We start from the raw sequence: 288,358 nt of genomic DNA on the forward strand, positions 1-288,358 counted from the left end.
CACCTACTGGCGTAACAATGTAACCTGCAGAAAGAGTATGTGGAAAAATCCCCACCACTAATGCAAAGACTACTAGATGGTCTGTCTGCAACGCAAGCACAAACAGTGAAAAGTCCCACTGCTGATAAAACTCATATCAGCTTGGCCAATCAAATTTGAGGACTGGAACTAATAATGGTCATCTAATATATATATATATATATATATATATATATATATGGCTTTTTTAAATTTTAACTTTAAGCAGAAGACCTGTGCTGCATTTAAATCTTTAAATTTGTGCTTTGTTTTAATGGTACTAGAGGAATATTTTATTTAAATATATTGCTGTTTTTTAAGTTTTGAACATGTTTTAAAATTACATGTTTTTAAAATTATTACAAATTTCATTTGTCTAATGAGGAGGGAATCCCATTTCAACAAGTGTGAAGGTTTATGAACTTTTAAATTAAAGTAGTGATTTATCATGCAATTGAAATGCAATTTGCATTTAAGGGCTAGTTTATGGCCACCGAGGCCCCGTCAAGGCCATTAAATCTTGATAATGAGATTTGCATTATAAAATGAGGAGGATCGAATTCATGATGGCTGTTATAGGGAGAGATGTGAAATAAAGACCTTCACTCCCCTCTATCATTCGTAATCACATATTCAAGTTATTACAGGACCATTTCCAAAGTCAAAACTGTACAGAGTTAAGATTAAGGAGCCATTACACCAACAGCTACTCTGAATATCTGCATTTGGAATTACAAAGATAAAAACATGATTTGTCTTGCTCAGCCATGTTTTTTTTTGTCTCCTGCTGGCACTCTGTTTTAATTCCCTTCTATTCCGCTGTCCATTTTGGTCTCCTTTATATAATTTCTGCTTCTGCTTTATGAGAATACTGGATGACAGGCTCATGTTCATGACCTGAACCCTGCCATTTCTGGCCAGAGTGATCAGTGTTCTTTCATTAATGTAATTTCGGTAATGAATTCTGGGGGTGATCTCACAGTCAGAGCCAATCTAACGCAGATGGTTTTCATGTTCTTTCTCCTCCCTAGCTTTTTAAATCAATATTAGGCCTTAATTCCCCATGTCTCATACTTTTTCCCTCATTAATGGAATCCCATAGCGTGGATAGAATGAAATGGCCAATGCAAATGTCTCCTCTGATGAATAATGTTCAGCATTTAAATATGAGAAACGTTCGACCGAATGCAAAATCAATTTATGCCATTGTTATTTCTGATGAATGTGTTGAATAAGTACGAAATGACATATCTGTATAATAGAGAGCATAATTAATGCTATTGCTTAGGGTTGTAGATTTGAAGAAACCCTGAACTCTAAAGGTTTAGATGTGCTGTGGGTCAATGACATATAAAAGTGTCCATGATAGGAAAAAAGTACTAAGTATTTAAGAAATACCTATAAAAGATTATGCCCCATTGACCACCTAGCATTTGCTATTAAATAAATGTATTAAATAAATAAAACAGTTTTTGTTTTTACTTACATATTTAAGGTAATTTACATAAACTAATATATCATCAACTCCTTCCTCTGTAGCCATAATGTCAGTGTTGTATCTCTATTTTTTGTCCTGTAAATGAGCTGCTGACTATTACTCTAATGGTCCTAAACAGAGGAAGCCCAGAACCCTGCGGAGGAAAGGACAAGCTAACTACTAATTTATAGAGGGGATTGCTTGTGTCCTAGATAATTATTTTTAATGTCACTCATTACAGCGTCGCTGCGGGGGGAGAGCGATATCAACATTCTTGTTGCTTTGCTTGGACACAATACCATTACAACAATGTCTTTCAATTAACCTTTCCTCTGTTCTATAATCAGCTCTTTCTGCTGGCCAGGCAAGTGCTGGATTAGAGGAGAGTGACTCGGCATTAATGGACTATGACATGGAGACAGAAAGATGGTGAGACAGAAGCTGAGATGGAGAGACAACATTTGCAGGCTGAGAGGGCAAGATTCTCTTGTTTCAGGCTTGGCGCCGTCTAAAAACCTTATCCTCTACATCAACCAATTACAGATATCTTGTAGAATCCTTTTAAAGAGGGCATAGGAACCTTAAAATTACATTGGGTACAGACACACCAATGATGCCAATACATCTAACATTTTCAATTTCTGATATGAAAAGCCTATTAGAATATGATAATTCCCCCTGTGCAAAGAGCAATTGCTTACTTCCTCAGAAAATAGTGGTTTGGCACAAGCAATTCCATTTCATTTCAAATCATTTTGTGATAAAATTCAAAAGTGTCCTTGGAGGGATATGAAATGAAAAGCATGTGAGTCAACGTTCTCCCAAATCAGACTAGTGCTGTATCTGCTAAACCTGGCAATGGGTATTATTCATGTGATGGTTATGAGAATCAAGGCTAGCACTGATGCAGTGAATGTCAGAATCATTGTTTCAAAGTATGTCTCAGTATTGTTTCCCAGGAATCCTGCATTACAAACAATCATAGTGAACAGATGTCCAAAATGTGTCCACAAACAGTGGCACTGAATCTTAACTCATGTTCTCTGGCAAACCTACGGATGTGCATGTGCATTTTCAATACTACTCTTTATAAACGTGCCTTCGAGAAACATTACTGGTGTGCATCTTGAGACAAAACAATGGCAGTGACATATTTTAAGATAAGTCAGCGCAAGTTGCTTTCAGTTAAAACAGCTCAAACATGCATTTTAGTCTGGGACTATAGGCTTAACGGTAAAGGAAAAAACAGAGGGTGGTCGCTAAACTGACTGTAGCAAACCAGGCTCATTGGAAATACGTGACTCTGTCTACATTTCTGCAAAATCTGAAATGTGTTGCTCTGGGTACAATTCGCTGCACTTTTCAGGTGAAATGGCCACAAGAGGCGCTAAGCAATATAATTTTTTCCCCCTCCATTGTTGATGTGGGTTTATTTAACAGCTTAGTGTCATAAAAAAAAAAACATGTCTGTGAGTATGTTTTTGCTAAATGATATTGCGCTGCTTGTATCACATCACAGCATTTTAAAAGTGAAATGCTAAAAGGTTAATACAATAGTGCGCGCAAAAATCTAACGTGAGACAAAAAAATCAACTAAGCTATTTTAGCTTGCTTTTACGAATCTTTGAGCTCTTTTATTTTTGTGACTTGTTTCACAAGACTCCTACCTGAGCGCTCTGAATACAAGCTGTGCCAGATGAGCGTAAGAAAAGCCACATATATGGAGCAGACTATGTGTTGGTGCGTTGCTATTTTGAGGCAACTGAAATAGACTTGCGCCATTGACCAACAAAAACCTGGTCTAACCTGGTGTGCGAGGTTAAAGCCGTTTCCTCGCTAGAGAAGCGTTCAGTTTTTTTCCGCTTGCAAATTCCGCCATGTAAATAGCGAATCGACATGCCACAAAGCGCAGCTGGCTTTTAAATGGGAGATGAGACTCTGATTGGTTTATTGCACGTTATGCCTAAAACACACCCATTACTCATTAAGAGACTACGGACAACCCTTTTAGACCATGTGCCGGGCGCGCCGACCATTTTTCCCGTCATTAAACTAGCAAAAGTGGATTCAAATACGCTCTAAGTGCACTTGTGCCGAGCACTTTAGACCATGCACTTAGATCGTTAAATTAGGGCCCATTGTGTGAGGAACCGCACAAAAATACGTCTTTTTAATTGATAATCTGCCTTTTTGTGTGAAAGAGAACAAAAGTTGTAGGTGTTTTACTGCTTCTAGTGTTAGAAATTGCTGTGAAATGTTTGTATAAATATGTTTTTGCCGTTCTGCAAAAATGTAGCCAGTCACGTATTTCAAGTGAGTCTGGGTTGCAACAAGAGTAAAAGGATGTGAGGTCTTATGTTACTTTACCAAAACGCAGTGCGTAAAGAAGATGTCCTTCCCACAGAGAGATGAAGTCATAGATTTCCAAAAGTTTGCTGGTGTCCTTTTCCTAATCTGATCAGCATGACTCCAGGTCATGAAGGCAAAGACAGCTGGAATCAAATTATAGTCAGTTCCTATAACACTACAGCCCATCAACCTACTGCCTGTCACTCACACACACACACACACACACACACACACACACACAGATGCCCTCTCTGTCTGTCTCTAACTAATGTACACATTCAAGTACCTAGAGAGTTGCCAACCAAGTACTGTACTTTCACTGGTTGGGCCCTCAATAATAATAATAGTAATAATGATAATAATAATAAAAATAATCTTGAAAGAGAAAGTGACACAGAGGTGGTCAGTTGACAACTCAGTTATAATGTTTAAAAGATCATATCCAAGATGTGTGTGTCTAGGTGAACCTGATTTTACCAAGTACAACATGTTTCTGGATCAACATCTTTGTTGATCCTGGAACAACATTCCAATCAACCGACCAGTCTGATGCAGACTAAACCCCACTGACCTCCAGACTAGGGTTCAAAGCCTGTCATTCTTATCTAAACTAACCTAGATTTGTTTAGTTTAGAAAAAAGAGCCTGGACAATCAGAAGCTTTGAAGCCTTTTCATAAAGGCCTTTTGGCAGTAGATCTGTATCATGTTTAACACATCAAGAAGTTTTTCTCTTTGGACAAATACAGTGGTCCAAATATGTATTTCGACACTTATTATACACTTAAATATAATAATATCACTTAAATATTCTTATCTTATCTTATCTTAAATATTCACATGCAGTATGTTCTACTACTTGTGGAGTATACATTTAAATTTAAACATTTAGCAGGCTCTTTTATCCAAAGTGACTTACAAATGAGGATAACAATTGGAAAATACCATTTTAGCAATGTGGTCTGTGAAGTTTAGCTGATCGTCAATCACAACTCTGAGGTTCCTGGCTGTCCTGGATGGAGTTATGGATGACAAACCTAGCTGAATGGAGAAGTCGTGATGAAGTGTTGGGTTGGCCAAGATCACTAGCAGTTCTGTCTTTGCAAGGTTGAGTTGAAGGTCTTGTTCCTTCATCCAGTCCGAAATGCCTGTCAGGCAGGCTGAAATGCAAGCAGCTGCCATCGGATCATCTAACTGGAATGGGAGGTTGTGTGTCATCAGCATAGCAGTGATGGGAAAAACCATGTTTCTGAATGACAGATCCTAGTGATGTCATGTAGATGGAGAAGAGAAGTGGTCCAAGCACTGAGCCCTGAGGCACCCCAGTGGCTAGATGTTGTGACTTAAACACCTTACCCCTCCAAGACACCCTGAAGGACCTACCTGAGAGGTAAGACTTGAACCACTGGAGAGATGCCATTTGTCATGAGAAGTAGCCTACTGTTGTGGAAAGTGCATTGTTTTAACTAGTGATAGGAAGATCGGATCATTTTCCTGACTTGGATCATTGAATCGCATAATAATACTAGCCATAGACAAATTATAAGAAATTAATGATTAATTCAAAACTCAACTTATCTTCTTGTACAACCTGTTCGTACTTTTGTCATGTGGCAGCCGCATAGGCTCTGGACAGAGAACAAATCAATAACTATAGGGACAAATCAATTATTATAAGGACAAATCAATTATTATAGCTGACCTCCCTAGTCTGGGAGCTTGTTTTTCTCAAAGTGAACTTGCCTTAACCCATAAGAACCCGGACCAATTTTTCCTTTTAGTAAAATTAAAGCAGGACCTAAAATATCAAAATCACAATAAAATATAGTTACCATTATAATCATTTCATAGTCTTAGTCACAATAAAATATCATGATTCGATACACTGATTCATAATGCTCCGAAGCTTCCTGACGCAGTGTTTTGAAATCGGCCATCACTATATAAGTCGTTATTTTGTTTTGTTTTTTGCCGCACCAAAAATATTCTCGTCGCTTTATAATATTAATATTGAACCACTGTACTCACATGAACTGATTTAAATATGTTTTTAGAACATTAATGGATCTTGAGAGAGGAAATGTCATTGTTGGCTATGGAGGCCTCACTGAGCCATCGGATTTCAACAAAAATATCTTAATTTGTGTTTGAAGATTAACAAAGGTCATACGGGTGTGGAACGGCATGAGGGTGTTACCATCATTTTTATTTGTGGAATTTTCATCCGCTTTTAATACAATTCAACCCCATATTTTAGCTGATAAGCTCATAACTTTTCTTCTTGATGTTTGGCTTGATTCTTGATTTCTTAATGGACAGAACACAGAGGGTAAGAGTGAACGGGTGTTTATCTGAGGAGATATCATCAGGGTTTCACCAGTTCTTTACATTCTTTATACTGACAATTTCAGTCAGCATGACAATAGATATATTTTAAAATTTGCTGATGATTCCGCAATTTTCAGTCTCCTCCACTCTGATGAAAATGACCACGGTCCTATCAATGATGACTTTGAACACTGGTGTGACAGAGCATTCCTCCAACTAAATGTGGCAAAGATGAAAGTAATGCTCACTAATTTTATACACAAGCCCTCCTGAATGGGTTACTTAATTGTAACACCTCCTGAATGGGTCACTTCTCCCTTGATAATTTTGTTTCCTCGTTTTATTTTGACCCTGCTTCACCTTGAACTTGGTTTATTTGACTTTTGATTTTATTTGGATGACCGATTTTGTGTGCTGTGACCCTTGCCTATTTCACTCAGTTCTGCACCTTTTGCTTGGTTTTGTCCCTTTTCTCCCTACTCTCATTTTTTGATATCTTATTTTGCAATCTGTTTAGGATAAAACTGAACACACTTTTTAGGGCTACTCACTGGACATTTAATTTTGAAAGTATCACAAAACGTGTCAGAAGCACTGTAAAGTCATTTTGCAGAAATGTCACCACAAGCACCTATTTCCAATGAGAATGAAAGAATTTAAGTTATTTTAAGTTATATTAAACCTTCTTTCTAGTTTGAAGAACAATGGACATACTGCAGCATTAAACATCATTGTCAATATAATAAGCAGGACTTTATCCACCATAGATAATGAGGTGGATGCATCTAATCTACCTCTAATCATGAATATCTGGTTTCTTCCTTCTTCAAAAGTGGTGATTTTCTTCAAGCCATTCTAGATGTAACAAAAAAGCACTTATAAAACAAGACAATGGAATCTTGGTGATGTTAGTGTGGTGTAAATCTTAAAACAAGACTCTATCTGCCAGCAAGGGGTGAACATGTTGCACATCCATCATTCCAAAAAAGAATCCTAAGGAAAACATTTTCTAATAGGTGAAACATCAAACACAGAAAAGAGCTTGTATGAACTCAAAATGAGTTTCTGCGGTACCCGTTATTTACAGTTACCTGGAGCATAAAATTCTGCAAAAGACCAAATGCTGATTTAAATACAATGCATTTTCATATTCTGCATTGCATTTTATCACAAAAGCTTTTATTTATGCCACAACAGAGTCGACTTTAGGATGCTTGAATCAATCATCATCTTCAACAATCATGTTTGCATGCATTCGGGTGTCAGTCTGAGGGTAATATCAAACCATTACAAATCTGCCCTTGAGCACCCTCAAATACCTGGAAAGTTCCACATGTGCATGTTGTGAAATGACTGTCTTTGGATGTGGGAGGGACTAATTCTGCAATATAAAACAGTGGTTGCCATTCATCTTCTCTAAATTTGCTTTCTGAACTGCATACAGAGAGTGAGCCCTACACATCTACAGCCATGAAGACTGTCATATTGAAAATACTCTGCGTACTTCTCTTTGCGGTGTTCGCCTCTGCTGCCTGATTTTGACCTCGAAAAGGTTACAAAATTTACCTTGCAATTTTACTGCAAAATATTATAAATTAAGGTATTGGGGAAGTCCTAGACGAATAGTTAGGAAGAGTTTTAGACGTGTTATATTCATTTTTTCCAATTCCATTATATGCAGATGGGAGGAAAGTGGTATCTCGTTGGCTTTGCTACAAATGCAGAATCATTTGTCAAAAGTCACAAGGCTGATATGAAGATGGGAACTGCCATGCTGGTGCCTACCAAAGATGGAGACCTTGATCTCACTTACACTCATCTAAAGTAAGCAAGACACCACAGATTAACTATATAACATCACCGTACGTTATAAGACAATTGTTTTGTATTACACATTTTCTGAAATAAGTTTAAATAATAATAATTATCTAATTAAATATGCCCTAAATATGCTAAAAAATCACCATATAAAATATAAATAAAAGCAAAAAAATATTATATAAATCAGGCAGATTTTAAATTAAGGTTCTGTAAAAACCTTTACAATATAGACAGACATGCAGATAAATATGACAAGTTATGGAAGTAAAATCTCAAAATTGGCCAGTGCATGAAGAAAACAATTTAGTAGTAGTATCTTGCCTTGAAGAATGGTCTTGATGATTTGTTCTCATGCTTACAATAAAATGAATTTTAAGTGCTTCACTTGTTTCTTAGTAGTGATGGTTCCTGCTTCAGGATGAATAATCTTGCCAAGAAAACTGACATTCCTGGACGCTTTGTCTTCTACAACCAGCGTAAGTCTTCCTGCATTTGCCTTTAGCTAATGGTCAGATTGCTCTTTATCATCATTGGCCTAAATGTATCTGATTCTATCAGGTTGGGGAAATGACAACGACATGCGCGTGGTTGATGCTGTATTTGATGAGTATGCGATCGTTCACACCATCAAGACCAAGGAAGGGAAATCTGAGGTTCTCAACAAACTCCACAGTAATAGCTCACTTCATCTAAATTTCACAATATAGCTGAATTAAAAAAAAAAAAAAAGAAAATATGCAAGACATACTCTGAATGTGTCACGGTCACAGGTCGTACCTCAAAAATAACTGAGGACTTGAAGAAGAAGTTTAAGCAGTTCTCCCTGGACACTGGCATCCTTGAGGAAAACATTGCTATACTGCCAATGAACGGTACATTTTCTCAATCCTTGTGGTCACTGATACAATAACTGATTTTTTAAAACTAACTTTTAACTACTGTTTTGCAGGTGAATGCTAAGTTGCTTAAATGTCTCATCAACCACAGAAAGACCTTCAGTTGGTCTGATCATTTCACATGAAAATAAAGACCTGTCTCATTCTGGCCTCTTAGTATGGAAACATTAGTTCCTCAATGTGCCTTAAACACATTTACATTCTCTTCACATTATGATAAATTAATTTGCTACAGTGCTTCTGCAAAGAAATCTCAAGCAGCACCTCATGGTAAGAATGCAGTGATCAATATGTCGCACCTCTAAATACGAACAGTGCTTTAATTTTTTTCTTTGGTGGTTTCTGCTGTTGGATTAAATAGATTTACAAAGGGCAATATGTTGATGTGTTACATTAAAATTCTCCATGTATATTTAATTTCCACTTCAATAATAATAATAATAAACCTTTTTGGATGCAAAATACTGTTAATTACTTATGTATTTACCTCTGCAAATATAAGAAGACTATTTAAAGTGCCCCATTACACTTTTTTTGAATATTACCTTTCATGTAGTGTGTTATGTAGCTTTTTGTGAATGTAAAAGGTCTGCAATGTTTCAAAGATCAAAGTGCACGATAAATAGAGTCGTTGTCTTCCAAAAGAAAGAACTGATTCTGAATTGCCTGAAATGAGTCAACAGTTACTCCAAACATTTGTAGGTTTGTGACAAATTTGTATAATTTCAGCCTATGTTCTTCATTGGCTTTCCACAAACAACGTCTAATTTGACCCAAACACTGTTTGTACCTGAGACTTGGAAGATTTTGGTTTGTGTTGTCGACATGTCGAGAAGACACAGTTTTCTTGGCATAATGTTGTCCAAATTTCTGGTAGACAGAGCTAAAAAATGTAAGTTTGAAAGTTTTTTTGCCTCTTTGAGAACTGGCTCGAGTTTCGTACAGATACATACATGAATGTACAAAATATGCACCATGTTGGGCCCCAAAACATTCCTGCTGAAAGTGTGTTATTGCAAACAGAGACATTGCCATTGTCTGCTAATAAAATGGAAGGTTTGTACTGATAAAAGGTCATTCAGTACATTTTCAGCAAGTGAGTCTCTCTCTCCTCCAGCTACATTAGTTTAGATAGAATGGCCTGTGCCATAATGCAGCGTTCCCCTTTTATTCTGTCTTATTTGTTTGTGGCCAGGATTTGTGCAGTTAAATAAAAAGAAAAAGTGGCTTTGGGAGGGAGTGAAGGTTTTTACTGTAATAGATTCTTGTGATGAGTGTGAATGTGATAGCGCTGATATCTGCACTGGGTCTTTATTGGTGCGTTCAGGCTGGCTGGGAGGAAATGAATCAAAAGATGGATGCCATGTAAAGAGACATCATATTTACTTCTTAAGGAAAATGTGAGAGATATGATGGTGCTTCAGTGTAAAGGATAATCGTGAAGAGGTTTATAGGTTGTTTGTATTGGGAAGGAGTGTATCCACTGATATGTTTCAGAAAATTACAAAAACAATATCTCTCTTCCCCTATAGTTCAAGGTTAGTACTATGTTAGTATTAGAATTGTGTAAATCCGACAAAACCTCTTTTTGGGGACATCTAGGAAGAACATTAAAATGATTAAATAATTAATCAAATTAGTTATAAATAAATTAAATTAGTTTTTCATTTAAATTATATTATTATGAGCAGGTGATTTTTGTGTAAATCTGGGGTCTTTACCAGGGACTATGTGGCCTTGCTGCAAAAGGTTCACCAAATATTTTGGAACTGAAAAGGAAAATGTTTTTTAACAAAAATAAACAAAACCAAATCTAAAGTGCAGCTACATTAAAATATATGAAGTAAAATGTAAATCTATTAAAGTGCAACTTCGCAGATTCTCAACCTGTTTTGTATTGTTACATTGTTGGTAGTATATGTAAATGAACAATGTTCACTGGTTCTCTGTGTTACCTGGACTGAGAAATTCATATTTATTTATTAACAAAAAAAAATGTTGACAGCTACAGGGCTTTTGTAAAAACTACAGTTTATATTTCCGCATTTTTGTATCCCCACCCATGGACAGTCGGATTGACTGAGGGTTATTAACAGAACAGTTATTGTAAGGTTATTGTATTATCACTGAAAATTATATCGTATTATGTCTATTCTTTAAACAGTATTATGGTAAAAATGGAACACTATGGCTATAGCTTTCTTATCTGTACGCAACAGCGTTTTGCTTCTGGTGGAACTGACGGAATGGCCATTTCTTTCAGTTTTTCTCCTCCATTTGGCCTAAAACACTGTGTTTGTGGTCATCCAGTCTAAAATGTTGACTACAAACACAGAGGTTTTTCAGATTTTTCGTTGACTTAGGGATTTTTGCCTATCTTTAGCCACTGCTTACAACACACTGGATCCTTCACTGGAAACCGAAAGTAACTCACTCTCACTAAACATTTATTTACTCTTTGAATTTTTACACCCGGGATCAATATAAGTTCATTATGACTAAAAGTTTGCTAAGAAGTATTTCCTACTAAAACATGGAGGTATTTGACTCTGGTAAGTGTGTCCATAGCAGACTGGTGGGAGTGTCCTTGGACGACAACATACCCAGTGCATTATGGGTGTTGAAGTTGTCCTACTTATTTAGAAAAGGGAAAGAAAACAGTTGTTTTTTTCCTCTAGTCAGGTAGCACTGATTTAATTTTTTTTTTTTTTTTTTTTTTCTGCCTTTCTAATGCATAGGCAGCCAAGTTTTATTGAAAGCCCATTTTGGCAGTGGGGAAATGTAATATACATGACTTCGTACATTAATAATGTTTTTAATGGCTTGCCAAATTAAGCAATCAAACATCATAAAAAAGTAAGTAAATACATTAACATTGTACTACATATGCCAGACTTGAAATGCAATGCTCAGTTATACCTAAAAAAGGGTTTTGTCCACCAAGGGGTCCTTGACCTATGGTGACCCCTGGTCTAAATGTATTCATTCTTCAAAGTACTGCCCTGTTAAGAAAATCTGTCTTTCTGATAAATAGAAAAGTTGCACAGTATGCGTCTTTATTAAATGACCAATATTTCACTACTATATTTTTAACAAAAGTGAGAATTTATGTTTCTGCATCTTCACATTCCAAGAAATGTCCTTCAGGGATTGGTAGAAGGTTAACATCACAGATAATAATCAAGGTATATTTCAAAGTCTTGTTTGGTCGTAGTGGATTTTTCTTTTTCTGTGTTAGGATTGGTATTCACAATATGAACATTCATAATGTTGTTCATAATCAAATTAAAAACACCATGGATTTTTTTCTTTAAAAATATATACAGTACTGTTGATAAAAGGTACAGCCTTGCAATCATGATAAATGGGAGATATATTTTAAAAGAAAATATATGTATACTGTATATTAAATATATATACAATCATCCATCTATCCATCCATTCTCCAGACAGTTTGTCCTATGTAAGGTCACTGGAATACTGCAGCCTATAGAAACATATCACAAAGAGCATATTTTCTTTTGGTTCCTTTTAAATAAATAGAAAAATTATGTCTTTTGCCAGAAAAACCATTGGCTGTACGTACCAGCTTAACTGACCCTCCATCATAAAGATAAGACTGTCTTCCGTTTTACTGCACAGTCTTCTATTCAAAACGGACTTGTGCTTGATTACTTTCAGTTCAAAACTAAACATGAATGATTGGAGCACTTTTATGCCCCATGTCATTTTGACATACAGTCCTATTCCGGCTCATTATTGCTGCCTGCTGGGAATGCTTTTTAGGCTATTGTCAGAGCTTTACTGGTATGGTGAATTGTCTAGACGGGACAATAGCTTTCAGGCATGCAAATGGTATGTTTGTCATATGTAGCATAAAATGTCTCACTTGTTAAGGCTGTATTAGAGCATAAAAGCAACCCTACAGAAACAGACAAAGTGCAAATTAATGATCTAAAAAAGGTTCTCATTGTTTTTACAAATCTGTCCAATACTGACATAAATCTGGTGTTCATGTGGAACTTCAAAATTATTTTATTGTATAATTTGTTGTAGCCATTTGACAAATAGTTGGAAAAAAAGCATGCTTTGTTTATTATTTTTATTTATTTTTATATATATATATATATATATATATATATATATAAGTAATTTTGGGCTCTTGAGAAAAAGGAATGGGATCAAGATATGAAGCATTCCAGAATCGAACCTGCATCACCCAAAAACCAGCGGTCAACATATCTCTCTATATGCGTTAATCAATGTTTCATGGTTCTAATAACATATATTGATTGTTTGAACTAATCCATTGGTGTTTAGAAGTAAAGGTATTACAAATATCACTTTTAGTTGTTATTTTGTTCTATGTAGGGTTGCATAGTTCATCGATGACACACACACACATTCACACTCACACTGGAAAATTTAGTGTATCCAAATCATCAGTGCTGCATGTCCTTGGATTGTGTGGGAAATCGGAGCACCAGCACAGGGAAACCATGCAAACTCCACAGAGAAAGGCCTCATGGGACTTAAACCCATCTTCTTGCTTTGAGGCAGATTAAGTCCATGTGGAAGTGAGTTTTTTCAACATAATGTTCCTTTTGAGAGTTTTAAAATTCAGGCCATTTTCTGAATGCCACCACTGAGAATATAAATTGCTTGAAACTGAATTTTCCATCCTTTGCCACATGCTCTCTCTCTCAAGGTTCAGACTGCATCATGGCAGTACTGTGTGCACGTCTTTAAATGAAGCCTCTTCTGCCCTCTTCAGGACTGATGGCAATATTAGAAGTGCTCAAAGAAAATCAATTTCAGCTAAATGTGCTGCGCTGCCTGTCACATTCCATTATACTGGAACTGAGAAGAGCACATGTCCAGTTACATTTCAGAGTGTGAATTATCTGGAACTTGACCACCAGATTTTTGCTGCACTTCTGTTAAAGGACTTTTTGATCCACAACTTTGATCTCTCCTGCCAAGTACTAGCAATTAATTTTTTTTTTATTTGTCCAATTTTTCTACCAATGCCACCCTGTCACCCATACTCCAGGCCATTACTGTTCTGTTAAAAATAGGAAGTTTAAGACTGAAATGAGTTCCTGGCATTCTCTGACTTGAATGGCACCACTCCAGTTATTCCCACAGCAGAGGTGCTGGGTTCACATGGGACCTGAGGCAAATTACATATTTTCCACTCTGCCATTACAGTCACATATGGCAGAAAAAAGCTGGAAATTTCTTCCTTCTGACTTATACCTCTAGAGCAGGGTTCAGGAAAATAGTGTTTCTAGTGCACATGATTTCTCACAGCTGAAAGTTGTTTCCATCTATCTGTATTGCCAGAGACACACATTAATAGTGTAAAAGGTTTTTCCTATAATGCACATTCCACCCAGTAGCTGATAGCCTCAGGTGACCTTAGAAGAGAAATGCAATTATAGGGGAGAGGTAACGCTCTATTGTTTCTGAAAGCTCACTCTGTCTCTCATGCTCTGTGTGAGGTTAAGTGTAGCCACTATTTGTTCTTTCATATTACTGTACTGCTCAGGTCTATGAAGTAGTGACAATACCCTGTATTTCTACATTCTAAACAGGAATAAGTATAAAGTATAAGTATCACTTTTCCTCATATAAGCATCATAAACTGGAGTATTGTTTGTTCATGCAAAACCTGCAGCAAAACCGTGACATGTTCCTGGGACAACATATTTTGTTGATCCTGGAGCAACATTCCTACCCCTAAACCTAATCCTACCCATAACTTATCCCTAAAATCAGAGGGAAATGATAGGTGAATAACAATGTGGTAGAATCACCTAACCCTGATTGTAAGCCTCTTGACATAAACTGTAAACTTGTCCCTCAAATTTGATTGAAATGTTGTTCCAGTATCAACAAAGATGTTGTAATGTCTTTTCAGCTTCAGTACGTCAGCTCAGCCTCCTCATGTCCTTTCACTTCAGCTTCCTAATGTCCTCTTACAGTAGCTTCCTCAAGTATTTTCAGCTTCCTAATGTCCTTTCAGCTTCATTACGTCAGCTCAGCTTCCTCATGCCCCCTCAACTTATGTTGTTTCAGCTTCATTACATCTCCTCAGCTTCCTAATGTCCCTTACCTCTTCTATGTCCCTTCAGGTCTTCTTAGATACACGCCTGCGCACATACGCATTCAAGAGAATTCAGAGAGAAAAAAGGCTGTTGTTCCCTTTTGCCAAATAGGTAAGAAAACTTCCCATAATGCACTGGGCATGTTACCATCCAAGGCCACTCCCATGAGTCTGATATAATACTCTTACCAAGGTCAAATACCGCCATGCTTTAGTAGGAAATACTTCTTAGCAAACTTTAAGTCATAATAGTGTCGACTTGTATTGTTCCCATGAGCAAGATTTCAAGGAGTAAATAAACGTTTAGCGGGAGTGAGTTACTTTTGGTTTCCATTGAAAGATCCAGAGTGTTGTAGGCAGTGGCTAAAGGCTACAAAGAGTCATAAATACAGAGAAAATGTCACCACAGAAAATCTGAAATACCCTCTGTGTTTGTAGTCAACAATTCAAACTGGCTGAACACAAACACATAGGCCAAACAGAGGGGAAAAACTGAAAGAAACTAACGTTCTGTCAGTTCTGTCCAAAGCAAAACGCTGTTGTGTATAAGTAAGAAAGCTGTTGCTGTAGTGCTCAATTTTACCATAATACTTTTAAAAGAGTAGACAGAGTATGATACAGTTTTCAGTGATAAATCAACCCTTACAATAACTGTTCTGTTAATAACCCTCTGTTGATCCAACTGTTTGTGGGCGGGTATACAAAAATGCAGTAGTTTTCAAGAAAGCCTTTTAGCACATGACTTTCTCGGTCCAAGTAACATGGAGAACGAGTAAACATTCTTCATACCGACATTGTAACACTACAATGCGGGTTGAAAATCTGAGAAGTTACACTTTAAGTTTGCTCTGCTTACTTTCAGTTTCCTTATGTTTCCTCAACCTCCTCAAGTCCCTGCAGCTTCTTTTCAGTCAGCAGTGAGAAAAGAGGTTTCCGTGAGGATGCTGGTAGTTCCAGTAATTCACTGGAGGAAATTGTTCATTCTAATAAATTGGTTTAGGTTGAAATTGTTTGTTTGAGCCCATCACCAGTTAAACTCGCTCCACTTTGTCTGCTATTTCATGCGTATTCATTCCATTTGCCATATGTATGTGCTCCCTGAAGACTACGAAGAAGCATGCCCCTGAAATTAGAACAGCAAACAGTACGAGCTTCCTGGAGTGTCCTCCAGTGCTAAAGCTAATATTGCAAGATAATTATCATGGATTTTTACAGCATGCTGAGCACATTTGTCCTAAAGGGGAGTCTGTCAGCGTTTCTACAGATGGAATTTGTATTTTATTAGCTCACAGTAAAATTGCCATCTACAACAGGAGGATTAAAACAATCACCCAGTTTTATAGTTAGAGGAATAGGTCATATAAAAATGAATGCATGAGCAGAGATGCAGATATGGACAGGGAAACAGATTCAGATGGGATTTATAAATGACAGGTTTTAAAATGAGCTGATATTTCCTTGTGAGAAATTTTGGATGTAATTCCAAGAAAAAAAAATTATTTTCTAGAGAGATGATAGAAAAGTGATTTACCTTGTCTCTGAGGGAAAATGTACACGTATGAGGGCTGGTGATTTTGAACAGTACAGATGGCATTTGGTAAATGGCAAAAGATGGTCCAATTCATTTCTCAGTTCACATGCATCGCAAATTCAATTTGAATACCAGATTTATGGCAACAGATGTGCGAGGGCGATAGATGCCGTAGATGATCATAATTCTTTTGCCAGTTGTTTCCACAGTGGCATGATCTCTAATTATGGTTATTTTACAGCATTGTCCATCACATTAGTCTTATCACAATTATTCTGTTTCATTTAGAAACATTTAGTCAAGGGTCAAAATGATAAAAGGAATGAAAGGATTGCGAGTTGTCAGTTTTGGGCAGGATTACTACACCCAAAGGAGGTCTATAATACCTGGAGGAAACTGTTAGCATTCCCATTCATCTCAGGCAATGAACCACATGCACTGAGCTTTATGTACTTTCTGTGCATTATGCAGATTCGAAAAAGTCGCAAGTTTGCTGTTGCAAAAAAAAAAAAAGAGAGAGAGAGAGAGAGAGAGAGGCATGCAAAATGCGAAAACACAAACTGTTTAACATCATGTCACTCTTTTTCAGTTCTCATCAATATGCTTCCTGACTCAAAAATGGTAGTTTATCCACCTGGAAAGATGTACAACCTCAGAATAACTCAATCCAGCCTCCCCCTCCATGTGTTTATGTCCCTCACCACTCAGAGCACTATATTTCCCATGAGGATCGGTGCACTATCTACCATAAAGACAGAGATTCTTGCTACTGGAATTCTGAGAAAATATTGAAGGGAGTTTGACAGACTGAGGAGAATTGAAGGGACGTCTAAGGTCAAGTTTGCAGCAACAAGTTTGTTCCTATAGCTCAAACGGTAGAGCATGGCTTTAGCAGCACCAAGGTCATGGGTTTAATCCCCAGGTAACTGCTAAAATTTGTACCTTGAATTCAATGTAATACGGTTTGGATAAAAACATCTGCCAAATGTGTACATGAAGGATTTGAAAGGAAGACATGGATGAATTGCTTGCCCTTGACATTGTGATTTAGTCTTAGAGTTGTCTGTTTTCCCAATATGCTGCTGTGTGTATAAATTATTTTGTTTACACTTTATTTTAAGGTGACATTGTTACAGTGTAACTTCACAAATAACTACTGAGCAATATGAATTAACTGGATGTACTTAAATTAAATCAGAATACACGATAATTTTTAGAAGTCAATAAAAAATGGAATGAAAGTTTTTTTGTTAATTTTGAAAAAAAAAAAAAAAAGTTACTTAGTGTACCTTTAAAATAAAGTGTTACCATTATTTTTTAAATGTCTTAACATTTTTATTTCAATTTTTTTTGTAACCAAAAATGAAAATTATCCAATGATTTGTTCACTCTCAAGCCATCCTAGGTGTATATGACTATCTTCATTCAGACAAACACAATCAGAATTACATTACCATAAGCTTTATGGTTGTGAATGGGACTCGAGAATTTGTAGCCCAAAAAATGCATCCATCCATCATAAAAGTAATCCACACTGCTTCAGGGGGTTAATAAAGGCCTTCTGAAGCGAAGCAATGACATGACAAACTTTATAAACTATAATAACTGGCTTCTAGTTACGGCCATATGCGAGTCTAGTTCTGGCGTCTAATCTTACGCTACTCCTACATCCTATGTCACGCGTCGGGTCAGAGGTCACTCTTCCGCCAGAACTCAACATGTGTACGGCCGTTGCCGGAAGCCAGTTATTATAGTTTATAAAGCTTTAAAAATGGAAATTTTTCTTACAAAAACCCATCACTTCGGTTCAGAAGGCCTTTATTAACCCCCTGGAGCCGTGTGGATTACTTTTATGATGGATGGACGTACTTTTTTGGGCTTCAAAATCTAAAGCCCCATTCACAACCATTATAAAGCTTTGAAGAGCCAGAATATTTTAATATAACTGATTGTGTTCGTCTGAGAGAAGATCATATACACCTAGGATGGCTTGAGGGTGAGTAAATCATGGGGTAATTTTCATTTTTGGGTCAACTATCCCTTTAAGACTGCAACTTGAATTTATTTGATTTGAACCATAAAAACCGCTCATTTGAAGAGCAAATGGATGCGTGTTGCAGCAGTTTCACAAAAAAAAGGTATATATTTGCATCCAATGCAATTATTAATTTTATAAACCAATATAAATGTTATAAGTGTCTTTCTAAAATATATTTTATAAAAATCTGCAAACCTTACCTCTGCCTGTTATGACAACAACTGCAGTCATGTTTTTGTTTTGTTTTTTTAAATAATCATCTATTGTCATGTGATCATTTTCCCAAGTGTATTCTTTAAACACTGTCCTTTAATCAGATCTGACCTGATCAGTGGGCCTAGTCGTAAATCCTAAATTAAATTTAGCCTTAATTAACAGACCTGCCACATCAACTACCCATTACCTGTTGGATTAAGGATCAACAGGGAAACCGGAGGAAGTTGAGCAGCTGTTGAGGGCCCTGGAAGCTTTTTCATGTAAAACCGAATGACAGAATGAACACAAAGATAGAAGGTATCACAGTGAGGTCACGCTAGCCTTTCCCTCATTTTATTGATAATTGTACATGACTGGAAAAGGTCAGTGAAGAGCATACAAGAAGAAACAAAATGTGCAATTTGAATTAAAAGGCAAAAATGAAAATGAAAAATAAGTATATTGCATATTGTAGTGTTAATCTATACCAACAAAATGTCAAACATATTGTCAGTAAATGAATGCATAATGCATACTGCTTTATCAGCACAATTTATTGGCCTGATGACTTTTCTATGAAGCGGATCTATAAAGTTCTCATCTCATGTGTTCTAAACCATATAAAAGGTTGAAGGAAATTAAATGGCAAAGCCTGCAGGATCAATAAACACATTGTTTGCCACTGTTCACTCATCTGCTGAGAGCTGTCCTGTAGGGCAGGCCGCAGGGCTAAACCGCTCACATGTATAATGAGTCAGACCTTTTCTAGGCTGTTAAATCCAGAGGACCGTTTTTGATAGAGAAAGCACTGACCAAATTTTCTGCTTAATTAAATTTAACATCCATCCTCACATGAGAAATAATAAGACTGAGACATAATGAAAAAGAGACTGGAAAGCAAAAGATGAGAGCTCATGAAAATTTACAGCGTGATACTTCAGCCCATAGAAGCAAATGCTACAGCCTTTACCTATTACGCTCCCCTTGTTGAGTTGTTACAAAGGTTTTAGCATCAACAGATTATTTCAGAATCAAGTAATCTGTTTGTGTACATACTGTACAATGTTCATGATTTTTTTCTGTGGAAGAATGAAACATGGGATAGGGTTCAGAAATATAATTTTATTGGTTCTGATTAATGATAATTGAGTAGGTAGGTGGGACATTTTGATTAAAGTGAGATTGCTTTAGAATGTCATCCAATGAGAGTAAGAAATTTCCCTCAAGCTAAAGAATCATTATTACAACCCGATTGCAATGAGAGTTAATTCCCGCCGCAATCGCAAGACTTTCAATGCATGAGCCACTTTAGAGAAATTAAGTTGTTTTAGAGTTATATTTAATTTGTCTTTAATTAAGGATTCATTTATCAAGGCAAAACCTGTAAATTAGAGAAAATGTGAGCTGGGGAAATTTAGTTTACTTGATTTAATGCTATATGTACAAGATTTCCCAATTGAAAACATGATGTTTTGAAGTTCATGCTCCTTCAGTGAACACTGGTTGGCTGTCTAATCCAGTCATAAAGTTTCAAGTGAGGCAATGACAAAAATGAATTTATTGACTAAAGAAATGTTTAAAAACAAAAATGAAAGGATGCATGGATCGATGGATATTGAATATTGAACCCCACAAAGTTACATAAGTATTTGAGGACAGACGGACAGACAGACGGACGGATGGAATTTAATGCATACTGAACCCCACAAAGTTACATAAGTATTTGAGCATGGATGGATGGGTTGGCTGGATTGGCTGGATGGATGGATGGATGGATGGATGGATGGATGGATGGATGGATGGATGGGTTGGATGATTGGTTGGATGATTGGATGGATGGATGGATGGATGGATGGATGGGTTGGTTGGCTGGATTGGATGGATGGATGGATGGATGGATGGATGGATGGATGGATGGGTTGGTTGGCCGGATTGGATGGATGGATGGATGGATGGATGGATGGATGGATGGGTTGGTTGGCTGGATTGGATTGATAGATGGATGGATGGATGGATGCATGGGTTGGATGGATTGGATGGATGGATGGATGGATGGATGGATGGATGGATGGATGTGTTGGATGGATGGATGGATGGATGGATGGATGGGTTGGTTGGTTGCTTGGTTGGTTGGCTGGATTGGATGGATGGATGGACGGACGGACGGACGGACGGACGGATGGATGGTTGGTTTGGTTGGTTGGCTGGATTGGATGGATGGATGGATGGATGGATGGATGGATGGATGGATGGATGGATGGATGGATGGGTTGGATGATTGGATGGATGGATGGATGGATGGATGGATGGGTTGGTTGGTTGGCTGGATGGATGGTGGATGGATGGATGGATGGATGGAGGTTGATGGATGGATGGCTGGATAAATGGATGGATGGATGGATGGATGATTGGATTGGATGGATGTTGATGTGATGGATGGTTGGTTGGTTGGCTGGATTGGATGGATGGATGATGGATGGATGGTTGGAGTGATTGGATGGATTGGATGGATGATGGATGGATGGATGTTGGTTGGTTTGGCTGGATTGGATGGATGGATGGATGGATGGATGGATGGATGGATGGATGGATGTGTTGGATGGATGGATGGATGGATGGATGGATGGATGGGATGGGATGGATGGATGGGTTGGATGATTGGATGGATGGATGGATGGATGGATGGATGGGTTGGTTGGTTGGCTGGATTGGATGGATGGATGGATGGATGGATGGATGAAATTATGGATGGATGGATGGGATTTAATGCATATTGAACCCCACAAAGTTACATAAGTATTTGAGAATGGATGGATGGATGGATTGGTAAGAAAAATAACAAATAATACCCCAAGCAGTTCCATGGCACACTACAGGAACAATTAAGGAACAATAAAATCAGGAAAAGTTTGTAAGAAAATGTCAGGAAAAAAAGGCTGTTTAACACAGATTTTTAAATAGGAAGCCAGAAATTGAATTGAATCTGACATGAATGGAAAGGATATAAACCATTGTTGAAAAAGCTCATCACATCTCAGGCAGAGTTATATTTGAAACAAGGTGAGGTAGCATTGTGTTTGGGGATGCTTGTTACAACAGGGACTGGAAAATTCATTGAGATAGAAGGAAAAATTGATGGATGCAGAAAAAACCTTCAGGAAATAGTGCTGCAGTCCCAAGAGCACAAAGCACATGAAACAATTCATCTTCCAGCAGACTGGCCACATAGAGCTGAAGTCACTATAGAGTGGCTTAAAATCAAAAAGGTTAACATCCTATAGTGGCCCAGTCAAATCCCAGACCTCAATCCAATTGAATGGCTTCAGAAATATTGTTCACAAAGAGTCCCCATCCAAAAGCAATTCTGCCAAGAAAAAAAAGGGAAACATTTTAGCATCATTTCATGCAATACTGATAGAGACATACCTGTAGCTGCTTCCAAAAGTACTCATATTAAATATTACCTATAGGTAATAAATGCTCTAAATGATAACGTCATGCACATGTGTATAACCTGTTTAAAATTCTTGTTATACCCAAACTTTCTGTCAATTCGAATTTTGAATGTTGGCCTGGTGAATCCTGACAGCATCAAGATTTCATTCAGTCTTTTTTATGTACTCATTTGTATCACAAAACAAGACATGATGCATTCAGTGTTCACCATGAATGAGAAGATGTGATCCAGCCAGTGAAAAGAATAACTTGTGCCCATTATAAACGGAATGAGCCGCTCGGCCGTGTTGGCTTCATAATGTGCACCTGTACGCCCTGGCAGGATCTTTCTCCAGATTCATTACAGAGGATTTTCCCATCATCAACTGACTGTACAAATCCAGCCCTTTATATCGACATCATTATTTTTCCACTCAGTCAGTTTTACAAGCCACAATTGGACACATTGGGTCAGTCCACCTGCAAAATGACGTAAATGAAGGAGAGAGGCGGAAATGATGGGGGGAAAAAGCAGGTGTTTCTTTGTTAAGCCATGAAACAACTAATAATTAAAGTAATTAAGGAGTGTTAATGCATTGCATGCGGAGTTAGTTTAGTAACGTTGATATACTTTAGTTACTAGTTAAACTAAAGAAAAGTGAGAAGTTTATTATATATATTTCATTTCAGTTAACATTTATTCTGTTTCATGTAACGATGATGTTGTTTTTATGGTTTTAATTTTATTTTTTCTTAATCCTGATTGGATTAACTTTACTTTTCTTTGCAGTATTGGGGAATAACTAAATAAAAGTAGCAACTCTACTATAACACATTTACAAAGTGCCACATAAATTTCTATTTTATGGTAGTTTAACAAAATCCCATGTAATCATGCAACAATAAGTGGATCCTGACTGTTGCAGTATTACTGTCTCTATTTAGCATGATCCTCCAAGATTCGTGATCTTCTTATACTCTCTTCTTAGACTCTGACTGTAGAAGTTTTGTGCTTTCCATGCTGCTTTTTTCAGCAGAGCAGCTCGACGTCGTGGTAATCGGATTAATTTCCCTGGCAATCCATGCGTGTAGTTCACATAATCGGCCTAATGATTTCATGCAGTTTAGATTGCCTGTCAAAGACACAAAAGACAACTTTAACAAACAGGTTAGGTGTCAAATAATAATAATAATGTAGTCTCTGAAGTTGTCAGATGAAAAAGCAAGACTGTTTTTGCACTGCCCTTTGACAACTGGAAATGGATGGTGGCATACAGGGTGGAAGTGCAGTGGACATGTCCCTCTTTGTGCTTTGGAAGTGTCAGAGAGAGACAAAATGCTTCTATGAAAATAAAGGAGGGTGTTGAGGATGAAAACCAGAAAAATAAAAAAAATACCATACTTTCTACAATAAGCATTATCATCTGTGACTTACAGTATGCTGTCATTTCCGCTAGAGGACACTTGTAACAAATATGATCATATATTGCAGTATTTTGCATGGCTGATAAGTAGTTGATAATACTTTTTAATTGGAAATACTTTCAGTTAAGGTCTTTATATTTCAACAGATTGAAAAATATCACTGGTTCGAGTTCCTTTAAGTGTGATATTTAAACATGTCACCAGAGGGAGCCAGAGTGCAGGAAAAGAGCAACCTTTATTTAATGGAGCATTTACATTAAAATAAAGTAGGAGGAACGATTAAAAAAAAAAAACTATTAAAAAATAAACTATTAAATAAACTATTAAACTATTAAAAAACTATTAAACAATCCCTTCCTTGATTAAAACCGTAGTTGCACAAGTAGGAACAAATGAGACCCAAATGATTGTAAGATTGTACAAACTACAGATTGAACTATTTACTTTAAAGTAGGCTTAATGTTTTAAGAATATTATTTAAAAAACATTTAATAGCAAATATTCAATACATAACTCTAAAACTGAGACAAGTACAACATAAGCCTGATAAAAGACATTTTAGCGATAAAATAATAAGGTTTAGAGATAGTGTAGTGTAATGCAAAATAGCCTACAGAAGTGTATCAGGATCACAGCACGAGCAAGTTGTCACAATTGGGACCTAGCAAGGGAATAAAACACCTAGTGACAGACTTTTTGGACTGCAGGTCAACATAGACACTATATCATACTCATTCCGTTGTCTGAAAATATGTAAATGAGAACGTTTATATTGGACATTCGGCTATATATTATATTGAAATACAGTACATATGTGAGCATGGATTAGGAGAGAAAACAGATGTAATGTGTCCACATAAAGCAGAATACAAATACGTGATGACGTTACAAATATGCTAATTGCTTCATGCTGTCATCTAGCAACATTTAGCGACTTTTAGGTCTAGGCTTTAGCTAGTTTCCAGTGAATACAGTTGGCAACACTGTATGGACAAAAGTCCCGCTTTACATTTTTTTTTTCTTGTTTCACTCGTATATACGTCTCAGCAAGGAAAAGGCGATCGCAACTTCCATTTCATGGCGTCTTTAATAATCACTTTTACAATCGAATCCCCTTGATAAGGCTAAAAAGGCTTATCCGCACCTAAAATTGGACATACTATTGATCTTAGATGTAGCCTACCTGAGAAGGTAAAATATTACGCTTGAAAACTCCTGTTCATTAATGGTTGGGTACATTTATTGCATGAAAGTAGCAAGAACTTAAGTGTTTTAAATCCACATGCACAGTTTAAATTGAATGGAAAGCTTACCCTCTTGAATGTAAAGCTGTTAAACTGAATGAAGTAAACTGTTTGCTGAAAGTTGCGTTCATTACAATAGCAGTAGGGACCACAAATGTCAAAATCAATACACCCTTGGGACATTGCATTAAATAGTCTCTATAGACTATATGATAACCTACATCGACCGGATGTTTATGAACAAATACACATCCTAAGAACACAATTCAACCTTTCACTTTAAATCTATTATCATTGCATAGATGACCCTTTCTTTAATGTAACCCAGTGCAGGGGTTTCAATCTTTTAGAAGCCACAGACCACCAAATATGATCATTGTCTACTAACTATTGTCAAAGACAAAATGTGTAATGGAAACTGAAAGGAATGCAAAAGAAGCTTAATTACATCTGTTTTACAGAGTAAGAATAGACTGTTGACTTGAAATTCATTGGAACAAACAATTCGGACAGATATAGATATAAGAAACTGGACAGGTCCAACAGAACTGGACTAAAATTTAAAGGAATAGTGCACTCAAAAAGGAAAATTATGTCATCATTTGCTCACCCTCAAGTTGTTCCAAACCTGTATGAATTTCTTTTTCTGCTAAACACAAAAGATATTTTGAAGAATGTCAGTAACCAAACAGTTGATGGGCCCTATTGTCTTTTCTATAGTACTGTATTTTTTTCTCCATACTATGGAAGTCAATGGGGCCCATCAACTGTTTGGTTACATTCTTCAAAATTTCTTTTGTGCTCAACAGAAAAAAAGAAATTCATATAGGTTTGGAACAGCTTGAGGGTGAGTAAATGAATTTTCATTTTTTGGGTGAACTCTATCCCTTTAATTTTAGAAAGGCATTTGCCAGGGAAATCATGGTAAAATACACAGACAGAAAATGTCAATATCAGAATTTTTTTTTTTTTTTTTTAATACCAGATGATCCAGGTAGTTGAATTATCTGGGTGATGTCATTGACGGGTCTTGTTTCTGTTAGATAGGAAGCAATTATGGTTTATGGACACAAGACTAATAATCTGCATTAGTTTAAGAGGACATAATGGCTGAAGCTCAACATTTATAACCAGACTGTGAGAGAAAAGTAAACATTTAAAGTCACCCCACCCTGTAAATAAATATTAGATGTCCTTGTTTAGACAGTGAAAGCCACCATCACCCATGTAAGATACACAGTGCATTCAGTACACTTTATGTGTGATGTGTTATGTGCCTTTTTATAATTATGCTAGATTGTTTGATTATTTTATGTTTTTCGTTTTTTCAAATTTTCATTATCAAAAACTTTTCTATGAAGTTTGTATGTATAATGCATTATAAAGATTGTCTTATAATCAGATGTATACTCTCATAAATACTTATAACCACAGATACATTACCTATCCATGGTTCTTATATATTTTTCAGCATGACCATGAGGCCTCAATTAGTAGCCAGAATCATGCTGATATTCAGACCAACATTTTTTGTACAATATCAGTATGCACAGTTACTTGATATATTCCTTCCAAACATTGGAAATGTTGACAAACAGCAAACAGATAAGTCAGTCTAGAGCCACATAATTGAGTGTTATAATCACTCGAATCCAGCTCCACTCCAGGTTTTCCATTTGCTCACTCTGAGCTACATGAAGGCCATAACTGTTGTATAAAATGTATTTAAACAAATGATCAGCAGAAAACTTCATGTGTCACATTACATTTTTGTCTATTATACTTAATATTATTTCTTTATTTATTTTCTTTATTTATTTATTGAAAGGAAATACATACTTTTTTTCAGTAAAGATGCATTAAATTGATTAAAAGTGACAGTAAAGACATTTATAATATCACAAAATCTCTATATTTCAAATAAATGTTGTTCTTTTGATGTTTTCATTCAAAAAGTACCCTAAAAAGGCATCATGATTTTCACAACAAATAGGAATCACAACTGTTAACAAACACTTATACACTGATAATGATAAGAAATGTTTCTTGAGCTCAGCATATCAGAATTTCTGAAGGATCATGTGACACTGAAAACTGGAGTAATAGCCATTACAGTAATAAATTACATTTTAAAATATAGTCAAATAGAGAACAGTTATATGAAATTGTAATAATATTTTATTACAATTTAATAATTAATAATTAGGGCAATATCTGATGGCAAATATCTGAAATCCTTGTCCTTGTGGAGACATTTTTTGGTCCCTGTGAGGAAAACAGCTTATAAATCATACAGAATGATGTTTTTTGAACATGTAAAAATGCAGAAAGTTTGATGGGTAGATTAGGGGTAGGGTTAGGGGTTAGAATATAAAGTTTGTACAGTATAAAAATCATTATGTCTATGAAATGTCCCCATAAAACATGAAACCGAGCGTAACGGAGCGTTATGAATCAGTGTATCGAATCCTCATTCCGCCAAACTTCTGAAATCACGTGACTTTGGCGCTCCGAACCGCTGATTCGACACGCTGATTCATAATGCTCTGAAGCTTCCTGAAGCAGTGTTTTGAAATCGGCCATCACTATATAAGTCATTATTTTGTTTTTTTTTGCCGCACCAAAAATATTCTCGTCGCTTTATAATATTAATATTGAACCACTGTACTCACATGAACTGATTTAAATATGTTTTTAGTACATTAATGGATCTTGGAGAGGAAATGTCATTGCTGGCTATGGAGGCCTCACTGAGCCATCGGATTTCAACAAAAATATCTTAATTTGTGTTCCGAAGATTAACGAAGGTCTTACAGGTGTGGAACGGCATGAGGGTGAGTAATAAATGACAGAATTTTCATTTTTGGGTGAATTAACCCTTTAACTCTGTCTAAACCCATCATTCATTACATGCAGCAACTAAGCTTATAATTTTAAGGTAGGCTAGCCCATTAACATACAAGTAATCTCTCAGAATAACATCTGCAAATATTTTTTTTAGTGTCACCACTTGTAGTGTAAAGAGAATAATTTCCTTTAAGACTCCCTCATCTGTGCTGCTGTTGCTGTACAACAATTGGCCACGAGCCCCGTCACTCAAACGACAAATCCTCTCAAGTCCTGACTTCCATGCGATACAGCGTGGGCGGCGCTGAACGCCGGTGCCGTCTCCTCTCCTCCCCCCACAATCCCTCTCTTCCTCCCTCCCACGCACCCACGCCTCCTGCCCTTGACTCTTACGGATCGTAGGAGGAGGGAGAGGAGAAGCAGTGATCTGTTCCTGTTTTGAGATTGCAGCGACCGATCTCTCTTCTTTCGACTGTTTTTCGAGCGTCTCTCTCTGTTTCTCCATGTCCGTGCGGCAGCTCAGATGGGAGACGTAAGTGCAGCGGCTGTCTGGCACGTGAACGCGCGCGGCAGGTCTCTCTGGCGGGCCATCCCAGGCACGGGATGCTGAACGGGAGCCGTGAGGGTTTGTTTGAACTGGGCAGGCAGCTCCAGCAGGAAGGAGACTCCCAAGCTGCTCTGCACTGCTTTCTGAGCTGCCTGCTGGGACTCACACATGTGCAGAGCTTCCACTCGCTTCCCAACTGCCTGCATCAGGTGAGCCCTGCAGGATGGAGCACTGTTATGATGCATTATGGGATAGAACCCAATTTACACACACACACACACACACACAAAATGTTGGTATATAGCATGCATGTAAATGCATGTTCACATAATTCAGTTTATTGTACATAAAGCTATAGTTTGCATGCAAAAACTTCTTGCATGCAGTTTTTTAATGGTTCGATGGCACACTAACCTAAAACTAGCTTTCAGTCAATGCATATTTTACACAGGCAAATGCATTCTGAAACATTCATGCTGTGCACTGGCAGCTTGAGCCGACACAGCAAACACATTATCTCATATGCAAAGAGTGTGTGGTCACGTTTGTTTGCTAGTACACAGCAGGAGACATGCTTGATATGGCCTTGACGCTTAAGCAAGGTTTGTTTATCGTTGTGTTGCAAGCTATTGCAAGAGTCATTCAGTGTTCATCATGTGTTTACATGAAACATCAGGGCAATTTATCTTATAATGTCCGCAACTAGTACATATTTCTTTGTGTTCACTTCACTTGAGTAATCATGGTATCCATTAGATGACAGTCTGTCAGATAGAGACCCTCAGCCCTGCTTACTCACTCTGCTGTTATAGTCTCTCACAAGGGTCGCAAGCAATGTCCAGAATATAAACAGTGTCTCTTACACAAGAGTCCTGGAATGTGTGGTTTGACATTGGCCAGATGGAGTTGCTTCTGACCTTACGAAAAAGACATATTTAGTATTTGCTAATATTTATCACTAACATTGACTATAACATTTCATCTGAGGTATGTTAAAAATGTTGAAAGTTATAACTAACTAGAATGTTACTTTTTGAGTGAATCTGACAAGCCAACGTGTTCAGGTCATATTTTAGCCTACATTCAAAAGGAAGAAAAATCAGATTTTATTGTGCTTAAAGACAATGAATTGTTTCATTAATTTAATTTTAGGAACATTAAAATTGTTTGCATTGTGTCATAATTTTCATGACATTTAAAGGGATAGTTCACCCAAAAAGGAAAATTATCCCATGGTTTACTCACCCTCAAGACGTCCTAGGTGTATATGAATATCTTCTTTCAGACGAACACAATCGGAGTTACATTAAAATATATCCTGGCTCTTCCAAGCTTGATAATGGTAGTGAAGGGGGTGTGAGATTTTGAAGCCCAAAAAAGTCTATCCATCCATCATAAAATTAATCCACACAGCTCCAGGGGGTTAATAAAGGCGTTCTGAACCGAAGCGATGGGTTTTTGTAAGAAAAAATATCCATATTTAAAACTTTATAAACTATAATAATAACTACCTTCAGGCAGACAGCCGTACGCATCGATTTACGCCAAAAGAGGATGTAGGAGAAGCGTAAGCTTAGACACCTGTCGTGATTCAAACAAATAGGGCTGGGCAACAAACTCAAGCTCCTCTTCTCTTATATAGAAATCCTCTGACATTTCCCTTTAAAATTTCTCATTTTAGACTTTTAACTCATGACCGGTGTTTTGTTTTGCTCTATCCTTACTGCTTCCGCTTTTGTAAGGTTAGAGGTCATTCTTTCGCTGTAAATCGATGCGTACGGCTGTCTACTGGAGGCTATTTATTATAGTTTATAAACTTTTAAATATGGATATTTTTCTTACAAAAACCCATTGCTTCGCTTTGGAATGCCATTATTAACCCCCTGGAGCTGTATGGATTAATTTTATGGTGGATGGATGCACTTATTGGGCTTCAAAATCTCACGCCCCCTTCACTACCATTAACAAGCTTGGAAGAGCCAGGATATATTTTAATATAACTATATAGACGATTGTGTTCGTCTGAAAGAAGAAAGTCATATACACCTAGGATGGCTTGAGGGTGAGTAAATCATGGGATAATTTTCATTTTTCATTTTTAGCACTTATTTAAGCAATTTAAGCACTTATTCCAGATTACTGCCAAAAATGCATATATATATATATATATATATATATATATACAGTCATGACAACTCTCAGAATAAAATTAAACATTTTATTGATATGAAATAAGAATAGATTGTACATATTTGTCTTGGTGGACTAGATCTGCTATGCTGCTGCTGCTGGCATGAGTGAAGGCTACTGCCAAAAAATGCACATAAATACAGGAAATAGAATACAAGCTGCTGCAAGGAAAGTAGGGAGAAAACCCCTAGCAGAACTAGGCAGGTGGTGCTGGGGAAGGTGGGGGGCTAGGAAAATTCCCATGGCGTGCTGCACTGAGTTGAGCCAGTTCAGGATGGAAATAAATAGGTTACATACTGTAGATAGAACAAAAACTTTAATTGGCCAAATGATTGATTGGCCAGCTTTAGGAGAACCAGTCAGCTGTATAGTTTATCAGTTTATATGAATGAATGACACATTATGGTAATGAGAAAGAGAGGGAATGTGCTTAATTCTCATGAAAGTAATGTCAAAATGCTAAAGGTCTTTAAAATAAGCTTAACTTTCTTAATGCAAATTTTGTTTATTTGTTTGTTTAAGGGCTAAATGTTACTGTACCTATGGGACATGCTTTCACTCTTTTATTCTGTAAAGCAATTTTTCAGACAATATTCTCTCTTAATTCCTTCATACAGATTGCTGAACTCTACATTGACGAGAAGAATTGTATCCTTTTTGATAAGGTATCAGCCCTCACTCAACATTGTGTACTGAACATTAAGTAAAAAATCCTTTTTATCTGCACAACAAACATGCATGTAATGAAATTCTGTATGTTTCATAATGTACGTGCAAAACAATTGTGCAGTTTGGTTATCGCAAGGCCTTGACAACTGGAGCTTCTTCAGAGTGTGGTCTTTTTCCTAAGACGATTTGTGGACACTTATCGTATGTCAGCTGAAAGAGCATCACAGCTAATTAACCTGCATAGACCCAGCATGAGCTCTACTGTCATTATTCATCTACGGACTGCAGTTAACAGCAAGGCTAGTGTTACATGACATACATTCCCTCTTAAACCCATGGCCTCTCAATTACTAAAGCACAGAGTTTAAACGGGTTCAAGGCTGGTAGTTTCAGCTCAAATGGGTCATTTACATGACCTAAGTCATTAACCCAGATCATTCATAACCTCTTTTCCAATTAAAATCCAATTACATGTGAATTGGTTTCAACATATTTGCTCTGATCTTAACCAGTAAATAGTGGTGGGACTTGGTGAAAAATGTGATCTCTGTGTAATTACATAAAAGAGAAATAATTGATGTAGATTTTATCATTTAATTGAATAAGCTCTTTAATTACATGCAAAACATTAGTCTGTCAAATCAATGCACAACAAGGGAATTTGGAATAGGGGATTTTAGGAGCTGAGGATGAATTGAATGTGGTTACACAGGGATTTTATCTGGAATGTTCTGCCCTTCTGTTATCTTCATATTGACCAGTGTTCATGCATAGCCTATATATCAGTAAAAGGCAGAATACTGAGTTACACTCTAAAAAAAATGGTGCTATATTGTACTAAAAGTGGTTATTTGGCTCGTAATCATGGGGGAACCACTTTAAGTGCTGTATAGCACCAAATCTTGGTGCTTCAGTGGTTCTTCAGCGGTTCTTCACTGGTTCTTTGGGATGACTGTGGTGCTATATAGCACCGCTACTGTATACAGAACCTGTTAAGCCCCTGTATGGTTCTTCAGCGGTTCTTCAGTGGTTCTTTGGGGTGGTTAAGGTGCTATATAGCACCACTGCTGTACAAAGAACCTGTTAAGCCCCTTTAAAGGTTCTTGCCGAGCCAAAGAACCACTGTTGGTGCTGTTCAGCACCATTTTTGTTGAAGAAATAAATTGCGATATGGCACCTCTTATGGGTTCTACATAGCAGCATTTGACAAAGGTGCTGTAGAGCACCTTTAAAGATATGGTGCTACATAGCACCAGAAGTGGTTCCCCTATGATTATGAGCCAAGAACCACTTTTACTGCTATATAGCCCTTTTGTAACGTGTAGAACACATATACTTTCTTGCAATGTCAATTGTCTGGTCCACCTTATTTTGACAGAACTGCCCACATACATACACAGGAAAAGAGCATTTGATTGACATTTGAAGCGACCAACCATAGTCCAGCACAGAAAATTGCAAAAGTTCGGTTGTCAGTAAGATTTAAAAAAAAAAAAAAAAAGAAATTAAAGGTAGGGTAGGCAATTTTTTTTTTTCATAAATACTTTTTGTTATTCTGGTTGAAGCTCTCTTCACATCCTGATAGCAATCAATAATAGAAGTGGTCTAAATATTAAAAAATGTACATATATTATCTGTGGAAGTCTGAGGACCAAAGAACGATCGTCCAATCATTGATACGATGACTTACCTGTCTGTCAGTGTATGTATTTGCATACCTCCACGCATCCCTGCTCATGCAGACATCACACGTCATCAGCCCGTTCCATAAGGCTAGTAGGGGTGTAACGGTAGATGTAAACCATACCATATGGTACGGACGTCACGGTTCAGTTCATGCGGTTGATGACAAATACAGTTAGTCACAGTCAATCCACACTCCAATCCAGAAGGGGGCGCACTGTAATGCAACACTGCTGACTGCCACAACAAGAAAAAGAGCAAAAGAAGAACAGCGCATGTGCGAATGACCGCTTGAAAACAAGTCCTCTAGAGGCACACTCGCGTCAAATGCGTCTTTCTGTGCTCATGGACAAAGGTGTATACTTTGAAAGGCTTATGCTCTGAAATGTGCATGAAATGGAGCGGAGCACGGAAAATTAAGTATAGGAGGGTTGGGATTAAGCTTTGAATGTTTAAATATAGCAAATTGTAACACTCCTAAAGCACAAGTTTTATTTTTTGTTTATTTTGTACTTTTATAACACAAGGTGCTTTTCATTTTTGTAGCTGATTGTGACCAAATACCTTTTGTTTTTTTTATCAGCTCTGCAAAAAAATATGACCTATGCAAGAGTGCATTCTGTTTACTGCTTAGTGCTTAATACACTAAAGGAGGCTGCACTGTTCCAACTACCTCAGGGGGAATAAATGCCCCTAGGTGGAACAAACTGTAATTTGCACTACTGTCTGTTCAAAATAAATGAAGAAAAAAAAACCTAGCATTGGGGATTTGTTGCTTTTTCTGGTAACACTTTAGTTTAGGATCCAATTCTTACTATTAACTAGTTGCTTAGTAGCATGGATAATACTAAGACATTGGCTGTTTAAAGCACACATTAATGCCTTATTCTGCATGACCTTATTCTACATCCCTTAATCCTACTCAATACCTAAACTTAACAACCTTACTAACTAATAAGCAGTAATTAGGGGTTTATTGAGGCAGAAGTTATAATAGTTAGATATTAGTGAGAACTGGACCCTAAAACTAGTGACCATTTTTTCTATTGTACTGAACCGTGACTACAAAACTGAGGTACGTGCCAAACCGTGACTTCTGTGTACCGTTACACACCTACTATGCAGAGTTGTAGACACACAGTCACCAAGCTCTGCAAACGAACAGCAGCCGCCTTCTACAGTTCCTCCTGAACCAAAACAATGAGCTTATGCTGCGTTCACGCCATGTCGTGAACATAATTTAAAGAAGGCAACCCGTGATGTCCTATTGTCATCTTGTGACGCTTTGCAGACTCTGCTGTGTGCATGTATGTGTTTTGAAGGAGGCGTGGCTTTAGAGACAGAGCTCTGAAGTGAGGTTGGGATCTAACGTTTTCAAAGCTAGCTTGCTAATGCTAGCCGCTTCGAAATTGCCTACCCTACCTTTAATACTTTTATTCAGTAAGGATATATTAATTTGATAAAAAGAAAGTGACAGTGAAGACATTTATAATCTTACAAAATTTTATATTTAAAATAAATTCAGATTTTTTTTTTTTTTTAACTTTGTTCATCAAAGAATCCTGAAAAAATTAATCTTGATTGCAATAGTGTAATGGCTGCTGAAAAATCAGGAATAAATTACATTTTAAAAAATATATTAAAACAGTAAACATTATTGTAATTAATTGTAATAATATATATATATATATATATATATATATATATATATATATTTACTGTTTTTACTGTATTTAATGAAATAAATGCAGCCTTGGTGAGCCTAAGAGACTAAAACAAAAAAAACACAAACATTAAGAATCTTACCAACCCCTAACTTTTGTGTAAAAAGAAAGATTGGATGCCACAAAGCTTGAAAGTTAAAAACATATTATACGACACCATCTCTTCAGTTACATGTATGACATCAAAAGAGTTGCAATTCAGGAAGATGAAAGACACGTAACTTTCATCTTGTACTCATTTTCTGACCGGGAATAGATACAGTGGCTGTGATTGACACTCCGGGAAGATCAACAAGAAAAAGAAATATAGAAATTGCTCCCACAGTCATGCTGAGATGGCGGGAAATATACATGCCAAGCAGAAGGACACAGCTAGGATATTTATTTGTTGATAAAGCGCTGCATATTTCCTCTAAAGCACCAGAGCTGGTATAGGGATAATTAATGCACATATCTGCTTTGCCAATGCATCTTTAAGAATTCAGAAGCACTCTTTATTCCTAAAGCTAGTATGCACAACTTATTTTTAGATGGTTCTTTTTAAAATTTCTGTGCTGCATATCTGAGATTTGAAGCTGCATAACTGTCAAAAGTAATCTTAGAGTTGGCACCCAATTCATACCAAAGATTATGAGTCATATACAGAAAATGCAAAAAATATTTGGACAATTCAGCCACAATTAAAATGTGTGTCAGTGTGTTAGATAATAAATATGAAACATGGAATGTGGAATGACTTCATATATCTACTAAAAATCACATTTGGCTGGTTAAAAGTACAGCAAAAAATAAAAAAATAAAAAAAAAATGGCAGAAAAGAAGCATATTTAATATTAAATTTAATATTTAATATTTCAAATTAGTTTGAAGTGTGTGTATGTGTGTGTGTGTGTGTGTATATATATATAATATATAATATATATCAGATACATACAACATATAAAATACCTACTACAGGGTTATAGTTAATTTCTATCAGAAATTTCATTTTTGGACTAACTAACCCTTTAAATTAAAATAAATGTTAACTAAAAAAAATAAATAATAATAATTATATAGACATTTGAAAAAAAAAAATTACAAAAAAAGAACAAAATTACTAAAACTTTAACTAAAATGAAAATGAATCAAAAACAAATTCAAAATATTAATAAAAACTATAATAGTATCTCAATAATACTAAAATAACACTGACTACTGTATATTGTATACTAGTATACTAAGCAATATTTCTGAAAACATGAAGCATAAGGACACAGGCCTTTAATCAGAAGACAATGCTAAATGAACGACAAAAATGACTACAAAATCCACGCAGAATGCATTTGTTCCTGGTCTCTCCTCCACATCTAATTCAAGGGTTAGCATCACATGAACCACAAATAGATTTATCACTTTCAAACTGATCCCCATGCGGTTAGTCAGCAAATTCAGATGTTCCTCAGCCAGCTGGGATCTAAAAATATGTCCAGGACACCTGGGAGTATGCTGCTCATTCTTGGAAAAGATCGTTTTAAGAGGGACAACATAACTCTGCACTGCTTACAATGAGACACACACCAAATCAATCAATGTACGATACTCGAAAAAGAGTCACAATCTATAAACACACGAAAGGGATAGTTCACCCAAAAATGAATATTCTGTCATCTTTTACTACAGCTCCACTGTTACTATTGCTCATACTTTTGGTATTAAACATTGGGATGTTATTCATAGTTTGTGCTATAGTCATAAATGACACCTCAAATTGTTTTTGAAAACTAGTGCGCCAAAAACTATTCACATGTTTGCGGTCGGTAAAATTTTAATGTTTTTGAAAGAAGTCTCTTATGCTCTTATGCTGTTTTTTTAATCCAAAATGCAGTAAACCAGTAATACTGTGAACTATTATTAAAGTTTAAAATTTTCAATTTGAATGTATTTTAAAATATAATTTATTGCTGTGATGGCAAAGCTGAATTTTCAGCATCATTACTCCAGTCTTCAGTGTCACATGATCCTTCAGAAATCATTCTAATATACTGATTTGGTGCTTAGAAAACATTTCTTATTATTTTCAAAGAAAACAGATGAGCTGCTTAATATATATGATTTTCTGGTTTGTTTGTATAATATAATTAGTACTGTAGCCAAAGCAACCTTTCAAAATTCTAACAAGAGTTCCAGATGTACTTTATGAGACCAAAATAGAAACATCAGCAAGTCACTGCACATACAAATACTGTCATTATCTAGGTCATTGATGCCTATTTTAAGAACATTTTCCTTTCTGGCCGTGTTTTTGTAATGACACTAAGGGCAAATATGATCTTCTTACAAAGAGACTGTAATGACATGCCTTTGAAAACATTGAACAAACTCTTTAGTGACTATTTATAGAACCGCCCGAGAGCTTTGTGTCTTTCTATAGAGCTAAAACGAGAAGGTGACACAAACACTAACCAATCAAAATATCAAACATGCTTTGAGCTATAGGGATTTTATGTTTGACTGTTTTTCTGTTTAGGTAATACATTACATTTTCAGTGAAAACCAGTGTTATATTGTCTTTGGTGATGCTAGCAGCTGAACAAATCAGGATTTCACTGAGCTGGAGTAATTGGGCGGGTGTGTGTGATCATAACAAAAGATTATTTCATGGTGACAAGCATGTCTAATCCTTCACCCGTGTAAAATCAGATGGGAAAGCTCTGCAGTTCATTCAGGCGGAGAAGATGTTTTACGAAGTGGCACTGATCGAGCTCACCTCGCTGCAGGCCAGCACAGGCAAGTTCACTTTTTATGGCTTTACGTAAATATATTTTTATGATGCTGTGGACATGTGTCTCCTTGATCAGTACTGTATCATTCACTATAGACATTATCATCATAGCTGTATACAGTGATATATTTAAGCAATATCACACAAGCATGTCACCAGCATAATTGTGAGAGCATGAACTGTTCAACAAACAAGAAGTTAATAGTGAATAACTTACATTTCAAATACAATAATATTGCCAGTTACTTTGTGTGTTTTTGCTCTATCAGCAAAAATAGTTCCAAACAAAGTCAAAGCTGAATCAACCTAGCAAAACAATAGTGGTCTTTCCTTCCAGAATGAATCAATGTTCATGAACTAATTAGTTCAGTGAATGATTCAATGGCTTACTCATAAAGATATTAGGTGCATTCCGATCAATAGCAAGTGCCCTGCAAAGTAGACTTCATAGGGTATTGTGCCATTTTAAGTGAAATTCCAATTTGAAGGGAACATATACTCTTGAATTGAAAGGTTCCAAAAGGGAATTTTTGCACTAAAGCACCATTTTTGTTTAATTTTTGGAATCTTTTTTTTTTACTATAAAGAACCTTCTAGGCAATGCAAAGGTTCTATGGATGTTAAAAGTTATTCATGGAACCATTAATGCCAATAAATAACCTTTATTATACATGTTCAGTTCAAAGGGCACTGCAAATGGCATAAAACGGCTTTGGCACATTTGTTTTTTACACATTTGTTCACCGGTGCACAAGATGCGACCGTTGCAATACAGCGATCATTATTAAGGGTTATGTTAATTAAGAGGACACATCTAATATAACCAAATTACATTTTTCATATTTTGCTTGTTTCATTCCTGAATGAATCAGTATTTTGACTAAATGATTCACTAGCTATATGTTTACATGCACCCAAATAATCAGTTGAAAATCGGATTGATGGCTGAGATTGAAGGTTGTGGTGTAGACCTAAAATAATCTGATCATTATTTAAAGCATGTAAAATTAAGGGTCAATGACGTGACTTTTTTTTTTTTTTTTTTGGTCCAAAGGCCTTAATAATAATAAAAAACAGATGACATCCAAACTATGTAAGGTATAACAACTTGATCTATTTTATTGAATCCAAAAGCTTTTAGAAGATAACAAGATTTTGAAGTGTCAAGATGTCATTCGGTTTAACCGTCCAAAGGCCAATACAGTCATTTCATTTGTGATTAAAATATCTTAAAATGTAATAAATGTATATATTTTTTTATTCTGGAATGATTTTATAACATCACATATCAACATAGTGCAAAATGGTATTTAAATTATGTGTAGAAGTCGTTGCTTTGTTGTGAGAAAGAATGTCCAGAAAAATGAATTTCATTGATGTCATTCGGAGTAAGCAATATAAAAGGACCATTTTGGATCAAGTCATGCAGTCAATATCATGTGACAGGATGTGACATCATTCAGACACCTGCAAAGGACCACATGGTTGTGAAGCAAAGTAACTAACTCTCTTTTAACTATTTGAAAAAATAATGTCACTTGCTCACACGCATGTCCCGAAACATCATGTCATTTGGTACAACCGCTATAAAACATGGAAAATGTTGTAATATTTAAAAACTTGTACTAAATATAAAATGTTTGATTGTCCTTTTGCTAGCTGGCTAGCAAGCTAACTAGCTAGCTAGCTAGATACCAGCCTGTTAGCATTGTTTAAAAATATCGTCATTCGGTATAACCAAAAGTGTTCGGTAAAACTGAAATTTTGGTTAAACCTAATGACTTTTTTGGTGACAAATTTTGTCCATCTTGTAATAAATGACAAAAGCAGTGTTAATTGATTATAAAAACCACATAATCTCATTGTTAACACTTAATAAAACCTTTTACACTTTTAAAAACCTTATTTGTCAATGACCCTTAAGCATGTGAACACTTGAATCCGACTTAACTGCACATGTGCAGTGCTGTGATGTGTATGTTTACATACGATTTACGTCATACAAATGTATGTTTATTTACATCTCACATCTTTCAAACTGGTCAGTGGGGGATACTGAATATTTACTAAATATTTGCTATAAAGCTTTTCTGACATGCATGTCATTAAGGCAACACTGGTGCTTTACTCGGTTACATTATCATGGTGCCTTTCTCTGCTTTTGAATTCGGTGACTAGGGCAGTGCACAGGCGCTTAAGTTTTGTTTGGAATAGCCTAAATGTACACGAATATGTGAATCAAGAGTGCAACGTTTAGGGTTCAAATAAACTTTTAGAATCTGAAATCAGACTGGGTTCATTTGGATTGATGAAAACTAGTGTATGTAAGCATACCTATTTATCTACTGGCGCAATGAAGTAACCGGCATACATTCAGTAAATTTCAGGAAATAATAATCTCTGTCCTTTTCAAACCTTCTTCTGGCAAACACTGGCATAAATTTGCCACAGATTAACCACAAGTTTGCAGCAAATAAATCGCAAGGGTTCAAGTCAGCTTCCGCAAAACACTGAAAACTGACCCAACATTCAAAGCTGTCCCCAAGGTCCTGTCAGAGAGCAGTAATATATTTAACAAATCTTTATTTGCTGTGAGATGAACCAGTATTTATGGATGGAGACCCATTGATCTCTTCCCATGGTGGACGTCTGCCATTCCTCAGACTGTCTGCAGCTGCTGAGACAGCATAGAGCTCTAGCACTGGCAGAGAGTACAAGAGCCTAGAGAGATATATGACCACGCGATGCATTACCTCATTAAAGAGCTGTTGAGTACCATGGAAACGCTGCCTGAATCAGCACTTTGTACCAGTGCTGCTGTGATTTCTACCCTCTGGCCTTACTCAGTTCCCATCATGCAGTCTGGATACACCAAAGGATTTCTCTGTATAGTGATATGGTGTCTGTAACGTTCAACAGGTGTATTGATCCAGTAAAATTAGGTTTGTATACAGAAGTGCATTGTGTTTTTCATTGTTTTATATGTAAACAGATGTGACAGATGACAGATGTGTTTGACCGTTGCGCTCGCATCTCATGCCTTTTGCTGCATCTTATACAAATGATGCTTCGTTTTTTACATGTACACTAGGGTATGCGTACAGTAAGTGTACTCCAGAGATTTGCTGGGTTTACTAGCTTTACATGGTCACGACAGGAGTTTTGATTACACTGCACAAAGATTTATAAGATTTATAGAGCAATATTTTATCCCAAAAAAAGAAAAGAAAATTGTTTCATATTTCATAATTTACTCACCATCATGTCATGTCATGTCATTTTTTTATTTTATTTTTTTGTATGGAACACAAAAGGAAAGAAAGATCTGACTCAAAAATACAATTCATTCTTGTGTTGGACATCACTATACTTCTCTCATGAACATGTCAAGGAGAGCTTTCAGTGAACAACAGCTTAAAGGGATAGTTCACCCAAAAATGAAAATTTGATGTTTATCTGCTTACCCCCAGGGCATCCAAGATGTAGGTGACTTTGTTTCTTCAGTAGAACACAAGTGATGATTTTTAACTCCAACCGTTGCGGTCTGTCAGTCGTATAATGCTTGTCAATGATAACTCCATCTATAAGAGTCATCTATAAAAAAACATGCACAGACAAATCCAAATTAAACCCTGCGGCTCGTGACGACACGAAATGATTGGTTTGTGCGAGAAACCGAACAGTATTTATATCATTTTTCACCTCTAAAACACCACTACGTCCAACTGCCTTGTGCATCCGGTTGGTGAGGTCAGAAAACGCGTTCTGATGACAGAAGTGATGTCTAGCGCTTATACTTCAAAGAGTGCGAGACATTACTTCCGTTGTCAGAGCGCGTTCAGACCTCACCAACTGGATGCGCAAGGCAGTTGGACGTAGTGGTGTTTTAGAGGTGAAAAATGATATAAATACTGTTCAAACCGATCGTTTCGTGTCTTAGGACATCAGTGTGTTGTCACGAGCCGCAGGGTTTAATTTGGATTTGTCTGTGCATGTTTTTTTGACTCCTATAGATGGAGTTCCCATTGACAAGCATTATACGACTGACAGACCGCAACGGTTGGAGTTAAAAATCATCATTTGTGTTCTACTGAAGAAACAAAGTCACCTACATCTTGGATGCCCTGGGGGCAAGCAGATAAACATCAAATTTTCATTTTTGGGTGAACTATACCTTTAAAATTTAATTTGTTTCTCACACAAAACTACTGTATGACATCTGAAGACTCTGAATATAGCGTATAAGTGATGTGGACCACTTTTGTGACACTTTTTATGATGCTTTTCTGTCACTCACGAGAATTTTGATTAAACCAAAAACTGGCCAGGATATTTTTGAAAAAGTCACCTTTTGTGTTCCATGGAAGAAATAAAGTAATGCAAGAGACATGAATTATGGTTTATTCATTTTTTATACAACAGCTCTGGTTCTTGAATCTTATTGGCTGAGAGCCTTTTCCATATAGGAGCCTTTATTTTACTAATATCACATGGAAATCGTTTCAAAATTTGCATCACTCCACTTGTTTTTTGCCAGATCTATACTGGCAGCATTTCTCATAGTGAGCGTCACTGGTGGAGGAATAAGCCCACTATAATTTTAAAAATACTACTGTTATTGTGTCACGGAATGCAGTTATAAAAGCTTTTTAGGTGAGAATGTAGTTGTTTAGACCTCAAACATGCGATTTATATATAAACATAACACCTATTTGAAAATTTGTTTAGACGTTTTCAGAGATGTGTGCTCCAAGCATCAGCGGTGCGCTCGCGTACCTGCCGAGAACAGCTTTATCTCGACGAGTCCTTCAAGAATTTGCCATTGGTTCTTATGTAGATAGTGGGTAAACACGAGATTTAATTCATTGAGATTCATTTTGGGTATATCAAATGGGCAATCTTTGGTCTTATTAATTATTTATTCTAGAGCAAATTGATTTGGCTAATGGCAAAGTTAAGTTTCATAACTTTATATTTTTATTTATAGTTTATTTCCTATTGTACAAACATTTTCTACTTATATAATGGCTATGTTTGTTAATTCAAATAATATTTTATGTAAATAATATGCCGTATTTAGTATTGAGAAAGGGTCTATTAGTGATTGGGATTTTGACTTCAATGAAAGTTACATTATTACATAAGATATCGCTTTCCTCAGCAGACATTCAAACTGATTTTTTATTATAAGATTGACCTGAAGAATAAATGCTATATCAGATGCAATACACTCGCTTAGTCAATCTCTCTCTCATAATACTCTACTCTACATAATACAATAAGCTTCAATGAAATAACTCAGCGTTCCTTTGTTGCTAGTTCTAAAGTGACATTTTAGAATTAGTAACAGAGGCTTGGGGTCATCTTTTGCTGTCAACTTGAGATTCGAATCCATGGTGGAAGAAAGTAGTTCCGCACACAAGAGGGCTTTTAAATACACTCTGTTGTTGTTTCTGATTTATTTACACACTTGTGCCTTCAAACCGATGTATAAACTCAATATCACACGAGTAGGAGTGTGATGTGGCTCTAAACCAGCACGGCTGTGATTGTCTCCGACACTCGGCCTACGGCCTTGTACCTATGGCCCAATCATAGCCGTGCTGATATGGAGCCATTTCGCACTCCTACTCGTGTGATATTGCTCATGTATTGCCAGGACATTAAGCTTACAATCAGGTCTTCGTTTCAATATTGATTCCCAGGCAGAAAATATAAATGTTTTGTAATCTTCTTGGAATTGCCAGTTCCAGTTGGTCTTCCTAAGCTTCTGTTTTTCATATGTTTCATTTCCTTGTAGAGCATTTAAATCTGTGGGTGTGGTGACAGTGATCGGCCGTCTCTCCTCTCCCTCCCTCCCTCTCTCTCTCCCTCTCTCTCTCCCTCCCTCTTTCCCTCCCTCCCTGTCTTTTTCAGTCTTGTCACAGTCTTGTCTCTGTACGTGTGAGAGTCTCTGTGAGTGTTTTTACATCGTCTCTGAGGTTTTTGACAGACTTTGTGTGAATCAGGGTCTCAAGAAGACGGAACATTAGGAACCTCAGGATGTCTGTCTCAAGAGGAGTTATCAGAACAGGCTTCTCAGGCCCAGGATCTTGAGAGACTGGCTCAGCTCTGCATCATGAGCAAGAGGTAGGAGAGTGAACTGAGTGTGAAAATGACACTGCATACTTACAGCATGATAGATAGATAGTTTTACTAGTCTAATTTGGACAAAAATGCCAAATACAAATCAATGTGTATTGATAGAAGACATTTAATGAGCACTAATATTCTTGATACATGATTTAGGAAGATATATTCAATCATTCTTACATAATTTGGCCCAGATTTACACAGACTCATTTTATTTGTGCTAACTGTCCACACTACATTCTCATTTTATGTCTCATCCAAGAAGTACTTGACCTCTACTCTAGTAACTTTTGTTTGTAATATAAACAAATACGAAAATTATTCATATGCATTTTCGAAGAGTGAAGTGATTCATATGGTAACATTCAATTTAACTGGCTTTATTAAAGTGAAAATATAAATTATTTTTAAAAATTGTGGGCACTTCACCTGATTTGACACTTCACATATATGTTTATATATATATATATATATATATATATATATATATTTATTTTAAAGGGTTAAATTTGGTAGAAAATACTTAGGAAATAACTACGATATTCTGGGAGTGCAGTTAATATTCTGGGATTATGGGAATTATGGGAATATGCAGTTAATATAATGGGAATATGCTGTATTAGGAATCCCCTATTATATTGTGCGCTCATATGGAGAGAGGAAGAGAAAGGTGACTTGTGTTATGTGAGTCTCAAGGTTTCAAATGTTACTAGGACACTGAGAGAGGTGTCCGCTTTCCTTCAGGGGCTTAAAAAGATGAGGCGGTCTTTTGTAAGCCACTACCACATACACTTGTGGACATTTATGACCCCAGTTTGGCACTGGTTGGGGACTTAAAGCATTTAACCTGATTGTCCTGGGGAAGGAGGCCACAGGAGAGAGGATGGCATTAAACTTGAATGAGAACGAGATTGTTTTATTGCTGCCCCAATACGATAATGTTTCACAGGACAATGAAATGTGGGGGTATCCACACCATTTGTATGTAATCCTTTAAACTCTTTGGGTCGGGTAACTCTTGAAACCTGAAGAGGGTAGATCTTCAAGATCTGTTGGTCAACTAGGACAGCAGTCAGGTTGTTGCTAATTCAGCTTAAAACCACCTGAACAAATGTGACCTCATTATGTCTCCCATTAATATCAGTTTAAGGGTCAATGTCATGACACTCATTTTTTGACCTTTTAATTCTTTTTTTCTTTTTTTTTAATCATACATTTCATAAATGTACTTACTATAACAATGGCTGTGTCTGAAAGCTTAGGCAGCTAACTTGTTACCTCGCTGCCTTATCAGGCAGTGACTTCGCAGGCAGAGTTTATGCATGAAGGAACCTCACAAAACTGATTTCGGACAGACTTCTGAGGCAGCGTAATGATTTAATGATCTACAACAAAATAGAGAGAGCTTTGGTGAAAACTAAGTGAATACTTAATTACTACAATAGTAACTTCTCGCTAGAAATTACATCAAAAGTGGGAAAGGTTGGTCAAAAATGTGAATTTGCACACAAACTGACCACCAACTGCAATTTCCAGCTCAACTGTCACGAAATGGAACGCACAGGATTGTGGGATATCAAAGGCAGTGAAGGATACATCTATGCTGCCTTCAGAAATCCATCAGATGAAGGTAGACAGGATGTGACACGATCATTGGATTCAGACATGCCTTGTTGCCCTCATATCTCCGTATGCAACATTTTTCAGCTTTCGGATGCAGCCAATGTATCTGTATGTTGGTCGCACCGCATGACTTTCTAAGAAATCATATTGATTTATAGAATGAAATTCTTAAACAGAAAACCTTAAGTAGTTTGGCTTAATAATATTATTTCGTAGAACATTTTTTAGAAAGTCATGTGGTGTGACCAACACAGTCATGTGGTCCAACCAACATGCAGAAACATGCAACAACAACAAATACATTAAATATATATATATTTAAATATATAAATAAATATAAATATTAAATATATATATACATATTAGAACTGAAAAGGTATGGTTAGTTTATATCATTGACCCTCAAATCAATATTTCATGTCCTTTTATTTATTTTTTTAATACATGTGGTGACCAACAGAGTCATGTGGTCCATCCAATATGCAACAAAAAAACTAAATAATAATAATAATGATAATTGGAACTGACAAGGCAAGGTTGTAAATTGTCATGTGGAGTGACTCCCTGAAAAACAGAATTAATATATATATATAATATAATATATATATATATATATATAAAATAAACTAGAATTTTATGTTGTTTTTTTTTTCTTTGGTGAAAACTAAGCGAATATTGACAATAGTAATTTTTCACTAGATATAACATCAAAAGTGGGAAAAGTAGGAAATGTACACAAAAATGTACATTTGCACACAAACTGACCATATATATAATTTGAAAAATAAACTAGAATTTTATGCATTTTTTTTCCTTTTCTTTACCTTGGACAGTGGACATTCTTATATCACTGATCTTCAAATCAATATTTCACGTCCATTTATTTATTTGACACCCCACTGATACCCCAAAATGTGCTTGTATTAATTTTTCAGGTAACAAAGCTCTTATAGTTTTGACACAAAATGTAGCTCAAGTCCTATGGAGGGAATAGGAAGTGGTTTTGCCTCTTGAATCTTTCAGTGTTGGGGCAGGAAGTGCTCTTGTAGCTGAGAGCTTTGCCATGTTGTGTCCGATCAAATGTCTTTTGAGGACAATCCAAAACAGTGCAAACCAACACCTAGTCATTATTAATTAAAGCAGGACCATAATAACCACACTGACATATGTACTGGCTTTAAAAAACATACTGTACGTTGAAGAGAGAAGAACAGAAGAGTATAAAAATGTGACATTCAAAGCATATGTGAAGGATTCATTATCGAATGCCTGACCTATATGCAAAAAAGCTAATTTTACAAAACAATACTGCTGCAATCAGTACCTGCGTAGTGCTAAATGACCACACGAGGATAAAGTTCCATGTGAAATCCCTAGGAAAATTCTCTGAGGGCAAAGCGTCACCTATCCAAATAGCACCATTCTTGACGCACATGCCATGAGTTCCAGTTAAAAAGATGAGAGTGCCATATCTCTGGCACGGGCCACACATTTCCACTACCTCCTGTTGGAATCGCAGCACACGTGTGCCCAGATTTGTTGTGACGGGTGCTGTAATAGATCCGCATGCCTCACCAAGCCTGACTGAGGTAGGCTCTTGCTGTGGCATTCTGAAACGGTCTGTATCTGTGCTTAAATTAAGCAAAGGTGCCAGGCCAGTGGGATCAAAGGGAGCTTTATGCTTATATGTGCTCTACTTTTCTTTTTCTTTTTCTTTTTTACAACCGCTTCCCAATACTATTTGTATAAATAGACAGAACAGAATCTATATGGATAAAATATGGTATACACTATGAGTCACAGAGGATTTAGATAAAGGATGCACATTGTTATCGTTGGTGCCAACATAGTTCATCATGCATGTCTTTGTCATTTAAAACTCTTCTGTATTTGCTTTTTACATAGCCTAAGGCTCCTATAACAGATGTTCAAATGTACTGAACCCTATGAATCATCTTTCCCATCAGTATATAGCATGCTACCGCACTACTCATGCTATTTATACTGTATTAATGTATACTGTGCCCAATGTGTGAATTTTCTGGATGCATAACCCTCTGGAAAAGTATTAAAATTTAGCATACTTTTAAAAAGAGTACTTATTACAGAAATAATATAGTTTAAAATAATTAAAAGTGTGAATTGAATGAAAATGTATTATAGTTTTATAATGTATATTAAATGAAGTTTAGAGTGCTTTTTTGACCCACTTAAATGTGACATATATACATCTTTATACATGTACATCTTTATATGTATTTTTAAAATGACTTCTGTTGTCTTTGAAATATGGTTAAAGTGTACTGCCGAATTTACTGACAAGCATTTATGGTAAACTAAAATATAATTTAATGTCATTTCTATTGAAAATTGTTGTTTTATATGTCATAAATGTAAATATATTTGTAAAAAACACATTTGTAATGAACTGACACACTACAGTTAAAATTATAAATTGTAAGTGCTTTACATGTCATATGTTAACACATCAAAATAAGTGTATTTAAAGCACGACACAACATCATCAAAAAATAATGATTTAAAATGTACTATAAGGTAAAAACTGAAACATGAAAGTGTACTCTGTGTACACTTAAGTGGCCTTTTATTTGCAGTATATTAATATTATATTATTTGCAAATACAATATATATATATATATATATTAGATATAGATTTGAATTACACTAGAAGTGTGCATTTTTTACAATTAAAGGATTGGCTTACTTTAAAATGAAAATTACCCCAATATTTACTCACCCTCAAGCCATCCTTTATGACTTTCTTCTTTCTGATGAACACAATCTGAGTTATATTAAAAAAATATCCTGACGCGTCCGAGCTTTATAATGGCAGTGAATAGGACCAACGTGCATCTATCCATCATAAACATACTCCACACGGCTCCAGGGGATTAATAAAGGCGAATCGATGCGTTTGTGTAAGAAAAATTTCCATATTTAACAAGTTACAAAGTGAAATATCTAGCTTCCGCCAGACCGCCTTCCGTATTCAACTTACGAAGAAAGTGTAATGCATTTCGCAGTTCAAAATGGATACGCTACATCCTACGCCTTCCGTATTCAACTTACGAAGAAAGTTTTTTGTAAGTTGAATAAGGAAGGCAGTCTGGCCGGAGCTGTGTGGAGTATGTTTATGATGGATGGATGCACTTTCTTCAGCTCATACTCGTTGCCCCCGTTCACTGCCATTACAAAGCTTGGATGCGTCAGGATATTTATTAATATATCTCCGATTGTGTTCATCAGAAAGAAGAAAGTCATTTACACCTAGGATGGCTTGAGGGTGAGAAAAGCTTGGGGTAATTTTTATTTTAAAGTGAACTAATCCTTTAAGTGCATTTCTTTTCACAAGGGTATAGTACGCTAAATTAACCAAATTGTAAAGTATATAACCAGGGTACACTGCATCCCACAATGCAATGTACACAACTTGACCTTTAATTTTCAACATGAAGTGATATATTTACAAAAAACTGAATTAAAAGCGCAAAAAATTTGTTTATAGGACATGCTTACAGTGTAACATATTTGAATTTTTTTTTTTTGAGTTTATTATTTAATCAAGCATTTTGCTTGTTGTTTTACATACTTTTTCAGAGCAGTAGGCAGTATATAATACATACTGCACAGTAAGCAGTATGCTAGTATTCCACGAGGTGACAATGTTCTCTGTCAAGTGTTTCTCCAGTGTCAAGAGAGTAGTTATATAAGGTTTTATAGAGGGTGAGAGATCCAGTTAATGTCAAGTGTTTGCCTGACAGTCCCCCTTCATTCACACTCTCCTTTATGATTATAAATATACTGACCTGCTGTGATACATTTCTGATAAGCAAATAAACTTGATACCAAGTTGATAGTTATCTTCCTAACATGCTTTACTGTACTGACTCGTACAGTAAATATTATTTTCCTCTGATGTATTCCATTAGATAGATTGTTCTTGCTTTTGCTCACAGAAAACATCAATATTAATGATCCATCTAGTATAATATGTTGAAATATGTGATATTATACTGGACCCTCTCTGCAAATGCACTCTTACGCTCTCCATCTTTATGGCCAAGGTAATAGAACAGGGTCAACTGAGTCCCCAAGGTGTAATCAATGATATAGATTTGCTGATCGATAATATACAACATGTGCATGCATCTCTCTCACACGTGCAGTAAATAGGCAGACATGTTCGGTGATGTTCAGTCTGCATGTTTCCATATTACCTACAATATAGTATTTTTTATGCAGTGTTGAAGGTCCCACATTACACAATTTTACATACACAAACACACACATAAACATTTTGGACCATAATTTCTAACATTTTTGTCACTCTTCATTGCTTTCAGACCCCATCTTGCTTTAGAATACAGTGGCAAGGTACGTACATTGTGTTTTAGTATACATGCAACATGACAGAAGGCTTTTAAAGAGGAGCAATCTGAAGAAATGTTGAAGTAATTGTAATTTCTTCATTTTTTTTTTTTTTTTTTTTTCCATTTAGGCCACTAAAATCCACCAGCGGGCTTTCGGTAACGATCACCCCATCACAGCCCGGAGTCTGGAGCTGCTAGCCACTGTCTATGCTGAGATTGGCAAAACGGAATATACAAGTAACTTAACTATTTATCAGTCATCTTGATTTCACATGAAGTTATGTGTCTTCAGTTTCACAGTGCCATGCCACTAAAACATGATTTTGAAAACATTACGTCAACATTGCGTAAATAATTAGAAAGCAACACATTGAATTAAAGTAGAAATATAGTATTTTCTTATAAAATGTAAGCTACTTCAACGACATTGTTTTATTTACAATGTAGTTTCTGCCAAAATCCTCCATAGTTACTATAAGAATTGTTAATACTCTAAAATCATGATAAATTATTATAGGTTTTTCTTTAAAGTCAACATAAATTGGAAGTTACGATAGACTTTTCTTCCCTATTGTGATGTATATCCGAGTGAAAGACTAGGAAAGAATGTAGGGCGGGACTTGATTTAGTTAGGGACTTGATTTAAAGATTACGATGGCATATGAATAAAAAAATAAAAAAGATGTGCACGGATAAATCATTAATAATAAATACCGAAATTATCCATAAAAAACAAGAATTGTCAATTTTGAGTTCAAGGTGACTTTCAAACGAAAGCTTTCTGTATTTTATTTTGATTTGTTTTTATTATTTTTATTAATGACAGTGGCGGCTATAACCAAGTTCCCGTGGTAATTTGCTATATGGTAAATGTGTACCTTTAATCACACCTGCTTTGCAATTTACTGTACATTCTAGTCCCATACATGCCAGCAACCTTTCATATTCTAGGTAAAGCGTTTTGATTGTCATAACAAAATATCCACAGTAGCTTGGAAACAGCTTTCAATGAAAGCTCTTTTAAGCATATAGAGCCATTTACTATTTCCACTCAGTGAGGAAGCAAGGAAATTGCATTACATCTAAGTCTACTGTACACACAGTTCTGTACGATTAAAAAACTGCAGAGGGTAATCAACCGAATGAGTAAACATTTATTATAAGCATGCACTTTCTGTCCACAGCTGATGGCGTTGTAGATCTCTGGCTGAAAAAGCTGTCGTGTCTTTGACAGTTTGAGGCCAAGGCATTTTAGTAAGCAGAAATGCATAGTTTTCTGGAGGGACAGGTCGTTCTGCGTCTTCCCTATTGCTTTTTTCCTGGACAATGAAAAATGTATTGTATAGGGCAGCAATATGTCACGAACGTCAAACTCCGCTGCCGCGTCAGCTTTTTGCGAGAAAATGCTTTCACCACAACATATCACCTGCTTGGCACTGTCATAGTTTCAATGCTAAATTATTCTTTTCTAAACTAGAAACAAATATATGTGTTGCTTATTTTGCTGATTAAATGTCAAATAGGTTGTTTTGCAGTTTGTAAAGTGCTCTTTGTGTTTCTTTTTACAGATTCATTGGGAGAGTGTGTGTCGACTCTTTCCAAGAGGTTCTCGGCCACCGAGTCATTTAGCGATGCTCTGAGTGGCATCTCTCATAGCCATAAGGACAGACACTCTGAGTTACGACACAGAAAAGAGCCATACAAACAACAGGAAACTCTTAAAACTAAGGTAATCCAATGGTCATCGACAAATAAGAGTGTCCATGATAAAGAAATGGGAAAATATCTTGTTTAAAACACGTGCTGAGTTCATAAAGTAAATGTGCTCTTTGTATTCATGTTGGTTTCATATGGTTTTGAAAAACTTTTATATTGTCAGGAAGTTTAAATTTAATGACCCTATAAACGGCAAAATTTATAACATATTCCTTATACTTTGAGTTTACACATTCATTCATTTCAAAAACATTTTACAATATATCAAAGTAAAAGTATTTTAATAATTAGTAATTCAAAAGTTACAACCTGAGGTATCCTTAGCTTGTCATAAAAAGGTCAAATTGTCTGATATGATCAGATTCTTCTTTATTTCTCTTCTTCTTCATCTGGTATCAGGACAGTTGTATCATACTGACATTTTTTACTTTTTGCCTCCAAAAAAAAAAATTATAAAAAAAAAATCCAAATGAAAAAATTACTCATCAGTGTATTCAAGTCATTGTATTCACAGAATAAAAAGCATTTTCTATGTATTAAAAAAAAAAAAAAAAAAAATATATATATATATATATATATATATATAATTTATATATATATATATATAATTTATATATATAAATTATATGTATATATATATATATATATATATATAAATTATATATATAATTTAATATAATTTATATAATATAAAAAAGATTAGAATATAATTATAATAGATTCATCACATTATTGACCCATATTTAGGGTTGGGTATCGAGAACAAATTCCAAATTTCCAAGAACCATGGATTTGATGAGACATGCATATTTCTATTCAAGTCCTGTGTTTGCATTTTAATGTGTTTTTAAACCATTCTAGCGCAAGAAGATGCGAAAGAGAACTCAATTCGTCATTTGCCTTTCATATAATGCGAGAATGAATTGAGTTCTCTTTCACATCTTACGCTTGAACAGACAAATGTACACAAAATTATAACAAAACATCCTCGGTTTAGTCTTAAAGGTGCAATGTGTAAATTACAGAGCCCCGCACATGACATGCAGGAAAAAAAATAGTAGGCTAAATCGTGCGCACACTTTACTAAGTTGTTCCCTCGATTTATAAATCAAGCGCATGATTTAGTAAATCGAGGTAATGAAATAGTAAATCGTGCGCACGATTTAGTAAATCGAGGGAATTAATTAGTAAAGCGCACACAAGATTGTATAAATCGAGGGAGCGCCATTTTGCGCCGGCATTTTTCTACAGTAGCCCTAAACGGACAAGCTGCTCTACAGAGTGTGTTTGCTTGACTGGCTACTTTCTGCTGTATCAGACGACGATATCTTTGTCCTGTGTTGGCCACTGTAGCTTCTCTGTATTGCAATTCGCAACCTTACCGCTAGATGCCACTAAAATTTACACACTGCACCTTTAAGTTAACGTAAACAGTTGAGAAAGAAAACACGTGTAACAGTATACTGGATCCGTACATAGGTCTTAAAGTGACAGCAGCCAAATTCCAGCTTTATTTTTGACCAACATCCTTTCTTGTGTCAGTCACATTTTACTACTTTTTGCTGTTAAAATGTCGACATGTCATACTGCAAACAGTCTTGTCACATGGTATGAGTGTTAATGTCAATAGGTTGGAATCAAGAGCTAAAGTTCGGAATCTACTGCCGCATTCAAATGACTTCATGTTGTGTCTATCAAACATTCTGGAAGTCAATTGTTTTGTCTTTTCTGATTTCAGGTCATAAATGAAAAACTGCCCACCTCCATCCTGAAAAGGTCCAATGTTGAGTCAGACTCATCTCGCAGGCGAAAAAATGAGAGGCGGGTTCGCTTCAGAGAGCCGGAGATCACTGTTCATGGTGAGAGAGTTCAAACAAACCTGCTCTAGCAGTCCCTAAAATCTCCAGAGTCTCTTTGAACTGTACTTTAATGTGCTGGCACTTAAAAATAGTAAAGTAAATTAAACATGTTGAAGTAGGCTGTAAAAGATTTGTCTTACTGAGAGCTGAGGTAAATGAATCCCCTTATTCTGGAAAAAAGAAAAGAAGGGATGCACAAACATGCCCAAGTGATTTACTTTGTAATTTACATGCAAATTAGGCACTGTGCAATCTGTGCCAACAAGACTGTTATGTTAATGAAACAAAGAATTTAATTTAAGGAATTTAAGGAAGGTAATTCAGGGAGCCTGTGCAGTTCTGTTTAGATGCTTTAGTGCAGTTTGTCTTTCTCTCAAGAGCTCGTCTTGTCAAAAGGCCTTATTGCAAAATATGAATGAAGGTTGTGCTTCCTGTCTCCATACTCTAGAGTCAAGTCAAGTCACCTTTATTTATATAGCACTTTATACAATACAGATTGTTTCAAAGCAGCTTTACAGTGATAGGAAAATGATTCAATGATGCAAACAGAGTTCATTTTGGCTGTAAAGCAGCTCTAAAAGAAAATAGTGTCATTGTTCAGTTGAAGTCAGTTCAGTGTTGATTCAGTTCTGTTGTAAAGATCATCAGTTATTCAATTAGTTCATTTAATCTATAAAGCAGTTCTGCAGAAAACAGTGGTGTCATCATCCAGCTCAGTTCAGTTCTCATCCAATAGTGTCAGTGTAGTCAAATAAATAATATTATTGAATAATATTAAGTGTCCCCGACTAAGCAAGCCAGAGGCAACAGCGGCAAGGAACCCAAACTCCATCAGGTGACAGAATGGAGAAAAAAACCTTGGGAGAAACCAGGCTCAGTCGGGGGGCCTACAAACGAACACGTTGTGATTTTGAATCAGGCTGCATCACAAGTCAGAAATCAACAAGTAGCAGGGGTGTCCAATCCTACTCTTTGAGGGCCACTGCCCTGCAAAGTTTAGCTCCAACCCCAATTAAACACACCTGAGCCAGCTAATCAAGGTCTTACTAGGCATACTAGAAACTTCTAGGAAGGTGTGTTGAGGTTGGAGATAAACTCAGCAGGACAGTGGCCCTCTAGTTTGGATACCCCTGCTCTAGAGAATAAAGGTGCGGTCTTATTACCAAAATTTCACAAGCAAATGTCCATTGTCAATAGTGTAGCAATGTATGAAGCAGAGCTTACACAGAAATAAGCAGCTTTCTGTTGGCCAATGCAGAAAATTTCAAATTACTATTGAAATGACTGGAATTCACCCACCAAAATTCGCAGAACGGTAAATGTGACCACACCTTTAGTTATGTGAATGTTTATGAGCTTTACAAAGACCTTGACTAACTTGAACTCAAACCTAAACATCATTATTAATTTTTATGTTGGCTTTCCAGACATTCCGTACTATGACTGTTTAGGAGGTAAGGAAATAGATAAGAAAAGTGTTAAACAGTGTGGTAGATCTTAAAAATGCATGAAAATATGCATGACATTTTCTTGCATGCAATCTGGGACTCAGAACAGCTTGAAAGTTTATAAGTAGCTCTTTGTTGTGGTTTTAAGAATTTACATGAACTGCGCTACAATTTGTTTGCCTTTGTCTATATAAATGTGACATTGAGGTATGTATACCATGCATGTAAAATCCAAAGAAAGTTCCCTTTTTTAATTATTTTTGGTTAAGAGTGCTGTTAACTGTGTTGTGGAATTCCCCCAGATTTAGCCAGTGAATAATGCTGCCCACATGCTTTCAGAAATGTCCTACTTCCCACTTCTGAAATCATAATTACGAGTTATTAATCATGGAGGACACTAGGTTCATTCTTGCCTATTTCTTGGGGAAATCTTATTAAAGCCAAAATGTAATGAAGCTATTTTGTCAATATCCAGCATATTTTGTATAAAATGTGCGCCCCATCAGTAGACAACCATATAAACATTACCTGCGTTATACGTTCGTGTAGATAGTCAGCTTGCTGAAAATTCTGAAATTGCAGTCAAATAAAAGTTGTTTTCAAAGTGTAAAATACAATAAGAATCAAATAGCCATTTATATTGTAAATATACACTGATCAGCCACAACATTAAAACACCTGCCTAATATCATATAGGTCCCCTTCATGCTGCCAAAAAACAGCTCTGAACGTGTCCTGTGTTATCTGGCACCAAGCAGATCCTTTAAATCCTACAAGTTGCAAGATGGGGCCTCCATGGATCCCATAGATGCTCAATTGTATTGCGATCTGGGGAATTTGGAGGCCAAGGCAACACCTTGAACTATTTATCATGCTCCTCAAACCATTCCTGAACAATATTCTCAATGTGGTGTAATCATTCCTACTCGACCCACTCTGAGTTGGATTCAAACCGGTGTCTCCGGCATGGAAGGCAGGCGTGCTAACAAGACGCTAAAGACGGCAGTCTCTAGCATCAGTCGCTAGTGCGCTTCTTGAGGGGAGTGAGGTTTATCTGCACAGCTCTCACTTGCTGGCTTGTTACATTGGCAGGGTGTATAATCCTGCTGAAAGAGGCCAGTGCCATCAGGGAACACTGTTGGGAACACCTGGTCTTCAATAATATTTAGGTAGATGGTACATGTCAAAGTAACATCCACATGAATGCCAGGACCCAAGGTTTCCCAGCAGAGCATTGTTCAGAGCATAACACTGCCTCTGTCGGTCTGCCTCCCATAGTGCATCCTGCTGCCATCTCATCAGTGTTATTCACTTCACCTATCACTGATTTTAATGTTGTGGCTGATCACTTACTGTAACTGCAAGAGAAAGGAATGTAGATTTTGTGGGAAAACAAATAAAACTTAACAGTCAGTACAGCAATAGTCTCCTCCGCCATGTTTAAAGTTTATGACCCGCCCAACTAGGAAATTCAGGAATCAAAATGATCTCACTTTCCCAGTCGTAAATACAACTTGAGAGGTTGTTCATGTCTAATTTCTGACTGGACAACTGATTTACGAATCAGAGATGAAGCAGCATGTCATTTCAGTGTCGTCTAAAGCAATGTTAGCAAAATAGCCACTAACACAGGCTAAAAGCTAACTAGCTAAAATGCTTACAACACCTTTAATGAATTACTGTTTTAAGCAGTTGTGCTGCCCAACAAATTTAGCATTTTAACCCAAATCTTTTTGGATTTTTGTGCTCAGTGTACGACACCCCCCAGAGCCATTTGCACCTGGCCTTGCTCACCTGCCTGTTCCTGCTGCTGTCTGCGCTGGGTCTAGCATTGTACTGCACGGACCGCCGAAGACCCCAGCGTGCCTGTGAGGAGCTGCAGACGGCACTAGCTGTGTACCTGCTTCAATTCAAACAGATTGTTTGGGCCTGCTGGATCTGGCTGACCATGCAATGACCATAACTGACCACAGAGGGCAGCAACAAGCAGAAAAAAAACCCCATCAAAGGTCAGGATGATTTTAAAGGACTGTGAAGGAAATACAAAATAAGGGTCTTTGTTTTTTTATTGCTTTATTTTCACTGTTATAATCAGACTGGTCACCAGTCAAAGTCTTTGAGGATGTTCAACATCCGCCTCTTTTATTTTGTAGTCGATTAAAGGCCATGTGCTTTTCCACACCATTAAGTGATGGTGTGCTTTTTGCCCTTTATGGTGGCATATCTATTGCCACAACCTCATTATACTGAGTCGTATATAATCTGAAATCTGTATATGTAGCTATTTGTCCTTGTATAGCGGTTCTGGGCGATATGTTTTAAAGCATCTGTTGGTCCTTTTCCAAGTAATACTTGTGCAGCAATAGTAATTAAACCTTTATCAATCAGAATATACAGGACTGTCAAAACAGAACATGTATGAATGAATTCCGTCTATCACAGCTAGAGCCCGACTGATATATTGGTAGGTCAGTATTATCATGCGAGATATACTGAATACCTGTATTGAACTTTAATAAGCAATATTGAAAAGAGCAACATGTAACAGTGAGTACATGCATAATGCCATGTTCATTGTCACATAGTTACATTTTAAACCTTAAAAGCATGAATGTTTCGCCAATCTTTATTACATATTCGGGTCTTTAGCGACCCAAAACTATATCTTACATGGATGGATGCCTATCCTGCGCAACAGCATAAAACTTTCCCGATATGTTAATAACAATTACAGAATAAATAAAATAAAGCATATTTTTTGGAACTTGGAAGGGTTCAATTTGAGTAGATGCTTTTTATTATCATCACTGTCATCGTCAGAGCTCATTTCCCCAGTATATTCAGCATCTGTTTCATATTCACGACCATATTCTCAAAACTATCGGTTTCAACATCTTCAGAGTCAGTATTTTGATTACTGACAGCTTCTTCCACTATCAAGTGAGACTAATATTTGATTGCGTACAGTACTTGCGCCACAGAAAATCACTGAGCCATTTTAAGCTTTGCTGATGATACTTGTATATTCTTTTTTCACATCATCATTACATATCAAACATTGCTACCTTGAGGAATAAAGATGAATTGCACTTACTGAGTAATCAGAGATTCAATTATTGTTGCGCAGAAAAAAAAAAAAAAAACTTACACTATTACGTACCTCAGGTCACTAGCGACCCTATACACTTTTTACAAAAAAAATTCATTCGAAAACCGACATTATTTTATGTTTTTTTTTTCTTATGTTGTTTATAATTAATATATTGAGAAACACTAAGAAGGTTGATGTCTAACTTTAAAAAATGAATGAGGGGTAGGTTAGTGAATGACGTCCCGGGTCACTAAAGACCCATAGTATGCGTTTAAGGTTAATGCCGATAACACTTATAAACACAAGCCTATCGCATGTACTTATAAAATGTTTATATGCATGGCTGGATTAATTCCTGCTAGTGTTTTTTGCTTCTTACCTCACTATTTTGTCATAAAATATAAATATCAATAAGGGCTTTCTGATTCAAAGAGTGAATTTAGGAACTTGTTGCACTTGATTTCTTGTATTACACAAAGACAGGATTGAATTGTGCTCTATTTATGCTCTAACCTATTCAAGAATGGATTTATTTTCATGCCAGCTTCAAAAACATCTTAATATTTTGATCATTTTATTTTAATTAAATATTAGATCAATGACATTATTGATACACACCTTTTGTTTTTTAGTTCAGTTTATAAAATGTCATGTAGCACAACTCCCCAAAACTTTAATGAATAAATACTTCATTTGAATTTAAAAAAAAGAAAAGAAAAAAGAACAATGTATTGAAATTATTATTATTATTATTTTTGGAAGTGAGGATTAAAAAGTTGTACACTCATATAAGGAAAATGTGTAATTATTTTTTACTTGATGGTTACACCACATGATCATTTTAATGTTGGTCAATATAAACATTTCTTGAAAATGTTACAAAAGTTTCCTAACCATATGAATCCAACATGAATACAAAGAGTACATTTCTAGATTTTTTATTTTATTTATTTTTTTTTTAAACATGTTTGCTTTTCTTTAACATGAACACTCTTATGCCATTAGACCCAAAATCAGTCGGGCTCTACAGAATGTGCACACTGTATTCTCTATGAATCAATGTATCACAGCTTTTTAATGTCAGAAAATATTTCATTTATTTAATTCTTTTATTTTTAATGCACTTGCTGTACATAATGTGGTTGAATGTGTCTGTAGAATGCAAGACAATGCTATTTATTTTACTAATAATCAAATAGGTTTAGAGTACAAATATGCGTTTAATGCATTTATTGACATGTATAAACAGAATGACACTAATCATTGTTAAAGAATATATTTCAATGTACATGTGAAAAGAGAAGAACTGGCACAATGACGACACCTTTAGCATTTATCTACTTTACGAGTTGAAACAAAGGGCAAAGCTGTTAAGCACAAACGTTTCCATCTGCCACAGATTCTCTCCGAAAAAAGAGATACAAGACTGTTCAAGGATGAGTTGGCCATATTTTGTCTCATGCACTGCCAGATTTAACTGGCAAATGAAAGAATGCCATTTTAGATAGTTGAACGCTTTATGATGCAACATTTGAGTTTATGTTTTACATGAACCTGTACCAGCGTCTTGGCCTAAGCCTAATAATGGGCCATTGATTTGTTTTACTCTGTTTTGTATAAGAATTATCTTTTTCTATCCTTTTTTTTTTTTACTATTCCACTTAAGTTCTACACTTTTAGTCTTTTAATATTTCTTTATAGCCACAGCTGTTCGGTCTCTATTTTCTAGTTTTTGGATGAGCTTTTATTTTTTTTATCAAATTACATCAGTCTTCGGGTTTTAGTGTCAAAAATAAGCTTTCATACTTAATATTTTCACCATTAGCACACAAGTTGGCATGTATTGCTAGAGTAAATGAGGAGATATTAGGCAGAATGACAGTCACTTACATTGTGTGACACACAAACACACTATAGTTTGGGGTCAGTAAGAGTTTTTTAATACTTTTTTGCACAATGGATGCATCAAATTGATCAAAAGTGACACTAAAGATGGTTTCCACAGAAATATTAAGCAGCACAACTGTTTGATAATAATAAGAAATGATACATAAGCACCAAATCAGCATATTAGAATGATTTCTGAAGGATCATGTGACACTGAAGTCTGGAATAATGATGCTAAAAATTCATCACAGAAATGAATTACATTTTAAAATCTATTAAAATAGAAAACAGTTATATTAAATTGTAATATTATTTGTAATAATTATTCATAATATTATAGTTTTTACTGTATTTTTGATCAAATAAATGCATCTTTGATGCATATAAGAGCTTTCTTTCGAAAACATTAAAAAAGCTTACCAATCCCAAAAATTAATATTTTTTTTTAATCATATTGATTGAAAATACAATTGGATTAAAGTCATCATTGCAAGTGATAAAGAGAAACCAGTTAAAGGTGCAACAAATCTGTGACCTGCATCAAATCACTGTGAGTTACTTGGATAGAAGCGCCTGAAAATGTCAGAAATAAAACAAATGTTTTATCATATATGGGGGTCATTTACTTTATGTATTTGCTATTTATATGTGCACTATATGTCTAATTAATAAATTTATGCAACAGTTAATTAGCACACTTGCTTAAAGTGATAGTTCACTCGAAAATGAAAATTTTGTCATCATTTACTGTCATCCAAACCTGTATGAGTTTCTTTCGTCTGCTGAACACAAAATAAAATATTTTAAAGAATGTTGGTAACCAAACAGTTGACAGTAGCCATTCACTTCCATAGATTTTTTTTTTTTTCCTACTATAGAAGTCAATGGCTACCGTCAACTTATTGAATACCAGCATTCTTTAAAATATCTTCTTTTGTGTTCAACAGAAGAAAGAAACTCATACAGGTTTGGAAAAACTTGAGGGAAAGTGAATGATAGAATTTTCATTTTTGGGTGAACTATCCCTTTAATGTACCTGTTTGAGGGGAATTCACATGACAAAAGGGAAATCAACAAAATATTTTGTACTGTTGGGCCAGTCAATCGCTGAAGCAATAAAATCGCTCCAGGTCCAGTACATGCTCTTTCTGTACTGCATATTTCAATAGAGGTGCTTTTTGACCTTATATTCACTGCTTTTCTTTTGTTTAAAAAATTTTAATATATTCAAAACCAAAAAGAGCTTTACATGGTTACTAGTTTAAAGACTGAATTTTATTTTCATGATCAGAAAAATCACCATTTGCTCTGTATTTCCATCATCATTGCTGTTTATACTGCTATTACTGCTTTTAATAAATAAAAGCCCTAAAACAAATATAGGCTTATAATGATGAAGAGATGTGTTCACACTATGACACAATAAATAAAATGATGCACAAAACAATCTCTGTGGGCCTGAGTGTGTTACAGAGTTTACAGTGACTCACGACTCATGCTCACACACCATTAACTTGCAAAACTAAAATATAATCCTATTTGCAAGATGCTTAAACCAAAATAAAAGGCATACATCGAAATTTATTCCAGCATGCGCAACAATATTTCAAAACATAGTGAACTATAATGGAGCGTAATGGCATAAACTTAGATCTTAGTAGATTCTAGGAAAGCAAGTAAACTGTATGAAGCAAATCATTAAATTATCCCTCCAAATCTCATATTTCATCAGAGTGTGACGTCATATTCTGAAGACAGATTAGTCACTTCAATATATTTATAGAGCCTTCCTTGTTGTCTGCCTGTTTATTTTTTATAACATATATGTACATGCAAGCATGTTTTAAATCCCTTTACATAGGAAAGATACTAATACAGTCATATACATGATTATATATGTCTTACACATAGAGGCAGTACTGGAAGGGAATGATCTTTAAGTAAAGAAAACCAGAAATGGATCACACACACTTCAAATAGTGTTAAATCTAGTATTGCCTGAGATACAATGTACTAAATCTAACTCCTCAGCTAATGTATACCACTGATGGAATAGAGACTGACTGGAAGCTGTTGCTCATATCTAGAACTGCTTTAAATAGGCTTTAGAAGGAAAGCATTTGGTTGAGCAAAAACATAAGTCAATAAAACTTTGATTGTATGTCACACAGGATTTATAAGAATTATTCTCATATTTGAGCTTCCGTTTACCTTTTTTGATGTGCTCTATGTATGTGTGTTGATCGATGTTTATATGTGAATAGAAGCCTAAATTAAATATGTTCATCATATAAAGCAATTATGTCTCTTAAAAAGACTTGGATTAATCGCTTCATATGGATTATATTTCACAATGTTGTCATGAACTTTTTGAAACTTAAAAGTATTGGTGGAATGGACTTTCACTGGAGGGACAGGTTTCATTAAAAATATCATATGGATTTGAAACAACATGACAGGGAGTAACTGATGACACATTTTTCATTTTTGAGCAAATTATCCTTTTACGTTATTCATGTTCACTGTTAATTTTGTTCAGGGTCTTGTGTTTTAAGCTCAACATCAACAAATATTGTGGGTAAATGATCTTTGACTTCAGTCCAAACAGTTGAGTGCACATGAATGTCTATTCTCAGTCATCATAGAATGTCGAATAAAATGTTATTCAGAAGCATTTGGCTCAGTTAAGCTCTCAACTTTTGATTGACCTCAGTTGAAACACCAACTAATGAGCCAAATTTAGAAGCTTATGAATACATTTTACTTGACAGTATGCCAATGGAAAATTTCTATAATTGTTGCGTTGCAAAATGTTGAGTGGATCATATCATGCCACTTTTTTCATCTACCACATCAGAGCAGCGGCGTGACGAGCGTCCGAGTAGGAACTCTTTCTCGTGGATCAAGCTGTCGACCAGATCCTCTTGACGGTAGTTATGGTAGACCTTCAGAAAGGCCATGACTGTGATACCCAGCCAAGTCAGCCAGGCCGCCCACAACCCAAACTAGAGGAGGCAGAGGAGGCCTGACTGTTATATTCATGATCAAAATTGGTAATAAGCAATGTGAAAAGCAACATTTATCAAGACAAACTTTGCATGTTGCCTTATCTGGAAATCTACAACAGTTTGAAGGTTAATAGAGTGCTGTAGGGATGATTGTAAGAATCACAAACTTTTATAAGTCACAGAGTTTTGGATTTCTGCAATAATCCAAAAGCCAATGGAAAAATCCTATTTGGTATTTGTCGAGGGAACCAAGGTGATGCAAAAAATAAATAAATAAATAAACGGACTGGCCTATAATAATAATGTAATCACTGCATCACTCTATTGGAGTGGTTTAGTCTGTTTTCTAGTGTTTGCAGATTTCTAAGTGTATACTACAGAAGTTTGTTAAAGGGATAGTTCACCAAAAAAAAAAAAAAAAAAAAGAACATTTTGTCATCATTTACTCTAAATCTGTATGACTTTATTTCTTCTGTGGAACATAAAAAGGATATTTTGAGAAATATCTCAGTGTATCTCAAGTTTTTTCCCCCCCATACAATGTAAAACAATCTTCAAAATATCTTTGTGCTAAGCAGAAGAACAAAAGTCACACAAGTGATCAAGAGTAAATGTTTTAGATGAACTATCTCCCTAAGCCAACATAATGAATCCTGTTGATATAAAGCACTCATGCAGTCATTATACACAGTTTGTATTCTTAACCAACCTGTGCTATGGCAAACTGGTCATAAAAAGCCGAGTTGTCCAACCCTAGTTCAAGATCGGTGTCCTGGAGATCCTCACAGCTAGAAATGAAGAGCAGTCATTGTTAGGAATGATTCACAGACTCTTGAAAAATCAACATTTATTGAGAGGATGCTGTTCATAAAAACTTTTAAGAACAAAGCAGCTTGTTAGACAAACACGGGGTTTATTTTCAAATACTGTAGCAGTTTATGGACACTGAAACGTGACTGAACTTTAACAGTCACTGAAGTGAACTGAGCCAAAAAGCCCCTGGCTAATTTCAATGTCACTAAACCCTCCTCTGACAGAGAAATAAAGGCCTACACAATTAAGTGGGGCTCTTTCCAAGCAATAAAGGCAGTCTGAAAACATCCATCTCACATTGTTTTAGTGTTCTTTTACATACCGGGATACCTGAACGTCATGCTTACCTGCTGGGCATACTGCCTCCTTCTGTGATGGCATCACACCATAGGTTGAAACCCACACTTACTATTGTGCTGGACAGGAATACAGCAAACACTACGAATGTGCTGATGAGCAGGTTTAGGAAGGCGTTGAAGATTGAGCTATAAAAATGGAAGAGAGATATTTTACAAAAGTCATTGTTTACACACTCCTGCCATTCTAAACATGTACTATTTTTTCCTTCTGTGAAACACAAAAGAAGTTATTTCGCAGAATGTTGAGCTGCTCTTTTCCATAAAATGACAAAGGACAGTGATTCACATCTCCAAAAAGAAAAAAGAAACAAAATCTTCAAGCACCACATATAACTTATCTTCCAAGTGTTCTGAAGATATAAAAACAGCTTTATATGTGGAAAAGACTTCTCAGAAAATCTCATTCATGCTCATTTGTCATGATTAGGGTTGCAAACGGGTGGAAAGTTTCCTGGAAAATTTCCAGAAACTTTCTGGAAACTTTCCACGGGAACTTAACCTTAACCTTCCAATTTGGAAACAACAGGAATTTATGAGATTTTATGGGAATTAATTGGAAATTCTGTATTTTTGATCAAATGTGCATGTTATGGACTGGGGGAATGCACAGTAAGTAGTGTGCTGTGTGAATGTGATTGAGGAATGTGCAAGGTAAAAATTTAAATTGCATTAAATCTGGTTGTTTTAACCAAATTTATGCTGTAAGATGTTTTTTTCAACTACATTTAAGTACCCTGTTATAGGCTAATCTGCAATTTTGCAAATTGCCTGTTTATTTCCATTAATTCCAATATATTCCCGTTAATTCCCATGTAAAGTTTCCAGCTTCAAAAATTCCCAGAATTTTGCAACCCTAGTCACGATTAGTCATAAGACGTGCAAGAACAAATGATATTTGACGCCATTGGTACAACGCATCTTGATGTGTATTTTGGCCTGTTCCTCACATAAAAGAATGGACAACTTCTATGGTACTTTTCCCATAAATCCCCATATACTTATACTTTTCCATTATATGGGAAAAAAAGCAGCTCGGACATTCTGCCAAACATCTCTTTTTGTATTACATGTAAGAAACAAAATAATATGGTTTAGAACATATTAATGATGACATAATTTACAATTTGAGGTTATATAACCCTTTTAGGAATGGTGGTTTAAAAAATTCCATTTTTATTTTAATAAAAAAAAAAAGCTAAAATAATTACAGCAGCTCATACTGCTTTTCATAGTGATTTAACCTGAGAATTAAAGGGGTGTGCTGTGAATTTTCATGTATTAATCGTTTTTTTATCGCTTAAACAGCTTGTAATGAAACGTAAAAAACATGACCTTCCCAACTTGTCTATGATGTATACTGAGTTTTATGTGAACTCGGAATGTGTTTGCAGTTGTAGTGCCAAAATTCTGTGACCCAACGAATTATGTGACCCTAGTAGGCACTGTAGTAAGTGTAGAATTAGGATTGGGATTAGGAGTAGGCGTACATAATAAATAATTTGGTGGGCCACAGAATTCAGCACAACACCGGGAATGGAAACTTTGCGTTACCTCGCAAAGAGCTCAAAAGGTTTTGCGAGCGAACACAAAGTTTCTCCGGGGAACGCAAAACGTTTTGCAAACGAACGCAAAGTTTCTCGGGAGAAAGCAAAACATTCGCGAGAGAACGCAAAAGCATTGACTTATTTTTCCTCCCATCTCAGATTTTTTCCCACCACAATGTCCCTTCAGGGGCTCCGTACTTATAAGCACTGAATGAAAAATAACTTCGCGTGAGTACAAAGGGGCATTGAGTCATGTTCAGTCTCTTCCTTGCGTGTACACAAGTGCGAGCACGAACAATAAGTTGCTGGCTGCAGTTCACATAACGGCCACCAGTGTCGCTAATAACAAGGGTTTCTGAATTCTACATATAGCCCCTTTAAGTGTACTGTAATTTAGTTATGTAGACTATTAAAAGAGTAGGATATCAGCATGGCAGACTAAAATCTGATAGCAATAAACTACATAATCACAGATTGTATCAGCTTGTTATGTTATTGAACATCGCACTGGCATGGGTAGGGTATATGTGCGACATCAAATTCACAAGTAATACGATAAAATGAACGATCACTCACTCATCGTGGCCTTTGCAGATGAAGAGCAGCAGCCTCCAGGCTTGTACGGCGGACAGGATGAGGGACGCGATGCCGACAGCGGTGATGAAGCTGCAGGATGACTGTGGTCCCCATTCCTCAATGATGAAGCGCTGCTTAGACACCGTGATGTTCTCGTTCTGCCACATACCCCGCGTAAAAAGCAGACATTTCCCACGAAAATCCTCCGTGTTTTCCGACAGAGGTACTATCGCTATAAAGCCAAAGACGAAGGCTAAAAAATAAAGGATGCATTGCGCAAATATGAAATTATCCATTGGCATTTTGTCAGAGCTGTGTTGTCAGTGCGGCTCGAGCTCTCGCGCTGCAGCTGCGCAGTCGAACTCTGCAGCAGAGGAGAGCAGCGAAACACAGCTGAAGGCATTTTTTGGAGAAAAAACAACAACAAACAGAACCCCACAACGGTAATTAGTCGTAGTTTTATGAAAGGCTGATCAATACAAAATGCTGAAAAAAGCGGGTAACATTTTTAATACACTTAATTATTAAATTAACAAATCATTAACTATAAGCCAAGTCAGTTTTATTTGTGTAGGGCTTTTAACAGTAGGCCTACTTATTGTTTCAAGAATAAGCAGCTTTATGGTAGTGTTTAATAACAAAATTCAACTTATTTTTTAAAATAACACTGAAAGGGTATGTCAAAACCTATGGCAATCTTCTAGACGCCTAAGTAAAATAAAATAAGCATTAATTAAAATATTAATTAAATATATTAGATTAGCCTATATGCTATTATATTATTCAGAAATTTACATAAAAATACAAAACCAGTTCACAAAGCATGGCAGAGCAAAATTCAAGTTATATGAACTCCATAGACTTCAATTTGTCGATGCAGTTCTGAACCAGAACATCCTTTTGATAAGACAAATGTGAACTCCACTAACAGTGCTGACTTCTAGCTTCCATAGGCTTCAAGAACACTATACGATACTTGTTTATTTTATAATGTGATTTTACCCCCACTTCAATTCTTTGACTTGAATGAAAGGTTATATTTTGGCAATTTTTTTGAATGAAAGATCAAAAGGGTAAACAATGCATATTTATTTTCACAGCCATCTTTGATCATATTTACCAAGAGTGACAATAATTCTGACCATGACTGTACATGGCTCTTTCCTGCTGTTCCATTTGAGGTAAAAAAATAAATAAATATGTTTGTAAATTCAAGGATATTTCTATAGCAGCAGACTCAGAAATATACTCCGGTCAAGCTCTTAAACTTGTAACTTGATTATAATAAACTGCCTAAAAGGTACATGAGAGTGTCAGCTTGATGTTAAAGGGTTAGTTTGCCCAAAAATGAAAATTCTGTCATTAATTACTCACCCTCATGTCGTTCCACACCCGTAAGACCTTCATTCATCTTTGGAACACAAATTAAGGTATTTTTGATAAAATCCGATGGCTCAGTGAGGCCTCCATTGCCAGCAAGATAATTAACACTTTCAGTGCCCAGAAAGCTACTAAAGACAGTTCATGTATTTAAAACAGTTCATGTGACTACAGTGGTTCAACATTAATGTTATGAAGCGACGAGAATACTTTTTGTGTGCCAAAAACACAAAATAACGATTTTATTCAACAATATCTAGTGATGGGCGATTTCAAAACACTGCTTCATGAAGCTTCGAAGCTTTATGAATCTTTTTGTTTTGAATCAGTGGTTCGGAGCGTATATCAAACTGCCAAAGTCACATGATTTCAGTAAACGAGGCTTCGTTACTTCATAAGTGTTTCGAAATTTCAGTGGTTCACCACTGGGGGGCGTGACTTTGGCAGTTTGATACACGCTCCAAACCACTGATTTAAAACAAAAGATTCGTAAAGCTTCGAAGCTTCATGAAGCAATGTTTTGAAATTACCCATCACTAGATATTGTTGAATAAAGTCGTTATTTTTTTTATTTTTTTTTTGGCACACTTATGTAGCTTCCTAGATGATGATGGAACTGGCTTTTGTTAGTTATAGGGACAGGATGGATAACAGGATAGCAGGATGGAAAGTGATGTTGGTGGTTGGTGACATAAAAGACCTTTATGGATATGAAGCTAAAACAATTAAAAAATGGTCTGAAACAATTCGATTAGAAAAACACCATCTTTATTTTTCTCTTCTTTTCTTTTTTGTTAGAAGTTAGAAAAATGGCATCTCAAAGTAGTGAAATTAATGTTCATTTGAATTAAATTAAAGCTTAAAAGAAATGTACTATTTAGTTAATATTTTATCCAAGACATGAAAATGTACAGCATAACAGTACATACATAAAGCTTTCTTAAGGTGCAGAAGGAAATCCAGTGAGCTGCTTGTTCAGCATTTGAGCATCTCTCGGCACACATACTGTACACGCTTCAGCTGTTTTCTCCCAAGTGGTTTTGTGAGGCATAGAGCAGCCAAGAAACCATTCTTGCAGAACGGCAACAAGCAGAGGAAATTACAGTATGTGGGTCCATTTACCTTTGAGTAACAGCCAGTGCCAGAAAGTCCATTGAAGCAATGAGTGCAAATTTGAAACGGTTGGTTACAAAGAGGCCTTCTGTAAAGCAGTCACGACCTGTACAGTAGGTGCATCATAACATAAACAATCTTATGTTATCACATGGACCGGACACCGAGAAACTATATTACTGTACATTTTTACACTGTAAAAAATGTATCTAAATTTGTAAGTATAATCAACTTGTTGTTGTACAAGTCATTTCATCTTAAATTTTAATAAGTGCTGTCAAATATTTAATTGCGATTAATCACATCCAAAATAAAAGTTTGTGTTTACATAATATATGTGTGTGTACTGTTTATAATTATTATGTATGTATAAATACACAAACATGCATGTATATATTTAACATAAATATATTATATTTATATATATTTATATTTATATATAATATAAATTATATATAAATATACATATAAATACAGACATGTAAATATTTCTTAAATATATACATGTATGTCTGTGCATATATATATATATATATATATATATATATATAAACAGTACACACACACACACACACATATTATGTAAACACAAACTTTTATTTTGGATGTGATTATTCACAATTAATCATTTAATTTCTAATTGGTTACACTGATGATGTTACAACACTCGTTGTCTCCTACATATGCAAACAGCAACTTTTTTTTTTTTTTTCTTTTAAGCTTGTTTGATTCGTTTGCTTGTTTTTCCTCGACGGCCTTGGCGTGAAGTTGATCCGTGATCCATCTGATTAACGGTCACTCTAAAAGATCCCCTCCGACCTGTTAATTCACCTTTCACTGCCTGCAAGCACAAAAAAATAAAATAAAATAATGTAGCTGTATTTCAAATAAACAGTGTTTCTCATCATTTCCTCTGAATGTATGTGGATGGGGTGAGAGAATACCAATATCCTGGTGCCATTAATCAGTGCAGTAATCAGATGAAAAAAAAAACTGATAAAGGCCATGATTAAATGTCCATGATGGAGTTTTTTTGGCATTTTCATTTGTCACAACAGGAAATAATCCAGTTGAAAGAAAAACAGTGATACATTTTTTGCCATAACCTTCATAACCGTGTATTCTGTTAACAGTTTATAGAAGAACAATCATCACAGTCCATGAATAAATCAGATAAAGGTTTTGCTTGGCCATGATTAATGATAGAATCATTGTATAGTAACTGAAATACTGATAAGTCATATACTGAATAAAAAAAGCTCCATTGGGGATGAATTACATAGATTAATATATCGACTTTGCAGGGCCTAAAATAATAATCATTCCAAAAAGCAAGTTGCATGATAACCATACAGCATAGTATATTAATTATACATTATCACCAATTAAGCAAATAATATGAGATGAGATTGTGAGACTGATTAGTAAAACTCTCAGCAACTCTCACTCTTTATACAGCAGCAACCAATTTAGACCAACAATTTACATGTAAAGCCTCCATGTGTCCATTTTTAGCAGTCTAATTAGAAGGACTGGCTTTTAGTAATCAAGTGATTATGTTGAAATTAAATGATTGTGCAATCCACAGCTGCAATCCAAAAATCAGCTCACTTTTCTGATGCAATACTGCCACTATGTGGTCACAAGTCTACTCTAGGCTGTTTCTGTGAATCCGATACAAATCATAGGTAAACGAGCAAGTCATACCTGTTTGACCTCTCGTTTTTCCACTCGTGGATTGGATGGAAAGTCTAAGAAGCTTCCAAGCCCATGAGGTGGGGGACGTCGCAGGTCAGGAGATGCCCGCTTTTCTGTAGAGGAGGCTAAGAAGACTAGTTATTAGATTAGTGGCCCAGAGAATATCAAGAACAAGGAGTAACCATGTAAAAAAATACAATGGAGGAATCAATTGTCAATTTAAAGGTACACCATGTAACTTTTTTTTGAGTCAATACATCAATCTTTCTTCCAAAATGTGTTTTTGTCTTACCATGATTAATGTAAATGATTAATGTAATGATTCACTATGGTAAGCCTGTTATAAGTGTTTATATTTTAGACCTAGCATGATGGATTTCGCTGGAAATTGCACACATACGTCACTCACGCATGCGTGTCTCGTCATATCCATAAATAGAGAAAAGTTCATATCCAAAAAGAGAACGTGACAGAGCTTGTAATAAAACACATTGGCTTGGCTTTTTGAGAACTGAGGGATTTGAAATGTTGTAAAGGCACATGGAGATGGCGATTTTATTACTCAACAGGTGAGTAAGGTATTTTATTGAACAAATAAATTGCCGTATGTAGTTCTCTAACAGAGTTCAATAGTCTTCAGCTAGTCAGCTTGAAATCCTTTCCATATAAAGTGGTTATCTCTCTTAACCCTAGTAGTGAATGTTTAATGAGCAGTAAGATAATCTCTCTCTCTCTTTTATTAGTTAAGAGAAGGAACCACAGTCACTCAGAGCCAAAGTATAACCATAACAATGTTTTTCCACAAATACATGCTTTTTTTTAACTGCTAGAGGGCCAAAAGTTACAAAAAATATAGTGGTCTTCACTGGGGTACAACGGGTTGAAGATCCAAATTGAAGTTTCAGTGCAGCTTCAAAGGGCTCTACACGATCCCAGCCAAGGAATAAGGGTCTTGTCTAGCGAAACTATTGATAATTTTCTTTTAAAAAGTATATACTTTTTAACCACAAATGCTCGTCTTGCACTGCTCTGCGATACGCCACGCATTACGTAATCACATTGGAAAGGTCACGCGTGATCGGACATAGACGGAAGTACCGCGGTAGGGCGAAAACCTCTATCTCATTTTCTCCTCTAATTTCAAAATCGTCTGATATCGTTGTTTTACCTTTTTTGTAAAGGGCGTTTGACTTTGTCTTTGCACGTTCGCTTTATAAACACTTGCTCGGTACTTCCGCCTACATCACGCGTGACCTTTCCAACGTGATTACGTAATGCGTGGCGCATCGCAGAGCAGTGCAAGACGAGCATTTGTGGTTAAAAAGTATATACTTTTTTTTTTTTTTGATTGTTTCACTAAATAAGACCCTTATTCCTCGGCTGGGATCGTGTAGAGCCCTTTGAAGCTGCACTGAAACTGCAATTTGGACCTTAAACCCATTGGTCCCTGTTGAAGTTCACAATATGGAGAAAAATCCTGGAATGTTTTCCTCAAAAACCTTAATTTCTTTTCAACTGAAGAAAGAAAGACATGAACATCTTGGATGACATGGGGGTGAGTAAATTTTCAGGAAATTTTCATTCTGAAGTGAACTAATCCTTTAATTCTTTTTTTTTATGTAACAGTAATTTCAAATTGACAAATAAATATAAATATTTAAAACTTTTTTATAAATGGAATTAAAAATATTTTTCCATGGATTTAGTTTTAGTTATAATAACCTTAATGTGTGCTATCATCAAGTAAATATCACAAGGTTTGATCTTTTTTGGCCACTGTTATACCTCGTGTGACAGGAGAAACCTGCGCTAAGGCAGGAAGCAGCCCAGTCGAACCCCGTCGAGTTTCCAGCGCCTGTTTCCACCAGCTGCCCAGCTTACAGTGACCCACCCGGTCTGAGGTGGTCCGGAAACACACCGCTTCTTCTGTGATGGAGACCCTCGACTCACTGGAGGACCTGTGTCTGGACTGCTGACAGAGACTGAGCTGTGGGGTGCAGGCGAGGTTGGAGTGGGAGTCAATAGGATTCTGGAGCTGATGGGATCGTTGGGTGAGATGAATGAGGCTGAGGTCCATATCCTTGATGGAGCATTTAAGGGCACTTAAGGAACAGGCCTGGTAGGGTTCTCGATCTTCTGCTAAGAGGTCAGCCTGTTGGAGATGAGCCAGGAGGTCGTGCATGGTATCCGTGAAGGCACAGGAAGTGAGGATTTCTGGCTGGTCTACGGAATCCTCAGAGTCACAACAGGAGTCTTCATGGCATCTCTCCAACCGTGAGAGATACAAAGCCCGCTTGACACAACACCAACAGTCAAAGCTTTGTTAACAGATGCAGAACGATTTTTGGTGTATCAATCTGTTTAGTTATCTACAGTTTTAACATTGAAAAACAAATATATAGCCTAAATAAAAGCATTTAATGAAAGTTGATGTTCATTTTTAATAAATAAATACATAAATAAATAAATGTCTTTTCACATTTATTGCTGCTGCTGCAATACATGGCCAGATTTTTATGAATACTATTTTGTTTTAGAATATTTTAAAAACACTACCAAAGCTGATGTTCTTATTAAACAAGCATATAAATAAACAAAAGAATTTATTTTTTTTGTTTTTTTTTTCAATTAAAATCTATTTTTGGTGTTTCCATCTGTTTTGTTATTTACAATAAATAGCCTAAATAAATAAAATAAATAATAAAATAAAATAATAAATTAATAAATAATAAATACATTTATTGATGCAGCAATACATGGTCAGATTTTATGAATACTATTTTTTTGTAATTATCATATTTGAGAATATTTTAAGAATAAATAAGAGCATTTCATGAAAGCAATTGTAAAAATATATAAATAAATAAATATTTATGAACCTGATCCAAATGTATTTATTAACTGATGCTACATTACATGGTCAGATTTTTTTGAATATTATTTTAAGAATAATATCAATGCATATATGTATTTTACACATGTATACATGTGTATTTTACATTTAAGGGGGCAGATGGGGAGTTTGACTTACACTTCAAACAAAAAGCTGCAGTATATTCATTAACATTTCACTCACCCCTAACGGCTTCAGCTCCAGAAAGCTGGATGTCCCTGACGCCTCAACACTATCAGAATCCTGCAGTTGATCATACTCTGTTTTTGGCTCTTTTGGTGACCACTCTTTGGTCTCAGTCAGATTCTTGGGCTTGACGCTAACGGCATTATCCACAGTTTTATGGTAAATGAACTTCTCTGTGAAAAATGAGTGATAAGTGTCATCCCACATGCTCACAGAGACACTTTATTATCAATCCTAAAGAGCAACCGTATTGACTAAAGGTTGTTCTTTCATACTGTAGCTCAGTTACCGTATATGTTTCAGAAGTATCAAGCATCAATATATTTAATTTGTCTAAGATTTTTCACCTAAAAAAACAAAACAAAAAAATAGCTATTTGTTGCATGGAAGAACAAAATAACTAAATATAAAAACTAAATAAAAGTGTACAACATAGCTCAGATTATTTAGACTTGAAAGTTTTATTTAAATTCATATTCAGATCTCTAAGTGTGTGACATTGTTATGATCTCCTGTGAAACTCTATAGGACATACATGTGAGGTTATTGGGGTCTTTTTCTCAATAGGAAAATCTCAGTTTCTTCGAAACCTAAACAAAAGTCTCCACTTGCTCTTCATTTAATCTTACTGATGTCTAGTAGTGAGATTAATAATTGAGATATTACAGACATGATCAATCTGTCATGTGGGATGAGTCTTCCCCTTTAACTAGACACTTAATTGTGAGGAAAAATTCAATTGATTAAAAAACTACCAGTCATAAATGTTATTGACTCACCATGATTGGGTGATAAAAGGTTATGACTCTCCGTCGGGATCTCGGGAACTGAGCACACTGACTGATTGTCCTCATTACTGTAGCAGTTAGGGTGGAGGTTAAGTGTGCTCAAGAGCCTAAAACAGCAAATAACATAAAATATTATCATCAATGTGGAATCATTTGATAGTAACATGTGTAAAGCCTTTTGCTTGACTGAGTTATAAAACATATCCACCTGACAAAATCATCCCAAAATGATCTGAATGACAATTCTAGCAGTGTGAAATAATATAAACATAATAGAATAACACAATTATTTAAAGCCAGCATGAAACAGTCAAAATATTTTTCTTCCCTACTGTAACATATATCCAAGTGAAATGGCTTCTCGAACATGTAGAGTCTAGATTTTGTCCACTGGGAATTGCCCAGCTAGCAAAAATATTTTAAAAATGTTCTGCTAACATTTCTATTAAGTTATTTAATGTTATTTCTGAATGTTCTCTGAATGATTAAAACGTTTAATTTTCTATTGCCATGATCTCATGTGAGTGACAGGTTGTCCCGCCCTCATCCCAACACGTCATCAGAAAAGAGAAGAGATGAGCTGTGTCCGAAATCAACCCCCTATACCCTTAAATAGAGCACTACTTGAGGGGACAGCCACTTGTTATCGAGCGCACTCATTCAATCCCATAATGCATCGCAATAACAAGTGTACAACGGATGTACACTTAATGACTAGAGAATACCCAAAATGCACTGTAACGGTCATGACGAATGAATTCCCGCATCTCGCCAAAAGATGCACTCGTAGCTGAATCATCCATCCATCCATTTTCCAAACCGCCGGTCCAATGTGGGTGCAGCGTAATATTATACAGGTATAAGTTATTTTAAATAAAGATTACGAGGTCATATAAATTTTAAAAAAAAAAGATGTGTGCATGCATAAATCATCTATAATAAATACTGCAATAGTCCATAAAAATAAGAATTGTCAATTTTGATTTCATGTTGACTTTAATGTTCAATTTCTATTATGATTTAATGACCATTTTACATAACTGTAATGTAAAACAACTGTAATGTTCACTTTCATGTGCCATCAAGCCACTGACGAGCATTTCATGAAAGATGTTCGTAAACCCATGGTTCTCTAAAAACTCGATTTTCAGAGGATTTGATGTGAGATAAATGATGGCTCACCTTCTCTCTGCATGTGTAGCTGAGTTTGAGGTGTCTCCAGGTACCATACTAGTTAAAATCTTTTCTATAACTTAATAAAAAAAAAAAGTCGACTATATTATAATGGAAACATTCAAGTAAAACAATTTGATTAAGCTGACAACAACCTCACCGAGGCTTTCCCTGCTCAGGCTGTTGATGGATAGCGCCTCGGTGGCGCCCTCTAGTGTGAGAGTTAGATCAGGACAACCAGAGATCAAGTCTGCGGGAGTTTTGTCGTCATCTTCATGCACGGTGGAAGAGTTCTGCTTTAGGACGATGGGTTCCTGTGCAGATGGGGCTTCAGAGCAGAGAGCTGATGGTGAAGAGCAGGCAGATGTAAAGAAGCCTACAGACTCCATGCTGTCAGGTGATGTGGAGGGAGAGGAGAACACTGGCAATGTATCATACATATCCTCCTGTATGGATGGATGGATGGAAAAATTATGACTAGCTTTATGGATACATAGAAGAACTGATTGTAAATGAATGTGGTTGTATCTGTGAGTGCACCTCTGTCTGCAGAGGCAGGTCTTCCTCACACTCTTCCTCAACTGCTCCTTTCTCGAACTCATGGCGAATGTCCACTGATGTGCTATTAGCAACATGACACAAGGCCTGAGGTATTCAGCATCATTACTCCAGTCTTCACAGTCACATGATCCTTCAGAAATCATTCTAATATGCTGATTTGGTGCTCAGGTAAGATTTCTAAATTCAGCTTTGCCATCAGATGAATAAATTACATTTTTTTAATTTATTAAAATTGACAGGTACTACTGTACTCTTGAACGGTTTGGGGTCAGAATGATTTTTTAAGAAATTAATACATTTATTTAGCATGGATGATGCATTAAACTGATCATTAAAAAAGTAACAGTAAAGACTACATTATTACAAAAAATATTTTTTATATAAATGCTTTTTTTTTTTTTTTTTTTTTTCCATAAAAATCAGCACAACTGTTTCCAGCATTGATAATAATAAATGTTTCTGAAGGTTCATGTGACACTAAAGACTGAAGTCTTGAATGAGTGCTGAAAATTCAGCCGTTTTTTTGTCAACTAAACTTAATTTACTATGTTTATCCAACTGATTTGTCCAATGTATTTCAATTGAAAAAAAAAAAAAGTTTTGGCATACAGATGAAAACAATCCCGTTCACACAGATTCGTGAAAACGACAAAAAATGGTGTGTTCTGCTGCCAGGCCAGTAGTTGGCAATGTCACTTGGAAAAGAAATACTACACATTATACACACATACACACAATACTACACTATTATACATAATACACATCTGCATGATGTCACCATTTTCACAAATTCACATTTTTGTAGTTTACACGGAGATGTAACTGTATAATTTTCAAAAACTTGCACTCTGCAAATCGTTTTCAAAAGTTTGCATTTTCAGGCCCCCAAAATGCTGTTGTCGTGTAAACGAACTGCCAAAATGCATGAAAAGTTTTACATTTTTAGTTGAAAATGTTGTCAAGTGAACAGCCCCTAAAACTCAAAAAGCCCATGCAAAAAAGAAACAAAATGAATGAATTGAGGTGATTTTTTTTTTTTACAGTGCTTGTTTCTTACCTTCTTTTCTTTGGTAGTGGGTATATTTCAGAAATAGACTGCCTTAGTATCTTGACAAAATCTCCTGGGGTCAGTGGATCATCCCTTTGGTACAGCCATGCAGACAGTGGACGAGGAGTTTGTCCTTGATATCACCCACACAGTCAAACATCATTTACATAGAATATGAGGACTACATATTTTCATCTAGCATCCTACAGTATATATAAGATGGATAATTTAGAATAGTTTACCTGGTTCAGTTCTTATTGGAGGTTGACCTATTGTTTCTTGATTCAGTATTTGTGCTTCATCAGACTGCATATTTCGGCTTTCCGTCAAATGGAGATGAGCCATACCCTGCCATGAAAATTAGATGGCTGTCAAAGAACACATTTGTTTACCAAATATCCCTGGGAGAAAGTCATTACAGCGTCTCACCTCGCATAGAGTGGCCAATGTATTACTACAAATCCCACGATTCTCACAGACGTGAATGAAGTGTTTGAACAGATGAACATCTTCAGTTTGAAGTCCTCTGAGCAGAGCCCAGGCTGCAGAGATACGTCTGAAAAATAATCATAACCCATAATTAAAACTGTATACGCAATATAGGAGTCACTGTGATTTTGCCAAGTAAGACATGTTCCTGATAAGCATGTTGTGTTGATCCTGGAACAACATCTCTAACTCTAACCCTTCCCCTAAACCTAACGCTACCCATAACTTAACCCTAAAATCAGAGGGAAATGATAGGTGAATAACACTGATGTAGAAGCACCTAACCCTGGTTGTAAGCCTAAACTTGACATAAACTTTAAACTTCAAATCTGATTGGTTGATTGGAATGTCGTTTCAGGATCAACAAAGATGTTGATCCAGGAACATGGACTTGGTGAAATCATGTTCTCTGCAATATAGGACCATTATGAACTTAGATTAATAAGAATGATTGTGGTTTACTTGTTCTGTATTAATACATCCACACAGAGTTTGATATCATGAATATTCTCCATGGCTGGTGTGATTCTGTATAGATACTTCAGTGCTGCTTGATTCTCTCCTGTCCTCAATAAGGTCCTCAGAACAGCAGAGTGGTGCCATGACAGTGTTGGAGGACAAGCTCTTGGGCTCAGTAAGACATCCATTGAATCCTGGGAATAAAAAGTGTCATATGTTCAGAGCTCAATGGCCAAACAAAGGAGTTTAGACCCATATGATACCATATGACAATTTTTGACAACACTGAATGATAGTATTGAAAAGCATCTCACTGTTACTAATCCGTGATCTAGAAGCCAAAATCCAACAATCTGTTGGGAAAATGCAGATGGGATACTGAAAACATGGCAGAATGACTGCAGGAGATCATCCTTACATTGCAGGAAGTTAGTCACATCCAGGACAAAGTACATTATCTGGAGCCTTGTTAAAGAAAGTGAACTACAAGAGAGCAACCAAAAATGAGAAGATGAATAATTGTAAATAATAAGTTACACTTTATTTTGATTTGACATTCTGTTGACTATGCACCTACATATTTCCCACTAGAGTATTAGTAGACTGTTAAGTTAAAATGGAAAAGAAATGGAAAAGATATACAAACATATATAACCTATATTATGGGTAGCCGAAATTTTAATTAATAAATAACATTTCAACATGTAAACAAAACCATCAACACATTACAATAAAGCAGGATACAATGGCTTGGACAGACACCATGTCAATATTAGGCAACAGCACGAGCTTTAGTAAAGCTTCTAGAGATGGCGGTGGGTATGTTTGGTAGGCACAGTCTTCTGAAACCCATATAGGCCCGTGTTGTTTGTCCAAATGAGCTACCATACCCTGAATAAGAGAACTCCACCGGTACTTATCCTCAGCATAACTGCTGATGAGAGACAGAGCATGAGAATTTTGGTAATTAATTAATTACTATTAAATGCTTAATAACCATGATTTTGTCAGAGTGGAAAAGTTGTCTTTTACCTTAACTCCAGACATGTTCTCCTGTGTTTCTGGTCCATCTCACGCCACATCTGAGATATCCTCTTCAACTCATGGGCTTCTAAAGAAGACAAAGCAAACAAAAATAAAAATTGCTGAAATAGCTGAAAAATCTATTAAATAGCCTATAATATAATTTAATGTAATGTAATTAAAGTGCCCCATTTATGCTTTTTCAGATATTACCTTTCATGTAAATGTGTTATATGGCTGTTTGTGAATGTAAAATGTCTGAAAAGTTTTAAATATCAAAGTGCAAAATGGAGTTGGTGTTTGGCATGGTGGTGGGTATGACAATGTTGATATGTTTGGTCTTGGCGGAATAGATCTGCTACATTGCTGCTGCTTTTATTGCTGCTGCTGCAGAGCAAGTACGGGACTTGATACTGCCAAAACATACATGACATGCTGCTGTGAGCAGGTAAGACATGCTGCTGCTGTACAATATAGCGTACATGAATTACCTATAGCAGATCTATACAGGTGGAGCTGAGGAAGGAGAAGGGTTTCTGAAAGCGCGCTGTACTGCTAAGGCAAATGCTACTCAAGTATTTGAAGGTTGAGCACACAAGCTAATTGGCTACTGATACAGCAGGAACCAATCAGCTGTGTCCTATAGATAATGATGTGATTACGAGCAGGTTGAGTTAAAAGACCTATTAGCCTGCGCCATCTAGAGTTTCATGACAGAACTTTATAGTCTCCTAAAAGAAAGTACTGATTCTGAACTACCTGAAATGAGTCATCAGTAATTCCAGTCTTACTTCTTGCAAGAACCTACATAGGTTTGTAAGACATTTGCATAATGACAGCCTATGATCTTCATTGGCTGCCCACAAACTACGTCTACTTTGACCCGCCCTCAAACACTGTAGTTGTAGCCGAGGCCTGGAAGAGTTTGGTTCATGTCGTCAGTGTCGAGAAGATGCTGTTTTCTGTGCTGCGAATGCAAATCTACTTTGTATGGACTTTCAAAAGATAAGGATCTGGACTCGAATTGATACAGTAAAACCGATGCCATCATTACTGTTCATATCACTGTGTACAAGGGTTGAGGATATGGAAATTCAGATATGGTAATAAGCATTTAGTTTCCAACATGTGTTGTTAGCAGTAGACCAATCACAACAGACTGAGCCATCTGACCAATCAGAGCAGAGTGAGCTCTCGGAAAGGAGGGGTTTAGAGAGACCAGATTTTTTCAAACTGTTTCAGACACTGTGAGAAAACAGGTGAAGCTGCAGTGTATATTATGAGATATTAAAGTGTTTGTTGACCTTGGCTGCATGCAAACCTATTGTTGGAGACAATAATTAGGAACCTTTAAGATAGCATAATAGGGGCACTTTAAAAAAACTAATACTTTTATTCAGCAGGGCTGCTTTAAATTGATCAAAAGTGACAATAAAGACATTTGTTTATTTAAACTTTAAACAAACAAGGTACCCTATCCAGAGTATCACCTGGGTACTTGGGCAGAAGTCCTGTGATGCTCCACCACTGCATCAGGCTGCCCAGTAGGATGTGTTGCCTCATGGCATGATGGTCTTGTTTCCAACAACCCCATACACATGAAGCCCTGCTTCCTAGTGTACACAGCCCACATGGGACAACCGTGAACAGAGATTGAAAACTAGTTTGTTAAAGCACTTCATATCCCAACAAAGTGTCATACTGCACTGTTGTGTACAAACATTTTTTAAATATTGCAAAAGATCCCAGAATATTGTTACAATTAATGCATCTTTTTGGTATCCACACTTTGGTGAGCATAAGAGATTTACTGACCCTAAATGTTTGAACGGTGCACATTTTACTGGTGTCTTTGCCTAAGATTTGTCAAATAAACTAAACAGAGACTCCAAATATGACCATACGACTCCAAACTGACCTTGTATAGACCTTTGTTTCTTTGCCAGGTGGACCAGAGAAAGTAGGTTCTTCAACTTGAGGACCAGTTTATGGAGTAGAGCGATAGAGTTTTCATCTAAAAACATCCACAAGCCTTTACATCGACTGACACCTACAACCAGAGAAGAGCCAAGTGAGGTTTATCCGAACACTATAAACAAAAACAGTAAACCTCAATGTTTAATAAGATTTCACCTACTCACAGAGCATTAACAGCTCCTTCTTGGCCAGTTCTACTGAACTCTGAAGCCAGCAGTTAAAACTGGCCAAACATTCACTCGTATCCCCTTCACCTACTGTTTAGGAAACAACACATCAAACAATTTACATTACACATTATTGTGATCCATATTGGAGTGAGGCACAGATACAATATAAGACACTGAAGTCTTACCTTCAGTACAGAGGCCCCGTAGGCAGCCAGTGAGGCCTTTGACATTGTTGTCTGTTAAAGCTTTATTCCACAAGACCTCTGAGTTTAGCATCATCCTGTTTTTCCATAAAGATCCTTCCAAGTGTTTTCACGCAGAAACCTTAAAGATATCAACTACCCAATCTTGGCTTTGAAAGTTAGTCCTTGGTTAAACCATATTCATAGAAATGAGAAAAAAATATATTAATAAAACAGTCCTTTGTGCTATTTTAACTTGTGCATATTCAAATGCTAAATAATCAGTATAAAATCTTGTGTATTTGAACAGTTCATCATCTATACAGTAAGTGATACATTGTCCATGCTTTGGTCAATACTCATAAACATCGTGGTAACAGTACTCACCAGATAAAGCACCTTTCATCCAGTATCCAATAGTCATATGAGTGCCCTGCATTCAGATCTGCTGACTAGTTTGTATGTGCTCTGACTCAATCCCCTTTAGGCCTGAATAATCCTTTGGATTTCATTGGCTGTCAGTGCATGTGGTATTACATCAAATATGCATAAAACAAGAGTCGGCCATATGTATACAAACAATGCCCATTGTATACAAGAAAGCAAACAGCCTCAGAGTCAGGAGCTCCTTTTCTAAATGGGAATTTTAATTTATAAAAGAATAAATTCTAAGCCATAAAAAGACTTGTTCTTATGTGTTGTGTTGTGCTGTGTTGTTTTGATGTTTTGTTTTTTTCGTTTCGTTTTTTATTCATTTGTTTAATGGGTTTTCAGTTGTTTATTTTAACAATAATTGTCTTCATTTTTCCCTTTCTTTAATATAAAAAAGTGTTTTTTAAATTAAATTAAAAAAAAAAATTATCTATCAATATTAGCAATATTATTTAGTAATTTACATTCTTAGAAGATTAAATAAGGATATAGTGCACATTATATATATATATATATATATATACACACACACACACACACACACGCACGCACATAATATATATATATATATATATATATATATATATACACACACACACACATACATATATATACATACATTCAAACCAAAAATTATAAATTATTCAGACACTAGATATCATTTTTTTTATTTTTTTTTTACTAGTGGGCGCACTATAGTTCATTTATGTAAGTGAGGATAGCAAAATAAAGTAAACTGTGACATATTATACCCAAAAATTCTTCATACAGTGGACTACCAGTAATATATATACATATATATACATATATATATATATATATATATATATATATATATATGCGTTTTTGTACACATATATATTGCCTGTGTTTTGGGAAAAGATGCAAAGTTAATTTTTTAATGGTGTCTATATATATATATATATATATATACACACACACACACAAATATATATAGATATGACAGCACTACCATAAATATATAATAAATAATATATTTAAATAATGTCATTTAACAAAAAAGTAATTTAACAATTAAAGTACCTGCAGCATAGTTGGAGACTTTTAGTAGCTCAATAACTGTTTTTACTTTCTAACACACAGATGAGTGTTAGAAGAAGAGTACCTTTGGAAGAGTACCTTCCGCCACCAGTACAACTCTCACTGACTGGAATGACACACATTCCAGTCAGTGAGATTTGTGCTGGTGGCAGAAGGTACTCTTCCAAATCCAACTGGGCTGATTACTGATTAGAAGGAATTACGAGAGAGGTCACAGCTGAGTCTGTGGCAGACACTAACACACACACACACACAGTCGTTTTCATTAGCAAACAATGAATTCAGATTGTTAACCAAAAACTGCAAACATCTGACGGAGAGAAAGCACTTGGAATAGGGCGGGATGCCATTGAGGGATGGAGAGACATGGATGGGTGAGTAATAAGCTGTTTATTACTACCCTTATGCAGGGATCATCTCACTCACCGCTCCTGGCTGAGGACAAGCCCCGTGCTTGTCTGTTCAGGTGAACTTATTTTGTTTCGCCTGCTATTTTGAGCTTTCAATACTCAGGGCAGGAGTATTCTTAGCTTTATGAAACACTATATGGCTAAAAATATTTGCACGGTAACTGTGCTGTAGAAAACAATTATTGCACAAAACGTAAACTGTAAATATACTTCATGTGGTAAAATCTAAATTAACATGGGTTTTATTTAATCCAAAATTATCTTCTATTTTTATCAGACTTATAAAGTTATGCAATAATGCTCTTCTTGATATTGTCTCAGCTGTTGCTTAGTATGTTTTCTCTCTTTTTTGCCTCTCAGGCATACATTTGCAAAAATGGAAATAATTTCAGCTTCACTACGTTTCTAAAGGACCTCACATGGCATCTCCAAGGAGTTTGACAAATCAAAACATAAAACGGCTTTGTTTTGCCCATTTGCCCTTAAAGCTCTTTTTAAAAAATTCTCTTTTTACTTCTATCCAGTTCTTCTCATAATTTAAATGAATGAGCTGCATGAATACTGTTTAGCGATTGCAGTTCAAGGTCTTTTATTGATTGACACTCACTAAGTTAGCCTAAGAAGCTAATTGCTAAGAAGCATTAGTCCATTCATTCAAGAACCTTGTACATCTCAATGACTTACATCTAAAATGACCACTTAAGCTATTTGATTTTTGTACACTATTAGACTTCCACAAAATTATATAAAGTGTAGGGCTCTCTGAAATTTTGAAGCAGTTCCCACACTCATACTCTAAAATGGCTGTGCTGCCGGTTAGATTCACCAAAACCAAGAGAGACAAACTGGCCCAGGTTTTGTGGGTGCTGAACTGGATATCCATTGTAACAGGAATCATCCTCTTTAGCTTGGGCATCTTTTTGAAAGTGGAAATCAACAAGCGGCAGGATCTAATGGTCGAGCGTCAGCTCCAATCCGTGCCAAACATGCTAATAGCCGTGGGACTTATAGCCTGCGCGATTAACTTTTTGGGAGGAAAGATCTGCTATGACTGTGTGGACACCAACAAGTTCTTACGTTGGAAGTTGGTGATGCTCCCGTACATCATTTGTACGTTTTTCTTCACTCTGAGCGTGCTCGTGGGTGCCTTGATGTGCTACAGCATGCTCGGACAGCTGGAGGAATCGCTAACGTTGGGGCTACGTGATGCTATGCGTTACTACAAGGACACGGACACACCAGGCCGCTGCTTCTTGAAGCGCACAGTGGACCTGCTGCAGATCCAGTTTCAGTGCTGTGGGAACGAGGGCTACAGAGACTGGTTCCACATCCAATGGGTCAGCAACCGATACTTGGACATGTCTCAACGGGAAGTGGTAGAGTAAGTTGGGCCTGAAACAAATATTTATTTAAATATGTAATATTTAATTAGTTGGTTAGTAGTTATTAAAGTGCCCCTATTATGCTATTTTAAAGGTTCATCATTTTGTTTTGGAGGTCTCCTACCATAGGTTTACATCCATCCAAGGTCAAAAAACACTTTGATTTCATCATATTCATTGCAGCATCACCTGTTTTCTTCACAGCATTGATTCAATCAAGGATATTGTTTTTCTAATCCCCTCCTTTCTCAGTGCCTACTCTGCTCTGATTGGTCAGATTGCCCAATCTGTTGTGATTGGACTACCATGCTCTGATTGGTCAGATGGCCCAATCTGTTGTGATTGGTCTACTCTGCTCTGATTGGTCAGATGGCCCAGTCTGTTTTTCGATTGGTCTATTGGTTTCAGAGTATGTAAATGAAACGCCAATTACCATATCTGAATTTCATCTCTGGATCTTCCTCAGCACCTGTACACAGTGATACGAACAGAAACAATGTCGTCAGTTTTACCGTATCAATTTGAGCTCAAGTCCTCATCTTTTGGAAGTGCATGCAAAGTGGATTTGCTTTTGCAGCATAGAAAAAAAGTGCCTTTTCGACACTGACAACACGAACCAAAATCTTTCAGGTCTCAGCTACAACTACAGTGTTTAAGGGCAGGTTTGCGGCCAGCCAATGAAAACCATAGGCTGACATTATGCAAATTTGTTACAAACCTTTGTAAGTTTGTGTAGGAAGTAAGACAGGAATTACTGATGGCTCGTTTCAGGCAGTTCAGAATCAGTTCTTTCTTTTGGGAGACAATAACTCTTTGAACCTTTTACATTCACGAACAGCTATATTACACACTACATGAAGGGTAATATCCAAAAAATCATAATAGGGGGCACTAAAATAATAATAAATCTGAAATGTCTCCTGATTTTATGGCAAATACTTTTTATTGGCATTATAAGTATAAGGCAAACAATTGCATTTATGATACATTTTACAGTTCCAATTTTTTTTTTTTCTTACTAGCCGTCTACGGAGCAATGTGGAGGGAAAATACTTAATGGATGGAGTTCCCTTCAGCTGTTGCAATGTCAATTCTCCTCGGCCGTGCATTCAGTACCAAATCACCAATAACTCCGCACACTTTAATTACGAGTACCAGACAGAGGAGCTCAACCTGTGGATGAGAGGATGTCGTCAGGCTCTGCTAGATTATTACACCAACATCATGCATTCTATCGGCCTCACTGTTCTGATCATCTGGCTCTTTGAGGTTGGTTGCGGCTATTGCTTTGATAATACATTAGGGAAGGATTCTAAGCTTAACTGATACAATTAATGTGCGGTCACATTAGTGAAATTTCATAGGCAAAAAAGGTATTGCTGCTCACATAGATAGCGCTTTAAAAACCAAGCAGCTTTTTTTTTGGTCAACGCAGCGAATTCGTAAAACAAACTTTTGTGTGAAATCTGTGTGCGGAAATTTTTCGTTCTCACAAGTAATTCCTGATCACGTGGATTCCTATTGAAATGACTGGATTTCACCCGCAAAAATGTGACTGCACATTTACAAAACGGACTGTTCATGACACCAGTCCTTGAATTTGATTAGCTAAGCACCATTCCACAAGTGTTGACAGACAAAAGCACTGCACTGTAAAAAATTATTTTCATGATTTGTTATCACAAAATCTTTTTTTGTCAGATCAACTTAGATAATAAATGTGGTTCAGATAACATAATATTTTGAGTTTCTGTTGATTAAACCAATCGAATTCATTGTATTAACTAAATTGTTTTAATTTCAATGAACTCAAAATTTTGAGGCAACCAGGTAACTTACTTTTTTAAGTTAAACCAACAATTCTTTTGTACAGTGTGGGAAGCTTGAGCAGTAAAATGCATTGTAGGAGTAAAATACATTTTCAGGGAGTGAACGTTTCAGTGCACTGGAAGAATTTTGCGATTGAGACAGCCATTAAAATGGCCGACTCCCTGATCCCTGATTTCATTGACACCCCTATTGTTGTCAATGAAACCCATAATTCTGCAATCAAGGATGTCAACAGCTCTGAGCATTATGATTATGGAATCATAGCTGTATTTACATATGCATCAGACCAAATTTCAGTTGCTTATCAACGCTCAAAATGTGAAATATGTTGGGTGGGGGAGGGAGTGTATCTGCCGGAGGAAAAAAAAATTACTGACCAAATTTTGACTGATAAATTGTTTTGGCAATTGTACTAGGAACTCGACACTAATTAAAAGCAAGGGGCAACACAGTGACTATATTAAAGCTAGGGTAGGCAATGTTTTTCATAAACACTTTTTGTTATACTGGTTGAAACTCTCTTCACATCCTGATAGCAATCAATAATAGAAGTGGTCCAAATATTTTTTTAAAAATGTATTGTAAATACATGTAAATATATCTTCTGTAGAAGTCTCAGGACCAAAAAAAAAAGTTTGTCCTATCATTGCATTCAGTCCTACCTGCCTGTCAAGTTATGCATTTGCATACCTCCACGCACAGTCACAGAACGCTACAAACAAACAGCAGCCACCTTTTAAACAGTTCCACCTGAACCAAAACAACCAGTTTATGCTGCGTTCATGACGTCATAATTGCCGTTGTAAAGAGAGTGGCTGTGCGCGTTCGTGTGTTTTGAAGGAGGCATGGTTTTGGAGAGCGCTCTGAAGGGAGGGTGGGTGGGATCTTATGCTTTAGAAGCTAGCTTGCTATTGCTAGCCTCTCTGAAATTGCCTACCCTACCATTAAAAATCTGCTCTGGTTCTGTGGCCTAATCCCATCATGGGATTGTACACTCACTTCATAATCTGCTGCACCAGTCACTCCAGTCCCCCAGTGTCCTATGTAAAGTATGTGAAGCTTCTTATAGCACATCAAACAGTATGAATTATTCAATAGTTTCAGGTGGATCAAATTTCTTTTAGAGGAATAAGTATCAGACTGCTATCAGTCAAAACGACCTTATCGATTCCTTCTCTGACAGCTCTCAGTGCTAACGGGGGTCCGTTATCTCCAAACGTCCCTGGAGAATGTTCTGCGACAGGGGGACCCCGAGTGCGAGTCTGACGGGTGGCTCCTGGAGAACAGCTTTGTGGAAACCGCTCGCACTAATTTCAACATCATCAAACACCTGGGCAAGTTCAATCAGATCAACACAGCCAGCAATGGAGATCCAAACATTGATAGACCATCTACAGCACATTATGGTCCAGATAATGTGCCTCCAAAGCCTCTTCCCATGAGCAGTTAACTCTCCAGAATGCTCCTTCTGGTGAGAAACATTACATAAGCTACAGAGGACTGCTGGACTCTGATGCTATATGAAAATGATTAGGTAAAAATTGAGATGGCATTGTAAAGCAAGAAGAGTGATATCACAAGATACTGAAGTTCTGTTGTAATTTAATGTGAAAGAACCTAAGGCAAATCATCATGGGGCCTTCAAAGTCTTAAAACCTTTAAAATGCCTCTCATTCAGCATACAACAGTTTAATTTGTTTGTGTTTTAGAGATTCTCATACTGTATGAATAGTGCTGAATAGTGTTACTGGACTTGTTTATAGCAAAAACTGTTCACTCTAGGTTTTTAATTAGGGAGTTACGATATTTCCATAACGTAAAAACGGTTTCAATATTTCCAAGATATCAAAAATGTCAGCTTACCCACAAGCCATCATGAATTCTTGTTTCATGCCTTGGTCTCGTGCCTAAAGCCAGGTATTGTAATCACTGGTGAAAACATGATATCAACAGCCTCTAAAAAATTTTTTTCAGATGTATATTTTAAGCACACCCATGCCTAAGATGATCATGAATATGTAGTAGCAATAAATGGAACATGTAAATTTAATTAACACATCATTAAAATCTTTAAGTGATGGTTCCAAGGGTACTGTGCAGTTCATTGACTTGACTGAACATTTGAAATGTTGTGGTTACTCTGTGCTTTAAGTATATATATATATATATATATATATATATATATATATACACACACACATTTATTCAGAATACATTATAAATCATTAAATATTATTAAATATTTAATATATTTTTTTAAATATATTTTAAAATGTAATTTTCCTGTGATGTCATTACCATTACCATTACAGTCTTCAGTATCACATGACCTATCATATATCATTCTAATACATTGATGTGCTGCTCTTGAAATAGTTAACCCTGGGTTATTCTAAACCCCGGGCTAAACGGAATCCTGGGTTATCTTGCTTCACGTTTACTGCTCATAATTTGCCCGGGGTTAACAATTAAGCTAATCCTGGTTATTCACAAACTGAAGATTCACATTGTACATTCCTAAACACTGGGTTAACGTTCTAATTTGCATATTGGCAGTGTCAGTGTCATTGATTGGATAAACTAACAACGCAGCACGCGACCTGTTTACCAAACTCTAGCACTACTGAGTGCGCATCCCGTATTGCCGACTGTACTATCGAGTTTTTACTGAATGGACATTTCGGAATATAAAGGTAAGAATGAAACGGTCTTTTCTTCACTCAAATTGTCGCGTTTTCTGTCAGCATTTCACATTTTTCCTCTCAAACGCTGAATTTACTGTTTATGTACAATTCGAAGTGTTTTCGTGACTGCCCAAATCAGGCAAATATGAGAACGCGCCTGGCTCTAACATTCTATCAGCGCGTTGTTTCACACTGTAGAATTTTGGCACCGCAATGCGGGGTTAACACCGCAAGAGGGGTGCTGCTAACCCTGCTTCGGAGCAGGGTTTCATAACCCCGGGTAAAAAGCGGTGCTAACCCCGCTTCTAAATTACAAGTGTGGAACGTTCCTTTGCCCAGGGTTAAAAGTGGTGTTTAGAACGACGATAACCCGGGATTAAGCGCAGTGTGAAAAGCCATATTTCTTATTTGGAAATCATGAGACATGACTTTCAGGATTGTTTGATGAATAGAAAGTTTAAAGGCACAATATGTAATTTTAGCCGCTAGAGGTCGCTTATTTAAAACAAAGGTGTAGCTTGATGATGCCGTGAAGGAGCGTGGATTTATGGGAGTTGTCGTCTACATCTCCACAGCATGGAAAGCAATCCGACAGACTCGGGCAGAAGTCATGTTCATGTATGAGCTAATGTATTAAAGTTTTATTAAAGTTACTGTGGTATGAAGCAGTGCGAGCTGCAGCGATTGCTGCAAAGTGCTACAAGTCTCTTATACCAGCCACCGAGTGAACACAGAGTTTTAGTATGATTGTTTTAACAATGTAAAATCAAGAAAACAAGTGATTAAAACAGTAAGACTAACCGTGAGCTATATAACAATGACTATTTTTCTGTTGATAAATGTATCCAAACAGTTGCTCACCTGTCTAATAAAACACATAATATATTAAAGTATCTTTGGTGATTCCATGGTTTCTACGAAAGTAAAACTGGGAATTGAGGGCAACGCGGATATGACGTCATTGAAAGGTGACGCAACGACACGGTCTGTTACAATGGATAAAATTGCTGATTTTTCTGGATTTAAACATTGTTGGAAACATTGGGGATAATTTAAGTACACAAGTCAATGAAATATATAACACTGTTCTAGTGGTTTTTGGATATTTTAATCTAAAAATCTTACATATTGTGCCTTTAAAAGAACAGCATTTATTTTAAATAGTCTTTTGTAACAATGTAGCAGTCTTTACTGTCACTTTTGATCAATTTAATGCATCCTTGCTGAATTTCTTTAAAACAAAACAAAAAAAAGACCCCAAACTTTTGAATGGTATTGCATAGACTTAAGTAAAGTGTTACCATTTAGGTTTTTACTTTAATCGAGCTGTGCTATTCAATACAAAAAAAATAAAAAAAATAATAATAAAAAATCAGATATACAGGAAGTTGCGTTAATGTCTACAAACTACAGATTAATTCATAAATAAAAAGCAGCCTTTTCCCCTTCAGATCTCAAAACATGCATCAAAGAAATATTTTTCTTGTTTTTGCTTTTAATATCTGATAGATATACCCATCAATCACTATTAGTAAAATATTTAAATATAATTTTAAAACCAGAATAAATAAATAAGTACAGATAGTTGATGAATACAGTGATTTAACAGGACTCTATTCACCTTATGTAGCACACCTTTTGTGTGAGATTCATTAGCCGCAATAACTGGAAGAATAACAAAAAGTAGTAAATGGTAAAATAATTTTTGCTACAAACCAGTGTTTATGATTACAATAATGAATTAAAATAATATAACAAACAACAGTTTGCAATATCAAGCAGCATAACAAACAGTTTTTGTACAGATAAAATAACTGGAAGCAGATGAGACGGGAAGCCTCGACACAATCAATTTAAAATGGCCGCACCCGCTCTTACATTAAGAACAAGGGGGATAGAATGTGAAGTGAAGGTAAGAGATCCACTAGCATGGAAGTGATGTCACTCAGTAATTTATTTCATGTAAATAAGAAGTTTAAAAGTACCTTACACCTTGAAACAAACAATGAGCGGGGGGAAAAAAACACTCTGGACTTGGACTGACACTCAAGAAAAGCACTTGTGTTTGATTTAATACATATTAACAAGTGGAATATACTTGACTTTACCCAATAGGCATTGTTGCATGTGATTATTGATCTTTTTGTGTTTCTTCATTAATTCACAGCTGCATTCTTATAGTAAAATAGCATAATCTAATTATACATTATTGTTTTATATACATGTTCATGTGACATCCATAGCATGAGTGAATCTCATGAAACCTGTCAAGAATATGCCTGGCTCATAATTCACCCCAAAATCAAAAGAAATAAGCAAATGTGCTTAAATTAAATAATGCTTATTTTTAGGACAATTAAAATAATTTGCATCTAGATTATTTCTTAAATTTCACATTACTGTAACAGATATTCTCATTACTGTAAAAACTATACTAACTTTAGCTATTAACTGTATATCAGTATTCATTTTCTAAATTCTTACTCATTATATTTCATTTATACTGATTTAATTTTTTTAAATGCATTATAGTCATTTTTACTGTAATGATAATAATAGGAATTAAAAATAAAAAAGACTAGTAAATAGAAAAAATGTAGTGGTCCAGAATATAGGCGCCTTTATGCAAAATATGATTTCTTTTTTCTTCTTCACTTCGGGGTGGCATGTGACCCGGACATGTTTTTGTGAGATTCACCTGAGAACATAAGTTGCAAAACAGCATCTTGCTCAGAAACACTGAAAATACTTTTTTACTTTGAGGGCATCTTTGCATAATAAAGCAGTAGAGAGATATATTATATTCACATGAATACATTTCTCACACAGATTAAAGAAAGAGTGAACAGGCGATGGAAGGGTGAGAGGACAAGAATTCACAAAGGTATAAAAGCACGGTTTGCGTTTTATAGTGACAAAAGCCCCTCAATAAATCTTTACAACCTGAAAACAAATGCGAAAACACCACAAAGACCAAAAAGAAAAAGCTGCAGTGCTATAATTAGTGTAGATCCGCAACTAAAGCAAAATAAATAAAGAGCCGAGAGAGCAAATTCACTATCTTTTATGGGCCTGTTTAGTATGGCTACCCATAATGCACTGGCTGTTGATGTGAAACACTGACAGCAGTAGGTAGAGATGTGAAGGAGTTTATTACTCCCTGCTGTCAGGCTGATGTCATGCGTAGTCTAACCGAATGTGTTGTGTCTTGCTACTCGCATCGTACACTTCCTCTGCCTGCCTCGGAGCTCAAAGCATCTGCCACTCAAAGGGGAACATGACGTTGAGGACCTCCAGATTGCGGGCGATTTCCTCAAGGACGCAGTGCTGCTGCCACATATGAAGCATCTTGCGGTACCGCTCTGGACACAAATGGAGTGGGTTCCCACGCCTAGCAAAGTCCAAACAAATACATGTCAGCATTAGTGCTAATAAAGTACATGCTAAATGATATTGTATTTCTAAAGCTGAGGGAAGAATTACCTAAGAAATACAGATTAGCATTAGTGCTAATAAAGAATAAACTGACAAAGCACATGCTAAAAATGATATTGTGTGTAAAGCTAAGGGAAGATTTATATCAGAAATACAGATTAGCATTAGTGCTAATAAAGAATAAAGACAAAGCACATGTTAAATGATAATATCATGTGTAAAGCTTGGGGAAGATTTATATCAGAAATACAGATTAGCATTAGTGCTAATAAAGAATAAAAAGACAAAGCACATGCTAAAAATGATATTGTGTGTAAAGCGTGGGGAAGAATTATATCAGAAATAGAGATTAGCATTAGTGCTAATAAAGAATAAAGAGAAAGCACATGTTAAATGATAATATTGTGTGTAAAGCTTGGGGAAGAATTATATCAGAAATACAGATGAGCATTAGTGCTAATAAAGAATAAAGACAAAGCACATGCTAAAAATGATATTGTGTGTAAAGTGTGGGTAAGATTTATATCAGAAATATAGATTAGCACTACTGCTAATAAAGAATAAAGACAAAACACATGTTAAATGATGATAATGTGTGTAAAGCTTGAGGAAGAATTCAAATGTTTGGCATCAGTAAGATTTTTAAATAAAAAATACCAGTAAAGACATCTATAATGAACTTCATCAAAGAATCCTGAAAAAAAAATCTTAGTTTTCTCAAAAATATTAAACATTTTTCAACACTGATAATAAGGAATGTTTCTTTAGCACCAAAACAGCACATCAGAATGATTTCTGAAGAATCATGTGACAGTGAAGACTGGAGTAATGATGCTGAAAATTCAGCTTTGCATCACAGGAATAAATTACATTTTACACTATATTAAAATAGAAAAAAACAATATTACTGTTAACATTTACTGATCATAAGAGACTTCTTTCATAAACATTAAACCATCTTACCGACCCCAAATTTTTGAACGGTAGTAATTTATATGCATTAATAAAACAATATAGTAAGAAACACAATATTTATCTACAAATATCTATTTACTGGAAAATGTGAAGACTTGTGAGTGATGACAAACAAATCACTGAACCAATCTGATCTGATCTGAGTATTTCTGACTAAAATGCTAATGAAATATCTTAATATTGTATAACAAAGAAGTCACATTATAGAAAACATCTTATAAGTCAACTAATTCACAACAATGAATTTTACCCAAGCTGAGGGTCTGTTTCTCCATAATCATCTAGGTAAGGTGCTGGATAGGGACTGCCCCGTGTCTTACTGGCCATCAAGACAATCTCACACTCTCTAACCCTGTTCAGAAAGACACAAACAGAATTATTAACAATAGTTATTTGTATTTATTTAAATCACCCTGCCTTAATAGAAATTTGTTTTGTAAAATAAGATGCACACAGTAAATGGCACAGGTTCAGCAGGATTTCTCCTTCCTCTCACCTGAGAAACATTCCCACTCCAGCTCCACAGATGGCGGCGTGGGCCGTACACGCTCCCACTTCCTCCCCATTCAGCTGCACCTGACAGCAGGGGCTCTGTGCACACAGCATAACCCCGCACAGCAGACACAGAGTCGGGTGCTTTCGCTCATCATCTGATGAGTTTGGGCATCTATGGAAGAAAAAATGGTCACCACAAGTAACATCCTATTAATCTGCAGAAAATATTCAATTCCCTCAATTGACATTCTAGGCAATCCTTTATTAAAAGTACTTACTTAAAGTGACTAGCTTGGTTGAGCAACACACTATAGTCCTCTGGAAGATCTATTAGCCTATTTCTCTTGTGAGGATACCTGAATAACAGTTGAAAAAAATCAAATAAATTATTGCATTAATAAAGGGGAAGGAGAGAACTTGAGTGTCATCAAACCTGATGATGTGTGTTTCTCCTTTGAGGGCTTTGGATATGGCTGTATTCCCACACCACCTGAGACACAGACACAAAGTGAATGAATGGATAAATATATGGAATTAGGAACTTAGAAACATACTGTCTAAAAGGGGTGAAAACAAGGGGTGTTCTTTATACACACACACATACACACACACAGACACACACACACGCACGCACACGCACGCACGCACGCACAGACATATATGTACATAAACATTACTATAAATTCAGTTGTTGCTGTTCACTGTCGTCAATTATTATAATTATTATTATTATTAACAACATATTAACAATCATCATCCTTATGTTAACTGATCAACAAAAACTAAACAGCTGCAACAATTTTAATTTTTCAATGTATTTTTAAAATGTAATTGTTTATTGTTTTGTTTATTAGTCTAATAAGCAAAATATTTTGAAATAAGAATAAATACTACTACTACTACTACTACTAATAATAATAATAATAATATGTATTATTATTGTAATTAACATTATCATTGTTATTAATACTATAATTCTAATTAATTAATAACAACTAAACAGCAATAATAAAAATATTATAATACTTGTATTATTGTGGTTGTTTGTTATTATTATAAACAAATAATAATAATAATAATAATAATAATAATATTAAATTTATAACGGCCAAAAACAATTATTATTATTACTACTACTACAGCAAATAAGCAGTAACAACAGTAAAATATGTTTTTAAAATTTTATATTATAATTATTAAATCAACTACAATAAAAAAGCAAAAAATATAATGATATTAGTGTTTATTATTATTATTAATAAACAACAACTAAATAGCAACAATATTATTATTATTATTGTTGTTGTTTTTGATTTATTATTATTATTATTATTATTATTATCAACAATTTATATATATATATATATATATATATATATATATATATATATATATATATATATATATATAAAAATTTATAAATGTGTGTGTGTATGTGTGTGTGTGTGTGTATATATATATCATTTAAATTGCGAGCTTGAATCATCTGATCTCTTTACCTCTTTATGAAGGTAGTTACAACATCCCTGTAGTCTTGAAACAGTTGAAACAGGTTGGATGGTAAGGAGAGGTAACTACACAGCAGAGGGAGCTGACTTTCAGGTGATTCTGCATATAGATGAATTATGATTAATAATTGTTTTATACAATTTATACTCATTTATACTGATACAGTACTGTGGAATCTGCTGCTGTGTGCACAATGACATACAATTGGTAACACACTGGTAACAATATTGCACACTGACCATGCCCAATTCATTCATGGATGCATACTTGGTACTATACTGTATACCATGGCAAAAATAGCCTAAATAATATACATGAAGTGTCATTATTAGTTTTTTTTAAACCTACAATCCATTGATAACCAGGCAGATTTGTTAAAGTAAACAGCAGTGTGGCACGTTTAAATCCAACATATGAAGTGTAGTGACCTGCAGTACTGGACAGCTCCTCCGGAGGGGGCACTCCTATAAGGCAATTAAAGAACAGTGCAGCACAGCGCAGGAAGGGAAGGACACCTCTCTTCACACTCTCTACGGTGAAGCCAGATACACCAGGTCTCAACCTGAGAAAGAGAGAGATGATGAGAGACAGCAAGAGAGAAAGCGGGAGTCTTTCCCTACATGACACACGTAAAAAGCTCACCCATCTGTGTGTTGTGAGACTATAGAGAAGAGTTCTGCTGCAGCCTGGGCCTCATCGCCCTCCTCCACCATTCCTATTACAGCACAATCTACACACATACACATATTACTGAAATAGTGCTGTGCAAAGGCATTTGCAAAAATGTCATACTTTTGTGTCAATTCGCATCCAGCAGTGTGTGTGTTTACCGTGTGAGGCCAGCAGGACCTGGAGCATGTGTGCCATAGTGACCAGGCGCAGCAGGTAGAGGTGATTGAACGCTGTGCTGACTGCTGAAGGCTGCAGGTCTACAGCCTCTTCCTGATACAACGCTGGGATGGACAGAACCAGCCCCACCTGAGCAGAACATCACAACTCATTAGCAATGTTCAACCACTTAGTACTAACTTACTAGATGCTTGAAAATGATTGCTTGAAGTCTAAGTGCATAAAAGAGCAATGTTCTCAAATTGTTGATGGTGCGTGCCCATGCAGAAGTCGCCTTCATAATGCTAAAGTGTTGTGAGAGGTTGCCAGGGCGTTGACGTGTGGTTTCTAAGGTGTTCAGAGTGGTTATTTGCATATTGGTATGTGGATACTAGGGTATTTTGGCTGGTTACTTTCTTACGAAGCCATTCCATAAATTTCTACGACATTCTGGTTTCTAGATATTGTTTAGGTCAATGCAAGTCTATGGGACTTTTTTGCTTGTTTATCTTCCAGGCACAAATTCAGCCTTTCAGTCATTATATATATATATATATCCATCCATCCATCCATCCATCCTTTAGATAAAGGTCCAGTTCTCACTATTACTTCTTATTAATAGTTAGTAAGGTAGTTGTTAAAGTGATAGTTCACCAAAAACTTACTCACTTACTCACCCTCAAGTTGTTCCAAACCTGTATGATTTTCTTTCTTCTGTAGAAGAAAAAAGAAGATATTTTAAAGAATGCTGGTAATCAAACAGTTGATGGCACCCAGTGACTTCCACAGTAGGAAAAAATACTATAGAAGTCAATGGGTGCCATAAACTGTCTGGTTAAAAACATTCTTTAAAATATCTCCTTTTGTGTTCAACAGAAGAAAGAAACTCATACAGGGTGAGTAAATGATGGCAGAAATTTCATTTTTGAATGAACTATCCCTTTAAGTTTAGGTATTGAGTAGGATTAAGGGATGTAGAATAGTGGTCAGAATAAGGCATTAATATGTGCTTTATAAGTACTAATAAACAGTCATTATCCTAGTAATATGTATGCTAATAAGCAACTAGTTTATAGTGAGAATTGGACTCTAAACTGAAGTGTTACCATATTTAAACAAATAAACAATGAAATAAATAGAATAATAGAAATGAAAATAGCATTTCTTTAATACTGACTTTATAAGGTACAGTAATAATAATAATAATAATAATAATAAAAAACACCCACCAATAGATGAAAGAAATCCACTTCTAATATTGATGGTGTGTTTTCTACATTAGGAAGAGGTACCAGGACTAGAAAGAGGCAAAGAGAATTATTGCATGAACAAAACCAACAAAGAAATCCATCCTCTAATAAATGTAACATACCTGCTAACATATCAGTAAAGTGCTTCTGTATGACAGCTTGACTGCTTTTCAGCCTCTGAGCAGCTGAAAACTGCACCACTGCTTTGAGTCCAGAGAGCTGAAGAAGAACATTGTCTTATAAAAATCCATCCTGCATTAAATAGTGCACATTATGATCAATATCAGCACAGCCAAACCAGACCTGTCTGTTCTGGAGGGATCCAAAAAGAGCCTTCCCCTCTTCCTGTAACATGTTATCTAACGAGAGAGAAAGAAATCAGATGAGGCACACAAGACAAAATTAAAGGATGTACAGTATCTTAGTAATCTATGAAATCTTTGGAGTTAAGTCAAATTTACTTTTTACAATACACCATGACTACATTAACAAAGCAGCAGATTACAGTTGGTAAGTGCCAATCACACTGCTGCTCCGAATTCTGCTACATAACAGGATAATTTGAGAGTAAATATGGGTGTTGATGCCGAACACTGACCGTGTGAATGTAGCCACTGTTTTAAAGCAGCTTTACAAACAACAATGCCTAACAAAGGCCCCAGTGACCAAGGAGGAGAGCATTACCGGTGGCCTGGATGGTGTAGGCACAAGTGTTCCAGGACATGACAGGCACATACGGGCACAGGTCATTGGGAGCCGTCTGCAGTCCTACCCTGTGCACTGTGGTCGCACAGACCCCCAACATCTCTGTGATACTGCGAGAGAACTTCGGCCTGGTCAGAAATGGGGAGTTTAGATTTTCATTTTCATTAGAGTTCATTTTGAATGAACAATCAAAAAGATAAACAATGCAGATTTATTTTCATAGCCTTCATTGTTCATATTTACCAAGGGTGCAAATAATTCTGACCAGGACTGTATATGACCAACATATTATATAAAACCAACAAAATCATGTGTTTCTCATCAGGTTGGGAAAAAAAGGCATTAAAATAACATGCTATGATATATTGTGTGCTATAGGACCAGAAGCATATATTAAGTAAATATGGTCAATTTTGCTGTCATATTGACTCAAGTAAAGACCCGTCTATTTAGAGACTCACGGCTCTTGAACTCCAAAACTGAGAATGGATCTAAAATCAGCTTGACACTCATCAAAAAGTGCCATTGCTTCCTCCACCGCTGCCTCACTGTTATTGTCTGTAAAAACACCAACACGCAAATCAATCCAAATTAAAAAGAAAGTGTTAATGACATTAAGAAATTGAAAAGACAGATCCAACAGGCACATATCAGTTTTGACTCTCACCTGCTTCCCATGTGGCTCTCAGCCCTCTGATTCGAGAAGAAATAATCTGAACCCAGCGCTCAAGAGTGAGATGCTGACCAACTAACTCGGCACTCTCACTGACAGAGAGAAAATAGAGAGAGTGAACATTTCAACTCAACTCATCAACACTCAATATTGAGTATAATAAGGTTAGTAAAGGTGCCGTACTAGTTAATCTTGCTGGGCTCCACAGGGATCAGCGGGATGACTGTGTTACACAGGGACTTGCAGAGCGGACACATGTACTCGCCGTTCTCCAGGTCTATGATCAGCTCTGCATGCAGCCGATTCCGAGTGGTGTTCTGCACAGCTTCAAAGTACCTGCAAACGACCAAAAAGGCATGATGATGTAAAGTGTACTATATTTTTTGTTTGGTATTAGCATCCCAGATGGTGATTTCAGCAGGTCATGGAATTTGTAGGCCAACAAATAAATAGTTTTTATAAATCCTAGTTGTATTTTGTGCATGTACTGTGTGTATCATGTAATCGCTCAATAAGTGTTTAACCACAAAAAAAAGTTTTAAATAAATCAACTTGTGAACAACATGTGACGTAATGCTACATTTACCCCTTTAGGAAAGTTATCCAATGTTCAAAATTCTGTTAGTTAAATTTCATTTTGACCCAAAAATGAAATTTCTGTCATTAAGTACTCACCCTCATGTTGTTCCACACCCGTAAGACCTTCGTTCATCTTCGGAACACAAATTAAGATATTTTTGATGAAATCCGCGAGCTCTCTGATCCCCCATAGAAAGCAATGTAAATAATGAATGTGGTAATTACATTGCTTTCTATGGTGGATCAGAAACCTCTCGGATTTCATCAAAAATATCTTAATTTGTGTTCCGAAGATGAACTTGATTGAGCAAGTTTTAGTTTTCCTTTTTTATGAATCATTACTTGATTAAAAACATTAAAAACAGAGAGAATATTATATACACAAATTTTGCAATTGAATTAAATTATATGGATAAGGTAATTGTTAATATTAAATATATTCAAAATACTGAAAAAACAAAACAAAAAAACAACTGTTAATCACTTTAAGACTTGACTCACTTTTGCCAGCAGGTGGCATGCATCACATGCCCACAGCTGCCAGTATGTGTGCCCACAGCCAGATCAGGAGGCATAAACAAGGGGTAGCAGCCTTCTGTTGGACGAGAAAAAGTCAGAAGAGATAGAGTTAGAAGAGAAAACAGTCTGATTCAGCATCACAGTACATTAGCAATGCTTATCATTGTCATTAAATCTTCATAACGTGTCAAGGCTTTTATACATGCATTGTGTCAATGCTTGCTGCTTATTATCGCAGATAAGGTACTTGAGAGGTAAATTGTGTAGTATCATTCACCTTTGGTGGAGACCGTCTTTCCACGGTTCTGGGTGAGAACTGTAGATCTCTGCACACATGCTGTAAGGACCATGGCTGCTGCCTGAGCCTGAACCTCCTGCTCCTCCTGACACAGGATGCAGGTCAGAGTCTCCCAGTCTGTGGAGCAAACGCCCTGCTGAGGTCCCACAGCCACTCTGCTCTCATCCACATCCATCCTACAGCTGCACACACACAGTGGACTTTATTTAGACATACAAACATTTGAAGGGTGAAATAATATCAAATGAGTGTGATAGGCAGGCTATAGGGGACAAAAGAGTGAAAGAATGAAAGAAAAGACTACATGAAATAATAATGAAAATGCATAAAAATCAAAATGTAAAAGAAAGTTCAAAAGCAAAATAAGAAAATGTTAAAGTAACTAAAGAGCAAAAAGAAAAATGAAGGAGCAAAAAAGAAAGCAAGAAAATAGAGTAAAAATTAATAAAAACGAAATATAATGATATAATATAAAAATAATGAACAAAAGTGAATGGTGCAATAATGAATAAAGGCAAAAAGAAAGTGAAAGCAAAAAAGAAAGAAAAAGTAAAGTATAAGAGAAAGTGAAAGAAACTGTAAAAAACAAAAAAAATTAAATAAATTAGAAAAATGCTGAAAGATTGAAAGAATGACATGGCAAAACAATGGAAAAAATAGAAGCAAAAACAAAAAAAGCATAAGAAATAAGAATGAAAAAGTGAAATACTGTAACAAAAAACAGATCAAAAGATCAAAAGAAAGTAGCAAAAGAAAGAATTAAAAGGCAACAGCAGAGCAAAAGTGAATAAAAGTATGATAAAAAAGAAGGAAGGAATGTGAAAAAGCACAATAATGAAGAAAAAGACTAAAGGAAATTAAAGAGTAAATGCAAGAAAGTGAAAGCAAGTTTGAAAAAGTAAACGAATAAATGACAATGAAAAAGTATAAAAACAACAAATGGAAGTGAAACGAGTGCAATAAAAAAAAGCGAAAAGAAAGTGAAACAGTAAAACAAGTGAAAGTAAAAAAAGAAGAGAAAGTGAAATGAACTAAAGAGCAAAAGAGAACAAGTGAAAGGAAAACATGAAAAGTAATTGGTAGAAAGAAAGAAAGAAAGAAAGAAAGAAAGAGGAAAAGTAAAAAAAAAAGGATGATTAAAAGACCATAGAAATGAAAAAGGCTAAAATTGAAAGAAAGCAAGAAAGTGAAAGAAACTAAAAAGCAAAAGTGAAAGAGAATGAAAGAACAAAAATGGAAAAATGTAAGAATTAACGAAAGAGCGAAAAAGAAAAGAGTAAAAATGAAATTAATTTATTTTATTTTATATATATATATATATATAAAATGGTAACAATTTACAACAAGGTCCCATTAGTTAACTAACATTAACTAACAATAAGCAATAGATTTGTTACAGTATTTATTAACCTTTGTTAATATTACTTAATAAAAATACAACTGTTCATTGTTAGTTCATGCTAGCTCAGGTCCATTAAATAACATTAACAGATACAACTTTGATTTTAATAATATTCATTTACTAAGAAATTAACCAACATTAATAAATCCTTTAGAAGTATTTTTCATGTAACTAATGTTAACAAATGGAACCTTACTATAAACTGTTACCAAAATAATAAACAAGGGTGAACAGTTCAATAACAAAAAGCAAAAAGAAAGTGAAAGAAAGCAAAAGAAAGAAAAACAAAGTGAAAGTATAAGAGAAAGTGATATAAACTAAAAAGCAAAAAGAAAGAAAAAAAATTAAAGCATGAAAAAACAAAACAAAAAAATAATAATTTAGTGAAATAGCAAAAGAAAGTAAACAGCATAAGAAAGAAAGGAAGTGTTGACCTCTCCACAGACGCGGTGACGTCGCTCTGACTCGAGCTCTCAGGCACGTTGTCATAAAGCATCTTGTTGGACTCTATGAAGTTCTTCTGCATGGCCGACATCTGAGCCATGATCTTCTGCCTGTGTGCTTTAGCAGCTTCAGCCTTCCTCTTCCGCTCGGCTTTCTCCTTATCCTGAACACTCTGGGCAGAGACAACACACTTCAGACATGGAAGCATTTCCACTGAGATCCTTATCTGAATCTGTGTGAATCGTAATACCTCTTCTGACTTGCTGCGATCTATGGCAAATGAAGCTACAGGACCAGATTTCTCCCGAAGACACTTCACCACCTCAAACATCTTGCAGTAGAGACATTTAGATCTTCAATTTCAAATCAATGAATCAAAAAATCAAATACACATCAAATCATCATCTTCATACCTGTAAGTTCCATGTGATCATGTCATTCTGAGCTTCCAGAGAAGGTAAAGACTTCATTTTGGTCAGGAAGTGGAACAAAGATTTGCCATGTTCAGAACCAGTTTCTAAAAATACAAACACATCTGTATCGATCAGCAAATACATAAACAGTGAAGCATTAATTGTAAGGCTTACGATTAATATACTGAAATAAAAATCAAACCGTGATGAGGCTAAGTGTGGTTATCAAATAGCAAAGGTTGCAATTTAATTAAATAAATATATTCATTGCATGTTTCAGAGTGAAGTGCAAACACCAAAAATGGAAAACTTATGTGTTTTGGCCGTTTATTTACACTACAACAGCGTTTTGGCGGCCTGAAAATGATAGGATAGGAATGTTAATGATAGGATAGGCCAAGATGAAGGGTAACATCTTACTTTGTGCTTTTAGACTAAAGTCAAAGGTCACTTCTTCAGCACTGCTGCTTTCCAACTGCATTTTTTCCTCCAGTAGAGCCTGGCCTACAAGGTGCAGTGCCTAAAGTCATACATGCATGTTAAAAACAACATTTTTCATATCCTAAATTAATCTACAATTAAAACGGCAACAGCCAATGATATTCCAGGTAATCTAACAATGTTCTTAGAAATACAAAAGCTGGAAGAGCCGTACCATCTGGATCATAGGTTCAGTCCATCGGTTGGAGCGGTCCTCCACCGCTTTCTGGAGAATTCTCCTCAGAACATGGATAAAGACGTCACAGCAGAGCAGATGCACTATGTTTGAGAATGCTGGACAAAATGGAGGGGGAACTGGGGGGCAGAGGGCTAAAAAAAAAAAAAAAAGGAACACCAGATCACACCCTATGACCCAATATCACAGACAAGTGAAATTTTCCATTGAAAACTCTTATTGAAAAAACATAAAATGGACAGTTCCGGTCCTGTCTTCTGATTGGTCAATACAGCATTCCGGTGCAAAAATATCACAATTATAGTAAAAACAATGACACAAAAGACCTGCTCATACAACCCGAATTCCGGAAATTTTGGGACGTTTTTTAAATTTGAATAAAATGAAAACTAAAAGACTTTCAAATCACACAAGCCAATATTTTATTCACAATAGAACATAGATAACATAACAAAAGTTTAAAGTGAGAAACTAAAATTTTATGCACAAAATTAGCTCATTTTAAATTTGATGCCTGCTGCAGGTGCACCAAATGTTCTCTATAGGTGAAAGATCTGGACTGCAGGCAGGCCAATTCAGCACCCGGACTCTTCTACGACAAAGCCATGCTGTTGTAATAGCTGCAGTATGTGGTTTTGCATTGTCCTGCTGAAATACACAAGGCCTTCCCTGAAATAGACGTCGTCTGGAGGGGAGCATATGTTGCTCTAAAACCTTTATATACCTTTCAGCATTCATAGCTGAATCTCCCAGCTGAATCTTTTCAAAATTTCTTGCTTTTTCAGCCATTTGTTGCCCCCGTGCCAACTTTTTAGAGACCTGTTGCAGGCATCAAATTTGAAATGAGAGGATAAAAGTGTAAAATTTCTCTGTTTAAACATTTGTTATGTTATCTATGTTCTATTGTGAATAAAATATTGGCTCATGTGATTTGAAAGTCTCTTAGTTTTCATTTTATTCAAAAAAACGTCCCAACATTTCCGGAATTTGGGTTGTATTTATTTTCACATAATTGCATCTTATTTGTATGTATTCAGAAAATTCCTTTTTTTTTTATTTTTATTTTTTTATTCTGCACTACATGTGCACAGGTGTTTTCAATACAGTTTTACAATATAGATCTGCATACCTTTATCACTACCATCTTGGGTCCTTCTCTTCTTCTGAGCCTCTTCTGCCTAATATGAACAAATAAACATCCTGCTGTTTCAAGACTAATATGTTTTACTGAATTATATATTGAGATAACAGGTGCATCATATACCTTACTATGCTGTGGTCTGGAATAATGATAGAAGAAAGGGTTAAACTCTTTCAGATATTCCTTCTTCAGCTCATACAAGCCATGGCCTGACACTCCTGGTTTTCTAAACAACATTTAACAAAGAGTTGCTGTTTGGAATATACTTTGAATTTCTTAGAGTTGACAGTGTAACAACTGTGTAATAACTAGTAATGACAGTGTAATAACTGATAGAACCAACTAAGCATTTGGTGAAATGTACTCACTTGAAAGTGGCAACCTTGGAGATAACCGTTTCAAGCCCTGTATCATGGCTTTCCTGTGATGCATTAAAAATGTATTTTTACACAACCTAAACAGTCACACACATTCTATGTATTTAAATTAGTAAGTTAATGTACATAAATCTCAGTCAGAAGAGGCTACCATAATTTTACTGCAATGCTGAATAATTTAATAAATTAATAAATAACTAAATAGGTAACAGTTTACAATAAGGTTCATTTATTAACATTAGTTAACTGCTTTAGAACTAATAATAAAAAATACTTCTAAACCTTAACTAAAATTTCAGCATTTAACAATACATTATTAGAAACAAAATTCGTATCTAATAACATCATTTAATGAGCCAACATGAAGTTTCCATCCACCTATTTCTATGTGAATATGGATATCGTATTAAAAAAGATGGAAATGCCAAGATGTGTATAAATTCTAAAAATGTGAATGGAAGTAAATGGAAAACTAGACCAACCAGTGGACCAACTTCATTGCACAGCATCTCAAATGTTGGTTTGATCATTCTGAAATGCCTGAGCTAAAGTCTGTCATCAAAATGATTTTGTTTAATTCCTCCTGAGAAAGGTCTCACATGATTGCATTCCCAAACACCAGGCATCCGAACACAAGATAACATTACAGCATATATTGCATTTCATCTGCATGATCTGAGGTGCAAGTCATCTATGATGTACAAAAAAAAGAGCCACAGTGACATCCCCGATTGCAGCAACTTCCATTTTTATTACAGATATTATTTTGCACCAATTTCCCAAGAAGTGACCATTTTTTTTCTCTTGAACACATGGAATGGAAACAGTGATTTATTAGCCAATGTTTTATGTGATATTCTAATTTTGCAACTTTGGATGGAAACAGCTACTGAACAGTTGTATTTTTTATTAACGAACATTTTAACTAACATAAGTCTAATAAATACTGTAACAATTGTTCAAGTTAGTTAATGCATTAACAAATGTTAACTAATGGGACCTTTTTGTAAAGTGTTACCAATAAATTAAAACATAAATTAAATTAAAATAATAATAATAATAATAATAATAATAATAATAATAACATAAAATATATGCACTAAATATAAAAGTACTAAATGTCTTACATTATCAGGCAGGCTTTTGACCAGGCTGCTATGAGCCATGGGTTCAATACAGAGCAGATGAATAACCTCCCTCATAGTCACGTCCTCCTTAGTCACGTGACTTATTCCAGGTACGTACCGCTCACCTGCATATTTTGCATGTAAAATATATATATTAGGGGTGTAACGGTACATGTATTCTTCCCGAACCATCACGGAACGGACATCATGGTTCGGTGCATACAGTCAGACAACGAATACAGGCAGTCACAAGCGATCCTTACTACAATCCAGAAGGGAGCGCGTGCGGTAATGCAACGCTGTTTGCTAACTGCCACAACAGGAAAAAGAGCAGAAGAAGAGGAGATGATCTATGCACCAACCTAAAACAAGAGTTCAGATGGCACGCAAGAGCTAGCATATATGCTGAGCTTTGATTAATTTTTGTGACACGATCCACAAACTTTAAGGAAAGAAAACTGGGACGGCAGAAAGCACCATCCTGTTTGTCTTCTTTCTTTATTTTACAAAAATGCACAATGGGAAGCCTCAGGTGCTGCTTCACTCGCTGTCTCCTCGTGGAAAGGTGAGGTAAGCTCAAATGTAGATGGCACTTCTTGTCCTTCACGCTAAACTTTCCGTGATTTCTTGAAAAAGCGTAATTTTAAACTGATTAATGAACTCACGCGCAAAGAAAATGACAGCATAGGCTACGCATAACACGTTAATCAAACCAATAAGTTTGAAAACAGCCATTGCATTTTACTGTGCAGCATTGGTCAATCTATCAATTAAAGTAACAAATCAACAATTCCTTAATTTTTTTATTTAAGCAATAAGGAATCAGGGGGGCCCCCAGGCCCATTCATGCTAACACATATCAAAAGACATCATCCAGATGTGCCAATCACTGGAGCTAGACAGAAAAAGACTACAGGATTAAAAAAATAATAATAATAATTCTTATCTCTAAAGTTTTATTTTTCATTATTCTATTTATTTTGTACTTTTATAACACAAAAGATACTTTTCAGTTTTGTAGCTGATTATGACCAAATACACTATATTGCCAAAAGTTTTGGGACACCTGCCTTTACGTGCACATGAACTTTAATGACATCCCATTCTTAATCCGTAGGGTTTAATATGGAGTTGGCAAACCTTTTGCAGCTATAACAGCGTCAACTCTTCTGGGAAGGCTTTTCACAAGGTTTAGGAGTGTGTTTATGGGAATTTTTGACCATTCTTCTAGAAGCGCATTTGTGAGGTCAGGCACTGATGTTGGACGAGAAGGCTTGGCTCGCAGTCTCCGCTCTAATTCATCCCAAAGGTGTTCTATCGGGTTGAGGTCAGGACTCTGTGCAGGCCAGTCAAGTTCCTCCACACCAAACATCCATGTATCTTGATTTGTGCACTGGTGCGCAGTCATGTTGGAACAGGAAGGGGCCGTCCACAAACTGTTCCCACGAAGTTGGAAGCATGAAAGTGTCCAAAAATTTGCAATTGGCCAAGCCCAAGCCCTGAAAAACAACCCCACACCATAATCCCCCCTCCACCAAACTTTACACTCGGCACAATGCAGTCAGGCAAGTACCGTTCTCCTGGCAACCACCAAACCCAGACTCAACCATCGGACTGCCAGACAGAGAAGCATGATTCGTCACTCCAGAGAACACGTCTCCACTGCTCTAGAGTCCAGTGGCGGCGTTCTTTACACCACTGCATCCGACACTTTGCATTGCACTTGGTGATGTAAGGCTTGGATACAGCTGCTCAGCCATGGAAACCCATTCCATGAAGCTCTCTACACACTGTTCTTGAGCTAATCTGAAGGCCACACGAAGTTTGGAGGTCTGTAGCTATTGACTCTGCAGGAAGTTGGTGACTTCTGCACACTGTGCACCTCAGCATGCACTGACCCCGCTCTGTGACTTTATGTGGCCTACCACTTCGTGGCTGAGTTGCTGTTGTTCCCAATTGCTTCCACTTTGTTATGATACCACTAACAGTTGACCGTGAAATATTTAGTAGTGAGGAAATGTCACGAATGGACTTATTGCACAGGTGGAAACCTATCACGGTACCACGCTTGAATTCACTGAGCTCCTGAGAGTGACCCATTCTTTCACAAATGTTTGTAGAAGCAGTCTGCATGCCTAGGTGCTTGATTTCATACACTTGTGGCTATGGAAGTGATTGGAACACCTGAATTCAATGATTTGGAGGGGTGTCCCAATACTTTTGGCAATATAGTGTACCTTTAATTTTTTTTAATCAGCCCCACAAAAAACTATCACCTATGCAAGAGTGCATTCTGTTTACTGTTTACTTAGTGCTTAATACACTAAAGGAGGCTGTACTGTTACAACTACCTCAGGGGGACTAAATGCAGCTAGGTGGAACAAACTGTAATTTGCACTACCGTCTGTTCAAAATAAATGAAAAGAAACCTAGCATTGGGGATTTGTTGCTTTTTCCTGTTGTACCGAACTTGTATCGAACCCAAAACCAAGGAACGTACTGAACCGTGACTTCTGTGTACTGTTACACCCCTAATATATGGTAAAACAACAAAGGCAGTGTCTCCAGTCAAACCATTTACATAAAACAGCTGATAACACATCAACTAAAGACAGCAAATGGCAGCAAATCTGTAACAATGACCAAAACTCTATTTCAACCCAAAAAAAATAAAAAAAATAAAAAAAAAAACACTTGTAGAAGTGGGAATAAAAGGTCAAGTTGAGAGAACTTACCAACAATGACGATTATCAGGTAGAGCATCCCCTCTGTTAACCTATTCCACTGTTTCAGTACTTCCTGTGTGATGAAAAGGCAGAAACCAATCAAAATCAACAATTATTAACGAAAAATAATAAAAATAAAAATATGCATGTATTAACCAGCTTAGGAGAAGTTACTATGAAACTGTAGTTTGTAAACTACATGCTACTCAATAAGCTACACTACATAAATATGTAAATAAATGTATATAATCCACATGATCTCAGCTCCTCTTACTCACCTGATCTTTACTGGAGCAGTTGCCATTGAAAATATCGAAAAGTTCAAATCTCAAAAGAACAAGCATGAGGAAATGATTGGGGTTCATTTTGGAAGCAGCAATCTGTGGTTGGTCAGAAAATATAACTAATATGAATATATTTATAGATTTTAATTTTATAATTATGTTATATATTTTTAATATTATTATTGTATAATATACATTTTATATACACATTTATGATTTTATGCACATACCTGCAGCATCATAACATCCTTATCAAACATTTCATCTCTGCACTTAACATCCTGATAGTAATACACCTAACAGAGTCCAAAAACATAAGCAAACGTTAGAATGCATTAATGATGCAACACAACCTGTGTATTTAAAGGGGTCATATGCTATTTTACAAGTTCATTATTTTGATTATTAGGTATAAAAGAATAGATCAACATGCTTCAATGTTCTCCCAGGTTCAGGAAGCTGTCCTCTGTAAAATGTACTGTGCACAAGCAAACTTTTGGGTTGTAATGCTCAGGAACAGCTTTGTGTGTTTTGTATAAATGCACAAACAGATACATTACACACTAAAGGTAAACATTAAAAAGTATCATATGACCTCTTTAAATGTTCACAAATGAAATACAACATCAACTGCATCAATAATCTGCATCAATGTTAAAATGAAACTATGATTGTGTTTGAAATATCAGTTGATGATCCAACAGTTTTTATTCAGAGAAAGAATTTTTTTTTAATGTTCAGATTTTGAACATATTATTCAGGTTTTTTAGAGAATGTTGAACAATTGTACTTACAAATATTGTCTACTTTCATGTTTTAGTGACATCTGATGTTTGACCAGGCTTTAAAAAAAAAAGTGGAATTATCGGTGCTCTCACCTGGCTGACGAGTGACAGGCCATTTCTGCGCCACATATCGGCACTGACCTGAGAAGCCAACACAACACAACGCAGAGGCTGATCCGCTAACTCAGTGAAGTTCAGCTGTACCTGAAACACACACACACACACACACAGATATAAACCACAGTGCTAGAAATTCACACATTACAGGTTCATTTTGTTCATTAATTCTATACTCACAGGATCCACAAAGTCAGGGAGGTACCGGATTGCTCCAGTCTGGCACAACAGCACATATAAACCTGAGAGCAGATACAGACTGTGGTTAAATAACAGCCACAGAGTACTGTAGTAAAAAAAAAAAAAAAAAAAAGTTTAAGATAACAAAAATGATCAATGGTGCACTTTCATGAGTTCAAATAATATATGGAAATACACTACCGTTAAAAAGTTTGGGGTCTCCATATTTTTTTTTTTTTAAAGAAACTGATTATTTAATTTACCAAGTACAGTATGCTCTTTTGAACTTCCTATTCAATAAAGAATCCTGTAAGTATCACTGTCTTCACAAAAACATTAGGCAGCACAACTCAAGAAATGTTTCTTGAGCAGCAAATCAGCATATTAGAATGATTTCTGAAGGATCATGTGACACTGAAGACTGGAGTAATGATGCTGAAATGATGCTGAGTTAAATCTCACCACAAAGTCAAATTCTATTTTTGCATTTACTTTTATACATTAGTGTGCATACATACCATACACATTAGAATATATTATATTATATATATATATATATATATATATATATATATATATATATAAAAAATATAAAGATTTGTTTTTCTATTAAAAGCATGTCACGTAATGAAAACAGTTTTAGTTTTGTTTTTTCTAAAGAAATGCAGTCAAACAGGCATGGAACAGTAATGGCACAGTCATGCATGTCTGTAGATGTTCTGCCAAAATAGTTTGAAAGGAACAATGTCAAAGGCAAACAAGAGCTAAAATAAGAAACTACAAATATTACTTCCTCTATCATTTCAAAACATCACCAGTTAGAAACCCCCAAAATTCTGACTTCTGATGCAGAAATTCAACAATTCTGCTAATTCTGCTAACCAGCCAGTAGTCTGGAGATGGGCAGGTGAATGGAGATGGGCTCCTGGGAGACTTTGTATGGCCGTGCATGGAGGATCTGCTTGCACATGTAGCTGTCCGTCGGCTCGCTGCGGAAGGGCTGGTTGGTGCAGGACATTAGAGCTCTGTGACACTCCTGAAAGGCCAACAGCAGAACCCTCTCCTGTGCGTAAAAAAATCCATGTTTTATGGGGATTTTCCATAGACATAATGATTTTCATACTGTACAAACTGTATATTCTATCCCCAAACCCTACTAAAACACAACCCTCACAAAAACTTTCTGCATTTTTACATTTTCAAAAAACATAATTTAGTATGATTTATAAGCCGTTTTCCTCATGGGGACCAAAAATGTCCCCTCAAGGTCAAAGATTTCTGGTACTGCCATCCTTGTGGGGACAAGGTTTAGCAGGGCCACACAAACACACAGGTGTCCAACACAGTGTCACATTTTCAGGTCATTCATTAACCAGTGGATAAACAGTTTGTAATCAGTCAAGCAATAGTAAGTAGACTGTAGCAAATTCAAGCACTTGGTCTCAGCATTACAGTGAGTCATTCTGTAACCTGAAGTTGATTTTTACTTGATTTTGAGAACATTGTTTTCCATGAATATGATTACAAAACATAATTGATGGTAATGAAGCAAAATATGTTAGCATAGTGTTTTGTGTAACTGAGAAAAGTAGAAATAGTTTGACTTGACGATTGCACTCACATTGCACTGTGTAGCTGGTGGCACAACACAAGAGTTTTTAGCTTTATTTTTAGTTCAAAACCTCACACAATAATGTAGCTAAAGAATAATAGATGTTTACTGGAAACAAGACCATCCACTCATTGTCCCATTTCAGAAGTAAAACATTTGAAAATCTTTGTAAATTAAATACGAGTGAATGTGCCAAGGACAAATAACTAAATGTCAAAATCTAGAGAGAATTTTGGTGGGCATTTGGTTGTGATTGTCTTGAACCATGGCATATTTTTTATTCAATTTGAAATTGTCCAGATTTAGTAATATTTTTATGATGGTTAGGTAGATTTTATTCAAATGTATATGGTATCTTAAAACAGATGGTTATTATACCTGCAACAGTTCGCTAGTTCTTAAATTTGCAAATTTATTTTTCAAATGAATACTTTTTTATTCGTCAAAGAATCCTAAAAATGATTACCGTTTCTTCTTTCAAAACCATTAAAAATCTTACCGACTCCAAAGTTTTAAATGGTGGTGTATTCATTTTATATATTCATACTATATAATCATGTTATTTTATTAACACTCCCTATGAATCACTTCTGTATCTTATCCTGAAAAGCATCACAGAAAAGCAAGATCTCTGACTGGCCGTGACTCACGTCAGAAGAACACCAGTCCTGAAACATGGCAATAATGTGGCGTAGCTGCATCTGGAGGGTAAATCCCGCCTCCCACTCCGGCTCCACTTCAACATGCTGACCAAACTGCCTCTTCACCTCCTCCATCCCCTGCCATCAAAGAATGAGGTTCAATTAAGCTACAGATCAAACCAAACTACAGCCTTTCAGGCAAAAAACCTTTTTAAGCATTACCTGCATACAGCAAAGGAAGCGGAGAAAGACGCATAAACCTTCGAGGAACTTCACCCTCATCGTCTCCGTCCAGACAGAGGGCTTACTGATTAAAATGTACCTGATAACGTCAAAATGAAACCAATCTGCATTGAGCCAACTGATAAAAATAAACAAAGCTGTTTTTATTTTCCATAATTCAAGGATTGTGTGTAGACCTGAGATCATGGAAGATAACTTGAACCCGGAAGAACTTGTCGGGGTTGTGGCCCTGGAAGTGGAAGCGGTGGTTGTTGTCCAGATGTTCCTGCATCATCTCCATTACAGTGTCTATAATGACCTTGATGACGTTGCCCTCCTCTATCAACTGCCTAGCCTGAAAAAAAAAAAAAAAAAAAAAAGAGGTCTGTTTCTTACACTGATAATCCTGCTTTAGTACACAAGTCATTCTTATGATACTTTCAGTCATTTTGAAGCTTGACCTTCACATTTTATTTCATTATGTTAAACAACAACAACAACAGGATATTCTTACAAAATTCCCCTTTTGTGTTCCACTGAAAGGAAGTCATAAAGGTTTAGAATGACATAGGGGTGAGTAAATGATGACAGAATTTTCCTTTGTAGGTAAACTAACCCTTTAAAGGCTGGAGACAAGGTTCAAGTACCAGGTACAAGTATTAAAACTTGTACAAGTAAAAAAAAAAAAAAAAAAAGCACAAACGCTTCTAGGTACACAAGTGGTATTTCCAAAATTTGCCAGAATACAGTTCATAAAGTGACAAGTATGTACTGCATTCTCACATTCTGTATGTTAATACATACAAAATTTAGTTTCTTTGTAATTACTATATTAAAATTACTGCAATTACTATGTAACTATTACATTAACTCCATTTTCACAAGTAGGAAACTCAAATGCAATGAACACAATGGATCTCTATTACGTTTAATTAAATGATTCAGACATGTGATAGTTGTCATTTCTGCTAGCCGTTCATCATACCAATGTGGGAACAGTGAAGATTTGCACAGACAAGGCTGTGATTGAGATGTTCCTCTGATGGTCATCACTGATGAAGTCTTCCTGAAGCTGCTTGTAGTGCTGAAACATGATATACACACGTTAGGCCTCACCTCTGCTGTTTTTACTAATGCCAAGCACGTGACAAGCGTAAAACAACAACTACTCAAACATTAAAATATATGTGAAAGGATATGCAGCTGTAAAATTATACCTCTGTGAATTTCATGGCAAACTGCCTCTTGTATTCAGTGTCCATCAGTAAACTACTGAAAATTAACTCATGGACGACTTTGCGGGCTCCTGAAGAGAGTTAAAACAGATTTAGAGAGTTAGAGACAGTACTAAGAAGATCTTACCAGATTTTAAATGTTTTCAGGCTATTGAAAGTGCATAACCTAATTGTAGAGTAGTTACTATATCAGATTTTTCACTACACGATTATCATGGCCAAAATAATTCATGATGAACAATATTTTACGATATCTATAGAAATCTGGGAAAAAATAAATAAATAATGCTATCAGTGAAATTCATCTTTGTTTTTGTTTTTTCGAACAGTCACTCAATTGCATACAAAAGGAACAATTACACCTAATGGCAAACAGTTTGAAATAACTTCCTTCAGTGAACTGATGTGACTTATCACAGAATGAGGCAGAAATTATATTTTATATATTATATATTATATTTTATATTTTATAGTATTCTATACAGTGATAAAAGTTATGTCAATTGGCATTGCATTATAAATATACATTAACCTTATAAAAATACCCAAGATGGCTTGGAGAACAGAGATAAACCATATACTGTCGCAATAATTCTCTTCATGTTTAATCAGTCAAAATGCCTCTGCATTTTATTCAGCTATAGGATGTCTTTTCCATATTAGAGATCTCCAGTAAATATGTTTTATTACTCCTATGAGTCTCACTTGTGGACTTTCTGTGCGAGGGCGCCCTCCGGTGTTGAGTATGAATGAAACAAATCACATGTTTAGAGTTTGACGTTCCATAATGCTCATATATTTCGGGCAAAAATAAAAAAAAAAAATACAAAAATACTGCTCTCTTGGTGGTATCGGCAAGCCCTGCGGACTCATTTTCATGTAACCCAAAAAAGCATCCACATTAGCAAGCTAACTTTCTTGGTCGAGTGTCTCGTCTTTCATATTTGACGACATGTTTTTACGCATCAGTAGCAGCTGCGCACTGTGTCTGCTTGTTTTATGAGAGGTGGCAGCCAGCGTTAGGGTGCAATACTGCCACCTACTGTACGTTGGGATGTCAACCAGATACTGGCGCTGGATTACTTACGTGTCATATTATCATATGTGTACTATTCATTTTAAATATTATGGTTACCGCCAATACCGGTATATTGCGACACCCCTAATTAACGATAACGATATTTCACTTTTAAAATATCACGATTATGGTCAATACCGGTATATCACAACACCCCTATTGTAGAGACTGCAATATTTACCTTTATAAAGTTTGGCATCATGCAGCATGAGTCGACTGATCAAGCAGAGTTTATCATTGTCAGCGGCTGGCTCCAAAGCCACCTGGCAGAACACCTCCCTGAGGCCAACTAAAGAAACAACAACAACAAGAACAAAACCTCTGCATTTTTATAAAAATAAGCTACATAAAAGCATGTCTGAAAACCCTGGAAACATTTCTTCTAAGGAAAAAATATTGAAATGTGTAAATAAATATAGATTGTTGTTATATATAACAAATAAATAAATAAACTAAAAATAACATTATTATTACTAACAAAAATTAAAAAAAAAAAAAAATATATATATATATATATATATATATATATTTTATCAGAATTACAGAATTAATACATTTTAGTTCTATAAATAATAATTAATATTAATATTAATATTATTTACTAAAAATGAGAAAAATAATTAATTTTTCATTTATTTTATATAAAAATATACAATAACAAAAAAACAACAAAACACACACACACACAAACAACAGGGTTAAGAAGAGTCATTCACTTGGGAATCAGACTACACACGTTTCCACTATAGATTTAGGGTGCATTCACACTTGCAGTTCGCTTCTCTTCATTCCTTAAGGCTGATTTATACTTCTGCGTCGAGTGTACGCCTTAGCTACGATGTAGGCTGTGTGTACCACGCATAGCCTACAACGTAGCCTGACGTGCACCTCTTCAAAAAGCGTCAATTCTACAGCAAGCGCTGTGATTGGTCTGCTAGAACCACTCCCTTGGGTCAAAAAACTGGCGCGGAGCAATAAGAGAAGAGCGAGCGTTTTCAACTTCCATAGGAATGAAAAACGCTCTGTTTCAGGGGACACATGCAGTCATACTGCAACAAAAGTCGTTACCTATTTGCCGCTTCTATTTGTAAGCTTCTCTGACAACGTAAATGACAAGCTGCTTCTTCTTCGGCTTTTGTCTTGATACTCAACATGACCGCGGACACTGCCTGCTAGTGGTCTGCATGCATGTCGACGCGGACAACGATGCAGAAGTATAAATGAAAACGGACGCATAGCCTACGGCGCCGAAGCTCCGGCATAGGTCTGACGCAGAAGTATAAATCAGCCTTTAGGTCCTGACCGAAAAAGGAAAATGTTGCTTAGCGTTCACACTGTGATTTTTAACACCAAAAATGATGTATTATTACGTATATTTTTCATCGGAACTTACCAAACATCCAATACTGTGTGCTTGAGAATTCTGTCCTTTTTAGATCATGTTTTTGTTTCCTTTAGATGTCTTTAGTCTGTGCTGCGTTCATATTTCAGTTGAACCGCACCAGAGTTCGTTTTTTATTGCGCACCAGGGTTCAGATGACAGCGTTCACACTTAAAATGAAACAGATCAATCGCACCAGAGTGAACCAGAGCGTGACAAATGTGAACACACCCTCAGAAGGGCTGAATCTATCTTTGCACTATAGATTCAGAAGGGCTTACTACAGCCATGAAACGAATGCCGAGAAAATTTCACTGTTGTAAAAAGTAATGTATTGTTAAAAAAAAAAAATGGAACAGTTATGATTAAGAACCAGTTCTTAGTTCACAAGTCCTCAATGCTCCCAATGGTCTACCTGAGTAGCCAATGATCTTCTGGAACCATGCGCCAAGTCTGAGGGCGAAGGTCTGATGAGCCATAACAGCAGAGTGAAGAATCTCCACCCGTAAAGGTTTCTGGATAATATGCTCTGAGTTACGCTGCAGAGGAAAGACAAATGTGAAATAGTCATTACATCTACCAAACACTACAAAAAGCTTTTTAAAAATGGGTGTGTATAAAGAGTGTACCAAGTATGTTTACCCTTATATTTTCCTTGGCTTCTTGACCGGTTCTAAGGGTTCCTCTCTTCACTGCTTTCCGCCCCTGACATAATAATAACAGCACTAATGAAAAGTCTGTGCGTTGACCATGTAAGACCATGTGGAAAGTGGATGCTCAGAAAACTCACTTCCTTGTCAATGAGTGCAGTGTAGATTTGAGCCTGATTCTGGTCGCAGGCGATTGCTCGCTGAAGTGTGTAGATGACGTGGTCATATGAGTGATGTTCATCGTTGTAGAGCACACAGTAGTAGGTGTCTTCTTTCACTCTAGACACAACATTAAACAACATTAAGCTTGAGCCTTTTTTTTTTTGCTAAAGTCGGAGAACGGTTTGGAATTTGGGTTTTAGTAACTGCATATCTCACTTTGGCTTCAGCTCTTCTGATAGTTCATTGTTCTCTTCCCAAACCAGCATGTCTGTTGTGTACCGCAGCAGCAGGTGGAACAGCGTCTGAGCCCTTTCCTGAAGGTCTGGATCCATCACACACTCGTCCTGTGACACACATAATGGCAACTGTCACGGGGAGTAGTTTAGCTTTTAGTTGTTCACAGAATGGTTACACTTGTTTGTGTTCACTTACAACACTCTATTAATTCACCCTTAAGTAAATATTTAGCTAAATGTTCAAACTGCTCATTTCCATATAATGAAAGTGAATGGGGACTAAAGCTGTTAAGCTTCAAAGCTGATAAAAAAGCACCATAAATGTTTATGACTCATCAATACACACTGTTTGAGGTCAATGATGATTATAAGAAAACTAATGACAGTGTTCTCACATTTTAAGACCAATGAATCTTCATGATCTTTTCATGACAAGTTATTTGTGATGGAAAAAAATATATATATTTTTATAGATGTCATACTCACAAGAATATTCTTATATTTTTAAGTAGAAAAATATATATTGGCTATAAACATTTCTAAATTTTAAGATTTCCATGACTTTTCTATGGTTCCAAAAAAAAAAAAAAAAAAAAAAAAATTGTAGCTTTTCTAGAACTGTTTTTGTTCTTCCAAGTTCTTCCAAGGCTGCTTTTTAAAAAAAATAAAATAAAACAATACAATAAAACAGTAATATTGTGAACAATTTAAAATAACTGCTTTCTATTTACTATATTTTAAAATGTAATTTATTCCTGTGATGTCAAAGCTAAATTTTCAGCATCATTACTCCAGCCTTCAGTGTCACATGATCCTTCAGAATTCATTCTAATATGCTGCTCGAGAAACAGTTCTTATTATCAATGTTGAAAACAGTTGTGCTGCTTATTATTTTTGCGTAAACCATGATACATTTTTTTTTTTTTCATAATCCTTTGATTAATAGGTTCAGATAAACAGAATTTGAATCTTGACATTACGCATTATAAATGTCTTTAATATCACTTTTGATCAATTTAATGTGTCTCCACGGAATAAAAGTATTCATTTCTTACTGACCCCAAACTTTGGAAAAGTAGAAAATGGGGTTATAATTGAAATTTCAGATCTACAGCAAATAAGAAGATTTTCAGTAAATAATGATTTAAATTGTGGCCTTGTCTCACATGACTTCAGTAGATCTGAAATATAGTGCACGGATCATGTGGAAAAGAACAGCTTGGACATTCTACTAAACATCTCCTTTTGTGTTCCACAGGAAAAACAAGTCATATGGGTTCGAAACAACAAACCATGTTGAGAATTTAAATTCTGGAGGTGAATTATTCCTTTACGATCTTTTAAGTGGCTTTTTACTGCTATTTTAGGGACAACAGGCTCTCAGAGGAAGATCACAAAAACACAGCATCAAAAGAACTCACTGTTGTTTATTCTCATTTGTATATTTGTCTGATATCTGGCAGGAATTCAAGCTCCCAAAGGTCTACTGCTGTAACCTTCTAAAAATCCTCAATTTCCTTAACACCACAATCTGTAACATCTCCTAAAAGCCAGTCACTCCAATAACAGTTCAGTTACCGAAAGTGCTCATAATTTGACTGCGCAAGCAGCAAAATGATAGAACACAAAACATGGCAGAACCTTTGAGCAGGATATGATGTTTGTTTATTTGGTTTAATGTCCATCTGTCATGTTCATTATGTGCATGTTTAGATCTCGCCTGAGGGTGTCAAACACAAAAAAAAAGGCACCTGCTGTTTTCCGACAAAGGTGAGGATGCGGTGAGTGGCCATGAGTGAGTGTGGATCACGAGCCTGATCTTATCACGGCGGATCTATTGAGTTATCTGACCGCTGAAGCAGACCATCTGCTTTCCAGGCCAAAATCCAGGCACACAGCTAGAAATCTGTCATGATTACGTCCCATATCAGTACATCCTCGCTTTTGATGGAATACTGGGATTTAAATGAATGTTTATGCCCTTAAACACCAACAAGTCTGTCAGTTGGATTCTAATACATTTATTTACTTGTACAACAAACCCTCTCACGAAAGACTTTTCTTATTCTCCTACTCCTGTAGTCCCTTTTTTTTTTCCAGCTGGTTTTGCATCACAGCCCTCCTGTGTGTCACTTTCCCACACACTTTGTGTTTTTCCCACAGAGGGAGGGTTGGGGGTTAGCAAACGCAAGGGCAGAACGGCTCCTCTGACCTCAAGGCAGGAAGTTAGTTCAACAATACTGTTCATGGAAAAATCTACAACAATCTTAACATCGATAAGCTTCTGGAGAATGAACTGTACCGTTTCCATAGTAACTGTAGTGCCAGGGTCGTGTTGAGAGCAGCAGGGTCCGGTCTTCCAAGCCTCCAAGTCTCCACAATCGCAAAAACCTCCTCCTGCTGAGGCATGCATCTGCGGTTGCAACGTAAATGATAAATACATAATATAACATATAAGATTAAAAAATAATTATATTTTGATGGAGATAATTTGTAATTAGTGGACCTTTGCCAGTGGCGAGACAATAGCATAGGGTCCAGCACTACAACACATGGTGCAACTGTACTTTAAGAGATCCGAGTTTGAATCCTGGCTCAAGGTATAGCCTTCTCAAGCCAAAATTTGAAATGTACATTCATGAGGCAGTCATGGCCTAATGGTTAGAGAGTCATGGTTGCGGGTTTGAGTCTTAATACTGGCAAAAAATGACCGAGGTGCCCTTGAGCAAGACACCTAACTCACAATCGCTCCCCGGGTGCCACAGCAAAAATGGCTGCCCACTGCTCCGGGTGTGTGTGTTCACTCACTACTCCTAATGTAGGTGCACTAACTAGATGGGTTAAATGCAGAGGACCATTTCCAAGTAACCGTACTTGGCCTTCACATGCCACTTTCACTTTCAGTATATATTATCAAGGTTTATCACAGTTAGTTTGATTTAAAAAATAATAATAAAATAATATTTATAATAATAATAATAATAATAATAATAATGAGTGCATGTACCTTGTAGCGATGACTTCTGTGCACACTCTTCTGGAAGCATTCTATGCAGAGTACACAGGTGGGATCTATTGCACAGTCCCTGGAAATACATATAAGGATGATTCAAGGCAAGGAAAGTAATAGTGTCAAAAGAAACCTATACAGCAACGACATCTAAAAAGGCTTCTCATGAACTCATCAGAAAAACTTAATTGAAATATAAGTTACTTCGACTCCAGTGTTTGACTAATATAGTTTTTTTTTTAGTTTTTTTATTGGCTAATGCTTAAAAAAAAATTGTGGAAAAAGAAAAAAAAAATAATAATAGCCTAATCGCTCAAGTACATGAATTCCATATATCGCCTAGAAAAAGTGCAAAGAACGGTCCCTTCATAATCACTAAAAAGCTGTCACTCATTTTAGTCCATCACGATGACATGATCTTACAAGGTTCCATTACAATCAATGAAGCTGTCTACACTGCACAATGAATCTTTTATTTACATGATGTCTGCACTTTGTTATAATGAGATGATTTGTGAGCGTGCAGAACTAGACAAAAACTCCGGCTTTGAGCGGTGAGTGGATTCTAAATTAAACACCTCTGATTGGCCATTGCGTTCAAGAAATCAACAGATATGTCTATTAGTAAATTCCATGCTAGCCTCAAGTCCAAGGCCAGAGGAAGCCTTGTCCGGCCTTACAAACTCGGTCTATGATTATTTACCTTTGTCTATTGTTCTTATTCTGTTCATTGGTTATTTTAGGCCTATTTGTAAGTGGATTTTGTTGTTTTCATGAACCTGCTGGCTGACAATAAATCACATATAACTCATCTTAATTGACTAATTATTTTTAACCCATGTATTGTAAAATGATGCAATTTGAGAGCAGGCATTGAGGTCCACCCATTTCACCAAGATCCACTCACTTTAAAATGTCTGGCCTCGCCACTAACTTGAATAAGTAAAATGTGCATTATCCACTGACGAGGCTGTCCAATGAACATCGAATTGCCCAAATACCGGCCCATCAATCAGTCTTGCTGATGACTGCATAAACTGTGAAGTATATTATTAAACGGTCTCCATTCTAACCTGCAGGAGTAGACAGTCTCGCCCTCTTTAAAGACACGTCCACACAGCTGAGCTGATGAGCTGCTGTTGTATTGCTGCAGCTTCTCCAGGCCGACACAGGGGTCCTCCCCAAAAAGAAAGCACTCCAGAGGATACAGGAGGCGTTCCTCAACCTTTTGCTCCTCCTCCCCTTGTTGTGGTTCTGTCTCCAGGCAGTAAATAAGGGGGACCTGCTCCCCCAAATAGTGGAGTATAGCAGCCCCTCTGTTTGAAGCCTCCTGCCATTTCTGGTGGGAAAAGAGAAAGAACATAAACAAAATAATTAAATTAAACTAACTAAATACATTACATGATTATATGATGAAACATGGAATTTTTAATGTTATATTTTTGAAATACACATATTCAAAAATTACACTTTAGCAATCAAAACGTCCTCCTCAGTCCAAAAAGACCATTTATTGAAACAAAAGAGTTGCAAGGACCACTTTTATGGTGCTTTTGTGACCTTTATGATGAGAAAAAGCTTTAGATCCCATTTATTGTAATTGCATGGAAAAGAGTGACTAGTACACTTATCAAAAATTGTCCTTTTGTTTTCTATGGGGCAGCATAGTTTTCAAAAAAGTCAAGCTTGGCAACTAGTCTAAAAATTCTTAATTTTGACATATATCTTATCAATGCACAAAATGCAATGTAATGATCTGCACCAACCAAACCAAGAAGTTTTAGAGCTACTAAATGCACAGAGAAACCATCTCATAAATGGTCTTTGACCCCTAGAAGCATAATCAAAACCATGGTACATACCAGTTCATGCCAAAATAACTGAATTTTGACTGAATTAACCTTACTGTCTGCAGCAAGATCAGTCGAGGAAGGACCAAGGGTCAGTCCTGACGCACACAACTTGACACTTATTTTCAAAGTGCTGGTTAATTTCAATGTTAACTGACTAACAAATGAGGCTGTTATGCAACGTAATATTCTGAGCTGGCACAGCTACATTATAGTATAATATGAAAGCACATTCATGTGCCATCTCTGATTATCATCAGGAAGAGATTCAACTCAATATCACTTTCATTTTTAATCTTCAGACAGCAAGTCTACATCCTTAAAAGATATTAAAAGGAGAAAAAAAGTTGCACGAAGCTGAACACCTGGTAAAATATTGTGTCCCTCAAACGGTCTTATTCAACCCAATTTAAGTGAAATTAAAACTCTTATTATTTATGACTTTCGTGGTTTCTTAAAGAAATTAAACTTTTAAAAGCATCAGCTCGAAAATTCTAATAAAAAACAGCTTGTTTCCGCAATAATTTAACACAAACTATTAACAGCTCATGTTACAAATTTAACAAGACAAAATCCAACGTACTAAATGCCATAAAATATGCGATAATGTAGAATAGAGCGCAGTTGAATCTGCTCGTTTACATGCTATATGATAAACAACAATCATGTCAACAAAATCTAGTGTCTGACCAAAATGTTCATCATTAAATCGTAAATAACATAGAATCTACAGGTTTACTACACAGACTCAGCATATATCTTTCCCTGCTAAAAGCATAATCTATCGCAAAACGCGTGACATGCGATTCCATTTGTGTCTGAAGTGATTAAATCACATATTTACCGTGCTCAACTGTACACCGTCCAGCGACTCCGCCATGATCCAAATGCCGTAAAGCGTCACCACAGCAACACATCCAGGATGGATTTGCAACAGTTTAAAAGTCTTGAAGGATTGAATACAATAATATAACTAAAAAGGTAAATATATATTGAAATGCCATAGATTGTGATCAAATTATAAAAGCATGTGGCTTGACATACAAATTACATAACAGACACACACACACAACTAAAAGTTTATATGAATTATTTTATATTATATAAAACCAAAGTAATTATTGAATTGATTACTTTTATATTATTTTAATCATCAATATACTGGAAGACAAATTATTAATAACAAAATATTAATTTCCCCCTCCATTTTAATTCCAAATTTCACAATATCGCAGGAAATAGCTAATAGCCTGTTGTAATGATATTTATATCCATGCTGTGTTCCACGGACGAAACAAAGTCATACAGGTTTAAGAACAATATTTGTGAATTATGACAGAATTTTAAAGAAAGAAAGAAAGAAAGAAAGAAAGACACATTATCCCTGCAGCGCCCTCTAGAGGAACTTTTTGTCTGTTCTTAGTTGATGAAACTGAAGAGCAATTGTGAATGCATGCAGTTCTCTATATATGGCAAGCAAAAAAGTTTTGGGTGTTTATTTTACGTTTACTAATCTAAAATTGCCTTATTAAAATATGACCCCATAGTAAAACTTAATGGCAAATGTGTCTTAAGGACCACGTTTCAGCATGCTCAAGTGCAACAAAATACACTGCAACTTCAAGCAGTACAGTAAGGGAAAGCGAGGTAAGTTGAGCCACCACGTATCTAAAGATAAAGTAATGAAAAAAATAATAAAATAATGTCCACATGACGTCCCCCTTTCAAGGAAATGTAAAATAAAATTTGTATCACTGTATAAATACTTAAAGAAATGTCGTGCATATCAAACGTATTTGCACAGGCTATGATAAACTACTAAATTTTCCTCCATTTTCACCATACGTGAGTGACAGCATCTCACACGTCACAGCAGATATTGTAACTGAACCCTCGTTCATCATTATCACTTCCTTTCCTTTCAGCTGTGCAGGTGGACGCATCCAACGCGTTCGCGGGAATGAAAAAGAACGTTTGGGCTTATATTTGACAAATAGGAAAAGAGATTAATGAAATGAACAGTGATACTGAGTAGAGTTTCTGCGACCATCTGGAAGAGGTAACTGCTTTATTCGTTTTAATAGGTACAATATAGGGGTAGAATCAAAACTTACCACAAACAACCAATAAATACATCATGTTATTGACTTGTAAAGTCGAATTTTATAAAACTGCTAGTGGCTATAATGTTCTGAAGCGTGTAGGCTTGTCAGTCTTAAAAATGCGACAAAAAACGCTTTCACTACATTTTGATATCATACTATTGTTATGATATCAAAATATGATATTATATACTGTCTATACTTTTTCTATAACAGGATAGAATGCTTATGATTTTGTGAATAAATGGACAAAAATAGTTTCCAATTTAAAAAATGGTAAGGTGGGTGTTCCTCATTAAAGCTGTACACATCAAAAAATTAACAGTAGGCTACTTAAAAATGTTTAACATCATTTATCAGTTTCAGCCTATAATCTGTTTTATTTACCACAGTGTGGGTCCCTGCATGGTGGTCGCCATATTTTTAGTAGGTCACATGATGAGTGGCTTTTAAAATTACATTTAAAATGAAAATTTACCTGTATGTTTAACGAAATGGTGTGGTCACATTAGTGAAATCTGAGTGAAATTTTGTGGCATAAAGGGTCAGTTGAAGTGTAGCACGTATGACACACAACTCGCAGAAAAGTCCCTTTCAAACCAAGCACCTTTCTGTTAGTAATGCGGTGAATCTGTGCGACCAACTTCAACCTGTTGCGAAATCTGTGAGAGAAAATCTTTTTCCTTCACTTGAAATTCACATTTGTGCAATTCCCTATTAAAATGACTGGATTTAACCTGCAAAAAATTGCTGAACAACAGTAAATGTGACCACACCTTAATTATGATTAAAAATGTCCATCTCAAAAATTGTGAGTTTAATAGTTTGTCCAGTATATTAAGACATAGCATATACTAGGCTATATGATAATTGATATGAACATGTACTGCATAGTAGAAATGACAGATAGTGTTTTATAATATTTGACTTTGCTCTGGGATATAATCTGATTGGGATTATTTCCATTTCTATAAATGAAACACTAATTTAACTTATTTTTTCTATCATTTTGGATAGTCCCAGTTTCCCAGTGACCATGAACGCAACCGATTCGCCATTTGCAAACCACACAAACAGTTGTGAGCCGTCTTACGATGAAGAAAACCCACTTCCACTTGTGGCTCTCTACAGTATAGTCGTCACAGTAGGTCTGCCTGCTAACCTGATCACAGTCATCCTCACGTTTCTCGAAGTGTGTCGGAAGAACGTTCTTGGAATCTACCTCTTCAGCCTGTCAGTATGTGACCTGATGTATCTAGGTACACTTCCGCTCTGGGCCATTTACATCAACAGAGGCCATCACTGGGAATGGGGCTCTCTGGCCTGTAAAGTCACCGGCTATGTGTTCTTCAACAACATGTACATCAGTATCTTCTTGATGTGCTGCATTTCCATGGACCGCTTTGTCGGGGTGGTCTACGCCGTGGAGTCTCGAGGTGTGAGAAAGATGAGGCATGCCGTGATCATCACTGTTGTGATTGTGGTAGTCGTTGCTGTGGGACACTTGCCGGTTTTCATCATGAAAGAGGGCAACTCGGAGAAAATGGAGGACAAGCGGTGCTTCGAGCCAAGCAACCCCTCTGATGTGGTGACGGGACTCAACTATGCCCGCTTCTTCATCGGTTTCTTCATCCCGCTGTGCATTTTAATAGTCACCAACTTGGCCATCCTTGTTAACGTGCAAGCTAGCACGGGCCTGAAGCTACGAACCAAAGTCAAAGTTCGTAACCTGGCCATGGCTGTCGTCTTGTTCTTTCTGATCTGCTTCACGCCGTACCATGTGATCCTTTTGCTACGCGCCATCAGTTATCACTTTTCGAAGGAGAAATGTGACTTTGAAAGAAGTGTCTATGCACCCTATACGATCTCTCTGGGTTTGTCTACCATCAACAGTGCCTTAAATCCAGTTTTCTATGTACTTACCAGCAACAGTGCTCATACGAGGATCCACAAAGGCCTGCAAGGGTTACGCAGCAGCTCAAGATCTTCTTCTTTAGCGTGAATTTTTTTTCCATTTTCTCAGTTGGGACTTTGTCATTTTCATATAAACTGTTTAACATTGTAATGTTCAGAATTTAAATATGAAATGTACCTGTTATATTTGTTATATTAAAATGAATCATCCATACATTTGATAGCATTGCAGTTACTATTTCCTAAATGCAATTAGGAATGTTATAAAAATTTTGATTTAAATTGTCTATCAGAATGTCATAACTCAGTCATCCGGTTAAACAACTTCTCTCTGGTGACGTATGGTGGACTTCTCTAATAGTTTTCATAAATCCCGCCTCTTTCATACAGTTGATGGCAAGCTCACATTCAGATCCTCATCCATCCAATCAACAACCGCTGAATTAAGCCATGTCCCCAACCTACACCTGAAAGTACGTTTCAGTAAGTTTTTTTTTAAATCAATGGCATGATGGATCACTTTTTTTGTCTGGATCTATTGTTAATTAATTAAAAAATGCATTTAAAAATGCAATTCTTACACACAGTGAGTCTTAAAGAGATAGTTCACAAAATGAAAATTATCCCATGATTTACTCACCCTCAATCTTCTTTCAGATGAACACAATCAGAGATATATTTAAAAATATCCTGGCTCTTCCAAGCTTTATAATGGTACTGAATAGGGGGCGAGATTTTGAAGGCCAAAAAAATGCATCCATCCATCATAAAAGTAATCCATATGACTCCAGGGGGTTAATTAAGGCCTTCTAAAGAGAAGCAATTGGTTTTGTAAGAAAAATATCCATATTTAAAACTATTAACTATAATAACTTCCGGCAGATGGCCGTACGCATCGATTTACAGTGGAAGAGTGACCTCTGACCTGACACATGACGTAATGACAAACGCGGATGCGCAAAGAATAGAGCAAAACAAAACGCCGGTCATTAATTAGAAGTCTAAAATGGGAATTTTTAAAGAGAAATGTTGGAGGATTTCAATATACGTAAGAGAAGAGGAGCTTGAGTTTGTTGCCCAACCCTATTTGTATGAACCGCAAGCTTATGATACCGTCTAAGCTTATGATACTCCTACACCATGTGTCATACGTTGCACCAGGGGTTACTCTTGTGGTGCAAGTCGACTTGTACAGTATGCGTACGGTCGTCTGCCGGCAGCTAGTTATTTTAGTTGAGAAAGTTTTAAATATGGATATTTTTTTTTACAAAAACCCATCGCTTCGCTTACCCTTTAAGGTGCAGTCTCATTAGCGAAATTTCACGAGCAAAAATGGTCACCTGTCTTGCCAATAGTGTAGCGATGTTTGAAGCACTTCACACAGAAGTCACTTTCAAACCAAGCAGTTTTCTGTTGGTCAACACGGCAAATTAGCAATATTAATTTGTTGCTGCGTTGGGAAATCTTTCGCCCTCACTCAGAGTTCCACATTGCATGGATTCCTATTGAAATTACTGGACTACAAAAAAAATTTGTCGAACAGTGGCAAATGGGCCGCATCTTTACGTACAGTGAAATGAAATCCTTATGTAGTTATTCATATTTGAAAAACTTTTTATCTGCCAAAGTCAGATGGTGGGATTAACATAAAGCAGGAAATGATATCACAGAAAGGACCCTTGTGACTGTGTCAGTGTCTCTTAAAATATAAGGTAATTTGACGTTTTTATCACAAGTGTTGTAAAATGTCATGTGGTGCAACTTGTCAATAACATAATATTTATGAGTGCATATTTAAAAAATTTTTTAATATTTTAAACTTAGTTGAAAATGAGGAAAGTGTTATCACTTTTTATTACACCACATGACATTTTTAGAGACATTCATTTGAAATATGAATTTTTTCTATAAAATTTTTGAAAACAATATGAAGCGGTCATAAACAAAGAGAATTTTCTACAAACTTGACCAGTTTTTAAACTAGATTTTGAAAAGATATTTCCATGGTCATTGACCAATTTAAATTTATCTTAACAATGATAACGTGTGTATTCAGAAGAACAATCTGTAATTGTTGTGTAATTTATGCACGAAGCCACAGGCACTTGTGAAAGGAAATGGTTAGTAGTGCTGATGTGCAAAAAAAGAGGATGTCTGTCAGCTTGCAGGTGTCAATGTAGACGTGTCCAGACTGTGTACCTGCATAAAGACACGTAACACACTCGTGTTTGATAAAAGGCTTATTTTTATAAATAAAAATAAATCAAAGGTGGACAAACGTATCAGTTTGGTGATTAATTGGTCTCTAGAACTAACGAAAGTGAGGTTTATGTGTTTGGAAGCATTTTAGGGTAATTGTGGTTAAGCCACATCTGATGTTCACATAATCAGCTTTTCATGTTTTATATGCAAATCACAGCAACATGTTTCCAAAAATAATACATAAACATCTATATAAAGAGCCCTGTACAAGAAATGATTACCGATGGTAAGTGTGAATAATCAATCCGTTCTCTCGGAATAGTTATTGATGCTTTAAATTTTGTTGTAGTGAGGACTTTGAGCATGAGAACGGATGCTCAAGTGTGTTAACTTTCCATGACCTTTTTAACCAGCTGTGAACTTCCTATTTGCTAGGCTTAACAAAATGTAGAATAGTTCTGTTTTCAGTTTGAATGCAAACACAACGAACGACAGGAAGTGTGACAGAATCAGCTTACATTTGTTCACATAACCCAGGAATGCCACATAAAGCTACACCTATACCAGTCAACAAAATCAGGCAAACTGCTCAAACTGAAAAACATTAAACTTGACTAATTTGGTGACAAATTATATTGATATAAGCTTAATATCAAATTAGCTCTAAATTGAATTTAGCTATAAGTTATAACAGGGATTTCCAAAGTCAAACGCCTCCCTTCTAACATAACATAGCTACAGGAAGCCTTTTTACACAGATTCTTCAAGGGTTAGTTCACCCAAAAATGAAAATTCTGTCATTTATTACTCACCCTCATGTCGTTCCAAACCTGTAAGACCTTCATTCATCTTCAGAACACAAATGAAGGTATTTTTTGATGAAATCCAAGAGGTATATGACTCGTCCATAGACAGCAATATGACCACCACTTTCAAGGTCCAGAAAGGTACTAAAGACATCGTTAAAACAGTCAACGTGACTGCAGTGGTTCAACCTTAATTTTATGAAGCAACAAGAATACTTTTTGTGCGCAAAACCAAAACAAAAATAATGACTTTATTCAACAATCTCTTCTCTTCCCTGTCATTATCTATACGCATGTGATGCAGTACGCACAGTGAAGGCTTCTGTGTTTACGTCCAAATGCGGCTCATATTGGCCAAAGCTGCACACATGAGCAGCACGGCACATGTGTGTGATGCTGACGCAGGAGCTGGCCAATAATGAGTCGGCGTTCTGACATAGAACCTGGAGGCGCTGGACGTAAAAAACGTATGAGAATGACACAGATGAGAAGATATTGTTGAATAAACTCAGTATTTTTGTTTTGTTTTGGTGCACAAAAAGTACTCTCGTCGCTTCATAACATTAAGGTTGAACCACTGCAGTCACGTTGACTGTTTTAACGACGTCTTTAGTATCTTTCTGGACCTTGAAAGTGTTGATTATATTGCTGTCTATGAATGAGTCCTATACCTCTCGGATTTCATCCAAAATATCTTAATTTGTGTTCCGAAGATGAACGAAGGTCTTACGGGTTTGGAACGACATGAGGGTAATTAATGACAGAATTTTCATTTTTGGGTGAACTAACTTTAATAAAGCTATGTAAGATATTCAGCCAAGAGCAGTGAATGATGTTCTTTTTCCTTATGTTGTTTGATAAACATTAACGACATAGAAAGCAGCAGGTAGATGAGGATGCTGTCACTTTAAGAATTTATGTATGGATCCAATATAGGCTAATGATAAATTAATTTACTTTCACTTTAGACATAACCGAGTGCGTTTACGTGGATACTCACCAAGATGGGCATTTTGACACAAAAATGTGTGTATTTGAGCATTCAAGCCATGAATGTGAACTGAATTCAGCACAGAAAGTCGCCTGTCAGCACCGAATTAAGTTCTCTTTCGTGGTTTATTGTGCTTTTAATAACTCTTCATCAAGTACGTCCCGCTCTTCTTCTCATTCGTCCATGTTTCTCTATCGATGTCGTCATATCATCCAACCATGCTCTGCTCCTCCCGACACACTTTGATCACTTTATACTTTTGTTAAAATATATGTAAAAATTGTGACTGACAAAAATGTTTAATCTGTTTGTTACTGTTGTATTTTCTTGAGTCTATCTTAATTTTTAAAAAAATCTAATTGCATTTACCCCAGAAGCCACTAGGTCTTACAGAAAATGTAAAAATCTATTTTTAAGACTCATTGACACATTCACCCAGAATAATAATAATAATTAAGAGCTTTAAACTTCTCTTTTTTATTAAACATTTGAGTTAGATTTTTCAGTCCTTTAAAAAACAATAATAAAAGGCAAACTGATCTAAAGTGCAGGACAAACTATTAGAGCTGTATATTCATGTATTCTTGTTTAAATATTTCCAATATAAATATACCAAATACATTCAGACATTTCAGATGTCAGTTCACAATAAAAATAACACAGCTTTAAGAACAGTAAGCAATGAGCTTAGGCAGCAACAGACCGTTGAATATATAAATAAGTATATGGCTGTGTTAACATCCCGTACTTGAGGTTTACAGTGATTTTGTTCTAATTAGGCACATGTTAGTTCTGTTCTTTCGCTCATGTTAACAGCCTCTTCTTTATGTTAGTAGTAAGTGTGTATGTCAAGTAAGTTAGGAAATATTTCCTGAGAGTGTGCATAGTAGTACGTCCCTGTGCTTTTGTCAAGCAGGATATATTTGTGAAAGTGTGTGTAAGACCTTACCTGTGCTTGTTTGTGTACACATTAAGGAAAACAGGCAACAGTGTGTACTTTGCTTAAAGAGACAGTTTACCCAAAAATGAACATTGTCATCATTTACTTCTAAACTCTTTCTCAAAAAGTTTGAAGAATGTACTAGTAGTTAATTTCAGTGCATTTAGAACAGAACATGAGGTTGAGTAAATTATGACAAAATGTTCTCTATTGGGTGAACTTTTCTTTTGAAGTAGTGTGTGTCGGTATGACTGGTAGTGAGTGGTACTGTGTGTGTGTGTGTGTGTGTGTGTACATGTCTTGTTTATTGCAGAGGATCTTTCTTGTGCTGGTTGGGCCGCAGGTTCATGCTGTACTGGTTGAGCCACTGGCTTGAGATCTGATAAAAGAATCCTGGAGCATTTCGACAATGTGATGATGGTGTCAACTAAAAAAAAAAAAAGTTTAGGAGGTCAAAGAACATGTTCATTTTTTTACATTAATTAATTTCCTCCAAATTAGTGAGTCTCAAACGTTTTCAGGTGGTGCACCACTTAAAAAAAATAAATAAATTGTAGACCACCTAACACAGGAAACCAGTTTTAAAGGGCTATTTTGCCCAAAAATAAAAACTGTCATCATTTCCTCACCCTCATGTCATTCCAAACCTGTAGGACTTTTTTTTTCTTGTGTGGAACATAAAGGATATTCTGAAGAATGTTCGACTTTTGACTTGTATTGAATGTCCAAACAAAAACACTGAGAAAATTCTCAAAATATATTTTGTGTTACACAGAAGGAAAAAAAAAAGAATCATACAGGATTGGAAAGACATGAAGGTGAGTAAATGATGACAGAATTTTCATTTTTGGGTGAACTATCCCTATAATGAGTGTATAAATCATCCTTAGTTTATATCCTACTGTACATTTTGAAATAGCTTTATTTTTACTAGTGTATCCAAAATGGTCAATGTTTATGATAATGTCTTTATTAATATATAATTTCTTTTATTAATTATTCTTTATATATTATTATTGATTTCTTTAATCATTTATATATTTTCTACTATACTATATGTTCTGCTATGTTTGAATATTTTCAAATGTAATATCTTTGGTGTCTCTTCTGTGTTGTAAGATCGAGTGGGTGTATTTTCCATCAAAATTGATTCTGTGAAGTACCTTCCTATCAAAATATGTCTGTTTCTATCTCTGCGGACATTAAAAAAAAATGCAGTGTTCTCTTAAAGGTGTCAAAACACATCTATCTTTGACATTTGATCAGTCAATCTGATCTAGATGTTACACCAAATGTTGACATAAGAGATGAGTCTGTTTGACCTTTCCTTATTAGACCAAAAATATGTTTAAGAGGGTGTAAGTTTCCTGCATATATATTCGTTGCTCTTCACTTCTACTTCTTCTGCTTCTCCTTCTCCTTCATCTCTTCTACCTCTCCTTTCTTTCTGCAAATATCTTCTTTTGTCCTTCTTTCTCTATACTGATCTTCACAATCTTCATCTGTTAGATACAATACTCTGGATTTTATTATAAACTTTTTTTACTTGATAAATTTATTATTCCTTATTCAAAATTTTGATCTCTGACATAATGATTACTGGATTGCCTGGATCTCATTGCATCATTTTACCAATCCATAATTTTGCTAGACTACCTACTCTTGTTCTTCCTGGAACCACAATTTGAGAACCACTGCATTAAATACTTATATAAAAAAAAATAACAGTAAAAAATGGCTGTGTATTAACTGAATTACTTGTATTAACTGAACACACACACACACACACACACACACACACACACACACCAACCTTGGTTTGAATAAGAGCTCCAGGAGGGTCTTCTGGATTTTCTAGTTCAAGATCAGAAAGAGTTGTGGTCTGAAAATAAAAAAATGATAAAAGTTGCTTTATTTTAATAGCACCACAAAAGTCTGAATATGTAACAGCACACCTTCTCCCCTCAACAAGCCACATTAGGTTGTGGGACGAGTGATGTGCCAAACCTGAATTCTCAGTTCACAGCCATCTTACTCTCTACCCACCTGTGAGTTGACGCTTGCATCGGGGTGTCTGAGCTGGAGTGATTTGAGCAGTCCTTCATGGGAGTGTAGTTTGGGTCTGGGACCTGACAGTCTTAGAATTTGTGACCCAGATTGTAGATGACACCAGAAATGTGCAGCTTGGCTGATGGGGAAGAGAGAGAGAGACTTTTGACAATGACATTTCATCATTTAAAACAGGCTTGTGCGCAGAGTAATAAACCACAACATTTTACCGTGCAAAATTGTTTGAGCACATTGCAATTAGGGGAAATGATGACAATGTACACATACTGGATATCTCAGCATTTCCCTATTCGGTTAGATAAAGAAAAGAGAAAATCTAATAATCAAGTTGAAAACAGGATACTCTGTACTGTGTTTTCATGTTCGTTTCACATGGCTTTGAAAAAACCTTTATGCCATTTTGAATTAGATTCAATTTTATACATTTTTAATATATTATACTATATTAATATAATTATATTTTTAACTTAAATTTTTGTAATTTTGTTTTGTGTTTTTGTCATTTTTATTGTTTTTTTTAAACATGTCTATATATATTTTTTTATATAAATTTTTTATTTATTAGTTTTAGATTAGTTTGTTTTAGTTATTTTAGTACTTCAGGTTAAATTAAACGAAAGTGAGAAATGTTGCCTTTACAACTAGCTGAAACAAAAAAAATAATGGTTCTTTTATGTTTTTAGTTAACATTAATAATAACCTCACTATTACTATTTTCCATACAGCCTGAATGCATGCACCTTGAGTTTACACATCTGTATGAATAATAATAATATCATTATTTAAAAAAAAATGTTTTAAATATACTTTAAGATAAAAATCCAAATATTATGACTTTGTAAAGATTCATAAAGTTTACAATCTGAATCTCTATACGATATCATTTCCAACTTTATGTTTTTTAGGTTTCTAATTTCCTGAATGTTTCTGCAAGTTGGTTGCACCACATGACCTTCATTTGTCAGATAAAAGTTTTCAAATATTTATAACAACTGCTTCACTGTATTTTTTTTCCTAAGAAATATTCATAATGATAAAAGATTATGGCAAGTCATAGAAGGGGAATATTCAAGTTATTGTTTGTATGAACTGCATTCATAATTGATTTTGTTAATAAATGTAAAGTAAAGATGGCTGCTGAATGAACCAGCTTACTCTAATAACTTTGGCAATGTGCAAAGCATCTCACCACAATTGGGTTTCATGATTTCATAGTGAACAGTAGCAAAAGCCATAGACTTGTACCTCGATATTGCTGCAGCCTGAGAGGGCTTGTCTAATGTGTTCTGTTGTAGCTGGGACAATGTAGGGATTTCCATCATGACAGGATTTTTCTTTTCCTCCTCAACTTGAAAGCAGACATTAAAAATGAACCAGGGATTCACCTTGTTGCCATTTTCAGCCTGTAAAACAACAGCGTTAAATATCACAATAACACTTGTTTGAAAGTATGTCACCTCTAGAACAATAAATGAATTTAGTATTATGTAACCACAGAAAAATATGCAAAACTGCAGAACATACGTTTTCAGGAAACTCGAAAGTTCCTGTTTCTGTCACAGGTATGGCTGATATTTCCTCTTTCCTGGTTTTGTCCTGGAATCCGCCCAAGTCTGAAAACACTTTTTCATCGTGCTGGGGTTCTGTCCAGTCTGCAGAACTGAACGTGGACCATTCGTCAAACCCTTCACAACTTTGAAAACCATCTTCACCGTATTGGTCCAACATACACTCCCCCATTACACACAACAATGTAATCTAATAACACCCAAGACACTATTACAGTTCTGTCTACATCTAGTTGTTCTATAGCAGGATCAGCAGGAGATGCCTCTGTATTGACCTAATTTCTGTTGTCGTCTTTGTAGCTACGCTTTTGGCAGTGTGCAGTTTGTTCTCTGGTGTCCCACAGAAGGCAGGGAGTTCCCATTGTGTTTCAGAGGCAGGTTAGATGACACATGCTTCCTTCCAAAGACATTTCCTCGGTTGCTTTTTTTCGATTTCAAGGAAGAGGACCGAGGAATCTGAAGGGAGGGAGAAATAAATGTCTGTATAGTAAAATATTACATTTTACATAAACATTATATTTTAAACTTTATTAATCCCTACAGGAAAATAACATATGTGGCATTAATGAAAGCTTGTTTCCATAACAGAGAAATAAAAAAAAGGTAATTTCGACAATTTTTTCTCAAAATTGCTAGTTTATATCTAGCAATTCTGACTTTTTTTTCCCTCAGAATTGTAAGATATAAACTTGCAATTGCGAGTTATAGTCAAAATTTCAAATTGTGAGGGGGAGAAAGTCTGAAATGAAACTATTTAGATATCCACAATGTAGTTTGAATTAATATTCCTTGTGATGTAAACACCTTATAAAAAGATATAAACTATTATGTATTTCCAGTTTTACATGAATAATCTTTTACAACAATAACTATTTGTAAAAATTCTAAATTTTGTTACATTTAAATATTAATATCATCAGTTAACATCTGTAAACAATCATCTGTTAAGCGCTATATGATGTTACAGTGTGAAAGCAGGAGTCTCTGACTAAAAATCATACATTACAAAAAGTTGCTTTTTGACACAAATATATGATGATTTTTTTTTATTTTTTTTTTTAATCAATCAGGTATCGCTTTATCGTATTCTTATTAAACATACGTTGCTTTGTCTTTTCAACAATGTAGAGTTAGATCTGCAGGCAGGTAGGCTAAATAAACCTTGTCATAAATTCTATATAACGCTAGTAATAAACGTCTTGTGGTTAAACTGACTTGTACGCCAATAAAACGACAATCGCACTTACCCTCATAAACAAACATCAATAGGTGTAATGAAACGCTGATTGCTTGTAATAGTTTATCCACGTAGCATTTCCGCAATTTTCTGCCAAAAATCTGACGCGAACAGGCGGAGAGAGTGAAGTGCGCACCTGTACGTTTGACAACACGCCCAGCACGTGCTCGTGTCTCGAAGGTAACCGTCGTACTGCAAAACTCTCGCGAGATTCACAGTGACTTATCCCTGGGCTCATTCTTATTTTTCTTATACCCTACATTACGTGTATTTTTTAAACAAATTTCACATTCATAAATGCAATTTTACAAATAAAAACCCAACTTAATGATTTTGTTGACTGAAGTAAGGCAATACATAGAAAGTAGTTTGTGAGCTTTGCAAGTATTTTTTTATTTATTTTTTTTATCTGATTGTACCCTTTTTTTCCTTTTTTTTTTTTTTATGTATTTGCATTTGAGTGAAAGAGCATGTTGTTTGCTCAACACAAAAAAATAATGCTTTTTATTAATAACGTTTATGTTTTAAAAAATTGTAAAAATATTCCTCATTGAAATCATTTGGGTTTGTAGACATTTCAATGAGACATTTGTATAATTAAAAGGAATAATATTAGTAGTTAATAGTCTCTTATTGGCCTGTTTAACTGAGCCATCCATAGAACAAACAAAACAAGCCCTAAAAATTGATAAAAGAACACATATTTAATGGTATTAGATGATTAGATCATTGCAGAATAAACAACAAAATTCATACAATTAACAAAAAACTATGTAAGACATTTCAGATTAATACAAGATAGAAATTCTAATTTCAGGTGTTTACTAAAATTATATTCAGGTGGTTCTTCAACTTTTAATAAATAACCATGTGTAAGTCTTGTATAAACTAAACGGCATCTAGTAAAAACAACTTCGGAAATGTATATAAAATTACACTTAAGCATACTTGGCTTATATTGACAGAAAAGTTTTGGCCTGTACTTGTGCTCAGTCTTTTGATCGATATAAATGTAAAAGTATAATTTTTGTGTAGTCCACTGGTAGTGTACATAGGAATTTACTTCAAATCTGTACAGTTAAAAGTATATTTTAATTATAAAAATTAATACCTAAAGAGAAACATAGTACTATACTTAAAGTACAAAAATAATATATAAATAGTAATATAAGTATGAGGTTAAGTTCACTTAAAGAAAAGTATACTTCAAAGTGTATACACTAAAAAAATGTGCTATAAGTATTTGACTGGTAAACTATCACTTGTAGTTCACTTGTAGTATAGTTGCAGTACAAAAAAAAAAACAGTTGTGTACTCAGTTTACTACTGTTACACTTAAAGTGTACTTAAAAGTATATGTTTATACACTAAAAAATTGGTCATTTTGTCCCAAGTAGTATTGAAATAGTACACTTACATGTTTACTACTAGTGCGTTGATCTTAGTATACTTACTACATAAAGTATAATTTAAAAAAGTACTTGAACTTAAGTATACATAATAAAATGAACATGAAGTATACTTATTTTTTGTAAGGGTACAGACCTTGAAATGCCTTCTGTTTTTGAAAGAAAGACACGGCCAAATAAGGACAAATCTCTCATCTGAGTGTTTCTTGGAGAAGCACAACTACTTTGTCTTCATATGGAAATATTTTTCTTTGATTGAGTGAAAATAGACAAAGTGACAATAAAATGTACTGTATGTTTGTCAATATTAACGTCTTGTTATTGAACTGATGTATAAAAGCAATATCGCAATTGTGCTGTTTGTCCACCATCAAGAGGAAGTGAGGGTAGATACGACCATTTTGCTTGTGAAAATACGTTGACAAATGTTACTGCACAATAATTGATTCTTTCAGACTTGAGAGAAACGAAATACAACTTTTGACGTTTCACTTTACTGCAGAGCTTGTTGGCATTTTCTGTAAATGGTAGATATAGTGTCATATTTCAAGACATGTTGTTGTCATCTTAACATGGGTAAAGTCACGATTTTAGTACATTTTTACATTTTTTAGGGGTGAGTCTACATTATTTTCTGTGGTTATCGACAGCAGGACACAAATGCTGTCAATAGAGCTTCAGTTGTATTGAACCCAGAATATTCCTTTAAGACTTCTTTCTCTCACTGATCATGTGACACTTTAGACTCCATTTTGTGAAAGGAAGAACATGAACAACAACAGGAAATAAAAAAAAGTTGTTCACAAATATTATGAATCATTTTGAGAACATCACAACAGTTTAGTGCTGCTATCTAGAGACTGAATGGATTTATGAACTGAATCATGTTTTATGTTTTTTGTTGAGACAGAGGTAGGTTTGAGCCAACACATTTCTGGATTTATTTACATGCATCATTTAATATTTAATGTTGTGTGTAAACATCTGTTATAATCTACTGTAATGCCACTCTGTTTTGATGCTTTAGTTAGTTTTTCTTTCTCTTGATAGCCTTCCATACCGAACACCTGCTGATAAAACACAGAAATATAACAGAAACTGAACCATCCTGTAAAAATGTATTATATCTGTTTCTTAGAAAGAATCTCTTTGTTTTGACAGTCATAAATGGAAATAATACATGCAGGTTTCCTCTATTTGCAGTTTCTTAAACCATTGAACTCTTAGTTGGACTGACAAAAGCATCTTTGTTGTCTTTCCACACAGTAAAGGATACTTTCTATTAACTATTTTAATATTGTGTGTATTAGTATACCTAGCAAAGAATTCACGATCACACTATAACTGATAAAGCATAACCAAGACACTGATATTTTTATTAAATGTTTTATTCTGTGTGTCTAGAAATGTAATTTGTTGTATATTGTGTATTTCAGTAGTACGTCCGGTAAAATGAGTGGCAAAAAAAAGCAGAAAAAAAAGCTGGTTCTTGTTCAGACACGTAAAGCAGCATCTCCAGAACCCAGCTGTGTGTCTATGAAGAGTGATGCATCCATGGACCCTCCCCCTAAACTCAATGATGGAGCACTGACCTCTAACCCTGAGTGAGTATCAGTGTGAGCAGTGTGTCTGCAGTCTGTACTTCATTCAGTTGCATCATTTTTTTTTTTTATAAGGCAAGAATTAGCTAGTAGGTCAGGGAGCCCAATCATGTTCCTGGAGATCTACCTTCCTGCAAAGTTCTGCTTCAACCCTGATCCAACACAACTGAAGGAGCTAATTAAGACAGTTACTTACAGACAAGTGTGTTGGGTCAGGGTTGGATCTGAACCCTGCAGGTAGGTCGATCACCAGGAACAGGACTGGGCACCCCTGTAGTAGGTCATAAGCTAATATAACATAAAGTAACGTGTATTTGCAAAACATGACATTTACCTTTATTGATCCAATAAGCAGCCTTCAAATTTGTAAACAAAAGGTGTGAAAATGTATATTTCATGATGTAGTCTAATCATGAAATATAACAATAATTTTATGTAAATGATATATAACCAATAAAAGTCTCATCTCCCGTTCCCTTTAAAAGCCAGTTGCGCTCACGCCATGGTGGATTCGCTATGTACATGGCAGAATTTGCAGCAGAAAAACTGAACACTTCTCTAGCGAGGAAACGGATCTGCTCGTGTGCGCGAGCAGACCATCTACGGGACAAAAAACCCTTGCGTTGCGCCTGGCGCCGCATTGTGCTGGGTGTATGATAGGGCCCTTGATTAGCTGGATCAGGTGTGTTTTATTAGGATTGAAGCTAAACAACCCTGGCCCTACAGGAACTGAGTTCTGCACCCCTGATTTAGATTATATAACTGCACATGTGAACACACTCATTGATGTAATACAATTGGTGTAATCGTGGTGGTCATTTGTACTACAGTTAGGCTAAGTTGTAACTTGCTGAGACTTGCTCCACGCATGTAAATGATAACAGCGCAACACTTTGCTATGAAACACAAAGTGCATCAGACTTTATGTGCGTTTCCATATGCACTTTATTGGAAACCCAAACAAACAGCACATGTAGAGCTTGTTGACATTTTCTGTAAATGGTAGATATAGTGTCATATTTCAAGACATGTTGTTGTCATCTTAACATGGGTAAAGTCAGAGCATTACTGTAAACACGATTTTAGTACATTTTTACATTATTTAGGGGTGAGTCTACATTATTTTCTGTGGTTATCGACAGCAGGACACAAATGCTGTCAATAGAGCTTCAGTTGTATTGAACCCAGAATATTCCTTTTAAGACTTCTTTCTCTCACTGATCATGTGACACTTTAGACTCCATTTTGTGAAAAGAAGAACATGAACAACAACAGGAAATAAAAAAAAGTTGTTCGCAAATATTATGAATCATTTTGAGAACATCACAACAGTTTAGTGCTGCTATCTAGAGACTGAATGGATTTATGAACTGAATCATGTTTTATGTTTTTTGTTGAGACAGAGGTAGGTTTGAGCCAACACATTTCTGGATTTATTTTCATGCATCATTTAATATTTAATGCTGTGTGTAAACATCTGTTATAATCTACTGTAATGCCACTCTGTTTTGATGCTTTAGTTAGTTTTTCTTTCTCTTGATAGCCTTCCATGCCGAACACCTGCTGATAAAACACAGAAATATAACAGAAACTGAACCATCCTGTAAAAATGTATTATATCTGTTTCTTAGAAAGAATCTCTTTGTTTTGACAGTCATAAATGGAAATAATACATGCAGGTTTCCTCTATTTGCAGTTTCTTAAACCATTGAACTCTTAGTTGGACTGACAAAAGCATCTTTGTTGTCTTTCCACACAGTAAAGGATACTTTCTATTAACTATTTTAATATTGTGTGTATTAGTATACCTAGCAAAGAATTCACGATCACACTATAACTGATAAAGCATAACCAAGACACTGATATTTTTATTAAATGTTTTATTCTGTGTGTCTAGAAATGTAATTTGTTGTATATTGTGTGTTTCAGTAGTACGTCCGGTAAAATGAGTGGCAAAAAAAAGCAGAAAAAAAAGCTGGTTCTTGTTCAGACACGTAAAGCAGCATCTCCAGAATCTAGCTGTGTGTCTATGAAGAGTGATGCATCCATGGACCCTCCCCCTAAACTCAATGATGGAGCACCGACCTCTAACCCTGAGTGAGTATCAGTGTGAGCAGTGTGTCTGCAGTCTGTACTTCATTCAGTTGCATCATTTTTTTTTTTATAAGGCAAGAATTAGCTAGTAGGTCAGGGAGCCCAATCATGTTCCTGGAGATCTACCTTCCTGCAAAGTTCTGCTTCAACCCTGATCCAACACAACTGAAGGAGCTAATTAAGACAGTTACTTACAGACAAGTGTGTTGGATCAGGGTTGGATCTGAACCCTGCAGGTAGGTCGATCACCAGGAACAGGACTGGGCACCCCTGTAGTAGGTCATAAGCTAATATAACATAAAGTAACGTGTATTTGCAAAACATGACATTTACCTTTATTGATCCAATAAGCAGCCTTCAAATTTGTAAACAAAAGGTGTGAAAATGTATATTTCATGATGTAGTCTAATCATGAAATATAACAATAATTTTATGTAAATGAAATATAACCAATAAAAGTCTCATCTCCCGTTCCCTTTAAAAGCCAGTTGCGCTCACGCCATGGTGGATTCGCTATGTACATGGCAGAATTTGCAGCAGAAAAACTGAACACTTCTCTAGCGAGGAAACGGATCTGCTCGTGTGCGCGAGCAGACCATCTACGGGACAAAAAACCCTTGCGTTGCGCCTGGCGCCGCATTGTGCTGGGTGTATGATAGGGCCCTTGATTAGCTGGATCAGGTGTGTTTTATTAGGATTGAAGCTAAACAACCCTGGCCCTACAGGAACTGAGTTCTGCACCCCTGATTTAGATTATATAACTGCGCATGTGAACACACTCATTGATGTAATACAATTGGTGTAATCGTGGTGGTCATTTGTACTACAGTTAGGCTAAGTTGTAACTTGCTGAGACTTGCTCCACGCATGTAAATGATAACAGCGCAACACTTTGCTATGAAACACAAAGTGCATCAGACTTTATGTGCGTTTCCATATGCACTTTATTGGAAACCCAAACAAACAGCACATGTAGAGCTTGTTGACATTTTCTGTAAATGGTAGATATAGTGTCATATTTCAAGACATGTTGTTGTCATCTTAACATGGGTAAAGTCAGAGCATTACTGTAAACACGATTTTAGTACATTTTTACATTATTTAGGGGTGAGTCTACATTATTTTCTGTGGTTATCGACAGCAGGACACAAATGCTGTCAATAGAGCTTCAGTTGTATTGAACCCAGAATATTCCTTTAAGACTTCTTTCTCTCACTGATCATGTGACACTTTAGACTTCATTTTGTGAAAGGAAGAACATGAACAACAACAGGAAATAAAAAAAAGTTGTTCACAAATATTATGAATCATTTTGAGAACATCACAACAGTTTAGTGCTGCTATCTAGAGACTGAATGGATTTATGAACTGAATCATGTTTTATGTTTTTTGTTGAGACAGAGGTAGGTTTGAGCCAACACATTTCTGGATTTATTTTCATGCATCATTTAATATTTAATGCTGTGTGTAAACATCTGTTATAATCTACTGTAATGCCACTCTGTTTTGATGCTTTAGTTAGTTTTTCTTTCTCTTGATAGCCTTCCATGCCGAACACCTGCTGATAAAACACAGAAATATAACAGAAACTGAACCATCCTGTAAAAATGTATTATATCTGTTTCTTAGAAAGAATCTCTTTGTTTTGACAGTCATAAATGGAAATAATACATGCAGGTTTCCTCTATTTGCAGTTTCTTAAACCATTGAACTCTTAGTTGGACTGACAAAAGCATCTTTGTTGTCTTTCCACACAGTAAAGGATACTTTCTATTAACTATTTTAATATTGTGTGTATTAGTATACCTAGCAAAGAATTCACGATCATACTATAACTGATAAAGCATAACCAAGACACTGATATTTTTATTAAATGTTTTATTCTGTGTGTCTAAAAATGTAATTTGTTGTATATTGTGTGTTTCAGTAATACGTCCGGTAAAATGAGTGGCAAAAAAAAGCAGAAAAAAAAGCTGGTTCTTGTTCAGACACGTAAAGCAGCATCTCCAGAATCTAGCTGTGTGTCTATGAAGAGTGATGCATCCATGGACCCTCCCCCTAAACTCAATGATAGAGCACTGACCTCTAACCCTGAGTGAGTATCAGTGTGAGCAGTGTGTCTGCAGTCTGTACTTCATTCATTTGCATAATTTTTTTTTATAAGGCAAGAATTAGCTAGTAGGTCAGGGAGCCCAATCATGTTCCTGGAGATCTACCTTCCTGCAAAGTTCTGCTTCAATCCTGATCCAACACAACTGAAGGAGCTAATTAAGACAGTTACTTACAGACAAGTGTGTTGGGTCAGGGTTGGATCTGAACCCTGCAGGTAGGTCGATAACCAGGAACAGGACTGGGCACCCCTGTAGTAGGTCATAAGCTAATATAACAAAGTAACATGTATTTGCAAAACATGACATTTACCTTTATTGATCCAATAAGCAGCCTTCAAATTTGTAAACAAAAGGTGTGAAAATGTATATTTCATGATGTAGTCTAATCATGAAATATAACAATAATTTTATGTAAATGATATATTTTCAGGAACTATATCTTAAGGAAAAAATAAATACTAATATAGCAAACTTGAAAATTTAAACAGTTTTTCATTTATTGTTTTTGTGTGACACAGAGCAATGCACATGGCAAAGTTCACTGTTAAAGGTGCAATATGTAATATTTTTGCAGTAAAATATCCAAAAACCACTAGGCCAGTTTTATATATTTTGTTCACTTGAGTACTTACAATATCCCAAATGTTTCCAAATATTTGTAAATCGTGAGAAAATTGCAATTTTAACCAAGGCTCCGGGACGTGTGAGGAGTCCCCTGTCAATTGCGTCATACCCGCGTTAACCCTCAGTCTGCCTTGGTTTCCGGTTTTATTTTGTAGAAACCATGGAAACACCAAAGACGCTTTAATATATTACGCTTTTTAATAGACAAGGGAACAACTGTTTTGATATATTCATAGACAGAAAACTAATTGTTGTTATATAGCTCAACACGTTTAGTCTTATTGTTTAAATCTAATTTTCTTGATTTTTTGCGAGTACCGTGCTTTACCATGCCTCAGAGAAAAACACTATTTTGTCAAGTAGCTAACATAGCATAATCAGATGCAGCTTTATTTTTAGTAACAGTAATACAGAATTTTCTCCATCATACAATACGTTTTAAAATGAATTGCATGCCATTTATCAACACAAGCCATCCAGCATTTAATATGATCGATCTAGCTTACTGCAGTATCTCAAACACGGCAGCCACCGAGCGAACGCACAGAGTAACGTTATAACATAATTTTCAACACTCTCAAATGTATCTAATATGATAAACAGAGCTGCGTGACCTCATACTCATGACTGGAAAAGCGGAAGCGGCGCTGGCGACTGTGGCATAATAAAAGTTCTGCCGCTCGTGAGACGTGTGTTGCGCAATTGCTCCAGTGGCCTCGTTCAGCTCCCACAACACTCGGTCCTGCTCTGCTTCATACTACAGTAACATTAATAATCGCATCCATGAACATGATTTCTTCCCGAGTCCTATCCCTATTCTTTTGCACCATCCATCCATTGAGGGGAAGACCACATGTCCCAAGATTCCGCGCTCAAACTTGGCGTCATCAAGCTACGCCTTTGTTTTGAATAGGCCTCTAGCGACCTCTAGCGGATAAAATTTTTACATATTGCACCTTTAAGTTCACTGTTGTAGTCTTTCAGGTAAAACAAGCTCATTTAGTGTGAGTAAAAATAAGCCTGAAGGCACTAATTTAATGATCTAAGCACATGGTCTAAAGTGCACGGCGCAAGTGCACTTTTGCTAGTTTAACTACGGGAAAAATATTTGGCACGCCCGGCGCATGGTCTAAAAGGGTTGTCCCTATTCTCTTAATGAGTAATGGGTGTGTTTTGGGCATAACGTGCAATAAACCAATAAGTGTCTCATCTCTCGTTCCCTTTAAAAGCCAGTTGCGCTCACGCCATGGCGGATTCGCTATGTACATGGCGGAATTTGCAGCAGAAAAACAGAACACTTCTCTAGCGAGGAAACGGATCTGCTTGTGCACGCAAGCAGACCATCTACGGGACAAAAAACCCTTGCGTTGCGAATAGCCTTTAAAATAACTAAAAATACTAATAATAATGAGGCAATATTAATTGGTTCAAATAAAAAAAATCAAAAGCATGTAATAATATGGATTTATTGAACAACACTGTTAAAATACATAATGTAATACACATAATATAAACAATCAACTTATGTACATTACGCATAATAACAAATGCATGCAGAGGGCGCCAACGGCCTGGTGATTGTTGTTGTTACACTTTACAGCATGATCAAATCCTTGTTTAATATTGGCCAAACAACATTTAATTCAAATGTCCACTTAATCTTTAATATTTGTCCACTTCTTTACGATTTAAACTTTTATTTTGAAATTGCGATGAACAACAATTTGCATATTTAGAAGCATATTGATTTATTCACCTGTGTTGGCCTTAGATTAGACATTACAACTCTGGTGAAATGGCACACGTTGCGTTCCCAGATGAACGTTATAAGCAACTCAAACTCAAACAACATATGCAGAGAGTTTGTTAACTGAGCTGAAACATGTATACATTTTATAAAACAGTCTAATAATGGGGTTCATGGAATCTCGTCCTTGGAATGCGCCACTTCCAGTATTTTGCCATCGACATGAATAAATTGCAATCTAGGATTTTTTAAAATCGTGTACTTGAATTTAATTAAGGAATTGTGACAGTCCTAGTGGGATCAGATAAGATCTTAGAGTTTAGTGTGATGGAAACATTTGTAAATACTTTTCTGGAACTACTTTTCACTGAAAAATGCTTTTTCACAGTCACAGTTAAATTTCTTCATTTTATAGTCTTATTTCATCTCTCTCTGTCTGCAGAATGAAGAGCGATGATGTGATCAGATCAGTGACGCCCCGTTTGACCTGCACTTACTCCGACCTCATCAGGCAGAGAGTCAGAGACCAGCACAAAAACAGCATGAAGAACAAGTATAAGAGCTTATTTGAAGGAGTGAATGAAGAACATGAGCTTTTACAGATGGAGAAAACAGCCAGAACACAAGACACTCCAATCTACTGCAATGACATCTTTAAACCCTTACATGAACCAGGCTGTGAGAAGAAAGAAAAAATCAAGACTGTTCTTACTAAAGGCATCGCTGGAATTGGAAAAACCGTCTCTGTGCAGAAGTTCATTCTGGACTGGTCCGAGGGTAAAGCCAATCAGGATGTAGATTTCATGTTTGTGCTTCCATTTCGAGAGCTGAACTTGATTAAAGGTCACCCGCACAGTCTTCACGGACTTCTGTTGGACTTTCATCCTGAACTTCAAAATTTTGACTCAAAGATTTATGAGGAGTGTAAAGTTGTGTTCATCTTTGATGGTCTGGATGAAAGCAGAATTACACTGATGTTTTCAGACGATTTGAAAATTTGTGATGTGAATGAGTCTTCGGCAGTGGGTTTGTTGATGTCAAACCTTATCAGTGGAGATTTGCTTCCCTCTGCTCTCATCTGGATCACCTCCAGACCAGCAGCAGCCAATCAGATCCCTTCAAAATACATCAACCGTGTGACAGAAATTCAGGGATTCAATGAGCCACAGAAGGAGGAATATTTCAGGAAGAGAATCAGTGATGAGAATCAAGCCAGCAGAATCATCTCACACATTAGAAGATCAAGAAGCCTCCACATCATGTGTCACATACCAGTCTTCTGCTGGATCTCAGCCACTGTGCTTCAAAACCTCCTGAAGCAAGATGACAGTGCAGAAATCCCTCAAACTCTGACTGAAATGTACATCCACTTCCTGCTGACTCAGGTCAACATGAAGAATCAGAAGTATCCAGAGAAACTCCTGCTGTCCAACAGAGATGTGATTGTGAAACTTGCTGAACTGGCTTTCAAACAGCTGATGAAGGGCAATGTGATGTTCTATGAGGAGGACCTGATTGAGAGTGGCATAAATGTCACTGACGCCTCAGTGTATTCTGGGATTTGCACTGAGATCTTTAAGGAGGAATCTGTGATTCATCAGAGGAAAGTCTACTGCTTCATACATCTGAGCTTTCAGGAGTTTCTAGCTGCTTTCTTTGTGTTTTACTGCCATGTAAGTAAGAATAACAAATCACTGAAGTCGTTTCTGGAAAAAGAATATACAAAGTACATTCAGAAAAACTCTCTGTATGAGCTACTAAAAGCAGCTGTTAACAAATCTTTCAGGAGTAAAACTGGACAACTGGATCTTTTCCTGCGGTTCCTGTTCGGCGTCTCACTGGAGTCCAATCAGAGACTCTTACAGGATCTACTGACAGACACAGTGAACAGCTCAGAGATCATCAGAAAAATCACACAGCACATTAAAAACACAATCAAGTGTGATGAACATCTCTCAGCTGACAAATGCATTAATCTGTTCCTCTGTCTGCTGGAAACTAATGATCAGACTCTCTACAGAGAGATTCAGGAGTTTGTGAAATCAGAGGATCACTCAGTGAATGAACTCTCTCCATCTCACTGCTCAACAATAGCCTACATGCTTCAGATATCAGAGGAGGTGCTGGATGAGTTTGATCTGAAGAAATACAACACATCAGATGAGGGTAGAAGGAGACTGATACCAGCTGTGCTGCACTGCAGAAAAGCTCTGTGAGTATTAATTTATGTGATTGTAAATTAAGCTGTATGTGTCTCTTTTGTTGATACACAGTAACATTGTAATACCTCCATCAAATCATGACACTGTTTTGTTTGAAATGACTATAATTTAAAAGGAAATAAGAAGCTGTTGGAAGAGGACAAAACTGTTTTAGTGCAAACAGGAATACAGAAAACATGAATAGTGCCAGTGCAGCAAAAGACAGAGACAACTGTGAAGATGAATAATCAGGAATTAAATGATAAAGTACTTTATTGGTTTATGTACAAGAACAATGACTGTCATTCTTATATGTGTTAATCTCTTATAGTGTTGTCAAAAGTATCAACCATGATACCAAGGTACAAAAAATGACGTTTTGGGCAATGTTGAGCAGATTCGTAAACACCTCTGTTTGGCCTTTGTGTTGACGCGCTCATCAGATATGTCTGTGATTGGCTACAATGATCGACGCATGGGAGCATTTAAAAGCACATGGAAGTGTTTGAAGGAGCGGGAGCGTTTGAACGCAGGATCATCCGCTGATAGATGCCTGCTTTCAAAAGCTCCCTTGTGTATCTGTTTAAGGGCTCAGTGAAGAGCGTCACTGATGTCTATTTACAACATGTTTTGGAAGCGTTGATCATTGTAGCCAATCACAGACATATCTGATGAGCGCATCAACACAAAGGCCAATCAAAGGTGTTTACAAATCCGCTCAATAGCACTCAAAGCGTCATCTTTTTAAAATTTCAGTACTGACTTGTTATCACAGTCGGTACTTTTAACAACACTAATCTCTTATTTCATTTAAACATTTTACTGCACTGTTATGTAGAATCAGTTGCTTTGGAATATAAATCAAATTGTCTTGGTCATGTGATTTTCAGCAAACAGCTTTACCTGTGTCAAATATGACTAACTGATCTTGAGTCAGTTTTATAATAACCTTACAGTATCAGACTAATTTAAACATATTTGAGCTGATTGTCAGTCAATATTTAGAGTTCACTTCCTGATGAAAATAGAGTATTAGTTATGTGATCAATTTGTGATCAATACCATGTGCACAAAACTGATGTTTCGGTTACTAATGTAACCAGTTACAAAGATCTCCACTGCGCCTTTTTACCAGTAAGCTCTCTAAGCTGACTCGTCCATGAACCAGAGTAGCTTGGTCTGGAAGACTGGAAGGACTGCCATCATGTGGAGGGTGGATCCTGCCTAGCCGACCGCTGTATAATCCCTCGTCACCAGGGCGGTAGTGGCTCTGCTGGGCTTAGAGGAATAGGTGGCACATGTCTTCCTTCCGAGGTCCATGAGTGGACAGAGGTGCACCGCGACAGCCTATTCAAACAAGGAGGGGGTTCATATTAGAGGTCTTCATGGGTCCACTTGGATCCAAAAACCCGAGACCCAACCCGAGACCTGAGTGGGTTTGGGTCCAAAACTTCGACAAGTGCCTCGGACATGGGTCCGGTTCGGTATCAGTGGCCTCGGATTTCGGGTAATTTAATATAAATGTGCTTTTTCCTAATGGACCCGAGAAGACCTGAATTCTTTTAAATTATGTCGGGCATTTAACAAAATTTTATTATTTAAAAGAATTCTATGACAACGTTATCTCACTTTTTCTAAATTCTCTTTGAATCCGCGCTTCTATGTGCAATGGATTATACACACGGTTGCTTCCGCATTAGACTAAGTTGCTCCACATTTTTGCCTACCGTTTAAACGAGCGCTGTCAGCATGGATTAAAATAAACTTTTATCATCTTATGGTCAGGTAAATAACATTACACCAAAAGTTATAGGACATAATGAGGTTACAGTGATGAGTGATTGACATTTCAGCACTTCAACGCGTACTTGCGCGTTCACGTCAAGTGCATTTTTTAGAAACGCACGTAGAGAAGGAACAAACAGTTGCAACCTCGCACACAGAAATCCATCTTATAACTATGAGATCCATCAGGAAAAGCCACTTGCTTCATTACGCTGTGTGTTCATGCAGGGTTTTTCTTATTTGTGTGTAGAAGAGGTAAATAGCTTTGCAAAGAACACAAATTCAAATCAAAATTGAAAGCCGAACTCAGAAATAATGTGTATCCATCGGGCAGGCAATAATATAAAGTAATAATAAATAAGTAAATAAATAAATGAAAGTAATGGAGCAGCGGCCAAATAAGTCAGCAGGACACCAAGGTTTTTCATGAATGACCGCAGGGCTGCAGGCTGTGGACACGTCAATGCCGTTTACGTTCGGGTCCAGTCAGATTTGAAAATAGGCTAAATGCTGTTGAGTCGGTTTGGGTCTAATTTTATCGGGTCTGTGTCGGGTCGGCTTTTTCTTTCAAAAAAATAATTTATGCACGTCTGCTTCGGGTAAGAAGTGATTCGGGTCGAGTACAGATTTTAGGACCTGAGAAGACCTCTAGTTCATATCCCTTCTGGTCCATGCCATCAACAGAAGTGAGGTTGGAAGAAACTGAAGAGTGGACGCGAACTGAGTGGGGGGCGTACTATGACTTAGTCAGCTCATCATGTACCTTCAGAAAGAATGGGGCTGGCCTCTGGCAGGGGGGTTCGCTGGCGGTGCCCCGGCTGCAGGAACCATTCATCGAGTTGGCTGGGGGTGGGCTCGCGCCGGCCATTCCAACCCCAGTTCCTTGATGGCCTTAGAGAGGACTCGGATGAGCTCAGAGCCCAGCCCGGACCAGGAACTGACTGGCTCATTCTGTGGCACAGTGGCAGAATCCTCAGCAAGGTTTGACCACACGTCCGCATCTGAGGTGGCCAGGGACATGGCATCATCGCCATCATTCTCCTCAGACCAACCAAATGAAGCCAGGCCCCGTGTACCAAAAGAGGGGCGCTGATGAAGAGCACTGGGGAATCCTCGCGCTGTGGGGAGAGTGAGTCACGCAGGAACTGGGCCACTGTGAGCTCACTGTGTCCCTTTTGCTCAGCCTCGCGACTCTGCTTCTTCCTCCTAAGCTCGTGAGAGGAGGGGGAAGAGAACTAGAGAGAACGAGGGGTGGGATTCAATCAGGCTTTAGTATTTTCGGAGAAAGGGATTTCCCCATAGCATCAGCTAATGACGCAATGTTGAGAGACCGTTATCGAAAGGTAACAATATTTTAATCCACTATCTCATCTTTGAAACATATTTCATCCTCTATTATAGACTTGCTGACTGCAATCTCACTGGTCAGTTTTGTGAAAGTTTGTCTTCATCTCTACAATCATCAAACTCCTTACTGAGAGAGCTGGACCTGAGTAATAATGACCTGTGGGATTCAGGGGGGAAGCTTCTGTCTGATGGACTGAAGAGTTCTCATTGTCAACTCAATATACTGAGGTAAGAAAAACAGATAATGGTTCACGTTGTTATGAAATTTAAGATGCCTTCTGCTCTGGTCCCAGGGGCGTCAAATTTAATATGGACACTTGGGACATGTTCCTACCAAAACCTAGCAACTACTGAATAATCCCTAGCAATAATTTCCCAATTAAATTGAAAAGTGAAAATTAATGAAATGTGTCTTACAGCATTACATTTAGATCTGCTCAGATTTCATCAAAGGTTTCTTTTACTCTTTTTTTTTTTTTTTTTTTTTTTTTTTTTTGCTTTTCGTTTTTTTCCTTTCTTTTTTGTTCAGCGTGCGTTCACTGACATTCTGCACTCAGATCTGCACATTCACGACTGCTCTCATCATAAACAAGTGTAGATATGATGTACTGTAAGAGATTCATTGTGCAGTGTAGTCAGCTTAATAGATCATAAAAGGGACTGACTTAAGTCATTGACCGTTTCAGTGATGGGAACGTTCTTTACTCGCTGTCTGTACATAATTAAATCCCAATTTGAATAAGTTTTTTTTTTTTTTTTCATGGGACTAAGTGAACCATTGTGAAGTCTTGATTTACTAATGCGTAAAACGGCAATAAACTAATTCATAAATGTTTCTCAGCTTGTTTTATCTGTGTATGATGTGTGTGGGGAAACAGCACACTTTTTTTTAATGTATTCTATTAATCCACATTAATAGTCATGAGTACAATATCAAGGGCAATAATTGACAATATTGATTTTTGTTGTAATCTTGTGGCCCTAAACTGTAATGAGTATAACATGCTTGCTCTGACCCACCTCTGTCCCTTTGTCACCCCTTAAACCTGAAGTGTATCAGTACACCCACCCACAAAAAAATCATGATCAAATTACTAAGCAACCACTGAATTGAATAACACAAAATAGGTATCATTTTAGGTTTTTAAACAGTCCGTGTACATAAACAAATGTAAATCATGTAGCTTCTGTTCCACCTTTGTAGTGTAAAGATTGCTGCTTTCATTATTTTCCTCATATCCAAATAAATTAAACTATATTGCCCAATCTTCCTTTTTACTTTCCAAGACACTGGTAATATGTATTTGACTGTGTGTGTGTGTGTGCGTGTCCATGAGTGGACAGAGGTGCACCGCGACAGCCTATTCAAGCAAGGAGGGGGTTCATATTACAGGTCTTCATGGGTCCACTTGGATCCGAAAACCCGAGACCCGACCTGAGCGGGTTTGGGTCCAAAACTTCGACAAGTGCCTCGTACACAGGTCAGGTTCGGTATCAGTGGCCTCGGATTTCGGGTAATTTAATATAAATGTGCTTTTTCCTAATGGACCCGAGAAGGCCTGAATTCTTTTAAACCATGTCGGGCATTTAACAAAATTTTATTATTTAAAAGAATTCTGTGACAATGTTATCTCACTTTTTCTCAATTCTCTTTGAATCCGTGCTTCTACGTGCAATGGATTTAACACACGGTTGCTTCCGCATTAGACTAAGTTGCTCCACATTTTTGCCTACCGTTTAAATGAGCACCGTCAGCATGGATTAAAATAAACTTTTATCATCTTATGGTCAGGTAGATAACATTACACCAAAAGTTATAGGACATAATGAGGTTACAGTGATGAGTGATTGACATGTTAGCACTTCAACGCGTACTTGCGCGTTCACGTCAAGTGCATTTTTGAGAAACGCACGTAGAAAAGGAACAAACATTTATAACCTCGCACACAGAAATCCATCTTATAACTATGAGATCCATCTGGAAAAGCCACTCACTTTATTATGCTGCATGTTCATGCAAGGTTTTTCTTATTTGTGTGCAGAAGCCCTGCATCAGAGAAGAGGTAAATAGCGTTGCAGACAACACAAATTCAAATCAAAATTGAAAGCCGAACTCAGAAATAATGTGTATCCATCGGGCAGGCAATAATATAAAGTAATAATAAATAAGTAAATAAATAAATGAAAGTAATGGAGCAGCGGCCAAATAAGTCAGCAGGACACCAAGGTTTTTCCTGAATGACTGCGGGGCTGCAGGCTGTGGACATGTCAATGCCGTTTACGTTTGGGTCCAGTCAGATTTGAAAATAGGCTAAATGCTGTTGGGTCGGGTTTGGATCTAATTTTATCGGGTGTGTCTCGGGTCGGCTTTTTCTTTTAAAAAAAATAATTTATGCACATCTGCTTCGGTTAAGAAGTGATTCGGGTCGAGTACAGATTTTAGGACCCGAGAAGACCTCTAGTTCATATCCCTTCTGGTCCATGCCATTAACAGAGGTGAGGTTGGAAGAAACTGAAGAGTGGACACGAACTGAGTAGGGGGCGTTCTATGACTTAGTCAGCTCATCATGTACCTTGAGAAAGAATGGGGCTGGCCTCTGGCAGGGGGGTTCGCTGGCGGTCCCCCGGCTGCAGGAACCATTCATCGAGTTGGCTGGGGGTGGGCTCGCGCCGGCCATTCCAACCCCAGCTCCTTGATGGCCTTAGAGAGGACTCAGATGAGCTCAGAGTCCAGACCGGGCCAGGAACTGACTGGCTCATTCTGTGGCACAGTGGCAGAATCCTCAGCAGGGTTTGACTACACCTCCGCATCTGAGGTAGCCAGGGACATGGCATCATCGCCGTCATCCTCCTCAGACCAACCAAATGAAGCCAGGCCCCTTGTACCAAAAGAGGGGCGCTGATGAAGAGCACTGGGGAATCCTCGCACTGTGGCCCGTTTGCTCAGCCTCGTGACTCTGCTTCTTCCTCCTAAGCTTGTGAGAGGAGGGGGAAGAGAACTAGAGAGAACGAGGGGTGGGATTCAATCAGGCTTCAGTATTTTCAGAGAAAGGGATTTCCCCATAGCATCAGCTAATGACGCAATGTTGAGAGACCGTTATCGAAAGGTAACAATATTTTATTCCACCATCTTCTCTTTTATACATATTTCATCCTCTATTATAGACTTGCTGCCTGTAATCTCACTGGTCAGTTTTGTGAAAGTTTGTCTTCATCTCTACAATCATCAAACTCCTTACTGAGAGAGCTGGACCTGAGTAATAATGACCTGTGTGATTCAGGGGTGAAGCTTCTGTCTGATGGACTGAAGAGTTCTCATTGTCAACTCAATATACTAAGGTAAGAAAAACAGATAATGATTCACGTTGTTATGAAATTTAAGATGCCTTCTGCTCTGGTCCCAGGGGCGTCAAATTTAATATGGACACTAGGGACCTAGCAACTACTGAATAATCCCAAGCAATAATTTCCCAATTAAATTGAAAAGTGTGAAAAGTGAAAATTAATGAAATGTGTCTTACAGCATTACATTTAGATATGCTCAGATTGCATCAAATATTTCTTTTTACGTTTCTTTTTTTTTTTTTTTTTTTGCTTTTCGTTTTTTCCTTTCTTTTTTGTTCAGCGTGCGTTCACTGACATTCTGCATTCAGATCTGCACATTCACAACTGCTCTCATCATAAACAAGTGTAGATACGATGTACTGTAAGAGATTCATTGTGCAGTGTAGTCAGCTTAATAGATCATAAAAGGGACTGACTTAAGTCATTGACCGTTTCAGTGATGGGAACGTTCTTTACTCACTGTCTGTACATAATTAAATCCCAATTTGAATAAGTTTTTTTTTTTTCATGGGACTAAGTGAACCATTGTGAAGTCTTGATTTACTAATGCATAAAACGGCGATAAACTAATTCATAAATGTTTCTCAGCTTGTTTTATCTGTGTATGGTGTGCTGTTTCCCCACACACAATTATTTTTTTTTAATATATTCTATTAATCCACATTAATAGTCATGAGTACAGTATCAAGGGCAATAATTGACAATATTGATTTTTGTCATAATCTTGTGGCCCTAAACTGTAATGAGTATAACATGCTTGCTCTGACCCACCTCTGTCCCTTTGTCACCCCTTAAACCCGAAGTGTATCAGTACACCCACCCACAAAAAAATCATGATCAAATTACTAAGCAACCACTAAATTGAATAACACAAAATAGGTATCATTTTAGGTTTTTAAACGGTCTGTTTACATAAACAAATGTAAATCATGTAGCTTCTGTTCCACCTTTGTAGTGTAAAGATTGCTGCTTTGATAATTTTCCTCATATCTAAATAAATTAAACTATATTGCCCAATCTTCCTTTTCCAAGTCAGTGGTAATATGTATTTGACTGTGTGTGTGTGTGTGTGTGTGTGTGTGTGTGTGTGCGCGCTTGTGTGTGTTTGTAGATTATCTGGCTGTATGGTGACAGAAGAAGGCTGTTGTTATCTGGCTTCAGCCCTGAGTTCAAACCCCTCACACCTGAGAGAGCTGGATCTGAGCTACAATCACCCAGGACAATCATTAGTCACGCTGGTCTCTGATCCAAACTACAGACTGGACAAACTCAAGTATGTTCAACACTAACAATCATCCTGTCATGTTTGTTTGGACATGTTTGTGCTTTAAACTCATATGACAATATATCCCTGCATAAATCACATATATTCAATGAAATGAAAGGATATAGACACAAGTAGTCTATGTAAAGGTGAGTGTGTAGCATAAGGCTTGAGGATCTTATTCAGTGATCGAGGCTGTGAATCAGGAACCACATCAAAAGCTGAAGGACAGACAGGGGATCCAAAGATCCAAAGGATCTTCATCAGAAGAGACACCAGCCTGAGTTTGGAGATATAGTTCACTATTTTCCAGGTCTTAAAGGAACACTCCACTTTTTTTGAAAATAGGCTCATTTTCCAACTCCCCTAGAGTTAAACAGTTGAGTTTTACCGTTTTCGAATCCATTCAGCCGATCTCCGGGTCTGGCGGTACCACTTTTAGCATAGCTTAGCATAGTTCATTGAATCTGATTAGACCGTTAGCATCTTGTTAAAAAATGACCAAAGAGTTTCAATATTTTTCCTATTTAAAACTTGACTCTTCTGTAGTTACATCGTGTACTAAGACCGAAAGAAAATTAAAAGTTGCAGTTTTCTAGGCCGATATGACTAGGAACTATACTGTCATTCCGGCGTAATAATCAAGGAATTTTGCTGCCGTACCATGGGTGCAGCAGGCGCAATGATAGTACGCAGCGTCTCTCACAAATGTTTCCATGGTTGCAAGGCACGCTTCCTGTGCAAGCAGGGGGTCACAGGCGCTGCGTAATATCATTGCGCCGTATAGTTCCTAGCCATATCGGCCTAGAAAATCACAACTTTTAATTTTCCGTCTGTCTTAGTACACGATGTAACTACAGAAGAGTCAAGTTTTAAATAGGAAAAATATTGAAACTCTTTGGTCATTTTTTAACGAGATGCTAACGGTCTAATCAGATTCAATGAACTATGCTAAGCTATGCTAAAAGTGGTACCGCCAGACCCGGAGATCAGCTGAATGGATTCCAAAACGGTAAAACTCAACTGTTAGGCTCATTTTCCAACTCCCCTAGAGTTAATTTTCAAAAAAAGTGGAGTGTTCCTTTAAGATATACAATAACTTTGTGTGATGATCAGCCAAAAATTTAAGTCATTCACATGTTCCTTAATGAGCTCAGTTCAGACTTTTTGTGTTTGCAATTTAAAAATGTCTTAATTTGGTCTGTTTTTGATAAATTAAACATGAGCGTTTAGATGAGAAAATTTAATATCCACTTTTAATTTTTATAAAAAAAATCATTATTATATAAATTGACTGTGACATTTTGTTTTTATAGTCTGGATCATGGAGGAGAGATCAGAATTAAAGCAGGACTACAGAAATGTTAGTCACACATACACACTCACACACACACACACACCTTCATCATTGTTGTTTTGTTGTGTTATAAATGTTAGAATCTCTCTTCTTGTGTTCAGATGCATGTGATCTCACACTGGATTTAAACACAGCAAACACTCATCTCGCTCTGTCTGAGAGGAACAGAAAGGTGACACATGTGGAAGAGGAGCAGTCATATCCTGATCATCCAGAGAGATTTGATGTGTTGCCTCAGGTTCTGTGTAGAGAGAGTCTGTCTGGACGCTGTTACTGGGAGGCTGAATGGAGCTTCTGGGCTGATATATCAATGATGTATAAAGGAATCAGCAGGAGAGGAAAGAGTGATGACTGTTGGTTTGGATACAATGAAAAGTCCTGGAGTCTGAACTGTTTAAAAAACAGTTTTACTGTCAGACACAATAATAAGAGCACAGATATATCTGTCCCTTCACATCTCTCTAACAGAGTAGGAGTGTATCTGGACTGGCTGGCCGGCACTCTGTCCTTCTACAGCGTCTCTGAAACACACACACTCACACACTTACACACACTCAACAGCACATTCACTGAACCCCTCTATGCTGGATTTGGGGTTTATTTTAGTGGTTCAGTGTCTCTGTGTGAGAAACAATAGAGACACACAGTGGAGTGAAAGAAACGCACTCACGTTATTTCTCTCTCTTTAACTCACACAGCTCTAAACTCTTTCTCTCTTCCAATCTTAATTGTAGTGTGTATATAGAAACACACACAAATTGACTTTGGTCTTAATGAGACACACCGCAGACTTCTATAGTGTTTTTATAAAGGTATTTGTATGTGGCTCAACAGAAGTTTTGTCTTTCTGAGTCTCAGAGTGCCACCTGGAGGAAGATTTAGTTTCTCGCTCACAGGAAACGGTTTTTAGCAAGCGCTCGCTCTGTTATGACTGAGGGTCAGGTCAGAGCTCATCTTCTAAACACAGTCCTTTACTAGGGGTGTATCGATACCCTCATGTCACGATTCGATACATATCATGATACTGAACTCAGGATACATTATCATTGCGATACTCCAAGACATATGGTAAACGGTTAACAAAAAAATGTACTGTTGATTAAAATGCTAAATTAGGTATTAGGTATTAGGCTTGGACTTGGTGCTGGTAACCCAATGCAAAGGACAATGGTGACACCAGGATAAAAATATTCATGATTCTAATGCTGAAACAACGAATATGCTTGCACTCTGTCACTGACTAGATATACTTAAAATAATGTAGGCCACTTTTTACCTGTAACATAAGACATTTTGCATTATCAGGACCTTCAAATATTCCCACATTGCATTATAATACATTATATTCAACACTATATATGTTGGTTTAATGTAGTACTGACACAAACTCTGTAATCTTGAATTTTTCTCACACAGTAATTTTCATTTTGGGTAAACTATACACGATACAGATTGTCACTATCCACAATATGATATTGTTGCATTTTTGTATTGCGATATATTGTGACAATATATTGTTACACCCCTATTCATTACAAATGTCGAAGACTGTGGAGCTTATCTTACGCTCCGTGTGGAAGGATGACATCTCTTCCTGATACCTCATTCTCAACTGTGTCTTACAATCACAGTCAAACTGATTGCTCAATTACTGTAGATACAAAAATAATGCATGTAATATGTATTATAAACATCTAGACCAATCTAGAATTGACTTTGATATTACCGGACAAATATCTGATGGTGATAAAACAAAATAGGGACACAGCTCTGGAGATTCTCCTGTCAGGACATAATAGTGTTTTGTTAAAAGATACATGTGTGTATTTCTGTTTTTCTTAACCTAAATATTTGAATCTATTTGAAGTATTAAGTCTGGGAATCTGGGAATACATGGTTTATAATAGAGGAGACTGTTTGGGTCTAGTTCTCACACTTAGTCTAGTTCAGGGATTGGTCCGGGGGGCCACAAGGGAGTGCTAGGGGGTCAGTGGAAAAGTAAAAAAAATAAAAAAAAGAAAGAGAGAGTAAAACAGTGTAAAAATAATAATAATAAATAAATAAGATTAACCCTCTTATTGCATTTGGTTAGTTTTGACCCGGAAGCAGCTAAAAATTTCTTAAAAATCCATAGTTTTTGATACAGCAAAAACACTTTGCAAACGGATTATGTTACGTCCAGAAACGTATTATTTATTGTATGGGGCCATCAGAAGAGCTGTGTTTTCTTGCATTTGTGTTTTTGTGTGCTTTTTCTGTGTTTCTCCCTCTGTTTCCTCTTTGGCTCGTCCTACTCAATCCATCTGGCAGGTAGCTGATTGCCCCCAGCTGTGCCTGCTTACCAGTCAAGAGTGAGGCAGCCTAAGAGCAGAGAAGAAACTGCCAGAGATTGAGAAACTTTCCCTTAAGAGCTTTCTCCAGAATGCCTGCTCTGCACATTCTTGTTGTTGAATGTGATAGCTGCTTAGTTTTGTACTTTTTGGTATTGTATTGTTTTTATTGATTGTTGTGTGTGTACAACATTTACATTTCTTGTAGTTTACATGTGGAGGTTAATGTTACCATTTACCTTTATCAGTCTTTTCTATTCTTCTATTCTTGCTGCTGTTAATATCAAGCTTATTAGCTATATTAATGGTTGTTTATTTTATTGTTTATATGGAAGCTGTAGGGATGTGGGCACCATTTTTGTTTAACACTGTGTTCTCCAGGAAGGGGGGTACAATTCTGTTATTGATTTTTCTTTTCTTTGGTAGTTTAGTTAGAGGTTTTACTCCCACAGGCTCCCCCTCCTGAAGCCATTGCTTCCCTTTTAAGTTGTTTTCTTCTTTTTAAATACCTTGTTTTTGTTCCATGAGTTCTGAATAAAAAAATCTTGCATGTAATTTGTTTTGTTTGTTGGAGACTCGCAGAAGTAACAATTCAGACTATCAGAATCAGAAGTTATTAAACACTTCTATGGTTGCTGTCAAGGAACAGTTGCTGTTTTTCATCACAGCGAGGGTAGATATATTTGAACTGATGTGATGAAAACAAGGCTGTGAAGGAAAGAAATATACCTTTGTTTAGTAAAAGGTTTGTTTTCAATGTTCTGTTGATTGACACAAAGGTAAACAACAGCACAACCCATTGCACAGTATGCCTGTCCCTCACAGCCTCCTTTTCACATCAAATTAAATATGCCATTTACTGTCCATAGTGGGGCATGTCATCACAGTGGGAATCTGCTATTTATTGACACAGATTTCAGAAGAAAGCCTTTTATTTATGTTTTTGGAATATGAAATACTGTCTAAAATATAAGAGGACACTTTTACTCTCTAGTTCTTTAAAGCTAAAAAAAAAACACTGATTTGAAGATCAAAAAATAATGAAACTGTTCTTGACGAACCCAAGAACCATTTACTGCGCCAATTTACTGTATTGTATTATAAATGTTTTGATGAGCTTTAGTAGGAGCATCGCTCGATGGATCTGGGGCGAAATTATGACTTTCTCCACAAAATGAAAGGTGAGAACCTGCTGTTCACTGGCAATTCAGTGTGAATAATATATGGACTCATTTCAGGTTGTGATCCGTCAGATAAATCAGTGCCCTCTGCTCTTCCGGAAAGTGTGACGAGAGACTATATAGATTCCAGACCGTTGCTCATCTCACCCTACTTCTCAGTGCTGAGAAAAGAGAGAGACATTGACCTCATCATTTCTCTGGATTTCAGTGTTGATGATCCTTTCAAGGTATTAGATGCATATATGACTGTCTCTATATAATGTATACTCTATAATGTATACAAAAACTCATTTAAAGGAATAGATCCCCTAAAAATGTAAATTCCATCATCATTTACCCTCATGTCGTTTCAAACCCACATGACTTTCTTCAGTGGAACACAAAAAGAGATCTTGCTGCTCGTGACATTCATAGTGACCAGCAGAGGTCGCACTAACCTAAAATGTACAGGATTTAAAAACAGTGAATCTGATTTTCGCTGATTTTGAAAATTACAAATGCTGTGTATCATTTAAACGGATAAATACAAGAATGAAATCCATTTATACATATTTTCAACATCTTTATGTGGTATTCTGGATACCCTGGTATTGTGTACCCCTTCCCAGAAGTCAACATACCCAGTGATGATTCAAAGAAACCCAAATGTGTTCAAAGGCCAAAATGCTCCAACCGTGATTCACATCTCTCTCTTTAATTTGAAATAAATCCATATTATAACCGGCTTCCATAATATAGGCTCCATGTTTGAACATTGTTATATATGTGATATACTGTATAAAACATAATTATTACTGTGTAGTGGTGTTTAAATCTTTTAAATGAGCCAATATGTGAATAGGCTAAAAGCCTAAATTAAATCGGTTCATCACATAAAGCAATCCAGTCTCTTCATAAAATTTGGACTAAACCACTCAATTCATATGGATTAGATTTATGATCTCTTTATGAACTTTTTGAAGCGTCAAAGTGGTAGTTGTTAAGCAGTTTATGGAGGGACAGGAAAGCTCTCAGATTTCATTAAAAATATCTTCAGTTGTGTTCTGAAGATGCCAATTCATGAAAGCTTGATCCCTCTTCTGCTATATTGCTTACATTAATTCATTGTTTTATTATTTATAATTTACTGTTTATATCCCACATATATTTTTATACAGGTTATTTTATCTTAGTTTAAACTTTCACTTGAACTGGCTGTGAGAACCTTTTTTTTTTTTTCTTACATTAAAATCATTAAAATGATGAGCTTGCATTACAAACGAGGAGTTGGGAAATTTAATGAGTAGTCAGAAGTAGCACGTCTGACCCCCACTCAGTCCAAAAGAGATTTAAAAACCCAACCGTTCATTCATATCAAACATATGGCATATAAACTCATTGGATCTACAGTAACCCACTGCTACAAAATCGATAAAGCTGGAACAGAAAGTACTTGGCCAGAGCTGAAAGGTTTGAATTATGCTGCTAGTCCTCGGCCAGATCACAAGTGTGAGTTATCTGCAAAGAGTTCACTGAGCCAATTTCCATATGATAACTAGAGGCTAAAGGAGCATCTGCAGCTTGCTGTGGTCTGCATCTGGGACTGTGAGGACGAATGTGCGATTATCATTCTGGACAGGACAGACGCTTTAGATATGTCATCAGGTGACATCCTGCTAGTTCTCGACACTGGTTCAAGTTTTTCACTGTTTGCCCCTTTTGGCTGTGCCAAGGACTGACAGTGTTAGGCAGTCACCCTTAAAGGGATAGTTCACCCCAAAAAATGAACATTTTGTCATCATTTACTAACTTTCATGTAGCTGCAAACCTGTTTGACTTTAAAAGAATTTTGAAGAATGTTGAGGTACAAACAACATTGGACCGTACAAACTTTCATTGTATTGTTTCATTTTATAAAATATCTTCTTTTGTGTTTCACATGAGAAAGGATGATTCTGATTGGTCAATAGCTGTGTTTTATTCACGATAAAACACGGCTATGATCGCTTCACCCAACGGTTCTGTGGATCACTACACAACACCCTTAGCAACAACTCTTAGCAACGTAAACTGTATGTTCTCAACTGATATTGTTCATTGAAGCTTACTGTATTATGTAGAAGAGTATTGTGAGAAAGAGATCGAGTAAGCGAGTTTATTTCCTGCATTCAGATTTAGCATTTTCCTTCAGGTCAGTCCTATGTTTGTCATAAAAAATCTGTTTAAATGTCTGATGTATTATCTTGTCCTTTTAACAGTTAAGGGGTTTTCCCGTGACTGACAGTCGCTAGTCAAAGCATTTGTCAGTTGCGTCTTGTTCTGTGTTCACAACAATTCAGTCTTTTCAATGTAAAAGTCTTCGCTACTGACTGACATAGTCTTTGCCGCCATCTGATGGCGTAATAATGTAACGTTTGTTGCTGTTCACAGTCAGGGACTATTTTTTCCGGCGGAAAGAAAGGCTTTTAGTAAGAGTTTACTTCATGAAAGTTGCATTGTTACATATTTTTGGCTTTAATAATTGTATTGTGTGGTAACCGTTTTATATAAGTAATAAGGTACTCAAGGCTAGTGCTGTATCGTGAATAAGTCACGGCTGAAGGGTGTTGTTAGGCATGACGTGAAGCTCAATGATGCCACTGGTATGAACTCATACATCTATTAAAAATCACCTTGGAATTAGTTGGATGAACAATAGTAAAAATGGCCAAGGAAAGTGAAGTTAGATCATCATATATTATACAAAATTATACATTTTTATGTGTAACTCAAGTGTCCAAATACGTTTTGGGTTCTCTATACACTACCAGTTAAAACTTTAAACACACACTGAAACATAAATTGTTTAGATTTAAGATTTAAATGGTAGTGTATATTTTATGTAAATGCTTGTGATGAAAAATGAAAGTCCAAAGTTTTTGCAGTTTTCTTTAGATTGTGTCTACTTGACAGAATAAATATTAAATAATGCATTTTTGAAATGGATTGGCCTCGTTGTTTAGCCTCCTTGTTAGAGCGTCCGACTCCCACGCCGGAGACCCAGGTTCAAGGCCCGCCCAGAGCTGGGCGAGTAGGACCTGGGTAGAAGGGTTATATGTGTGTGTGTTTGTGTGTGTATATTATATATATATATATATATATAATGAAGAACTTTTTATTGCTAATATGCAGAAGTGTCCCTGCTACCCTCTTTAAATTCTGGGTGTGACCCTTGTCTGCCACGTTAGAGCAGCATTATAGTTCACCATTCCCTTCCTCAAACACTGCACTGCCCCTCCATCATTTGGCCTCTTGCTGATTTATTGCTTCACATTAAAATCTGTGACACAGTTTTTGTCTCAGCTGAGCAATTGGCCGCTTAAGCAGCTCTGCTAATTGATCCTGTAAGACTTGTAAATCATGCTGGTGTTCCTCTTTTCTGTCTCTCTCAGCCTGTGGATTAATCTCATTAAGAACTGCATTACACTCGCCAAGGCGCATTACAACGCACTTTTGCAGCTTACAAGGGACTCTACCTCCATGGAAAAACTCAATTGAATTCTGCAGATGGCCAGTCAGAGACTACATTCCTGGGCAAAAAATAAATAAATAAATAAATAAATAAATGGGCCAAGCCAAAAATGGAAAAATATGTAGTGGTCTTTTAATGGTCTTAACCCTTTTAATCACAAATCACTGGTCAGGAAATTTGCAATAATAATTGCCCAAATACTTTAGATAAAGTCACTTAGCCTTCTCTTTGTTTTCTTTAAGTGTTTAAACTGTGTGGGTAAACTTGCAGCAGCTTTTTACAGGAAGAAGAGTCTGTGTTGTTCCAATCAATGTTAATGGCTTCAAAGAGTTCATGAGAAGTTGAAAAATGTCTCCCAGTTAGTTGGAGTTCAGTGTCAGACCAAATATTTATTGTAGGGTTCAAATCTCGACTCTGTCCAGGCCAAAACATGAGCCTGATGTGGGAAGCAAGCCATTCTTCAATAATCTCCTGCACTCCAAAGCATTAAATGACTTTTCACGTTGAAGTAGCTCACCAATACCAGCAGCTAAAAAGCCTTCTCACACAATGACACTCTTCCTCCATGCTTCTCTGTGATAGAGATGCATTTATTAATATATTTCTCAGCAGATTTTCAAAGACACTGCACTGGAGCATCACCATGCAACTCGTGTTTTATTGTTATTCATCACTCCACACACAACTTCCCATATTCTGCCAAAAACTTCATTCTGTCTTTGATGTTTTTCTGAGACAGCAATGGCTTTTTAAGTAGTGCATTTGCTTACATTTTACTAATTTCATGACCATTAATTTGTGGTTAAGACAATTAAAGGATTAGTTCACTTCAGAATTAAAATTTACTCACCCCCATGTCATCCAAGATGTTTATGTCTTTCTTTCTTCAGTCGAAAAGAAATTAAGGGTTTGAGGAAAACATTACAGGATTTTTCTCCATATAGTGGACTTCACTGGGGTACAACGGGTTGAAGGTCCAAATTGCAGTTTCAGTGCAGCTTCAAAGGACTCGACACGATCCCAGACGAGGAATAAGGGTCTTATCTAGTGAAACAATCGGTAATTTTCTAAAAAAAAAAAAAAATGTATAGACTTTTTAACCACAAATGCTCATCTTGCACTAGCTCTGCGATGCGCCACACATTACGTAATCACGTTGGAAAGGTCACATCTGACGTAGGCGGAAGTACCGATCTAGTGTCTACAAAGCGAACGTGCAAAGACTAAGTCAAACGCCCTTTACAAAAAAGGTAAAACAATCATGTCGGATGATTTTGAAGTTGGAGGAGAAAATGAGATTGAGTTCTTCGCCCTACTGCGGTACTTCCGCCTACGTCACGCGTGACCTTTCCAACGTGATTACGTAATGCGTAGCGCATCACAGGGCAGTGCAAGGTAAGCATTTGTGGTTAAAAAGTATATATATATATATTTTTTTTTTTTTTTCAGAAAATGACTGATCATTTCGCTAGATAAGACCCTTATTCCTCGGCTTGTATCGTGTAGAGCCCTTTGAAGCTGCACTGAAACCGCAATTTGGACCTCCACTTTATGGAGAAAAATCCTGGAATGTTTTCCTCAAAAACCTTACTTTCTTTTTGACTGAAGAAAGAAAGACATAAACATCTTGGATGACATGGGGGTGAGTAAATTATCAGGAAATTTGAATTCTGAAGTGAACTAATCCTTTGCCCCATTGACAAGAATAGACAGTAAATAATACTAAAATAATACGAATATGGTTTTCCAAACTCAGAAAATAGCATACAAATATATGTAAACTTTAAACATTGCCTGGAATAACAGTTTTAAAGTATTGCGGATATGAAAGGATGGTCAATATAAGTCCATGACATGCAACGTAAACAAAAAATCACTGAACGCACCATTAAGAAATAAATGATTAAATAAGACAATTATGAAACAATCATCATACTTAATTGCTCATTAATTTCCACAAAGTTATCAGTCATATAATGGCTCAAATACATTTTAACCCTTGCAATGGTAATTGGATAAGTGTCTCCTGAGCCTCAGATTTATTGAATCTCTGTCTTTGTTGATGAAGTAAACTATCTGTATGCCCCTTCTGATCTAATGAGGAATCCATCACAAAGGCCGACTGTGACTCCTCTCTAGCTTATTATATGAAGGAGTTCTGCTGTTCTTCGATCACCAGACTCAAGTCCTGAAACAAGCCCATTGATCAGCTGGTGTTATGTTCTCTGTGATTCATCAGCCTCAAGGGGTGCGTTCTACTAGTATTGCATTAGTAAGCAGAGTTCCTCTTATTTTTTACACATTTGTGAATCCTCAATACTTTCGTCTGAATAGTAAAAGCCTCAATGAGGTTCATGGCTCATGTAGTGTCTATATTATTCATCACAGAAGTGATAATGAACATGTCTGCCCATATATCCCTGAGAAAAAAGTTATTTCAGTCATAACACAGCAAGATATTTTAGTTGTGACTCAAAAAGATCAATATTTCAAATCTATGTGCTATTGCTTTGCTCCATGCTGTGAGCTCAAAAATGTAAATCATGAAACCACCAGGGTACATTTGATTATGATGAAGTGTAGTTTTGCTGTCACCAATGTCATCATTTTATCAGACTGCATGTAGCTTGATAGAAAATTCCCCTGCAAGACCCTCTAAAATAAAAGCCCCATATACAACTCAGTTAAACCCAGGAGATCTGATTTAAAAATCTAGTTGCATTTGTATACATGTATGATGAATATTCAGATGCTCTTCCTTTGCTTATGTTGTGATACAGTGGTTATATCTAACGGTTTGTTTCAATAGTGAGTTTGCCTCTAACAGGCTGCATTAGGACAGATCTCCAAAATCCTTTTGCTGCAGTTCAAGGCATGACTCTTTCCAAAACTCAGGCAACCAGCAAATTGAATTCTCCAAACAACTGGAGTGAGAGAGCTGCAGTTCTTTGTATGTAAGGTTCTCATTTAAGCCATCGGGTCTTACTGAAATACTTGATCAGGGATATAAAGTGGTTTTGCAGTGGCTACCCAGTGATTACTGACAGAGCAGGGTAGGATGTGCCATGTTTTAGTTGTCCTCTAAGGGGATTGATCGATAACAGAAGCAGAAATTCAGAAAATCATTCTCCTGTGTGGAAGTTCTGTCTCTGCTGGCTTGTCTGTGCTCTGCTTTGATGTTTTAGTACAGTATGCTGTAGTCCACTGCTGTTCAGTGTCTGGATTTCAGGTGATGGATTTCAGTAGGGATTTCACTATATGCTGGACATTTGTCCTCAGTTAAGCAGCTGTGGCCAGCATAACACACTTCTATGCACTTCTGTATGGCACACACATTCTCTGCCTCTCAGTCTTTTTCTCTCATGTTTACCCAAGCAAATTAAATTATATGAACCTTGAGTATATTTTGAAAAACTGATTTATGAACTTATTATATTTAAGGCTCTTAGTCATAGTGTGTTTAATATTATATATTCTGAATACAAAAATGAAAAAAAAAAAAAAAACAACAACAGATGAGTTTAAAGAGTTAGTTCACCCAAAAATGAAAATTCTGTCTTTAATTACTCACCCTCATGTTGTTCCACACCTGTAAGACCTTTGTTCATCTTCGGAACACAAATTAAGATATTTTTGATAAAATCTGATGGCTCAGTGGGGCCTTCATTGACAAGATCATTTCTTTTTTCATTGCCCAGAAAGCTACTAAAGATGTATTTAAAACAGTTCATGTGACTACAGTGGTTCAACCTTAATGTTATGAAGCAGCATTTTTTGTGCACCAAAAAACAAAATAACAACTTTATTCAACAATATCTAGTGATGGGCGATTTCAAAACACTGCTTCATGAAGCTTCGAATTAGCTCACAAATCTTTTGTTTCGAATCAGTGGTTCGGAGCGTGTATCAAACTGCCAAATTCACGTGATTTCAGTAAACGAGGCTTCGTTACTTCATATGTTTTGCGAAATTTCAATGGTTCACCACTGGGGGGCGTGACTTTGGCAGTTTGATACAAGCTCCGAACCACTGATTCGAAACAAGAGATTCATAAAGCTTCGAAGCTTCATGAAGCAGTGTTTTGAAATCGCCTATCACTAGATATTGTTGAATAAAGTCATTGTTTTTTTTTTTTTTTTTGGCGCACAAAAAGTATTTTCATTGCTTCATAACATTAAGGTTGAACCACTGTAGTCACATGAACTGTTTTAAATATGTCTTTAGTAGCTTTCTGGGCATTGAACGTGTTAATTGTCTTGCTGTCAATGCAGGCCTCACTGAGCCGTCGGATTTGATCAAAAATATCTTAATTTGTGTTCCGAAGATGAACGAAGGTCTTACGGTTGTAGAACAACATGAGAATGAGTAATTAATGACAGAATTTTCATTTTTAGGTGAACTAACCCTTTAAATGATTAAGCTATTTGTTTAGAGAACTTTTTTGGGGGGACAAATGGCATTAAGAATTTGGTCACTTAAAAATAAGTGAACAATAAGTGACTCTACTGTAAGAAGAGTTATTAGTGAATTTCATTTAAACTCATTGGATGATATTGGTGTGCAAACAACTGGCAATTTTTAATTTTTGGAAGATATATACATTTATGATATATAATATAAATGAAAAAAGAGGACACATATGTACAGTACAAACGATTTCACATCCAGGAGCAGAAAAGTATCTTTAAATGAATGTAAAGATGTTTCTATATCCCGTTCAAATGTCTGGGGTCATTATGATGTTTTGTTTTATTTATTTATTGCTTTTTTGGGGGGAAGAAATGAATACTTTTATTCAGCAAGGATGCATTAAATTAATCAATAGTGACAGTAAGGACATTTTGTAATGTTACACTGGATTTCTATTTCAAATAAACGTTGTTCTTTTCTATTCATCAAAAAATCATGAAAAAATAATGCTTTCCACAAAAATATGAAGCAGCACAAAAGAAATGTTTCTTGAGCAGCAAATCAGCATATTAGAATAATTTCTGAAGATTCATGTGACACTGAAGAATGGAGTAAGGATTACATTTTAAAATGTAATCATATTACATATTAAAATATATAAAACAATAATATTTCACAACAGTACTGTTTTTTACTCTATTTTTGATCATATAAATGGTTTGGTGAGAGACATTAAAGAGACTTAATCAAAGCTTACATCACATTGCATACTAATCTACATAGTCTTTCTGGTAAATGTGTTCACATGTGGAATTGATACAAATATGACTAATCTGATATAGAAGTAGTTTGACTAACTTACAGAACAGCTATAATAAACCCCATTACAAGTGCATGAAGAGGTCACTGATGTTATTAATGAGTTCACTGACTGAAACTGGTCAGTGACAACCAATAATGTCAAGCCAAAGGTCAATGTAATTAATGACTAAAGGAAGTCCCATATGAGTGACTGTTAACATGATGGGTAAAACTTTAGTATAGGGAACACATATAAACTATTAACTATGACTTTTCCCTCAATAAACTCTGCTTATTAATAGTTAGTAAGGTTGTTAAGTTTAGGTATTGGGTAGGATTAAGAATGTAGAATAAGGTCATGCAGAATAAGGCATTAATATGTGCTTTATAAGTACTAATAAATAGCCAATATTCTAGTAATATGCATGCTAATAAGCAACTAGTTAAAAGACCATAAAATAAAGTGTTACCACATGAGGACAATGTGGTAAAAGGACAGATGCACAAAAAATACCACATGATACTTTTAATAAGGAAATGATAAGATAGCTGTTGATGGTACCACTGTCAGTTAGTTATGAAATCAGTGCATGTATTAGTGGGGTCAGAGATTTAACATTATTAGTATGTTCAGATATGCACAGATATACACTCTAAAAAATGCTGGGTTAAAAATAACCCAATTTGGGTTAAATATGGACAAACCCAGCGATTGGATTGTTTTGACCCAGCGGTTGGGCCGGTTAAACGTTGGGTTGGTTAAATGTTTGACCCAACTAGCTGAGTAGTTTTACTATATTTTGCTCGCTTAAAATGAACAACCAATTAGGTTGGAAATTAGCATATATTAATATGTTTAATAAATAAATGTTTATTAAGTGTAATAAATAATAATAAAATAATAAACATTTATTAAATGTTCACCTTTTGATTATTACTGTTGCCTCTAGTAATTAATTATGTGTCTGATTTTTAATTTCCAACCTATTGGGTTCATTTTAAGTCAGCCATATAGTCATTTTTAATCAAGAGTTGAGTTAAATAAAACTACCCAGCAGGTTGGTCAAACATTTAACCCAACTGCTGGGTCAAAACAGCCCAATCACTGGGTTTATCCATATTTAACCCAATTTGGGTTGTCTAAAGTGTCTAAAGTGTCTTCTGATAAATAAAATGCATTTTAATAGATTCTCTTAAATTTGAACAAATACTTTTTTTTCACTATTGCTAACAGTTTATGTAATGATGTCAACCTGATGTATGTCTGATGTACCTATGCTGCCTCTTAAGCAGATTAGTAGCATGCTTATTAAATCACAGTGAGTTTAAACTGACAACTAAATGGATAAACTGCCTTTGCAGTGCACCATATTACCGGTAAACCAATTGTGTGCATTAAGATTTATTAATATATTTATTTTTAAAAAGATTTATTTATTTTCAGTTATTGCAACAAGTGACATTTTTAACCTTACAGTGCAACAATTGACCGTGACTAAGCTTGAAAAATGGCCTTTGTGTAAATGCTGTTATGCTATACATTACAAATCTTTTGACAATTTTGCAGTTATGAATCAAGTTGATGGCATCTGCGGTAGTCGTTGCTCACGCGGGGGTGGAAGAGGGCTCTCATCGCCATGGAGATAAGAGTGCTTCATTTTTTGCGTGAGTGGAGTGGCGCGTCAAGGTCAGAACCGAAGTGTTCCTGTGCCGTCTCACAGCCCACACAAGAGAGGGAGGAACGGGGCGCGCTGGTAATTGTTCACCGGGGAGGAAATCTACTCTAAGGGTTTGACTGTAATGAGAGGGATGGACTGTAAATAGGGATGCTTTTCTACTGTATTTCCTCCAGTCAGTGCTCTGATGTGGTAGCATTATAATTTACTTGAAGTATTCAGCTTTTGGGCATCAGAACAAAAGCTCTTTTATCTTCGTTAGAAGTAAAAAACTAAACCTTACTTAGTAGCAGTGTTGGGGGTAACTCATTACAAGTAACTTGAGTTATGTAATCAGATTACTTTTTCAAGTAACTAAAGTAATGCATTACTTTTTCTAATAAGTAACGTGAGTTATTTTTTCACATTTATTGACCGACAGCTCTCCTGTCCCCATGTTGAGAGAAATAAAGAGGTGTTGTGTGTGCTGTGTGAACATGATGGTTATTGTAGTTCTAGATTAAATGTGAACATGCATTTACTCATCTCACTTGCACGAAAAATCCTTATTTTTCAAAAGTAAAAAAAAACAGTGAAATGCAATCTCAAAATTTTATGCAAACCTGTAATAATTAACTATATTAAGTTACACAAATATACTTTATGTATTTAATCTCACTTTATTAACCAATGTCTTTGCTGCTGACCTTCAATGATCTAATTCAACTATACTAATAAGCAAAAATGACTTTAGATTAGATTTAGAAATAAGAGTGTTGAACTTCCTTCTCCTGTATCCTATTCTTCTGTAATCTTCTGTAATGTAACGCATTACTTTTCATAAAAAGTAACTAAGTAACTGAATTAGATACTTTTTTTAGGGAGTAACACAGTATTGTAATACATTACTTTTACATACATGTGAATGGTAGGAGTCCACTTCAAGGATGTCTGTGTATGTTTTCTATATTTTTATATAACCAAACATTTACTTTTTTTCAGTAATGGCAATAGTTCAAGGTGTGATTTGGCTCCAAAATAATGATTACTATTGCAAACATGTGTTTTATGTGTCACACTGTAGAGAGAATCCTGCAGCTTTTGCTCCAATGGTGAGGGCAGATGGAAGAACAGCCATGTCTGTAATTATGTATGATTATGTGTCGCATCGAGTGGGAGGGAAGGCGAACTGTGGTTATGTAATTATTAATCAACACTGTCCATAACCCTCTGCCGGCGGCCAGGTACAGTGGAGGACCTCATCAGCTCAAAATGTAAGAGCTCTTTAGGTGATGAGAGACCGCTGTCATCAGTCAAATAGAAATCAGAGGACATACCCTCATCTCTGCATACATGAAAGATGAGTTAAAGTAGAGGGGCATGCAGTTATGTGATGGATATTTCATATTGTTTATTATATATATATATATATATATACAACCTGAATTCCGGAAATGTTGGGACGTTTTTTTAAATTTGAATAAAATGAAAACAAAAAGACTTTCAAATCACATGAGCCAATATTTTATTCACAATAGAAAATAGATAACGGGGGCAAGTTTACCATGGTGTAGCATTTCCTCTTCTTTTCAAAACAGTGTGAAGACGTCTAGACATCGAGGTTATGAGTTTCTGGAGTTTTGGTGTTGGTCCCATTCTTGCCTGATATAGGTTTCCAGCTGTTGAAGAGTTTGTGGTCATCTTTGATGTATTTTTCGTTTAATGATGCGCCAAATGTTCTCTATAGGTGAAAGATCTGGACTGCAGACTGGCCAATTCAGCACCCGGACTCTTCTACGATGAAGCCATGCTGTTGTAATAGCTGCAGTATGTGGTTTTGCATTGTCCTGCTGAAATAAACAAGGCCTTCCCTGAAATAGACGTCATCTGGAGGGGAGCATATGTTGCTCTAAAACCTTTATATACCTTTCAGCATTCATAGTGCCTTCCAAAACATGCAAGCTGACCATACCGTATGCACTTATGCACCCCCATACCATCAGAGATGATGGCTTTTGAACTGAACGCTGATAACACTCTGGAAGGTCTCCCTCCTCTTTAGCCCGGAGGACACGGCGTCCGTGATTTCCAACAAGAATGTCAAATTTGGACTCGTCTGACCATAGAACACTTTTCCACTTTGAAACAGTCCATTTTAAATGAGCCTTGGCCCACAGGAATCGACGGCGCTTCTGGAATATGTTCACATATTGCTTCCTTTTTGCATGCTAGAGCTTTAGTTGGCATCTGCAGATGGCACGGCGGATTGTGTTTACCGACAGTGGTTTCTGGAAGTATTCCTGGGCCCATTTAGTAATGTCATTGACACAATCATGCCGATAAGTGATGCAGTGTCGTCTGAGGGCCCGAAGACCACGGGCATCCAATAAAGGTCTTCGGCCTTGTCCCTTGCGCACAGAGATTTCTCCAGTTTCTCTTAATCTTTTGATGATGTTATGCACTGTAGATCATGAGATTTGCAAAGCATTTGCAATTTGACGTTGAGGAACATTGTTTTTAAAGTATTCCAAAATCTTTTTACGCACTCTTTCACAGCTCTGCCCATCTTTACTTCTGAGAGACTCTGCCTCTGTAAGACATCCCTTTTATAGCTAATCATGTTACAGACCTGATATCAATTAACTTAATTAGTTGCTAGATGTTCTCCCAGCTGAATCTTTTCAAAATTTCTTGCTTTTTCAGCCATTTGTTGCCCCCGTGCCAACTTTTTTGAAATGAGCTCATTTAGTAGATAACAGTGTAAAATTTCTCAGTTTAAACATTTGTTATGTTATCTATGTTCTATTGTGAATAAAATATTGGCTCACATGATTTGAAAGTCTTTTAGTTTTCATTTTATTCAAATTTAAAAAACGTCCCAACATTTCCGGGATTCGGGTTGTATATATTACTGTTTTTATAATAACACCATTCACATTTTCTCCAGAAAAATCTAGGTGTTCTTGAGGGTTTATATAAGCAGGGTGTTTTTTAGGCAACACATAACAAGGTCATTCTAAAATACAGTCTTGCTATAAACCTTATGATGCATCATGATGGCAGTTTTCTGTGTGTGGGTGTTATTTTTGACCTCTGTATTCTCATATGGGAGTCTTTAATGGCCATAATAATAGAATAATGAAAGCCATTTCTTTCTAAATGACTGCCAACCATCTCTTGAGGTCTATTTCTTTTTATGATTCTTGTCTAGGACAATGAAAGGACTAGTTGCTTAAGACAGTAATAGTTAGGAATATCTGAAATAACCTTTTTGACTAGATATTCGCCCTACAGGAGATTATTTGGAGTTAGAACCCAAGCTTTTGTGTGTGTTGCCTACCTATGCCCATCCACCCTGAAGACATTGTATGTGTGTGTTTGTTGGGTTCCCTGGCTATCAGGCTGGGAAGTGTCTCTGGGATCAATATGCTTCATCTCCCTCTGCAAAGTGGAAACAAGTCCAGTTCACTGATTTAGAGTCTCACTGGATGGCAAACACACACACACACACACACACGCTGCTCTCTTTGCCCCCAGCTGTTTGGAGATAGTCCTGAAACAGCCTCTCATTTGGCCTGCCGTGAAAGGTCTCAAGAAGGTGGGGTGCCACCCATTTCTGCAGAAGAGCCCATAATTACAGAAGCTGGGTGCCCTACTATTGGGGCACAAGTGAATAATAGGCACAATTTGTCTGAATAAATGCCCCATGCCCCATGTAATCTGATGACAGACGAAGCAAGAGGAGTGATGAAGTGATGTTTAGCTTAGATTGAGAGACTGTGATTCTTCACTATTATCTCATTTGGTGGACATCAGTCAGAGGCGCAAAAAAACAATATTAGGCTTGTCTCTTTTCTTTGGTCATTCTAACGTCAAATGAGAAAAATGGTGGATAAAAAATGAGTGGCAATCAGTATCAAAAGTTGTAATTTCTAATATATATATATATATTTATTAAAATCTATCTATCTATCTATCTATATCTATTTATCATCTGTCTGTTTCTTAGTGTACATGACTTTATGGCTCTGAGGGTATAAATTTGATTATCATGAGTCAGGGAAAAGTTGATTTACACTTTTAATCTGCAAGTCTACCAATTAGAGAAAACATTTTAAAGGTTAATGACTGAATAATAGCTGAATATTGACTCTCCAGGTAAAATTTGTTCAGAAACATCATTATTATTTATGATTTATGCACATCATTCATGTTCTTCTTCTTCGCCCTAATTTTATACTCATGAGCCTTGCAGCAATAGTCCACTGGCATAGCCCTATGGAAAAACAGAATGTCAACTTTTAGGCCATGTTTACACCTGGTAAGATGCATTCTGGTCAAGTAATCGAGGGAGACACATTCCTGATTACACCTGGTGTTTTAATCCATGTCTTTTGTCCATTTTCAACCACTCATGTCTGGGTTTGCTGCAACACAGGCTCATTGGAAAAACTTACCTGTGGCAACAATTTTGCAAAATGCAAAATATGTACCAATACATACATATCACTGCAGTTTCTAACAGAAATGAACACTAGAGGCTGTAAAACAGTAAGCGCTTTTAATCGTTTTCACACGATTATGATTACAGGGCCAGATTATGTATTAATAAAGACTTGTTTTCACGCGGCTATTGCACAGTTAGTATGTTATGACCTCAAAACACTTTTTACCACAGTGCATGATTTGTAAACTAATATATTTTGGAGTTTGCATCACCTTACCCAGCTCCATAAGTTCAGTTTTGCTGACATGCTAAGCTTGTTCGGTAGCTCAGCTGGTATAGAATTGTACTTGTGATGCGACGAGCTCAGGTACGAATCCTGTGAAAGACAAGTCACGGTAAAAGAGCTCAAAAACAAGCTAAAATGCCATGGTTACGATTGCGTTTTCATGTCACATTTGCTTTTGTTAACACTATCGGGTAGGTTTAGGGTTTAGTGTAGGTGTACGTTATTAAATGTGATGGAGCATTAAGCTTTTAGCGCCACTCACCAGACATTTCAATTCAAAACTGAGGTGATACGTACAAACTCCAACATAATAAAACATTGCCATATTCACGTTCATCTGTTCCGGAAAAAAAAATAAACACGCTTTCAGCACCACACACTGGACATTTCACTTTGAAACTGTTGCGAAACGTGCACGACGCAACGTATTTTGCGCTTTGCAAAAATGTTGACACAGGTACGTTTTTCTAATGAGCCCAGATCTTTCGATCTAATGAACAAAATAAGCTTGTGCAATTTATGAACACGACCGGAGATGATGGAAAAAGAGACGGAGAGCTTTCATTTCTGCTCTGACAGCTGCAAGACCATGTCAGACACTGTGAATGTGTTAGAAATCAGCAATGGTGAGAGAACATTGTGCTTGGTACGTTTTTCGTGTTTAAACCCAACTTCAGCCGACAAAGTTTAAATCCTGTCTTGCTAGCACGCTTCCCATAATGTTTTCGCATTAGGTCAGTAGGCAGGGAGCACACGGTCTTTTGTAGTTGTTCGAACACATTCGACCACATGAGCGTTTACACTATGAAAGCAATCCAGTCAAATGCGTTTTCAACTACCTCTGGAAGTGGTCGAAAGTGGACAAGCTCAAAACGTTTTAGACCCCATTTACACCTGTATTTAGCTTCGTCCACTTGTGATCCGATCGACCAAAGCACATCTTAAAGCTACAATATGTAAATTTTTCGCCGCTAGAGGTTGCTCATTCAAAACAAAGGCGTAGCTTGATGACGCCTTGATTTTGCGGAATCATGGGAGGTGTTGTCTTCACCTCACAGCCGGTGGAAAAGAATCAGGATGGGACTCGGGCAGAAATCATGTTCATGGATGAGATTATTAACGTTACTCTAGTATGAAGCAGAGCAGGGCAGAGTGTTGTGCGAACAGAAATGAGGCCGCTGGAGCGACTGATAATGAGAGACGAGCACGACACACGTCTCGAGAGCAGCGGAACTTTTATTATGCCGCAGTGGCCGCTTCCGCTTCTTCTGGTCATTCGTATGTGGGGTAAAGCATCGCTGTTTATCATATTAGATACATTTGTGTGTTGAAAGTTGTTATAGTGCTGCTCTGCGTTCACTCGGCAGCTGCTATGAGACACTTGTCGCACACTGCAGTAAGCTAGATCGATATTAGGCATGGTAAAACATGGTGCTAGCTGTAAATCAAGAAAACGAGATTTAAACAATAAGACTTACTGTGTTGAGCTATATAACATGATTCGTTTTTTGTCGATTAATGTATCCAAACAGTTGCTCACCTGTCTAATAAAACACATAATATATTAAAGTGTCTTTGGTGTTTCCATGGTTTCTACAAAATAAAACCGGAAACCGAGGGTAACACGGGTATGATGTCATTGATAAGCGACGCACGGACACGTCCCGAGTCCTGGTTAAAATTGCTTATTTCTCTGGATTTAAACATTCTTGGAAGCATTTGATATAATGTAAGTACACAAGTCAACAAAACATATAACATTGTTCTAGTGGTTTTTGGATATTTTAATCCAAATTTTATATATTGTGCCTTTAATACCAGGTTTAAACAGGGCCTCAGAAATTCCTGGCATGCATCTGACTACTGTTAAATGCATGTCAGAGTACACAATGTGTAGGAATTTTTGCCCACCTCTCGTGCTCGATGAGAATGGCTCAGGTTATATCTTTTGCGATGAAGGAGAAGAAGATGAATAATAAGTGGCACCTCTTAATGAGGGCACTGATTACACACAAAGCGCATCATCAATCAACAGGAGCATTTCTGCTTTAATAGAGCCAGACAAATGCAAAAAGGGTAAAATCAAGAGCTGCTGGCCTTCCATCTTTTATCATTCACTCTGCAATGTTAATATGAGTTATTTGTGTCATTATACCAAGAGTCTCAGCACAAGAAAAGAATGTTGATTAGCACCAAATCTGGAGACTTTCTTTGAAATGACTGTTGTCAGGAGAATCACACGATCGCATTAATTATGCTGAGCTGCTTTCTAAAGTAGTCTAATCAATGACCATAAAAACTGAGGTTACTTTTTTATGTGCAGAATTGATGTATAGTATTATATAGTAACAGTTCATCGTGATATAGAAATATGATCCTATATAATAAAATGCAGAACATTGTAAAAAATAACAGCAAGAGTAACTTGGACAAAAACATATATAAGAGGTTCAACAATAAAGAAAATGAAAAAATGTTTAGTTTAAAACACATATGCCACATTATGTTCTTAGAAATGTATTCTTTTTATTCATGTTCGTTTCATAAGGTTTTGAAAAACATTTTCAACAGTTTCAATTTAAAGGTGCAGTGTGTAAATTTTAGCGGCATCTAGTAGTGAGGTTGCAAACTGGAACTAACTGTGCACACCCTCCACACCCCTCCCTTTCGGAGAAGCTATGGTGGCCGTCTGGCCGACATGTTGTCGTCTGAGAGAGCAGAGAGTTGCTTGTGTGAAGCAATGAGGTTTCTTCTTACTTCTAACAAAGAACGGTCTCTGCTTCTAATAAACCAGACGACTACTACTACTACAACTACTACTACTACTTTGTGCGTATTCAATGTAGTGACGATGCAAGCTGCCTCTAAAAACACGAATGATTTAGAAGAACAACAACATAGTGACGAAACACACTGTAGAGTGTTTGTCCATTCAGGGCTGCTGTAGAAACATGCCGGCGCATAATGGCAACTTGACATGGAGGTGGGACCCACGGTGTATGAGATAGAAATGGCTCATTCCAAGGTAATAAAAACATTAAAAAAAAAAAAAAAAAGGTTCATAATGTAAGGTCTTTATGCACCACTGAAAACATAGATATGTATATTATATTGCATTTCTGTCAATAAATCCTCCCAAATTTTACACATTGCATCTTTAATGACTTTAAAAAAGTCACACCATCAAGTAAAAATTAAATCCTTACACCCTGTTTTACTTTGAATATATATTTAAAATTCATATATTATGCTTTTTACTGAAGTAACATTTTAAAAAGATTATGCTAAACTGCTTAATAGATTTTTTTTTTTTAAATGATGTTACATTTTGAGAATATTTTATATAAATTAACGTAATAAATGTACAGACATGTCTCTTCTGTCTAACCAAAATAATTACGGCCATAGAACACAATGTCAACAATAATAAATGGTAAAAAATAAAATTGCCCGCAGCAACAAAGGAACATATAGTAATAGATAAAATAACAACAGATTTTTTTCTTGAAGGTAACTCCTAAGCTTCTTAACTAGAGCTATATGGTTTAGATTGTCTATTAAAAGTAATCATGTTTTGGGTTAAGGGAAGTCTAACTGTTTGTGTGGATAACACCACATGTTTGTAATAAACCAGAATGGAAAAAGAGATTTGGATAAGTCTCGCAGGATCCCTTTATGAGCTATCCGATTCAATAATCCTCCAGTTCTATATGGAATATCTGAAAGAGGTTGAAAACACTTCAGTATTGCTCTGGCAACCATCTCCACAGAGAGTCAGGTCTGTAAGTAGCCATGCCTATCCAGTGGATTTTATTTCAATAAGTAGAGCTCTGAAAGGGAGGTTCTATGGGTTTTCATACACAGCATACAGGCCTCTGAAGATAACGCCAATAATTAATGTCCATTGTAAGGAGGACTATCTGTAACAATTTGAATATGCGGATTCACTAATCTTAAGGTTGAGTTGGGCTTTTTGTTTATGAAGTCATATTTCTTTACATTTTGGTAATTACTTTTGCTATGCTAGATATGTTTATTCAGTCACACACAGAACAATGAAATGCTCACTTGAAACAAAGATGTAACGCAAATCATCATGCGTCCAAGATAATACAGCTTACTGTCTATTCAAAAAAGAGCAGTGGATCCTGTCAATTTAATATTTAATGTAGTTTCATAGTTGTCAAGGTACTGTGGTAAGCACCATTCATGAAGAAGGAATACACTTTAAATAGTGTTTTTTCCGCCAGAGTTTTTTTTTTTTTTTTTTTTTTGCCAGCCACCGCAGGCATTTTTTTAAATAATTTTCACAAAACATTCACAGGCCCCAGAATACATTTTATTCTAGCTTCATGCATTCTTGAATGTGGGTACGTTTACAACATTTTGAAACAAAAGCTGAGAAAATTGTGTTGTTTTTTTCAAAGACTACAACGTGCATAAGCAATGCTTTTACCTCTTGTTTCTGCTTCTTTTTGCCTGTATTTTGATCTGGAGATTCTCTACTCTTTCAAAAGTTGCGTAATAGCGCCCCCTACCTTATAATAGTGAAAGCACAGAATGCCTGAAAATTCCGTCAGTTAAAGTGTTTTCTCATAGATATGCATACGTAATGAGACATTCGACCACTCCAGACAAGTCAGTGTGCCCGCCATCTTGGAACAGTCAGCGCGTCATCACTCACAGTAAGAATCAATGACGCCACAACATTGTGCAGCTTCTGATTGTGAGATTTTCACGACACCAGTTTCAACTAAAAACTTTGTATGTGTTTTGACCGTTCATTTACATGACAACAGCGTTTTGGGGGAATGCAAACTTTTGAAAATGGGTTTTTAAAGTGCAGGTTTTTGAAAACGATACCGTTATTGTTTTCGCATAACTACAAAAAAGAGAATTTGTAAAAACCGTGATGTCATGCGCATACCTTTACGTGTTCAGTCTATAGGCACATAGTGTTTCTTTACAAAGTGACATCGCCAACTACTGGCCTGGCAACATAATGCAACTTTTTTAGTCGTTTTTGGGTATCCTTGTGAATGGGTATAGTGTTGACAGTGTTGTCGTCTGTACATGAAAAATGTAAAGGAAAAACTTTTCCATTTTTAGTACATCGTTGTTATGTAAACACCCTAAACAGAGCAGGGAAACGGGAACTAAAGGAAACAGAACAGAATATCAAAATAAGAGTCCATAGAGCCAAACATAACCATTGCGTGGTTGTGCTTTGGAACAAACAGATGAATCTCAGAAAAAAAGAAAAATATATATATTTCTGCACATTTATTATATTTCTTTTAAACCTGGAAATAAACAAATTTATAAGATTGTGAAAAAGGAACAAAGTTCATGTACAAAATATTTTATTTTTTATATATTTAACATTAAAAAATATTTAAGATTATTTCTAGGTTAAACAAATGGAAGCAAAACTTCCATTGAAGAACAAGATGCTCACTCTGAAATCATGCTGGATAACATGATTCATCAGGTTCTCTACAAACTTTCTAACTCAAAAAGTTGTCTTTGTTGCAAAAAGGGACATACCTAAGAAATACCATACCTTATTACCATATAATGTTTCATACCTAAGTACATTTTTATGTAAATGAATCAAAATTTGCTACATAAACTCTTATGCTGGTAATATAGTTTATATTGAAAATTGCCATATTAAATAGATAAGAATGTAAAATAGAAGCCTTTTCAATAGTGGTCTCAGACTTTTGTATCCCACTGCAACCAAAGCAGGATGCTTACTGTGAACAGGCTATGTATGTTTTGCACATAGTCCATAACTGTAAAATATAAACATTAAATGCAGAGGTTCTCATCGATCACAAATGGTCTGATTCCCTGAAGTGAAGCCTCCCATAGGTTATACAGCTTGACATAACTTTAGACTCAGACAGACTGACAGTGCATCGATAGTAAGGTATGAGAAATGATCTTGGTTACTAGTCAGTACATCACTGTATTGATCATTGTGCTTTTTATGAGGTTCAGAGTCTCAGTGAAGAAGAAGCCTAGTCAGCTAGAACAGATACATGACCTCCCCTGAAATAGGTGAGGTGAAGATTACATAAATTAGGAATAAAACTGCTTTTGGAGGCCTTTGCTGCACTTTTGTTACAGAAGGTTTTTTTTTTTCTGTATTTTGACATACATTCGAGTGTAACAGATTATTGATAAAATGTAAAATGTTGGGTGGGAACTTGGTTCTATGCATTATTTTTTGAATGAATTTTGAGATGTGGCCATCAGGATTATGACATTTTCTTTTAAAGAAACATATTCAAGCATGAATTGTTTACAATAATACCTAAAACATGGATTTAGAAAATAGATGAGATGAATTTTCATTTCATGCTGACTTTAAGGTAGAGCTAAACCTTAGGAACAAATTTGATATGCTATATTTTGTATTGTATTTACTACAAATGACAGGGCTTGGGCCCTCTGTGATTTCTATTATTTCCAAAAGCATAATTTGAACAATATTTCATTGTAAAAGTTCTGGTAAAACATTCTGGTAAAAGTACAAATACTTTTTAAAGTGCACAAGCAGAACACCTGGACTCCTTGGTGCATACACCAGCTGCAATAAAGTGAGGGTCCTTCAGGGAGTATCTTGCAAAGACTCCCCAGGCCCACTGTAGTATTATTAGTCCTCATATGTAGTCTTACTAGCCTATGTAAGTTTAATTTTTCTTGTCAAATTGCCCTTGTCGCTTGATGTAGGGTAAGCTGTCTGCCACTAGGGGCAGCAGCACTGGAGAGGGCCATGTGGGAATTGCATTTGGTAGGAATAGGTTTGCTGTCAAGTGTATGAGAAAGAGAATAAGAGGAAAGAAAAGCACGTGTTTGAAAGTCAAACGTTAAAGTGCCCATATTATGTTCATTTACAAGTTCAAAATATTTTTATTTTTGGGGTCTGCAAGAATACATTTACATTATTAAAAGTTTTTTTTTTTTTTCTCATACTGTCCATTGCTACAGCACCTGTTTTAACCCTCTGCCTGAAACATTGTGTTTTAGTTCCTCCTTCTTTAAAGCCAGTCTTTCAAGAAAAGCTTAGTCTGCCCTGATTGGTCAGCTGGTGCAGTGTGTTGTGAATGGTTAACAGCATAGAGTAGGGGTCTCCAAACTTGGTCCTGCAGAGTTTAGCTCCAACTTGCCTCAACACACCTGCCTAGAAGTTTCTAGTATGCCTAATTAGACCTTGATTAGCTGGTTCAAGTGTGTTTAATTGGGGCTGGAGCCAAACTCTGTAGGACAGTGGCCCTCCAGGACCAAGTTTGGAGACCCCTTGTTGGGGTCCTGTGTTGGAAATGTAACGCCCCTTACCATTATCAGGTTTCAGCTCCAGAGGCTTCATGAGCAGATGTAAACACTATTATATCTATGAACTATGGCATCGGTATTGCCATACTAGTTTGAACCTAATTTTGATAGTGAGATCGCCTCCTCGACATAGCGATTATGAGGGAGGGGCAAAGCAGCCAGCAGGCTGGCATTATGCAAATTAGTAACGCTGCCTTCACGTGCTATCGGAAATTTGATAATTCCCACTTCTGAAGTCGTGATTACGAGCTCATCAAGTTTCGAAATGGGAGGGCGTTCATGTGCAATTTTTACCTATGAAACATATATTTAAGATAATTTCGAGAGCACATGAAGGCAGAATAAAGGTCCGTTCACACCAAGAACGATAACTATAAAGATAACGATAAAGATAACGATAAAGATATAGCTCTAAAAATCATTCTAAATATAAAAGACTAGCACTGTCCACACCATAGCTATAACAATAATGATATAGAGAAAGTATATCGTTGGGATCACTTTCAGAACGATTTTTTTTTTCCAGCTGTTGAATCCATTCTAATTTAAGCTCTCGCGCATTTAAAATGGCAGACGACATTGCGGAAAAGTTAAGTGGAGAAAGCCACCACTGTTTGACAAGTCAAACCCCCTTTTTAAGGATACTTTAAAGAAAATGGATATATGGAAAACAATCGGTCATACCCTCGGAATAAATGGTGAGGAGTATTATTGATGAGATCATTATGCCAAGCAAGCAAACAGTGTAACAAATTACCTCAGGTATCCAGCACTAGTTTGACAACATTGTCTAGCTTCCTTTGAAGTTGCAGCGAAAGAGACTGGGTGTTGTTTTTATTCCACTATATTGACTTCGTCAGCTAAATTCACGGTTAGATTAGATCGATTACACTAGCTAGATTCACTCAAAACATAGCATGCTGAGGACATCTGCTGGTTAAAACTGTGTAAATGCAACAAGAACAGCAAAAACATGTTGTACACACTTTGAAACCTCAGCGCGTTAGCTCAGAATAAACAGACCATTATCATTTGTTGCTGTGGATGCAAATATAGTTATACTTATAGTTATTTTTTAGTTATCGTTCTTGGTGTGAACGTGCCTTAAGTCACAGAAAAAATGGCAGGACTACAAACCAGGTGTTTCAGGCAAATGTGTTCATTTGGGGAGATTAACTTCTATTCCTCTGTTTTATAGCAGAGCATTTACATGCACAGACAGCTAAATTATACACAGAAGGAAAGGTCAAATCAAAAAATGCACAATAGGTGCATAAAATATGCTGTATTCTTTGTCAATATATGCTGCATACAGATGATTGAGGCCCTTATTGAACTGTAGAGATTCACTTACAAACTAGGAATATGATAACCGACGGCATATTATCAATGATTCATGGTAGAGAAAATGAAACTTTTTCTGTTTGTTTGATCTTGCTTCATTTCGGAAAGCTTCATGATTGCTTCTGAAAATGTTTATTCTAGTCTGCCCTCAGTGCCATTACGAAGTGTTACATCTCTGCTGTCGTCACTTTGAGTGCTCTGCACTTATAGTGAACCAGTGCCTGATTGAGATGAAGGAAATGGAGCTATTAAAAATGAATAGGAATTCCTGAAGAAGATCCTTAAAAGATATTGTCAGTTCTGTAGCCAAGTGAATTCTGGACATCATGTCCGCTCAGTGCTTCACAAAATAGCTGCCACATTATTATTGAAGAGGCTTCTCCAATTAAATCAAAGCCCAATAATTCTTTCAGAACACTGCGTATTCATGCCAGGAATAAGTAACCTGTTAAAAATGTGTTAATGACTAAACCCTTGTAAATGAATGTCCTTGCTGAGCCCTCCACAGATGGATTGATACGTGCTGGAACAAATAAATCAAACCTCAGTGAAGTAATTCCCAGCAGTGACCACCACATCCCGTTGTGTTTCTTACCGTGCCCATATTTGTCATTGATGACATGAGCTCATTTTTACTTTTTGTAACACTATTGCAGTGTAGCTGCAGCATGAGAACTTTTTTATTAACATGTGGCTCTGTGTGTATCTCAACAAGCCATTACTCTTTCTTCATATTTGGCTGACTGTCACCGTACCGTTAGACCAAGCCTCCTTTTCCCTCTTGACAGGAAATGAAACTCAGGGAAGACTGAACTTTACTTGACCTCATCATCTGTCTCCATGGTGATCAATTTGTACCCTACCATGGTAACTGTGTTTCCTCAGAGTATGGTAGTCTTGGACTGATTCAGAACCATAATTTACAATTCTGTATTTTACAGTTCAGTGTCTCATCTGGTGGAGCATCTCACACCTGCTCCTGTTGTTCCTCCTTCTACCTGCAGGGGCTAACTGCACCATGCTAACCAACTAAACCTAATGCCATGGATATTGTAGACGATACTAAACAATGCTGGATGACTTGCAGTCAACTTGAAAACATAAACATGGTGGCACCAAGGTAAGTGTACATGAGGAATTTTAAGCACATAAAATGTGTAAATGACTCTGAAATTCTTGATAATAATAATAATAATAATTCTTGATAATGACAAATATTACTACTGTAATATTATACTGTAAAATTGTTACGTAACGCGTATATGAAGGCACAAGGACGAAGGAGAATACAAGGAGTAATATTTAATAACAGAAACAGGCAGGAACTCACATTACACATGCTTAACATCAACGAGAACGGACAAGGAATGAGGGAGAACACAGGGTATATATACAAGAGGCAAACAAAGGGAAGTTAACAAGATAATTAACGGCACACAGGTGAACGAAATGACTAATTAAACAAAATGGGGGAAAACTAGGTCACAGAAAACATGAGACATGTGACAGATCGGCCTCACGCCGTATAGAGTCCAACTGAGGAGGGGGAGCGGGGCTCTGGAGGAGGGCGAAGAGCAGAGGAAACACAACAAGAGTCCAAAGCAAACACAAAAACAGTCCATGGGGGAGTGGAGGGTGGGAGGATCCAGGGGAATGCCAGGAGCAGGAGGAGCCAGATGTTACCCCAGAAGCCAGCCAGGACAAGGCCCCAGGGTGGAGTCGCAGGTGGGAGGAGCCATGGTGGAGTCAACTTGGTGGCGGATGACACCCTGGGGACGACCAACAGAGATGCAGCTGGAGATGGCGACCCAGATGGAACTTATGAGCCGACGAGCCCATGCGCAGCTGATGGTCCTGGAGACAGAGGAGGAGCCATGGTGACGAGCGTCCGAGGAGGAGGCGGACATCCAGAAGGCAGAGGCTGAGCCGGTGGGACCGAGGATGGAGGTGGAGCTGGAGGGAAGGCGGAGCCAGACGGAGGTGCAGGCAGGTCGACGACTGACCAAGGCGGAGCCAGAGAGACGAGGGAGCCCGGAGAAGCCGTATGGCCGATGGTGTCCAGTGGAGCCGAGGGAGGGAGGAGCCAGGGTGGAACCGAAGTGTCGACGGGCTGTGGTGGAGCAGGGGGCACAGAGGCTGGAAGTGGAGACAGGGGATCCTCTGAGTGAGATGGAGCTGGTGGCCTGAAGACGCTAGACATCTCTACCTGGCAAGTGGAAGATGTAGAGCGGCTGAAGGTCAGTAGCAATGGTGGGGCTGAGGAACTGGCTGAAGAACTGGGTGAAAGAGGAGGCGGGAGAGGGAGGCTGGGTTGGCATACAGGGAATTCAGGAGACTCAGGGAACACAGGAGAATCAGGGGAATGGGAAATCACCTTTACAAAAAAGTCAATTAGGTCAGCCTAAAAAATACCTTTCAGTTCCTCAGAATATTTGCCAGGGATAGCAGTCATCTCAACCACAGCAGTGGTGTAGGCAGGGCTTTCCTCCCAGCCCTCGAGCTCCACAAGCACTCCCTCAGCATTGCACAATGTTACCGGCTCGCGCACCTGGTCAGAGCCTTGCTGTGAGGCGGGCTCCGGGAAGATGGTACCATCCGACCTTGTCCTCGGTCCTGGCTCATCCATCGTGGCAGGCTGGCCTCCTCGGTCTGCGGTGGGCACGTGTAACATCTCCGTTGCGATGATCGTCTGTGGTGGTTGACTGGCCTCTGGCAGTGGAGTGGGGCTGGTGGCAAAGTCATCCTCCGCGGGGCAGACGGTGAAAGGCGAGTTGTTACTCATCAGCACCCACTCCACGAATGCGGCGAGGACAGCTCCCTGGGAGGCGTGCCCGGGACCGCTCGCTTAGGCTGGAGATATAAAACACGCAAAGCGAACGGTCGGGAAAGTGCGTTAGGCACGCCAACTCCAAAAAATCCCTGGTGTGTGATTCCAGGGAGCGGTCCCTCTGCTCCAGGCAGAGTAGGGCTACTGCAGGGTCCATAGTGACAGAGGAAGGAAAAAACAAAAAGAAACGAAAATGCTGCAAAAACAGTTTTGGTCCGTTCTTCTGTTACGTAACATGTGTATATGAAGGCACAAGGACGAAGGAGAATATGAGGAGTAATATTTAATAACAGAAACAGGCAGGAACTCACATTACACATGCTTATCATCATGAGAACGGACAAGGAATGAGGGAGAACACAGGGTATATATACAAGAGGCAAACAAAGTGAACTCAACAAGATAATTAACGGGACACAGGTGAACGAAATGACTAATTAAACAGAATGGGGGAAAACTAGGTCACAGAAAACACAAGACATGTGACAAAAATAAAAAGCTGAGTGATTATTATTATTATTTAAAATTATCATGTAGGAATATCCCACACATCCGACTTTGAATGGAACAGACCGGGGAGAATGGGGAAGCCTCAGATGAAGATGACAGGTGTGTGGGAACATGGTGGCCCAAGATGTGATTGTGTTAAGACCAGAGATGAAACTGGAGATTTGCGTGGGAGCCTGCCAAGAACAAAGCCAATATGCCAAGAAACAGAAAACTCTGTTGACACACACACACATACACATACACAGTATCACAGTACTTCTATCGGCAGCAACACCATGAGTTTCTCACAGGCGGCCAGCCACAGCAGTGATCAAAGGAGCCTATCAAAAGACAGCGTCAGGCAGAACTAACTCCGGGATATTTAGACAAGACTAATCAAATTCAAGCACTCTGCAAATATTTCTAAGCTTCTGCAGATTTGAGAACTGGTTCTGTGTGTGGTTAGATACAGTAAACCAATAGCCTACTGCTCTGTAAGGCTTTTGCATAATTCAGACTAGCGATTTATCTTCATATCTCAAGGTTGTTTCACACATCGGCAAACTTGGAGATAATATCTCAATCAAAACTCAGCCTTATGCTTCATAAAATATATTCTAACAGTAATCAGGTTGGCATGAAATAAGGATCAATCAGTCAAACATTCGCTATGAAGATGTTGCTATTAGCTAGAATTTCAGTAATAATTTAAATCTCATCACACACGCAAAACTGCTGTTGTTCAAAATATTAGCATATAAACAATAAACAGAATATTTATTATTAAAAATGTATATTTTAGACATCGTCTATTTTTGCACACAAAATTAATTTCAGATGAAGTTAAAGAAAAATTTACCATCACGCGTCTCACAAAGTAGTTTATTTCCTGAATGAATCGGTTGGGTAAATGATTCAGTGACTCGCTCATAAGCGCAGTCAGTTGTTTAGTTTTTGAACACATTGGTTGAGTTATTCAATGACTAGAGACACTTGTCGCCATCTACTGGTGTAACTGTGTAACCTGTAGAAACAAACATTAAAAATCCCCCTACTACACAGAATGACAGTCTGTCTGGACCAGGCAAACACAGACAAGCAGAGTGATACAAACAGTGAAAAGTCCCAGTACTTTTTGCTCAGTACTTATATAAAATAACTTAAAGGGGACCTATAATGCCCCTTTTACAAGATGTAATATAAATCTCTTGTGTCCCCAGAATGTGTCTGTGAAGTTTCAGCTCAAAATACCCCACAGATCATTTAGTATAGCTTGTCAAATTTGCCCCTATTTGGGTGTGAGCAAAAGCATGCCGTTTTTATGTGTGTCCCTTTAAATGCGAATGAGCTGCTGCCCCTGGTCCGCTTTCCAGAGGAGGGTGGAGCTTTAACAGCCCACGCTTCGGTTGCTCAACAACAACAAAGCCGGAGAATCTCACGCAGCCAAAATGACGATTGTCAGTCGGACACTGATGGAGAGACTCAGGAAGTAGTTACAACTTTTAGAATGCATCTGGACGTTTCTGAATGGTTAATGGATAAATTTATGTAGTTGCTGTGGAGTTGATTTAAGTCATAGACTAGCATGTTAATCTTTTGTGCAAATCCAGCATTGAATTGATCCTCTTTTGTGAAGCAGTCGTAAAATGACGGCATGGCAACAACACTCTACTACAACAACTCTTCCTCTTATAAATCAGCCCAAGATGGCCTCACCCCCTTTCTTGCATGTTATTGGTTTAACTATATATAATTCATGTGGCCTTGTAAATTTTACTCAACTTAACTCCCCCTTCCTTTTTGCAGTGCCGTCTCTTCTCTTCTCTGATGACGTGTTTACTGGTGTGAGGGCGGGACAACCTGTCACTCACATGAGATCACAGCAAAAGTAAACCACAACCATCCAATCATTTTCCGATGGACAAAATCAAGCCCCGCCCTAAAGTACATTCAAGAAGCCATTTCACTTGGATATTTTTCACAATAGGGAATAAATGACTATTACAACTTCAGTTTCATGCCGACTTTAAAGGCCTGGATACAAAGTGATTTTTTCTTTCTATTATCAAAAATAACAACAGAGTTTAATCCAGGACTAAGCTTAAATAGAGTGTTGGAAAATAGTCCTAAAGTATAATTTCAGAAGGTAAAATTTTAATTTCATGCTAGTGAAATAACGCAATAAGAGGATTCTTCATGGCAGCTCATGGCAATGTTTGCACGCATGTTATAATTTAAATTGATATTAGTTTCATTCAAGCAATGGAAAATAAACATAAGGGCAGCATTTATTCTCAGAATGTCTGTTAGGCAAAAGCCTGATAAGACATATATGGTGAGAAAAACAATAAACATAAAAGAAAAAAGTCAAGGAAAACCTTAATGAAGTTTCTAAAACATGATGGAAATGCATTCTTTTTCATACAAGTGACTGTAAAAAAGAGAAGGCCATGTTTAATATTCCAGGAATGAATCTATGACTTCACACCTCTCCTTCCGCTCTGCTGAGCGCCCATTTCTTATTATGCATATCATTTTGCATCTGAATCCACTGCCTTTATTAGTATCCTGGGGATAGGACACACACAGAAAACCCTCATACCCAACCTCACCAAACATCAGCTCAGAACTCACCAGGGCAGCGATACCTACATCTGCCATGAATATTTTTATAAGAAGCTCTGCGAGTAATTTACCCCTTCATAGAAACAGAAGCTTAGTATAATCTGTTGAAAAATGAAATGTGTGCTTGCTTTAACTAATTATAAAAGCTGTGATAATACCATGAAAAATTACAGCTTTAATGGTCCATTAGGTTGATCAGATGCCCCCTAACATCACCGTATTGGTTCGGGGTCATAACACAGCCCTCCTTACTCATTAACATCCTCTAAACTATAAAGCACCATTAAATTATGTCCTTGTAAAATATTTCACCTTTTTTCTGTTTTTGTCAAGGTCTAAATCCCCTTAACAGCTGCTGCTATGGCAAAGTAGTTGCAAAACATCAGATTTGGGTAGCTATGTAATCCATCCAGTCCTCTGGCACTCAGTTCAGACCCTGAAGCCAGTGTAGCTGTTTGTCTTTGCCTCTGCCGCAGCGTGCACGGTTCATTTACTGCCAATAACCATGTACATAATCTCACCTAGCACTCGCAGGGAGCGTCTCCATCGTTCTAACATGCCTGTATAATGATTTTAGCTTGTGACAGTGATCCATACTGGGGTAAATTTATGGATTTCACTGTAGGGATACTGTCTGCATATTCATTTTATTGTGTGCTGGGGAGATAATTGGCCATTGACTGTTCATATACCCTCTGGAGTGTGCAAAGTAAATAGCAATGCCGGCCTTAAGCATCTGTATGCACAAAACTCATAGGTAATAGGCACATTATTATTATTATTATTATATAAACATCCATCATACTTATTTTGCACTGGATCTAACAGGCTCTTCTGGGTGTCTCATTTAACTAACTAGATAGCAGTGTTATTTTACTTATATTTAAATACTATATTCATAAATATATTATACTAGTATTATAATATTAGTATTATATTATTATACTAGTATTTATTAATATTTTGAATTAAATTTTGTTATGTTTTAATTATTGTTTATATATATATATATATATATATATATATATATATATATATATATATATATATATATATATATATATTCCACATCCGGAACACATTAGCGATGCAAGGTCCTCTTAAGTTTTTTTTTAGAAAATCATAAAAGAGTTTTTAAAGTAATAGTTCACCCAAAAAATTAAATTTCTGTCATCATTTACTCACCCTCAAGTTGTTCCAAACCTGTATTAATTTCTTTCTTGTGCTGAACACAAAAGAAGATTTTTCAAAGAATGTTGGTAACCAAAGAGCTGCTGGTCCCTATTGATTCATTTTTTTTTCTTTTTTTTTTTCGATACTATGGAAGTCAGTGGGGACCAGCAACTGTTTGGCTACCAACATCATCTTGAAAAATCTTCTTTTGGTGAGTAAGGGTAAAATATCTTAAGGGTGAGTAAATGACAGAATTTTCATTTTGGGGTAAACTACCCATTTAAAGGATTAGTTCACTTTCAAATGAAAATTACCCCAAGCTTTACTCACCCTCAAGCCATCTTAGGTGTAAATGACTTTCTTCTTTCTGATAAACACAATCGGAGTTATATTAATAAATATCCCTACGCATCCAAGCTTTATAATGGCAGTGAACGGAAAACAACGAGTATGAAGTTCAAGAAAGTGCATCCATCCATCATAAACGTACTCCACATTACGCTTTTTTCGTAAGTTGAATACGGAAGGCATAGGACTTAGTGTAAGCGTTTTGAACTGCGAGAGGCTTTGCACTTTCTTCGTAAGTTGAATACGGAAGGTGGTCTGGCGGAAGCTAGATATTTTACTTTATAACTTGATAAATATGGATTTTTATGGATTTTTCTTACACAAATGAGTCACTTCGCTTCAGAAGGCCCCCCAGAGCCATGTGGAGTACGTTTATGATGGATGGATGCACTTTCTTGAGCTTCATACTCATTGGTCCCGTTCACTGCCATTATAAAGCTTGGACGCGTCAGGATATTTATTAATATAACTCCGATTGTGTTCATCAGAAAGAAGAAAGTCATATACACCTAGGATGGCTTGAGGGTGAGTAAAGCTTGGGGTAATTTTCATTTTAATGTGACCTAATCCTTTAATATCTTGTTCATAAGTAGGCTAAATATTTGCAAATAATTACAAATACAAATTGTGATTGTGGAAATGATTGTAAATTTTGCCTACTATGCTATATTCTTATTCATATTGATCATATGAACTTTCTATTATGTTAATAAATTAGCAGGTAGACAGCCATAAACATGTTTTTTTGGATGCTGGGGTCTCATGCAACAAAGCTGCCCCTAATGGAACCCAAATAACATTACTGACATTCCATGCGCTAGCCAATTAGACATGCTAATTGCTTTAGTAAATCACTCCCTTGGACTTTATTCCCAGTGCTGTTTGCTATCACAAGCTCCTCATACATTATTAAATTGCAATTCAGAATTTGAGGCTTGCTTCTCAGCAATACTGAAGACAGTGTTCAAAGATATACACCGTAAGTCGGAGGTCTTTATTTCATCTGGAAATCCATCAGATTGATGTCGAATTAAAACTCCAACTTCAAATCCAATGGAAGCAAGTTTCGAATCAAGAAGACCACAGTGATTTAGCTGAGCTGAGCACATTCATTCCATGTTAAGTGCAGTTCAGTCATAAAAGTACAATATTCACCTCTGAAAAGACTGACACCTTACAAGCTGAAGCAGTCCTGTAGATTTATTTAGTATTGCTGCAGGCTCAAGGCAGACTCACTCAAAATGATCTGGGATTATGATTACGTTTCTATCCTGCCTTTACTTCTCGCTCTATTCTTCACACTCACTCGCTGTCTTTCTCATGAAATCAATTTTACACACATCCTGCCAGGCGATTAATTGAACTTCATGATATTTATGGTACAGCAGATTTATCCTGCATATGGTCTGTCTTTGGCTGATAAGAAGAATGGTGAGCAGGTACTTTAACAACAGCTTAGTGATACGTCAAAAATCACCCCATTGACATCGAACAACATGCAACAGACTTTTAATAACATTAAAAAAAATTTTTTTTCAATTAATTTATTTTTTTGGTTATTAAGAAATGGGTGATGAACCTGGAAGTTGTTCTGAAAGATTTTCTAGAATCAGTCCAGTACAATTTGATTGAAAGGAAAAATAATTTGCCATATTTGAAGGTTGTAAATTGGGAATTTGTACTTTTTAAAACTTCTGAAAAATGTAATTAGAAATGTCATAAAAGTTTGACTCATATATTTTCATATATAATCATATTTAAATATACACAAACTACTGAACTGTTCAGCATTTTATACTTGTTAATGACTTATAAATGAAAGATGTTATAATTGTTTCCCCATTTTGCTATCATAACACCAGTGATTAATTTCTGATGTCATCCATGTTCACACAGCAGGACACCTTGGATAAATTACTCTTCATTCACTATACGTGGGTGTCTGGATCCATATGCTGCAAAAATCTGTTCGTCTTTAAACGGAAAGCACTATTTTGCATAAACCAACTGCTTTTTTTCCCTTTATATTCAAGGACACTTACACACCTTTGTACCATGACAACGTTAGCGATACTTTATGGTAAAAAAAAAAAAAAATGAAGTTCAAGTGGATGAGTGCCAACTGTCAGTGAGGTTAATGTGGTATCTGTTCTCCTCTGTGCTCAGTGTGACAATGTGCTGATTGTAATTGCTGAGCACTAATAACAAGGAGGTGCGGCTGTGACTGTAGCACTAATTAACTCTCTGATGCAGATTACAGAGAGAGAGGAGAGATGAAAACACGCGCCCTCCTCTTGGCCCCAAGAAGCAACTTCTAAAACATTTGATACTGATAACTATAACTCATGTACACAGGTACACCACATTACAGATATTTATAACATCTCACTTGGATAATTGATCCCAGTTGGTCAGTACATTTTAAGTCATTGAATCGTTCACTCAACCAATTCGTTCAAAACACTAAAGTTGTGTCAGAAATCTTACTACTAAATTTCAAATATTTGAATAAGTGATTCCTTTGCAACACTTAGAAAAGTAGGTTTTGTACAGTATGAATGTGTTTAGTATGAATGAAATCCGGACGTATTATATCCACCATGTTGTCACTGTCCTGTGACCTAATGCATCAGTTGCGTCGCTTCACTGCTATGGGCGTTCACTTTGGGCGTTACCTACTACGGAAGATCCTATGACACCACATCTTCGCCCCCACCTCACTCAGGTCAACACCTATCGAAATTTAATTTAGGCTTTTATTCACATATAAACATAGATCAGCAAAAATAAACAGAAGCTCAACCAAATCTGCTGGACGAGCAAGAACAAACCTCTTCTGGAAGCTCAAACGTGATGTGTAACACATAAGAATGAGCCTCATTGGTTCTCGCACATCAAGCAAACATGCTTGAGCTTCCGTTTACCACAACTGATTTGAGTTAATGAATGTGTATATGTGAATAAAAGCCTAAATTCAATCTATTCATCATATAAAGAGATCGAGTCTCTTCAGAAAATTTGGACTAAACCACTCAATTCATATGGATTAGTTTTATGATCTCTTTATGAACTTTTTGAAGCATCAAAGTGGTAGTTGTGTAGCTGTCATTTGTGTTCCGACGATGAACAAAGTCTTACGGGTTTGGGAAGACATGAGGGTGAGTAATTAATGACAGAATTTTCAGTTTTGGGTGAATTAACCCTTCAAACCCTCAGGTAGTTGAGAACCTCTGCATTTATATGCTAGAGATATAGCATCTACAATCCAGTGGGACAGCCACTGACGAGACAACGGCTTCCCTTTGTGAGGAGTAGCCTAGGACTTAAACATCTGGTCATTCTTTCTGATGCCTGCTGCCCTTTCCAAATACACACAAAGAGCCCGTACTGGACATAACGAATTCAATCTCTGATCCTCTGGAGAAGAGAGTGGAGGAGGGTGGAAAGCTGTAAGTTCTGTAGTTGGACATCTATAAGCCGAGCTGACTGCTCTCCTTGTCTGAAAATGGGAGAGACACTGTGAAAGATGTGATTCTCCCTTCTGGGAGTTTATACTAAATCCCAGATATTTTGTACGTTGAGAGGGCTCTAACGGCTCTTTTTCGTGTTTATTCTGAATCCCAAGTTTCTGTGGCGGAATCCAACGACGGACCGCCTGCTGAACAGTTGAACAAAATAAGCAAAAATTTGGATGTGCTGAGAGAGTTTGCAGTCCCGAGTGTGATATTGCTTAACTGTGTCAAGTGTGATTCATTACTATAGTAATTATAGATGAATGTAAACAAACACGGTCTCACAGAATGACCTCACTATACTATACTAAACTATACTATACTCTATACATTAAAGAATAATGATAATGTGGTGAGAATAATATTCTACTTTGCTAGAAATTCCTAAACTGACAAAATAATTAGCTACTCATGATTTCATTTGTATTTACCCAGTCATGAGCCCAAACTGCCATTTTGCTTAATTTTCTGGGGGACTTTGGATGAGACCATGCTGCTTCAGCTGTTCAAATAAAATAATAGAGCCATGATAACTTTTCCCCAAGCTCAGATGATCTTTCGCACGAATTAGGCATGTGGACAGTAGCTGAACAAGCTTCTGTTACAATGCAAATGTTAGATTTGTGTTCCACAGACACCAGATCAACCATCAATGAAAATTCATGTTTCAGAATGTACCCCACGTGAATGCTTGTTTGAAACCACAATTCTCACCCCGACAGCAGCAGAGCTCATTAAAAAATCATGTGTGCTTCTTTAATTTGTAATCCAAAGCTGAGAAAGGTTCCACATTACTGAGCCTCGTGACATTTATGTGGGTGTGCGGTTGGTGTTGTAGAAATCAAATTGTCCCTGGCGATGTCATTATGTGACAAGTCGAAGCTCTCAGTCCACAAGGGTCAGTTCTGTCCGTTGTCAGGGGAATACGCTCAATCTCACTCAATGAAGCTGTTCGTTCACTCGTTAAATCTAATTTAAGGACCCATAATTACGTTCTAACAGACCAGGCAGAAGAATAACTTCACAAAATTGCCTAAAATAAGCCATATTTTTTCAAGCCACATTTTTTTCTGAAAACACAAGAGAATTTAGATGAGAAATAAGATGACTAAGCTCTATACAAATGGTACTGAGTCCCATTTGGTCTGTAATGTAGTTTGGGCAAATATTGACATAGATTCCTATTATAAGTGTGTGTGTGTGTGTGTGTGGTGGTATGTGTGTATTTAGGGATGGTATGGCCTTCTTTTCAGGGAGTTTTCATTCATTTTCAAAGGTTTTTGTACATTTGAATAGACATTGAAATGTATAATATTGCATTGCATTGGCAGTGTTAACACTATTTAACTTTTTAAAATTGAAACTGTTTAAAATTAACAAAATTTAAAGGGGACCTATTATGCCCTTTTTTCACAAGATGTAATATAAGTCTCTGGTGTCCCCAGAATGTGTTTGTGAAGTTTCAGCTCAAAATACCCCACAGATCATTTATTATAGCTTGTCAAATTTGTCCCTATTTGGGTGTGAGCAAACACACGCCATTTTTGTGTGTTCCTTTAAATGCAAATAAGCTGCTGCTCCGCTCGCGCTTTGGTTGCTCAAGAACAACAAAGCTGGAGAATCTCACGCAGCCAAAATGACGATTGTTAGTAACGGTTTTCAGCCTTACATTGTTCAAACCGGAGTCGGACACTGATGGAGAGACTCAGGAAGAAGCTACAACTTTTAGAATGCATCTGGACGTTTCTGAATGGTTAGTGGATAAATTTATGTAGTTGCTGTGGAGTTGATTCAACTCATCGACTAGCATGTGCCGACGTGTTAATCTTTTGTGCAAATCCAGCTTTGAATTGACCCTCATTTGTGAAGTAGTCCGGCGTAAAATGACGGCATGGCAACAACACTCTTCCTCTTCTCTAAAGCAGCCCAACATGGCCTCATCCCCTTTCTAGTGTGTTCCTGGAGGCAGGGTTTATGTAAATTTTAGGGTTTGTGTGTCACCAACCTGGCAAGAAGCTCATTGTAGTCCCTACCAGCCTTTGTTTTAGTCCTTAAAAAGAGATTTCTGTAAAAGAAAATATGTAATAAAATAGCGTTGTTACTTTGCAGATGTTGTTTATGCACAGACAGCAACTTTACACACTAACTAAAGTTAAAAAAAAGTGAAATCATAATCAAGGACCCCTTTAAATAATCAGTACATCTATCACCAATCCTTCTTTGAAAACATGTTTTTGTCATACCCTGCTTCATTATGGTAAGCCTATTAAGTGTATATTAAGTGTTTATTTTTTAGACCTAATGGCATGGTTTTTGAGGGAAATTGCGTACATATGTCACTCGCCCGCGCGTGTCTCGTCATATATGTAAATAGAGGAAAGTTGCTCCGCCTACTTTGACGCATGTATGGTGTGGGAGTGACATAGGTTAGTTGTCACAATGAGTGAGAAAGCTTGACATAGAGCAGCTAAACCTCCAACCTCCGGGGAATCAGTTTAAAAAAAATGACAAACAGAGGAGAGTCTGCTGGCAAAAAGAGAACGCAACAGAGCTCGTAATAAAATGAGAATCAACATTGGCTTGGCCTTTTGGAGATGGCGTGAACTGAGGGATTTGAAATGTTGTAAAAGTGATGGCGTTTTTATTACTCAACAGGTGAGTAAGGTATTTTATTGAACAGATAAATTACCATATGTAGCTCTCTAACAGAGTTCAAGCATTATCTATTGTGAAGGGTCATTTCATTATGGTTGTTGTAGCGTTGTGCTGGAATTTATTTTCAAGGAAGTACCGTGTCTATTAATGGGTATAACTACAGTAACACCTTCAGCTAGTCAGCTTGAGATCCCTTCCATCTAAACTGGTTGTATCTCTTAAGCCTATAACTGAATGTTTTATGAGCAGTGGATAACCACATTCATACCAAGACCAAAACAATGTTCTTTTGCAAAATGCATGCAGTTTTGTTTTTTTGTCCGCTAGAGGGCCAAGGTTACATAGTGTACATTTAAATGTAAATCATTATATGTAGGTAAAACTTTATAAATCTATAATGTTTACGAATCTGACAACTAGTCGGAACTGAAATTGCCAGAACCTTTGCTGGTGACGAAGTTACGCAAACAGAATTTCACAGCAGGCTTCTTGTTTATTATTAAATGATGGAAAAGCATTCGTTCTTAAGGAAAACACCATTTTAGTGGCAAATTAATTTTAAAATAAAGTCTAGATGTGAAGTAATTTGCATTCGTTATGTGGATGAATTTAATTATCATCAAAGCTCAACGAGTATGGAAATAAGTCTGTGTGTGTTCTTGACAAGCCACACAGAACAGAAAACTGTTATTATATAAAATGAGGTGAATACATTTACTGCATTACATGCTGTTTTAATTAACTTCAGTTGTCATAAATAAAACCAAACTGTTAATTTTATAAATTCAATATTAAATTCAATATCTACCTCTCTAAAGTTGCATATATGTACAAAGGATTTATGTGTAAGTGCTGCCAGTATGTTAATATTATACAATTCAGTGTCTACGCAAAAATGTTACAGTACCACACTTTACATACAAATATCTACAAATACTAATGTGATCATGTTGCGGCCCAATGCTGTTGTTTTGTATATTTTATTAGTCTACCGAATTGTTTTTGCTATGGCATTATGATACAACAGATTCACTGTATGATTGCCTTGTTATATTTTCACTGTCTCATGATTTTTTTTTTTTTTTTTCTGGTGCAAATTTTAAGTAGGACTATGTGCCTCAGGCTATATTCTGACTTCAACAGGAAAGAAACATAAACTCTTCTCTCAAGCAATTATGTAAAGAATGAGAGTGAACAAGGTCATAAATTATTTATCATAATTTACCACAAATTATTTAACCTACTACACATCAAAAACAAAAAACAAAACTGCATGGGCAATAAAAAACTCCCAAGTAACCACTAACATACAAGCCATTAAATCTATTGTCATGCCCTGTCAGAGAGGACAAAAACACTCCACCACTGCATTACAAACAGCATGAGCATTTTGCTTTGTCTATTGACAAAGGGACATTTGACAGCATGGAAACTCTCTCCAGGACTCCTGCTTTTACAGCAAAGCCTCCTCATGTGGCGAGATCTGTTAGATGGCAAAGCTGTCATGTCTCGCCAATACGCCTCAGTGCTTTGTGTTTGTATCTGCTCCAAGCAAAGAGTTACAACCCACAGAACAGAGAGAGTTATGTTAAACAGATGTATAGTTGATACATAGTTTATGGCTAAGTTGACATGGTTCCCGACGCTACTGTTCTGTGGATGCTCTGACAAAGCAAATTACTGGCAGTGTTGGGAAGCTGCTTTAAAACCTGTAGAATGTCAAAGTACAATTTTTTTTATAATTTAAAGTCGTAAATGACAGTCAAGGTACTTTTATTTTACAAGTTACTTACAAAAAGTAGCTAATTGAATTAAAACAATTGCAATATTTCATTACAAAGCGTTATTTTTCTGGCCCCAAAATGCTGGGAGTTTTTTTTTTTTGTATGAACTGAATGAGGTGACAGAATTAGAACTTGATCAGACAGATTTACATTACATACCACAACAAAAATAATGCTAAAACCTCTGATTTATGAAGAAAGATACTGATTTTTTGAATCAAAGTGTTTTTAACTGAAAGCTGTTACATCATCCAAGGTAAAGGAAAAAAAAAAATCGCTGTTCTCTCGAAGGAAAAAGTGACATTAATCATGATGATTTTGTTTGGCATTAAGACACATTGGAGAAAGTCTCTACTGCATTATTAAATGTGATTGTAATTGCTTTTGATAGAGGAAGGTCAGTCCCTGCTTTTTAAAATCAGCTTCACAGTGTCAGAGTCAGCGGCTTTTGTCACTGTCACTGTATTAAAGATAGAGTTTTTACTGTTTAATGACTTTCTTGGTAAAAGTCAGTCAGCTAAATCCAGACATACCCTCAAATCAGAGACTCAGTGCTGCGCAGATAGGATACATTTAAGTCGACCCCACTTCTCTCAGTGGGTTTTGCATGTAATTACTTGAATCCATTATTTCAGATAAAGCTGAGTGATTGACAACTCGGGTTTGAAAGCAGGATGGTGAAGCTTAGTGGTTAAAGATCTGGTTTAGTCAAAAGTTTGTAGGTTCAAATCCTACCTTACCACTGTGCCCTTAACAAGGAACTTAATTTTGAGTTCAGCAACTTTGAGTTGCTATGAATAATTCAACTAAATGACATGTTAGTAGGGCTGAGTAAAAAAAAAAAAAAAACTGATCTTCATTAAAGCGATCTTATTCGCATTTTTTAAAATCACATTATCAATCTTTTGCTCTGTGTCAGTGTTTCTGCAGTTTCACAGATGAATCTACAGCACAAGTCATATTTTATCTGTTTGCATTCTAACTTAAATGTGATGAGATAATCAAGTAATTAAATACACAAGCAAATGATTCTTTTAAACCGATTCTTTTTAGTTAATCAAATAAACAGATCGTGACCAGTGCAGTCTGATTCAAAAGCTAATGATTCTTGACAAACAAATGACTCCTTGTATTGAATCATTCAAAACGACTGCGAAACTTTCTGTACTCTTTCACGTAAGTTTATAACTTAAGTGTTCGTGAGTTTCTGATTTTCCTGATAATTTACTCACCCCCATGTCATCCAAGATGTTTATGTCTCTCTTTCTTTGGTCGAAAAGAAAGGTTTTTGAGGAAAACATTCCAGGATTTTTCTCCATATAGTGGGGTTCAACATGTTGAAGGTCTAAATTCCAGTTTAAATGCAGCTTCAAAGAGCTCTACACGATCCCAGATGAGGAATAAGGGTCTTATCTAGCGAAACGATCGGCCATTTTCTAAAAAAAAAAAAAAAAATGTATATACTTTTTAGTCACAAATGCTTGTCTTGCACTAGCTCTGCGATGCACCACGCATTAGTTATGTTAGAAAGGTCATGCGCGACGTAGGCAGAAGCACCACAAAGAACTCCATCTTTTATCCTCCAACTTCAAAATCAAAAAAATTTTTTTACCTTTTTTTGTTAAAGGGCGTTTGACTTAGTCTTTGCACGTTCGGCTTTGTAGACACTGGATTGGTACTTTCGCCTATATCACGCGTGACCTTTCCAACATGATTACGTAATGCGTGGCGCATCGCAGAGCTAGTGCAAGGCGAGCATTTTTGGTTAAAACATATATATCTTTTTTTTTTTTTTTGGAAAATGACTGATCGTTTCACTAGACAAGACCCTTGTTCCTCGTCTTGGATCGTGTAGAGCCCTTTGAAACTGCAATTTGGACCTTCAACACGTTGTACCCCAGTGAAGTCCACTATATGGAGAAAAATCCTGTAATGTTTTCTTCAAAAACCTTAATTTCTTTTCGACTGAAGAAAGAAAGACATAAACATCTTGGATGACATGGTGGTGAGTAAATTATCAGAAAATTTTAATTCTGAAGTAAACTAATCCTTTTTATAGCAGTTCATTTACATAGTTTGGGCACTGTTGATAATTTTCAAACTTAATATTTTTAATAATGTTCCATGTAAGAAGTTTTAATGTATGAATTGGAGCTGAGAAAGTTTCTTTCATATGTGAGCAAAATGGACATTATAACAGAAATATTCCCAAATAAATCAGAATCTAATTAGAATTGAATCAGAAAATCTGTATCCATACCCAGCACTACAGATCAGTACAATTAAAAAAAAAAAAAAAATTTACATCTAAGAGGACAGGGCAAGAAAAAGAAGGAGAAAAAAACATTGCTTATGCCATACAGTTCAGCAGCAAGCCCTTACCAAGTGTAAATGAGTCCCTTGAGTGTAAATATCTCACTCTAGCAGCTCGGCTTCCATTACTGTTATTAGAACCGTATGAGTACGGTTAGCCATACAGAGAAAGGACCGTGAGGATCGAGCAATGCCTTGTTAGCAATGAAATTTAAGGCTAGACATCACCTTGCAAATTATATGGTGCATGCCAGCAAATTTAATTACCAAGACTAGAATTATTATACTGCCAAATCTACAGAGTCCTTTTTATTTCAGGAACATGTCTCTAGCAAAGGGCACTTGGGCTAATTTGGTAAATGCAAATATGCTGGTCAGTTGAGGACAGTGGATCTGCCCTTTATGGATTCTTTCCTGGATGCCTCGAAGGAATAATGCAGCATTCCGGTGATAACAAGGGGAGGTTAACGATTAAAGTGTGGTCAATTGTGCAGTCACCATCTGTGTCTAACTAGGCATGCAATCTCTGTTATCTTTGTGAAAAATCAGTGTGTGTTTGGATAGACTAGGTAAAGGGAGATTACTGAAGGTAGGGGGCAGCAACGCTTCAGTAGATGTAAACAGTCCAAGACACCTGCTTTGTTTTTTATACACACTGCTACACATACAGACACCCGCACACATGCTGCCAAGAGAGCTGTGCTGACACCATAAAGCTTGAGAAAAGGTTTAAACAACCACCAGCGATGCTGTTAATCACAGTCAATCTCCTGTGCACCACGCTTCACAAAGCCTGAAGAACATCCAGCGTCCTCAGTCCCTCGACACACGTAACATCTGCCTACTCCCCTCCATAGAGCACTCATGAGATGAACACAGTACATACTCCTCTTCACAATACTCTATAATAGCAACCTTTGTTCATTCTTCCTCAAATTATAGAATTATAGAAAATATAGAAACATCCTTTCAGCCAAGGTTGATTTATCCTGACAGTGTGCCCTGGAGAATCTCTTATTTCCATTATATGTAGTTGCAGCCCATTGTATTTGCATTAATACTGTGAGGAAGGGTCCTAAAGTCTGAAACCACACTGAAAATCTGGGATATTTAAACTATATACATTTTAGGATTGAAATAAAATGAAAAGAAAGTTTAATGAAGATGAAAATGTAAATGCTGAAAATGAATAATAATTCATGAAGATTCTGCACTATTTCTAGGCCACTAATCAATTGTCAGCAAATTGTTAGGCCTTTTGTAACTCTTAAAAGGGTAAGTTCACCCCAAAATGTCATATAAAGCGATCGTGTCTCTTCAGAAAATTTGGACTAAACCGCTCAATTCATATGGATTAGTTTTACGATCTCTTTATGAACTTTTTGAAGCGTCAAAGTGTCAGATGCATAGCTGTCTATGGAGGGACAGAACCAGCAACCAGATCAATGATATTCACAAACAAATGATTCCTTTTTTTGTTAGTGAATCAAAACCATATAGTGTGAGTAGTGTAAACCAATTCATGAACAAACGATTCTTTTAAAAAGATACTTTTTAATGAACAAAAACACAGCGCGACCAGTGTAGTCAGATTCACGAACAAATGAGTTTATAATGTTATAACTTTACACATTGTTATAATAACAGATTTACACAATGGAACTTAAAGGGATAGTTCACCCAAAAATGAAAATGATCCCATGATTTACTCACCCTCAAGCCATCCAAGGTGTATATGACTATCTTCTTTCAGACGAACACAATCGGAGATATATTTAAAAATTTATAATGGTTGTGAAGGGGGGCCACATTTTGAAGCCCAAAAAAAAAATGCATCCATCCATCATAAATAGGGTGACCAGACGTCCCGCTTATTAATAAAAAAATCATGTTTTGTCCCGTATTTCATCTTTTCTAAAATTTCGTTACAACTGGGTGATCATAGAACGAGTAGTAGTAGGCCTAGTAGTGTTCTGTCACACAAGAACAGTCCAATCAATTCGTCATAGAACAAAATTACTATCCAATCACAATTCGTTATCAATTAGTGAAGGCGGGATAGGCGGAATCACGCTGAATGACACAGACCAGAAGCGCTCTCTCTTTCTTGCGCACGATCCCAGTTCTCTCAGACAGCTCGCGATCAGTTCTCCTTGCGCCTATGGTCAAATGCACACATAGTTGTCAAAATGTCCGTCGTGTGGAGTATCTCACGTAAATACAGTCGGTTATGGCTTAAGTGGACGTAAACAGGTTGGTGAAAACAGGATATGTGTGAGTATATTACATCCATGGATTCGGTCTTAAAGGGACAGTAGCCTAATTAAATATTTGTCTGTCATTAATGTTAATAAAACAACAAAAAATGTTAAATAATAAACATTTATATATATATATATATATATATATATATATATAAATGAGCGTCATGAATCAGCATATCACTAAAATGTGATGGCCGTGAAATCGGCCATCACTATATAAGTCGTTATTTTGTTTTTTTTGGCCCACCAAAAATATTCTCATCACTTTATAATATTAATATTGAACCACTGTACTCACATGAACTGATTTAAATAAGTTTTTAGTACATTAATGGATCTTGAGAGAGGAAATGTCATTGCTGGCTATGGAGGCCTCACTGAGCCATCGGATTTCAACAAAAATATCTTAATTTGTGTTCCGAAGATGAACAAAGGTCTTACGGGTGTGGAACGGCATGAGGGTGAGTAATAAATGACATTATTTTCATTTTTGGGTGAACTAACCCTTTAACCCCCTGGATCCGTATGGACTACTTTTACCCCCAACTCACAACTAAAATTTGGAGGAGCAAGGATATTTTTCAATACATCTCCAATTGTGTTTGCCTGAAAGAAGATAGTCATATACACCTAGGATGGCTTGAGGGTGAGTAAATCATGGGATAATTTAAATTTTTGGGTGAACAAACCATTTAAAGTTGAATTTAGTTGCTATCTAGAGAGCAGTTTTTATTAAACAAATAGTGATTACTGCATAGTTTGAGCACTAATGATGATTTTTTTTAATTAATATTTTTGGAATGTCCCACGTTAGAAGGTTCCTTGTATAATTTAGAGCATTCAGAAGTTTCTGAGAGAGTTTCTGCGAGCAAAATGGATGATCTACACCTGCATTTGAGAAATACAATGTGTAATGGAAAGAAATTGGTATTAAATTAAAAAAGAAGCATTTTCCCTTTTGGCCCTAGATTGTGGACCCATCTGTAGATAAAATAAAAATGAAGAAATATTCCAGGGTGTGATTTTAATTATAATGCTAATTACTTTTTATACCTATTTGAACTATAAAAGGATGGAAATGAAGTGACCTAAAGGATGGTGAGAAAATTCTTGGAGGTTATTTTGTTATTATGCACAGTCAGAATATACATGAAGTGGGATCATGCAGTCTCGAGGGAATATGCATGAACATTATGAAATTAATGAGCAGAAGGTGATCTGTTCCTGTAACAATAAGAGGAAGCCCAGCGGCCTTCAGTGAGAGTTGAGCCAATGGAATCAAGCAGTGAAAATGACTCTTAGCTGCGGCAGGAGAAGAAAGCAGGAGGATGTGCTCACAGCCTCAAGATGGGGAGGTTTTCTCCTCTCTTTTTACTCCTCTGATTAGCCCTGCTCAGTAATACAGGCAAGAGCTCTCAGAAAACATCTCAGCTTTCTCTCTCACTGTTTCTTTCCATCATATCCAGACTCACACCTCAGGGCATGTTCAGATCAGGGTTAAAACAACCAGAAGAGAAAATGATTCCCTTATGTTGTTCTATTGCCTGTTGATGACACCTTTGAATTCGATTTTGGCTTCTATGCAGAGAAAAACCAGTCTTGACAGGCAAATTGAACCGTAATATATCTGGCTCATAATGCTATGAGGGGGGCCTCGCAGAGTATCTGAATCCCCCTGACCACCACGGGGGTGTCCGGTGCGCCAATGGGAACATTCTGATTTCATTGTCACTTTAAAAGAGCTGATATGTATATGCTGGCGGCACCAAAAGACAATTTGAATTGCACAAGACAAACCTCAACAGAGCGCGTCCTGAAAACGGCAGAAATTCCATTTAAAAGATTTGACCTCGCTGAAAGTCACTGTATAATTTGCACACTGACTATTACCACTAAGGGCATTCTGGGAAATGTCATCTCGAAACACTTCCCATCTTTAACATCTTGTGAATGGAGTCTCCATAAAAGTATGTTTTACAAATCTTTTTCCGTGTTGTCAAACTGTTTAAGCTGTGCTAGCAGATGGAGTCTATATTCCTGCTGAATTATAAAAAATGTTCTCCTTCAGTAATTGTTGGAGAAAAGAGTTTTATTTTACTTTCTGCTTAATGACAGCCGATGGCCTGAGGCACATGGGAGAGAAGTTCCATTTCACAGACACCTGCAGAGACGAACATTTTGTGGCTAAGAGAGACACTGTGTATGAACTCCCTACTCACCCTCTAATGAGAACAGCCTTTTTTCGCTGTTTTAATTGCAGAATATGTATGCGGAATATTTTTTCTGAACTTCATGAATATGATATGAGCACATTTATTGATGTAGGAACACTTTTAGCGGTTGCAAAGTAAGCTGAATTTGTAAAGCAATCAAGCATTTTTTGGAGGAAAATCTGAACAGGTTTTACAAAAACTATCAGTGCAAATGAAACGCCAAATGGTCTGGCAAGTACTGCAGATTATAGTTAGATGCAAATTTAAAAGTGAAAATTAAAAACTGAATGCAGTAGTTTATTTTTTCCAATGAAACAAAACAAGATGTTCACAAACGTGTATAATTCTGTTCCACTTGTTGCCATAATACACTACAGTTCAGAAGTTTGGGATCTGTAAGCTTTTGTAATGTTTTACTCTTATGCTTACCAATCAGGCATAACATTATGACCACTGACAGGTGAAGTGAATAACACTGATTATCTCTTCATCACGGCACCTGTTAGTGGGTGGGATATATTAGTCAGCAAGTGAACATTTCGTCCTCAAAGTTGATGTGTTAGAAGCAGTAATTGAGCAAGCGTAAGGATTTGAGCGAGTTTGACAAGGGCCAAATTGTGATGGCTAGACGACTGGGTCAGAGCATCTCCAAAACTGCAGCTCTTGTGGGGTGTTCCCGATCTGCAGTGGTCAGTATCTATCAAAAGTGGTCCAAGGAAGGAACAGTGGTGAATCGGCGACAGGGTCATGGGCGGCCATGGCTCATTGATGCACGTGGGGAGCGAAGGCTGGCCCATGTGGTCCGATCTAACAGACGAGCTACTGTAGCACAAATTGCTCAAGAAGTTAATGCTGGTTCTGATAGAAAGGTGTCAGAATACACAGTGCATCAGAGTTTGTTGCGTATGGAGCTGCATAGCCGCAGACCAGTCAGGGTGCCCATGCTGACCCCTGTCCACCGCCGAAAGCGCCAACAGTGGGCACGTGAGCATCAGAACTGGACCACAGAGCAATGGAAGAAGGTGGCCTGGTCTGATGAGTCACGTTTTCTTTTACCTGGGGAACACATGGAACCAGGATGCACTATGGGAAGAAGGTAAACCGGGACCTTGGGTCCTGCCATCCATGTGGATGTTACTTTGACACGTGCTGAATAAACAAGTCCGATCCATGGAGGCTCCACCTCGCAACTTACAGGACTTAAAGGATCTGCTGCTAACATCTTGGTGCCAGATACCACAGCACACCTTCAGGAGTCTAGTGGAGTCCATGCCTCGACGGGTCAGGGCTGTTTTGGCAGCAAAAGGGGGACCAACACAATATTAGGAAGGTGGTCATAATGTTATGTCTGATCAGTGTACAGTCAAACACAAATTTATTCAGACACCTTGAATATTTCATTCATTATTACAGTTCATTCTCTATAGTTTAAAAAAATGTTAATAAAATATGACAAGATCTCAGAGTTAAACTGCGTCAGAAAAAAATATTCTTAATTATGTCAGATAACACTTAAGCAAAACATGGTCTGGTCAAAATGTCTGAATAATTTTTGGTCCCAATTTTTTTTTTAATAAATTTTACTGGTAGTCCACTGTATGAAGAATTTTTGGGTATAATATGTCACAGTTTACTTTATTTTGCTATCCTCACTTACATAAATGAACTATAGTGTCCTGCACCCACTAGTAAAAAAAATATAAAAAATTATATCTAGTGTCTGAATAATTTTTGGTTTGACTGTATTTAATCAGTGATGTTTGGGAAAAACAGTTATATTGTGAAATATTATTACAATTTAAAAATTCATATCTGTTTTCTATTTTAATACATTAAGGCAAAGCTGTATTTTCAGCATCATTACTCCAGTTTTCAGTGTCACATGATCCTTCAAAAATCATTCTAATATGTTGATATTGATTTGCTATTATCACCAAGGTTGAAAACGATTGTACTGTTTAATAGTTTTTGTGGAATCTGTGATACATATATTAGAATGGGTTTAAAGCACCAGTTCACATTGTCTTTGAGAATAGTGACCATCAAGGTCACATCCCTGACCGTGAGTTCATTTATTATCATCATCAGCAGTTAGAGTGGCTGTGCTGCATTCCAGCGGAAGTACAGTAAAAGGGATCTGACACTAAATTAATGCACCAAAGAATTGTTCTGAAACAGGTTTATGAAGTGTTATACTCCTCTAGCTTGTATTTCATGTGCATCTCAGTGGCAGAGAGTGAAGAACAAAGATTCAGTTTCAGGATGGGAACATATTACTCTGGGTGAGGGAAAGAAGTTAATTCATGGCATGAAAAATGGCTACCGTTTCCAAGGTTTTTCACCCCGTTGGATTCATGTTATTATTTTTAGTAAATGTCTTAACTTAAAATGTCAAGTTGCCAATACTTAAAATCTGCCATAATTGTAAGAATTATTCATAATAACATTGTGTTATGTAGATTACATTTAGATACCTTATTATCCGTGTCATACATGAAAAAAGTACATGCCATAGAAAGCAAAGTGCTTGTTCTTTTAAAGAGTTAGTTCACCCAAAAATGAAAATTCTGTCATTAATTACTCACCCTCATGTTGTTCTACACCCGTAAGACCTTCGTTCATCTTTGGAACACAAATTAAAAATATTTTTGATTAAAATCCGATGGCTCAGTGAGGCCTGCATTGACAGCAAGATAATCAACACTGTCAAATGCCCAGAAAGCTACTAAAGACATATTTAAAACAGATCATGTGACTACAGTGGTTCAACCTTAATGTTATGAAGCGACGAGAATACTTTTTGTGCGCCAAAAAACAAAATACTTTATTCTACAATATCTAGTGATGGGCGACTTCAAAACACTGCTTCATGAAGCTTCGAAGCTTTACGAATCTTTTGTTTCGATTCAGTGGTTCAGAGCGTGTATCAAACTGACAAAGTCACATGAACCATTGAAATTTTGAAACATTTCAAAACAGTTATGATGTAGCGAAGCCTCGTTTATTGAAATCACGTGACTTTGGCAGTTTGATACACGCTTCGAACCACTGATTCAAAAAAGATTCGTAAAGCTTCGAAGCTTCATGAAGCAGTCTTTTGAAATCGCCCATCACTAGATATTGTTGAATAAAGTCGTTATTTTGTTTTTTTGCAGCACAAAAAGTATTCTTGTCGCTTCATAACATTAAGGTTGAACCACTGTAGTCACATGAACTGTTTTAAATACATCTCTAGTACCTTTCTGGGCATTTGAAAGTGTAAATTATCTTGCTGTCAATGGAAGCCTCACTGAGCCATCGGATTTTATCAAAAATATCTTAATTTGTGTTCTGAAGATGAATGAATGTCTTACGGGTGTGGAACGACATGAGGGTGAGTAATACATGACAGAATTTTCATTTTTGGGTGAACTAAAACTTTAAACTACTGACATCATAAGTTGAACACAAACACAAAAAACACTCATGAAATATTCAACAAACTGATTATTTTGAGTAGAAGAACAAACACATACTGACATCATAATTTACTATTGACAACAAAATCACAAACAGCATTGCAAGTCCATATTAATTATTCATGCCCCAGTGCATGCTGGGAAGAGTGGATAGGACTGAACCACACATCATTTTAGTGTATATAGGACTAACAAAAATGCATTCATCCACAACATAAGCTATGCTTTTTGAGTATATCCTAATATAAAAGCTTTTTGTTGTATTCCTAAAAGTCGTACTTTGTTAGAGCTTCAGAATAGCAAGTAAACAAAACACTAGCTACATCAATCAAGTAAATATTTTGTTGCTTTTTTCCAACCTGATTTACGTGATCTAAGATTTAATTTTACAAGATGGCATAATACTGTGTAGGCTATGTATGATGATCTGGACAGTGTGTGTGTGTGTGTGTGTGTGTGTGTGTGAGAGAGAGAGAGAGAGAGAGAGAGAGAGAGAGAGAGAAGTAGCAACAACAAGGTTGATTGATCCCCAGAGGAATTCTGGTAATTATAAAACACAGAGATGGCTCGCGTTAATTAACAATCCAATTACGCTTCCGTACATTTGATTTTTTTCACCCACATTGTAATCTTCCAATCTCTCCATCTCTTTCTCATTTAAATCATGTCATCTTGTAACGAGGTGTAATCAGTGTGATAATACACGGGCCAGCCAATTAAAATGCGTCAGTATTATTACTTCTCAGCTTTCGAAACCCCCTTAACACACACCTACCCCTCTGATTATATAATCTCTGTGGGTTAGTAAGCTCAGATAAGAGATACGGCAGCTAGTTTGTGAGATGACCAACTAAACTGAACTAAAACAAGACTTCCCTCATCTCACAATCACATATCTTCCGCTTTCTCTCTTTTGATTTCCAAACTCTCCCTCACATCCTGTCTCCTTTTTCTTTCTCTTTTCTTATCAAACACACAAGGTCTGCAGCAACGGATGAGGAACATCGTCTGCGTGCGCGCGCGCGCCAACTGTCTGTGCTCTTGTTATGTGTGTGTGTGTGTGTGTGTGTGTGTGCAGTGCGCGCACACATGTGCCTCTCTCAGTGATGTGAGAAATCAAGAGGGACATATCTCTTAAGCCTCCTTGTGGTGGGATTTCAATTTGACGCAAAACGTAGCGCGCATCTTCGCTCTCACACACTCTCCTTGCATGTGTGTGCGCGTGAGCGTGTCCGCTCGCTGCAGCTCCGGCGTTGGGCAGACCCTCTCACTGCTGCACTTCAGCCAATGTGGAACAACTCGTCTGCAGCCGGCCGCCTCGCATGGCTCCTAAAGAAACGGATATGCCCCAGTGCCACGGGAGACTGACGCCTTCACTGTCTTCCTCTCCTCCGCTAATGGTCCTCTTAGGGTGAGTGTGTCCTCCGTCCAGCTTCGTTTTCACATCAAGTGTTAGAGCAGGAAGGTCTGTTTGTGCATTGCAATGTGCTTCGTTGAAATTCGTCTGGCTGACGGTTACTTACTGTACTGGTGCTGAGTAAAGTGACTGAGTGAGCTTGGGTTCAATTACACTTCATCTGTGTCTGTGCCACAAACTGGAGGATGATAATTAATTTCACTTTTTTTCTGTTCCCTGGAGACGATGGAGCTTGTGAGGTTTGAGATTTATGTGGTTTGTTTGAGCTATTTTATATAGTTGGTTCTGTCACGCAACAGTCGGATGTTTAGTTCCAGACTTTCTACAGCCTAAAATATTGTATGTTAAAAGCCATGTCACAACACTTGCTGAACGCTGCAATAACAGTATTTGTTGTAGGTGTAAAGGCAATTTGATGAATGTGGGATTATGTCCTTCGTGGATGAGGGCTTTTTCTCTCCCACGCCTCAGCAGGCTCAACACAATGTGTTTGCGATTGGATGCTGTGATATATATTTTTTTCTCTCTCTGTTGAATAAGGTGTATCTTCAGTTAAAGTTATGTATTAATGTATTATTAATGTATTATGTATTAATGGTGCAGACTTGTTTAAGACCCGTTTGTCATTAATATGGGTATTTAAATAAGCATTTATTGGAAGCTATTTTGTAGACGTGACAAGTAATCATTTAGTGAACTTTTATGTAAGGTATGAACATGTCAGCGAAACATGAGAGGATGTGGCTTTGAATGATGGGATCCTTACCATATGATATTGTGCTACAGTGTGCGTGTGTGTATGTGAGAGAGAGAGATTTCCACTTGGACCATCCTGTATGATGGAATGACACTTGCTATCTTCACTGTGATTCAGAATCTCATTTCCTTCAGATATGAACTTTTTGTCATTTATACACATGCCAGAATAGAAAAATCTCCAGTGTATTACTTTTTACCCATTTTGAGTAAAATGTTTCCATCATTCTTTCATTATTTTCTCCTTGCAGTAAGATTAGGTGCTGTTTTTTTTTTCATACAGATTTACCTTGGGTCTGAAACCAGACTGAGTGAGGTATATTACATCCTTCCATTTTAGTAGAATTTTCGTCCACCGTCTTTCCCAGCTCTGCACAGTCGTAGGCCTCTATTTGAACAGAGGATGAATGCTTTTTGTCACGCTCCAAAGCGTCTTTACTCTCTTTCCTTATTTTTTGCTCCTTCTTCAGTTTTTGTTCACTTCTGTAAGTCATGACTGATGTTGGCCCTTTGAAATAAGCTTTTGTGTTTAAATTCTAGAAATGTGTGAACAAAGGAAAGATAGTTTAAATGATAAATCACAGTATTTCACATGTTTTGTTCAGCATACCAAATCTCAGTAATGATTTTCAGGGCAACATGTAGAATGTATCACCCACCTTTCAGTTATGACGTCCACTGTAGAGGACGTGTGTCAAAATCCAGTGGGATTTTGTATGATTTTGAAACGTAAAACAAAAAAAGTTTGTGTAAAATTGATTAAAAAATATTTCAGATTCTGCTCTATTTCTGGGTCACTAAAAATAGGAACATTTGAGATAGCCTATTGATCATGTGACTCTGCACAGATGTTCTTCAACTCAAGATGCTCTTTATATCATTCTTAAAGGGTTAGTTCACCCAAAAATGAAAATTCTGTCATTAATTACTCACCCTCATGTCGCTCTACAGCCGTAAGACCTTTGTTCATCTTCAGAACACAAATTAAGATTTTTTTAATGAAATCCGATGGCTCAGTGAGGCCTCTATTGCCAGCAATATAATTAACACTGTCAAATGCCCAGAAAGCTACTAAAGACATATTTAAAACAGTTCATGTGACTACAGTGGTTCAACCTTAATGTTATGAAGCGACGAGAATACTTTTTGTGCACCAAAAAAACAAAATATCAACTTTTCAACAAAATCTAGTGATGGGAGATTTCAAAACACGGCTTCATGAAGCTTCGAAGCTTTACGAATCTTTTGTATCTAATCAGTGGTTCGGATCGTGTATCAAACTGCCAAAGTCACGTGAACTGTTGAAATTTCGAAACACTTATGAAGTAACGAAGCCTCGTTTACTGAAATCACGTGACTTTGGCAGTTTGATATGTGCTCCAAACCACTGATTCGAAACAAAAGATTCGTGAAGCTTCATGAAGTAGTGTTTTGAAATTGCCCATCACTAGATATTGTTGAAAAGTCATTATTTTGTGTTTTTGGCACACAAAACGTATTCTCGTTGCTTCATAACATTGAGGTTGAACCACTGTAGTCACATGAACTGTTTTAAATATGTCTTTAGTAGCTTTCTGGGCATCTGAAAGTGTTAATTATCTTGCTGTCAATGGAGGCCTCACTGAGCCATCGTATTTAATCAAAAATATCTTAATTTGTGTTCCGAAGATGAACGAAGGTCTTACGGGTGTGGAAGGACATGAGGGTAAGTAATTAATGACAGAATTTTCACCCTTTAAATCATACTGAAGAACATGATCTTCAGGTTTTACGCAGACTTGTGGAGTTCATGCAGTCTGAGTGCTGCAAAATGTCAACATTTTTCAATTCCACTTCTTTCCTTTCTTAAATTATGTTGATAACCATTTGTAATTAAAAAAGTAGCAAATTAGAACTAAATAAAACTAAATAGAAGAATTTGTAAATTCAGAATTTGAACTGCACTGTATCATTTTGAATTAAAAAAAATTTGAATTATTAATTTTTTTACTTCACGATTGTAATTTATGCACCAAAGGGTTAATTTTTTCTTCACTTACAGTGGTTTAATGACACCCAAGTGTACATCACAAATCCAGAAGGGGATTCCTCCATTTTCAGTCACTTTAATACTTCAGCTTGTTAGTGGGATTAGCGGCACATTTCTCATTCGCAGCCCCTCGCACCGAGCTGTGGTAATAGCAGTCATTTGATCCCACTGTACTCCTTACATGGCTTGCCGATAAGTCTGTAAATCCAGTGTTACAAACTAGTGCACTTTCTTTGTACCAGCCAGTGGCCAAAGGCAAAATGTTGTTTAGTGAAGCCTGACTTAGCAAGAGAGACAGTGACCCCTTTTTAAAATGGTGATTTTGGCCTGTCCCACCTTTCATCCTTTTTAACTGAATGCAACAATTAAAATCAGAAATTTCATTATTTGTTTATTAAATGTTCAGTTCATTGTAGTAAAAATTATTTTAAATTAACTTTTTTTTTTTTTTTTTAAAAACAAATTTCCCACAAAAAAAAAATAAATAAATAAATATTTGCAGTAGCTGTGTTTTTCTCCCTTTTACAAAAATGCAAAATTCCTTAACAATAACATAATTTCAATCATGACAACTCTTGGAGTGAATTATTTAACCAGCATTTATTGGCATATGCTTGATTTTGCTCGACGAGATCTGCTAGCCTTTGCTGCTGCTGTTGCTGAGAAAGCTTAAAATAGCTTAAAATAACATACTTAAAGGACATGCTGCTGCAAGAATATATTAAAACGCTTGTAGCAGATCACTACAGGTGGAGCTGGGGAGGAGGAGGGGTAAACACAAGTAGAGATTGACCGATATATCGATTTACCGATTATTTTCCCCGCTATTTATGCATTTTACCATAATCAGATATCGGTTTTGTAATATCGGATTTACCGATAAACGCCGCCATCTTGTGGGTTTTTTGAGAATTGCGCACAGGATCGCCATCACAGCGCATCTGAGAGGAGACGAGACAACGGCTTGTGCAGGTAAAGTATACTTACCTGCTTTGCTGTAATTAGTAAACTTTATTTAACATAACAGCCATTAATGCACAAATTAGATGTGTTACCTGTGCATAAATGCCTGAAATGTAGCTAGTTTATGCAGTACGATTGCAATTTGAGTATAGTTCTGTGTAAATGCATAGATAACAGTGTTTTGTCAGCAGATATTTCATAATCTAGAACGACAAAAACATTATTAATAATTATGATATAACATACCAGTTGAGAAATGCAATAAAATACGATGTTTTGTTATATTCCAATATTCTAGAGAATATTATTCAGTTATTTAACATTATCCAGCGAATTATTCTTCACTCTTTAGCTTATTAAACAGCTTATAAATCTACTAAAACTGTAGTTTAAAATGAAGTATTACATTTCTGCAAAGTTGATATGACTCTTGTCTTTAATTTATTTTCTACATTTGAAAACATTAGACATTCTACATTTATTTTGCTTATTGTTAACATTAGTGTTGCTGCTGATGCTTTTTATAAATAAAATTATTTTTGTAATATGAAGATTAAAATTAACACAATTTATTGGTGTATAAATAACATTTGTTTTCTATGCAAGGAGGGAGTGATTGTTATAAATAAAATGGTTTGTTCAGTTCAGTGGTGTTGTAATCGTGTCAAAAACAGAACAGTAAATAAATATCGGTTCTGCATATCAGTTATCGGGCACATAAACAAAAATTATCGGTATGGGTTCTAAAAAATCAAGATCGGTCGATCACAAGTTTTCACAATCGCGCAGCGAAAGTTATTGTAAGAAAAAAAGATCAAACTAAAATCTGTCTGTCTGTCTATCTATCCATAGTCATTTAATCATTTTTGTCTATCTGATTAGGATATTTATTTATTATTTAACATTTATTTTGCCCTCCTGTGAAGGTTAAACATCTCTTTTTCACTGACTTCAGTTTTTAAGAGTGTCAAGCCTAATTTGTACCTTGTTTTTGGAAAGTATCATGTATATTAGACAGCAGTGTGAGGACTTTTGGCCTCCCAGTGAGCAACCTTCCAGTGACTCATAACTTTTCACTGTACCGCAGTGTCAGTGCTTTCGGGTTTCAGACTGTGCAGCCATGTGGTGACAACGGAAGGCAACGGCAGTTCGGGAAAATCATTAGATTGTTTTTCACGTTGAGGTTTGGTGCTACAAGCAGGGCTCAAAGCCCTTTGCAGAATAAAAGACAGAGATTACAGCTCTCCCAATATTAATGACTGTTGCACCACATGCATCTTGGGATTATGATAAGGGGAGGAGGGGGAGAGGATAAAAAGGGAAACATTGGACTGGCTAAGGATATTGTATTATCTGTGTGCTTTTGGAACAAGCATTTATAAATAGCAAACACACCAAGGTTTTCCAAACGAGACAAATACTTTGGTGGAAGTCAGTTTACAGGTTCTTTTTGACTGAAGATGTTTTTTTTTGTATGCTGAATTGTATGATGAATAATGTCAAAGGTAAGATCTGACAAATCAGCACAGAGACAGGTCAGCCTTCATTTTACTGTGATCCCCAATGCTAATCAATGGCCGTGTCACAAAAAATACGTCATATTGTGACGTCTGTGACATTTTGAACAATATTATATTACAAAGTGGTCAACCCTTTCTTCAAAGGGACGTAATGAAATATGTCAGTTTAGTGTGTTATCAAAAGAGCAACAGACAAGGACGGCTCAAGACCTCAGCGTGATGCAGAAGGACAGTCAGTCAGGTGCTGTTTTATCTATGGCAGACAGGGTCTGATTTATGCACAGGCATTCTAGGCACGTGCCTATTCTTGCACGTTCAGGGGGGCCCAATTACAATGAGGAGAAATTATATATATTTAATTAAATTATTATTATTATTACTTCACTCTGATGGTAAAACAATGTATGACTTTTACTATCTAAATTAACAAAATTTTAAATATTGGGCAGACACCTCCTATCTCCATATTTCGTCATTTTTTTCCCCCATAAATCATTACTATTGCTCACCCTTTATGTCTGTCTGTAGGTTGCAAATATTTAACCAATGAAACGCATTTAAAAAGAGCTTGTGACTAAACCTCATATCTCTGTTGGAACCTCAAACTGTCAGTCAAACATCATTACTCCGCCCACCTCTGTCGTGAATAAATTGCCGCAAGCAGTTTGGACCGTCTGTTTGTTTGTAATGTAAGAACTGGTTGTTTGAATAAGTGCAGCATTTTCTCTCTCCCTCTCTCTATATATACAGCATACTGTTTTAGTCGAGCATTTTTCATTGAGTCATAGCCAAGCCTATGCGTAGCACTTCATCTTTTATAACATGAGATTTTAGACAAATTGCAGAAAAACTGAGTGCACACATAGCTACAATAAAGTTTATAACTAGTAAGTTGATGAAACGTAATGTGCTGCACTTACTGCCTTAAATGTGGCCGTTCTTATGGCGGACAAAACAAGTATGTCTGACTCTGACATTCACTGGTCAAAAGCTCTATTGAGTGTCTGACCATATAAAGCCACAATATAAACTTTGACAACACAGTGTTTTGAAAAAATACTATTTTTATTTTCCTTTTCCTGAAAAGTAGCAGTTTTGGACTTTTGAGGTTTCCAACTGGCAGCGAGGATGCATAGTTTAGTATGTAAGCTACCGGTTGGGGGGTATTGGGGGTATATGAGGTAAATCTGGCCATGATGGCCAGTTTTGCCAGATCGGGTCAATGATTTCCAGCCCAAAAGCTCTCAAAAACCCACCCAAATCATTCACTGCCAAAAGAATGTGATAGAATTATATTGTCATGACAACCAAGGTGTATACTGTAAGTACCATTTACCTCCTTAAAACTAAATAATGATGACAAAATAAAATTATAAAAATGAATCAATTCTCCTTCCAGGAGAACAATACAACAGAAAAACTGGCATACAGTTTTACAACGGATCAAAACTGGCAAGTCCAATAAAAGATTTTGAAAAATTAGCAAATGACAAAATTTTTAGGGTTGAAACAATTAGTATGTCAAATATTTGCAAACAGCAGTCAAGAAATTAACCGACTTTAATTTGCACACACCATAAAAGCCGAAAATGTGTCATTCGTGTTAAAAAAATAATAATAATGACAATAATAATACACTTACGTTGTTGCGCTTTAACAAACAGAAATACAGTACATCCTTCTTTAAGTACACAGTGTAGAAGATAATGCAGAACTTTGCACAGTCAAAACTGATTCAAAACTCTTTCAGCAGCTGTCAGGGAAGGGTATACTGGAGTGCAGCCTGGATGGTTTAAAAGTTGCAGATGTCCTGATCAGGCCACTGTGCACATGACGATGGACAGGAGTCGTCCTATATTCGATATTCAATTAAGTCATTCATTTGTGCTCTCAGAATTACAGTTACATTTAACAAAAAGCCTTAAGCGGGGTGCACACTGTGCGATTTTTAATAGTCCTTTACGATCGTTGCTTGTCAGACTGTACGAACATGATCCTCATGTCACACCGTGGGATCTCAGCTGTCCTATATGTCAGATTGTACGACAGTCAAGACGCGTTAAAAACGGACACACGCTAGAAAACTTGAGAGTTTTACATCATCAACCCATACTCTTTCGGTGACTGTGAGCTGCATTACACGCGGGACTGAAATGGTGGCTAACAAAGAAATCTCTAGCGTTAATTTTGATCACGGCTCATCTTGAAAAACGTAGGAGAAGTCACACTGCAGGACTGTGCGCCAAATCTTCTGACACTGCCAGAATTTCGTCTGAGGTATAATTTGATCCCAACGGTCATTAATCGGCTGTCGGTGAATATGTCAAACTAGCGATCAAAGACTACAGATTTTTGCCTAGGAATATAGGAATCTTTTAGGATTCTCAAAATTTGTCTCAGACGACCAAATCATGACTAAAATCGCACAGTGTGTAATCCACATTTTGAGAGTTGGGTCACTCTCCCACTCTTTACTGTAGCTACAACTTACTGTATATTTATGCCACTTTGGCATAGCGATCACTTGAATATACAGGTCAAAACCAAAACCAGCCGGCTCTGCAGTGGGCATGTGTGTTTAGTAATGTCATGAAGACTGATTTTATGGAGTACATGCACACTTGAGTTTTGCTTGTTTTAGCCTATAAAATTGAGATGCTTGAAAATTGCCAAATTGACCCCAAACCAGCCCAAATTTTGGCCACCCTCCCAAACCAATTTTTACCCGCACAATTAAATTCAAAACCGCCAAATTGGGTGGAAACCCGCCCAATCTGGAAACACTGCTGATGGCAGAGGCAGTATTGCACCCTTTCGCGCTCTCTCTCACTCACTCTCTCTCTCTTGAATCTTGGATAGACTTCTTGGTGGGTTGAAAGCTTGCTGGTAGTTGGTTGATTGCGTCGCTCACAGGCTCCATCATAGTAATAAAAAAAGGAAGACAGAAAATCAAGCCATCAAATCAGCTCAGTTCAAACTGATGTTTTGAACCAGGCGTGATATTAGGAATACCATGGCTAAAATATTCCCGCATTCTCCACCATAATGCATTAAAATTCATATTTAGCAGTCTGAAAGAATAAATTGTGGCTAGAAAAGCATTATAAAAGAAACACAACCATTGTATAATATGAATTATATTTTAATATACAAAGTAGTTTAATATTATATTTTAAAGGTCGTGCCTACAAAGTCTTTATGATTTTATAAAACATATGATGCATATTATATTATATAGGCAATCACTCCATGTTGTCTCTAAGCATTAGAGACCATTTCCCTGCTAAATGTTACAATGCTTCATTCACACATCATGCTTCATTTGCATTACAAAACATGAATAATATTTGTAGGTTTTACACAACAGCTGAGTACAATAGCACATAATAAAGCTTCCGATGCATGCACAACAATAAAACCAGCAAGTGCAGTTATATCACTGCGATGTAAAAGGAATACTAATTATATCTCTGTGGTATAAAAGTCATATCAGCTCACAAATCCACAGCCAATCTTATTATCCACCCAAAATCATGAGATTAGGACAGATTTTTGATATGAAGTCCCTGGTAGAACTGACCCCTAAATCTGAGGTCTCCTTCAATGCAGAATATCAGGTTATGCTCCAAGCCGATAGGATTTAAAAAAACGAAAATGAGATCTGAAACATAAAGAAACATCTGAGAATATGATGACATTGAAATAGGGATGTAGGATGATTTTGAACAAGACATTGTTTGGGACTTTGGCTCCCCTGCAAGCTTTACAAATCTACAGTACCTACGATAGCCATCCATAGACACAGCTAGATGAAAGTGTGGGTTAAATTTCTGAATAAATGTGTTGAAAACCTAGAAAAAATGCACATAGTTATAGAGTTAAGTCTGTTTCTTTTTCACAGTCGTTTTCAATAGGAGCAGTGTTTGAACTGACATGCTGCTAAAGTGCATGAGGAGAGTTAAGAGGATTACTTTTGCAATTTTAGATTCAATGCATTACTCATAATCCTGGGGTTGACGGTGGCCAAATTGTCAGGGTCGAAGGGGGACCTCTGTGTGTGTGCCTGAAAAAGAGACCTACAGAAAAAGAGAGATTCGGTTTAAAGGGATAGTTCACGAAAAATTTTAATTTTGAAAGAATTTTCAAGTTATTCTTTTCCAATTACAGTGAATGGCAATTTTTAACCAATTTTTAGGCCATTTTTAACCTTCAAAAAGGGTGCAAAACACCATAAGTCGTCTATATGACTTGTGCACTATATATCAAGTCTTCTGAAGTCAATACAATAGCTTTGCGTGGCTGACAGACTGATATTTGAGTAGTTTTTCACTGATAATCTCTAGTTGAACTTAAGAATCAGATCAGTCTGGTTTGTTTGTGAATGAATCATTTAGATGGCTTTCGTGAAACGAAAAGATTTAAAATAATGATACTTTCCTAAATTGGACATCTCTTTTTTTTTTTTTTATGAAAGCTCCAAGAAGAGCAAGAGCGTATGTCAGTATATTGTCAGTGAATAACTACTTCAATCATGTTCATATGGACTACTTTTATGATAATTTTATGAAGCTTTTGGTTCTTTTTTGAAGCTTCATTCATTGTAATTGGCTGGAAAAGAATAACCAGGGTGAGTAAGGCTACATTTAGACATATGTGAGTGGTGTTTTTGTCATGACAGTGAAGAGCACAAACCACACGGAATCTGATCTTTTCGGTTATGATTTGAGCCACTTCCATATGTGCTCCTAAATCCAATACAGGTCAAATGTTTTGCAATGTGACCTCTGCAACTTTTACGTCACTGTAGATCAAGATTCACCACAATTCTGCGCTCATGGGAGTTATTTCAAAGATTTTACATACCCAAAGTTGCAAAAGGTAGTCAGTGGAAGGGCAGTAATGTCAGAATAGAAGTATTACAGTGCTCTACATACAAGCAAAACATCATAAATGTTTAAAAACGGTTCACATCCTCGTCTTTTATATTGCCTGTGGATAAATTTCTGTTGGCTTCTGCAGCAGATCACACAATAAAGAAACACGTAATCACTTACTTTAATGTGATCTGTGTTTATGACCAGCGTGCTGCGTGACATCTTTTTATCGTACTTTTGCGCATGCGGGACAGTTCAGGACCATGATCTGTTCGCACTGGAATCTGATATTGGCCACATTTAAAACAACAATGTGATCTGAGCAATAAATCAGAATTGAGCACTAAGGCTCACAGTGTGAACGTAGCCAAAATTATGAGTATCCCTTTAAGAGTCTCCATCTGTATAATGTCAAGGTATTTTTGCCCGAGTGCCCTTCGAGAGGAGAATTATTCACTGCAAATTATTGATGATGACAGTAATGATGACAGTAATTGCTGTCATCTAGAAACACTATTACAACACTGAAGTGTTTCTGGGGCCTCTGGTATCGACCATTAATACCTTTCACAAGAGTAAACAGAATCAGTTACACAAGTGTCCACCATTATCTATGTGGCTTTGAATGCCTTCCCAGGACATTTCAAAAACATTTCCCTGAACACCGCAGTGAGTAGTGACAAATGACCCAAAGATTGTTTTCAGTCCTAATCATAATCGCGATTCAGTTGGCACTTATGAGACACGCAGGTGAGCCACTACCATGTGGATTTAATTAAATTACAGAATCAATGAATCAATCAGCCATCGCCATCTGTTTAAGGACAGATGGTGCTATAAATCAGAGATTGGTGGGAGTGCAGATGCTATGAGGGATTTCAAGATTTTGGCATGTGCAAGACAATACAATTCAAGTGACTGTATGTATAAAAAGCATTCATCCAGGAAAAAAACATAGTGTTACAAAACCTTTTTTGGCCCTGTACCAAATGGCACCTGCATTACTCCTCTGGGTCTGCCACATGGCCTGCTGGGTAATAGTCCGCCATGAAGTCCACACCTCAGCGGGCTCTGCAAAAGTGCACATCGAGGGGAGAGTGACCACTCTTCTGAGGCCTAAAATGACAAATGGCTTTACTGACATGCACACAACCACTGATACCAAACCAGAAATGTTTGCCTTTTGAATTCACTGTATATCATTTAGCAGTAGATTTCATCATTATTATGTAACAGCGATTTCTATACACTGCTCAAAAAAATTAAAGGAACACTTTTTAATCAGAGAATAGCATCAAGTCAGTTAAACTCCTGGGATATTGATCTGGTCAGTTCAGTAGCAGAGGGGGTTGTTAATCAGTTTCAGCTGCTTTGGTGTTAATGAAATTAACAACAGGTGCACTAGATGGGCAACAATGAGACAACCCCCAAAACAGAAATGGTTTTACAGGTGGAAGCCACTGACATTTTTCCCTACTCATCTTTTCTGACTGTTTTTCACTAGTTTTGCATTTGGCTAGGGTCAGTGTCACTGCTGGTAGCATGAGGCGTTACCTGGACCCTACAGAGGTTGCACAGGCAGTACAACTCCTCCAGGATGGCACATCAATACGTGCCATTGCCAGAAGGTTTGCTGTGTCTCCCATCAGCAGGACCGGTATCTGCTCCTTTGTGCAAGGAGGAACAGGATGAGCACTGTCAGAGCCCTACAAAATGACCTCCAGCAGGCCACTGGTGTGAATGTCTCTGACCAAACAATCAGAAACAAACTTCATGAGGGTAGCCTGAGGGCCTAACGTCCTCTAGTGGGCCCTGTGCTCACTGCCTGGCACCGTGGAGCTCGATTGGCATTTGGCATTTGCCATTGAACACTAGAATTGGCAGGTCCGCCACTGGCACCCTGTGCTTTTCAGATGAGAGCAGGTTCACCCTGAGCACATGTGACAGACGTAAAAGGGTCTGGAGAAGCTGTGGAGGACGTTATGCTGCCTGAAACATCGTTCAGCATGACCGGTTTGGTGGTGGGTCAGCGATGGTCTGGGGAGGCATATCCATGGAGGGACGCACAGACCTCTACAGGCTAGACAATGGCACCCTGACTGCCATTAGGTATCGGGATGAAATCCTTGGACCCATTGTCTGACCCTACGCTGGTGCAGTGGGTCTTGAGTTCCTCCTGGTGCACGACAATGCCTGGCATCATGTGGCAAGAGTATGCAGGCAGTTCCTGGAGGACGAAGGAATTGATACCATTGAATGGCCCCTACGCTCGCCTGACCTAAATCCAATAGAACACCTCTGGGACATTACGTTTCGGTGCATCCGACGCTGCCAGGTTGCACCTCAGACTGTCCAGGAGCTCAGTGATGCCCTGGTCCAGATCTGGGAGCAAATACCCCAGGACACCCTCTGTCGTCTCATTAGGAGCATGCCCTGATGTAGTCAGGCATGCATACAAGCACGTGGGGCCATACAAACTACTGAGTACCATTTTGAGTTGCTGCAATGAAATTTCAGCAAAATGGACTAGCCTGCTGCATCATTTTTTTCACTTTGATTTTCGGGGTGTCTTTGAATTCAGTCCTCTGTAGGTTGATAATTTTCATTTCCATCAAACGATGTGGCATCCTTTTGTTCCTAACACATTACCCAGTCCATATCAGTATAGATATCCAGCATGATATTTTTCCCCATTGAGATCTGATGTGTTTTCAAAGTGTTTCTTTAATTTTTTTGAGCAGTGTATTTTATTAATAGTTTGAATTAGCTTTTATTTTATATTTTCAGTTATAATTTTATACATAATTTTAGTTTATTTTAGTAATTTTTGTGCTTTTTTCATTTTTATTATTATTTTAGTTAATTTTTTTTTAATTCCAGTTTTAGTTAGTTTGTTTATTTACATGTAGTAATTTTAGTGTTTCAACTTAAACAGTTTTCATTTTATAGATTGTTTAGTTTTTCCATCTAATATTTATATTTTATTTCATCTTTATTTTAATTAACAAAAATATTTGAATAGTTATAGTTTTAGATTTAGTTAACGACAATAACCCTGTTACATTACGATACACTTTTTAAGACTTTTAAACTGAAAACGATCAATATTATGGATAAAAAAACAGACAATCTAAGTACATTTAACCCTGGATGGGAATCACTGCCATAATATACTACAGCCTGGCTGAAAGTGCCCGCCATATTAGCTCCAAAAATTGACAGGTCACCAAGCTCATTATTTTGAGATGCTGATTGAATCGTTAGAGGGGGCAGTTCAATGACTCAAGGAGGATGAGTGTCATCACTGTCGAGTCAGATAAGCTTACGGAGTGAAAATCAGACACCGAAAGACACTGCTGCTGCCTGACAGATGACAAGGTGTCCATTTGTATTCTTCCCTGTTACTGAGCCTGCCAGACATTGCAATGACTAATAGTAAATGATGGACCACAGCTGAGTGAAATGAATATGATACAGAATGAAATAGTCTTGGCACTATATTTATCTACATGCTGAAACATTTATTTTTACTTCGCATAGCTCAGCCATGGCATTTTACAAATTGTGTGAATCTGGAATTTATGCGCCCAATAATATTAGCACTTTGTGATCTAAGATTAGAGATCTTAAACAGAGTTATGGAGTTGAGCTGTAATATAAAACCATAATTACTGGTGCTTTGCTATTAGTATTGCTCATATGTGGTGTTAGGGATTTGAACAAACCCCTAATACTAAATAATAAAATACGGACATGAACGATATTTCAAATTGTGCAGTTTATCGAGGTACAATGTGTGCTATTACTTTTTATTGTGTTCATTTTCCCCTGTGCATTTCAGTTTATTCTAAGGACCTATTATGCCCATTTTTACAAGCTGTAGTATAAGTCTCAGGTGTCCCCAGAATGTGTCTGGGAAGTTTCAGCTCAAAATACCCCACAGATCATTTATTATACCTTATTATACATATATTTTTGAGCGGAAAGCTGATTTCGTGCATGTACCTTTAAATGCAAATGAGTTGCTGCTCCCCGTCACGCTTTCCAGACGAGGGCGAGCCTGTACAACTCCTGCCTCCAATACTCTGCCGAAAAATAACAAACTAGCTGTCTGGTTCTATTATCATCTCTATCGCGGTCACCCTCTCATGATTTTGCAGTTCTTCATCATCATCAAAGTTATTATTTGCATGCGTTTTAAAGCAATATCAGTTTAAACTTCTGATATATGGTATTCTGAGCGCACACATCCAAAGCACACACATAGAAAGCATCGACGCATCCTGTGAGTATGAAATTGCTTTCTCTTTCACGTGTTATTCCACCTAAACTGTCAAATACACACAAGGTTATGTCAAAAACACACAAAGTTCACAAACACAGTCGGTTATGTCTGTGAACGTAAACTGCAGGGAAAGAAATCACATGTGTATATTAGATCTGTGTATTAAAATGACAGCAGCGTAATATACAGTATACTGCTGTATATGCTGTTAATATTAACCAAACAACAAAAGGAAAACAGAAAATCACCCACTGCTCTTGATTGAATAACTTCAGTAGCTTTAATAAGAATACATTTCTTACTTGAATGCTGCTGTTAAATGCTCTGGAAAGGAGATAAATATGGCGGACTGTATACAGCTCACTCATTATACCCTTTATACCCTACATTTATACCCTCTGTGTGCGTATATACACATAATAAATAAAATTTATGTTGTTTTAATTTATATCTGGACACCCGCTAAGATGTCATTTATTTGCATTATGTTCTCGCCCTTAAAAAATAAATGAGTATAAATGTCAACATCATGTACATCTAAAGCATTGAAGTCTGTCACGGGAAAACATGAGCCTATTGATGTGATCCAATTGGTCTGCCATTTTATTCCAACTGTAACTCCTGGTCATAGACTTCAGTATTTATTTATTGTATACGCAGGGTTATGTTTCACCTTTTTTAATGGTGCAGCTTTCAAATATTTAGTAGTAAGCAATCTGTAACCTAGTGGCTATTTATGCTAAGTTAAATAACTTGCACACAAGTGGTGCAACCGCCCCCTGAATATCACTTAAGGGAGTGCATAATGTTTAATTTGGACTAGCAAGCAACCACCAGAAACCACCCATAACACCTTAGCAACCACCTACCAATGCCCCAGAACACTATTGTAATGCAAAACCACATATAACACCTTTTCAGCTTCATGTCAAATTATTCACGGTCCACCAACTGTTAAAGTGAATACTCCTGTGCATCACACTTTTTCTGCACTTCCGCACACATCTTCAATTGCTGATGTATTTACACTTGTTCCTCATAATTCAGGTGTCATATTTTTTTGTGTGTCTGTATTTGCCATCAAGTGTTGAGTTATATTTCATATCTGATGACTCAAAGGCCGTGTTCATCTCTCTAGCAGTCTGTGCTTTAGCCCCCATCTCCCATGTACTGGCAGCCTCATTAGAGAGATGAAGCCTTAGTGTAATGAGAGAGCATGAATGCAGGTCGCTCCATGTCAGCTGTGACTTCCACCGCTAAACAAAACACAGACGCACACAAAAAAGAAACAAGCTTTGACTGCCAGGATGCTGTGCGCTGAAGAAAAGACAAAACTAGGCCATCTGTGCTTGAGCTGCAATCACTGCCATTTTATTAACTGTAAACGCTTTTGCCGTCCCTCATTCTTCTTCCTCTCTCTCTTTCTCGCAGGAGTTATGGTCAGTAAGGAGGCAGGCCGCTGCACTCTGTCAAGCTCAGAGTCTGACTCGGAGTCTGGCGGGCCTTCGCTGGAACGAGGCGGAGCAGACGCGGTACGCAAGCGAAACAAAGCCCTGCAGGTGCGTTTTAAAGACATCTGCGAGGCGCAGAATGAGGCCGCCCACCGAGGTGCCAGGGACCGCTCTGTTTCCTGCAAGGTCATCCACCGGAGGTACATGACCATGCCGGCACGCCGTTCCATCCCGAATGTCACCAAAAGCACGGGTGTGCAAACCTCGCCCGACTTGAAAAAGCGCTACCAGACTTTCCCCTTCGAGCGCAAGAAGGGAAATGTCATCAAACACACCGCTCTGGTGGAGAAATACCCGGATCAAAACAACGGCTTTCTGAGCGACGTGAAGGGTGGGGAGCGAGCGGCAAGGTGTGACGGGCGGGTGCAGCAGACCCGAGTGTTGCTCCACACTACGCCGCAGTGCAGCGACGCAAAGGACTTATGCGCCGGGCCAGACTGCTCGGATGGAAAACTCTGCCCCGATCCATCAGATACGGTTTTGGATCAGTCAGACTCAAGGAGAGACGCCAATGTCCCGGGGAGTGGGGCCAAGCACAAAGGATTACCCAGTGAGAGCGAGGCAGGGGCAGGCCAGCAGCCCAACTGTGCCTCCTCGACTACGCCGACACAACCTCTGCAGGTCAGGGGTGACTGTTCAAAGATTTCCGGCCCTATTGCATGGACGTCTTTGACACAAGTGGAATGCCTGGAGAGTCCCTCAGGGAGCTGCAAACGCAAAAAAGACACGGCGCAGCTGAACGGATTGCAGGCGCGGTCTCAGGCTTTGCCTCATTCGGCGAGCTGTGCTTCCCAGGCCCACATACAGGCCCACTGTCACAGTGGCCAAAACTTGGGCACCGCAGAGACCAGGCAGGGCACACGGGGGCAGATGATCGCTCTCCCCGGGGCCGATGGGAATGCGAAAGCCAGGCTTCAAGCCATGGAGGCTCTGATCAGCTCCAGTCAAGAAACCATCAAAGTGCTGCTGGGGGTCATTCAGGAGCTGGAAAGAGGAGAAGCACAGCGAGAGGGGTGAGTCATGGTCTTTATGTAACACATTTACTATTCATCAACTGTATTTGTGCAGTTTTTGTGTTTCAGGCTGGTTTTCTCAATGTGAAAAGGAAAAGGCAGTATCACATGCAAGTGTTTACAATATACATCTGTGACACTGTTTCAAAATTGTAAGTGTAAGTAACTCGTATGGAAGCTTGTTTCTGCCATGAAATAAAAAATAAAAAAGGTAATTGCGACTTTACGTCTCACAATTGCGAGTTATAAAGTCAGAATTGTGTGATATAAAGTCAGAATTGAGTGCTAAAGTCAGAATTGCGAGTTATAAACTTGCAATTACGAGGAGAAAAAAAGTCAAACTTGTGTGTTTATATCTTGGAATTGCATGTTATAAAGTCAGAATTGTGAGATATAAACTTGTTTATATGTTATAAAATTGTGAGAAGAAAAAAAGTGGCTTTATAACTCGCAATTGTGAGTTTATATCTCAGTTCTGAGAAAAAAAGTCAGAATTGCGACTTTATATCTCTCAATTCTGACTTTATATCATGCAATTCTGACTTTATAACTCGCAATTGCTGAGAAAAAGTTAGAATTGTGAGATAAAAAGTTGCAATTACCTTTTTTTATTTTTTTATTTAGTGACGGAAACAAGCTTCCATAAACTCGGAATGCATCAATTTGAACATTTTAGCCAATACCGATAAACTTATTAAAAAAAATATTAACTTTTTTTGTATACGATTTTCTCTAAAATAAAAATAAAACCTAAAAACTAAAATCATTTAAAGTCTTCAAATAATTTTTGTCATCACAACATTATAATAATACAATATAAAAAATGGATATTCATTTAGCAATAAAGATCACATTTTAGTAAAGGTAATTTAAATGCGAAAATAGGGGACATTATCAGGCACAATTCAATTTACAATATCAACTTTATATATATCCAATATCAATAAATTAAAAAATCACTAATATTGGCCAGTAACCAATATGGTACTGATATATTCTGCATCCCTAATTTTAAACAACTTGACAACTCAATTAAAAAAGTTTTTGGTTAAGATTTTGTTGTTGTTGTTGTTGTTGTTGCAACAAAATGTAATTACTGACAGATCTTTTCTTCTATGTTGTGACGTACATCCTAAAGAAATTGATTATATAATTAAGAAAAAAAAAAAAATTCCTGTGGATTTGATTCAATTCATCGGTTATGTTTGGATGGAGGCCGAACTGAATGCAAGCTTGCAGTCAATTTGTAGGAAAGGGGCAGTGTTTATGCATGGACAAACTTTTCACAGTAAGATCAATAACATGCATTTAGAAAATAAATAGGGTTAATTTTAATTTCATGCTGACTTAAACTGAAGACTTCCTGTTCAAATCAAGTTCTTTGACGATACAATACAACCCTTACATACAGCATCTGCTTTAAACGCTCAGGCCAACATGTCTACTAGACTTACATGTTAACTGTATTTGTAACTATGTAAATGTCATTCCTATTCATTTTTTCAAATTATTATTGTTGGTGGTAATCAGCAGGGCTCCACAGATGTGGTCCATAAAGTAAAATAACCTGCAATATTCCTTTTAGCCTGGTGTTACAGTAGATGGTTAAAAACATCTGTTATTGACACTTTTCACTGTATTTTCTGAGCATTTATGTGTTTGAGTAGTTCTAAATGCAATTGTTTTGGAAATTATCAAATAAATTGGTTCAGTTATAATAGTGACACAAGGTATCCAGAGGGGTGTTTTTGTCCGTATCCAAATAATTAAATAAACCTTGACAAGTGAATTAAACAGCAACACGCTTCCCTGAATGAACATGTTGAACTTCCGTAAGAACACTGACATTTGCTCTGGGATTAATTAATCGTAACGTCATAATTTTGTTTCAGTTCATTGCAGTGTTGCTAGGATTCACAGTACCATAGTGAGTGTGTTGTAGAAATGTTAGTTCTGTTTACTTACACTAATGTTATCACTTGTAATTGCTTTCAAATGACGCTTTTCACTTGATTGTGAAGCATGTGCCTCCATTCTGATTTGCAGTCTCTGCAGTTTTTAATCACAATACTGCAATATTTAACACTTTCTTTAAAGGGAAAATGCAATGTCACAATTCATTCCAACCCACTTAAAAGGGATAGTTCACCCAAAAATGAATGTTCTGTCATCATTTACTCACCCTTATTGAAGTGTCAAGTCATTGGCTGTATTAGTCATTGTTCACAAATCTTGAAGAATAATGTTTGTTTGGAAAAAGTGCTGAAGCTTCTCTTGCATTGCACTATACTTCATTTAGCAGACAAGGTCACTCGTAAAAAAAACAAAGCATTTCTAAAATGATCCGTCATACCTGATTTATGAATGAAAGGCAGGTGTGAAGTCAGCAGGGAATATGTATTCAATTTCAGCAGCTTGAATATTTTAATTTCGCTGCATTTATGGTGTCCGTGCCGCACAGGTATAAACCGGCACTGTGAGCAACAAGAACATCATTTATAACAACTGTTTAAAGCTTTTAAATGCACTTCAGCTCCATTTCCATGTCAGCATCTTTCGTGAGTGCCAAAAATTCAGGGTTATGCATTGTGTGGTGACTGTTGAAATTGGAATATGGGAAGCAAATGTGTTAAAAAGATTCTTTGGTGCCTGTTGAAAGCCACTTGCGGCGCAAAACAGGGACACTTCAATGTCAGATGTCATCCTGCATTTCCTAATACCTGATGCTCCACAGGCACAGAGCCAACCTCACTTTCTCTCTGCCGCCTGTGACGGCATGAGCTCGATACAATCAGTGCTCCTCATGTTTAATAATGCCCCTCCATTAAGTGGACGTCTCTTCTGGTTGGGATGCTAGAAGCTTTAGAAGTGCCTGCCTCAGCTGTTGGCCGACAGGACATGACGAGTTATTTAGTAAGGGTCGATAAGAGGGGGTTCTGGAGATATTAGCAGCTTTTAATCCCTGGTAGACGTCCAAAAGGAACGTTAGGCATTTTATGTGTTTTTTTTTTTTTTTTTTTTTTTTTTATACACTACCTTTTAAAAGTTTGAGGTCTGTAAGATTTTTTTTTTTTTTTTTTTTTTAATGAAATGAATTCTTTTATTCGTCAAAGATAATGTTACAAACGATTTCTGTTTTAATTAAATGCTGTTCTGATGCTGTTTTGAACTTTCATTAAATAGTTTCATTAAAATCCTGAAAAATATAACAGTTTTCACAAAAAAATATTAAGTAACACAACTGTTTTCTACATTTATAATAATAAGAAATGTTATTTGAGTACAAAATCAGCATGTTAGAATGATTTCTGAAGGGTCATGTGACACAAGACTGGAGTAATGGCAATTGAAAATTCAGCTTTGCCATGACAGCAAAACATTACATTTTAAAATATATTAAAACAGAAAACATGTTATTTTATACCATAATAATATTTCACACTATTAATGTTTTACTGTATTTGTGATCAAATAAATTCAACCTTGATGAGCAAAAGAGGACTACTAGGTATCTTGATAGTAGTGTTGTCAAAATACTGACTAAGGTACTGAAATACTTGGTACTGAAATTTTAAAATATGTGAAGTTAGCAACATTTCCCCCTAGCATTTTGAGCGCTGTTGAGCAGAGTCTTAAACACCTCTGATTGGCCATTGTGTTCACATGCTCAACAGATATGTCTATGATTGGCTACAATGATCGACACTTCAAAAACATGTTGTAAATAGACATCTTTGACACTCTTTACCAAGCACTTATACAGATACACGGGAGCGTTTGAAAGCAGCCGTCTATCATTGGATCCGTCTATCAGCGGATATATTAGGGATATATGCTTGCTTTCAAATGCTCCCGTGTATATCTATGTAAGCGCTCAGTGAAGAGTGTCAAAGATGTCTATTTACAACATGTTTTTGAAGTGTTGATCATTGTAGCCAATCACAGACATATCTGTTGAGTGTGTGAACACAATGGCCAATCAGAGGTGTTTAACAGTCTGCTCAACAGCGCTAAAAATGCTAGGAGGAAATACTTGTCGCATTTTTAAAATTTCAATACCGACTTGGTACCGAAGTTAGTAATTTTTGACAACATTACTTAATAGCATTCTGAAACCACAAACAGGATATTTACATAACCCTAAATTTATTTAGTAAAGTCTTTGTTAGTTCACACCTGTTTCGTATTCTAGTTCATTATCTTGTGTGTGTGTATAATATAAATATATATATATATATATATATAATGCCTTTTGTTCTCTGAGTTCATTGTCTTGTGTTGTTTGTGTATAGCGCACACTTTTACGTGTCTTCACTTTACTTTGTTTAGTTACTTTAGTGCGGCATTTAGATCTTCGCTGCCTCGCCTCATCTTCATCTATCCGTGACACATGGTTACTTATGTTAATTCAGACAAGCTTTACAGAATATCCCAGGAATAAGTAAGAGATTTCTACAATCAGTTTCTACAATCAATGTGTTTTTGATTTTTTTTTAAGTTATTTTTTAAAATAAAATATGTACAGTTGCATGAAAAAGAATGGGAACCACTTGCAGAATCTGTGAAAATGTGAATAATTTTTACAAAATAAGAGAGATCATACAAAATGCATGTTATTTATTATTTAGTACTGTCCTGAGATATTTTACATAAAAGGTGTTTACATTGTGTGTGGTTACCTGGATGATCTACAACTGTTTTTTTGTTTTGTTTTGTGATGGTTGTTCATGAGTCCCTTGTTTGTTCTGAGCACTTAAACTGAGCTCTGTTCTTCAGAAAAATCCTCTAGGTCCTGCAGATTCTTCAGTTTTCAAGGATTTTTTTGCATATTTGGACCCTTTCCAGCAGTGACTGTATGATTTTGAGATCCATCTTTTCACACTGATGACAATTGAGGGACTCAAAAACAACTACTAAAAAAAAAGGTTCAAACATTCACTGATGCTCCAGAAGGAAACACGATGCATTAAGAGCCGGGGGGTGAAAACTTTTTAAATTTGAAGATCAAGGTAAATTGTACTTAATTTTTCTTCCGAGAAACATGCAAGTATCTTCTATTGCTTCCGAAAGGCAGTACTAAATGAAATAAAAGAAGGAAAAAAATAAGGTATTTCAACAAAATAAGAAAAATTTGGACATCTTCATCCTGTTCAAAAGTTTTCACTGGAGGATTTTTCTGAAGGACAGTGCTCAGTTTAACTGCTCGGGACAAACAAGGGACTCATGAACAACCAAAACAAAACAAAAAAAAAGTCATAGATCATCCAGGTAACCACACACAGTATTAAGAACCAAGGGTTCTCACACTTTTGAACAGGGATATTTTAATAAATTCAGCTATTTTTTATGTAAAATATCTTACTCAGGATAGTACTAAATAAAAAATAACATACATTTTGTATGAGCTCTCATATTTTGTTAAAATTATTCACATTTTCACACAGTTTCACATAGATTTTCATGCAACTGTATAATAATGTGGTATGAATTGGATTGGATATTATTTCTACATTGGCTGGAATAAACTGCTATTATTTTATCTGATGCTTTTCTTTTTTTATTGTTAAATTAAGCAGCAATGTGATTTTAAAACTGAAAATCAAAATCAAGGCTTCTCACAGTCAAACGCATCTGAAGCCTCAAAAGCAATTAGAACTGATAACAAAATCCTCTCTGGATACCTTGTGCCAATTAAGAGTGAACCAGCATCAACATTTGACCATAGTTCTGGATAATTATCTGAAAGTACTCTTTCTCTATCCAAACACAGAAATCCTCTGTAGAATGACATGCGAGAAACCAAAAGTACTTGAAAATGCAACACTTGCTAAGGTAGGATTGGTCCATAAGGTTTTTAGGCTGGGCTCAGCGAGGAGTCATTTACAGCCCAGTTCTAATAGTAGCATTTTACGTCTACCTTATCATTACTCATTTAGTATGGTAGACATCTTGTCAGCAGCAAATGGTTGTATTTGTGTATATTTCACCTTAACAACTCCTTGAAATGAGTCAAATTGGCCACTCAGAGCTGGTCTAAAACTCCTAGTCTCAGCACTTAAGCTTCTTCGGGCATTGTTTTGGGCAGGTAATGGCCCTCAAGCCTAACTCACTGTTTAAGGAGCACTGGACTTCTTTCTTTTCCTGAGCCAGGAGTGAGAGAAGCAGGGCGTATTTTCAGAGCACAAAACCACTACTCAAACAGCCTCAATTAGCAGCGCCTCATCAGGCAGCCCTTTCATCTTACAAAGGACAAAGTGCGTCTGTTTTTGTGTGCATGTGTAGCTCCCATCTTCCACAATGAGTGTGGGGACTATTATTAGAGGCAGGACCTCCGTGCCTGCTCTCCCACATGCTAGGTGTCATCAGAGCAGCTGAGCTCAGAACCGATGAGTGGCTCAGTGTGGGCACATGAAAGCCCAGCCAGTCTCCCTGGGTTAAACCAGCCCGAGCCAAGGGTTTGATGTTCCTCTCTGTCTGAGAGCAAGGCTTTTAGTGCAAACAAAGCGTCTGCATGCTGCTGACAGCCAGGGTGGGCAGAGCCTAAAATGCCAAGCACTTGGGAGCCCTGGCATGGATGTCTCTGGAACACCGGGGTAGAGACTTTAGGTGTTAATCCAGCTTTTAGTGCTGATAGAGACGTGCTGTGGCTTGAAATTTTTCCAGTTAGTTAGCATTTGCGAGTTGTAGCTTGCAATAGAAAAATACTACAGTACCGCACAATACCATCTGTGCACAAGTCATCAATCTAACAGGATTTAGGCCTTTTTTTTTTTTTACATACTGACCAGAGTATGTAAGAAATCACTACATATCAAACAGTGAAATATTATTGGAAATAAAAACATTCACACTACAGTTACAGTGAAAGTTACTTTCCCATCCATACTTTTGAATGGTAGTGTATATTAGGCTTATTTATTTTGTCGACAAGTGTTGGTGGCGATTCCTTCTGTGAAACACTCCTATTTGCACAAGCAATTAACATTTTTCAAATGCTGGCATGAGTTTCTTGACTTTTGGCAGAGGCAAATTGTCGAGGAGGAATAAATGAAGATTTTGTGTTGCTTTGCTAACTTTGCTGAGCCCTCAAATTAGCAACAATATATCATTTTCTCCACAATACTTTAACACATTTTGTTCTGCTCACTGAGGCTCATTTCACCATTACTGTATATAGGATAATAGCGGCTTTTTTAATGCAGTACTTTCCAAGGACAGTCACTGGGTGATGTATCCAAATGGAGATCCAGCCGCCTGAACTGCTTTTTAATCATTAACACGACTGGCTCATTAGTGTGTCAATGACTTCCGCAGCCTATCCAGACGGCAACAGATTGTCAGTGTCTGGATGACAATGTGATTTCGTAAGGCATGCTCTGCTGTGGTTTGAGGGCATTTGGATTCCTTTACACTTCTAGTGCATTTCCAAGCATTCACAATACATGACATCGCAAATAAGAATTAGTCGATGATGCATATTAGTGCTGCTAAGGCACACTAAATAGCTCTGTGAACACCTTATCAACCAGTAACACCCTAGCATTTGAATCAAGTTTTAAATGAGAAAACATCGAGAAGAGAATCATAAAGAATTTAACGATTCTGGTTTAAATTCATGTTTTAATACTAATAAAACTAATAGTTAGTTTTGTGTTCAGTTCCTGTTTGGGCAGTGTTTCCTTTGCTAGTTTTCTCCGTGGTCGTTGATTGAGTTAAGCAGGTGTTCCTTGTTACGTTAATTATCTCTGTGTGTATATTAGCCTTCAGTTCATTAAATGTTTTTGTTCCGTGTCGTCAGTATTTTATGTTTTTTTTTTCAGTTTTTCTCCTGTGAATGGAAGCTTGTTTCCGCCATGACATAAAAATAAAAAAGTATTTGCGACTTTTTACCTCACAATTCTGACATTTTTCTTACAATTGCGAGTTTAAATCTCAATTCTGTATTTTTATTTCTCAGAATTGCGAGATATAAACTCACAATTACAAGTTATAAAGTCAGAATTGTGTGATATAAACTTGCAATTCTGACTTCTCGCAATTGCGAGTTTATATCATGCAATTCTGACTTTATAACTCACAAGTTTCTGTATCAGTGTTGCAGCACCATTGAATAACTATTGCAGGAAACGGTCTAAATATTTTAGTGTGGTGTTCCATCTACATTGGCAAAAGATTGCCTTTAGACTGGGAATCAAACATCAACTGGTTCCTGGTTCCCAATCCTAGACAAGCACCACTCGCATTACATTTAGGTAACATAAATATCTGGTTCTTCTCTGTATATTCTGTCTTTGATAATCAACAGATGAATTATTCATGAGCAAATTCTGGGACATATTTGTGTCTGAAGTCAAGGGACTTCAATATAAGTATCGTCAGATGCTGCTGCTTCTACCTTGTCACGTATTACTTTCATTAGCGTGTGCTAACACTGGTATGTCCTAATAGCATTCACTGAATTTCAACAACATGCCAAACCACTGTGAATTCACATTAGAAAGAAACATTAGCACACTATTACACATTGTGTAATGTGAGATTTGCTTCCTCTGTCAGTGTCAGTTTTTCACAGATTATTCCAGGAACGTAGCAGTGTTCACCTCCCTGCAGACTCAGGGCACACCTCCAGCGAGAGAGGGCAGAACGCGTCTTTCAACAGAGCTGATGTCTGCAATAACTGCGAGCCAGCTCGCAGGGAAGAAACACACAGCACTTGTGTGATTCAGCGACATGCACACACTGTCTGATCAATATTTATTTCAAAAGAACTGAAATTCTGTTTATACATAATATTAATGTATTCTCACTTTCACAGAATAGGAAGGGACCATAGAATTTGTCCAGTGACCTAGAAACTCTAAATTATTCCCTGCTGAAAAATCCATAGGTGTGTTTTGTAACATGGTAGCTTGCTTCTAGCTGATCTAAAATGCTTATTAGATCCTATAAGCTTGTAGACCATCTTGGATCAGCAACAAAACAGCTACTTGCTGGCCATACTAGGTTTAAGGAACAGGAAAAAAAAAAATAGATATTTTGAAGAATGTATTGTACATGCAGTGAAAATCAGTGGGGTCCAAAACAACATTGGACTAGGGGTGTGCAATATTAAAGGGGTCCTATTATGCCCTTTTACGAAGTCTTGATTTTGTTTTTGGTGCAGTACCTTTGCAAGCATGGATTTAACATGACGTTTTAAAGTTCCTAAAGATCGGTGAACAGTCTTACAAAAGCAAGAGCCCTGTAGCTAAACACTTCATCAACACTGTAATGTTAGCTAGCAGAGCCACAAATAATAAAACATACTTACAGGTTGTGATCCATAAACAACTGATTGTCCCGCCAAAGTGGGAACTGCTCCGTCTTTGAGGAGAAACTTTTGTGCATAGGCAGCATTGTACTCTCTGAGGTTCTGAAACCTGTCCTCCATAAAATGTGCGGCACACAGATAAACGTTGGGGTTATAATGTTCAGGAACAGTGTTAAAAATAAATTTAGTCTAGTTTAAAAATAAGTCTCTTCCACATGGCAACAACACACTACTAGCGCAGCTCAACCAGGCCTCGCCCCTTTTTTTTTGTGTACTCTGTGGGCGGGTATTATTTAAATGAGTGACATTGTGAATTTACAAGATCCGGAAAAAGCATATTGTAGTCCAAACAAGTCGTTTGTTGTTGTTCTTAAAAAAGTGTTTTTTGTTAAAGAGAATATCTCCCTTTGGAGTGGACTTTGACCTTTGTAACCTTGCAGATCTTTTTTATGCTCACACAGCAACATTACACACTAACTAAAGTTAAAAAAAGTGAAAAAGCATAATAGGATCCACCCCTTTAATAAAAATTAGATTTTGTCATTGACCATAATGGTTTGCTGATTGTGTTTTTCAGGCCTGTCATAGACAGTATTCTTCAGAATCTGTTCGGTGGTTCGTTCAAAGCAGTGACAGAAATTAACTTTTCCATTAAGGGGTGATATTTCCCCCATTATTTCCAGGGGCCAATTGTTTAAGGTCAATTGTTTTTCTAACCTTATTATATGTAAATACTTAAACATATTTTAAATATAAATCCACCAGTAGCCAGTATAGGTAAATCAATGAAATCTTAATGAGTAAGTCACTGAATAAGTTATTCAAACAATTTGTTCAAAATGGCTGATTCAGAAACAAAGCAAGTGACTGTCTTCATGAATAAGTTATTGAATCATTCACTCGAACAATTCATTCATGCAGATTCATTCAGTACCAAAACACCGCCTTGTGTTGCATGTTTTTGTTTGGTTTTTGCAAAGTGAGTGATAATGTCTGCTTGCACTTGGTTAAAACAACAATTACGAGATTATTGTAGATGATACATATCGCTCAAGCCTACATTGGACCCCATTAAGTTTCATGGACAAAAAAAAAAAAAAAAATACGGAGACAATTTACAAAATCTCGTATTTTGTTTTCCACTGAAGGGGAAAAATGCTGGTTTGGAGCATTATAACCTAAACACAAACCAACCTGCACACAGCTGACCTCATTACATATGGGTCACCTTGACCACCAATAATTCCTTGCCCTCCTTGACCTTTAGGATATTTCTTCTCCAGTGCTTCTACCATGATGAAGGGTTCAATCTCATCTCATTCCCATTTATTCCAGATCATTTTGACCATATTGATTTTCTTCCTGTTAAGTACCACTCTACCATGACGTGGTGCCCTGATTCTGAGCCTATAGAGTAAAAATATCATTATGTTTAAAAATATCATTATGTTTAAAAATATCGCTTTAGTCTATTAGCGAATAAAGTAAAAGCTCAGTTCAGGTGTTGTTCTTGTCTGCTGCATGGCTACAGCAAATATTACTCCTCTACGATTGGACATAATGTGTGTAACCACTGTCACTGTGAACTCCTCAGCAACATCAGATTGAACTGAATGCAGAATATCAATGACCATCCTGACACTTGAGTGCTCAGAGGGATAAAGTGATCCAATTAGGCTTTCATTAAGCTTTAATGAAAATGCATAACTGCATGGCTGCTGGGTACAGCCCCGTTATTGTCTCTGTAGAAATGCAAGGCATGTGTCACAGTGTCACATCAGCACACAAACAATATATCAAAACCACTTCAAGTATGCCAGGCTAGTGCATGATCCATCATTCCCTTGTACATACATTAACGCTGCTGAAGCCCAAGGGCCATGAATGAACGGTGGATAGATACAGGGAATTCAATCCCGGTGTCTTCCATCATGAAATAATCTATAGAAATCCTGGGCACAGGGCAGAATAAAGCAATAATCTGCAAGAGGCCATGCGTTAAAAAAAGACTCCAATGCACAAGAAATAATAATGGGGCTGTGAATCAATCAAACCATTTTATTGCATTAATTCAGATATGCTGTTTCATTAATCAAATTAGTCAAAATAAATCTTGACACAATTAACACAATAAAGCTATCACTATAGCTGCATTTAGTTGATTAAAAATACAGTAAATATTTTGTGGAAAATTATTACAATTTAAAATAACTGTTTCTATTTTAATATATTTTAAAATGTAATTTATTCCTGTGATGCAAAGCTGAATTTTCAGCATCATTACTCCAGTCTTCAGTGTCACATGATCCTTCAGAAATCACTCTGATATGCTGATTTGGAAAGAGACGTTTATTATTATCAATGCTGAAAACAGTTGTGCTGCTTAACATTTTTGTGGAAACCATGATCTTTTTTTTTCAGGATTGTTCAGAACTTTTTGACAACAATGAAAAGTCTTTACTGTCACTTGTGATTAATTTAATGCTTCATTGTGAATTAAAGATAAATATCAATAATAATAATAAAAAAAATAGTTCAAGCAAAAAATAGTAGATAATATACCCAAAATGAAAATTCTAGGGCTGGGTATTGACACAATTTTCACGATTCGATTCGATTTCTATTCACATGCTTGCGATTCGATTCGATTACAATTTCGATTCGATCCGATTCGATATCGATTATTTTGGATGTAGTATATCAGTTACAGTACATGGCAAATTTTCTAGAGGAAAAAAATCTCTCAACTAATGCTGTAATCTACACATGGGAGTTAGTTGGTACTACTTTACTATAATATTGAAGGTTAAAATTAACTTATTTATATACAAACACTTAAATTACACACAATTATGTTTTTTGGGTTTTTTTAATAATAAATAAAGTTTAGAATTACATAATCATGTTTCAACTCCAATTCATTTTTTTTTTTTTTTAATACAAACATTTAAATCGTGGCTGTCGTAACTGATTCATTCAAACATGCATTAAATATTGAAGAACATTATAATGAATATGTAACGGTTCATAGCTATATTTATCAGAATGCTGCTTTCTAGAGTTCATTTTTCTAGCTGACTTATGAGTTTATGGTCACTGAATATGTTTTTCTGAGGTAAATGTGACGTTACGTGACATTGTTTACAAGCTGTTTTAGTGACGTCTTTCCGAGGTTGAAACATTGATTGAGCTATTACACAAGACATGATACGGATTTCGGTAAGTTGTACTGTATATTTTAACATACCTTCAGATGTTTAGTCATGTTTATTTCGCGCTGTAACTGGTATTAAAACAGAGGAGAGGATGTTCACATGCGCTCCGTGCTGCCGCTTCTCTTTAACTGAGGTGCTACAGCGATCTGTCACGTCACATTAAACAGCGCCAAAACTGTACTTAATTTTTGAATCTCAAAATAAGATGGACGTCATTTGAAATCTGAGACTTTGCTTCATATTAAAAGTAACAAAGCACAAAGATTATTGCAATTTATTGGATGGGAGGCACGCTACATGTTCTGTTCATTCATCAGCTGAAAACAGACTATACTAATCGATTCTTGGGATTTAAGAATCGATATCGGTTCCTAAAAATGAGAATCGATTAAAATCGAGAAATCGATATTGTTTACCCAACCCTAGAAAATTCTGTCATTGTTTACTCACGCTCATGCCATTTCAAACCTGCATGAATTGCTTTTTTCCTGTGGAATACAAAAAAAGTTATTTTAAAGAGTTTTTTGTTTGTTTGTTTGTTATTTGTCCGTACAGTGAAATTCAATGGGGCCCAATGTTGTTTGGACTTTAACATTCTTCAAAATATCTTTAAAAAGTGTGTTCATACAGGTTTGGAATGATATGAGGATGATTAAATGATGACAGAATTTTAATTTTTGGTTGAACTATCCCTTTAAGTTATGAGTTGTATTTTTTTCATTATACTATATTTATCACATACTGTTTTTCCACAGACTGTCATATCGAACTGGGCAGGATACAGCCAACTGTGACACGTGTCGTAACAGTGCCTGCATCATCTACAGGTGAGTCTCAATCTGATACTATATCTGAATCTTTGAACTTGGCCCAGATTTGTACACTTAATGAATAAATTTTTTTTTTACTGTACATGCACAGTACTTGCATAGAGAGGCAACTAAAGCCTTGATTCAAAGATTTGCATACTAAGGTGCAGATGTCATTTGTACAAGTGCAGCTGCAGTGTCGTCATAGTCAAAATTGTCTCTGTTGCAGTAAGGCTTTGAAGAACTGAGTATAGAGTAAAAGAGTATAAAATCTGTGCTGTTAGCCTGAGCTCTTCTACCAATGAGAATTTTCAAGGGTAAAATGAAAAATGTCATGACTGAGTGAGTTCCTTTGATGCATGCGGCAAATGGACATACATTTTTACCAGACCAATTGAAATCCACTCGTAGATGGCAAACGTGAACTGTAAAACTAACTAGAGAACTTTGTTTGAAGTTTGTTCTTTATATAGAAATGCAAGTTAGGTAGCTAATGTAATTGTATGATTCTAGCAGAAACAACCATTCCTGCTACATTAATGGGTTTGCTGTTAATTATTTTGTTATAAAAGCAATAATCTCTAAATGGTTTTGCAGTTAAAGGGCCTGTTGACTTTAAATGAAGCACTTCAAAAGCATCTTAAGTGCTCTCATTTTCTACACAGATAGCATGTTCTGCCATTCCACATTCCAAAGTTTCTCTCTCTCTCTCTCACTACATACAAACATGAATACATGGGTTGGATGATTTAAAGGGGTCATGAATTAAGAAATACAATTTTCCTTGATGTTTTGACCTATAAGAGGTCACTGTACTAAAAAAATCCTGTAATTTTCAGAACTCAAAGCTTCCTCGTTAGTCCAGAAACAGCTTTTATTGAAACAAAGTTCTCAAAACGACTCATTTCGGATTTTGTCTCAGTATGACATAAGAGTGTGACGAAAGACCGCCTCTGCAGAAGAAGATCAGTGGCTACTTCTACATCATTGCCTCTTTAGCCCCACCCACCACGGGGTCATTCGTGCATGTCATGTAGTAGTAAATGCGAGACAGACACAGACACAGGATTGCTCCAGCAACAAAACGATTTGCATTGCTATGCTAACATTAAGAAGGCGTGGATGAACTTTCTTTTTAACAAAGCCCTATCACATCATTTGTGTTCGCTTCATTTTACTGCGGATTTGTTTTTATTAAACAAGACACGATTCAGAGAGACTGAAAATAAAAGATGATGCAGTGCCAACTATATTGAATCCGACAGAAACACACAAGTGTGAGTAACAATGTTTTTACCATGGGTCACTACTGCTTTGTCTGTTACAGATCATTTGATACTTTCACTTTACTGAAAATAATTAACGATGAATATAAGAATGACAGTGTGACAAATGATGGTAATTTGTTTACACAAAGCACCTTAAGTTATCCTGTCAGCTATAACTTTGGTAACTCCAAGTACTTTATTTGCCACAACCAAGACTTATAAAGCATATGTAATGCGCATAAATGTTTCATAGTTGGCAAATGTTTCAACTATGTTGCAAGATAAACACCTTTCTGTAGCATCTTCGTTTCTACACTAATATAATGTAATAAAATGTTATGAGATTGTTTTAAATATTTTTTGAATATACAAATAAGAAATGTTGGGGAAGAAATTATACTTTTAAACATGAAACTAAACCGCCAGTAGGTGGCGGCTAATGGCTTAACGAGTAAGTCATTGAGTCATTCATTCAAATGATTCGTTCAAAGGCTGATTCGTTCAAGAATGAGGGAGTTGTTTATGAATGGGTCATTGAATCTTTGACTTAACCGATTTGCTCAAAACGCTGAATCATTCAGTAGTGTTGTTGTGAGATGCGCTATGGTTCTGCTGTGATCTTTGTTCGGAACCATTTTCGCTGCTGAAATAGAACAGTAACAGTTAATACTGCGTCCAAAATGTAAGTAAATTAGGCCTACATTATATATTATCATCCACTTTCGATCGCCATGCACTTACACTAAGGCCTGGTTTCACAGACAGGGCTTAGATTAAGCCAGGATTAGGCCATTTAAGTAGCTCTTATAAGCATGCCCTAGACAATGGCAGTGACATATTTTAACAAAGTTTGCTAAAGTAATTCCTGCTAAAGCAAGGCGGTATTTGACTCTGGTCAAGCGTATCCATAGCAGACTGATGGGAGTGACCTTGGATTGCAACATGCCCAGTGCATTATGGGTTAAGATATGTCAATGCAAGTTCCTTTCAGTTAAACATCAGCTCAAACATGCATTTTAGTCCGGGATTAGGCTTAAGACTTGTCTGTGAACCCAGGGGTAAATGTAATAAAATTAGAGTCATTTTCACATTTTGGTTATTACCTAGTTATGTTTTTGTCATTGGCATTTTAATCAGACTATTTGTCCGGTCGGGCAAGTAAAATTCTTCAAAAAGTCCACTTGTCCGGGACAAGTGGACAAGCGTTAATGTTGAGCCCTGTTATTCCTTATGTATTGTCTTCTGATTTGGAATCAGACTCCGGCGCAAAAGTGTATGGCTGAATTTCACTGGTTGCCATTGTTCAAAACAATTCCTTATGTGCAATGGTGAGACGTTGAACATTATTTTAATATGCAAAACTGTTACCCAATCACTAAAAGTGGACTGATGCGGTCTTGAAAGTCTTGAATGCGGCATGCCTATCAAACCGAAGGGTTTCAAAGAGAAGGTCAAAAACAGGATAGAAAATAGCCTATTACATCTAAATTAGGATGTTTTTTTTATGTCAAAATTTTGATAACATTGAAAAGTGGAACTTTTAACATTATAATTTTTTTTTTTTAAAATACAGCTTATAACCCTTCTAAGTCATTATTTACTCACCCTCATGTCATTTCAAACCCATATGACTTTGAAACTCAGAATGCAGCGAACCTATATCTCACACACACACACACACACGTGGCTATGTATTCAATAATGTTTGTTTTGCAGCAATATGTTGGCACATGGAAGAAAAAACGTTTTGCCTCTAAAGCATTTTTGTATTAATTCATTTACACATTGAAATCAAATGTAGTGACATGTACATAAAGGCATGCCATCTATCATCAGACAAATGCAGCACTTCGCCGCATACCAGATGACCTGGAATTCATTACCTGGGTCGGAAAAGAAATCAAAAATATGCAATTCCGTTTACACAGTGATGGAAGTCAAATACACACAGATATGCATATAATGTATCAGCATGTCAGCTCTTTTTTGAACACTAGCCTACTAAGGGCTGGAGTTACTCTGCTGTAGAGAAAAGCTAAAACACATTCACCAAAAACTGCACACTCTTATGCACATTTAGTAATCAGCAGATTATTTAGGTGTAATTGTTGAATTAAAGGAATTTTAAAATCAGCAATTAAATCTTTATTAAATATTGTTTTTGAAATAAATAATATTATTACTATCATTACATTAAAATATATTATGTAGTAAATATATTTAAAAAATATAATATTGTCACATTTAGTCTTTTTTCTGTCGTTTTCAAAGACTTTTAATGTTTTTCTTATGAGAAACATACTAAAATGTATGAGACTAAATGAAAAGAACAAATACAAAGTCTTAGTGTCAAAACAAATTTGTGATTTTGTACCAGTAAGATATGATAATGTTGTTAACATCTGTATTAAAGGACTGTTTATTTGATTGTTCGTATGTTTATCGTGAATATTCATTCGTTCTGCTCAGGGGTGCTTCTGTTTGTTAAGCAAACCATGAAATTGAAGGATCTGATTCGCAAAAGCGAATAGAAACAGATAGATAGAAACAGTTCACAGTGGAAGAACAGTGAGTTTGGATGAGCAACATAGTGGTTTTAAATTGCAGTTTAATGCCCTTTCCTGAGATCCCCTATAACCTACTATTGGAAGGTTCCACAGAAGAGGACACACTGTGACATAAGTATGAGAGGAATACTGAGCTGAAACGGGGGAGAGAGAGAGACCTGTATTGTTGAGGATGATGTGGTTGTCATAGATACCAAAGTGATGAGGTGGTGAAGAGGGGAAAGGTGGTCCCTGCTTTGGTTGGGGTAAGTGAATCAGAGTCTGTGTCTGTGTGTGTGTGTGTGTGTGTGTGTGTGTGTGTGTGTGTGTGTGTGTGTGTGTGTGTGTGTGTGTTTGCGGTCAGACAAAGCACGTCATTCTACACATATGTTGTTATGTTATGAACCGCTTATACCAATACCAGTGAAATTTCACGAGTCTCTGTGTCACAGCAAAAATTACTATATAACATATTATATTTATTTCATTGGCCCTACTTAATTATTACACTCTTAAAAAAGATGGGTTTTTTCAACCCATGTTTGGGTCAAATATGGACAAACAATAGACAGTAGACTCAATAGACTGCTAATTACTGCTTATTAATAGTTAGTAAGGCAGTTGTTAAAGGGTTAGTTCACCCAAAAAAAAAAAATCATTAATTACTCACCCTCATGTCGTTCCAAACTCATAAGACCTTCGTTCATCTTCGGAACACAAATTAAGATATTTTTGATGAAATCCATGAGCTTTCTGGACTCCGATAGACTGCAACATTATTACCACTTTCAAGGCCCAGAAAGGTAGTAAAGACATCCTTAAAATAGTCCATGTGACTACAGCAGACGAACCTTAATGTTATAAAGCGATCAAAATACTTTTGGTGCGCAAAAAAAGCAGCAGTTCTGACTTAGAGCCCGGAAACGCTGCACTATGTTTACTATATGAACAGCATAGGACACTGACAGGGAACAAAAGAAATTGTTGAAAAAATTCATTATTTTCGTTTGTTTTTTGTGCACAAAAAGTATTCTTGTCACTTCATAACACTAAGGTTGAACCACTGTAGTCACCACAGCCATTATGCTAGTAATATGCATGCTAATAAGCAACTAGTGAGAATTGGACCCTAAACTAAAGTTTTACCAAAAATTTGATAAAACAAATTAAATGGTTGGGTTTGTCCATATTTGCCCAAAAGATGGGTTGAAACAACCCAACATTTTTTAGAGTGTACATTTAATAGTAATATTTAATTATTTAAATATTTTAATAAATTAAATCAAATGCACCTTTTACCCTGGTGCGCCTTTAGCTCCATTGTACCCTACTTTTTACTTTTAATACTTAGGTACATTAAAAAATAAGTACTTTTACTCAAGTAAAATTGGAAAGCAGTACAGGAGTAACTTTTTGTGTGTGTGTGTGTGTGTGTGTACTTCATCCACCAATGAGTATTTCTCAGTAGAGTAAAAGGTACTTTTAGGCTTTATTGGTATATAACAGCAGTATTCAAGTAAACAATAAGAAATTGGATGTAGTTAAAACTCTGAGATTTAATTAAATGTAAAATAAAGACATTTAATCAACTGGCATGCATCATTATCAATATCATTACACTTTTCTTATTTTAGTATCAGCTTCATACTAATATACTGGTACTTTGACATTCGTGTACATCTAACTGCTCACAAATCCTAATGGACAAGAGAAGAAGGCCTACAAGGTCAAAGTTCATTGCTCGTTCAGTGTACTCCACATGACCCATACAGACTTATACAGGGTTTAAAATGGATGCCAGCATGATGTAAGATAGCTCTCACTGTTCTTCCATCACAACTTTGTCAAAGAGACAGTAAGAGAACAGCATGCTGGCTGCAGCATACTGTGCCACATTGTTGTTTTATGTCATTTAACAATGACGCATCCTTCACTCAACCCAAACTATTTATGGTGTTTTTCTCTACCAAACCTTGGCATCACTGAAAGCTTATAATGTTTCTGTGAATTATATTATATTATATTATATTATATTATAATATATTATTAATATTATATAATATAATAATATTATAGTCACGGTTAGCAGTATAGCTAAATCCAAAGATGAGATGCATGATGCAGAGAAAAGATGAACAATACTAATATTATGAACACTACTAATACCAATACTAATGAACACTTCGAGAACTACACAGTGACATATAACGTTACCACAGAGCAGAGAACAAAGAAAACAGGATAGATAATTATCAAAACATGGAACAGGTGTGTAACTAATCAGAAACCATGGAAACAACCGACAAACTAGAACTCAGGCAAAATAGTGACAGGAAAACAATGACAGAGAAAGCGCAAAAAAAAAAAAGACCAATAAAAAGAATGACCCTGATTTTTGCTATGTGTGTAGTGAGTATGATAAGCAAATTGCACAGCTTATACTGTGGGTAGTTTTAGTTGTAACTGAACCTTTAATTCACTTCACTAGAGTCTTGATGCTCGATTCTCATTCTGCGTTTGCATCAGCTCAACTAAGCTCAAATTCTTAGTGCCTTTGTTTGGCACTCATATCTCAAAGAACATGGCTACAAAGATTCTTATCAAAAACCCAGTGCACCAGAACATATGGCAAAAACAGCATTGGCTTTATAATCCAGGGACTTATTTCTTCACTGAACCACATGACTCGCTGAATATGCTCTCTTAAGCATGTGCACAAATTGGTTAAAAAAGCAAGCCTACTTGGCATTATGAGGCCTTGCACTGTAAGTTAATGGTGTCACTGCTGAAGCATTGATAGAAATATCACAGGAAATTATCATTTACTCTCCTTAATGTCATTCTAAACCTGAATGACTTTCTCTCTTCTTTTGAAGACAAATAATGAATAAATAATCCAGTTGTGTGGAGATAAATAAAGAGTTTAAAATAAATTAAATGGGTCAGCTGCATAATATATGGCAATGCAAACAGCTGACGCACAATCTTTTGAAACTTCTGTGTATGTAAAGACAAAATGGTATCAGCATGCCCATGTGCCTCAAAACATTTGCACCTGTGTTTTATATGTACATCCAGGTACATGCACTTCTTTATTTTTCTACATTCTCATATGTTAGAGTATTGCAGCCAGCATGGTGTGATTTTGCTGCGATGCCTCTGTAGTTGGACACATACTGGGAGACAGATAGCGACAGAATGAACAGCCCGACCTGTGGCCGTCCTGCCGCAGCCTCTGTCCTCAGGGTACGCTGACAGGAGACAGGCATGACTCATTCATCAGAAGTAGGACAAAAATAACTATTAGAGTTTTGATATAATGGCAACCATCAGTTTTTCTGCACGTCCTGTGTCCATGATAACTCCCTGTGGTATTACTACAGTTCGCATTTAGCACCTTTTTCCTTCCAACTTCATTTATTTTGTGTCACGTCTCACAGCGGCCCAGTGGGTATCTACAGACGTTTGGCAATACACTTCCTGCTAGGAGCTTATGAAAAAGGCCCATTAATGATGCCAACATGATACAGTTGGGGTTTTTTTCCAATTGGATCTGTATTGGTATTTTATATTGCATTGTTTATTTCCAAGCGGATTACTGTAAGTGTCTTTCGTGCATCAATTATTGAGATGGTGTGAAGCAGATATCCTCTTCTCACTTTCAAAGGCTGCAATATTTCTCATTATAAGCAGCGAGTCGGTTTCCATTAAGTATTTATGAACCAGGAATAAACTGGGTAAATCGTGTGCTTTGTACAGGCTCCAGATGATTTCTCAAAATGTAGGAAAGTGTTCCCGTTCTTTCCTTCTATTTCTCAGCCTAACACTCTTGCGGCTCAGAGAAATGCATCTAATCACAATGGCTACATTCACACAGCAGCAGAATATGGTCGTCAGTCCTGTTTTAGAGTGATAAATATAACTGCGTTCACAGAAAAAAAAATTATTAGCAAGAGTGACAATTGCATTTGACAATTTTTTGGACTCACAACCCCCATTTTCTGTATACCTAAGAGTTAAAGTGGCCCTATTATGCTACAGTATATTAAAGGTTCCTAATTTTGTTTTGGAGGTGTTCTACAATAGTTTTACATGTAGTTTATATGCATCCAAGGTAAAAAGCAAAAAAAAAAACATTTGGGACGTTTTTTTAATTTGAATAAAATGAAAACTTAAAGACTTTCAAATCACATGAGCCAATATTTTATTCACAATAGAACATAGATAACATAACATGTTTAAACTGAGAAATTTTACAATTTTATCCATTAAATGAGCTCATTTCAAATTTAATGCCTGCTACAGGTCTCAAAAAAGTTGGCACGGGGGCAACAAATGGCTGAAAAAGCAAGAAATTTTGAAAAGATTCAGCTGGGAGAACATCTAGCAACTAAGTTAATTGATATCAGGGCTGTAACATGATTAGCTATAAAAGGGATGTCTTAGAGAGGCAGAGTCTCTCAGAAGTAAAGATGGGCAGAGGCTCTCCAAACTGTGAAAGAGTGCGTAAAAAGGTTGTGGAATACTTTAAAAACAATGTTCCTCAATGTCAAATTGCAAAGGCTTTGCAAATCTCATCATCTACAGTGCATAACATCATCAAAAGATTCAGAGAAACTGGAGAAATCTCTGTGCATAAGGGACAAGGCCGAAGACCTTTATTGGATGCCCGTGGTCTTCGGGCCCTCAGACGACACTGCATCACTCATCGGCATGATTGTGTCAATGACATTACTAAATGGGCCCAGGAACTCTTCCAGAAACCACTGTTGGTAAAACACAATCCAGCATGTCATCTGCAGATGCCAACTAAAGCATGCAAAAAGGAAGCCATATGTGAACATGGTCCAGAAGCGCCGTCGATTCCTGTGGGCCAAGGCTCATTTAAAACGGACTGTTTCAAAGTGGAAATGTGTTCTATGGTCAGACGAGTCCAAATTTGACATTCTTGTTGGAAATCATGGATGCCGGCTAAAGAGGAGGGAGACCTTCTAGTGTGTTAACAGCATTCAGCGCTCATTTTGTGCATAAAATTGTAAAATTTCTCAAATTAAACATTTGTTATGTTATTTATGTTCTATTGTGAATAAAATATTGGCTCATGTGATTTGAAAGTCTTTTAGTTTTCATTTTATTCAAATTTAAAAAAACGTCCCAACATTTCCGGAATTCGGAATAGTCTGAAACGGTTCATTTGAAGATTCGGTCTTTCTAAACCCCTCCTTTCCATGAGTCTACCCTGCTCTGATTGGTCAGATAATATAGACGTTTTAATAATTTTAAAGTTAATTTTAATATTTTTTAAACTTTTATAAAATCAAATTGATTTATGTATTTTAATCAAACAGGATGGAATGTTTAAAAATTAGACAAATCAACTAATGACAGAGAAAACATCACTGAGTTCAAGCTAATACTTGATGTTTGTGCTATTGTCCCAACATGATGATGTCAGTTCTTGGAGGATCATGTCATCCTGGAGGCTTTTGTTAGTTAGAAGGATATAACAAATGAGGAATAGGATAGAAATCGATATTGGGGCCCACTAGGGGGCCTCAGCAAACTTCCAAGGGGGCCGCAGGATGTTTATGGAATCACAAAATTACTTGTGGTTAATTTAATATCAATTCTTCCAGTTTCTGTTAATAAAAAAGCCATAATTACAGCAGAAATACTGGAAATATCTTAGCCTACGTGTAAGGGGGGCCTTTAAATATTGTGTTTAACAACAGGGGGCCTTTGAGTCGAGTCAAGAAAGTTGAGAAGCAATGATATTGTAATGGTTTATGCAGGCAGACCGATGAAGACAGATGAATCAGGTTCCAAAATCTCAGAAGTTTAATTAGAACTCCAAAAGACAGGAGAACAGGTAGTTGCAAACACATCAAACACAACAGTGACTGGACAAAGAGTGCAGGCAAGGGTGCAGCTTAAATAACAAACTGAAGCGAGATAATTAATCAAACACAACCAAACAAATGAACTCAAAGACAGTGATCATGAAAACAAAGGAGTGGCGGGAAACTGAACAAAGGAATATATCAAACACAAGCAATAAACAAACTGAAAATGTGACAGATAAAAAAAGTACACAGAAAAAAAACTAATTTAATTGGCAATTAATATTGCTAAGAAAATGTTTAGTTTGAAATATTGATCAGAGATTTTCTTAATGAACTTCAAGTTTTTGGAAGTTATATTTAAGTTCACCTACTTGATGATTATTAAACAAGTTTTTGTATGTAATATGTAAGATTGTTTTTGTATGTAATATGTAAGATGCAATATGTAAGATGTTTGGATTACAATATCCAAAAACCACTAGAACAGTGTTATTTTGCTGACTTGTGTATTTACATTATCCCAAATGTTTCCAGCAATGTTTAAATCCAGAAAAATCAGCAATTTTAACCACTGTAACAGACCATGATGGATCGGTCATTGCGTCACCTGTCAATGATGCCGATTTTACTTCTGTAAAAACCATGGAAACACCAAAGACGCTTTGATGTTACATGTTTTTATTAGACAGGTGAACAACTGTTTAGAGTCTCTTATCAACAGAAAACTAGTCATTGTTATAGATCTCAACACAGTTAGTCTTATTATTTGAATCTCGTTTTCTTGATTTACCACGAGTAGCATGTTTGTACCATGCCTCAGAGACTACACTTTTTTTGTCAAGTGGCTAAAATAGCATAATCAGAAAGAGCTTTATTTATAGTACCAGTAATACAGCATTTTCTCCACCGTACAATACATTTTAAAATTAACTGATTGCCATTTATCAACACAAGTCATCCAGCTTTTATTAATATATATTGATCTAGCTTGCTGTAATGTGTAACAAGTGTCTCATTTCAGCGAACGCACAGAATAACATTATAACATAACTTTCAACAAACTCAAATGTATTTTAGTATGATTATTTTGACCAAGTAAAACACCGCTGCGGTACCCCACAATTTTAATTTGTCAAATAAAGTGACCTGTATGAGTAACAAAGATCAAGTTCAGGTAAGAAGGAGGTGGACGTTTAATGTAACTTTAATCGTGAAATATACATAAACAACAAAACTAAAGAAGTGGCAGTGGCCGACTGCAGCATATAAGCATAATAAAAACAGCAACCTAAAATGTATCCTGGTCCTTTCTCGCGCTTCACTGTCATCATTCCTTCTTATATCCTTCCGGAGCTCCTCTGTTGGACTCAAAACATGGTCGCACAGGTGTCTAGCATTCGCTCCACTGGCCTCATTCCGCTCCCATGGCTCTTGGCGCCGCCCTGATTCATACCACAGTAACTTTAATAAAACAGTACATTACCTCATCAATGAACATGATTTCTGCCCAAGTCCTGTTGGATTGCTTTTCATCAGCTGTGGAGGTAAAGACGACAACTCCCATGATTCCATGCATATTCAAGCTACGCCTTTGTTAAAGTTTTGAATAAGTGACCTCTGGAGGCGAAACTTACATTCTGTGCCTTTAAGTAATAAAAGAAAACAAAAACTTGTTTAATAATTCTGAAATATTAAGCTATATGATAGGGTCCATATGTCTGGGACCACTAGTGAAAATGCTCCTGTTGCTTTATTATTATTTAATTCATAATAATAGTTTAAAAAAGATTTGGAGACTTTTAAAGTGAAAAGTTTGGAAAATGTACAAGAATGTCAGAATTTAATATACCTTTTGTATTATTATTAGTTCTTATTTCTTTCTTTATTTTAACAAACATTTGGACCCCTCTATATATGATAAAAATATTCATACTGCATAGTAGGATTGACCCAGACAGTGAAGATTTTTGCGTTGGATGCCGGTGCTCACTGGTGCTGAACACTGCGTGCTGCACTCAGCACTAATTAGCAGATCAGCTCTTCACTACCAAACAGAGAAGCGGAAACAGTAGACAAAAGGAAGTCTGATTGTCTGATTGCCAAAAATCTCATTTCCTGCCCTGAGCTGGGAGAGCGGCCAGTGAGGAAGTGCTGATTGTGATGCCTGTTGGTGGCATAGTGGACAGGATAAGTTTACTCTGCCGCTGCCTTTCCAAGACTGCTAGTACATCGTGGCCATCAGTCACATGACGGGCCTGTCCTTCAGCACAACCTTGGCCTGACCTATCCACACTCGAATCCAGACAATTGGACACAAGCGGGTATAGCGGGATAGATTGAATAAGAAGTGGCAGAGATACCCAGCAATGTGCACAGCAGGGATGGACAACGATGCCGCTCAAGCAAAAATTACAGAGCTTGATAATAATCCACTCACTTCCGTAAAACCCTCAAAAATGATCCATCTGATCCCTCGCACCAGCCTCCACTCACTCAGATAAAAACCTTTAGGCCTCCTTCTAAAATCATTTGTGATCTTGACTCGTACTGGAACATAATATTTGACATTGTTGTGTCCAAGATTGAGCTTTAGTACAGTTTTTCCCTGCAGTAATATTTGTGGCATCTGACATGCTGTGTTTGTATCCTGTCATTGACTCACAGCTGAACGTTTGTATATACCTAAAGGATAACGTCAGTGTAACTGTGATTAAATATTTAGCTCCATGTCTACGGCCCCCTGAGTTTGACTGTATGTAGAATGTGTGTGTGTGTATATCTGCATTACAGCAAAGCAGTGAAGCAAATAATTGAGCAAGAACCAGGGTCACTTATATTTGATGTTAACAACTGGGAGTTATTTTAACGTTCAACTATTCATACCCACAGCGGTTTATTAAAAATCAATTTCAAATTAAATACCTGTGAATTTACTGAAGCCAAAGGATTCACACAAGTTCACACAAAAATTAAAATTCATTTACTCAACCTCATGTTGTTCTAAACCCACATGACTCTCTTTACACGTCCAATCTGCTCCTTTCCAAAATTTCATCATAAAGGTTTAGAAAGGCATAACAGTTTTTAGGTGAACTATTCCTTTATTTTTATTTTTTGTCAAAGTATCTATTAAAGTGTATAAACTGCTGCTCTTTTTGATGAACATTCAATGTACATTATTATTATTATTATTATTATTATTCACCATAAAGGTTAGGAATGACATAAGAGTTTTTGGGTAAACAATTCCTTTAGATACTTCAAATTATTTAAATTTTAGTCAAAATATCCATTAAAATGTATAAATTGCATTTTAATAAAATTATGCACAGTATTAATATTATTATTATTTTTTACAAAAAAACAATACAGATTTTTAGAAACAGAATTCACACCATGACACCTCGAGAGTGCTTTTTTTTTTTTTAATAATTCAATGGCCCAGAGTCAATTATTCCACTTATATTACGGTTACCACACCTCAAAACATTGTTCAGATGATGTATTTCAAGACATTTGTCAGGTTTTTGTCCTTAAAACGCTCTTGTATGTAGGACTAATTTCTTAACGCATTTAATCCCAAGCCTCCGTTGCTAATTCCAAACGTCTTTTTAGAGCTAGTAACAGAGGCTTGAGCCTTGATAGCAGACTAATGCAGTTATTAATGTAGTCATTAGAGAGAAGAAATTGATTAAGTGTATGTGAATTACCTGAACAGTTTTCGGCAGCAGTGTCTCCACTAATAGTGAAAATGTAAGTTTATCTGCTCCAAGAACAGCGGCGTTATAACCTCGCTAGTGAGAAATGGCATGTAGCTTTGTAAGTTGTTAAACTATTTTACTGATAAAATCATCAGAGCAGCGCTGACAACACGTTTCTGTGTGAGTGTGTGTCCATACTGTATGTGTGTGTGTTTGAGTAAGAGAGGGAGCGGTAGAAAGAATATGTGCTTTCCGTACATAATAAAACGTAATATTGTTGTAGAAAAACATGGAAGTAATTTGTCGTTTTTTTATTCTATTGTTTACTATATTTATTTGCTTGGTCAGTGTCGTGGGTTTTGGTTCTTTTGCTGTTGTAGGCTGTAATGGCGGGTTCAGACTACACAATATTTTTGCCGGTTACGATAGCCACTGTGTCAGATTATTCGATTTTGACTCCTAAAATCTTGTTGTGTTGTGGACAAGAAACATGGCAGACTACAAGTTGCTACTCGACCATTCATCGCCTGCCGTCTTTAACAACATGTGTGCTGTCATCAAGGAGGCGGGACTGACAGAAGGTGCCGTGAGCGTAAACAAACAATGGCTAGCGGCGTGTTTTGCTATGTCTTGTCCAAAAGTGGATACATATTTTTTTCACTCCGTTGCGGTAGTCCCTCGGGGAAACATCACAAAGCTCCACAAACATTCCCTCCATTGTAAAATTCCACCTAGCAGGAACGATACCATTGTCTCTCTTTTGTTTCGGCATGTTTGAAAGCATGTAGGAAGGCGCTTCCGTGCTCCTATTGGCCAGTGTCATACATGTGACGGAACCCGTCGTGGACAACAGAAAAAAAAAAAATTACACATGCTAGTATTTCTGTTGTGACTTTGTGAAACATCGCAGATGCGGCATTGGTTGTCGTCCACTATGACACACCACACGAGCTGAAACGATCGAATCTTGCGTCCCGACACCCATTGTCGTTTACAAATCACCACGACACCCTACGTCAAGCAGATCATTGCAAAATCGGTATAAAATCGTTTAATCTGAACCAGGCATAAGGACCTTTGAAATAAATGAAATCATTTGGCGAAATGATATGGAACTGTAATGCGGTCAAGACCTGCGTGGAACTACTTTAGCCGTGTGTTTCCCTGAAAATAATTGCACACCTTAGAACGTTCGTCAACCAATCAGATATAAGCATTCAACAGTCCCGTGGTATATAATATAATATAATATAATATAATGAGTAATGTCATATATAACTCATAAAATAGATTTTTACATTTTGTCTTTTTTCTATAGTAAGGTTTTCTTTTTGGTCAACAATATCATATTACAAAATCATATTTGCTTTGAATGACTATGGAGAATGAATTGAACTGATAATCAGCATTTGTTGTTGCAAAACCCTATCTGGGACGACAGAAAATAAAGAAAATAAAAAAAATTTTCACAATATAGGATAACCTTAAGACATCCTCTGTATTTTGAGCCAGGTTTGCAGATTCTGCAATTGTTTGTTGTGCATTGTTCACTAGCCACCCATATGTTTCACTCCTCCCTGTCGGTAGTGTACACAAGGTAACTGCTCAGGTTTGTCCTGTGATTAATTGCTGAGTGTAGTTTAGCTCAACCTGGAGCCGGAACACACTGATGTTCCATTCTCTTTCACCCTCAGAGAGTCTGCCGAGAATCGCTGCGCTTTCACAAGTTCTGTAAATAGGCAAACCAAACACTGCAGCTTCTAAATATATCATGCCAGAGAAGTTTTTCTGATCATTTGTGAAAATCCAGGACAGACTTGAAAATGAGATGCAGATCACTTTGTCTCCGTGGGTTTTAGTCTGTTTTTGGTGCACTCTGTTGTCACAGAACATATGTATTGGGAAAAAGTCCTTGGTTTAGGGTTTGTTTGTGTGGATGTGTGATAAAGCACTATTGTATTTTTAAAGGCTTTAAAATTCAATGCAAAATTCCATAATGAACAAAACATTAAGCCCAAAGTATATATATATTTTTTACGCGTATGCGAGGGTGACGCGAATTTCGTCATCAGAAGAATATGCGCGTACTGTACGCACACAGGTGGATTTTTGTAACCACACGTACTTTGTACGCGCAGATCGCACATGCGCATTTAATTTTTTTGCAATAATAAGTTTATCCACAAGGTGGCTACTCGACCGTGCTCTGGGGTCATCAATTCACAAGGTAGTCAAATAAAAATTGCATAAACAGAACAGACCAAAACTCATGCAAGCTACAGCGACAATGGAGGCCTACATAGATGAGAGATTGTGCGCAGAGGTTAAAAAAGTACCCTCATTTGTTCAAATCTAGCATGAAAGAATACAAAGATGTTAACGTGGGTTGTAACTCGTGGCGAGAGACTACGCATGCGTCAAATTAAGTATACTTTGCAAGGCTGTGCGTTCGACTGTGCACGTATGCCCAGGGCTTTAATGTGTGCATTTCACCATAGCATCCTTTAATTAAATGAAACGTGTGTGTTATCCAATACAAAACTGTAAATGAAAGCCAAAAGGCTTGATTGTTGTAAATGAAGCATTCCTTACCTCAAACCAAATAAACCCCCAGTGTAAGGATGTAGGTAAACATAATTGACTCCCATGCTGCAATTTGGTCAGAGAGATCTTTTTTTGCACAAATCTAAATAAATGGATGTAATTGATGAGTCAAACAGCATTGATTTCCAATACGCTCATTTGTTGTGCAGGAAAGTGAAAAATGGGGCAGTTGTGTGTGATTGGTTTGTCTGTCTATGTTCTTTACACTGATGAGTCAGACACTGCTTTGTGAATGATTTCATTTAGATCAGATTAAAGCTGCCTCTGACGGTTAATCTGGGAGTTTAGCTACTGCAATCATCAGGAATCATCTGATTGTCATGGGATTATGACTTTAGAGGGAAGACTAGGTCAGATGGCTGTGCGAGGACAGTCAAACCCATACATAGACACATACACTGAGGCTGAGCTAAACAGCTTAGTCATGATGTTAGAGGTCAGGAATGAGGTGCTATACGTGCATAACATTTGCTTAGGCAAACAGAACCCGAACATGAAACGGCATTTGCATCTCAATGTACTTTAATAACATTATGTATTAAATTAAAAAAGTCACAAGTCAAAAGTCAATTGAATTCCATTAGGAACTGATCATTATAATTGTGTGGCAAAATAGCTATTTGGTGATTGGGTAAAATTATCAAATGATATTAAAATAAATAAAATTAAAACAATATACCATATACCTTTCAAAACCTTTTGGGTCGGAGAGTTTTTTAAATGTTTTTGAAAGAAGTCATTTACTGCATTTACTGTATTTGATCAAAAATACAGTGAAACAGTAATATTGTGAAATATTATTACAAATTATCATTACATGTGACACTGTCACTTTTAATCAATTTAACCCATCCTTTCTGAATAGAAGTATTAATTTCTTTAAAAAATGCTTAAAAATGTTTTTAAATAATATTCAGTCTTGTTTCAGTTTAATGTTTCATGGGCTTTTCGATTGGTTCTCATTGTTTTCTGTTTTTCCTTTCTGTTTAACTTGGTTGTTTGCATTTGTTGTCATAGTGATTCATTAGTTGATTGATTAGTCCCACCTCTGCCTTGTTTTCATCAGTTAAACTGTCTATATATAGCCCTCATTTTCAGTTGTTTTTTGTCCGTTCTTCTTGCTGTATAGTTTGGTTTGTTTCTCCTGTGTGCTTTTGTTCCTGTCTAGTGTTCCAGAGTGTTTTGTTATTTTGTGGTCTATTGTTAAAGTTCCTGCAAATAGTGGGAGAAACAAAGCTTTGAATCAATTGAACCAATTGCTTTGCAAAATGATTCACTGTTTCACATGCTGGTCAAAACAGTGTAAATGCAACAAAAACATGCATAGAAACAACTTTTACAAATCCATTGCAAATGTTTTATTGAAAGTATAATCTATTTAATGCAATGAACTAATCATCTAATAGCCTACCATTAAATATTGTGTGTCTGTATATAATACGTGTTCTTTTATCAATTTCCAGGGCTTGTTTTGTTTTTTGTTTTCTATGGATGGCTCAGCTAAACAGGCCAATAAGTGACTATTAACTACTATTATTCCTTTTAATTATACAAATGCCTCATTAAAATGTCTACAAATGTATAAAACTTATCAGAGATCAGATAAAAAACGATAGACAATGGGGAAAATCTCAGTGAATCCACATGAATCATGGGTTCACAGAGATCATCGCCCCCCAGCGGCGAACCATTGAAAATTCTAAACTTTTCGTGAAACATTTATGATGTAACAAAGCCTCGTTTACTGAAATCATGTAACTTTGGCAGTTTGATACACACTCCAAACCACTCGTTCGAAACAAGATTCGTAGAAGTTCATGAAACAGTGTTTTGGAAGTGCCCATCACTAGCTGCAAATAGATCCTGCTTCTCCCTTCTTGCATCCAACCATTACAATTATATTATTTTAATACCTATCAAAACAGCTTATAGTGATGTTAACTAAAAAGAATGTTGTTTCAAAGATCTTGAGATCATGAAATGGGCACAATAAGACAAAGTAAATGAATTTAAAATAAGTAAATGGAGTCAAATTTGATTTATTGTTGACTTCAGTATGACCCCCATTCAGACAGTGTCATCTGATTTGATATGATCTCTACTCTACATTATCCTCACCTAAAATGTTCCCTTATTTCTCTTTTAGTGTGGAACTAGATTTTAAACTTCAAGAAGACAAACTGCAGCCCTTAATGAAGAGACTGTGTCCATTAGAAGAGCCGTCCTACCCGTCTCTGCCTTACACACATGAAGTGTTCACCTCCACACCCAAACGTAAGTCCAAGACTGAGTCCAAGAAGCACGCTCGATGGAAACTCTGGTTCCTCTAACATATGGATTCAGGAAACCTTAAACCATCAGGCCACCACAACAAGCAAATTCTAGTGGAATTCTGCTTTACTAAATGGATAAACATGGAGAAATGCTCACTGCTAGCCACCGTTTTGGAACCTGCGTCATTGGGATCCATTTAGCGACTGGATTTTTATAAGGAATAACAGTTGTTTTCTAACCATGACCCTCTGATAAACCCTCTGAGTTTGGGAACTGCTGAATTCACCTGATCTCACGTTTTCCAAAGGGATTACACAATGATCCTTAGATTTAGACAAGTTAGCAAGGTAAGAGAGCAGGGGTATTTGTAGATGCAGTGTGTGTATGTGTGTATTTTCCAATGTTTAACTCTGAGATCTCTCTCTCCTTTCTACACTTATCCTGTTTTATTTAGGATCCCCGCAGAGGCGACAAGAAACTTCAAAGCTAAATGATAGTTTGCCACAAAACTACTTTGGAGCCGTACATCAAAGACATCTAATCAGCAAAGCACAAACTTTTGAGAGTTATAAAGTAGATTTGATAGCTGAGATATACCTCTGTCTCTAACTTTCTTGCTTTCTTTCTTTCGAAAGACTCTCACCTGAAAATTGGTTATCTTTCAATGACAAAATAAATTAAGTTATACCTAGTGAGTAAAAGCAGAAGCAGTGGACGGCATGCAGTAATATTCGATGACTTTGTAGAGATTTTTTTCCTGAAAAATGCTGAGGAGAAATGTTGAGGATGTGCAATTAGTATGTCAGAAAAGGTTAGGCTGTAAATGTATAAATGAAAATGGGTTTACACAGTCGCTGTTAAAAAAAGTAGAAAAATGTTTTATGAAACTGTGAATTGTCTTTAATTTATATAGATTTCTGCATCAAATAATGGGCCATAAGAAAAAAATTGGGCCATGAGAAATGAAATTAACAGTGTTGCAGTGTTTCAGGCCTGAAAATATTTTCTTGGGAATATGACGCTGTATTTACAGGATAAACATGAAACCCAGGTCAGTTTTTCAGTAAATATATTTTTCAGACTCATAAAGATGCTTGAGAATATGACTAAATTGGCTGGAAATTGGTTACATATAATATGTCCCATGATGAAAAAGTATGAGAACACCGTAAATCTATTTAGATAAACATTGTTTCGTGTTATATGGTGGAAAGTGCACAACTTCAGAACACAAAACAATAGATATAACCTCTATCCTATAGCACACACACACTCTGTTCGAGCTGACGTGTCATTTGCTCAATTAAATTTGAATATGATGGCAGTCAATCACTGAAATCTTGTGCTTGTTTGCCCACCTAAAGCAATGTAATGAAACAATCACAACACACAATTTGGGAAGTATAATAAAGCAGGTTACATATAGAGGGCTATGTATATACAATCTGTGCTTAGCATTTATTTAGCTTTAAACAGTGTTTGTATTAGATATTCACAAGTCAAATGTCTTCAACACGTTCACTACAGTGCCAAACACTGTATTTAGCTGGTAGCCCAAGAACCTTCATACTTGAAGGACATTTTGATAACTATATGTTATATATTTAAAACTAATAATATGTTGGTCACTAAACAATATCTTCTTGTTTAATTGGAGCACAGTACCTGCATAACGTATTCTTGTAGCATAACACAGATGCATCATTATTATACCTTGAGAAAGTGCAATTGATTTCTATTGTGCAATATTACATTTTATACAATTTCTACCCACAGTGCATTTACAATAAAGAAATTGATGCAAAATATTATGACTCGACTGTCCTGTACACACGAATGCTCTTTAGAGTAAGACCAAAGAAATGTGGGTTGCTTTGGGATTCTTGCAAAGTGGATTGTGGTGGTGATACTCAATTCAGGAAGATGATTGAATAGTGCTTTGAACAGGACTCAGCTGGAGGATGAGATGGTTGCAACACTTCTCTCTAAAATTGATTGGCTTCAGCTTTGGCGCACACTCCACAGACGTGCTCTGTGATTGGACGGCCGCCAGTAGAACACCTGCTGCCAATATACTGTCACTCACTTTGACTCTAGGGAAGAAATATTCCTCTGAACTCATTCTGCAAACATAACTAAGGTAAACACAGCGAATGTAATTCTGCTGACCCATCAAAGGGATATGATTCCAAATGAATCTTTCAAGACTTTGCATGCACGTATTCTCTGATCAAACTGCCTTATTTTAGTATTGTAATAGTAGCCACTTAAGTTGATGAGCGCATGGAAGTCATGACCAAAATGACTCAGAGAACTGATTGCAGTTTTGTCTCCTTGCAATTTTTCCAAACAGATTCACAAAGGAGAAGGGGGGGATTAGGTGCAGGGAACAGTGAAAGTTTTACAAGAACAGAAACCGAATTTATTTTTAAAGTCACCATGAAATCAAAATGAACAATTCTTGTTCTTTTATGGAATATTGCTGTAATTATTATAAATGATTTATCCATTCACACCATTGTTTTTTTTAATACATGTGACTTAATAATCTTGAATCAAAATAACTTCCCCCTCCCTCTTGCAGCAACACCTTTTCTCTCTCTGATGATGCGTTTACTGCCGTAAGGGCGGGACAACCTGTCACTCACATGAGATCCACCAATAGCAAACCACAACCATCCAATCAATTCCCGATGGACAAAATCAAGTCCCTACATTTTTCCTGGTCAAGAAGCAGTTTCTTTGCACAAAAGATTAACATGACAGCACACGCTAGTTGATGAGTTGAATCAACTACATAAATGTATCCACTAACCATTCAGAAACGTTCAGTTTCATTCTAAAAGTTGTAACTTCTTCCTGAGTCTCTCCATCAGTGTCCGATTCCGGTTTGAACAATGTAAGGCTGAACACCGTTACTGACAATCCTCATTTTGGCTGCGTGAGATTCTCCAGCTTTGTTGTTGTTGAGCAACCGAAGCGCGAGCTGTTAAAGCTCCGCCCTCTTCTGGAAAGGGGGCCGGGAGCAGCAGTTCATTTGCATTTAAAGGGACACACACAAAAATGGTGTGTTTTTGCTCACACCCAAATAGGGGCAAATTTAACAAGCTATAATAAATGATCTGTGGGGTATTTTGAGCTGAAACTTCAGACACATTCTGGGGACACCAGAGACTTTACATCTTGTGAAAGGGTCATTATTGGTACCCTTTAAAAATAAGATCTCCAAGTTGCTTTTATTGGAGTGAATATTCATTCTTGAAAATCATTTTATGTATTCATTTTTTTTTTTTTTTTTTTTAATAAAGGAGTACAGACACATTTTTGTGGAAATATCCTTATACTTTCTCGCCAAAACCACAACAAAGGCAGAGGATTGTGATGGTGGAAGAAAACTGTTTTACCAGTGAACAGATAACCAGATCTCATTTCAAAGAGGGTTGTGCTGAGGATAAATCTTATATAGCATATGGAGTGACTGTAATCTTCCCAATAGCCACTCATGCTTTGAGTGCCTCCCGTGTCTGACAAAATCCATATTTCACCACTGGCCTTTAAAAAGAAAGATTTAGCTGTGAAAAGTTGTTCAGCTTGTCTGCTTCCATGACCTCAAAATAATAACTGTAGACTATCGAATAACTGTAGACCACAGAATAACAAGATCTCAATATAATATAAATCAAAGGTTTTCAAATAAATAAGAGAGAAAAATACTTCTTTAATTCATTATAAAGTACTAAATGCTTATTTAATTTAACCATTTTTATTTATTAATTAATTATGTTTAACAATATTTAATAAAAAAAAAAAAACATTTTACAAATTTGATGTTATTAATATTTAATTTTGCTTTCTTGAGACTGGTTGGAAATCATGAGATTAATCATGATTATTTTAATCCATTGACAGTAAAAACAATATTTTTTAACAGACAATATTTTAACAATTTGTTTTGGCCTTAGAACAGTGGAAATATAAAAGCTATTTATTTATTTTTGGAAACAGCATGTTGTGTTTATAATATGATGATTGTGGTATTTACACATGAAATTGTGTACATAATAAAATTAAATATTATAAAATCAACATTATTTATTGAATAAGATGCAGCTGAATTTTAACATCTGGTGTTTACATTTAGCACTGCACAGTCAGTTTTGTATGTGAGGTGATTGTGTATAGACTTTCCATATTTCATATTTTAAAACCCTCTAAATATGGGCTGGTGAGGGCAGTTGTAAGGAAGCTGTGTCCTCACAACATTTGAAATGGCAGTAGAAACCCAGATTATCTGCAATACTGACACAACACACTTATATGAGCTGTAGCCATGGTCACCCTCAGTGATTTTCCCCACGAGCAGGAGGGAACAGCATAAATGAAATGTTCAGTAAACACAGTCTTGCACACAGCAGGAACAGGTTGAGTGTTTTATATAGCGAAACGGCCCAAAGCACCTTCCGTTAATAAATTAAGCATTTGCATTAGGAGTAATTACAACTGCAAGAGAGGAGAGAGAAAGCGAGCGAGACAGTCAGCAAAAGCCGGATGGGCTTGTCGACAACCGGTTTGGGCTAAATTTTAATCTCCATCCTGCACTGCTTTAAAAATTCAAGGTTTCCTAAGAGCTCATTAATAAATGATAGAGGACTTGAGCTTAGTGGGCTTTAAAAGTAAGCAGCCGGGGCCCGTGCCCCCAACCCTTCAAATGTTTATGAGGACACTCAGCAGTGGACTTAACAAGGCCTGTAGAACTTTTGTGACAACGGAAGGTTGAGGAGCTTTAATGTAAATTACAGCCTAAGGTTAATGTGTGCAAGAACCAGAGCTACTGTACTTGTAAAATGCTTACTCTGCATCAGGTGTCATGAGGGCCTGTTCAGATCTCCATATGAACCATCAGAACTACGGACTGCAGCATTATCCCTTCAGTATATGTATTGTGATTAGTCTAAATGCAAGTAAAAATGTTTTACAATGAAAAATGGGCTGAGCAGATATGAGGATCAGTGATTATATTGGGGTAAATGTGAATCAGGTTTACAGCTGTAAACAACAGTTTAGCCTACTCAGTGGAACTTACTTTTTTTTTCTTCGGAGATTTAAAGGGTATAGCAAAAAGGTTACCTATAGGAAAGAGAAAAAAACTGCTATCTCTGTAATTGTAAACATACGTCATACTGTGACAGGAAGCTCGCGCTCCAGACTGTCGTGAACGAGCTCAGAACCATTTGCTGAGGCTGTGGATTACAGGTAATAATGTTGTAAATAATGTTCAGTTTCTTGCACAGACCGATAGTTTCGCTTCATAAGACTTCAGTAGCTATGTTTCCATCCAAAGATGTGAATTTAACGCAAATTTGGAATATCGCATAAAACATTTCTAAATAAAGCAGTTTCCATCCAATGAGTTGAAGAGAACAAAATCGTCACTTTCTGATAAACTGGCGCTAAATATAGCCTGGTGTCACAATCGTGTGAGGCGCTTCTGGGAGGGAATTATACCAAATCACTTTAACGACAGACTTTGCTCAGGTATTACAGAATGACCAAAACGTAATTTCAGATGCTGCACTGTTTCTTTTTTGATGCGCATCAAGGAATTTATTCAGTAAAAGTGTTTCCATGGTAGTTTATGCGCATGTTTTCGTATCGCATAAAAAAATGTATCCGACTCAGTTGAGCGCATACGTTTTTTAGTGCGTTTTTTAGAATTTATGCGCATCTTGGCATTTTCATCCAGCGTGTTTTTTTTTATGTGATATCCCAAAATGTGCATAAAAATAGGTGGATGGAAACATAGCTAATGAATCGTCAGGAGCCACGGGTATTAATTTTGTTTTGTCTCTGTTTTTTGACCCTCAAAGTGACGGTAGCCATTGACTTGCATTTCACGAATCACCAAGGACTATGGTTTCAGCTAAAAATCTTCTTAACTGTTCTACTAAAGAAAAAAAAAAGACAACTACATCTCGGATGGCCTGAGGGTGAGTAAATTAACAGCAATTTTTCATTTTTGGGTGAACTATACCTTTAAAAACATCTATCGAGCATGTTTAAGAAACTATTAAAACAATGCAGAATAACATATTCTATGTGAACTTGCCCATTTTTGTGACTAAAAATGTGAAACGCGCAGGGTAGTGGAATGGGGAAAAAATGCAAGGTCTAGAGACACATTTTTATAACATTTTTACAATGCAAGAGACAGTGCAAAAGAGACGTCTAAGATGTCCGTCTATAGAGCATTTACATAAAAATAAAAACAATGAAAAAGCAGCACAGTGGAATGCTGAGCCAAATTCTCTGTGTGAATGGCAGTCAATTTGATATTTAAAGGAAACATTAATAAGAACTCCATTAGGTTCTCTTGCTTTGATAAAGCAAACTCAGAGCAATAAAATATTTTTTGCAAGTGATTTTGCAGAGTAGGCAAATTCACTTGTACATCAGAAATGCAAAGCAAATAAATTAATTACAATCTCTCGTTTTAATAACACCCTTTGCATATCTCCATAAAAAGAGGAAACAGACTGCAAGAAATTTTGTATCTCCTGTTTTGTAAGAGGACTTAATCACTGGGGTAATGCAACTGTCGGTGTGAGGATACTAGTGACTAATGGACTGAAATGTTAAATCAGAGGAGCAGTTAAACAGGGTCTTTCTAATAACTCAATTCTCACATATGAGACCTGCCCTGTTGTGTCAGGAGGAGAATGTGATAATATGGGCCTGAGACTATAACACCACAGTGCTTCTATTATGTTGCACCACAATGGAAGAAAAAATAACAGGTTAAGGTCACGCGAGAATGCGAGAAACATAATACTGATGTTTATAGTGCCATCCGTTCTCCCATCTGACCCTAACAGTGTTTATTTACAGTAAGCCACTAACAGCTTGGTTTTTGCTTTCAAAGCCGTAATAGCCTCTGAAAGTCTCTGCAGACATTAAAGCCTGTACAATTTCACGCCGCCGTGCCCCACAAGTGCTAGAAGGCAGGGGTCAAAAAAATTGTTTGATTTAGAGCTTTAGAATTGGTCCCACAAAAACTGACAGAAGAAACGACCTAAACTTTCTAGCTGCACTTCATGGAGGGATCATACCGGTCTAAAGGCCCAGGGCGCAGGTCTAAGCCTGGAAGATAAAGCATGAATAATGCATGGCACGGATCTGCAGGGTGAAAAAAGCACAGCTCCTTGGATATCGTCCTCTCTCTGCTCAGTGGAATGGATGTTTCCAGTCCTGCTAGCCGACAGCAGCAAAACTCATCCAAAAAGACCTCCAGAGCAGTATCAGCAAACACTAACCCACAAATCACCATTTTGGACTCAATTCATCCATCCACCTGAGTCTCAGATCGCCACAGGTGCACTAACCAGGTGTTAACCAGGTGATCCATCACTAGAACCATTAATTTGGGTAGTCGTTTCAGATTTTTTGCACAAAAGAAAAAAAATCTTGTTGCATACCAAGTTGTACTACCAATATTAGAATACTTAATTGTGATTCATTTTAGCTTAAAAGAAAAAAATCTTAATTTTATATTAAAAGCTGCTGTCACTGCAAACCCTAATAATTAACCTCAAAAGAATTAATTGGTTTGAGAGGGACAAACTTAAATTAAACAAATTAGTTCAATCAAATTAACTTTTATGAGTATTTAGAACTTTTTCTTTTGAATTCACAAAACTGACACATTTTAAGTAATGTTTCATTGTTTTGAGTGTTATGAACTTGTTTCTTTTAATTTAGACTTAAATTTAACTGAAACCCTCGAAAGGGGGTAAAAGTAAATGCTAAAATTAAGTATCATATAATGTTTTTTTTTTGTTTGTTTTTTTTTTTTTTTTTGTGCCAGATTAATGTTAAGGGGGAGATTATATAGTGTTTAATATTTTGCTATGCTAATTTAGAAGAGTTTCTGTTATGTAGGTTTTTTGAGGGGTTACCAACATGGTGATATCATTCAGCAGTTGCTATGCTATGATATCAAAGCATCGTGTTTCCACTTAGCAAGTTAACATTTACTGAATTAGTTGGTTAAAACTAGCCAAGTTTCCACTACTAAAAATATTTAAGTTGAGATTACATGATAATTTTGAATTAAATATATGAATGTCTACTCAAATATTTCAAGTTAAGAGCAATTAAAATGTATGAGTACAACATAAAAATAAAGCTCTGCTTACATAAACTTTGAATTTCTTAACTTAATTTTTTGATGTAACTGATTACCTCAAATTTTTTGAGTTTTGCCAGCTTATTTTTTCACAAAAACATTAAGCATCACTGTTTCCAACATTAAAGGATTGTTTCACTTTCAAATGAAAATTACCCCAAGCTTTACTCACCCTAGGTGTATATGACTTTCTTCTTTCTGATGAACACAATCGGAGATTTATTAATAAATATCTTGATGCATCCAAGCTTTATAATGCCAGTGAATGGGACCAATGAGTATGACCTGAAGAAAGTGCCTCGATCCACATCCATCCATCATAAACGTACTCCACACGGCTCTGGGGGGTTAATTAAGGCCTTCTGAAGCAAAGCGATGCGTTTGTGTAAAGAAAAAAAAATCCATATTTAAGTTATGAAGTAAAATATCTTATGAAGAAAGTGTAAAACTTTTTTACGTCCTTGAGTTTTACGTTTTACACCCTCCCTATTCAACTTACGGAAAAAGCTTAACTGACGCAAAGCCAGTTCTGTTTTTTCGTAAGTTGAAAAGGTGGTCTGGCAGAAGCTAGATATTTTACTTTATAATTTGTTAAATATGGATATTTTTCTTACACAAACGCATCGCTTCAGAAGACCTTTATTAACCCACCGGAGCCATGTGGGGTACGTTTATGATGGATGGATGTGGATCGAGGCACTTTCTTCAGCTCATACTCGTGACCCCTGTTTACTGCCATTATAAAGCTTGGATGCGTCAGGATATTTATTAATATGTCTCCAATAGTGTTCATCAGAAAGAAGAAAGTCATATACACCTAAGATGGCTTCAGGGTGAGTAAAGCTTGGGCTAATTTTCATTTGAAAGTGAACTAATCCTTTAATGATAATAAGAAATGTTTCTTGAGCACCAAATCAGTATATTTGAATGATTTCTGAAGGATCATGTGACACTGAAGACTGGAGTAATGATGCTTAAAATTCAGCTTTGACATTACAGAAGCTATATAGATAGAGCTACATATAGTATAATGTTTACTCGTATTAAACATTTAGCAGAAAACCTTGCAGTGGAGTATAGACACTGAGGAATATCTACCTGAAACTTGGAAGAAGCAGTCCATTTTCTTCACCATCACTCACTAGTGTGAAGGGGGCCTGGCCGCTCACACGGTCGATAAGTGGACATTAGGGGCCAGATCTCACTATATGAAGGATAGGCAGTGGGGATCAAAATGAACAGGTTTACTCCCAGAGCTCTGGCTTAGAGCCATGAAAACACAAGAACAATAAGCTAAAGCCTTTTCCCATTAGATAGGAAAAATTTGATGTTAACACAAAAGATTGATGGCTGCATCCCTAAGGGTGTAAAATCCCTGTTAGGCTCTATCTATGGTCCTGATGTAGACATATTGAATGTGGATTTTCTAAAGCTTAGTAATCATTCTCCTTATAAAGGCCAACTTAATTTCATAATGTCTCATCTCTCCATGGAGTTGATCATCTGCACAGGAAATTACATCTTCAATGTGTGAATGTCACATGGGATATTGGGTTTAAGGATTTAGAAGAGAAATTTACTTAGAGAAATCTTGTGATTCTGCTACATCACAAATGAAAACTCTCATTCATATATATTTGTGTGTTGAGATGAATGAAATTATTTCTAACTAGAAAAGAGATAGTTACCAGCATAAACCAGTCTGCAGCAGCAAGGAAGTTCATGTTGACCTAAGATGGTCTTTTCAGAAGGCAAAAAAACCCATATCATTCCCTTTGGGCCTGTTGAATCTAATTGCTTCAGGTCAAATCCTATACAGTTTCAGGTTTTTTTAGCAGATGTTGTCTACAATAAATAGCTCCTCTGTGCAGGTTATGTTGATATCTGTTCCTGCATTCGTGTCCCTGTAGATGGTAACTTTCTGTAAACTCATTGTTTGACATCTCTTGCAGTGTGGGAGCAGGGACGCACTGCACCATTAGCCAGAGCGCTAGTCCCTAATTAAATATTTCCAGCCTCAGTACAGTCCCTACTCTGGCATCTAATAAAACACCACGGAGGACAAGTCAGCAGCTGAGACATTTTTAATATGCTAAATAATGCATTCAAAAAGATGTGGACAGAGACATATGCAGCACATGGAAAACAGCATATGCTTTTAGAGACACCACTGTCCCTAACCCCATATAATTGACCCTTCCACTAAGCCCCACCTTTATCACTTTAAAGGGGACCTATTATAAAAAAATTCACTTTTACATGGTGTTTGAACATAAATGTGTCAGCAGTGCGTGTGCACAACCACACTATAATGATAAAAATCTGCACACTCCTCTTTTTTAATCTCCATAAATTATAAGCAGTGTCTCATTACAAGCCATTTGCAGTTTCTAGCATATGTGACCTCACAAATACTGAGGCTCCGCCCACGACTGCTGACAGAATCTTCCCTATTAGCATAGACCCCGCCCTGAGTAAGCTGTACACAGTCCGCCATCTTTATCTCCTCGCCAGAGCATTTAACAGCAGCATTCAAGTAAGAAATGTATTCTTATTAAAGCTACTAAAGTTACTTCAATCAAGAGCAGTGAGTGATTTTCTGTTTTTTTTTTTTTTTTTTGTTGTTGTTGTTTGATTCATATTAAATGGATAGTTCACCCAAAAACGAAAATTCTGTCATCATTTACTCACCCTCAGGTTGTTCCAAACCTGTATAAATTTCTTTGTTCTGTTGAACACAAAGGTAGGAACTATCCCTTTAAAAGCAGTAGGTACTGTATATTACTCTGTTTTCTCTTTAGTACACAGATCTTATATACACATGCGATTTCTTTACTTGCTGTTTACGTTCACAGACATAACTGACTGTGTTTATGTGAAATTTGTGTTTTTGACATAACCTTGTGTGTATTTGACAGTTTAAGCGCAATAACACGTTAAAGAAAACTTAAATATTCACTGGACGCGCTGTCTGACATTCAGCTTTCTGTGCGCGTGCTTCGGGTGTGTGCACTCAGAAAACCATATATCAGAAGTTTAGACTGATATGGCTTTAAAACGCATGCAGATAATGAACTTTCAAGAACTGCAATGTCACGTGAGCGTGACCACGATAGAGATGATAATCAAAACCAAACAGATGTTTTAGTTTTGGCAGAGTATTCGAGGCAGGAGTTGTACAGGCTCTGCCCTCTTCTGGAAAGCGGGGCGGGGAGCAGCAGCTCATTTGCATTTAAAGGAACATTCCACTTTTTTTGAAAATAGGCTCATTTTCCAACTCCCCTAGAGTTAAACAGTTGAGTTTTACAGTTTTCGAATCCATTCAGCCAAACTCTGGGTCTGGCGGTCCCACTTTTAGCATAGCTTAGCATAGTTCATTGAATCTGATTAGACCGTTAGCATCTCCCTCAAAAATGACCAAAGAGTTTAGATATTTTTTCTATTTAAAACTTGACTCTTCTGTAGTTACATCGTGTACTAAGACTGACGGAAAATGAAAAGTTGCGATTTTCTAGGCCGATATGGCTAGGAACTATACTCTCATTCCGGCATAATAATCAAGGAACTTTGCTGCCGTACCATGGGTGCAGCAGGCGCAATGATATTACGCATATCGGCCATATCAGCCTAGAAAATTGCAACTTATCAAAAATATCGAAACTCTTTGGTCATTTTTCAGCGAGATGCTAACGGTCTAATCAGATTCAGTGAACTATGCTAAGCTATGCTAAAAGTGGTACCGCCAGACACGGAGATCGGCTGAATGGATTCGAAAACGGTAAAACTCAACTGTTTAACTCTAGGGGAGTTGGAAAATGAGCCTATTTTCAAAAAAAGTGGAGTGTTCCTTTAAAGATACATGCATGAAAACAGCATGTTTTTTCTTCCACTTCCACAAATGGGCATTTACCACATGGTATAATGAATGATCTATGGGGTATTTTGAGCTGAAACTTCACAGACACATTCTGGGGACACCTGAGACTTATATTATTATGTAAAAATGGGCATAATAGGTCCCCTTTTAACCTAACAGTTTCCATCTGCTATAATCAACGCTATCTCACAACCAATTCATATGTATTATACGAGGTGGCTAATTTGTATGAATTCGTACGACGTCACTCATACGAATTCATACATTTTGTCGAAAACCCAGTTATGGATAGGATTAGGGGCAGGGTAAGGTGTAGGTCATTAGTATGAATTCATACGAATTTGGCAACTCGTAAAATACATATGATTTAGCAAAAAACATACGAATTTGTACGAATTAGCCACCTCGTAAAATACATATGAATTGCTGTGAGATCGGGTTGGCTATAAACAGACAAACTTTAGTAATTCAGCTAAAAGACTGACCCCCAGTTTCACAGACAAGGCTTAAGCTAGTCCTAGACTAAAATGCATGTTTAAGCTTTTTTAACTGAATTTTCAGGTGACTCTGAAAAGTGTTTTCTTTTTTGATTCTGATTTGCAGATTTCTTAGTGTTTAATCACAATACTGTGTAATTTAATTTCTATAAACAATAGATAGCAACAAAATAAGAGTCTTCATTCCAACCAACCTAAAAATAAAATCCAATCAAACTTGACCAACTTTTTTTCTGAAAATTGTGCTGTTCAATGATTTTTTTTAATTTCTATGGGACATTCTATAAAGCTTGTCTGAGTGAGCAACAGTAACCAAGTCCTAGGAAACAATAACAAAATCCAGGGATTTATGAGTATATAGGTGCTTGGTTTTCTCTCGGAAAGTTCAGCAATTGTTTCATAGAGTATATTATAAAAGTCTGTCATTCGCATATTTGCCATTACAGATTAAGGGTTTATGAAGATTACAACCTAATCCTTTAAAATAAATAAAGAAATAACACATGCATGTGCTTTACAAGTACTTCAGAGACATCATGACAAATCATGAAAACAGATATCGAGTGATCCCCGCTAGGAGATCAAAGTCTTCAAGCAACAGTGCAGAGAGGAAGACAGATTTGTACCTGGAGACCGATTTGTTTTTCCTGGGCTTTCAGAGTGCTGTGATAACTGCATTATGTTGGCTGAGCTCTTCTGTAGTGGATCTCAGCACAACAGCAGTGCTGCAGCTTTGGCCTGTGAGAGCTGAAGGCAGCAGAGTGGAACTATCAGCGCAGACCAGCACAGTGCTCAGACACATACTCATATCACAGCACTGAACAATTTATGTCATTCATTTCATTAAACGACTCCAAAAAGTGAAATGAGAGTTTAAAAAATGCAGCAGTATGAGCTTACATCTCTATTTAGAGCCATACTGACTGTACTTTTACCACCTGAACAAAGTGGATACTGAACAAACACACTCCATGTATGATGTGGAAAGTAATCCTATTTGTCCAGTAAAATAGAGGAGACAAGTTTAATTCTCAACTGACATCCCAACATAAGAGCTTTTCCAAGAAGTACTAAATGTTCTTGAGTGAATTGGAAAATCGTTATTGCCACAAATGTGCTTTTGAAGTCAGCTGTCAACAGAACTGAGTTCATATTGGATTACAAATGTTTTTCAGATGGATGAATTGTGCATACTGCATTCATTAATCTAACTGTATTCATATTAAATGGAAAGTTTACAGTATTCAGTTATTCTCTACACTGATGCCATTTGAAACGCACTGAAGTGGAATTTTGAAATGTGGTATAATATAGGTTACAAGGTATCTTGGAAGCCTTTTGTGATTTTTTTTTTATTACAAAAAAATACAACGCACACTGTCATGGTTGCGTGCAGTGAGTCCAATGAAGATAATGCAAAATGCATGAATAAAGAGACTTTTATTAAACACCAGGAGTACGAGAAACACACTGCACTTTAACATTGACAACACCGAACAATGAACAGAAAGAACCGAGGGCTTTAATACACTGAAGGAATGATCAACAGAACAAGAAACAGGTGCGTAACTCAAGTAGAAACTATAGCAACAAACTAGAAAGAAGAACTTCTGACAAAAAGGAACAGGGAAAACTGTGAAAACGAAACTAAATGGAACGTGAATGAAACTGTAACCCCTCTAAATAAGGTAGTTAAGAGACTCTTAATTTAAAAAAAAAAAAAAAAAAATGTAGTAACTTCTATTCTCCACTAGTGAATATTCCTCCATGACGAGTGAATAATTAAGAAGAAGCAGCCATTTACAAAGGAGAGAGCGGAGAGAATTTGTTGATTTAGAGCGTAAATGCTCTAAAAGAGTAATGAAAAGTTTAAAGTTCTTTTCCAGTGAAACTTGTGGAAAGAAACATCTTTTCATATTATTTTGACGAACACCGGTTTGTTTTTTTCTTGTTTCCTGTTGATGTGAACTTCCTGAGGCGACCTTGGACAATCCAACAGAGTCTAATTGATGTCACAAGTTCTCAACGCGCAACAGATTACAAGCAATTTTATTAATTAAATTCAACAAATAGAATTGAGTTACAATTAATCAAATTCATTCCTTAAATGTCAACCATTTAAAACGAGTAAAATTTAAGTAAAATTTAAACAAAATATCTGAATAACAGACGGATGTCAAAGATGAATTAAGAACTCTTTATTTTTTATTGCCAACATTGAAGACACCTGATGATAACAAGCAGAATCACTGAAGGAAAGAGAAACACAAGAATTAACAGAGGTTTAGATGTTGATTTTATTGAAAATGTTTGGTCGTCATTATGGTGATCGGTGTTATATTTAGTTTGGTAGTTTGACTCTTTGCTTTTTATGTCAGTTTGTGGTTTTTTTCAAATGGTATTTGCTAATTTTACACATTTTAAATGGTTGACTTTTAAGGAATGAATTTGATTAATTCTAACTCAATTTTTATATGTTGAATTTAATTAATAATATTGCTTGTAATCTGTTGCCACAATTTTATTGAGTAGCTAGAGCGTATCAATCAATGGATACAGATAAGAGAATACAACAAACCATACACTTCGAATACCTTGAGTGAATCAGTTTAAAACTACCTGGGGTGCGTTTCCCAAAGCGAACTATGGTCGCAAGTTCCGTCATTACAAATAGAGTTCAATGGGACTTGCAACCATAGTTGACTAACGATGCTTTCGGGAAACACACCCCTGGGTAGTATGCTAAATCTTTCTTCTGTCACGTGACTACTTCTATTTTTCTACTTCTTCTATATACATATATATAATTTTTTTTCCCCTGGACGTTTCAGACTTTGTAAAAGGACAAATAAGAACACAAGGGAAGGACTTTCTGAACTGTGGTTGGGGAAACATTTCTTTTATTTATCATACCAACAGGCCTGATTGTATTTTCTCTTAGTTCTATTGACTGTATGTTTGCAAACTTTTAACTTATTTCAATTGACGGTACCAATACATTATTCTTTAAGTCGTAGTGAATTTGCTGTCTCAAATCCTCCTTACGAACTTAGACATTTAATATAATGATATGCTACTGTGCCCATTCAACCGACCTGTTCAAGATTGTGACATTCACATGGTCAGTGTCACAAATTTGATTATTGGCTTAGAAATATAGCAAAAATCTGATCTGAAAAATTTGACCATAATGTTTATCTGTATTATATTTTTACAATACTCTGTACCACTTTATACTAATAGTCCACTTAGACATTATACTAACTATAAGTAACTTTGTAACTACATGCCAACTAGCAGTCGTAAGAGTATTGGTAGACTGTCTGCTTAATATCTGTAATATATTTTTTTGAAGTTTCCACCAACAGACATTGTACTGACTAGGGCTGCACGATTTATCGCACGATATGAAAAATAACATTGAACTTAAATGCGATTCTTAGTGCGATTATGAAATCACAAAGGCTGCGATTATTTTTTTTTTTTATGCGCAGCTTGTCAGTGAAGTATGGCTCAAAATGCTAATCCATCTGAAAGCACAGCGAGTTTGAGTCGCTTATAATGTACATTTGAAAAAGCAACACGCGTCAAACATCTTTCCAGACATGAGAAGCATTTATGAACATTTTGTCCAACAGAAGACAACATTTAATAACATGTTTTTACTCCAAACTCACTTCATAACGACAGTTTAGCATCCTTCTGTGAAATGATGTGGCTTCTTACACAAAATAAGGCAGTCATTTGTTTATTAGTCATGTTTAATCAATCAAAGCATTTCAATCTTCAGTTTATTCAGCTACAGCGATATGTTATCTTCTTCTGCGGCAGGGCATATTTAGAGTGTCTGGGTGAGAGCGCCCTCTGCCTTTCAGATGGAGAAGCATTTACTACTGATCACAGAGCCGTACAGCTCTGACAAGCTGCGCATAAAATAATCGCAGCCTTTGCCAAATCGTGCGCGGTTTAATCGCAATAAATCACGCAGCCCTACTGCTGACTATAAGTAACTCTGCAAGTACTTCAACTTATTCTACTAACCCTAATTCTAACCCTAACCTAACAGTCTAATAATACTCTAATGAGAGTTAACGGACATGTAGGTGCAAAGTTACTTAAAGTGTAACCCAATACTGAAACATAGTTTATTATTAAAATTTAAATCCCTGATTTTCACTGTAATCACAGACTACTGGTATCCAGCTCTACCTCAAATACTGAATAATGTTACCTGAACAATAAAAATGAGTTTTATACTCATTACAAATGATATCAAGAGAATATTACTGATATGACAGGTTACAAAGGCACCTGTATGCATTTACAGAAAGAGAGAGAAATATATGAGCTTTAAAAGAGGCCAAGCAGGCCTGCAAACACATCATTTACAACAAGCAGCCTGCAATCCCCAGAGGGAGGTCAAAGCGGGAACATGAGGAAAACATCATAGCTCTCTGTTCTCTCAATGAGGCTTTTAGGTTTCCGCAGCGATATCATTTTTTTGGGTTCTCAAAAGATTGAATGTTGCAGTGAAGAAGGTGGATAGCCGTGTGTGAGATATAGATGAAGAAAAATAGAGTGGATTCTGACTGTGAGAGGAGAGAGTGATGAAGAGGGCAGGGAAAGATGAGATCGCAAGAAAGCAATATAGATGGAGGAAAGAGGCTGAGGAAAACCCAATTCTGAGATTGGCAAACGTTTTTCCGCTAATAGCTGTAGAGAATTTGCAATGAACTGGATATGATGGTCTAACCTGTTACGGCTCGCTCTCCTCTCATCTGTTGCTGCACTGAGTGGCTCATTTACTGATGTTACTGCTATTCCGCTGTCATCAGAAACGCTTTCGCAACCTGAGCTCAGCTCATACTAAAAACACTTTGAGAATTTAAAGGCTACAAATTATTATTATTATTATTAGTTCATTTTCATTTGGTGATGCTAGTAGCGGAGAATTACACCCTTGTATATAAGAAGATGACGTGTTCATCAGGTTTATGTAAAATTCAGAATTTAAGATTTGACTCCCTTTCAATTCATGAGATGGAATTTAAAATGAATTGACCACATCTCACATGAAGTAGAATTGTATTTGGGGAGAAAAAACTGCATTGGCATTCTTGGAAATTAAATGATGGCTCAGTGAGGCCTCTTTTGCCAGCAAGATAATTAACACTTTCAGATGCTCAGAAAGGTACTAAAAACATATTCAGTACAATTCATGTGACTACAGTGGTTCGACCTTAATATTATAAAGCGATAAGAATACTTTTTGTGCACCAAAAAAACAAAATAACGACTTTTCAACAATATCTAGTGATTGGCGATTTCAAGCGCCAAAGTCACATGATTTCAGTAAAAGAGGCTTCGTTACGTCATAAGTGTTTCGAAATTTCAATAGTTCACGTGACTTTGGCAGTGCTCCGAACCACTGATTCGAAACAAAAGATTCATAAAGCTTCGAAGCAGTGTTTTGAAATTGCCCATCACTAGATATTGTTGAAAAGTCGTTTTTTTTTTTTTTTTTGGCACGTAAAAAGTATTCTTGTTGCTTCATAACATTAAGATTGAACCACCGTAGTCACGTGAATTGTTTTAAATATGTCTTTAGTAGCTTTCTGGGCATTTGAAAGTGTTAATTATCTTGCTGTCAATGCAGGCCTCACTGAGCCATCGGATTTTATCAAAAATATCTTAATTTGTGTTCTGAAGATGATTGAAGGTCTTATGGGTGTGGAACGACATGAGGGTGAGTAATTAATGACAGAATTTTCATTTTTGGTGAACTAACCCTTTAAGTGTTCCTCCACCCTGATGCATGTTTATCTATAAACCCTTCCATAAACCTTCAAGACTTCTAATTTTTTTTTTATTCTTAAAAACAAACCTGCCATGCATTCAAAGTTTACTTTTTCTTGTTAAAAAATAGCCATGGGGTAATATTAGTTTCTCCGTATATTACAACCAGCGACTGCGGCCTACACACTGCTCCTTCCATACAAAACTATCAGAAAGAGCTTTCCTCCATTACTGTAAAATGTTCTCTTCTCTCTTTCTTCTCTTTTCATCTCCAGGGCTATTTGATTCTTTTTCTCTCAGATGAAACTCTCAGAGCAGCAAGCACAGGTTGTGGGAAGCCCCATCTGCTTGGTCTCCTGGTTGAGTGGGTCATATAAGGGAAGTAAATAAAGTATGAGCCGGGTGTATGTACTATAGGTCCACTCTATCTGATCTATTATAGCTTGACCCAGCTGCTCTCCCTTGGTCCTGATGAGACCAAGAGACCTCCTTACCTGGAGACATACACATACTGTACATGCGCACAAATGTAGATGATGCACCGGGTCAACTGTCAATCAATGGGGTTTTTGGTTTATTTTGGCCGATCTCTATTCCAGACATGCACCCAAACTGCATTGCAGTCATTTCCCAAAATTTAATTTGCGTGGAAATATTATGAGGCATATAAACAGGACATTAACACAGGTCAGAGATGAGACACGCTGAAGACGGATGCAAAGAGGATCGGAAAGCACAGAAAATAGCCTACTGTCTTATTTTATACTGTCCTACAGTCTTAAATATAAGTATATATCTTTCTTTTTTTGTGTTCACACTCAAGATAAAGGTGTTGAGAAATCCCTTTCACCTTAATCTCTTCACTCTCATTAGTCTAAAAGGAACCTACCCAGAGGTGTAGCTTACCCAAAGACTTGAATACTTCATTGCGGATCTTAAGATGTTGGCAGCAGTCTGTCTTGATTTAATATAAGTTACACAGTTTTCACTCTAATAAATAAGAACTAGGATCTGAGGAGCTTTTCCTGTACTGGAATAGAGAGAAGAAAGAAAAAACCTGAACTAATTCTCAGCTGCCTATACAGTGATTCATTCCAGCTGAGCCAACATTCTCAGCATTTTTTTAACATACCATGAAACAGAGCAGTGAATGGGATGAATGCACCCTACAAATTAGGTGGAATTTCCTCATCAACATCACCATTGTCCTCCAAGTAATGACTGCAGAACATCTGCAAATACGAAGAGTGCACAATATTACAACTGACACTAATGCTAGAACTAGAATTTCCAAAGGATACTAAACAACAACCTTGATACGTCTGTAGACGTTTGCAGTCCAGACTCTCTCATGCATGTTAAAAGGTATCCTTTGCATTTTGGTATGTTGAGTTAAAGATCCACAATGTTGCCAGACGATAATTGTCATATTTGTATAATAATTTTGACCTTTGTACGATGTATGATCAAAAATGAAAAAAATCCCATAATGTACGATAATTTCAGAATTTTGTGACACTTCAAATGTAATCATAGCAATTCAATACTCATTGATCTAGCTGTGGATCCTACGTCTACCATCATGATTGTGAGGAGAACGTAAACGTGGTGTTATGCATGTCTTCCATCTCATCTCACGTTACGTCTTTTCAGCCAATCATCTCTCTCTCACGGGCACAACTTAAGTTAACGTTCCTGCCTAACCTCAAGCTGAGGTTGATAGTTTAGCAATAAAATCAAATCTGTACCACAGAAGGACCCCCTCAACATCTGGCACAGGGTTGCCAAGTTTTCACAACAAAACCCGGCTATTTGCTACTCAAAACTAGCCCAAAACTAGCTTAATCGCATTTAAGGAGGGGTCCTCTGGTAAAAATCGCATTCCGGGAGTAAAATCCTCATTTTTGGCTGGGTTCCCCCGGTAAAATTCGCATTCCAGGCGCTAAATATCATGTTATTTTGGGTCGCTTCAACCCACGGACATGAATAACACTGTTGCCGCAGGTTGTTTAAGTAGCCCAATTCCGTGTGAAAATCGTGGACTTGGCAACACTGCAACATGCAGGCTTCCGATGACAGCAATTCAGAGTTTTTTCCCACTAACCTACACCTAGTTATTTATCTATTGTGGTAATTTGCAGGTCGTGTCAAAAAGTTGTTGGTCTAGATAAATAGCTTGACTTGTGTACGATAATTTTCTTCCCAATTTTGAGCTTCTGGTTTGATACTTGGGCATTTCCAATCTGGCAACATTGAACATCCATAACATTGGCATTTGCATTTAATATGAGATTGGTCAACAGATGGCAGTAAGCAATTTATAAAGTTACCTTAATAATATAATTTAGAGGATCCCTCTTACAAAAAAAGAAGAATACTTCAAGGTTAAAAAAACATGAGGCCGAGGCACTTGAGAATTTAGAAAAAAGCCTTTATCATTTTAAAAACAGTCACATCAATAAAACCAATAATAGGCTACTCCATCAAAAGAGTAAACACAATAATACTCATACTATGATTACACTTTCTTGTAGGGTATCTCAATCAAAGATTAAGTACACGTATATGCCAGATATACTTTGCTGTACACTTGTCAATATAATCCAAGTTTACTTAAGTATAATTTTGTGAAGCACATCAGATAAGCACAAAAAGTAGTTTATAAGAAGTATACACTTGAATAAACTTTTTGTAAGGGTCACTCCAACATTTTAATGCTTTTGTCACTGCCAAAACCTTGCATAAATGCCATTGAAACTCACTACATTTTAAATGAAGATACTTGAGCCCAGCATGGCGGCCTGAAGATCTTCAGCTTCCCATGCTCCTGTTAGCTTTGAGGCAATGTGGTGCACTCTTAGTCTAACTAGTTCCACGAGAAGCACCCTTGGGAGCAGAAACGTTAAAAAAAAAAACCTGTTTACCCAGGCCACAGGAGGACCTAGCAAAGCCTTGTCCACACAGCTGATCTGCACTGTCCTGGGAATGGGAAAGAGCTGTCTTTGAAGTCTAGCGGTCTCATAAATCACAGCAGCCTCAATCAGTACATTCCCTTCCAGGAAGCACTACAGCATGTTTAGTGGCAGCAGACACTCGTGATTCCTAATTGCGCTATGCAGATTATGTTAGTGTCCGTCTATCGGGTGAACAACATTGTGCGGTTAATTCGATGACAAGACATACTGGTGCTGTCAACCCTCATAATGTCATTTTCTCTAAACAGTTTACAGGTTATTAAATTTTAAGGCACAGCAAGAGCTCTATAACAACTGAGACTGGAGGCTTGTAGATTATGTGGCTTGTCCTCATGGCTAAGTGGCCACAAGCAGTTTAATGTGCTTTAACGGTTTGTTGACAAGTGATAAGCAAGATGCTAATTAGTAGGTAATCTGTGCACATGTGGTGTAATAAATTTACTGACACAGGTTGGAGACACAGTGACTGCCACCTGAAACAACAGTGACCCTACTGGCACCAATGCCAATGTGTGTGTGCATATCTGTTCATTCTAACAGACTGCTTAACATGTTTGGCAATTAAGGGAATATTCTAGGTTCAAGTTAAGCTCAATCGACAGCATTTGTGGAATAATGCTGATTTAAAAAAAAAAAAAAAAAATCTTTGACGCACTTTGACGCACTAACAATGGAAGTGAATGGGGCCAATTTTTGGAAGTCTGAATGAAGAAAAATGAAGCAAATAATTTTTTAAAGCACTTTCATGACTTTTCATGACCATTTTACGGCGGACTGCTTCACAAACGGAAGTCAATTCAACGCTGGATTTGCACAAAAGATTAACATGACGGCACATGCTAGTCGATGACTTAAATCAACTCCACAGCAACTACAAAAATTGATCCACTAATCCTTCAGAAACGTCCAGATGCATTCTAAAAGTTGTAACTTCTTCCCGAGTCTCTCCATCAGTGTCTGACTCCGGTTTGAACAATGTAAGGCTGAACACCATTACTGACAATCATCATTTTGGCTGCGTGAGATTCTCCAGCTTTGTTGTTTTTGAGCAACTGAAGCGTGAGCTGTTAAAGCTCCGCCCTCTTTTGGAAAGGGGGCCGGGAGCAGCAGCTCATTTGCATTTAAAGGGGCAATTTGACAAGCTATAATGAATGATCTGTGGGGTATTTTGAGCTGAAACTTCACAGACACATTCTGGGGACACCAGAGACATAGTACATATTGTAAAAGGGGCATTATAGGTCCCCTTTAGTGTTTACAGATTGGTCCCTTTCACTTCCATTGTAGGTGCCTCACTGTGTTATTGATTTTTTAAATAAAATGAGGGATAAGTGGAAATGATTTTTTGTGGGAATGAATATTGTCACAAAAGTGGTTGATTGAGCTTAACTTGTACCAGACATTAGCTATTTCCAATCTCCCTCAAATAACTGTGAGCTTCAGGGTGGGCGTTATTCTCTTTTTTTTTTTTTTTTTTTTTTTGTAGATCCGTTCCCCAAGATCAATTTTTAATTTACTGACAGTTCAACTAATAACAAATCCAATTACACAGCAGCTGCATCCAAATAGACTTATTGGAGCCTGTGTTTTTACCGTCTGAAAGAGAGAAGGCTCTAGCATGGAGTATTTTTCCTCCTCGCGTAAAGAATGCGTGCTGTTTTACTTATTAGCATTCAAAGAAGGACAGGGTGAAGCAGTGGAGGGAGGGAGAGTGGAACGGTGAGAGAGGACATTTGAGAGGTTGCTTGGGATAAACCTAAAGGTCATTTCAACCACCAAGTGTCATAACAACGTCAATTTATGACTGTTCTAGGCAGAAATAAACTGAGCTCTCAAACTTCAGTCTCCTCAAAAATAATTTCAGACATTCCATCAGATCTAGAAATATTATTCACATGCAGTCTTTAGAAAAACTGATGCTCTAGACAGTGACAGTGTTTACTTGCACATTATGTATGTGTTCATGTTTGAATATGCACAGACATAAATGAATGTTCAGTTATGGTGGATGTTCTGAATAAGGTTTATATGCCATCTGTCATTTCTAAATCCAAATATTTAATATTTAATACAGCAATCAGAATAATGATGCTTACATAATTGAAAAATGAATAAATTCTGATTAATATACACTACCAGTTAAAAGTTAGGGGTCAGTAAGATTTATTATAAAATGGTTAGTTCCTGTCCTTGATTCTGATTGGTCAATAGCTGTGTTTTATTCACAATAAATCGTGACTATGACCGCTTCACCCAACGGTTCTGTGGATCACTACACAACACCCTTAGCAACCACTCTTAGCAACGTAAACTGTTCTCAATTGATATTGTTCATTAAAGCTTACTGTATTATGTAGAAGAGTGTTGTGAGAAAGAGATAGAGTGAGCAAGTTTATTACCTGCATTTAGGTTTAGCATTTTACTTCAGGTCAGTCCTATGTTTGTCATAAAAAATCTGTTTAAATGTCTGATGTATTATCTTGTCCTTTTAACAGTTAAGGGGTTTTCCCGTGACTGACAGTCACTAGTCAAAGCATTTGTCAGTTGCGTCTTGTTCCGTGTTCACAACAATTCAGTCTTTTCAATATAAAAGTCTTAAAAAGTCTTATAAAAGTCACTACTGACTAACACACTCATAAAGACAGTCTTTGCCGCCATCTAATGGTGTAATAATGTAACTTCTGTTGCTGTTCACGGTCAGGGAATATTTTTTTCCGGTGGAAGGAAGGTTTTTAGTGAAAGTTTACTTCATGAAAGTTGCATTGATACATATTTTTGGCTTTAATATTTGTACTGTGTGGTAACCGTTTTATAAAAGCAATAAGGTACTCAAGGCTAGTGCTGTATTGTGAATAAGTCACGGCTGAAGGGGTTGCAGGAACTCCGCTTTGCGTCGTGCCTAACAACGCCCTTCAGCCGTGACTTATTCACGATACAGGACAGCCTCGAGTACCTTTTTGCTTGCTTAAATGTTTTTGAAAGTCTCTTTTTTGCTCACCAAGGCTGCATTTATTTGATCATAAACAGCAATATTGTGAAATATTAGCTACTACAATTTAATTTTTGTTACAATGTAATTATACATTTAAGTACTTAGTAATAGAAATTAACAACATATTTAGTATATAAGTAGGGTTAGGGTTTGGTTTGGTTTGGTTTAGGGCTAGTTGCATGCAATTATGCATAATTTACTGATATTACATAGTAAGTACATGTAACTTGTAACATATGTAACAAAGACTGTAAGAAAGTTTTCTGTGTGAATATATTTAAAAAATTTGATTTAGTGTCACATTATCCTTCAGAAATCATTCTAAGATGCTGATTTGATGCCCAATTAACACTTCTTAATGTTATCAATGTTGAAGACAGTTGTGCTGCTTAATATTTTTGTGAAAACCGTGATAATTTTTTTTTCAGCATTCTTTTATAAATAGAAAGCTAGACATTATAAATGGTCATTTAAGATCAATTTAAATTAGTCTTAAAGGGGACCAGTTATGCCCCTTTTAACAAGATGTAATATAAGTCTCAGGTGTCCCCAAAATCTGTCTGTTAAGTTTCAGCTCAAAATACCCCACAGATCATTTATTAAAATGATCTTAAAATTCTGATATATGATTTTCTGAGTGCACAAATTTGAAGCACATGCACAGAAAGCTGACTGTCAGATGGCATGTCCCGTGAGTATTAAACTTCTCTTACACGTCTTATTGCACTTAAACTGTCAAATACAACAAAATATAGTGGCATAAAAAAACCAAGTCTCAGTGCAAATGTACTAACATTTTCTGTAGTCTGAGTCTTATTCCTTTCCATAGTTTGGTTCAGTTTTCAAGGATGAGGTTATGTTAGGCAACTTGTCCTCATTGGTATCTGCCTAATTTGGCTGCATAATCATGTTTTTAGTTGCATTTTATCATTTGCGTATAGCATTGTTGTCTTTTTTTCTGCTGTCTACAACACACCAAAGCATTTACACTGCAAACATCACTCACAATATTTGGGTTATTCATTAACAATATAAAGAAAACAAAAGGTTTGTTTCAGCATTCAAGCAGGTATGCTACTGTCCTCCAGTGCCAGAGGATCCTCTATCATCGCCAGGAGACTCATCCATCAGAACAACACAACTATCTTCCTGCCAGTCAGCCGTTCACATCCACCCATTACAAAGCCATTATCCATTATGAATGCGCTTCAAAAGATTATTAATAGAGTAAATGGTTTCTCCGCTATTAATCACATCCGGTCTGTGGCCCCTACAGCTAAAATGTGGCTCCCTGAGTCATTTACATCTTATGAAAATCAAATTCTCAAACTGCAGGAATAAAAAGCACATGCTAATAATGGCTTGAACTTCAAACCCTTTGTAAAGTTCATGTCCAAACTGCTCACGCTGCAGTTAGTCACAGATCCGTTTGGGGTGTGGAAATATCTAGAACAGTCAAACCCCAAATATTTGGTTTTCTAATTTTCTAAAATAAATTCAGTCTCATAATGTAGTCTGCCTGATGTCAGTTTTTGTTACATGTACGACTCTCTCTAATTGCTCCAAGCAGAATGTCGACATCAGTGCTTTGCAATATTCGTCAAATACAAATAATTAGATGCACAGATTCTTTTTATCTCTCTATTGCTGGACACAAATATCCAAATGATGCAGATTATATCTGAACTCTCTCACACACACATTCCCATAAAGCTCATTAATTTGTTGAGATATATCCTGGGAGGTCTAGAAAATCACTCGGTTGCTAGGATACACGATTAGGTGAGGTATACCCTAAGTGTCCCCATGCTTGTATGTCTAAGTACTCTCAGCACAAGCCAACTCCAGACAGAGAAGGGCTCTGATTCAAAACGAGTCCCGTTTTTACACTATTAGAGTTAATTCAATTAACTCATTTGTGCTATTTGTTACATTTTAAGATAAACATAATTGCAAAATTATTTAAAAGCACAAATGAGCAGCTTAGCACTGAATTTAGGCTGAACCGCTCTGCATCTACAATGAGACAAATACAAATTTATTATAATAGACACGATACCCCGCTGAGAGCAATGAGCCATCCAAGCCAATAATGGAGTCGAGCAGCATCCAGAAATTCCCTAAACTTTTTTTTTTTTTTTTTGGGATATGAGACAGCGAACCGGGATGAGAGACAATCCCTTGCACTGCGGAAGCTGATTTCCCTGAGGTTCTTGTGAGTGGCAAAGGCTCCCAGCAGTGCTCAGTTGGAGACAGTGATACATGAAGATGTGTCAGTGGAGGATCTTTTCAGTGTCTCTATAGAACCTCTGTATAAACACAGTGGCTACACAAATTACCTCTGCTTTCTCTATCTGGGTTACAGGAAAGCTGGAGAACAGTGAACGATTCCTCTGTTGTGGATTGTGTTTTGGGAAATGATCCAATGTGTTTTTCTGTAAACACAAATTTTTGAGGTTTGTGCCTTTTTGTGTGCATTGAAAGTTTAACAATGCACAGCACCATTTTAGTAACATACAATATAGGTCTGGTCCTCAAATTTGATTGCCGAGTATTTGCATTCCACTGCTCTGTTTTTCCACTTTTTCTGCGTAAACATGCACCAAACAGACGTGTTGCGCTCGCGTATTTTGCTGCATCTCATGTGTGACGCAGCGCATAATGCACGATTTTCAAAGTCGTCAGATCACTGTTCTTTTCAAACTGCACGACTATCTGGGGTAGCATTCAGTCGCTGCTGTGTGCACATTGCACAATGGATCGGTGACAGGGTTTCACATTGCATGACTTTACAATTGGAAGAATCGCAGACAACTCTGTCTGGTCCGCAAACTAACGAACAAGCACCGATTTGCCTCAGAGTTCGGGGATTTGTTGCCAATTTCGCAAACCTGTCGCGAGTGAAAATCAGGCCTAAAATCCTGCAGTGTGAATTTGGCATAGGTTAAAACTTTGATAAACGTGTATCTAGACTTTGCGTTCTATTGTTCAACTTGCGGATACTTTGCGTTTCAAATACAAAAAAACGTGTTCTGTGTGAATGGCCCCTTGGCCTACTTTGTCTGTATTTGTTACATCGATATGCGCCAGTAGGTTTCATTGAACTGATTAATTAAATCAGCCAATTCATTCATTCAACTGATTCATTCAGTCACTGACTGACTGTATGAGGGAGTCATTGAATCATCTACTCAATCTAATCAGAAACACTGATTCATCCAGGAACTAAACTAAACACCCCCTACCACGTGTGTTCATTGGAAAAGCGTTCTAATGTGGCTTGGAACTGTTCTGGCAAAAGTTACTGGACATTAAAAGTAGGGTGGGCAATTTCGGAGTGACTAGCAATAGCAAGCTAGCTAGCTTTGAAAGCATGAGATCCCACCCACCCTTCAGAGCGCTCTCCAAAGCCACGCCTCCTTCAAAACACATAAACGCAGATCCTGCAAAGCGTCACAAGACGAGAGACAAAGTTAAATTACCTCATGTCTCAAAGCACATGACATTACAATAATAATGAATGTAAACAACTTGCAAATTCATTTTGGCGTTGATAGTGTTGACATAGAAACGCATAACTCAGTGTCTGAGGATGTGAACAGATCCGGGTAGAACGTCACGGGTTGCCATCTTGCAATTATGGTTACGACATGGCGTGTTGGTTCAGGAGGAACTGTAAAAGGAGGCTGCTGTTTATTTGTGGTGCCCGGTGACTGTCTGTCCACAACTCTGCATAGCCTCATGGAACGCGCTGATGACATGGTGCGCGGAGGTGCGCGGAGTATGGAAATATATATGTTGACAGGCAGGTATTGTATCATTGCATTTGGACCGAAAGTAATGATTGGACGAACATTTTTTAGTCCTTAGACTTCCACAGAAAATATATGTACGTTTTAATATTTAGACCACTTCTATTTTTGAGTCCTATCAGGATATGAAGAGAGTTTTAGCCAGTATAACAAAAAGTGTTATATCACAATCGTTAATTTATAAGTATTGTTTACTGAACCGGGACTGTTACTGAAGCTTCCTGTCTTAATTCTCGACTTAAATATAGAAAAAGTTCTATTTCCTATAGTGCAATTATCATAGTTACTAAACAAATAGAATAGGATTCTGAGTTAAGATGTTTCTGTAATAGGCCTAATTGGTCCACATTCTGTAATTGGTTCACCTGCTAGACTACACCATTACCAAACCAGCACTAACCTGTATAAACCATCCTGGTTAGTGTGTTCTTAACCGGGTCTTTTCAGCAGGGATTATTTGATGTGCATCTTTTTGCATCCTGTTCAGACCACAGAAATATGATTTCTTTTCATAACGCATTCATTTCTTGTATTAATGTTCTCTGTCTATCTGCCTCCCTCTTTTTGTTGTTGTGCTAAAGATTCAGCACATTTTTCTAACCTCCTTCTGTTTTATTCTTCCAATATTTCATCTTTCAGTCTTATCCACTGGGGTGGAGATATTTGTCACTGTCTGCGGGCCATAACTTCACCATCATTAAGCTGTCAGGTGCCATGCATTGACCTGGTTAATACATGCTAAAGGTGACTCTTCAAGACAAAAACCACCATGTGGAGTGTCAAAGGACTTAAATGTAAGCGACACGAGCCTGATTTACATCTGACAGATACAGTGGCCTATAGTTATGATTTATGCTGTGAATAGTAAAATAAAGAAAATAAGGGGTTGTTTCTGACCATGTAACCTTGTAAGCCATGCTGAGAAAGAGAATAA

The 288,358-nt window shown here is 36.7% G+C and overlaps 10 protein-coding genes and 1 long non-coding RNA gene across 27 annotated transcripts; 6 read left to right on the plus strand and 5 right to left on the minus strand.

Moving 5' to 3' along the window:
- Positions 1–7,861: 7,861 nt before the first annotated feature.
- On the plus strand, positions 7,862–9,397 carry LOC127498404 (lipocalin-like). Its single transcript, XM_051867710.1, has 5 exons — positions 7,862–7,994; positions 8,391–8,467; positions 8,550–8,663; positions 8,762–8,863; positions 8,941–9,397. The coding sequence occupies exons 1-5, from the start codon at positions 7,924–7,926 to the stop codon at positions 8,949–8,951; spliced, it is 375 nt and encodes a 124-aa protein (XP_051723670.1). The 5' UTR covers positions 7,862–7,923; the 3' UTR covers positions 8,952–9,397.
- An 18,613-nt stretch (positions 9,398–28,010) lies between these two features.
- Positions 28,011–60,883, plus strand: c17h14orf180 (chromosome 17 C14orf180 homolog). Of its 5 annotated transcripts, none has more exons than XM_051867703.1 (11): positions 28,011–28,467; positions 31,066–31,096; positions 31,270–31,416; positions 37,207–37,293; positions 43,297–43,417; positions 49,409–49,439; positions 49,564–49,672; positions 51,004–51,164; positions 52,890–53,010; positions 54,438–54,464; positions 56,210–60,883. In XM_051867703.1, the coding sequence occupies exons 4-11, from the start codon at positions 37,242–37,244 to the stop codon at positions 56,413–56,415; spliced, it is 828 nt and encodes a 275-aa protein (XP_051723663.1). In that variant the 5' UTR covers positions 28,011–28,467; positions 31,066–31,096; positions 31,270–31,416; positions 37,207–37,241; the 3' UTR covers positions 56,416–60,883. The 5 variants fall into 5 exon arrangements, with proteins under 5 accessions (XP_051723663.1, XP_051723664.1, XP_051723665.1 ...); XM_051867704.1 differs by having other exon boundaries at positions 31,279–31,416; XM_051867705.1 differs by lacking the exon at positions 31,270–31,416 and having other exon boundaries at positions 31,066–31,113.
- LOC127498401 (transmembrane protein 179) lies at positions 60,690–66,113 on the minus strand. The gene is made up of 4 exons (XM_051867707.1): positions 65,737–66,113; positions 63,605–63,742; positions 63,154–63,232; positions 60,690–62,441 (listed from the first exon to the last, which is right to left on the minus strand). The coding sequence occupies exons 1-4, from the start codon at positions 66,036–66,038 to the stop codon at positions 62,259–62,261; spliced, it is 702 nt and encodes a 233-aa protein (XP_051723667.1). The 5' UTR covers positions 66,039–66,113; the 3' UTR covers positions 60,690–62,258.
- Positions 66,114–68,846: 2,733 nt separating this feature from the next.
- LOC127498714 (uncharacterized) lies at positions 68,847–77,967 on the minus strand. Its single transcript, XM_051868348.1, has 12 exons — positions 77,839–77,967; positions 77,528–77,718; positions 77,006–77,132; positions 76,819–76,924; positions 76,586–76,709; positions 75,508–75,589; positions 74,977–75,413; positions 73,786–73,901; positions 73,004–73,179; positions 71,713–72,220; positions 69,937–70,052; positions 68,847–69,070 (listed from the first exon to the last, which is right to left on the minus strand). Exons 7-12 carry the CDS (start codon positions 75,021–75,023, stop codon positions 68,945–68,947), a joined length of 1,089 nt encoding a protein of 362 aa, XP_051724308.1. The 5' UTR covers positions 75,024–75,413; positions 75,508–75,589; positions 76,586–76,709; positions 76,819–76,924; positions 77,006–77,132; positions 77,528–77,718; positions 77,839–77,967; the 3' UTR covers positions 68,847–68,944.
- Positions 77,954–81,056, minus strand: LOC127498135 (uncharacterized). Its single transcript, XM_051867118.1, has 7 exons — positions 80,880–81,056; positions 80,689–80,781; positions 80,466–80,597; positions 80,038–80,160; positions 78,557–78,635; positions 78,269–78,455; positions 77,954–78,007 (listed from the first exon to the last, which is right to left on the minus strand). Exons 1-7 carry the CDS (start codon positions 80,971–80,973, stop codon positions 77,954–77,956), a joined length of 762 nt encoding a protein of 253 aa, XP_051723078.1. The 5' UTR covers positions 80,974–81,056.
- Positions 81,057–83,580: 2,524 nt separating this feature from the next.
- On the plus strand, positions 83,581–87,442 carry prph2la (peripherin 2-like a). Its single transcript, XM_051867662.1, has 3 exons — positions 83,581–84,161; positions 85,185–85,431; positions 87,176–87,442. The coding sequence occupies exons 1-3, from the start codon at positions 83,581–83,583 to the stop codon at positions 87,440–87,442; spliced, it is 1,095 nt and encodes a 364-aa protein (XP_051723622.1).
- Positions 87,443–90,363: 2,921 nt separating this feature from the next.
- Positions 90,364–122,682, minus strand: ubr1 (ubiquitin protein ligase E3 component n-recognin 1). The gene is made up of 47 exons (XM_051867661.1): positions 122,536–122,682; positions 120,915–121,180; positions 119,839–119,917; positions 119,134–119,244; positions 116,812–116,939; positions 116,574–116,712; positions 116,426–116,488; positions 116,199–116,322; positions 114,584–114,691; positions 113,307–113,395; positions 113,075–113,173; positions 112,287–112,444; positions 112,090–112,189; positions 111,877–112,005; positions 110,497–110,677; positions 109,615–109,676; positions 109,411–109,521; positions 108,763–108,828; positions 108,527–108,628; positions 108,258–108,321; positions 105,523–105,647; positions 104,387–104,439; positions 104,142–104,244; positions 104,007–104,055; positions 102,857–103,011; positions 102,622–102,721; positions 102,202–102,305; positions 102,039–102,119; positions 101,779–101,960; positions 99,922–100,124; positions 99,627–99,720; positions 98,730–98,882; positions 98,541–98,638; positions 98,335–98,431; positions 97,853–98,001; positions 97,472–97,527; positions 97,291–97,387; positions 97,148–97,215; positions 95,921–96,068; positions 95,733–95,820; positions 95,519–95,652; positions 95,081–95,189; positions 94,015–94,071; positions 93,860–93,937; positions 93,583–93,753; positions 93,337–93,438; positions 90,364–92,067 (listed from the first exon to the last, which is right to left on the minus strand). Exons 1-47 carry the CDS (start codon positions 122,569–122,571, stop codon positions 91,926–91,928), a joined length of 5,211 nt encoding a protein of 1,736 aa, XP_051723621.1. The 5' UTR covers positions 122,572–122,682; the 3' UTR covers positions 90,364–91,925.
- Positions 122,683–123,543: 861 nt separating this feature from the next.
- Positions 123,544–125,921, plus strand: gpr132a (G protein-coupled receptor 132a). Its single transcript, XM_051867663.1, has 2 exons — positions 123,544–123,750; positions 124,811–125,921. The coding sequence occupies exon 2, from the start codon at positions 124,830–124,832 to the stop codon at positions 125,793–125,795; it is 966 nt and encodes a 321-aa protein (XP_051723623.1). The 5' UTR covers positions 123,544–123,750; positions 124,811–124,829; the 3' UTR covers positions 125,796–125,921.
- A 4,238-nt stretch (positions 125,922–130,159) lies between these two features.
- LOC127499046 (uncharacterized) lies at positions 130,160–135,905 on the minus strand. The gene is made up of 6 exons (XR_007926023.1): positions 135,532–135,905; positions 134,241–134,740; positions 133,962–134,119; positions 132,693–132,834; positions 132,460–132,528; positions 130,160–131,073 (listed from the first exon to the last, which is right to left on the minus strand). It is a non-coding gene; the product is annotated as an uncharacterized LOC127499046 (long non-coding RNA).
- A 1,751-nt stretch (positions 135,906–137,656) lies between these two features.
- On the plus strand, positions 137,657–159,291 carry LOC127498742 (NACHT, LRR and PYD domains-containing protein 3-like). Of its 12 annotated transcripts, none has more exons than XM_051868412.1 (10): positions 137,658–137,842; positions 138,367–138,534; positions 140,464–140,628; positions 142,553–142,720; positions 145,550–147,319; positions 150,495–150,668; positions 153,606–153,779; positions 154,897–155,058; positions 156,366–156,412; positions 156,508–159,291. In XM_051868412.1, the coding sequence occupies exons 2-10, from the start codon at positions 138,383–138,385 to the stop codon at positions 157,041–157,043; spliced, it is 3,348 nt and encodes a 1,115-aa protein (XP_051724372.1). In that variant the 5' UTR covers positions 137,658–137,842; positions 138,367–138,382; the 3' UTR covers positions 157,044–159,291. The 12 variants fall into 12 exon arrangements, with proteins under 12 accessions (XP_051724380.1, XP_051724372.1, XP_051724371.1 ...); XM_051868411.1 differs by having other exon boundaries at positions 138,370–138,534; positions 140,461–140,628; XM_051868409.1 differs by having other exon boundaries at positions 137,659–137,842; positions 140,461–140,628.
- Positions 159,292–210,148: 50,857 nt separating this feature from the next.
- On the plus strand, positions 210,149–261,101 carry insyn2ab (inhibitory synaptic factor 2Ab). 2 transcript variants are annotated; one of them, XR_007926024.1, is made up of 5 exons: positions 210,149–210,766; positions 226,631–227,723; positions 241,004–241,075; positions 259,166–259,640; positions 259,748–261,101. XR_007926024.1 is itself a non-coding variant. In XM_051869130.1 (4 exons), exons 2-4 carry the CDS (start codon positions 226,636–226,638, stop codon positions 259,347–259,349), a joined length of 1,344 nt encoding a protein of 447 aa, XP_051725090.1. In that variant the 5' UTR covers positions 210,149–210,766; positions 226,631–226,635; the 3' UTR covers positions 259,350–261,101. The 2 variants fall into 2 exon arrangements, 1 of the variants encoding a protein (XP_051725090.1); XM_051869130.1 differs by having other exon boundaries at positions 259,166–261,101.
- Positions 261,102–288,358: the final 27,257 nt, after the last annotated feature.

This window comes from Ctenopharyngodon idella, chromosome 17 (assembly GCF_019924925.1).
Source record: "Ctenopharyngodon idella isolate HZGC_01 chromosome 17, HZGC01, whole genome shotgun sequence".
NCBI classification, from domain to species: Eukaryota; Metazoa; Chordata; class Actinopteri; order Cypriniformes; family Xenocyprididae; genus Ctenopharyngodon; species Ctenopharyngodon idella.

What these genes read in the sequence shown, in the direction of transcription:
- prph2la (XM_051867662.1), top strand. Translation starts at nt 83,581, where the DNA reads ATGGCTGTGCTGCCGGTTAGATTCACCAAAACCAAGAGAGACAAACTG. An exon ending in TCTCAACGGGAAGTGGTAGA is followed by an intron (nt 84,162 to 85,184) that starts GTAAGTTGGGCC and finishes TTTTCTTACTAG; the next exon opens with CCGTCTACGGAGCAATGTGG. An exon ending in TGATCATCTGGCTCTTTGAG is followed by an intron (nt 85,432 to 87,175) that starts GTTGGTTGCGGC and finishes CTTCTCTGACAG; the next exon opens with CTCTCAGTGCTAACGGGGGT.
- LOC127498742 (XM_051868411.1), top strand. Translation starts at nt 138,383, where the DNA reads ATGAGTGGCAAAAAAAAGCAGAAAAAAAAGCTGGTTCTTGTTCAGACA. An exon ending in GCACTGACCTCTAACCCTGA is followed by an intron (nt 138,535 to 140,460) that starts GTGAGTATCAGT and finishes TGTGTGTTTCAG; the next exon opens with TAGTACGTCCGGTAAAATGA. An exon ending in TAAAGCAGGACTACAGAAAT is followed by an intron (nt 156,413 to 156,507) that starts GTTAGTCACACA and finishes TCTTGTGTTCAG; the next exon opens with ATGCATGTGATCTCACACTG.
- c17h14orf180 (XM_051867701.1), top strand. Translation starts at nt 28,315, where the DNA reads ATGCTGAACGGGAGCCGTGAGGGTTTGTTTGAACTGGGCAGGCAGCTC. An exon ending in CTTTAGAATACAGTGGCAAG is followed by an intron (nt 49,440 to 49,563) that starts GTACGTACATTG and finishes TTTTCCATTTAG; the next exon opens with GCCACTAAAATCCACCAGCG. An exon ending in GTACTATGACTGTTTAGGAG is followed by an intron (nt 54,465 to 56,209) that starts GTAAGGAAATAG and finishes TTTTGTGCTCAG; the next exon opens with TGTACGACACCCCCCAGAGC.
- LOC127498404 (XM_051867710.1), top strand. Translation starts at nt 7,924, where the DNA reads ATGAAGATGGGAACTGCCATGCTGGTGCCTACCAAAGATGGAGACCTT. An exon ending in CTTTGTCTTCTACAACCAGC is followed by an intron (nt 8,468 to 8,549) that starts GTAAGTCTTCCT and finishes TGATTCTATCAG; the next exon opens with GTTGGGGAAATGACAACGAC. An exon ending in GGTTCTCAACAAACTCCACA is followed by an intron (nt 8,664 to 8,761) that starts GTAATAGCTCAC and finishes TCACGGTCACAG; the next exon opens with GTCGTACCTCAAAAATAACT.
- LOC127498401 (XM_051867707.1), bottom strand. Translation starts at nt 66,038, where the DNA reads ATGCCAATGGATAATTTCATATTTGCGCAATGCATCCTTTATTTTTTA. An exon ending in ATCTGCAAAGGCCACGATGA is followed by an intron (nt 63,743 to 65,736) that starts GTGAGTGATCGT and finishes CCATTTTTATAG; the next exon opens with CTCAATCTTCAACGCCTTCC. An exon ending in GGAGGCAGTATGCCCAGCAG is followed by an intron (nt 63,233 to 63,604) that starts GTAAGCATGACG and finishes CTTCATTTCTAG; the next exon opens with CTGTGAGGATCTCCAGGACA.
- ubr1 (XM_051867661.1), bottom strand. Translation starts at nt 122,571, where the DNA reads ATGGCGGAGTCGCTGGACGGTGTACAGTTGAGCACG. An exon ending in AAGCCAAGGAAAATATAAGG is followed by an intron (nt 116,323 to 116,425) that starts GTAAACATACTT and finishes TTTCCTCTGCAG; the next exon opens with CGTAACTCAGAGCATATTAT. An exon ending in TGATGCCAAACTTTATAAAG is followed by an intron (nt 113,396 to 114,583) that starts GTAAATATTGCA and finishes AACTCTCTTCAG; the next exon opens with GAGCCCGCAAAGTCGTCCAT.
- LOC127498135 (XM_051867118.1), bottom strand. Translation starts at nt 80,973, where the DNA reads ATGATGCTAAACTCAGAGGTCTTGTGGAATAAAGCTTTAACAGACAAC. An exon ending in ACGGGGCCTCTGTACTGAAG is followed by an intron (nt 80,782 to 80,879) that starts GTAAGACTTCAG and finishes TTTCCTAAACAG; the next exon opens with TAGGTGAAGGGGATACGAGT. An exon ending in AGAACATGTCTGGAGTTAAG is followed by an intron (nt 78,456 to 78,556) that starts GTAAAAGACAAC and finishes TCTCATCAGCAG; the next exon opens with TTATGCTGAGGATAAGTACC.
- gpr132a (XM_051867663.1), top strand. Translation starts at nt 124,830, where the DNA reads ATGAACGCAACCGATTCGCCATTTGCAAACCACACAAACAGTTGTGAG.
- insyn2ab (XM_051869130.1), top strand. Translation starts at nt 226,636, where the DNA reads ATGGTCAGTAAGGAGGCAGGCCGCTGCACTCTGTCAAGCTCAGAGTCT. An exon ending in GGAGAAGCACAGCGAGAGGG is followed by an intron (nt 227,724 to 241,003) that starts GTGAGTCATGGT and finishes GTTTTTCCACAG; the next exon opens with ACTGTCATATCGAACTGGGC. An exon ending in AGTGCCTGCATCATCTACAG is followed by an intron (nt 241,076 to 259,165) that starts GTGAGTCTCAAT and finishes TTTCTCTTTTAG; the next exon opens with TGTGGAACTAGATTTTAAAC.
- LOC127498714 (XM_051868348.1), bottom strand. Translation starts at nt 75,023, where the DNA reads ATGGTACCTGGAGACACCTCAAACTCAGCTACACATGCAGAGAGAAG. An exon ending in GCTACACATGCAGAGAGAAG is followed by an intron (nt 73,902 to 74,976) that starts GTGAGCCATCAT and finishes TTGCTGTTTTAG; the next exon opens with GCTCTTGAGCACACTTAACC. An exon ending in GGTTTCTCCTGTCACACGAG is followed by an intron (nt 70,053 to 71,712) that starts GTATAACAGTGG and finishes TAGTCTTCTTAG; the next exon opens with CCTCCTCTACAGAAAAGCGG.